The sequence below is a fragment of the Cetorhinus maximus genome, chromosome 6 (assembly GCF_964194155.1).
Source record: "Cetorhinus maximus chromosome 6, sCetMax3.hap1.1, whole genome shotgun sequence".
NCBI lineage: Eukaryota > Metazoa > Chordata > Chondrichthyes > Lamniformes > Cetorhinidae > Cetorhinus > Cetorhinus maximus.
Window position 1 is genome coordinate 20,544,948 of NC_135884.1, and position 288,358 is coordinate 20,833,305.

Consider the following 288,358-nt stretch of genomic DNA (forward strand, 5'->3'; position numbering starts at 1 on the left):
GGCAGTGGCATTGTCACTAGATTGGTAATCCAGAGACTGAGGATAATGCTCTGGGGACCTGGGTTGAAATCCCACCACGGCCGATTGTAGAATTTGAATTCAATAAAAAATTTGAATTAAAAAAATGACGACCATGAAACCATTTTTGATTGTCGAGAAAACCCGCCAACTTAGCTGGTTTGGCTTACATGTGACTCCAGATTCGCTGTAATTTGGTTGACTCTTAAATGCCCTTGAAATGTCTAGCAAGCCACTTGGTAGTATCAAGCTGCTAAAAGGCCAATAAAAGGAATGAAACTGGATGGACCACCAGGCATCGATCTAGGCACCAGAAAGGACAACGGCAAACCCAGCCATGTTGACCCTGCAAAGTCCTCCTTACTAACATCTGGGGGCTTGTGCCAAAATTGGAGAGCTGTCTCACAGACTAGTCAAGCAACATAGTCATACTCACCAAATCATACATTACAATGTCCCAGACATCACCATCCCTGGGTATGTCATGTCCTGTCCAGCCTGCAGGACAGACCCAGAGGTGGCCGCACAGTGGTATACAGTCGGGAGGGAGTTGTCCTTGGAGTCCTCAACATCAACTCCAGCCTCCATGAATTCTCATGGTATTGGGTCAAACATGAGCAAGGAAACCTTCTGCTTTCTGCTGATTACCTCGTATCACACCCCCCCCCCCCCCCCCCGCCCCCCCAGCTGATGAATAAGTACTCCTCCATGTTGAATACCACTTGGAGGAAGCACTGAGGGTGGCAGGGGCACAGAATGTACTCTGGGTGGGGGACTTGAATATCCATCACCAAGCATGGCTGGGTAGCACTATCGCAGACCGAGCTGGCCAAGTCCTAAAGGACACAGCTGCTGGATTGGGTCTGCGGCAGGTAGTGAGGGAACGAACAATAGGGAAAAACATACTTTACCTCATCCTCACCAACCCACCTGCCGCAGATGCATCTGTCCATGGCAGTATCAGTAGAAGAGGCCACCGCACAATCTTTGTGGAGACAAAGTCCTGTCTTCACATTGAAGATACCCTCCATTGTGTTGTGTGACACTACCACTGTGCTAAATGGGATAGATTTCAAACATATCTAGCAACTCAAGACTGGACAACCATGAGGCACTGTGGACCATCAGCAGCAGCAAAATCCATCACAATCTGTAACTTCATGGCCCAGCATACCGCACCCCACCCCCACCCCCCCAACTCTACCATTACCACCCAGCCAGGGGATCAACCCTGATTCAATGAAGAGTGCAGGAGGGCATGCCAGGAGCAGCACCAGGTATACGCAAAAATGAGGTGTCAACCTGGTGAAGCTACAACACGAGATTACTTGCATGCTAAACAGCATGAGCAGAAAGTGATAGACAGAGATAAGCAATTCCACAACTAACGGATCAAATCTAAGCTCTGCAGTCCTTTCACATTCAGTCATGAATGGTGGTGGACATTTAAACAACTGACTGGAGGAGGAGGTTCCAATATTATCTCCATCCTTAATGATGGAGGAGCCTAGCACATCAGTGCACAAGATAAGGCTGAAATATTCGCAACAATCTTCAGCCAGAAGTGCCAAGTGAATGATCTATCTCGGCCTCTTCCGGAAGTCCCCACCATCACAGATGCCAGTCTTCAGCCAATTCGATTCAATCCATGTGTTATCAAGAAACGGCTGAAGGCACTGGAAACTGCAAAGGCAATGGACCTTGACAATATTCCAGCAACAGTACTGAAGATTTGTGCTCCAGAACTTTCCGTGCCCTTGGCAAGCTGTTCCAGTACAACCACAGCGCTGCCATCTACCTGGCAATGTACAAAATTGCCCAGGTATGTCCTTACACAAAAAGCAGGCCAAATCCAACCCAACCAATTACCACCCCATCAGTTTTCTCTCAATCATCAGTAAAGTGATGGAAGGGGTAATCAAGCAGTTCTTGGTTAGCATTAACCTGCTCACTGACACTCAGTTTGGGTTCCACCAGGGTCACTCAGCTTCTGACCTCATTACAGCATTGGTTCAAACATGGACAAAAGAGCTGAACTCCAGAGGTGAGGTGAGAATGACTGCCCTTGACGTCAAGGCAGTATTTGATCGCCTGTGGCATCAAGGAGCCCTAGCAAAACTGGAGTCAAGGGACTCAGGGGTAAAACTTTCCGCTGGTTGGAGTCAAACCCAGCACAAAGGAAGATGGTTGTGGTTGTTGGAGGTCAATCATCTCAGTTCCAGGACATCACTGCAGGAGTCCCTCAGGATAGTGTCTTAGGCCCAACCATCTTCAGCTGCTTCATCAATGACCTTCCTTCCATCATAAGGTCAGAAATGCGTATGTTTGCTGATAATTGCACAATGTTCAGCACCTTTCGCACCTCTTCAGACACTGAAGTAGTCCATGTCCAAATGCAGCAAGGCCGAGACAGTATCCAGGCTTGGGCTGACAATTGGCAAGTAACATTTGTGCCACACAAATGTCAGGTAATGACCATCCCCAATAAGAGAGAATCTAACCATCATCCCTTGACAGTCAATGGTATTACCATCACTGAATCCCCATGATCAACATCCTGGGGATTACCAATAACCAGAAAGTGAACTGGACTAGCCATATAAATACTGTGGCTACAAGAACAGGTCAGAAGCTCAAAATCTTGTGGCAAGTAACTCACCTCCTGACTCCACAAAACCTGTTCACCATCTACAAGTCACAAGTCAGGAATGTGATGGAGTGCTCTCCCCTTGCCTGGATGAATGCAGCTCCAATATCACTCAGGAAGCTTGATACCATCCAGGACAAAGCAGCCCACTTGATTGGCACCCCTTCCACAAACATTCACTTCCTCCACCACTGACAGACAGTGGCAGCAGTGTGTACCGCTTACAAGATCCACTGCAGAAACTCTGAAAGGCTCGTTAGGCAGCACCTTCCAAACCCACGACCACTACCATCTAGAAGAACAAGGGCAGCAGATACATGGAAGCATCACCACTTGGAAGTTCCCCTCCAAGCCACTCGCCATCGTCACTTGGAAATATATCGCTGTTCCTTCACTGTCGCTGGCTCAAAATCCTGGAATTCCCTCTCTCACAGCATTGTGGGTATACCTACACCACAGGGACAGCAGTGGTTCAAGAAGGCAGCTCACCACCACCTTCTCGAGGGCAATTAGGGATGGGCAATATATGCTGGCCTAGCGAGTGATGCTCACATCCACAAATGAATATTTTTTTTAAATCCCGAGGATGTTGGGGGAATTCAGCAATGGTAATGCCGTTGAATACGAAACGATTCTCTCTTGTTGCTGATGGTCATTACCTTGTACTTAAATGGCAAGTAACATTTGTACCACATATCATCCCAGACCTGAATGTTTTCTAGGTCATTCCATATGGCTACAAACAACTTCAGTATCTGAGGAGATGTGAATGGAACTGAACACTATGCCATCGTCAGTGGACATTCCCACTGCTGATCCTATTAATGGCTTTTACTCCAACATGAAGTAGCTGAAGGTGGTTGGGCTTAGGACACTAACATGAAGAACTCCTGCAGTAATGTCCTGGGGCTGAGATGATTGATACCCAACAACCACAACCATCTTCCTATGCGCTAGGTATGACTCATGCCAGCCAGTATTTTCACCTGATTCCTATTGACCAATCTTACTTGGTCTCCTTGATTCCACATTCAAAGCTGCCTTGGTGGCAAGAGCAGTGACTCTCTCGTCACCCCTGGAATTCAATTTTTTTTTGTCCATGTTTGTGCCAAGGCTGTAATGAAGTCTGGAGCCAAGTGGACCTAGCAGAACACAAACTGAGCTTTGTTGAGCAGGTTATTGCTGACTAAGTGCTGCTTGGTAGCACTGTCAATGACACCTTCTCTGCTGATGAGTGAGTAGACTGAAAGGGGTTGATTAGCTGGATTGAATTTGTCTTACTTTCTGTGGACAGGATACACGTGGGCAATTTTTCACAATGTCAGGTGGGTGCCAATGGTGTAACTTTACTGGAACAGCTTGGCTAGGGGGCACATCTAGTTCCAGAGCACAGGTCTTCAGTACTACAGCTGAGATGTTGTCAGGGCCTATAGACTTTGCTGTATCTAATGCCTTCAGTCATTTTACAATATCATGTGGAATTAATCAAATTGTCTGAAGACTGGCATCTGTGATGTTGGGGCCACAGGAGGTTGTCAAGATGGATCATCCACTTGGCATTTCTGGCTGAAGATGGTTGCAAATGCTTCAGCCTTGTGTTTTTTGCACTGAATTGTTGGTCTCTGCCTTCATTCAGATTAGGGATGTGTCTGAAGCCACTTCCTCTGGTTATTTTAATTGGGACAATTAAACTAGATATGAAGTGGAATAGTAGAGTGCCAGGGGTGGGGACACAATGGCTTTTTTCATGATCATTCCACAGCAAGGAACAAATGTGTGGACTGTCCTGCCAGATTCTCCTCCTCCTCCAAGGCAGCAATGACAACTGTGAAGAGGAACAACTCACAACTTCAATCATAAAAAAGATCCACCAACAGATAGCTTTAAGTTCTGTAATCAAATTCTCCAACAAGTAGATACACAACCACACCTTGGGGTGTGTATGGTAGTCTTGATAATGAAGGACTTATGTGAAAATAATCTAGAGATTGGTCTTGAAAATTTCTAGTGATAAGGCTGTGACTATTTCTATGGAAATTCCACATTCAGCAGATAACATCCAAAGCAAACACAGCTCCCAGATTACTGAGAAATAATCTTTGGTATTGCAACAAAAATATCAGAGTTATAGCTTATCAAATGTTTGTCGTCCAATCCTGCAGTATGCAAGTTGTGTGTGGAATCCTGATATGGTGAGAGATAGAAATAAGATTGAAGCAATCCACAGAAGTGCTGCATGATTCTGCACAAATAAGTGTGGGAAAACACTAGTGTCACATCCCTGATCAAAGATTTGGAATAAGAATCACTACAGCAAAAGAGGGAGAAAAGTAGACTAAGTAGACATTCTGTAAAATATGGAATGGTCTGGTGGGAATTGACAAAAACAAGTACCTAGTGCCTTCCGGCAATGACAAAACACAAGGTAGCCACCATACAAACTACAAAGACCAATTGTTTCCAAGATAGTGTATCAACAATCCTCCTTCCCAAGGACAATCCCACAAGCTTATAAAGGAAATAGTCACAGCCTTATCACTTGAAATCTTCAAGGTCCATCTCTAGATTATTTTCACTTATAAGTCTTTCATTATCAGGACTATCATATCAGCAGGTCATGTCTGGTTTAACTAGCACTACACATATAAATCTTGGCGGAATATGGATGTTAGTCTGTAATTAATGCTGACACAACCAAAGCAGAAGTAAAATATGGTACAAAAAATGGCCTGGGGAGATGTAGTAAGGGCTGCAGGAGAGACATATGCAGGCCGTGGGCCATGTCTTGAATGCCCCTGTGAGTCTAAGGGACCAATGTTTACTTTAGCTACGCTCTTGCTTTTTTATATACTTGTAGAAGCTCTGTTTGTTTCTAGATTTCTTGCTGGTATAGTCTAATCTATTTTTCCTTCTTATATTTGAGTTTTGCTTTGTTGGTTTCTACAGTTTTCTCAATCATATGGCATACCACTGAACTTTGCAACATTGTATGCCTTGTGTTTTAATTTAATACCATCCTTAACTTCCTTAGTTTGCTCCAGATGGTTCATCCTTTTAGTAGATACATATGTAGACTTTCAAGATACATTTGGTAAAGTACCTCATATGACAGGCTTATTTGGAAAATATAAGCACATGGTAATAAAGGGATGGTGGTAACTTGGGTATGAAAGTGGCTAAGAGATGGGAGAAAGAGTTGTGATCAATAGATGCTTTTCTGACCTAAGAGAAGTGTGCAGAAGGGGCCCCAGGGTTTGGTATTAAGACCATTGTTTTTCATTTTGTATAAATGACCTAGACTTGGCTATTGCGAGTAGTTTCAAAGTTTGCGAATGATCTAATTTGATAGTTGAGTAGTGAGCATGTAAACCATATGCAATTTAATGTGGTTAAATGTTGTAATGTACTTTGGGGGAAACAACATGGAGAGGCATCATGATGTAAATAGTAGTTTTGAAGGGGTGCATAGTGTTCAGCCATTAGAATGCGTTTTTAAGTTAGATTAACTGGTGCAATCTTTATACACAAAAAAATTAATGTTCACAATGGTTTCAAGTTACAATTCTACTATCGATGGTAGGAAAATGTGCACTTTTACACAAGTAATACATTACAGTGCTTAACTAGAAGCAATTTATCCGTGCAGAGACTGGTGTTGGCTTGTTTGACAAGTAACGCCCAACTCGCCAGTAAAGGTCTTACAGTACTGTTTCACTTTATGTGGGTTCTATTTGAAAGGAAAATATAGAATTTATTTTCTTGCTATGCAAATTATATTGTAGAAAATTATGAAATCCCGTCCCCTACCTAAACGGGCCTCGTCAGAGTTTGATGTCGCATATATGTAAGAACGGTCATTTCTACTGAAACACAAACCTTGAAATGGAGCCTTCAAGTAAAATGTCTGTCAGATGAAGTGCAAGGCTTTCGTTTCCGCGAGCCCTCCCTCTCTTTTAACCCAATTATCGTGGGCATGGTACTGGAGGCTTATCGTAAGAGCTTGGTAAATTAGGCTTTCGCCGTCTAAAAAATAATTCCAATATTCGGCCAGCAAAACTTACTTCTCCACCCCCACCCCGACGTCTTCGCACAGCTTTGCTAAAAGAAGTTCACCGTTCAAATCCTAGAGTTAAACGCCACTCATTAAATTACAGGGATCTTATTTCTGAAATGGAATGTTGTTGGATGTATCCAGTATTCAATATAAAATAACCACTCATTGAAAAATTAAATAAACGAAATAAAAGTTTATTGACAAAATATTTATCGATCATTAAAACAGTTTGTAGGGGGTAGTCACAGGCAAACTTGATTGGTCTAATTTACAGCACCACATTCTCCCTGCCCCGATCAGCTCGCCTCAAAACAACTTCAATGTAATAACATTGAAATTAATCTACATCAAACGTACTGCAGAATGCAGCAAAGTCCCGTCGCATAAAACGTTCGCTTTTCACCACATCATCCTCTGATGGAAAATACTGCAAACTCTGATCGTGATCTATTTGCTCAAAGAATCTAAAGCGCAACAGGTTATCATCACACAAGGGAGACATGGTGCAGTCCAGAGCGCCTCGGGAGTTCTCTAACACACCCAGATACGAGTCAATGTCCATGTCTAGCTCGATCTCTGAGCCACTGTCACTCCCGGTCGAGTCGGATCTCATATGCATCAGTTGGTATTTCTCGTGCATCAGGAACTGGTTGGTATTTCTGGGCGCCCTCATGCCTGGTGCCCGATTGCCGTGGACATTAACTGGGCGCAATCTCACCCCTTGGGGTACGGTCGACTGGCGTTGGTGGCCACGGCCATAAACCCTGCCTGTTCTGCCACATTCTGCCCTTCCACGCCTGTGCCAGCGATGACTGACTCGCTTCGAATCAGGTCTATTTTTCGAACAATCGGATCTCTCCTTACTGGCTTCCCAAAGGACAACGCCTCCGTTACTGTGTGACATTCTGAATTCTTCTGGGCGTGCTTGCTTTTCACATACCCTTCAGCTTCACAATTGTGAAGGAATAATGTTATTCCTTAAACGATTACGGTTACAAACGTGCCCGTAAGCACTTATCTCCCGTCTACCTTTTCACTATTCTCTTTAACTTTTTCTTCCCCCAGCGCTTATTACAGTGCATGCCCGGGTTTAGGTGTACCGGGAACAATTTCGGGCTTTAACGCCGTCGGATTATTTTTATCTCTTGGAGATTCTACAGCAAACTTAAATCACTGCTGATTTCTCAAAGGCTTAGTTCCAAACTGAGCTTAAAAAAAAAGGGGGAGGGAGGGGAGTGGGGTAGAATCATTAATAACAACACTACCTCACCCTCCCTGTTTTCTACCAAATGATACTCTGCGTTACCAAAACTGCTATCTATCAACATTCCAATTTCGAACGCGAGGCTCAACGTCACATGACCACAATAACCAATAGCAATTGCTAACCCTGGAGTAAAAAAAAATCGTAGACAATCCTCCAATTGGATATGCAGCAACTGGAAGTAAAGGGTGACATGGGGGCTGCGGTAGTGAAATAAAAACAATGAGCGTTCTGTTTAAATGAAGAACAACGCCGAATTACACAATCATGCAGCGTATAGGTTAGATCGACTAATGTTTAGTCGCTAACGAACTGGCGCAGCATTGACTTCACTTACATTTGCCATTTTGTCTTGCACTGTCAATCTAGGAAACTTGCATCACCTGACCAGCAGCTAAACAAACACTTGCAGTGTTGATTCACTGTTAGGTTGCAAAGTTGCATTTATCTCGGTCAATTTTAGTTGTTCTTGCCCTGTCTTTAGCATAATTTTTTAAGCACTATTTCCTAACAGTCTGTTTTTAAATCTGGTGCTGTCAACATAAAATGAATTACCAAAGGGACGGAATTTGTCACAAGACAATCTTTTTTTGGTTAGAACTTGATGATCTGATGGTTGTACTGACTTGTGGGATTGATCATCATACGTGACTTCTAGCTGTTTTTTTCATTGTTTCGACGCAGGGTACGACGCTTGGGCAGGGGTAAATTTATGGGGGCGGGGTCTTGAGGACGTTATGTCTTGACTGTTTTAGCCCTAGTACTGTGCAGCAGCATAACAGCCGAGATGTCATGTCTTCCACATTTGACCTCTATTATTTTGTAAACATTAAATAACAAGATTTAGTTGAATCATTCCAAATAATCAAATAAACTACTTTGCGCTAGTTTTAATATTTTTTCAAATATTAAAAATCAGGTTTCCTAAAATTTCAGTATTAACTTAAAATTTTCCATTTTCTTTTGCATCAATCTATTGTTAATCTAGGAAACTTGCTTTTAAAAAAGCTGACAAAGCCCCAAAAGCTTGACAGTTCAGTGATGGTCTCTTCCTTTTCGTCAGCCGCACTCAGTCTGACTGCAAGTTCCAATATGTTCCTCACCATAGAAAATGGAGTAGTTGTAGTGTATATTAATTTATAGAAAACATTTAATAAGGTATTTCACAAGAGGCTTGTGCAGAAAGTTCAGCTGTACGTTATAAGAGAAAATGTAATAGCCTAGATACAAAGTTGGGGTAAATGGATGTTGCTTGGATTGGAGAAGAGTTGGATGCAGCTGGACCAAGTCAGGACTGTGATGGAATGCCTGGATGAATGTGGCTGCAGCCACACTCGACAACATCTAGGACGAGGCAGTCCTCTGGATTGGCACCCCGTCCACCAGCTTAAACGTTCACTTCCTCCACCACCGATGCACAGTGGCAGCAGTGTGTTCCATATACAAGATACAGTGCAGCAGCTCACCAAGGCTCCTTTGACAACAGCTTTCAAACTCGCGACCTCTAGCACCAGGAAGGACAAGGGCAGCAGATGCAAGGGCACCACCGCCTGCAAGTTCCCCTCCAAAACACACACTATCCTGAATTGGAACTATATTGCCCATGCCTTCACTGTCACTGAATCAAAATCGTGGAACTCCCTAACAGCACTGTGGAGAGCTCCTGCACCAGATGGATTTCAGCAGTTCCAGAAGGGGGCTAAGCACCCACTTCTTAAGAGCAACTAGAGATTGGCATCAAATTCTGGTCTTGCCAGCAACACCCACATCCCATTGAAAGAATAGAAAAAAACCTCAGTGCTGAGTTCATTTTTGTTCCCTGGTTCATATACATGATTTGGATTTGAGTATAAGTAATACAGTCTCTAATTTTTCCTAATACAGCAAAACAAGAGGTTTAACAAATAATGACAAGGGCTACAAAAGACATTTACAGCTAAAACTTGCATTTAAATGCCACCTTTAACATGGTAAAACATCGCAAGGTGCTTCACAGGAGCATTATTAAACAATGCAGCAGTGTGTACCATCTAGAAGTTGCACTGCAAGAAATCACCAAGGATCCTACAAAAATACCTTCCAAACCCACAACTGCTATCATCTAGAAGGATAAGGGCATCAGACACATAGGAAAACCACCATCTGGAAGTTCACCTCCAAGCCACTCACCACCCTGACTTGGAAATACATCACCATTCCTTCACTTTCACTGGGACAAAATCCTGGGATTCCCTCCCTAACAGCACTGCGGGTGTACCTACACCACATGAACTGCAACGGTTCAAGAAGGCAGCTCACCACCACCTTCTCTAGGGCAGTTAGGGATGGGCAATAAATGCTGACCTTGCCAGTAACGCCCACATCCCATGATTGCATTTTTTTTTTAAAAAGTTGACACCGAACCACAAAAAGTGATATTAGCGCAGGTGACCAGAAGCTTGGTGAATGAGGTATATTTCAAAGCGCGTTGGGAAAAAGGACAAGGAGGTGGAGAAGTTTAGGGAGGGAATTTGAAAATTTAGGGCCCAGGCAGCTGAAGGTACAGCCAACAATGATGGGATGATGAAAATTTGTGAGGCCATAGAGGAATTTGAACACAAAGGTGAAACATTTAAATTTGAGAAAGGCAGTCAAGACAACAGAATGGACACGCAAGGGTGGATGAAATTTATCATAGATACGTGTGAGTAATACATTTTGAGACAAAGGCAAGCAATGGATGTTGTCATTTAATGGAAAGACACTGAAAATAAACTTAAGAACATGAGAAATAGGAACAAGAGTAGGTCATACAGACGTTTGAGCCTGATCCACCAACTAATAGAATCATGGATGGTGTTCAACCTCAGCTCCATTTTCTTGCCTAATCCCATATCCCATGATTCCCTTAGAATTTAAAAATCTATTGATCTTAGCCTTGAGTAGGCTTGACAACTGATCATCAACAATCCTCTGGTAGAGGATTCCAAAGATTCACAACCCTCTGAGTGAATATATGACCTCTTGTCCTGAGACTATGGCCCTATATTTCTAGATTCACCAGTTAGGGGAAATCACCTCTCCCCATTTAACTGTCAAACCCCTTCAGAATCAATGCAAACATACGAAATAGGAGCAGAAGTAGGCCATTCTGCCCCTCAAGCCTATTCCGCCATTCAGTAAGATTATTACTGATCTGTTTGTGTTTTAAATTCCACATTCCCATCTACCCCTGATAATCCTTGATTCCCTTGCCTAACAAGATCTATCTACCTCCGCCTTAAAAATATTCAATGACCCCACCTCCACCGCCTTCTGAGGCAGAGAGTTCCAAAGTTGCACAACCCTCTGAGAGAAGAAAAATTCCTCATCTCTGTCCTAAAAGGGCGACCCTTAATTTTTAAACAGTGCCCCCTAGTTCTGTACTCATCCACAAGAGGAAATATCCCCTCCAAGTCCACCTTGTCGAGACCATTCAGGATCTTATATACTTCAATCAAGTCACCCCTCACTCTTCTAAGCTCCAGTGGAAACAAGCCCAGTCTTTCCAATCTATCCTCATAAGACAATCCACTCATTCCAAGTATCAATTCAGTAAACCTCCTCTGAACCGCCTCCAACGCATTTACATCCTTCCTTAAATAAGGAGACCAAAACCGCACACAGTATTCAAGATGTGGTCTCACCAATGACCTGTATAACTGAAGCATAACAACCTTATTTTCATAAAAACAAAAAACTACTGAGGATGCTGGAAATCCAAAACAAAAACAGAATTACCTGGAAAAACTCAGCAGGTCTGGCAGCATCGGTGGCGAAGAAAAGAGTCGACGTTTTGAGTCCTCACGACCCTTCAACAGAAGGGTCTGTTCTGTCAGTTCTGTTGAAGGGTCGTGAGGACTCGAAACGTCGACTCTTTTCTTCTCCACCGATGCTGCCAAACCTTACTTTCATGTTCAATTCCTCTCATAATAAAGGATAGCATTCCATTGGCCTTTTTGGTTACATGCTGTACCTGTATACTAGCTTTTTGTGACTCATGCACTGGAACACCTAGATCCCACTGCACCTCGGAATTCTGCAGCTGTTCTCCATTTAAGTAACACTTTGCTTTTTTATTCTTCCTGCCAAAGTAAACAACTTCACATTTTCCTACATTATACTCCATTCTGCCAGATTTTTGCCCACTCACTCAATCTATCTATATCCGTCGGCAAACTCCTTGGGCAGAATTTTCTGCCTGTCGGGTGGGCGGGCCCGACCCAATCTCCGGCGGGTGGGGAGACGATCCCCACCGGAGAAGCGGGCCCCGCCGCCATTTTATGTGGGCGGGCCAATTAAGGCCCGCCCAGTGTGACATCCGGTGGGAAGCGCTATGCGCTTCCTGTGTGGGCGGGGGGATTCCCCAAAAGCGAGAGTGCGCTCTTTCACGCATGCGCACGAAAAAGCACACATCTCCCTGAGGCTAAGTGCTGCCTCAGGGAGATCGCTTACACTGTTAAAAATATTGAAATTAGAAAAAAAAATTCCCTAACATGTTCCCCTCATGTGACAATGTCACATGAGATGGGACATGTTCATAATTAACATAATAACTTTATTAAAAATTTAGAAACCCTGCGTGAAACCTCATCCCATCCGTGGATGAGGTTTCATGTTTTATCTGTTTGCCGCCAGGGCTCCATAGCTAATTTTGCTGCAGGCCCACCTTCCTGAAAATTTAAATGGACCGGGATGACGTCGGGGGTTCCGCCCGATGTCATCCCACGTCATCTTACGCGTCAGCGAGTGGGCCCCGCCCCCTGCTCACCGACAGCAAAATTCTGCCCCTTATGTTCTCTTCACAACATACTTTCCTACCTATCTTTGTGTCATCTGCAAATTTACCTACCATGCCTTCACTCCCCTCATCTAAGTCATTGATATAAATCGTAAAAAGTTGAGGCCCCAGCAGAGATCCCTGTGGGACTCCACTTGTCACATTCTGCCAATCAGAAAAAAGACCCATTTTTGCATACCCTCTGTTTCCTTCCAGCCAACCAATCTTCTATCCATGTTAATATGTTATCCCCTACACCATGAGCTTTTATTTTCCACAATAGCATTTGATATGGCATCTTATCGAATGCCTTCTGGAAATCCAAGTACAGTACAGGCTCCCCTTTATCCATAGAACATGTTACTCTTTCAAAGAACTCCAATAAATTGGTTAACCATGAAATCACCTCTCATCCTTCTAATCTCCAGGGAGTATAGGCCCCTTCTTCCCAATCCTTCCTCATAGGACAATGCCGTCTCATATCAGGATTAATTTAGCAAACATTTGTTGCACCCTGTCTAAGGCAAGAATATCCTTCCATATGTATGGAGACCAAAACTAAACATAGTACTAACATTTCCTGTAACTTCTATTTGCTGTGCATGACTGGCTTGTTGGACAGTTGCAGGAGAGCCTCTTTGCTCTCCAAGCTCTTGCAATAATGGCAACATATAATTTGCCTTCCTAATCGCTTGCTAACTTTCTGCGTTTCAGGTCCAGGGATGCTCAAATCCCTCTGAACACCAACACTGAATGATATCTCATATTTTAAAAAAATATTCTGTATCAAGATCATGTTAAAGGCATTTCCTCAAAGTGGCCCATGAGGTCAGAATTTGTATGTGTGTACGTAGCCCCCTTTTAATTTATGCGGTTCAACTTAAAAATAACCGAGCAAGACAAGCTTTAGTTTTAAACAAGATAATAATTAGTCTATTAGAAAACTACTGCTGAAATTTATTGAAGTAAAAGTGATGAAATTAGTAACTAAAATACAGATACAAATGTTAAAATGCAGATAAAGGATAAAGATATTTAAAGATAAGATTTCAGATCGATCTCTGTGAGATACCGTTCTGGGCCCCTTGCTTGAGTTCCTTCTTTCTGAAGTGAAGGGATTGAATCTTGAGGTTTGGTTTAGCAGCTGTGATGGCTTCTGCAGTCGACCAGTTGATGTTTGCCATTTTCAGGTCGACTCAGCAGGTTTTTGGGAGAGAGAGAAGGTTTCCTACTCCTCATTAATTCTGCGGCTACAGCAACTTGTACATTGCCTGGACTCTTTTAGCAGAACAGCAGTTGAATTCTTAATACATCCCTCCTTGTCCTTCCTTGGTCTAAAACTCTCTCTGATGTTGTTTCTCTGAGTTCTTCCTGGGGTTCTGCACACAAAATGGCTGTTCTCAAACAGACTTTACAGTTACAAAACTTAAAATAGCTGCTATGTTAATTTTGATGAAGCATTATTCCATCAAACAAAGAAGTTCTGGTGAAGAGTCATATGGACTCAAAATGTTAACTGTATTCCTCTCCGCAGATACTGTCAGACCTGCTGAGTTTTTCCAGGTATTTTTGTTTTTGTTTCGGATTTCCAGCATCCGCAGTTTTTTGTTTTTAAATAAAGAAGTTAGTTATGTTGAGGTTCTTTGAAGTCCCTTCCTGTCTCCTGTTCCCTCAGAAGTTAAGGGATTTCTCACAGTTTTTAAAATTAAATGGACATCCCTGGAGGGATATCCATAATGACTCTTCATAGCCAACTTTAGAGACATGGAGTCTGATGAGGTTTGAGTAAACACCAGAAGGTGCCCTGTTGTCTGTCCATGCTTCCATTTTGAAAACACCTTTTAAGCTCAACGTAAAGGTTAGCAAAAGAGTTGGTATGTTTCTCCCTAGTCCCCTCCCCGTCTATTTAAAGACAGAGCGATGTCAAATTTTGAAAACTTGAATGTATGAGCCAACTGCCCAAACTTGTCTCAGTGTGAATGTATACAGCAGGTTAAGGTTACACTTTTTTATATAGAAAAGGAGGATTTGTCAATATCATTTGTGTGGAGATATTTGCTCGAGCCCAGTTCCCACTGGAGCATGACCCCTAGTGTTGTGCACTTTGTGCACCCCTCTCTCCCGAGCCCTGTTTGCCAGACCATAAGAAGCACTTTTTTCTGGAAAAAAGTCACCTAAAATTGCCATGCATCTTATGGTCCAAAGGTGAGCCCTTGTCGCACAGATCATTAGCATGTGTTCTGGAATTATGCTCAGCAATTAGTTTGTTGTGGTGTTTTTTTGTAAAATCTGGTCCAATCACAAAGGGTACAAAACAAAAAAAAGTTCCTTAAAACGATGAGAAGGAAAAGAGAGGCTTTTAGCAGGTACAAAGGAAGGAAATCAGCGGAGGCATTAGTGGAGTACAGGAAGTGCAGGGTGGAGCTTGAGAAAGCAATTAGGAGAGCAAAGCGGATATGAAAAAGCTCTGGCTGGTAAAAGTAGGGAAAATCCCAAGATATTCTATGTATATCAATGGGAAGAAGATAACCAGGGGAAGAGTAAGGCCCATAAGGGACCAAGGGGGCAATCTATGGGTGGAGCCAGAGGACATCGCTAGAGTGTTGAATGAATACTTCACATCCATCTTCACCCAAGAGAATGAGGATGAAAGTGTGGAACTCGGGCAGAGAGACTGCGAGGTTCTTAAGCAAATTGATATAGGGAGTGACAAGGTATTGGAGGTGTTGGCAGGCTTAAAAGTGGACAAATCTCCAGGTCCAGATGCTTTGTGTCCCAGGCTGCTGAGGGAGGCAAGGGAGGAAATCGCAGGGGCTCTGACCCAAATTTTTAATTCCTCTCTGGCCACGGGGGAGGTGCCAGAGGACTGGAGAACAGCTAATGTGGTTCCGCTATTTAAGAAGGGTTGTCGAGATAAGCCAGGGAACTACAGGCCAGTGAGTCTCACATCAGTGGTAGGGAAACTACTGGAGAAAATTCTGAAGGAGAGAATCTATATCCACTTGGAGAGGCAAGGTTTGAGCAGGTATAGTCAGCATGGCTTTGTCAGAGGGAGGTCATGCCTAACAAATTTGATTGAATTTTTTGAGGAGGTGACCAGGTGTGTAGATGAGGGTGGTGCAGTTGATGTAGTTTATATGGATTTCAGCAAAGCCTTTGACAAGGTCCCACATGGGAAACTTATAAAGAAGGCAAATGCACATGGGATACAGGGTAATTTGATAAGGTGGATTCAAAATTGGCTTAGTTGTAGGAGACAGAGGGTGATGACAGAAGGATGCTTTAGTGACTGGAAGCCAGTGTCCAGTGACGTACCACAGGGATCTGTGCTGGGCCCCCTATTATTTGTCATTTATATAAACGACATAGATGGCTATGTAGGGGGGGGGAGGATTAGTAAGTTTGCAGATGACTCAAAGATTGGCCGGGTAGTTAACATTGAGGTTGAGTGTCTTGGGCTACAGGAAGATATAGACGGGATGGTCAAATGGGCAGATAAGTGGCAGATGGAATTTAACCCTGAAAAGTGTGAGGTGATACACTTTGGAAGGAGTAATTTGACAAGGAAGTATTCAATGAACGGCATGACACTAGGAAGTTCTGAGGAACAAAGGTACCTTGGCGTGTGTGTCCATAGATCTCTGAAGGCGGAGGGGCATGTTCGTGGGGTGGTGAAAAAGGCATATGGGAGACTTGCCTTTATCAATCAAGGCATAGATTACAAAAGTAGGGAGGTCATGTTGGAGTTGTATAGAACCTTAGTGAGGCCACAGCTGGAGTACTATGTGCAGTTCTGGTCGCCACATTATAGGAAGGATGTGATTGCACTGGAGGGGGTGCAGAGGAGATTCACCAGGATATTGCCTGGGATGAAACGTTTAAGTTATGAAGAGAGGTTGGATAGACTTGGGTTGTTTTGGAGCAGCAAAGACTGAGGGGCGACCTGATCAAGGTGTACAAGATTATGAGGGGCATGGACAGGGTGGATAGGAAGCAGCAATTTCCCTTTGTTGAGGGGTCAGTCACAAGAGGACATAAGTTCAAGGTGAGGGGCAGGAGGTTTAGGGGGGATGTGAGGAAAAATGTTTTTACACAGAGGGTGGTGACGGTCCGGAATGCACTGCCTGGGAGGGTGTTGGAGCCGGGTTGCCTCACATCCTTTAAAAAGTACCTGGATGAGCACTTGGCACATCATAACATTCAAGGCTATGAGCCAAGTGCTGGTAAATGGGATTAGGTAAGTAGGTTAGGTGTTTCTCACTTGTCGGTGCAGACTCGATGGGCTGAAGGGCCTCTTCTGCACTCTGTGATTCTGATACTGCTTTCGGTAGGCTGCATTTAAATGTTTTAATAGCAGTTTTGTTCTTTTTACGTTCAGACTGTCTATTTGTTCTTTCCCGGGCTGTTTCTGTTTAACTGCATCTAATGTTTGTGGCTCATCATCTTCTGTCATCTGTTTAATCTGGTATTTCATTGTCTCTGCATCTCCACAGATATTTATTGCTTTCTCCAGCTTGAGATCAACTTCTCTCAAAAGCCGTTCTCTCAGAGTGTCATTTCCAATCCCGCAAATTATTCTATCTTGGATGAGTGATTCTTCAATCTCTTCAAATTCACATGATTTAGCTCATTTTCTCAGTTCAGTTACGTACTGGCTAATGTTGTCCCTGCCTTGCGTGCACGTAAAAAATTGGTATCTTTCATGCGGTGATGTTTTTCTTAGGGCTGCCATCGACTTTGAATTTTTCCATTATTTCTTTAAAGTTTCTTATCACTTTCAAACATGAATGTATTATAGACCTTTAGGGCTGCTTCCCCTGCTATGTGAATAAAGATGGAAGACTGTACCTGAGGGCCTTTTTTATCATTGCCATCACTGTGAGGTACAGCTCAAATCACTCCTCCTGTTTTCAGTGAGATTTCCCTCAGAATTGAGCTCTGTTTGTGGTTTCAGACCTTCCATTGTTGCGTATGGTTTACTTCTGACACCATGTCTTGTTTTTTGTTTCAATGATGCACACAGGCCGTTGACATTGTAACTGAGCTACCTTTATTGATAACACATTTTCCTAACTTAAACACATGTCTGCAGTAACTGAATTCTATTGGGACAGGTTCCAACGTGTGCTATCTTATCTGCAACCTTCAGGTCAGGTGACTCCATATCTAGTACAGAGTACCGTACAGTATCTAATACTGGACTCCACTACCACAACCAACTATTATCATGACACACTTTACAATTTTTGATGACAATAAAAATGACCAACTGTTAAGTAGCAATAATAAAAACAGAAAATGCTGGAAATACTCAAATGGTCAGGCAGCATCTGTGGAGTGAGAAACATGTTTTAGTTGATGACCTTTCAGAACTGTGGAAAGATAGAAATGCTTTTGTATTCAGTATCAATATCACCTATGTCATGATGTGCCCATATCCCACAAGTTTTAATGCAGGTACCTTCTTGACCTGTCATGAAGCCTGTACTCAGGGTGATTTTCTGACTTTAAGTTCCTAACAAGCTGTTGATTAACTTCTGCTAGTTTCTTGGCTACCGGGGATTGACTGGGCAGCAGACTGAGAGTAGCAAACGATCAACACCAGAACAGCTGAATAATGATAAGGATAAATACAAGAGAATCAGTAATAAATATAAATATAATAAGGGACACAGAAGGAACTTCTGTACTAAAAAGAGAATGTGCAACTAGCTACAGCAATAGAAACATTTCAGTGCAGGCTACATAAATCCATAAGGGAGAAAGGATTAGAGGGATGTGCTGATAGGATTGGATAAAGTAGGATTGGAGGCAGCTTCCCTGGAGTGTAAATGCACCATGGACAGGTTGTTTCAACAGGCAACAGGCATGGACAGGTTGGGCCTGTCCAGTCCAACAAGAAAGGAGGCATTGCTAGACCTAGTTCTTGGGAATGACGTGGGCCAAGTAGATCAAGTGACAATAGGGGAACATTTAGGGAACAGTGATCATTGTATCAGAAGGTTTAGGATTACGGTAGAAAAGGATAATGGTCAATCCAGAGTAAGAATAATCAACTGGCACAGAGTGGACTTCAATGGGGCAAGATGGAACTGGGCCGGATAGACTGAAACCAAAGGTTGGTAGGAGAAACAGTAGCTGAACAATGAGCTACCTTCAAAGGGGTGATGGTTTGGGCACAGTCAAGGTATGTTCCCTCAAAAGGGAAGGGTAGGACAAACAAATTCAGAGCTCCTTGGATGACAAAGAAGATAGAAATTAAGTTAAAGAAGAAAATGTGTGCTTACGACAAGCGTCAGGTAGCAAATACAATTGAGAACCAAGCTGAATACAGAAGATTCAGAAGGGATGTGAAAAAGCAAAGAGGGATTACGAAAAAAGACTGGCAGCTAACATAAAAGGAAATCCCAAAGTGTTCTATAAGCACATCAATAGTTTAAGGGTGGTAAAAGGAGGAGTATGGCTAATTAGGGACCAAAAAGGGGATTTACACATAGAGGCAAGAGGCATGGCTGAGGCGTTAAATGAATACTTTGCACCTGTCTTTACCCAAGAGGTAGATGCTTCCCAGGCCATGGTGACAGAGGAGGAAACTCAGTCACTAGAAGGGTTTAAAATTGATAAGGAGGAGATATTGGATAAGATGTCAGTACTTAAAGTTGATAAGGCACTGGGACTGGATGAGATGCATCCAAGAACATTGAAGGAAGTGAGAGTGGAAATTGCAGAGGCACTGGCAATAATCTTTCAATGTTCCCTGGATTCGGCAGAGGACTGGAGAATTGTTAACATTACACCCTTGTTCAAAAAGGGTTGTAAAGATCTGCCCTGAAATTATGGACCAGTCAATTTAATTTTGGTGGTGAGGAAACTTCTAGAAACAATTATTCGGGATAGAATTAATAGTCACATGGAAAAATTTGGATTGATTGGTAAGAGTCAGCATTGATTTGTTAAAGGAAAATCATGTCTAACTAATTTGCTGGCATTTTTTGAAGAGGTAACAGATGGTTGATGAGGGCAAGGGGTTTGATGTGGTTTCATATGGACTTCCAAAAGTCGTTCAATACAGTGCCACACAACAGACTTGTGAGGAAAGTTATGGGTCATGGAATAAAAAGCACAGTAGCAACATGGATACAAAATTGGCTGAGGGATAGGAAACAGAGAGTAATGGTTAATGGGTATTTTTCGGACTGGAAGAAGGTTTGTAGTGGAGTACCCCAGGGGTTGGTATTGGGACCCTTGCTCTTCCTGATATATATAAATTATCTAGATCTTGGTGTGCAGGGGACAATTTCAAAGTTTGCAGACGACACAAAACTTGGGAGAATTGTGAACTGTGAGTAGGACAGTGTAGAACTTCAAAAGGACATTGACACATTGGTGGAGTGGGCAGATAAGTGGCAGATAAAATTCAATGCAGAGAAGTGTGAGGTGATACACTTGGTACAAAGGACATGGAGAGACAGTGTAAAATAAAGGATACTATTCTAAAGGGTGTACAAGTGCAGGGAGACCGGGGTGTATATGTACATAAGTCATTAAAAGTGGCAGGACAAGTAGACAGAGCTGTTTCTAAAGCATACAATATTCTAGGCTTCATTAATAGGGGCGTAGAGTACAAGAGCAGGGAGGTTATGATGAACTTATGTAAGACACTGGTTAGGCCTCAGCTGGAGAATTGTGTACAGTTCTGGGCACCACAGTATAGGAAGGATGGGAACGCATTGGAGAGAGTGCAGAAGAGACTTATGAGAATGGTTCCAGCGGTGAGGCACTTCAGTTATGAGGAAAGATTGGAGAAGTTGGGACTGTTTTCCTTGGAGAGGAGAAGGCTGAGAGAAGACTTGATAGAAGTTTTCAAAATAATGAGGGGCCTGGACAGAGTAGATAGGGAGAAACTGTTCCCACTCGTAAACAGATTGAGAACCAGAGGGCACAGTTTTAAAGTGTTCCGCAAAAGGAGCAAATGCGAGGTGAGAAAAAACTTTTTCACACAGTGAGTAGTTAGGGTTTTGAATGCACTGCCGGGAAATGTGGCGGAGGCAGGTTCAATTGAGGCATTCAAGAGGGCATTGGATGATTATTTAAAAAAGAAACAATGTGCAGGGTTACAGGGAAAAGGCAGGAGATTGGTACTAAATTAAAATGCTCAGAGAGCCAGTGCAGACACGACGGGCTGAAAGGCCTCCTTCTTACACCGTAACAATTCTGTGATTCTGTTTCGGAGCAGCGGACAGACAGGAGGCACCGGCTGGCACGAGGAAACCCACAAAACCAGCCCCCCGGACAGACATGGCCAATGACCAAATATGGAGGCAAACCAATAGGAGACGAGTATACTGGGAAACGGCCACGCTTTTAGTGACAGAAATCAGCCAACGGGAGGAGAGGTTATTTGCGGGACGCAGGCGATTGGTCCAGGTGATGGAGCAACTGCCCCGCTGAATTGCAGCCGAAAAGCCGGTGAGAGAAGCTCGGCGGCAGCGTGAGTCTGGGGCCTCGGGCGGGGAGAGGGAATTTGGTTATGGAGTTAGCATCAGTTTGTAGCTCAGTTAGGCGCCGGTTGGTGATCGAGTAGGTCTGCCCGGGGAGGCGGGGAGGGAGGCGGGGATTGTGAGGAGACGTTCCGCCGGCTCCTCACAGGCCCTACCCCGTGTGCGGTATCCGGGACGCGGCAAGACTCCCCCACCCGGTAGGAGCTGCTGCCTGGAAGCACCGTGTCAGGTCCTCCCCTTACCGTGTGATTCCCCTATGGTCTGCACTGTGTGTGTCTGTCATGGTGATGGGGCATATATTATGAGCGCTCAGAAGCTTTTGTTCGCTTCTGAACAGACCAGTTCTAGTTTGGGAGTGCAGACCACTTGTCAGAACTATCTGCCCCGAAACTTCGATCGATTTTTCCATCGCTGATGGGTCTGCAGCGTATTTCAAGCATCTCATTTCATACATTCCACGTTTTGAAAACCTATTATCTTGCAGGCTGGACCTTTCCAGTCATTAGTCAGATGTTGCATCAGACTGCTACCGGCATGCTTAACACTGGACAGACCCAGAAGACTTCACCATGAGCTGAATAGAATTGTCAGCTCTGTATAAATTCATAAACGCAAATGTAACATAAAATAAATGTTTAGTTTAATCTAAATCTTAATACTATTTTAAGTTAAATACTACTTAAATTGTATAAATCTAAGCAGTTTGGAATACCTGCTTGACTGCATATTTTCATGTAATTTTTTTTATGCCAGTGACTTTTTAAATTTGCTAATGGAATGTGGGAATTGCTAGCACAGCCAGCAACTATAACTCAACCCTAACTACTCTTGAGACTGTGGTGGTGAGCTACTGCCTTGATTGCCTATGGCTTTTGTGGTGTTAATATGCAGGGTTTATGCATGGGTTTAGAAGGTATTGTTGAAGAAGCCTTGGTTGTGCTGTGCATCATGTAGATGGTATGTACTGCAGCCACAGTGCACTGGTGGTGTTGGAGTGAATGTTTAAGGTGGTGGATGGGGTGCTGGTCAAGCGGGCTGCGTTGTCTTTGATGGTATTGAGTTTCTTGAGTTTTGTTGGAACTGCAGTCGCTCAGGCAAGAGGAGAGTATTCCATCACACTTGTGACTTGTCTTGTAGATTGTGGAAAGTCAGGGGGTGGGTTGCTTGTTTCCGAATTCCCAATCTCTGACCTGCTTTTGTAGTGACAATGTTGATGTGACTGACCTAAGTTTTAGTCAATTGTGACTGTCAGGATATTGGTGGTAGGGGATTTGGTGATGGTGATGTCTTTGAATAGCAAGGGGAGGTGATTAGACCCTCAGAGTTGGATATTGCCTGACACTTGTGCAGTATGGACATTAGTTGTCACTTACTAGCCAAGTCTGAATGGTCAGTTCTTGCTGCAGTCAGGAATGGATTGCTTCATTTGAGGAGTTTTATAAATAGAACTGAACACTTAGTACAATCATTGGCAAATGTCCTCACTTCTGACCTTATGATGCAGGCAAGGCAATTGAAGATGGTTGGGCCTAAGATGCTACCTTGAGGAATTCCTGCAATGATATCTTGGGGCTGAGATGATTGGTCTCCAACAACCACAGCTATCTTCCTTTCTGCTAATTAAGACCCCAGCCAGCAGAGTTTTTCCCCTGATTCCCACTGACATCAGTTTTACCAAGGCTTTTTGATGCTGTATTAACACAAAAGTAATATACGGCAAATGCTAGGAATCTGAAATAACACCAGATAGCGCTGGAAAGCAGTATATATGGAGAGAAAAACAGTAACATTTTAGATTTCTGACCTTTGATCAGAACTTGATGTGATGCAAAGTCATGGACCAAACGTTTATTCTGTTCTTTCCACTGATGCTGCCTAACTTGCTGAGTGTTTACAGCGTTTTCTGTTTTTATTTTTTGACGTTATGCTTGGTCAAGTACAGTCACACTCGCTGTACCCCTGGAATTCAATTCTTCTGTCAATTCTGGGCCATATAAAATCTGTGTTGTTAATGGTCCATAGTGCCTCAAGGCAATTTAAACCACCTAGATCTGTTCTGAGTTTATTTCATTTAGCAGTGTGCTAGTGCCACACAACATGATAGAGGGTCTCCTCAGTGGAAATTGGAATTTTGTTTCCATTAGGACTGTGTAGTGGCCACTCCTATTACTCCAGCCTGGAACAGATTGCTGAGGACAAGGCTGAGTAGGTTTTTCCCTCGAGTTGGTCCTCTCTCCATCTGTAGGCCCAGTCTGGCAGATATGTCCTTCAGAACTTGACTAACTCAGTAAGAAGTGGTGCTACCAAGCCATTCATGATGATGGAAGTCCCTCACCCAGAATACATTCTATGCCTCATTTAAACAAAAATTCCCTCAAAACCCAGCTTTTGGTCACTGCTAGCCTTTTCCTCTCTGGCTCTGTCCATTTTCCTTGCACTTATTGTCACATTCTTTTGGCTCTTCATGTTAGAAGTACTGCTGCAGTGCTACCTCTCATGTATTTATGCAGACTTATTGACAATTTATAGGGATTCCAAACATTCATTCGCTGATTTTGGAAGGGGAAACCTAACTGAAATCCTGAAGGGGAAATCCAAATATTGAAGACGTACCCTTAGTGCTTCTTCCAAGTGATATTTAACGTGGAGGAGTAATGATTTATAAGTTAAGGGAGGGCAGTAAGTAGTAATTAGGATATTTCCTTGCCCATGTTTAACCTGATGCCATACAACGTCATGGGGTCTGGAGTCAATTGAGCATTCACAGGGTCATTCCTACCTGACCCTGTGGGTCTTTCCTGCTGGCGGGACAGGACATACTCTGGGGTGTAGATAGAGGGGTCTGTGATATTGGATGTAAAATAGGATTTTGAAAGCATAACCATGATGTTTGACTCGTGTCTGGTAGCTCCCCTGGTTTTGGCATAAATCCTTAGAAAGTAGTGAGGAGGACTTTTCAGGATTGACTGGGATGATGTTGCCAAGGAGTTGCTTGTAAATGAGAAATAGGATGGGGCCAAGGATAGATCCTAGGAGGATTGCAGTGATAATGGCATGGGAGTGGGAAGAGAAGCCATTGCAGGTGATTGTCTAACTTCAACTGATATTCCTACCCTTATCCTCCCACCATTAGTGGCAGTCCACTTGAACTGTTGCAAGCCTATTGTCTGAAACTTCCTCCCTAAACCTCTACAACTTCTTTAAACAAACATTCCTTCAAAACCCAGCTTTTGGTCACTACTAGTCTTTTCCTCTCTGGCTCTGTCCATTTTTCTTGCACTTATTGTCAAATTCCTTTGGATCTTTCTTCATGTTAAAAGTACTGCTGCACTGCTACCTCTCATATATTTATACAAACTTATTGACATAATTTACAGGGATTCCAAACATTCATTCGCTGATTTTGGAAGGGGAAACCTAACTGTGAAATCCTGAAGGGGAAATCCAAATATTGAAGACCTACAATTATTGGTGCTTTCCCCTGGGAGTTCTAGGGACTTAGACTTCCTGAAAAATCTTTAACCTTTACATGAACAAATAATGAATTCTGGTTCATTTGAAGAGTTTTTAAATTCCACAGCTGATAGATGTTCCATTCTTATGATATAACACAAACGATGGTTACATTTTCATTTGAACAATCAAGTCATTACTTCTGCCACACCCATGCCACAAAAGGTACATAACGTCACACTCCCATATCCATCCCTCTTGCTCCATTGCAGAAATGGCATTTCGTACACAACTACCCATCCTTTGATAGACACGTCTCTTCATTGTGCATTGTTACTCAGCCCATCTTGTCCAAGTTGGCATCCCTAGTACATTTCTCCCTTACTATTCAACCTGAAATTCTTCCACCTGTATTCAAGCTGATGTTGCCTCACTCAACTCCACCTGTACTCTCCCTTGAGTCCAGTTAAAACCAGTCTTCTTGCACTTCCCTTTTAAAGTTGGCATTTTTTCTGCCCTACCTCCTAGTGCCAGGCAATGATCATCTCCAACAAGAGAGAATCCAACCATCGCTCCTTGATGTTCACTGAATCTCCAACTATCTGCATCCATCAGCGGTTACCATTGACCAGAAACTGAACTGGACTAGCCATATAAATACTGTGGCTACAAGAGCAGGTCAGAAGCTACGAACTGTGTGACGAGTAACTCACCTCCTGACTCCCCGAAGCCTATCCACCATTTGCAAGGCACAAGTCGGGAATGTGATGGAATATTCCCCACTTGCCTGGATGAGTGCAACTCCCACAACACTCAAGAAGCTTGACACCGTCCAAGACAAAGCAGTCCGCTTCATTGTCACCACATCCACAAACAATCACTCCCTCCACCACCGATGCACAGTAGCAGCAGTGTGTACTATCTACAAGATGCACTGCAGGAATTCACCAAAGCTCCTTCAACAGCACCTTCCAAACTCAGGACCATTACCGTCTAGAAGGACAAGGGCAGCAGATAGATCGGAACACCACCACCTGGAAGTTTCCCTCCAAGTCACTCACCATCCTGACTTGGAAATATACTGCCGTTCCTTCAATGTCGCTGGGTCAAAATCCTGGAACTCCCTTCTTACCAACACTGGGCGTACCTACACCACACGGATAGCAGCGGTTCAAGATGGCGGCTCACCACCACCTTCTCGAGGGCAACTAGGGATGGGCAATAAATGCTGGCCCAGCCAGCGAAGCCCACATCCTGTGAATAAATAAATAAAAAAAATAGGAAGGGACACTATAGCCAGGGCGATAGACACTTTTGTTTTCTGCAGCCAAGAGCGAGAATCCAGAAGACTCTCATCTGCCCAGTGCCAGGTTTCGAGATATCTGCTCAGGGCTGGAAAGGAACTTGCATTGGGAGGGGGAGGATCCAGCCATTGTGATTCATGTAGGTACCAATGGCATAGGTAGAACTAGGAAAAAGGTTCTGCATAGAGAGCATGAGAAGCTAGTGTGAGAAATTGATGTTTTTAAAAAATATTTTTGGGGAATATTGTGTTATGTGGAAAAGGCTTTGTGTGTGTATATGATTTAATTAAGCTGGGCAGAGATTTATAGGAGACAGGTTTTCTGGGGGGTTTAAACATGAAAAGGATAGAGGTGTTAGGTTTGAGGTACAAATGAATAGGTTAGATTTAACATTTGCATTTTTAGATAAGTGGAGAGTTTGTTTGAATATCAAAGGGAGTCAGAGGTAACAAGAAACATGTTTGCGTCTTACTGGAGTTCCATAAGCAAATAGAAGTGTGTATATTATATTTTATTGATATAGAAACATGAAATATCTTATATTTGGATGGGTTTGAGTTTCAAAGAGATGTGAGATGAAAGGGGGAAAGAAGTTGTTTTAGAGTTATCTTGGAGAGCTTATGTAGCTGTTTTAGCTGTGGCTGTTTGAGCTGTAGCTGTTGAGCTGGAGATATGAGATGTAGCTGCTGAGCTGTGGCTCTGGGCTGGGAGAAGGTGCAGTTTGAATCAGCCATTCAGTCAAATCAGAAAAGTCTTGGGTTGCAAAAGGAGTTTAATTCTGAAGTTTGGATTTTTACAGCAGAGTAGAGAGTTACAGGTCACGTGGTAAGCCTTTATTGAAGCTGCAGCAGTTTGCCTTGGTTAAATTACTGGATTTTTTATAAACATCTATAAGGGCGCGTTGCCTGGAAGGTGTTTACTTGTATGTCTGACCAAGGAGATAGTCTTTCAGGGGGAATGTTCTGTAATACTAAGTTTAGCTGTAATCTTGTGTGCTTAAATTTTCTTTTATTCTTGTTAAAAATTAAAAGTAAAAGCTTTATTAAAACTCCAAAGTGTTACTGGATTTCTTGCTGCTGAGATCAGTATGATTTATCATTTTCAGAATACAAAAGAAAGGGTATGGCCTGTAAGTCACATTTCCCCCTGGGATTTGGTTTGTGCAGCAATTAGCATCATCTAGGCACAAAATTAAAAAGCAGAACCTCAAGGGTAATAATCTCTGGATTATTACCTGAGCCAGATGCAAATTGGCACAGGGTAAATAAAATTAGAGAGATGAATGTGTGGCTCAAAGATTGGTGTGGGAGAAGTGGGTTCTGGTTCATGGGGCACTGGCACCGGTACTGGGGAAAGTGGTGGCTGTACCATTGAGATGGTCTACACCTGAACCATGGTGGGACCAGTGTTCTCTCAAGCTGCATAAAGAGGGAAGTAGAGAGGGTTTTAACCTAAATAGTGGGGGCAAGGGATCAAATTTGAGATGATGAGGTAAACCAAAAGAGTACAGTCAAGGCAAGAGAGAAAGCTATTAATATGGGAAATGATAAACAATGTGACGAGAGTACAAATGCACTAGTAAATGAGTAGATAAGGCTAGACATTACTAAGATAATAAAAGTACAAAACTAAAGGCACTGTATATGAATGTACACAACATTTGAAACAAAATAGCTGAACTGAGTGCAAAAGAAATAAACAAGTACGATCTGATAGCCATTGCAGCGATATGGCTGCAGGATGACATAGATTGGGACCTGAATAGTGATATTTAGGAAGAACAGGAAGCTAGGAAAATGTGGAGAGGTAGCTCTTTTAATTAACGATGATATTAGCACATTAGAGAGGGATGACCTAAGTTCAGGAAACCAGGATGTAGAAGTGGTTTGGGTAGAGATGAGAAATGGTAAAGTCAAGAAGTCACTTGCAGGAGTGGTGTACAGGCACCCTAACAGTAACTACAAGGTAGGACAGGGTATAAATGAAGAAATAATGGGAACATGTCAGAAAGGTCAGTGCTAATCATGGGAGATTTTAATCTACATATAGACTGGAAAAATCATATGTGCAAAGGTAGCCTAGATGAGGAGTTCATAGAATGTTTTCAGGATAGTTTCTTAGGACAGCATGTTCTGGTGCCAACCAGATAGCAGGCTATATGCGACCTGGTATTGTGCAACATGATAGGATTAATTAATGACCTCATAGTGAAGGTGGCAGCGATCATAATATAATTGAATTTTACATTCAGCTTGAGGGAGAGGAAAGTGGGTCTAAGACTAGTATTTTAAACTTAAGGGCAATTGTGAGGGCATGAAAGCAGAGTGAAAATTAGGTTAAGGGATAGGTTATTAGAGATGCAGTAGCAGACATTTAAGGGGATATTTCAGAATACACAGGACGCTTAGAAAAAATCAAGATAATCAGGCAGAGTCAACAATGTTTTGTGAAAGGGAAATCATGTTTAACTAATTTATTGGAGTTCTTTGAAAAAGTAACATGTGCTGTGGATAATGGGAAACTGGTGGATGAACTGTACTTAGATTTCCAGAAGGCATTTGGTAAGGTGGCACATCAAAGGTTATTGCAGAAACTAAAAGCCCTTGGTGTAGAAGGTAACATGGATAGAAAATTGGCTAGCTAACAAGAAACAGAGCAGGCATAAATGGGTCATTTTCTGTTTGGCAAGATGTAATGAGCGGTGTGCCACGGGGATCAATGCTGGGACCTCAACGTTTTACAATTTATATAAATGACTTGGATGAAGGGACCAAAAGTATGGTTGCTAAATTTGCTGATATCACAAAGATAGGTAGGAAAGTAAGTCGTGAAGAGGACGTAAGGAGACTACAAAGGGATATACATAGGTTAAGTGAGCAGGCAAAGATCTGGTAAATGGAATATAATGTGGGAAAATGTGAAATTGTCTATTTTGGCAGGAAAAATAAAAAATATGCATATTATCTAAATGGTGAGATTGCAGAGCTCTGAGATGCAGGGGGACCTGGGTGTCCGAGTGCATGAATTGTAAAAGGTTAGTATGCAGGTACAGCAAGTAATTAGGAAAGCTAATAGAATGTTATTGTTTATTATGAGGGGAATTGAATACAAAAGTAGAGAAGTTATGCTTCAGTTATACAGGGCAATGGTGAGACCACATCTGGTGTATTGTGTATAGTATTGGTTTCCTTATTTAAGGAAGGATGCAAATGCGTTGGAAGCAGTTCAGAGAAGGTTACTAGACTAATATCTGGAATGGGCGGGTTGTCTTATGTGGAAAGGTTGGACAGGCTTGGCTTGTATCCGCTGGAGTTTAGAAGTAAGAAACGACCTGATTGAAACATGTAAGATCCTGAGGGGTCTTGACAGGGTGGATGTGGAAAGGATGTTTCCTCTTGTGGGAGAATCTAGAACCAGGGGTCACTGTTTAAAAATAAAGGTCACCTATTTATGACAGTTGAGGAGAAATTTTTTCTCTGATTTTCGTGAATCTTTGGAACTCTGCTTCAAAAGGCGGTGGAAGCAGAGACTTTGAATATTTTTAAGGCAGAGGCAGATAGATTATTGATAAGCAAGGGGGTGAAAGATTATCGGGGGGAGTAGGTGGAAATGTGGAGTTGAGGTTAAAAGTCAGACCAGCCATGATCTTATTGAATGGCGGAGAGGCCTCAAGGGGCTCAGTGGCCTATTCCTGCTCCTTATTCGTATGATCATATGTATGTACAGCATAGAAAGAGACCAATTTGTCCAAAATGTGTGTGCTGGCTCTTTTACAGAGCTACGTAACTGGTTCCACTCACCCAATGTCTCCCCATTGCCTTGCAAATTTTGCCCTTTCAACTGTATAGCCAATTCCCTTTTGAAATTCATGATTGAGTCGGTTTCCAACATCTTTTCAGGTAGTACTTTTCAGATCATGACAACTTGTCTTGCAAATTAAAATTTTACATTTTTAAAAAATGTAATTGAAGCCCCTCATAATTTTGAACACCACTATTAAATCTCCCCTTAACCTTCTCTGATCTAAGGAGAACATTTCTAGCTGTTCCAGTCTCTCCATACAACTGAAGTCCCTCGCGATCAAGGATGATTTGCTTCCACTCCAGGTCGATGGCTGATTAGTCCAATGCGTGATCTGTAGACTCTGCCACATGTGGGGCTGGTAGTGCTTGAAGGTTCAGTATATAAGCTGTTTGGATGTTTGTGCACGCTCTCTCTGCCTCGACTTCACTTCGCGTTTTCCTGACCAAGTGTTTATGTGTCCGGTGCCTTCTCAAATGAACTTTCTCCATTTTGGTTGGTCGCAGGCCAAAGAAGATCTCCCACGAATTGGCAGGGATGTTTGACCTCTTTAGGGATGCTTTGAGGACATCCCTAAAGCATTTCTGTTGTCTTCCTGGGAGTCTGTTGTCACGTCCGAGTTCTGAGTAGAGCAGTTGCTTCGGGAGTCTGGTGTCAGGCATACGAATGACATGTCCCACCCAGCGGAGCTGGTTTTAAGTGATTAGTGCCTTGATGCTGGGCCTGTTGGCTTGGAAGAGGACACAGCTATTGGAGCACCTTTCTTGCCATCTGATTTGGAGGATCTTGCGAAGGCAGAGCAGGTGGTACCTTGGCAGTGTTTTGAGTTGTCTACTGTAGGTTGTCCAAGTCTCCAAGCAGATGGCTTGAGATCCTGGTTCTTAAATATGCTCTTCCTCAGCTGGCTGAAGGCTGAGCTAGCACTTTGGAGACAATTATGTATTTCGCCATCTATGTCTGCCTCCGCTGAGAGGAGGCTCCCAAGATATGGTAAACGGTCCATGTTTTCTAGGATCTCGCCATTGATCAATCGATGGGGAAGGTGTTGTGCTGTGGAGGACTCCGGGGTATGCTTTCCCTGCTCCTTCCTTGCCAATCACACCCTTCCAGAGATCCGCGTTCTTCCCAATTCTGGCATTAAAGTCTCCGAGGAAGATTAGTTTGTTGCCTGCTGGGATTTGGGCTAGGGATTGCTCAAGGTTATTGTAGAATCCCTCCTTGGCCTCATCTGTTGCCTTGAGTGTAGGAGCATATGTGCTGATGACAGTGGCATGCTGATTTCTTGTTAGGGTGAGCTGGGCAGTCGTGAAACGCTCGCTTATCCCACAGGGGGATTTGCTTCCTCTTCTGGAAGACCTTTTCAGAAAACATGGCAGGGGGATGGGATCCTGAGAGGATGTTCAGCAGGGGGAGATGCACAGCCAAAATTAGAAGAGAGAGCAAGTGAGTCTGGAAGGCATAGAAATTATAGGCCAGTTAAGGCACAAGGGAGTTTGGCAAGGTTGGATGGTATTTATTTTAATGCAAGGAGTCTGACGAATAAGGCAGATGAGTTGGGGGCACAAATTAACACGTGGAAGTATGATGTCATTGCTGTCACAGAGACATGGTTGAGAGAGGGGCAGGATTGGCAGCTCAATATTCCAGGATATAGGGTCTTCAGGCGAGACAGGGTAGGAGGTAAAAGAGGAGGAGGTATCGCAATATTGATCAAGGGATCAATTACAGCAGTAAGGAGGGATGACACCCTAGCAGGCTCCTCAAATGAAGCCATATGGGTAGAACTGAAAAATAAAAATGGAGCAATCACATTGCTGGGAGTGTACTATTGGCCCCCAAACAGTCAGAGAGAAATAGAAGAGCAGATATGTAAGCAAATTTCAGAGAAGTGTAAAAATAATAGGGTAGTAACAGTGGGGGATTTCAACTTTAACTGGGTTAGTCATAGTGTGATAGGTTTAGAGGGAGTGGAATTCTTCAAATGCATCCAGGAGAGCTTTTTAAGCCAGTCGGTAGAAGGCCCTACAAGAGAGGGTCCTGGACTTAATTTTAGGGAATGAAGCCGAGCAAGTGGTAGAGCTATCAGTGGGGGAGCATTTTGAAGATAGTGATCATAACTCTGTTAGATTCAAGGTTGTTATGGAAAAGGACAAGGATGGGCCAGAAATCAGAGTTCTAAATTGGGGGAAGGCCAATTTTAATAAGATCAGATATGATTTGGCCAGAGTGGACTGGGAGCAGCTACTTTTAGGTAAATCTGTGTCAGAGCAGTGGGACTCATTCAAGAAGGAAATAGGGAAAGTAAAGGGCCAACATATTCCAGTAAAGATAAAGGGTGGGACCAACAAATCCAGGGAACAGGATTGGATAAAGAGAAAAAGGGAGGCTTATGGCAGATACCGAGCGCTTAAAACAGCGGAAGCCCTAGAGGAGTATAGAATGTGTAGGGGGAACTTAAAAAGGAAATTAGGAGAGCAAAAAGGGGGCATGGAGAAACATTGGCAGGTAAAATAAAGGAAAATCCAAAGTTATTTTACAAGTACATTAAGAGTAAGAGGATAACGAGGGAAAGAGTAGGGCCCATTAAGGACCATTGTGATAATTTGTGCGTGGAGCCGGAAGGGTTCTAAATGAATACTTTGTGTCGGTGTTCACAAGTGAGAGGGACGACGTGGGCATGGAAATCAGGCAGAAGGATTGTGACATAATTTTAAAAATTAGCATAGAAATGGAGGAGGTTCTAAGTGGTCTGGCAGGCTTAAAAGTAGATAAATTTCCAGGTCCAGATGAAATGTATCCCAGGCTGTTGAGTGAGGCAAGGGAGGAGATAGCAGGGGCGCTGGCAATAATTTGACTGGAGGACAGCCAATGTGGTACTGTTATTCAAGAAGGGAGGAAGGAATAAACCAGGGAACTACAGGCCAGTCAGTCTAACCTCAGTGGCGGAGAAACTATTAGAAGCAATTCTGAGGGACAGAATTAATCTACACTTGTAGAGGCAGGGATTAATCAAGGACAGTCAGCATGGTTTTGTTAAAGGGAGGTCATGTCTGACCAATTTGATTGAATTTTTCCGAAGAGGTGACCAGGTGTGTAGATGAGGGCAATACATTTGATGTAGTCTACTTGGACTTCAGCAAAGCTTTTGATAAGGTCCCGCAATGGGAGACTGATAATGAAGGTAAGAGCCCGTGGGATCCAAGGCAGTTTGGAAAATTGGATCCAGAACTGGCTGAGTGGCAGGAAGCAGAGGATGATGGTCGAGGGGTGTTTTTGTAACTGGATGCCTGTGTCCAGTGGGGTCCCACAGGGATCGGTGTTGGGTCCCTTGCTGTTTGTGGCATATATAAATGATTTAGACTTGAATATAGGAGGGTTGATCAGTAAGTTCGTGGATGACATGAAAATTGGTGGGGTGGTAAATAATGAGGAGGATAGCCTTAGATTACAGGAGGACATGGATGGGCTGGTCAGATGGCAATAGAAGGAAGGAGTGCAGATTTAAAGTCAGAGGTCCTGTGGTGGAATAATGACTACTTAGGAGGAGTGGAATCGGCATGAAGCAGCAATGAGCTGTTGTCCAAGTTTGGATGCGGGTGATGCAAGTGAAGCCTAGAGGCTATTTGAGGGTAGAGTATCCCAAAGTGTATCACTTCTCTGCATTAAATATAGACATTGCCTTGTGTCTGCCTCTTCTACCATTTTTTGTGTCCCCTGAAGTCTGCTAATATCCTCCTCATTGTTTAGTACATTTCCATCTCTTGTGTCACCTGCAAGCTTTTATATTGTGCTCTGTATACCCAAGTCCAAGTCATTGATCTCTATCAGAAAGAACAGTGATCTCAACACTGACCTGTGGGGGACACAACTGCACACTTCCCTTCAGCCTGAAAAAACTGTTCACCACTACTCTCTGCTTTCTGTTTCTTAACTAATTTTGTATCCATGCACCTGCTGCCTCTTTAAACCCATGGACTTCAATCATGCTAACGAGCAAGTCCATTATGTGACATGTTATCAAATGCTTTTTGAAAGTATTTATACACGAGGAACAATATAAGGAAGATTTTGAACATCCTTACAAAAGCAAGGTACTGCGGATGCTGAAAAATCTGAAGTGAAAACAGAAGTGCTGCAAACACTCAGCAGGTCTGGCAGCATCTGTGGAACGAGAAACAAGAGTTAGCGCTTCAGGTCTATGACCTTTCATTCATTTTATTAAAATCCTCCTTGTGATTAAATCTAATAAAATGAAAAAAAAGCTTTACAAACAATTCTCATATTGAATTGATATAATTCAGTCATATAAATACTCTATTTCTGATTTGTCACCTTTTTGTTTGATTTGATGTAGCACAGTTTAAAATGTTGATGATATGCTTCAGCTCAGATGAGTTTATCTTGAATTACTGTATTTTTGTTCAATTTTGCAAGGTATTACATTCAAAATAAAACCATTTTATGCACTTTTAAAAAAAAAGTGAGCTTTTTTCTTTATGCATGATAAGTGACTAGCAATTAGCTTTCCCCTTCTCCTCCCTCACCCCTCACACCTTCCTCCCACCTCCTTTCTGGGCATCCACTCTTATAACATTATTTTTCTTTGTGCTCCCATTCTAAAGGTGGGAAGTTTGCAGGTTGGGTCACACTGGGTCCCTTATTTTGATGATGTAGGAATAGTGGCACTGAGAATTGAACCCCAGATCAGCTGAAGTTCTGCTCATTCTTGTGTTTGTGTTTTTGGACTGCAGTTGAAGCCTTTCAACAAAATGTACAGTGGAAGACGTTTGCTATTTTAAAAGTATTGAAAATTAGATGACTTGAGTAGTAACTTATTTTTCCCATCTTATGTAAAGCATGAGTTCACATGGGTAAATGCATTCAGACAATATATTTGTAGCACACTAATGATGCTGAATTGTGTATTTAGCATAAATCAATGTGTTGATACTTGCTGCTGAATATTTTTCCTGTCAACAAAACAACTTTCAGTTAAATCACTGGTACAGCTGGAATGAAACAAAGCAGTACAGAAACCCACTGTTTGGCCCTCTAAACATTGTTGAAGGCAGGGTATTTAACATTTCTTAAAAACATTTAGTTCTCTAAACCTGTTTCAGGGGTATTGTGAATCTTAGAATATATCCATTATATGATCACTACCTGAGGGAGTGGGACTGTATGTTAGTACATATTTCCAGCCTGATGTTTTCCTCAGTAGCATGTGGTTCAGGGAAACTGTTCCCTGGTGCATTCTTCATGGCAGCGCCTCTACCAATCAGAATTCACTTGCCAACCAGTCAGCACCCTCTTTTCATGCTGTATAAATTGTTGTCCCCTTTTGAGATTTGGTATTCTTGTGACTCTGTCCTGATGAATATAAGACGAAAAGCTTCAACAGCATGTCTCTTTTTTCAGCAATGCTAGAGATTTAATTACTCAGCAAGAGATTAGAATGTGGTTGAGGTAAATAGCTTAGATGTTTTCATTGAAACATAGAAACTAGGACCAAGGCTATTGGTCCTTTAAGCCTGCTCCACCATTCAATATGATCATGGCTGATCCTCTAACTCAACATCATATTCCCGCTTTCTCTCCATATCCCTCGACACCCCTAATATCCAAAAAATTATCAGTTTTCTTCTTGAATATACTCAGTGACCCACCCTCCACAGCCTTCTGTGGTAAAGAATTCCACAGGTTGACCACCCTCTGAGTGAGGAAATTTTTCCTCATTTCAGTCCTAAATGGCCTGCCCCATATCCTGAGACTGTAGCCCAGAAGGAAGCCAGATGGTTATGTGAGAAGAAAAGAAACCGAAGTTTGAGGTGAGGTAGATGGAATGGGAGGAGACTCAGCTGGAGCATAAACATCAAACTAAACTTGTCTGTTTCTGTGCTATATATTCTGTGTAATTATAAATGCAATTTTTGTATGGCTGAAACTAAAACAATGTTGAATTACAAAGCTAGTGCTTTGTTGGTCCTGTCTGCAGAGCAAGAAACTCAACCAGGGTTCAATGACTTCTGCTTGAAGTGGGTGTTCAATAGAAGAGCTTTGGGCTCGGCCTGTGCTACTTGCCAACTGAAATCCTCTGCAGACCCTTGTGATCTTGGCTTATAGATAAAGAAGGGGCACCATGGTGAAATACTGGAGAAGGTCAGGGAAAGAAATTGGGGATAGGGAGAAGAATTGTATTGATGTGGACTAGAAAACCTGAGCTATGTCTTGAACTGTTCAACCTGCTTGATGAATTTAAAATGTAAAAGATGTGTAATCCTCTGATATATCCCTTATAACACTCGTAGAATTAATGGGCTATACTGAAACTTTTATATAAAATATTTTTGGGCCTTTCCGATTACAAATTATTGCAGTGGTTTGGTGGTCAACTTAAATGTTTTCTATGTGAGCAGCTTCTGATTGTGTGATTGTGATGAAGATTAGTTGGAGGCAGTATAAGACTTGTTTTTCATAGGTATTCCTCTCTGGATATTGTATCTCTGGCCACACTCTCCTTGCTGAAGGATAACTTCACAGCTGTCTGACTTGAAGCCTTCAACCACTTGAGTCTGATTTTAGGATTAGCAGTTTCTCTTGTTTCTTGGGAAAAATGGGCTGCAAATCATCTGAAATCTATTGTGGATTGAAATATGTGACCATTATTATTTTTGATTCATTGATAAAATGTACCAACTTCCTCAGTTGGTAATTAATCACTTTGCCTAAATTTGAAAGATTACTTCCTTTTCTTTCAAATCCAGATCGTAAAGAATGGTTCAACCTGTGCCAGAAACAATCAACTTTCCTGCAGAGGAAGAGCAGGTACTAAGGATCTGGAAGCAGTATGATTGTTTTCAGGAATGTCTGAAACAGGCTAGAAATCGGCCCAGGTGAGGCATTCTTCAAATTGTTAACTCTTTATTCAGTAATTTAAAACGATCCAGATTACCCAGTTCATCTGAAGTGTTTTTTAGCTACGCTAAATAAAATAAAAATCTGGAAAATGGCATTTTATTGCCTTAGTTACTGAGTAGAATTGTACAGCACTTTGTGGTAAAATTTATTCAACTGGGAATTTCTTTTTGATTTACTAAAGTGCAATAAATGTATTCTTTAAGGCTGCTGTGCTGTGAGGTAAGGATTTGATTCTGTGATTCACTTTCTTGTGCATGACAGCTGTAAAGAGCACAAATATTGTACTATCATCATCGCAACAATGTCTGCTTCTGCCTCTACCTTATTCTCACTGTTGTTGAAACCTTTATCCATTCTTTTTATCACCTGTCAATGATTTGCACATCCGACTTGCTGTTCTCTCATGCTCCATCCACCATAAACTCCCAACGTTTTCAAAACTCAGCTGCATGTATTCTGTCCCTCACAAATTCCTGCTTGAACATTTATCCATCCTCACTAACTCACACTAGCCATGTCCTCCAATACATTCAATTTAAAATCTTCATCCATTTCAAATCCATTCAGAAACTTGTCCCAAGCTAGCTGAGACATTCTGCAGACTTACAGCCTTCCCACATCTGCATTCCTCTGACACCTGCTATTTGTGCATTCCTACCTCACATCCACACTATTGATGGCAGAGCCTTCAGACATCTGGGAGTTCCATTTTCAAATTCCTACCACAAACCCACTTCTCTCTCCAGCTTTAAAAACCTTTTTAAAAACCCAAATTTTTGATCAAGCTTTTGGTCACCTCTCTTAACTCTTGCTCCATTGCTTATTGTCCTTTATTTTCTTCCATTTCATTTTTTCTCTTTTTAAAAAAGATTTGGTATGTTTTTTCTACATAGAAGCTAGGAGCAGAGTAGGCTATTTAGCCCTTTGAGCCTGCTCTGTCATTCAATATGGTCATGGCTGATCCTCTATCTCAACGCCATATTCCCGCTTTCTCTCCATAACCCTGATGCCCCTAATATCCAAAAAATTATCAATTTATTTTTTGAATTTACTCAGTGACCTGCCTCCACAGCCTTCTGTGGTAGAGAATTCCACAGGGTAACCACCCTCTGAGAAATCTTTACTCATCTCAGTCCTAAATGGCCTGGCCCATATCCTGAGACTGTGGCCCCTCGTTCTAGACTCCCCAACCAGGGGAAACATCCTCCCTGCATCTAATCTGTCTAGCCCTGTTTGAATTTTATATGTTTCACAGAATCACAAAATCACAGTGCAGAAGAGGCCCTTCGGCCCATTGAGTCTGCACCGACACGTGAGAAACACCTGACCTACCTACCTAATCCCATTTACCAGCACTTGGCCCATAGCCTTGAATGTTATGACGTGCTAAGTGCTCATCCAGGTACTTTTGAAAGGATGTGAGGCAACCCGCCTCCAGCACCCTCCCAGGAAGTGCATTCCAGACCGTCACCACCCTCTGGATAAAAATGTTTTTCAATCAGATCCCCTCTCATTCTTCTAAACTCTAGTGAATACAGGCCCAGTCGAGCCAATCTCTCCTCATACAACAGTCCTGCCATCCCCGGTATCAGCCATTTGAATTACCATTTAATTGTTCTCTTTTCTGGCTTTGTTACCATGTGGAAGGCTTGCATGCTTTGAGCACATCTGTATCTTCAGTAAGGAATCTAATTTGAAACATAATTATTGAACTTGACAGATATACTTTTTATGATGGACCGCCTTTTGCCACTGGCCTTCCACACTATGGTCATATACTTGCGGGGACAATAAAGGATATAGTGACCAGGTTTGCTCATCAGAGTGGATTCTATGTGGAAAGGAGATTTGGATGGGATTGTCATGGTTTACCTGTGGTAGGTTTGCAGAATTGGGTAATGTTTTACCAGATTATGTTGTTCCAATTTGGAATTTTGTAAGAGACAGCTCTTATGTAAATCGGACGTATGAGTATATTTATATATGTTTTCTGCACTACACAAATATTGATTCTGGCCCTGCTTAGCACATCAGCAACAGATAAAACTGAGAAATTAGCAGTGCAGGAGATTACAATTTGAGTGCCACCATTCAATGCTGCTGTCAGATTTGGTTAATGTTTAAGATTAGATATAAATGTTGCTGTAATAGGTTTTTATTAATAGCTGCAAGGATTGTTACCATTATTAACATATCTATAGCTTTGATAGTTTTTAAATCTTCTTTTGGTTATTTTAGGAAAGACTTGAAAATGCAGACAATTAAAATTTTATCACCAAAGTACATCAGTTTTTCAAATTTGAAACTTTGTATAATATGTGCAGGAATATGAAATTGACAAGACACTGGGAATAAAAGGACCCGAAGATGTAGCAGCAATGGGAATTGCTGAATACAACAGGCACTGTCGAGGCATAGTAATGAGATATGCAAATGAATGGGAGGTAAGTGCAATTGACTTAATACAGTCCTGTATTCTGAGGCTGAGAATGATGGGTTAGAACCATTAAATGACCTTTTGAAAAAAAATGCTGGATCACTAGCTTGTTAATGCATAGTGCCTATGTAGGTGTTTGTAATATTTGAAAATGAGATGTACATGTTTGACTCTCAGGATTACAATTTTGTAACCTTTTGATGCTTTCCAATTCCATTAAAATACATATCTGCAACTTCCTGTTTTATGATATATTACTTTTAATGGATAATGCTGTAACACTTGTCCAAATTAGTTATGGCTGTCAGTTATACTTGTCTTTCATTGTCTCCTCCAGATGGTGCTGTGCTGTGAGTTGTGCAGCTCTGCTCATCATTTTCTTAGCTTCAGTATTTTGTTGCTCTCTTCACTGCTTCACTAGAAGCCTTGAGCTTCCCTCATTTTCCTCATTTCAGCAAAGTTTAGTGTTTTCCTTTTATTATGGGGTCTCTAAGTTGCTTGTAATACATTTCTTGATGTTGATGAAAAATAGTGTCCTGATCCATTCCTTACCAACATTTCACCTCGCTGCACAAGCCCGAATAATTGGCTGCTTTCCAGTTTCTATCCTTTTTTCACTATATCAGCCACTTTTTTTGCTCATAAAAAATATATCAATCTAATAGCCTTGTGGGTGTTTTTCTTTTGGCTTACTCCCTGTTCTTCATCTTTCTGCAACTCTTGACAACCTGCAAGGCTGCAGACAATAATCTTTGGAGGTGGAGGAGGGGGAAGATCTTTTTAAAAAGAAATTGATATGGACATGGCTATCGTCATGTAGGAGGAGGCTGGGGAGAGATACACAAAGATAGAGACACCTGGACAGAGGGGAAAGAGACGTGGGTGAAAATAGATTGTGGCAAGCATAAGGATTGAGAAAGAAAGAAGACAGCAAATACTGATAAGAGATTGTCACACAGACAGGAAGACAGAGAATATCACAGAGACATTGATGTGGCAGAGCGAAATCAGCATGAAGAAAATGAGACATTGTGCCTATGTAGCAAACAGTTTTTGTGCATTCAATGCAAAAAGGCAGCAATTAGTAGCAGATAGACTGGATAATTTTAGGGCCCTGCTACACGTGTCGGATGCAAACTGCTAACCTTTGGTATAGTATGTTGCACCCTGTTAAATTGCTTAGTGCTTAAACTCCAAAACTGAGCTTTTAAATTTAGCGCAATAAAGGGCCTTCACATGATAATTCCCTCTGGTGGCACCATTAACACTTCTTTGAAATTTAAAAGATTGAGAACACCCACAGTCCTATCTTTGGTGTATTCACAGTTGATAAAATACAATCCAATATCTTCTCTGTTGATGTGTACAATCTCAGAAGTAAATTAGTGGGTGTCCCCATCAATATAATTTGCGTTTTTAAAAAAAAAAGTTACGAAGGAATAACTGCAGGATCAATCTTTTTGATCTGTCTGGTGCCAAAACACACTGTGATGCATTTACTCACTAGTGAGTGGAATTCAGGGGAAATATCAATAAATAATTAACTTATTTTGCTTTTGTAATTAAGTAATTAGTTAGGTATTTAACTTTTTCCATTATTTTTAATATTAAGGTATATTTTATGAAATTAATTTATTTGATATTTTCTAATATTTCAAGACTAAAAGGTTGTTGACATTTTCATCATTTAGCTTTTACTGTTTATGACAGAAACACCTTCTTAATATTTACGATGCTTGGTTTTCATCAACAGTGTGCTGTCACCCGATTGGGACGCTGGATTGATTTTGAGAATGATTATAAGACCTTGTATCCTTCATTCATGGAATCTGTTTGGTAAGTCTTAAAAATGATCTTTGCATTTCAGCAATTATGGTTGAAAATAAGCCAGTGTTGAAAATTCGCTGATGAAGTCAGATTTGGTAGATTTGCCTGTGCTTTAAAATTATACTGTCAAGGTCAGTATCTTTTTAAACATGCAAGGACTTAAACAAGCGAAACAAAGAAAGGCTATTTCCATTAGCTGATGGTACTAAGGGACGCAGATTTAATGTTTTGGGCAAAAAATACAGAGGGTCGTGAGGAAACGCTTATTTATGCTGGTCATGACCTGTAACTCCCTGCCTGCAAGGTGGTAGAAGTGGAGACGATCAATGATTTCAAAAGGAAATTGGATGGGCATTTGAGAGAAATAAACTTGCAGTGCCATGGGGATAGGACGGAGGAATGGGACTGACTGAATTGCTCTACAGAGAGTTGGTAGGGCCTCCTCTGCTGTTGTAACTTCATCAGGTTGTGCCTTTTTAAAAATAATTGTTAAACCTAGTGAGTTTGTAGTTTGCAGACTTCAGTTTATCTGAGGTTCCTCTTTTACAAAATGGCCAGTATTCAATTTTTTTTTTTACACAATGCCTTTTAAGTCACAAGTGTGGATTAAAAGGAAAAAAAAATCAACGTGGTTGTTCTCTATTAAATGGCTCAATTTTTAGAAGATTTTTGATGAACATTTCCTCCTACTGGAAGACTTGAGTCACAGTTCAGCTGTTCTAATTAGTTGAAAATGCTTTTGGCAATTGTTCCAAAATAATGGCTTTTACAAGATCAACCCTGTTGTAACTTTTATTAAATTTGAAACAACTTTTAACCTCTATTATGCTTCATGATATGAAAATACAGTAAATATTTTGTCCTAAAATATTGAAAATAATATTTACCAGCATCCCAATAAAACCTTTTTTTTTTTGTAACTATTTCTCTCTGTTCCCATTTTCTTTTGGTCTGAATTGCCTTTTTATTCTCTCTTGTTTCTTCTCATCCACTAATTGGCCAGGATTTTGCAGCTCCAGTGGATAGCCTTGGAGGTGGGACAGGATAGCTGGGGAGTAATTTAATGTGGGCTGACGTTAGAATGGACCTCTGACGTCATCACACTGGGTCTGTAATTTACCAGCAGCAGATGACAATTCCAGTGTGAACAGTGTGCGCTTCTTCAAAACTGGTGATTGAGAGCTTATTAACATGATTAAAGACCTAATTGAATGGTACTGTATGGTTCTGTTTGAATTTTACAGTGTGCACAGAGGCTATGGGATGCCAGAGCCCTGACAGGTATTTAAAGGCAACAGCTGAGGTCATTGCTGCATTTAGAAGCTGTGGGATCAGGCATTTTGCTTTCCCAGGAAGGTTGGAGCAGCATGGCCATCGAAGAGGGAGAGTTAACATGCTAAGGATTTGGTGTTGAGCCTCCATCATGCCATCTAGAACCTGGCATGGGGGGGGACAGTTGAGAAGGGGCTGAGAGGTGGGGGGTGAGTGGCCAGCACTGAAGAAGCAAGGGGCAGAGTGGCCTTTCAGAATCCAAGTGCCATGGGCCTCGTCCACTTGGGAGGAAGGGCCCTCAACAAGGAGGAGAACCCGAGAGGGAGAAAGGTGTGGGCACATGGATTCAGACAGCAGCAACCTCATAGCCACCTGCAGGGGCAGCTTTGGAATGGGGAAGCGGTAGAACTTCTCCAAAGCAGGGAAGAGGTGCTGAGTAGAAAGGGTATGTAGACAAACAAACAGAGGCTGAGCTACCTGCAGATATCAGAGCAACAGTGTTGCTGAAGACTCCGCCTCTCCCAAGAGGCTGTCACAGATCTTTGTCCCATGATGGTAGATGAGCTGATGAGCTGGCATTGGTGGTCACCCAACAATACCTGTAGCAGTGAAGGTTAGCATGGCCTTAAATTTCCAGGTGTGTGCACGGTGCCTTCTGAGGAGCTATGATGCTTACGTATTCAGGCATTCCCAGGTGCCACAGCTTTTCACTCCCCCGACAAGGGATATTTATGAAAGAAAAACAGAAAATTCTGGAAAAACTCAGCAGGTCTGTCAGCATCTGTGGAAAGAAAAATAGAGTTAAAGTTTCGAGTCTGTATGACTTCTTCAGAGATAGAGAAGTAGAAAGTGATGGAATTTATACAGTTTAAGGGGGTGGAGTAGGCAAAGCAGGATAGTTGAGGGCTAAGGAGAGATTGACAAAGATGTCATGGACACAAGATAGTCTTATCTGGAAGTAAGAAAACAGTTGAAGTAAAGGTGGCTGTGGGCAATGTTACAGGTATGAAAGTAGGACATCTTTGTGATGTAGTGTATATGAGGCCAGAGTCAGCCTGAGGCATTGATTGAGCAGGATGGAATCAGAAACAATATTTTTCCCAGTGTTTAGGTGGGGAAATTGAAGTGGAGAATTAGGTGGAGAAAGGTGAAATTGCACCTCATCCAACTCTGGATACCAGATAAGCACAGTCAGTGGAGAAGGCACTGATGGAAGGGTAGGGTCAGATATCATTGTCGTACATGTGGAAGCCTACCCCACCCCCCGCATCTGCAGGTAATATTGCCAGGTGGCATCGTGTAGATGAGGAATGTGGTTGGGGAACAAGGATCGATCCTTGGAAATCCCAGAGGCATTAGTGCAAAGGGAGGAAGAAAAGCTATTGCTAGAAATGCTGTGGCTGTGATTAGACAGTAAGACTGGAACCAAGCCAGGGTAGTAACATTGAGATGTCAGAGAAGAGATATTGAGGATTATGTTGAATAATGCACAGTCCCAGAGTATGTTTTTTATGACTTTGTGGTTATACCACACTTGGAGTACTGTGCACATTTCTGGTCTCCATGTTTTGAAAATGATAGAGGCATTGGAGAAGGTGCAAAAAACATACACAAGGTTAATGCCGGAACTGAGAGTGTATGTTTCTCAGGAAGTTTAACCAAGTTAGGATTCTTTCTCTTAAAAAGGTGAAGACTGAGGGGTGACCAGATGGAGTTCTTTAAAATGATGAAAGATTTGCTAGGTTAGATATAGAGAAAAAGCTTCCACTTGGGAGTGTTCAAATTAGAGGTCATAGGGCAGGATTTTCCCCCCGTCGGGGGTGAAGTTGAAGTGCTGGCGTGCACAGGCGCGCCCCCAATCGGGGGCATGGCGCCATTTTACAGCTATGCGCTACCTGTGCGGGCGGGGGGAATCCCTAAACCTGAGTGTACAGTCTTTCGCGCATGCGCACGAAAGGGCTCACTCATCTCCCTGAGGCTAAATGCTGCTTCAGGAAGATCGCCTCCACTGTCAAAAATATTAAAAATAGAGGAAAGAAAAATTCCCTGACATGTCCCCTCATGTGACACTGTCACATGAGTTGGACATGTCCATAATTTAAAAAAGAACTTTTAATTACATTTTTTAAAAACCTACATGAAACCTCATCCCACCTGTGGATGAGGTTTCATGCTTTTTCTAATTCCCGCGAGGGCTCCTGGCCTGCCTGCCAACCTTAAGGTTGGACGGGCAGGCCCATTAATTAGTTAAATGACTCTGTTAATGGCCTCAATTGGCCATTGACAGGTCAGCGGGCGCACAGCTGATTTTGCTGTGCCCCTGCCTACCTGAAAATTTAAATGGGGCGCGATGACGTTGGGAGTTCCACCCGACGTCACCGCGTGTCATTTTATGCATCGGTGAGCAGGTCCCACTCGCCGATGGGAAAATCCTGCCCATAAGATAGTTAACAATAAGTTCAGGAGAAACCTCTTTCCCCAAAGAATGGTCAGAATGTGGAGTGCACTACCACATGGCGTAGTATGTCACAAACAAAGCACTCTACAATCAATGGATCAGATCAAAGCTCTGCAGTCGTACTATATCCAGTTGTGGATGGTGGTGGACAACTAACCAGAGAAGGAGAGCTCATGAATGTCCCCCCAACCCCATCCTCAATGATGTATGAGTCCAGCATGTGAGGGCAAAATTTATGATTGAAGAGTTTGCAACCATCTTCAGGCAGAAGTGCCAAGTGGATGATCTATCTTCTCTTCTGCCTGAAGACCACACTATCAAGAAGCCTGTCTTCAGCTGCAAAATAAAAACAAAATGATGGGAATTCCCAACTGGTCTGGCAGCATCTATGGAGTGAGAAACAGTGTTCATTTTTCAGGTTCAAGGCAGGAGTATGAACGCTGGCATACACCTGGTGGGCTGAGTGCTTTGGACTTGTAACTTGATGTAACTTTAGTTAGAGTAGTTTTGACAACTTGAGAAAAGCTTGAGCAGTGTCTTTCCATTTTTGACTGAATGTGGGTCTCTAGTAGAGATCCACACCAAATACCACTACGTTTGCAGTATCACTAAAGTTTCAAGAAAATTTTCTGGTGTGCAGGGTAACAATTCTACTGGGGCTAAGTGGTGTCGTCAGTGCAGAATGGAAAAGACTTCTCCACTGCCTAACCCGATTGTTGAATTTTTACATTGGGTGCAAAAAGCATTCAAAACATTGATCCTTTGTCTTGAGTGCAGTTTACAGGAAGAGTCAACTTTTGTTTGGCCACAAGTGAGAAGTTCAGAGTGAATGATTTCAGTAACAAAATTATAGGCTATAACAGCCCTGTAAAAATAAAATCTCATTGTTCCTCAGGGAGTTTTTGAATGTAGGTGTCCATGGAAATGGAACAGCATAAGAGTCTTTCGAATAATAGATACCTGGGAACATTTACAAGGCAGGAACCCATTCAAAACTTCAGATGACTTGAAATCCCACTAGTGAAACCCATGTACTTTACAATTATCAGAAGCTTGAATTTTCCTGCTATCCACTTTATCTCAAATCTGTATAGATTTAACTTTACAAGAGTTTGTTTTCACCTTCAGTTTTGTGTGTCTGTGCCTGCAGTGGTTGTTAGCCAATGGCAATTTTCAGTGCATTCCATGTTTGTGATGACCTTCAGTTTAAAAAGCCAATTTATCAAAATGTCACAAAAGGACATACAACTTATTGGAGCAGGCAAAGGACATAAGTCCATGCAAGCTTGCTCCTTTTCAAGGAATCAGCCACAATTAACAACTTAATCACCATTTTCTCTGGAAGTGCCTGTCATTGTCTTTTAAGCCTATTTACACTGCCTGCTTCAGTGATTTTTTTTTTCCCCCTCTGGTAACTTACTGAGAGAAAATGGTAGATGTGACTCTTCATTTTACTGGAAAACTGCTATTTTAAATGCATTTCTTGTTTTTGACCCCTTTGGGCATATCACTAACTTACCTAGATTGATTTAGCTTGTTTCTTCATAATCTTAAACATCATTGATCTCATCTCAAAGTCTTGAGTTCTTCTTTCTCAGAGTTAAATCAATGAGCGTGTGAGCCAAGCACACCAGGAAGGTCCTCTGGGTTTGATGTTCACTCTAGGTGTGATCAGTTGTTCTTGGTCAGTTGGTATGTTGTAGTTAGCATTTGTGGTGAGTTAATGGAAAACTATCCCTGTATCCTGTTTTGGATTTCATTTTTATAGAACATACATGGACATTTAGTGAAGACAGGATAATGCTCAGTTGTGATGCTTCATATAGTCAAATTGCTAGCCGACACTCATGTTCTTGCTATTGTGTGAAGAATTTCTAATTGGAGGAGGCATCATTGGGCATCTGGGAATTGTGGGTCCCAATTGTAGGTTGAACCAGGAGTTGATCTTTTGAGGTGTAGACGATGAAAGGGGAAAAAATGGTTTAATAAATAACCCATATATTATCAATGTGATCCTAATACTCAGAATAGTCTTGGTACTTACTTTGAAAGGCCTCTAAAAGTTGATTAGTCCTGTATAAATCAAATGGCTCAATAGGTTTAAAGTGAGTGTATAATATGCAAGGCAATTTGGCAGTTCTCTAAGATTATCTCATGGAGGTGTGTTTTTGCAAAATTTCCAGAAAATGGAGCTATGCATCAAATAAAACTGAAAATACAATTTTGATAGGAGTTGATAAAAGAAAAAAAAGAACATGCATTTGTATAGCACCTTTCACAACTACTAGACACCTAAAAGCATGTTAAAGCCATGTCGTCACTGTTTTAATGAAGGAAATAAGGCAGTCAGTTTGCACAAAGCAAATTCCAAAGTGATAGCGATCCAATTCTGTTTTTTTTGTGATGTTGATTGAGGAATAAATATTGGCTAGGATACCTGGGATAACCCCCCTGCTCTTTGAAATAGTGCCATGGGATCTTTTACAACTGAGCAAGCAGATGGGGCCTCAGTTTAACATCTTACCTGAAGGACAGCACCTCCGACAGTGCAGTGCAGTACTGTCATCCTTGATTTTTGTGTTCAAGCCCTGGAGTGGCTGAACTACTGCTGCACAACATAAAAACTTAAGTCTTTTTTCCACATATCTATATTATTCTCCCATGAGATATAATTAATAATTACACAGAAAACCTGTGAATAACGCATAGGGTAATAGCTTCTTACAGTAATGTACAGTCCATTCAAAGAGTAAGGCAGTGCAAGACTAACAAAGTGAATCTGTTGAACTGGAACTTTGTGCCTCAGATGTGAAAGTGTGACCAACAGAGCCATGGCTGACACACATTGTGGCCAAGTATTAGGCATTTTAAGGGATACAATTCACTCCTGATTTAGTTCAGTCACTTGTACTAATTAAATTGAAAAATTCATTAATTTGAATTAGCTTTGAATCAAGAGGTGTAATCCCTAGTTGGCAATTGGGTGTAGTATTGAAGGGGAAATGAAGGGTTGTGAGTAATTGAGTGGGGGAGGGAAAGTGATCAAGTAATGATATGGGTGGAGTGGGTGGTCGGGGTGTGCAATGAAAAGTACTTGGATTTGAAGTTGATGAGTGGAAAAAAGTATTTGAGGGGGAACAGAAGTCCCCCCTGCCCACATAAACAGCAATAAGCTGACCTTTTTAAAAAAAGACCTTAAAGAACAGGCCTTCAAAAATATCGGGAAAGAAAGACAAAATGAGCAGTTGAGCATTTCGTTAGATAAGGAAAAGGGCAACAGATAACACACTTTGCATAAAGGCATTTAACAAACACACAAAATGGAACTATTAAGAATATAAAGGCCACAGTGAAGGCAGCACATCTGGGATTACTTTTTAAAAGGCAGCAGAATAGGGGCTTTTTTGAAAAAAAGCAACACAATACAAATGAACTATTAAACAGGCAGTACAAAGGTAGCTGTTTGCAAACAAAATAGGGAGCATAGCTGATGCAATTTTTGACAAGAATTTTTCAGTTTGGGCCTCAAGCTATGCATAAAAATGTTTATCATTTTAAAAATTTACAGTTTTTGAAGCGAAATCAGTCCATGGGTCACTTATTTAGATTCACTTTGCCAGTCTTGCATTGCCTTACTCTTTTTGAATGAACTGCACAGTACTGTAAGAAGCTAGCCTATGCATTATTCACTGATTTGCTGTGTGATTATTAATTTTAAATGAAGAATCTTCTGCTATATCTCGGGGGAGAATAATATAGAAATGTGAAAAAGGGCACTTACGTTATTATGTACTACAGCAGTAATCCAGTAGAGAGTGTGTTCATATTCTGATTTCCTGAATCATGAAATGGAATAGCAGACATTTGTAATGTCCTACATATGAAAGTTCTGATCTTTGGAAAGACACTGACATCCAAGGACAATCGCTGAGCAGAAATAAGACAAGAAAGAAAAATGAGGCAGTATATTCCCCCCTCGCTCCATTATTGAGAGAATGATGAACTTCAGAATTTATTCCCAAAACATGTAGTAAGTGTCTTAATGGATACTAAAATGTTAATGAAATTACCCATGAAAATGTAGTTCTTCTGTGTTTCTTGAAATCTCTTTTCTTTTTAGGTGGGTGTTTAAACAGCTATATGACAAGGGACTGGTCTACAGAGGAGTGAAAGTTATGCCATTTTCTACTGCATGCAACACTCCTCTCTCTAATTTTGAATCACATCAAAATTATAAGGTAACACTTAATTTCCTAATTGCTTTTCAAAATGCCTAGCATTAGTACAGCAGTGCCACCACTCTACTGTGGGCTTGAGAAGCTCCTTTGAATTTTGCACAATAACAGTGGATGCTTTGGGACTGTCATTCACTATCTTTCTAGCAGGAAGTGTAAATCCAATAGGAAATCGCTCTTAGGGCAACTTTTCAAATTGGTAAAAAAATTTGATGATTTAAAAGTAATCCCCAATCTCTGCAAGTAATTTATTTCTGCTCTACAAGAAGAGGGATCCATTGGAATCCTCTTTGGCTGAATAGTAAATCCAAATAATAAAACTCAATTGCTGCAGATGAATTTTTCTAAGTAAAAGCTATTTTGTTGGTTAATCTATCTATTCAGACATGATAGAGCATTAGAGCCTGTGGCAATGATACCCTAATTGCTTCAACTCCTCACCACAGACGAGTGCTGTCCTGATAGTGAAACTGATGCAATGAAAATCACCTAAAGCTCTCTATAAATTGCTAAAGGGAAATAGATGCAGGATAAATTTACATATTAATGAAACCTTTTGAAGTTTACATACTTGGCACTGGGTGAATGCCCACCTTGCATAAAATTATCCATCAGAGTCAGGGGAAAGAATTTTTGAAGATAATTATCCATTTTCCCCCCTCCCCTTTCCTGTTGAGACATAATTCCATTGATTGAAATGTTCTTATTAACTCCTTGGAGAAGTTCTTCATTTGCAAGATAGTTGGCTTCACCACAATGTTTGGACTTGTGGTTGCAAACTTATTTTGGTCACGTTTACCTGCGAAGGAATGTTGGACTAGATTTTCCCAATTCGTTGAAACTTGTAATAAACTCTTCAAAACGAAAAGTGGTGAAGTGGGCAGAGAAGTGTGAAATGATATATTTTGGTTGGAAGAATGAGAAGAGACAATGTGAAATAAAGGCTGCAATTCTAAAGGAAGTGCAGGAACAGAGGCTTGTGGGGTATATGTACAGAAATTGTTGACAGTTGCAGGGCAGGTTAAAAAAGCGGTTAATGGGGCATACAGGATGCTATTCTTTATAAATAGAAATACGGAGTACAAAAGCACCGAGATTATGATATACCTTTATAAAGCACTGTTTCAACCTCGACTGGAGTATTGTGTCCATTTTTGGGCTCAGCACTTCAGGAAAGATGTGAAGGCTTTGGTGCAGAAAAGATTTAAGAAAATGATTCCAGGGATGATGAGCTTCAATTACTTGGATAGATTGGAGAAGTTGGGGTTGTTCACCTTAGAAGAGGGGAAAATTGAGAGGAGATTTGATAGAGGTGTTCAAAATCATGAGGGATGTAGTCAGAGTAGATAGAGAGAAACTTTCCTTGGACAGAAGACTCAAGATCCAGAGGACACAAATAGAGAAAAAATTTCAGGGCTCTGGGGAAGGGGCAGGGGCAGGGGAGTGGGACTAGCTGTTTTGCTCTTGCAGAGAGCCAGCATGGTCAACAAAGGGCAAAATGGCCTCCTATGCTGTTACCATGATACAATTCTATAAATAAATATGCACTGACCAGAAGCTGACCAAGTGCACAGGATTCTTGAGATTAAACCACTGCCACACCAGAGGAAGTACAGTTATATGTACCAGGTCTAGGTGTGATGTGTCAATAAAGTAGCTTGTGATTGAGAAATGAAAAAAAAAAAAATTTTTTTAGTGAGTTGATATTTCAGAGCGGTGTATATTTTGAACTATTCAGTTGGGTTGAGTGGTTGCAAAGTACAAGTTTTCTTTGCAGTCATGGAACTGTAATAATTGTTCTGATTTTCTTTTCCTGTTCAGTGGGCCCTGGAGCTACATTTGCCGTATAATTAGATATATTTTATGGATTTCACCTCTCAACTATGTGATCTGGTTTAACTTGTGCTTAAGTCAAATATCAGATGAAATGACTAATTTAATCTTTTGACATTTTTCTTTAACATTTTAGTCAGAAACAACTTGAATATCATTAACCAGTTGGAACAAGTAATCATATTTCCTTTATTAATCCTAGGGCAAGGCAATTTTAAACAACGTTTTAAATTAGAAATTCAGAGTTGAACTTTCCCAGTAAGTGTATCTATCCAATTATATGTGCAAGAAATAGTTGAACATGAATGTCTAAGTGTAATTTTTTGAGAAGATTATGCTTTATGCCTTGTCTTATTGCTTGTAGGATGTTCAAGATCCTTCTGTTATTGTGACTTTTCCACTGGAGGAGGATGAAAGCGTTTCTTTGGTTGCTTGGACAACGACACCGTGGACCTTGCCTAGCAACCTTGCTGTTTGCGTCAGCCCAGAATATCAATATGTAAAAGTCAAAGGTAAAACTTGTTCCAAACTGAATTTCAGGAGGTTCGAAGTTTCTGAAACTTACAATATATTCCCAGTTTTTCATTTTACATTTCATTTTGTGGTTTCTTCCCTGAGTTCCGAGCTCCATCACAAGTTGCCTGACTTAGTCAGTTTGTTTGTTCTGAGCCCATTTTAAGCTGGTAGAAGTTAGGAGTGGGATGTGGTGTTATTCAGCAAATCCCCTTGTTATACCATTTAAATCAGCAACTTTATATGTCCCATTAGACAGGTTGCTGTTTTTTTTCTTTGCATCATCCGGACGGTGAGTCAATGACAAAACTGCCTAGAAGAGGAGTTAATGGGATTCCTGACACTGATAACTGCAACTTGTATGTCTCCCACAAATTGAGAGGCTGAGATTAGTCTTGGTGTGCACTGCTTGGAAACTTGGTCACTGCGTGTTTTTTTGGTCACAGGTCGCTTCTGAAACTGACTAGCTCTCTGCACCTTCAACCTCCTATCCTTCAGTTGTATGCCACACATTGTGATTGGTGCCCTTTACTAGTTCTCATTTTCTGTATCCCATGTTTTGCTTATATAATAAAAACAGTAAATATTGGAAAAACTCAGCAGATCTGGCAGCATCTGCGGAGAGAGAAATGGAGTTCAGGTTTCGAGCCCGTATGACTCTTCTTCAGAGCTAAAGAGGAGGAGAATGTGATGGATTTTCTACTTCTACTTCTCTTTATCTCTGTAGAAGTCAGATGGACTTGAAAGGTTTACTCTGTTTCTCTCTCCACAGATGCTGCCAGATCTGCTGAATGTTTCCATCATTTTCTGTTTTTATTTTAGATTTCTAGTATCAGCAGTATTTTGCTTTTATTTCCATATTTCACTGTCCACCCCAGTTGACTTTTAATAGCTGTTTCTCAGCGCTCCTCTGCCTTATTGGCTGGACTTTCATGCTGTGAACAGCCTCTATCTTCTTCAACCTTAACTTTTGCCTCTGTAGCATTCCCCCCCACTCCCCAATTTCTGCCTTAGTGACTGGATTCCATTGCTACAACATGCAGCTGCCCAGCTAACTGAATTATCCTGTCCTCACCCCACCCTGCTGTCTAAATTTTGCACTTCACCTTTTCTTTGATGCTGAGAAGATTTCCCAGACAGAGATGCAGTCCACCAAACCGCACTGTCTTGTGCCCCTCTTCCTCTTCCTTTATACCTACTTAATTAACTATGGTCCTTGGTCTTTATTTTTTGTATGCACTGATTTTGATTGACTCACTGTAAAATTCCACATCTTAAACTGTAAAGGTAAAGAACCATTCTACCATTTTTACATACTTTGGAAAAGAAATATTTAACATTTTAGAGAAAATTCAACAACTTTGTGTTTTGAATAAGCATGTTCAGATTCCGGTTTATCCAGAGTGTTACTGCACGCTTAAATTTGGAATCTTTCCAGAATGATTGTTACAGATAAATATTTTGTTTCCTGGTTGTTCTTAAATGAAAAGAAAGGTAGCTAGCGTGACAGTTTAGAATGTTACAAAATATAAAGGACCCATTCTGAGATGCCTCTACTCAAGCTCTTTCCACTTGTTGGTTTTCTCCTGCGTACATGTGATGCGTTGTCTTAATGTACCTGAAAAATGTAGTTGCAGGAGATCAGCTGTTAGAAAATTTAGAAAATATACATTGTGTTATGTTCAAAGGCGCCTGAGAAAATATTGTTGTCCATGGTTTACCTTGTTTTTGATGTTTACACAATGACACAGAAAAGGATATTCCAATCACTTTCTGGAAATGGCTGTGCAGTAATTTTTCAGATTGCAAGAGGGCTAGGGCATAAAAACAAGCCCAGCATAACACGTCAGTCTTGCTATTGATCTTGATTGTTGAATCTCTTTATTCATTCATGGGATGTGGGCATCACTGATAAGGGTGCAATTTATTGCCCATTCCTAATTGCCCTTGAGAAGCTGGTGGTGAGCCACCTTCTTCAACTGCTGCAACCTGTGTGTTGTAGGCATGCCCATGTTGCTGTTCGAGAGAGTCTTCTTGGATTTTGACCAGGCAACAGTGAAGAAATGACAATATATTTCCAAGTCAAGGTGGTGTTTCTTTGGGGATGAATTTGCGGGTGATGGTGTTCCCATGTGCCTGCTGCTCTTGATTTTCTAGGTGATGGAGATTGTAGGTTTAGAAGATGATGTTGAAGGAGATTTGGCAAGTTGCTGCAGCCCGTCTTGTAGATGATGCACACTGCTGCCACTGTGCACTGAGGGTGGAAGGTGTGAATGTTTATGGTCAAGGATGGAATGCCAATGAAGTGGGCTGGTTTGTCCTGGAGTTTCTTTAATGTTGTTGGAGCTTAACTCACCCAGGCAAATTGAGAGTTTCCATCACACCCCTGATGTTCACCTTGTAGGTGGTGTATAGGCTTGGGATTTGGGAGGTAAGTTACTCTCCGCAGAATTCCCAGCCTTAGACCTGCTCTTGTGTCCACAGTATTTATATGGCTGGTCCAGTTAAGTTTCTGGTCAATGGCGACCCCCAGGATGTTGATGAGGTGCGGGTTGGAATTCAGCAATGGTAATGTCATTGAATGTCAAGGGGAGGTGGTTAGATTCGCTTTGTTGGAGATGGTCATTGCCTGGTACTTGTGTGGCATGAACGTTACTTAGTTTTATCAGCCCAAGCCTGTCCAGGTCTTGCTGCATCTGCACACAGACTGCATCATTACCTGAAGAGTTGCGAATGGAACTGAACTCTGCAATCATGAGCGAATGTCAGTCATTAATGAAGCAACTGAAGATGGTTGGGGCTAGGACACTGTCCTGTAGCAATGTCCTGGGGCTATATTTGGCTTCCAACTATCTTCCTTTGTGATAGGTATGATTCTAGCCAGTAGTAGGCCGGTGGTTGTAAGCACAATTGCTTGAAGGTACCTGTACCTTTTTTACTTTGTTGAATCTTTTTAGCTGAGACTGATGACTCTGGCAACCCATAGATTTTTGTTTTAAAGAAGATTTTCATGGTCAGTGTTTTCCTAAATTAGAAAAAGTAATATTGCAATGATGCTCCCATATGGTACTGTTGTGTGGGTTTGTCGCAGTGATATTTCATGGGTGGCTTGCCCAATGTTCAAGCATGCCTTTTCTAGCAGGTACACAGGCAGGGAAAAGCGCAGGGAGCCACATTGTTCAAACAGTCAAATTTGTTCTCAGAACTCAGTTGAAATTCTTTAAATATAAGTAATCGTGGGTAAATAAGCCTGACCCAGGCTTAGTATTTCCTTTTGTCTTGTATTTTGGTGGCTCCTGACAGTGAAGTGATTTGAGTTTGGTAATTTGGCAGGGGTGAATTGAATTCCTATCCCACAACTCTGTGCCATATGTTGATGTTTCAGGTGTTTCCACAAATTTCCACATAGGCTTTGCTGATGCCTTAGCTGCTGAATGCGGACCAGGGAAGAATCAAGTTAAAATCTCTGCATTTGCAGTTAGTTGCATTTGGGAAGATGAAATTTGACAGAATTATCCCGCTGGACTTCTGTGTGTACGTGATTGCGATTGGGTGCATTTGTAGTGCCTCCATAACTGAATAGCCTCCCAATACTTGTTGATAAGAGCCATACATGAATAATGGCCATTTGAGCAAGGATTTGATGCCTTGAGGGGGAAGAAATAAATTAAATTGATGAGATAGAAAAGAGAGCTGAAGTGCTTTGTGTAGCTTCATTCTTCTGAGAGTCTGAGATCAGCCCATACTGATTTTGTCTTTCAGGGTCCTTCAACACCTGCATTGCCATGACAACAATGTCCTACATTTAGTCCTTATCAGAGAATGAACACTTTATGACGCAGAAGTAGTGTATTTTTTCAGCTCAGCCATACCTATATTTCATTGTAGTGCTGCTTCTGTCGATCTGCTCAGCCACTTGGTGACCTCTACCTTTGCTCTTGTTCCCTGTAAAATCAGTACAGTCGCTCATCCTGGTCATTCAACACAAACAACTTGTATTTATATAGCTCCTTTTAAGGTAGTTAAACAACCCTTGGTGCTTCACATGGGCAATATCAAACAAATTTTGACACTGAGCCACATGAGGATAGGTGGTTGGTCAAAGAAGTAGTTTATATGGAACACCTTGAAGGAAAAGAGAGAGGCAGAGAGGTTTTGGTAGAGAACTCCAGAGGTTGGAGTCTAGGCAGCCAAAGTTACGGCCGTCAATGCTGGAGTGATGAAAATGAGGGATGCTTGAATTGGAAGGGTGCAGAGATCTTTGAGGATTATAAAGATGAAGGAGATTACAGAGATTGGGAGAGGTGAGGCCATGGAGGAATTTTATTTTTAAAATGAGTTGTTGGTGGACAGTGAGCCATCATAGGTCAGTCAGCAGAGGGCTGATGGATGAATGGGATTTGGTGTGAATTAGGATATGGGCAGCAGAATTTGGGATGAGCTCAAATTAACAAAGAAGGCAAGGTAGGATTCTGGCCAGGAAACCATTAGAATAGTTGAATCAGAGGTAACAAAAGTGAGGATGAGGGTTTCCACAGCAGATAAACCATGGTAGGGGTGAAACAATGTTATGGAGATGATGAAATGGTAATAGATCTTGGTGATAGGATATTCCTCCTGGTATGGCCACATCTTCAATCCCTTTAATTCAAGGGGTACAGACTTCTCTCCTACTGTCCTTCTCGTTAAACCATTTTCACCTGCTCCAACCCCTCACCCTGATGTACCAGGAACTCATGGACTTCTTTGTCACCAAAATTGAGTCCTGCCATTCAGCTGCCTCTGCTGTTTCCATTCCCCTTGACAACCCCAAGCCAGATCTACTTCCATGTTTCCTTTCCCTGATGCCACATCTTTCTGTTGTTTCTCTTGGACTTTTCATGCCTATTTTGAGCTCTTGTTGATGAAGGTTCAGTTTCTGCTCCATTGACCCCAATCCACTAAAGTGCAGACCACCCAACTTCCTTTCCTGGCTCCTATGCTAGACGATAGTTTAAATATTTCCCTCCCCTACCAAAACCTCGGCCATTATAGTCCACCTTTTAAAAAAAAAAACTCACCCTTGCCTTCCTGTATTTTAGCAAACTACAGCTCGCCTGCAACTTGCTTTCCTGTCACAATGTTATCACCTCCACTTCCATCACAAAGGCAGCTTCCCGTTCTGTAACATTGCCCTTCCCCGTCCCTGACTCAGCCCATCTGCTGCTGGAAATCTTCACCAATGTCTTTATTCCTAAAAACATCCTAATGCTTTCCAGAGTGGCCTTCTATCTTCCATCATCTACAAACTTCAGCACATCTAAAATTTAACTGATCCTATCCTCTCCTGCACCAAGTCCCACTGACCCTTCACTCCTGTTCTTCTAACCTACCCAATTGGCTGTCATTTCCCCACCAACCTCTGCCAAACACCTCCAATTTAAAATTCTCATCCACTAAAAAAAAAATCCTTGGTGGTCTTGCTCCTTCCTAATTCTCTAACCACTTCTAGCCATATAAACAACCTTCTAGCCTCCTTTTTCTGATTCTGACCTTTCGTGCATCATTCCTCCCCTTAACCTCCTCTTTGCATCCATGCTTTCAACTGGCTCAGCAGAAGCATGGAATTAGCTCCCTAAACTCCTCCCCCTCCTCGCGCTATCTCCATCTTTGACCAAACATTTAGTCACCCCTTGTAATAACTGCTTCTTTGGCTTAGCGTTCATTTTTATCTAATTTTACCTGTGTGCAACACCTTGGAACACTTTTCTCCTTTAACATTATTATATCATTGCAAGTTGATGTTGTTGATTTCTACTGGAAGATGGGGATACCCCCGTATTGATTCTGTCCTCGGATGTGAAGTCCTCCATCGATGGCCTGTGGATAGCTAATAAGGGTTGTATGTGGATAATGGCCATTTGGGAAAAGTACTAAGTTCTGCCAGTGCTCTGGAATTTCATGTCAGCAAAAGAGTTATATTTTACAGAATAGGAGAAGAGGTGATACAAATTGGGTAATTTGCAAGAGATACTGCTTAACAGCCATGGTTCCTCCTATGATGATTCCCGAAATAATTAGGGTGGCGCTAAGTGGAATAGAGGGATCTCTATCCCAAAATTCAAAATTTTTTTACATTAGTTAGTTTATACCATCACTATTTTTAGTGATAACTGGGACATCTAAATGGCATAATAGTTTTTAAAACAAAGATATTCCATGTTTTTTAACCTTGGTAATTTTTGCTAATCTTGCTGTCGATAGCACCTGACAATCTAAAAGAGGTGTGCTACGTGACTGTAGAATCTGAACTTTATGACCCCCGAGAGCTGCAATCAGAGGCAGTTTGAAATGCAAGCCCTCTCTCATTTTTATCAGGATTTCTGTAGTTGGCCCTGATAGCACCTGCAGATTATGGATTTCCACTGGAATGTTGTCCTACCTGTTGACATAAAACTGCACAGCTTCTGGTCATTTAAAATCAATTTATGTTCTGTTCGTGTTGTACTATAATGGTTTACTTATTGCTGCTTTTTCCATCTAGGTTTAGCAGCAATAAAGCAACAGAGAAAGTATTTGCAAAAAAATTGTAATTGGAACACTTCATGATTTGCTACTTATGAAATATCCCTGGCACAACCCAAATTTGTAGTAATTTAAGTCATGATACAGCCCCCTATGAATTGGAAGCAAGTTGGGCATAGAGTACATTATGTTCTTGATGCATCTGCAGCCTCTTAGATTTGCGATGCTTGCAAAAGATAGCATCCATCTGTGTGAGATTAGTATTTTGACAGATTTTGTAAAACATAAATTGTTAATATATATTCTGTATTCTGATCATAGTTCTGATTCTTAACTTATGTCCAATTGCAATGTATACCCTAATGGCTGATTTAAACTCCTCACTGATTCCATTTTTTATGTCTTTGCAGACAACTCTACAGGAAACCTCTATATAATGATGGAAGCCCGGCTGGTAGCACTATTTAAATCTGATAGTGAATACGCTGTTCTGGATAGGTTAGTGCGTGGTGACATAGTTAACATCTGTGGATTTGACTGTGGTTTAATACTGTATTTTATTGTAAAACAGAAAACTGTAATCCAGTGTGAAACAGCTATTTACCAATCAATTGCGCAAAACAATGCAAATGTAGAAAAACTTTCTCCCACTCTCATCCTTATTGTCTTTGTCTCCTTTTCACTGTGAATTTTATTTTGTTTCTGGCTCTGATACATTTATGAAAAATACTCAGGAAAGAGTGAGTTCACTGAATGGCGGAGAAGCTCGAGGGGCTAAATGGTCTGCTCCTGTTCCGATGTAAAGACCTTAGAAACAGTATAGCGGAGGTTTACCAGGACTTAATTACTTTAGCTATAAAGAGATGTTGAAAAAGTTATGACTGTTCCCCTTGGAACAGGGAGGCTTCAGAGGTGAGATAATAGAAGGTTTGATAAAGTGGATGGAAAAAAATGTCCTTTGGTAAGTGAGTCAATAACCAGAGGTCATAGATTTAAAATAATTGGCAGAAGATTGAGAGGGGAGATGGGAGAAATTTTTTCAATTAGTTGTTGGGATCGGGAATGCTCTACCGAAAAAGGTGTTAGAAGCTGATTTTCACAAATAATTTTAAAAGGAAGATAGACAGGTACTTGAGGATAAGAACAGAAAGCAGGAATGTGGGTCGCAGTATGACTGTTTGTTGAAAGAGCCAGCATAGGCTTGATGTGGCCTCCCTCTGTGCTGTAATTTTAAATGATTCTATGATTTACTTCTGTCATCCTCTTATGTATCTTGCACTTTCTTTCTCTCACCCTTCCTTATCTGATTGTTCTCTTTCTGACATGTTCACTTGCTCTTTGCACACTTGTGTATGTTTCTTCTTTCTTTTGTGTTATAAGTCTCTCTTTCTGTCAGTCATCCTCTTTTTCTCTCCAATTTTGTTCTTTTTCTCGTTCTGTTTTTTCTCATCACATTTTCTCTTTTAGCTCTTGTTTTTAAAAATACATTTCTGTGCAGTTGAATTTTCTTATTCATGCTATCATTTTTAAACATCATGTTTTCTTTATCTCGCATGCACTGTCACTCTTGCACTGATTCCCTTCCTTAGACACACACAACATCAAAGGTAGACTCAAAGTGGTAGACTTTGTGAGGTTGTTAGGCTATTTTACGCCTTCCTGAGTAAGGAGTTACAGCTGGTCTCATGCATATGATTGGAGTGTATTCCTGAAGTGTCCAGCCAGCACAGAAACCCTAACAAATTTTAGATCTAGAGATTGCACTGAATGCTACCACCATAATTCTCTCCAGGCTGTCTATGGGATAAATCAGATCCAGACTAGTTGGGTTTATGGTGTTTTCTTCAAAGAATTTTTTTTAAAAATACAGTAGTTGCCTCCAGAGGGCTGATGAGCAAACACAGCTTTAGGTTTTGTTTAAGCTCTAGCTCTGTCAAGTGAGTCGGATCACTACCTGTTAGTTTCTGACTTCTCTGCAGCATTCCCAAAAATTTTCATCCCCAATGTGAAGTCTGTCTGTCTTGTTGATAAATGAACTTTCTTTCCCATTGCTTTTCGCTCTGGCCTGATTTTGTGCAACATTTGGGGCCAGCTGGCATCAATTTCAGGAGAACATTTTGAGATTCTATCTGTTTTACTGATTTGAAGAATGTAGGGAGATGGCTATGGGGTTTGATAATATGCAACCATATTTTCCTTTATTGCTGAAATCACCTTCATGATAACCTGGAGTTCTGTCCCAGTAAAGTAGACTGTGGATAGCATTCTGCATTTATAATGCTACATGATTGGAGAAGAATTGGTGGAAGTCTTATTCTTTACAAGTATATTTAAATATATATATTCTATATTTAAAATTTTGCTTAAAAATGGATAATAAAGGAAAGAGGTATCATAAAATAGGCATAGTGTTACAAGCACTTATATTTTTGAATTGCCTCATAAAAAGCATTTTGTATTTAACTCTTTTTAAGCTTTTCGAAAAAAATGTTAAGCTTATGGCCTGCATTTTGCAGTCAGTGGCGAAAGGACTGTGCTCACTGATTACCTTAAGAAAAACTACCCATATAAATTTAATGGGCTGTAGAGCTTCAGTTTCCTCCATTGCAATGCGACTTTGAAACTGGCACCATCTGCAAAGTCTCTCAACAGTACAGGATGCAGGCAAGCTGATCCACCAGTCAAATTGAGAAATTCTCACAGACAGCAAAGCAGGAAGTAAAGAACAGGGGTTACAAATTGCCCTTCAGGACATTGCACAGAAAATGAAATAAAGATTAGGACATTCACTTAGATTTATGGTAGAAGCTGAAATATCATAAACTTAAAACATAAACATAATTTTAACTTAAAAATTGTAGGATTTTTAAATGTTCTTTTGGGGCGAGGGGCGGGATCTGAGGTCAGGACGGGGGATAGCAGGAGGTTGGAAGTCCATGGGAGCGGGGGCTTGAGGTCAAGGGTAGGGGGATCTGCGATGTCGGGGGTGAGGGCCGTCTGAGGTCGGGGTGGGTGGTGGGGGCTGTCATTGTTTGGAGCTGGGGTGGGGAGGGACGGTGTCCCATGGGGTTGGTCTGGGTCTTTACAATAGTTACTCAGAAGTTAGAAGAGGTTTTAATTCTTCTAACTTTTTCTGAGTAACTATTGGTATACTCTGGTGGAACCATCTGAAGTTTGCTATTTAAACTGCACCTTCGGATGATTCCCAGTGCAGCACAACTGTCCAGAGGAAGTTTTCACTTCTGGGCAATTGCCTTGCAAACCCTTACCTGGGAACTTCCAGAGGGATTCCCCAGTGCATCTTTGGGGTGCCCCCAAATCCGACACTGGGGGGCTCAGAAGTAATGGGCCATAGTATTTCATGACCAGTTGATATGAAACAAAATGTAATTTTGCTGGTTTTGCCCTTTGGATGAGGTTGAGTCAAGCTCATTCTGCCTATTCTGGCTATTCGGATGAGGTCAAAGATTTTGTGACACCATTAAAGAAGATCAGGGAGTTCTTTTGGTGATCTAGCCACCATTACTTTCTCAATCAACACTGCTAAGGGAGAAACATTACGTTAACTGGTTATTTATCTCATTACTGTTTGTACAGTATGGTGGCAAAGTGGTTATATTTCTTGACTAGTAATCCAGAAGTTTGGGATAACAATCGGAGCCCTGGTCTCCACCATGGCAGCTGGGGATTTTAAAAGTTAATTAAATAAAAACTGAAGTCAAAAAGTAATGGTGACCATGAAGTGAGCAGATTATTGTAAAATCCCAACTGATTCACTAATGTCTTTTAGAGGAGGTGAGGCTATGGCTTGGTGGTATTGTCACTGGATTAGTAATCCAAAGACCCAGGGTAATGCTCTGGGGACATGGCAGATGGTGGAAGATAAAAACCTTGAATTAAAAGTCTAATAATGAAACCATTGTTGATTGTTGTAATGCCCTTTAGGAAAGGAAATCTCTTCTCCTTACCTGGTCTAGCCTATATGTGACTCTAGACCCACAGCAATGTGGTTGACTCTTAACACACCCACATCCCACAAAAGAATAAAAATAAAGGAAATCTGCTCTTCTTAGATGGTCTAATCTATATGTCGTTGATTCTAAACTGCCCCGTAAAATGGCATGGCAAGCCACTCCGTTGTAACAGACCTACTATACCAGACTGCATTAGTTAAGGAAGATGGCTTATCACCACCTTCTCAGCAATTTGGGATGGGCAATAAATGTTAGCCTTGCAAGCATGTTGTGAATGGATAAGCAAAAAAATAGCTTATTCCTGCACTCTGCATAGCCTCTGTCTCTTTATATTGCATTTTCTTTTGTTTTTGTGTTTTTTTATCTGGTAGAAGTATCTTTGCTGATAAGAATGAATGGTCAATTGATTCATGCTTTAGTGTCCCATGATCCATCTAGAAGTGATAATTATGATTCATTTTGTTGTATGATCTCAAACTCCTGTTACATTCATGCTGACAGCATTCTTCTGATATCATTTAAATTAAGTCAAATTAATTGTGTTTTTTTATATGAAGATTCCAAGGCGCTGCTCTCAAAGGCAAGAAGTACAGACCATTGTTTGATTATTTCTTACAGGTAAGATAGATAGTACTTCCAACTGCACTTTCTGTCCCTGCTGAGTATTGAGCTGCACACAGCATGTTGCACCACCTTATTAGTAAGATTATAGACTGCTAACTCAACATTATTAATGGTATGTTTGCAAAAGAAGAATGTCACACTTGCCTCACTGTGAATTTTAGCCAAACATACCAATCTTTCAGTGCAATAACATGAGCTGTAAGATGGGAAGAGTAACTGCTGATTTACAGATATTAATCATAAGAATTTTGAGAGACACCACTGATGTCTTTTTTGAGTGAGAGTCACTGAATGGTTTCATTAATAAAGAATTTTGGAACCGCCCTCACAGCAGTTGATAAAGATGCAAAATGACCACTGACAAATTAGAATGGTACTATCAACATTGTGGTTGGTATGTTGGTATGTCATGCTATCCTTCTTTAACCAAATTGTGCATAGATTTATGGGGGTCTCACCCTTACATATAGATCTTATCTAGTATGGCTTTAGGCGAAAAACTCAAAGGATAAATATTTAAATCTGTAAATGCATCTTTGATATTTTAACTGTGTTTACTAAATTTTATACAATTTGGATTACATTTTTGAGAATATTTATTTATATGTAATGACTCAATTTATCGTAAAAATGTTAAATCAAATTTTTCTATTGCTTTAAACCTCAAACTTTCCACAGGTCGAGGAAGCAACTGGATTTGTACAGTGTGTTTATGAAATAATTTTTCTAGTGGAGGTTTATATACAAATTAAGGGCATGAAAATCTTAACTAATTATGGTAAATAACCCAAGTTGAAGAAAATGGTTTAACTATAAGATGCCAAAATAATTGCAACGGTACTGTTGCCATTTGACAGATTTTGATCTCATTCCAAGATATAATATGTAGCTTTATAATTCCATTGAAATGGACAAGACATTGGAACTAGCTGTAATAATTAGGGGTGCTATCATTCACATTTCACCACCAAATGTTGTGACTGTATTAGTTCAGTGGATTTATTTATAGTGAATTCGTTTCTGAGGCCCAAGCTTAGTATTGAATGAAGTATCGGCAGTCAATAAATGCTAAACTCATGCTGAATGGTGGTTCTGGCTATTACAAACAAAATATCAAATGGTAATTAATTATGATCAATTATTTTAATGTTGCTTTTGTATATCTTGCAAAACTTTAATGACTGTAAACTGTCTTAATTTTCCTTAATCATAAGCCTATTGTACATAGAACTGGTTAAAATAATACATCATTAGGTAATTCTGTCTTGCAGTGCAAAGAATCTGGAGCCTTCACTGTGCTTGTGGACAACTATGTTAAAGAGGAAGAGGGTACTGGTGTTGTACATCAGGCCCCATACTTTGGTGCAGTAAGTACAATTTTCCTAGTTAAAAATGGGATAATGTATTTAAATTAGCAAGTGGGGATGATGTATGGTACTGTCCTTGTTCTTCCTCACCAATTACACCAAAACATACTACACTAACATATCCATGGTGATATATCTTTTGTGTTTCGTTCGTTTTAATTTCATTTGTGTCTTGTTTTATTCTGTGGATCAGAATAACCCACGTGATATATTTTTCTTTGGCTGGGCTGGGGTGAGGTGAAGATACCCATATTGCTTTTCCCAGATAGAGCAGATCTACTGATGCACTTTCCAATTCCATCTACAATACAGTATTGGCATTAAAATATAAATGTAACAGTTGCGACCAATGTGGCATGTGTGGGGTTTTGTGCACTTGTGTTTTCCAGTTAGCATGCTAATCAGTCCAGCTTCCATTTTGTGGGATTTTCAATGTATTTACTTGATGAATCCTGGTCTGAAGGGTAACTTCACTAGCCTCTGGAATCCTGAAATTATGGATTTCTGGGGAGATAAAGTCATTGACAATTAAAATAAAATCTCCTCTGAGGTTTTTTTTTTAGCAATTGCTCCTAGCTGCATCAGTACCAGACTTTTTGTTTATTTTGTATGAACTGTCATGCCTTAGATTTTTAAAATATCCACTTTGTTTTTTATTCTGCTTAAATGACTTAAGTCCTGCTTGATTTTTAAGGTCGGTGTTGATCTGTGTTTACTTTTGCCATTGTAAATTGTGCATCCTTTTGTGTTCTTGGGATGAATGATGTTGGCGTTCAGTGAAATTTAATACCAACATCAATGGCTACTGGAAAAGTTTGACTTTAGAGATGGGATGTTGTCTTGTTTTGAGCCACAGCAGAGTTTTGTCGTGCTTCTGCATTTGTAATAAGTTAAAAAGGGTGGGATCTGGAGGGCAGAAAAATACTTCCACATATAGCAGTTTTTTAATGTCCTAATTGCAATCTCTTTTGAATAACAAATTATGTATAATCATTGTGTTTCATGTAAATGTTTGACCTTGTAGGATACAGTACACAACTTAGATCCCACTATATCCTTCACTGTTAATCACACCACTAAACTTGAGTGAAAAAAAGATAAACTCTGAACAAGGAGGGAAGTGTTAATACCAATATTTGTATGTTGATGAAAGAATGAATCTGAAGCCAGTCTGCACCTTAAAACAGATTTATTTCCAAGCTTGCAAAGTAAAAGATACAGACTCTTCAATTCCCCCCAACACCCAGTGTGAACACATTTTTATAAACTTGTAATAAAGCCTTAATACTTCCCCAATTGGAGAGAGCTGCTCTTGATTACCAACTTAAATCATGTACTTTATTGCAGCACAATTCCAACATTAATAGGAAGAGCTTTATGGTGAACTGCAAGGACACGAATCAAAGTCGGGGTTGTCAGAACACTCTTTAAAAGGCAGAGAGAAAGACCTCAAGACTGGGTGTAGTTGCTAGAGAGTAATTGTTAGAGCAGAGAGTTAGCAGTAATCTGGTGTTCAAGTGGATTTTAAAATGGGACAAGGCAGGAAATCATTCAGCTGGGTGAAGTAAAGCTGAGGAGTGATTTTTTTAAAACGGGGATAAGAATCTTTTACAAAAATGTAACATGGCAGATGCCTGAAGACTGAAATAAAAACAGAAAATTACAGAAATACTCAGCAGGTCAGGCTGTATCTCAAAGAGAAACATAGTTAATGTTTCTGGTCGATGAGCCTTCATCAGAACTGATGAAGAGTCAATGACCTGAAATATTAACATAAGAATTTTTTACTCATTTTGGTGAGGCAAAGGACAGAAGTGGAAATTTGCAAGGACAGGGATGATTTTTGTTTGGAACATTGGAACACATGCTGTGGTGTTCTGAATAAGTTGGGAGGTCCTGAGCGCTGAGTTGCAATTGTTGTTGAGTGAGACCATGAAAACTTGCTTTGATGTTTCAGCAGTAGAGGGGGAGAGGTGAAGATTGTGTTCCAGTTGTGGCAGAAAAACAGACTTGGTAATTGACTGAATGTAGAAGATTTGAAGTTCAGCTTGGGTCAAACAGAATGGCAATGTTCTGCCTCTCCAGACTTAGCATGAGGGCACAATTTGAAGTTTTGAATCGTGGCCAATTGAGTTGCATGGTTGTTGTGTCCCTGTATTTTTGGATGTCTTAGGCATACATGTGGAGGCTGGCCCTCTGCTGGTGAATCACATCAACAACCAATTTGGGAGAAGAAAAGGGGACCTGGGATAGACGCTTGGACAGATTACAGATGCTGGTTCAATGAGATATGGTGATTACATTGGGATGGCTAGTAATGAAATGGCTACTAAAGGAGCAGAGAGAGCAAATAGGAACAGCGACTAATGCTTATTGTTGCACTTGATGTTTGTAACTTAGAAGCTGAATCATTTCAGTCTCGTGATGAACTTATAAATTATTAAGTTTTGTTAAAATTTGTTTTGGCTTCCCAAATTTGATGTTTTTAGGTTCTTTTCTTGCATTCCAACGTATTTTTGGTCTTTTTTCATAGAAACACTGGCAGAAGTAAAAGCATTGACTTGGATAACAAAATTAAACATTTGAAAAAACTGACACATTTTCAGTTTATCCAACGTAAATCATTTTAGATTCAGGAAACCTTCTTGTCCGAACCAGCAGCAAATTCTGAAAATTGTGCCTTCTCCAAGAACTATTTTGAGCATTCAAGTTACATTGCAATAGATGCTTCTCAACTAAGGGAATTTTTTTAAAAATCTGATCATTTTTAGGAGTTCCTCAAGCATTGGTGCTTGAACCATAAGCATTCCTTATTGACTTGTCACTCCCAGAGATAAAAGGAAAATAGTTTTAAGAGAAATAAATGAAATAATTTACATGGCAAAAAATAATGTCTTTATCTTGGGTGGACCAAATTTTCCTGATGAGGCTTAATTCACTTTCACCCTGTAGGATGATTTCCGCGTTTGTGTGGATTATGGCATAATCCAGAAAGATTCAACACCAGTGTGCCCTGTAGATGCATCTGGCTGTTTCACAGCTGAAGTGAAGGACTTTGCTGGACTGTATGTGAAGGTTAGTGGATGGTTGTTCTGTTCCAGTTGCAGAAGGATGATTGAATAGACAAGGGGGATGTTCAGTCTTCATAATATTGCTGTTTAGCCATATAAAAATGTTGTGTTACTTTCCAAAGATTTGAGTTAAAACTTAATGGTTTATCGTGCTTAATAAAGTGCAAGTTCTGAAGTGGTTTTACCTTCAATTCATTCAGTATATAAGGAATATGTGAAATTGTTCGCTTGTAAAATGAATTGTACCTTTTTCTGTTCAAGTTTATGTATAAGAACTAGCCAGATATCTAATGGAATTAAGCCTTGCTGTAATAACATCTCTTAAGTTTGAGGTTTAATGTAAAATAGCAGTCATAGACATATGCAGTTACATGAATTCTTATTTTATGCTTTCAGGATGCAGACAAGCATATCCTTAAATATCTAAAAGACAACGGGCGACTGGTACACAGCAGCACCTACAAGCACAATTATCCATTTTGTTGGAGGTAAGAACCATGAGAAATGTGAGAGGCCTTCAGATGTGTTCGGAGGAAATTATTTAGAATTTTGCATGCCAGCATCCAGTCACATAAAAGACATTTATGGGCTATCTTTGATTACGCACATTGATCAATACAAAAATGGCTATTAAGTTATCAAGAGCTACCTAAATCTTTAAGAATGCAATTTGAAATCTTGTTTATTAATATTGGTGTGGGAGAAATGGGTTTCAGTTCCTGGGGCACTGGCACCAGTACTGGCAAAAGAGGGAGCTGTATCATTGGGATGGTTTTCACCTGAATCGTCCTGGAACCAATGTCCTGACTAGTCATGTAACTAGGACTGTAGAGAAGGTTTTAAAGTGGTGGGGGGATTCATGTGAGGAGAGATTTGGAAAGCTAAGAGAAAGGACAAGGCAATAGTGCAGGCTTGCAATACAGGTAGTGGTAACCAGAGTGTGACAGGATGGGACAGAGTGTGCAGACATGAGAGTGCACCAGCAAATATGGTCTTGGTAGGGAAACATGGCTTAAAGTAACAGAGGGATGGAGGGTTCAGGTGAAGGGAGATTTATAAATCCAAAGATAAAAGTTGAGGCAATAGAAAAATCCATCAAAATGGGTAAAAACAAGCTGCAAGGGTGAGGAAGGGGCAGAGAATTTAATGGTACTAGTGCATTAGGGAGTAAGTTCCTGCAGGGAATAGCAGTGAATAAATAAAACTAAAGTCCCTTTGTCTGAATGCGCAGATCATTCACAATAAGATAGATGAACAAGTGGTACAAGTAGAGATAATTGCTAAATTTTATTACAGCGACATGGTTACAAGGTGACCAAGGTTGGGAAATAAATATTCCAGGGTACACAACATTTCAAAAAGACAGGCAGAATGGAAAAGGAGGTGGGGCAGCCTTAATAATAAAGGATGACATAGGTACATTGGTGAGAAAGGTTCTTGGCTCAGAAAATCAGGAAGTAGAATAAGTATGGGTGGAGTTTAAGAATAATAAGGGTCAGAAAACACTGGTGAGAGAAATTTATAGGCCCTCTAATCTACTTTTCTAAACAGTTATACTGTTGGATGGAGCATTAAAGAAGAAATTATTGGAACTTGTGACAAAGGCAATGTAATAGTTGTGGGGGACTTTAATCTTCATATAGTGTGAACCAATCAAATTGGCAAAGGTGGCTTGCAATTTGAGTTTGTAGAATACTTTCATGACAGTTTACTAGAGTGCTCTGTTGTGGAACCAATTAGGGATAAAGCTATCTCCGATCTAATAGAGGCAGGGTCAATTAGTAATGTCATAATGAAACATCCCCTGGGAAATGGGGATCATAATACAATTGAATTTCACATTAAGTGTGAAAATGATATATTCCAATTGCAAACAAGAATCTTAAACTTAAACAAAGTCGATTACATAGGTATGAGGGGAGAGCTGGCTAAGGTTGTTTGGGTAAATAGACTAAAAATTATAGCAGTAAATAAACAATAGGAAACATTTAAAGAAACAATTCAAAATGTTCAACAAAAATACATTGCATTACAAAACAAAAACTCAGCGTGAAAAATCCATCCGTGGCTTACTAAGGCTTTAAATGAAAAGAAGAGGCTTGTAATGTTGCAAAGAATAGTAGTAAGGCTGAGGATTAGGAATATTTTAGAAACAAACAAAGGGCCACCAAAAGGTTGATACAAAAGGAAAAAAGTGGAATGAGAGTAATCTAGCCAGGGGTATAAAACAGATTGTGAGTTTTTACAAATATATAAAAAGGAAGAGAGTAGCAAAACTAAATGTTGGTCCCTTAGAAGTGGAGCCATGAGAAATTATCCTGGGGAATGAGGAAATGGCCAAGACATTGAATAAATACTTTGTCTTCACATTGGAGTTACATACAAGTTACGTACCAGAAATAGAGGATTACCTGGGCCTAATAAAAATGAGGAAATTAATATCAGCACAGAAAAAGTAGTAGATAGTGGCAGAGATGGTGGATGTGCTGGTAATCATTTTCCAAAATTCCTTAAGTTCTGGAACAATCCCTGCAAATTGGAAATTAGCTAATGTAACAATGCTATTCAAGAAAGGGAGAGAGAAAACGGGCATAAAAGGAAAGTGCTGGTATCTATTATTAAGGAAGCCTTAACAATGCACTGAAGAAATCATAGTACATTAGGACAAGTCAAAATGGTTTTTTGCAAGGGAAATCCTTTTTGACTTATTTAGTAGAGTTTTTGAGCATTTAACTAGTAGGGTAGATAAAGGGGAGCCAGTAGATGCATTATACTTGGATTTCCAAAAAAGCATTTGATAAGGCACCACACAAAAGGCTAATACATAACATAAGGGCTCATGGAATTGTGGTTGATATGTTAGCATGGAAAGAGAATTGGTTAATGGACAGGAAGCAGAAAGTACAACAAAACTTCGCTAGATTGGTCCCTGGGATGAGAGGGTTGCCCTATGATGAGAAGCTATAGAATTGGTCTATATTCTCTGGAGTTTAGAAGAATGAGAATGTTTCATTGAAACATTCAAGATTATGAAGGGGCTTGACAGGATAGTTACTGAGGCGTTGTTCCAAGGGAATTAGAAACTAGGGAGCACAGGTTAAGGGGCCAATCATTTAGGAATGAGATGAGAAGAAGTTTCTTTACTCAAAGGGTTGTGAATCTAAATTGTTTACCCCAGAAGGTTGTGAGTGCGCCATCATTGAATATAGTTAAGGCTGAGATAGATGGATTTTTGATGTCTCAGTGAATCGAGGGATGTGGGGAGCGGCTGGGAAAGTGGATTTGAAGCCCAACATCAGCCATGATCATATTGAATGATGAAGCAAACTAAATGGTCTTCTCCTGCTCCTATTTCTCATGTTGTAACCACAGTCTGTTTAATAAAGTTTTTGCGGAGGGATTTAGAACCATTGAAAAGTTACAACACAGAAAGATGCCACTCAGCCCATTGTAGCTGTGCTGGTTTGTTTAACCTAAATCACCTAAGACCAGAAATAATTTTTGACTACTTTTCTTTTGGTCCAGATTCCTTTGAACCAAAAAACAAGATTTTTCTCACTCAACCTCTAATTTTGTTCTCCAGAATCAGGAGTGCAATTTTCTATCTGAAACTGAAAAATTGTTGCAGCTGATTGCAGCATTCATATGTTTGCCTAAGCTAAAATCAGCTAAGGCAACACAGAAGAATTAAACTTCAGATTATGTACAGCTTTGAGGCATAAATGTCAACTTAGAAAAATCTGACCCCTCAAGAACGGCCCTGATTAGAAGTCTATGATGTGAAATTAAGTATCCGGGTATTTCTCACCAAAAGTGTGTCAAGCTGATCATCGTAACTTTATTCTGCAGTTGAGTCAATGGTTGATGTGAATTTTCTGGACTTACAGTACCCTTGTCACAGATATTTAGACTGAAAGATAATAGCAAAGGTGAATATATTTAAATTCTTGAATAAAATAATTGATTCAGATAAAATAACTGCTCTTTCTTAGTGTTTTTAATTCTAAAACCGATTTGAAACACTTCATCAGTGTGTGTTAGATTTAATGTACATTGTGTGCACTAATTAAGTATCCTGAAATGCCTGCATATGCCATTGGTAAAGGTCTGCCTTTGGCATAGCCCATGCCAAAGGCTTGAGGCCCATTCAGAATTAGGTGATGGGCTTCCTTAGGTGAGATGTAGCCACTTTGGGCTCCTGAGGCAGCTCTGGACCAGTTTGGACTGATTACAATGGTGGCAGCAACCCTTATTTAGGTCTTAGAAGAGAAGGAAACTCTTTCGAGTTATCAGCAGTCACAGATTGCAACTCTTTCGAGTACAATCACAGTTCTTGGTTTCCGGGAGTGGGACATGAACCCACAACCCTCTGATTCAAAGGCGAGGGTGCTATGAACTGAGCCACAGCTGACACCTCTAGAAGAGAAGGAAACTCTTTCGAGTTACCAACAGTCACAGATTGCAACTCTTTCGAGTACAATCATAGTTCTTGGTTTCCGGGAGTGGGACATGAACCCACAACCCTCTGATTCAAAGGCGAGGGTGCTATGAACTGAGCCACAGCTGACACCTCTAGAAGAGAAGGAAACTCTTTCGAGTTATCAACAGTCACAGATTGCAACTCTTTCGAGTACAATCACAGTTTTCTTGGTTTCTGGGAGTGGGACATGAAGCCACAACCCTCTGATTCAAAGACGAGGGTGCTATGAACTGAGCCACAGAAAAGAAGGAAGGTGAACAGAGCTGCAACCCACAATAATTAAAAAGAAAAATCCTAGCTTCCTGTTGACAGCAGAGGCAGGGTCAGAGTTGGGTGATGTTATGGAGACAGAAATAGGCCATCTTGGTGCTGGAGATAGTATGGAATTGGAAGGTCACAGTCAAATAGGACGCCAAGGTTGTGAATCGTATATTACACACTCAGTGGTCATAGAAGGTGATGGAATTAGTGGTGAAGGAATGAAGTTTGTGTTGGGGACAAAAACCTAATAATCTAATTTTTAAAAATTTAATTTGGCCCAGCATTCACAATCTTTTTGGGGGAGTGTGCTCCATATTTCCACTCTTCTTTTGCCCGGGGAACACATACTTCCTGGTTTCACTCCAAACTGACCTAGGTCTAATTTTAGGTCATGGCTGCTTTTTTGTTCTAGGTTTGTTTTTAACAAAAGCAAAGTACTGTGAATGCTGGAAATCTGAAATAAAAGAAGAAAATGCTGGAAATATTCAGCAGGTCAGGAAGCACCCATGGAGAGAGGAACAGAGTCCACGCTTCAGGCCTGTGACCTTCTGTTACCCTTTGTGACGAAAGTTCATCAACCTGAAACATTGAGCCTGATTTTAACTCTTGTGCAAGTGGATAGGCTTGAATAGGTTAAACTTGTTAACTCTTTTTCTCTCTGCACAGATGCTGTCAGACCTGTTGAGTATTTACAGCATTTTCTGTTTTTAATTTTGTTTATGACAACTTTGGCAATTTTTGGCCTTGTTAAAAGTATTTTTGGTACTGATCCAATTATACAAGTGTACCATCATTTCTTTTTAATAAATCATTAAGTATTTTTATCTGGTTCATGTTTACTCTTGGCAAGCAGTTCCTTGTCCTTTTAGTAACGGGTATAAACCTTTAATGCTCCTTGGGAAGTGGCATCATGTAAGCTTGCATGGGATTGCCCTAGAAGCTCTTGAAAATTGCTATTACATTGCTTCAGTGATGAATTGGACAAGTGCCTTACAGTGGCAGTTTAAGCTTCAGTTATAAAAAAAAACTTTGAAGCTAAAAGTGAATTAATAAAAACCTAAAGTGAAAGAAAATGTAATGGGTTTTGAGGGGGTTTTGGGTGGAGAAACAGCAATTTTATTTTACATGTTATATTTTATCATACTACTCCAGTTTCAGTTTTGTATTCCAAAATATGTAGAGATCGTAAACTAATTCTTATTGACCAAGGAATTGGAAAGGAAGAAAAATCATCAAATCATTAACTATTTTTACTCTTAAGTTTACCAAGAAATTTAAATATTAAACTATCTTTACTGAAGTTCTGTAACGTTTTATTTAATCAGTTGTCAAATAGCATTTCATATTGACAAGGGAACAATTGCAAGTTGTCATCCGAGAGTCACTTAGATGGATGTAATTTGATCAAGATTGACCTAGTGCTGATATGGGATGAAAATATGATCTGCATATGGCTCACCTAACAAAGTAATCTTTTTTGGGCATGAAATAGGAGCAGAACATTTGACTACCTTCAGGTTGCTTTTACTATGCTGGTATATTTTGAAAGACAGATTGTATGACTTTTTGATTGAGTTACATCGAATGATTATCCCTAGTCCCTAACACTGTTTCGACTGAAGATAACACTTGGGACAGAATTTTATGTCCCCGCCCCGTCCCGCCGCGAAATAGCACGAGAAGACATCGGACAATCACCCTGGCATCATTGTGCACTTGCGCGATATCTCACTCGGCGGGCGCGCATGGCAGTTGGAAGTGGGCCCGCCGACAATTAAGTGGGCAATTAAGTCCATTAGGGAGGCAATTGAAAGCAATTTTTCGTGGCCTGTCCACTTTTCCATTTGGTGGATGCGCCAGTCGGCCTTTATATTTTTGCTCGAACCTCAATCCAGGGTGGGATGAAATCTCCGTGGGGGAATAAAATAAAAAGCGATATCTGGGGACTTTTTTTATGAGGCATATTTTCAGGTGCTTGATTGTAGAGTATGGACATATTTTGCAGCATTTTTGTTGTTTCCTTTATTCTGTGGAGGTCGACAGCTCCCTGAGGCAGCTGTCTGCCTTCAGGGAGCTCAGTGGAAGTGCTCACCGGATGTCGGGGCCTGCCCTCTTCCTGCCCCCACCAGCAGTGCTGCGCCTTTCTCAGCGTGCGTTTCACGCTGGCTGACCGTTAATTGGCCAGCCAGCATGAAATTGCAGCCTGGGGCCTGTTTCCCGTCTGCTTCCGGGCTCGCCGATCGCTCGCGCCCGACGAGTGAAAAATTCAGGCCTTGTTCTTCGCTCCTCTTGTAGAGTGCCACAGAAGAGTGAATAATTAAAAATAGTAACACGCAATTTTCTGAAGTGGTGCAATCTGTGACTTGTGCCTTAAATTACAGCATTTTGTGCTCCAATCTTCCCATTGTGAAATAATTTCACAACTTATTGGAAAAGTAATTTGAATATACTGCAGCAAAGTGTAGTCATCTGATGTGTAACGTACCTTTAAGATAGATGTTGTAATGTAAGATCACATGATCGTGATACTCAATAGCAGAGTGGCGTGGGCTACCTCTGTAGTCAGTAGTCTTGAGTTAGAGTCTGAAGAGTAAAGGCAGAGTTTTGAGCTGTAAGCACACAAGTGTAGCTGCTGAGTTCCTTTTGTAAATAAACAAAATGTGTTTCTTCTAAGAATGGCCTACTGATCTTTTCTGTCTTGGTACCAATTCTGTCACCCCGATACAAGCGTGCAACCCAGATCCTTTAGCCCTAATAAACCAGGGCACTGGATCCAACACAAACGTAATGGCCAATCAAGAACCTTGGAAGCAGTGCAGTCAACAACATAACCCAGCTATATAATTAAGCAGATCAATATTAGCGTGACCTGAGACACTCAATTCTGAATTTCAAATCCTTTCACTTGCAGAAAACTGTTATGGATTTACTCAGCTGCTGCATTCAGTTTGCAATAACATTGTATGTTATAGATTTATTTAGCTGAGATTAGTTATTTGAATTACTTGAAAAGTATCAAATTAAAATAATGGATGAAATTGGACCTTGTTTCACCCATTTCTTGATATGAAATGGTGTCAAAAAGGTCCTACTTCCCGAGGACACAAGAATTGTGTTCTGTACTATATTGGCTCAGGCAATATTTAGAATCCTGCCTATGTAAGATTTGGACTCTTTGCATAAGGGCTTGACAGATCTTTTAAGGACCCTATCTGAAATTTTCTGGAAATTGAGTAGTGCCTGTGCCAGGTGTGCTCAGTTTTTCTAGTTCCTTTGGCAACCAACCACTGTTCCTTTAAAGGGATTTGCAAGAAGTCAGCAACGTTAAGGTAAGCTGTCTTTCTTTATGATCTGGCCCCTCCCTGTTTTCCTGCCAAGCAGCTTTAGAGTTGGTGCTGGCATCACAACAGGCTCAAATTGGTCCAGAGGCGACCCGACTGATGCCCACAGGTCCCTGGAGTTACTTAGATGAGGCTCAAATGATCCGGGGATTCTGGCTTCTTGTGAGCATGCCAATCTTTTGGGTCCAAAAGCGAACCAAAGTGAATTTCTATCCCATGCTGCCATTCATCAATGATACGTGGGGGCAGGTCCATACCCTGCACCATGCAGACAACGCTCATTAAATTTACCATGCAATTACAATGTTTTGCTGAATTTTGGTTAAGAAACAGTGATTTTATTTTGTCACAATCAACTATTTTGAACTGATATATTTCATCTGTACCATTATTCCTCCATCTAAATGGCTGTGATGAGAAATCTGGTATCTAGGACCTTTGTGATTTGTGATTCTCATTGACTAAAACTTGGTGGGGTGGCGGGGGGTGCGGGTTTAGAAGATGGGGCTATGATTTATTTTGTAACATTTTGGTGAAGTATTAACAAAGTGGATTAAAAGACTCAGGAAGTTATGGCACGGTGTGAGCAATGCACATGTTTAGAATTTTTGGGAGCTTTTACTGTGTAAAATGAGCCCCATGCTGTAGACATGAACACTTCAGAAAACTCCCACTAATCATCTAGGTCAGTGGGATAATGCCTGTGGTATAATTCCTAGGGTAATTCCTGGTTACTTAAATTTTCAATGTTTAAATGGATGTGCTTTTTATTTAGCATGTAGCATTACTGACTTGCCTCCATCTCAACCCCACTATTTTAAGTAAAAACAGAAAAATCTGTTTACAATAACACCCTCACACATGGCTGCGATTTGTAGTTTGAACAACAGTGGATACCCAGTTTTTTTAAATGCCTGTTATGAACTGCTGCTGGCTTTACTGGCTCCCCCTTCTGCCCATCAAAAATATGGGGCTGACTTAATGTATTTGGTGTAATTATTCAGTCTTTGTTGCTTTGTTTTTGGTCACATAATGCATGCCGGCCAGATCAGCCGTTCTGTCTATATTGTCCTTTTAAAAATTTTCATGTGAACGGAGATGGATCTTGAACAGTGACATAAAAAGTTGACAGTTCAAGAGTGCAAGAAACAAACTAGGCATTTCCTCAGCCCATTAATGGTAACCTATTAGCATTAGAAGTTGTTCAATTAGAGAACTGCAATTCAAATGGGAACTTGTAATGTTTTCATTACTCAGTGATGGCGTAAGTGAATGGAAGACAGGGTCTCTAAATTCTGAATTAGCCTCTTTTGGAGAACGGTGATAGATAAATAATAAAGAGGAGGGCAGTATCTGGTATACCATTGCTTTCCTGAAATGAACCAAAAACTGAGCAGGAAGTTAATTGCAGTTTTAAGGGTTGGTATGTACTTGTGAGGAAGAGAGAAGTATGGTGGGCGGGAAAAGGGTTTCCTTCAATGACTGAAATAGTTAAGGCAATAAGTAATAAGATTCCATGTCCTTTCCCTGGCTTGCAACTGAGTTAACTGATCTCACTAATATCCTGCTACAACTGACTTTGTAGCCCTGGGCTGGGGAAGGCAAAATCAGTTAAGTTGGCTACCCGGTGGCTCAGGCTGTAAAGTATGATTGGTGAGAATAGAATTGGGCTTGCTGTGATGTTCCCTATGATTGAACAGCCTGTTGAAATTCACATCTAAAAGATCCCTATTTGGGTGAGGCATTGGAGAATGATGCACATGGAACTCTAAGTAGCCATTGCCTTGAGCTTAAAGCCATTGTATGTATACAACTTTGTGTATTGTGTATCTCTTGCTATAAATGCCTCCAGCAATTTCACAGGTTACTGTCTCTCCACAGGTCAGACACCCCGCTTATTTATAAAGCTGTTCCAAGTTGGTTTGTGCGAGTGGAACATATGGTGGATAAACTACTGGAGAACAATGACAAATGCTACTGGTAATGTATCAGCTAAATGAATAGAAATGTGCAATGTCAAATTAAGACTGATAGCCTACTTTCACTATGATGCTTGGATCCTATAGTGTAAGTACTCCTTGTTTTTATTGAGGTTAATATATCCTATAAAAGACCACAGTAAAAATGAATTCAGAAGTGCCCTTTGCCGTACAGTGCTACTTGGAGCTGTACATTTTAGGATCCTATTAAAAATGTCTTTGTTCACCATGCATTTTGGCTTTACAGTTTTCATGTTTAACTTTTATATGGCGAACTTGATACCAAACCATTCTGTCTGCACAATTTCCAGAAACCTAAAACTTAAGCGTTTTCAGCAAACTAATGCATTGCATTCTGCAGTAAGTAACTTAAAGTTGATAAGGCACCAGGACTGGACAAGATGCATCCAAGGGTGAAAGAAGTGAGAATGGAAATTGTAGAGGTACTGGCCATAATTTTCTCATCTTCCTTAGATTCTGGAGTGATGGCAGAGCACTGGAGAATTGCCAATGTTATACCATTGTTCAAAAGGATGTAAAGATCAGCCCAGCATGTATAGGTTAGTCAGTTTAACTTTGGTGGTGGGGGAAGCATTTAGAAACGACAATCAGGGGCAAAATTAGCACTCACTTGGGCAAATATGGATTAATTAAGGAAAGCCAGCACTAATTTATTAAGGGAAAATCATGTTTAACTAACTTCCTTGAATTTTTTGATCAGTTAACAGAGAGGGTTGATGAGGGTAACGCTGTTGATGTGTTGTAAGTGGACTTCCAAAAAGCATTTGATAAAGTGCCATACAAAAGACTTGTGAACAAAATTAGAGCTAATGGAATAAAAGAGACAGTAACAACAGGGATACAAAAATTGGCTCATTGACAGGAAACACAGAGTAGTGGTGAACGGTTGTTTTTCGGACTGGAGGCAGGCTTTTGGTGGAGCTCCCCAAGAATTGGTGTTAGGACCCCCAATCTTTCTGATATATATTAATGACCTAGTGCACAGAGCACAATTTCAAAATTTTCAGATGATGCAAAACTTGAAATGAGGAGGATGGTGTAGAATTTCAAAAGGACATCGGTTGGTGGAATGGGCAGACAAGTGGCAGATTTAATGCAGTGAAGCGTGAAGTGATTTATTTTGGTAGGAATCATGCAGAGAGACAATATAAAATAAAGGATGCAATTCTAAATGGGGTGCAGGAGCAGAGAGACCTGGGTGTATACGTACATAAATCACTGAAGTTGGAGGGACAGGTTGAGAGCACAGTTAATACAGCATACTCCATCCTGAGTTTTAAGAATAGGAGCATAGAGTACAAAAGCAAGGAAGTTATGTTAAACTTGTATAAAACACTGATTCGGCATCAACTGGAGTATTGCATCCAGTTCTGGGCACTGCATTTTAGGAAGGATGCGAAGGTATTAGAGAGAGTGCAGAAAAGTTTAACGAGAATGGTTCCAGTGATGAGGATCTTCAGTTACGTAGATAGATTGGAGAAGTTGGGACTGTTTTCCTTGGAGAAGAGAAGTTTGAGAGGAGATTTGAATGAGCTATCCAAAATCAATCTGAGCTGTTTTTCATAGTAGTTTTTGTTTGAGCCAGGGATCTGCCTTCAGGCAGAGTACTCATGAAATTGAATGGCATTAAAAATTTGGACAGAATAGGTAGGGAGAAACTGTTCCCATTGGTGGAAAGATCAAGTGCCAGAGGGCACAGATTTAAGGTAATTGGCAAGGGAACCAGTGGTGACATGAGAAAAACCTTCTTATGCAGCGAGTGGGTAGGAATGCACTGCTTGAGAGTGTGGTACAGGCGGATCAATTGAGGCTTTCAAAAGGGAATTGGGTCATTATCTTAAAAGAAAAAATTTGCAAGGCTATGGGGAAAAGGCAGGGGAGTGGCACTAGGTGATTTGCTCCTTCAGAGATCCAGCACAGACACGACAGGCTGCATAGCCTCCTACCATGCTGTAACTATTCAGTGATTCTATTAAGTAATTCAGGTTCAGAAAGAATAGTGAACCATTGGTGAAGGTAATACTCAAACTAGATGATGTATAACTTGGATTGTGTAGATAATACGTTGTTCAATTCAGTTAACGTTCTGGTCACCAGTTTGCCTGATTTCTTCCGTGTCCAAAAGAAATTGTTTCTTTGCCTTCTCAGCTGTTGTAATTTTGTGATTGCATTGATTTGCTATGTGGTTTTTCAGACACACTTAAATGAATCCATGGTAATAACAAGCTTGTCAAGGTGCAAAGGGCCCCCACAACTTTTAACCGTAAAAGTGTTCTGATTTGCATTTGAAGTAATTGTTGGAAATAATGCTATATCATAGCACCTAAATATTAGTCACTAACTTTCATGAAAAAAAGCACTCAGGTTCAGTCTTAAATGATTTTTAAAGTACAAAGAAGGATTCAATAAATTTTAATTCAATTATAATTTTAATTAAATTCAGTCTCCAGCTGTCACCTTCATGCAACTTACTCCATGCATCTGCTAAACCTCCTGTATTTATACTAGCTGAGATTCTAGTGAGCTGAATCAGCTACTGCTGGCCGTTGTGATATCACTTTAAAAGAATATGCAAATGATGTAGACGTCATCACGCAACCAAGATGTACAGCAGCATGTGGCCAGCAGGTTGTTTATCAATCCTGTGTGTGTGACTGATGAGTTTGCGTAAAGTAGCCAGAAATGCAATATTGGGTAGGGAACCAGTTCAAGCTACCTACCTAATTAACTTCCCTGCAGGAACTTTGATGATCACTCTCCAAGACTGAAAGAAACTACAATTTACTGCTAAAGTTAAGTACTAAATGCAAACTTGACTAGGTTTTAGAAAAAGATCAATCCTTAAAACTCGCTCACTTACAAATTCCTAGATTTAAGCAATTGGCTTCGCTGCTCTCAGAGATTGCATGAAAGTGGCAGCTGGCGACTATCACCTAGAAGGACAAGGGCAGCAGAGACTTTGGAACACTTCGAAGTTACTCACCATCCCGACTTGGAACTATACTGTTGTTCCTTCACTGTTGCTGGGTCAAAATTCTGGAACTCCCTCCCTAAAAGCACTGTGGGTGAATCTACACCATATGGACCTAAACAGTTCAGGAAGTCCAGGGCAATTTGGAGATGGGCAATAAATGCTGGCCTTATCAGCAATGCTCACATCTCAGGAATGAATAAGTAAAAGTTAGGAATAGCATTTTGGAATGTGGGCACTGATCTCTTTGTACGTTGTTCTTGGAAAATTCAGTCCAGTAATGATTGGCTACAGAATGGAGCTAGGTGAAATAGCACAGAACTGGAAACTAAGACAGCAACTGTGACCTCTGACTCATTTCCAGAGGTTTTTTTCTCCACCTGTTTCTGTATTTACCCATCCCTATGCTTAAGCTTCCTCTACACTGTTGTACTCTGTTAGTTTTACCTATACTTCCCAGCTCAATTTTGAATTGGCATACCAATTTACCTCAATGACTAAAACAATAACTTGCATTTACCTATTGCTGTAATTTCCCCTAGCTCGACAACCCTCAGATATCTGCGCTTCTCCAATTTTGGCCCCCTGAGCATCCCCAGTTTTAATTAATCTACTATTGGTGGCCGCGCCTTCTGCTGCTTGGGTCTTAAGCAGTGAAATTTCCTTCCCAAGCCTCTGTGCCTTGCTGCCCCTCTCTCCTCCTTCAAGATGCTCTTTTACCAAATTTTTTTGTAATTTGTCTTGCCTTATAGTCATCTTATGTGGCTTGGTGTTTGGTAACACTCCCGTGAAGAACCTTGGAATGTTTTACTACATTTTAAGGTGCTATGGAAATGCCAGTTGTTGAGGTAAATTGGTATGCTGACACAAATTGGAGAAAGAAAAAGTAAGACTTGCATTTATGTAGTGCTTTTCATGACCCCAGATGTCTTGAAGCATATTACAGGCAATGAAGTACTTTTGAAGTGTCGTCACTGTTATAATTCAAATTAGAGCTGAGAATTATCAGTAAAACAGACAGAGGACAACAATGTGGAGTAAATATAAGGATAAAGTTGGGAAAACATAGAGTCAGGCAAGGGAAAATACCTTTGGAAATTGGTCGGGGGGGTCAGAGTTGTTGTCTTAGTTTCGATTGTAAAGCTTGATCACCGTTTCAGGTAGCCTTTTTTAAAAAAGGCTAGTAACACTGAAATTTTCTGACCTCCACTAGATCAGACCCACTAAACAAAAACAGCATGTTATAATTTGGAAAGCATTAATCTGTTGCAGTATTAATTGACTGTCTTTCATTCTCCACTACCAACCGTCTTCTTAAACCCTTGACAGTTGAGAGTGTTTCACTGATCACAGAGGACGAACGGACATTTGGGACAGGGTGCGTTGATCTCAGTAGCTTGTGATGGCAGCATTCTGCTCTCCGTCAAAGTGTTAGGGAACTCTTCCCCATGTCTTCCTCCATCTTCCCTGGTCCATCTTGCATTTGAACAAGGTGGCTGCCTGATGAGGACTGCCACCTGACAAGGACTGCCTCCTGTCTCCAAGCACTTGTTAATATACTTTATTTCCAGGAATTGATAGTTTACCCTATGTCAATCACTTGTTTGAACATTTCTAACCAATGAATACAGGATAGGTACCCAAGATGTCAGGATGGTAACCTCCCCACTGCCCATCACTTAGCTCGAGGTCACTTTTTAGTTTACCTCATGCTGAGGGTCATTTGCTAGCCCTAACCAATACCCCTATGATGAAAGGGTACACAAGGCACCATCCTGCCGACTTAAGAATTCAAGATGGAAGCCTGAACCACGGGACCTCAGCATTTCTAGGTGGTGTTTATATGTTTTTCCAGCAAGAGAAAGATAACATTCTGAAAAGTATCATTTATTAAAGGTCCTATTTCTTACACCCTTCTCCCCCACCACCCCTCCACAGTCATTTCCAACAATGTGCGAGGGGCTCTTGGACATCTCTGCCACTAAGATCAAAATTATGTGCCTCTGCTGAACCCCCTACCCCCGTCTTTTCCCCTTGCTAACCAAACGATCTTTCCTGCACAACCCTGAATCACAGAAATGTTGCAGTTCGTTCCAGATCTCGTGTTGCCCTGCATAGCAAGTTCTTGTGAACATGGCGAAGGTTCTTTGCCATGCCCAAATGAATTCACAGTATAGTTTGTATGCAAAAGAAGTGAAGTTGTAAATCTTGAATCATGCTCTACAGGTTTTTGGAAATTTGAGAAAACTTTGAAGGCGAAGAATTATTAAAACAATTTTTTTGGTTATTTAAAAATGGATTATTTTTACATGGATGCACATGGGTCTCCGCCTAAAAACAACATATGTTATTTTGCATAATCCAAGTCTGTATTAGTTCTTTGCACTTTATTGATGAGAGATGTTTGAATTGAACAGCAACGTAATTTTAGGGGAGATTTTTCTGATCATTTTTTGGAAGAACCATTACACTTTGAAGTTACAGTATTCCCTAGGATGTCTATTTCTAATAAAATTAATTTTCAAATTCTTTGAGGAATACTGTAGGAAAATGTCCTTTATCCTTGAAGCATGTCTTAAAATGCATCCCTTTTTATATAATTAAACTTAATTGAAAAAACTTGGTAATTGATGACCTTGGAAATAGTTGCACTGGTTCTGCTTCACAGACGTGTTGGCCCCGATGTTTGTGGCAAGGGAGCAGAGGGGGCTGTTTTGCATTCTAGAAGCCTGGAAGAATGGGTTTCACTTGGATCCTGCCAAATTTAACGACAGGATCCAATTTAACATTTTTTGTCACTTTTTTTCAGAAAAGCTAATTAAAGTTGTAATCAAGCTTCACAATGGAAACTAAGGCAGCAGTTGTAACCATCACTGATTTCCAGAGCTATTTTCTCCCTGCCTGATTCTAAGCTTGCCCTTCTCGTTGCTTATACTCACTCCACATTATTGTCCTTTGTATGTTATACCAATAATTCTCAGCTCTAATTTGGATCAATACACCTACTTACCTCAACCACTGATACTTATATAAGCACCTTGATTGTGGGAGTGTTTTACATGTATGCTTGAGGCGCTGAGTGAGTGTTGAAGACTCACGCTCCTCTTTTATTCTTTGATGGGATGCGGGCATTGCTGACAAGGCCAGTATTTGTTGCCCATCCCATAATTGCCCTTGAATAGAGTGGTTTGCTAGGCCATTTCACAGAATGGTTAGGAGTCAACCACATTGCTGTGGATCTAGAGTCGTCTGTTGGCCAGATTAGGATAGCAGATTTCCTTCCCTAAAGGGCATTAATGAACCAGTTGGGCTTTTACGATAATTGATGGTAGTTTCATGGTCACCATTGCTGAGACTAGCTTTCAAATTCCAGATTTCATTAATTGAATTTAAATTCTACCAGCTGTCATGGTGTGATTTGAACCCATGTCCCCAAAGCATTAGCCTGGGCCTCTATTACTAGTCCAGTGATGTTACCATTACAGCATCATCCCCCCTCTTGATCTACAAGCAGCGCTGGAAAGTCACTTAGCTGCTGGATCCAGTAGTTCGTGCCTCCCTTTAGCTGCTGGGTTTCCCATGGCCTGTGAAACCCAACTGACCAGAGTTACACCTAAAATGGGGGAAAATGTGAGACACAGCCTCAGTCAAGTATTCAGATAAGCTTACCTGTCTCCTGACAGATGATTGGTCGCCCACTCCCTGTCCCGCCTCTGTAAAAACTGGGAACGCATGAGTTTATAATAAAAACAAAGTGTTGGAAAAAAACTCTGCAGGTCTGGCAGCATCTGTGGAGCGAGAAACAAGAGTTAATGTTTTGAGTCCAATGTGACTCTTTTTCGGAACTAAGGAGTAACATTTTAACATTCCATCCGAGCCAAATCCACCTGTTTTTAGTGGGGGGTGTGGGGGCATTACAATTCGCCTAATATCTCAGTAACTGGCCTTGACTTGTAGCACTCTTACTTGCTAAAATTGGTGCTTTGCATTTCATCCATGTATTAATGGAAATTATGAATCATCAAGCGCCCTGCAGCTTTTCAGCCGCCTTGACACTACCACTAAAAATGGTATGCTTCACTTTGCTTTGTCATAATAAACTGCTGCAAATAAGCCAGTAATCTGACAGATGAACGGAGTTGTATATGCTTGATGCCAGTTTGAAGGAATGCTCCAGGGTAAGATCCTGTTATCCCCTTCTTTACCCTGGTTTGTTTGCTTGTCTGTGGAAAGAAATGTTCTCTACCCTGTATCTTGTTTTAAAACTTAATTAGTTTTTGTTTGAAAATAATTTTATGCAGTTATTGACTTCATCAGTCAATCATTTTGGTAGCACTCTGTATTTTGATGCAGAAACTTTTCTTTGTTTTACCCTTTGTACGCAGTGTTTTCAAAATTTTCCATGGAAAGTGGGTTAGGGTTCTATTTTTCAAAATCCCAGTTTACAATCTGTTATTGAAATGAGGATCTCTTGTGATGGTCAAAATATCGTTCTCCTATTTCTTCCCCACTCTGTGGTTTAACAAAAAATGTCCTTATGTTGCCAATGCTAAACTTCTGTGCAAGTCAAGTGACATGAGTTGTATATTGTAGTTGAATTTTGGAATTGGTATAATGTTCCTGCATCTCTACAGAATAATACTTTTTTATTTATCCTCTTTTAATAAAAATACATCTTAACTTCATACCCTAAGTACTTATATCCTAAGTAGACCCATTTTCCTTGTTCTTGTCCCTAGGCCATGAAGACTGTAGTTGGGGGGAACATAAATGCAATTTCCTTTGTAACCCATGTTCAAAGTGGTGACTTAAATTGGTATCTGGAGTCTTAGTCATTTTAAGAAAAATTTAATTTTTTATAGTTAAGTGATGTTAATAGAAATGAAATAACAGTAATATTGCTGCTTACAAAGTCAATTAAGGAAAACAGTGGGTCTTAAGGATCTGAAGCAGCTCTGATTTTGATTCATGGAGTTCTTCATGATTTGTCAATGTTCATGTCCTGTATTTAAAGGCTGAAGAGATTTGAATAATCATCTCATGGTTCTTTTTAAACTAGCGTTAAACTTTTTTTTAAATTTTGTGTGAACAGTCATTAATTTTGACCAGATTAAGTTAGCATTTAACAGTTTCCCACAATAGATAATGACGTTCATTGTGCATTCATAAATCTTTGGCCGTGAAACAAGACACATTGAAAACATTACCATTAACTGTTTTTATTTAGCTGAAGATAATTTTGGACTGGACTGCTTCCCACCCAAAATTTTCTTCCCTTTAGTATCAGCTATCACTTTATCATGGTGACATTCACATAGTCTGGCAGCCTCTAGTATCACATTCAGGTGGTCATTCTTCAGACTAGGCTGCAAGTGTTTCCAGGCTGTGCCTTTGAAGGAGGCCATCACGACGAAGATAGATCCTACATGAACTGCTATCTATATGCTCTTTCCTAGATGTGTCACTGAATAGCAGGAAAGATGACTAAGTTTGTCCTTCCAAGTCTGGAATCTGTGGTGTTATTGCACACTGTGCCAACAGGAGCAAACGAGACTAGATTCCAATTCCGCCAGTGACTTTAGTAGAAGTCATACTAAACGCATACTGATTCCAGACATAGCTCTATTCTGTGGAGGTGCAGTGGAGGCTAGGTTATTGAATTTATTAAAGGCAGAGTTAGACAGATTTTTGATAGAAGAGGGAGTTGAGAGTAATGGTGGGCAGACAGGAAAGTGGATTTGAGACCACAACCAGATCAGCCATGATCTTAATGAATGATGGAACAGGCTCGAAGGGCCAAATGGCCTCATCCTGCCCCTAAGTCCTATGTTCTAGCTAAGAGGCTAAGCAAGCAGACTTTCATGGCTTCTCACTGACAGTTGTATTTGCATGCAGGTAGCTTGGCATACTGCATAATCGAGTAAGTGGAAAGTGTTACCTTTTGCTGAAATTTGAATTTCTTATAACTGGGTGACCTAGGAGATGATCCAGATGAGATTAATTATTTTGGGGTAATGATGTTCCTGCGGTTTCTTGTGGTAACAACATTACCCCGAAATAATTAATCTCACCTGGATCACCTTTGATGCCTTGTGGCTAGAGTTAGTGCTATTATTCAAATCTACTGCTGAACTGGGCAGGAACACAGAATTGAGGTGACTGTTGGCTGGGGTTGGTTAATTAAATTGTGTTAGAGGCAGGCTGGTTTTGGAGATAGTTTAAGAAGCAGCAGAGTTTTGGAACAAGTTTTTTAAACTGGCACTAAGTTATTGTGAGCCTTTCATTGTTCATATAGTTAAATTAGATGAATATCAGTTGAGCATAAACAATTGTTTGTACTGTCTATTTTACATTTGACAGTTTTGCTCTTTATTGAAAGCAAAGTTAAGATTCTAGTAGTAAATGCAGAAAAAATGAAGTATTAATACTCATTATCTTACTTTCATTCTCTCAGTTCCTTCGCCTCCGTCGCATCTGTTCTGATGACGCTACCTTCAAAAACAGCTCCTCTGACATGTCCTCCTTCTTCCTTAACCGAGGTTTTCCACCCACGGTCGTTGACAGGGCCCCCAACCGTGTCCGGCCCATATCCCGCGCATCCTCCCTCACGCCTTCTCCTCCTTCCCAGAAACATGATAGGGTCCCCCTTGTCCTCACTTATCACCCCACCAGCCTCCGCATTCAAAGGATCATCCTCCGCCATTTCCGCCAACTCCAGCATGATGCCACCACCAAACACATCTTCCCTTCACCCCCCCGACGGCATTCCGTAGGGATCGTTCCCTCCGGGACACCCTGGTCCACTCCTCCATCACCCCCTACTCCTCAACCCCCACCTATGGCACCTCCCCATGCCCACGCAGAAGATGCAACACCTGCTCCTTCACTTCCTCTCTCCTCACCGTCCAAGGGCCCAAACACTCCTTTCAAGTGAAGCAGCATTTCACTTGCATTTCCCCTAACTTAGCCTACTGCATTCGTTGCTCCCAATGCGGTCTCCTCTACATTGGAGAGACCAAACGCAAACTGGGCGACTGCTTTGCAGAACACCGGCGGTCTGTCCGCAGGAAAGACCCAAACCTCCCTGTCGCTTGCCATTTTAACACTCCACCCTGTTCTCTTGCCCACATGTCTGTCCTTGGCTTGCTGCATTGTTCCAGTGAAGCCCAACGCAAACTGGAGGAACAGCACCTCATCTTCTGACTAGGCACTTTACAGCCTTCCGGGCTGAATATTGAATTCAACAACTTTAGATCTTAAACTCCCCCTCCCCCCATCCCCACCCCGTTTCTCCCCCCTCCCTTTTTTTTCAATAATTTATATAGATTCTTCTTTTCCCACCTATTTCCATTATTTTTAAATCTAAAACTAAAACTTTTTTAGTCTTTCCACCCCACCCCCGCTAGAGCTGTACCTTGAGTATCCTGTCTTCCATTCTTAATTAGCACTTTTCTCAGACAATATCACCTCCTTCAACACCTCTTTGATCCTTTTGTCTGTGACATCTTTTGATTATCTGCTCCTATCACTGCTTGCTTATCTCCACAATCACCACACCCTCAACTTCTCTCTCCCCCCCCGCCCCCCCACCTTAGACCAGCTTATATTTCACTTTTCTCCTAACTATACTCAGTTCTGCCGAAGGGTCATGAAGACCCGAAACGTTAACTGATTTCTTCTCCACCGATGCTGCCAGACCTGCTGAGTTTTTCCAGGTAATTCTGTTTTTGTTTTGGATTTCCAGCATCCGCAGTAGCTTTTAGCTTTTTGTTTTTATCTTACTTTCCTACTTTATTTGAAGTAATGAAATGCACTTCATTATTATCTGTGCATTAGTACTTAAATGTCAGGTTTTCAAACTTCAAAGCCCTGTTATATCAGATTAATTAGATACAAGAATTGTAAAACAGTTCTGTGCATCAGCATCTTAAAATATTCACCAACATTTTTTTGAAAATGAAGGGAACTTAAAAGAAGGCAAAAGCAAAATACTGTGTTGCAGATGCTGGAACTCTAAAATAAAAACAAAAAGTGCTAGAAAATCCTGAAACATTCATCCTTTCTCTCTCTGCAGGTGCACTTTAAAAGAAGGCAGTTTGACTATAATACTAATTTTAATTTAAATTCATATACTACTTTTCTCCAATGGTTGTGTTATTACAGCGTAACAACATGTATGATAGTGACATGATGTGTAGAAACTGTATTAGGTTCTATTTTACCTGTAAAGTAGTTTTCCGATGATTTTGAGATATCAATTGTGGATTTTTTTGCCTACTATGTTACTGATATTTTGGCTATAAACCCTTTTACCACATCCATGGTGAGTAAGCAGCTGTTGCTCTTTTCAATTCTAACCGTGTCTGATGTTTGCCTGCTACCTTCTGTGACAAGGTTTTTTTTTGGTTGGGAATATCATGGGGCAGAATGCTGTGGCCCTGAGAAGTTTTCTAAAAAAAAATGAATGAACTCCATTTCGCAAAATATACGCCATGTTGAGAGATTAGCATTGTCAGTGAGCTCTTATGCATAGTTCTTTCTAGTTGAGAGAGATCAATGCAGCTGGGTGGTCAAAATGAAACAGAAACTCGCCAAAATGCATATATTGCCCTTGTCTATGACTCAACATTAATGACACCAAGTCTTCATAATTCAATGAAATAAAACCAAACCACCAGATAGGTATAATTTCACTGTCTTGTGGGCATGGCAGTACAATTAATCCACTTGATCTTCAGGCACAGAGTTGGTGTAAAAGTACTTTATGCAAGTTTGAATTTACATTGGACTTTTAGTTCAGTGCCATGTGAATTTATACCACTAGGTGGAACCATGTAACGTGATTTGTTCCCAACTTTATGTAGAAGCCAAAAATGGTGTTTCGAGCAAGTCTTGATTTTAATGGTCCTTTATTAAAAGTGTCTAGTTCAGACCTCTGGTTATGTCTCAACTAAGGTGTCTTATTGGAACCTGATTTAATTATGGACCTACATGAGTATATGTAAAAAGCTACATATACTAGAAATAGTTGATAGAAATATAAAATGCTGGGAATACGTAGCTGGAAGGTCAGCTTCTGAAAAGAGGAAAGTTAATGGGCTGAATTTTACCAGTCCTTTGGGGACAGGCAGGAAGGCATCAGGTGATGTGCCTGATGTCTTCCCATCGCCATGCCATTTTATTAGTGGCCTATCATCTCACACCTGAAGCCCAGTTGAGTCACTTAAGTGGCCAATTAAGGGCCTTCTCCCACCTCTGCAGGCATTTTGCCAGCACCTTGGAGATGGGGGTGTGAGCTGGGGGACACACCGCTGTGTGGGAAAACTGTCAAGTGAAACTGTAGGCCTCTCCATGGGCTCTGGGGTGAGTGTGAAGAGAGGTGACCTGCGTTATGGGCACTCTTTGGCCATGGAGGAGCCATCTGGTGGCATTAACCTCCCTCGCAGCAATGGTGCTGCATGTCCTTTGAGACCCCTTCCTTGCTGGCTGGGACCTGTTCCAGAAACTCCCAACCCCATTTACTCCTCTTTGAGGATGTCAGTCATTGCAGTGCCCTCATTCTCCAGGTGCAGCCCCAACAATGGCCACCACTAGCAGAGGCGCTGCTGAGGCTGCTTGATTGCCTAGCCCTCTGATTGATAGCTTTTGGGGCCAAGCTGCCGTCCTTAATGGGGACGGCCATTCTTAATGGGGATGGCAGCCACCTACTTGGCTGCTGCTGGCAAAATGTGGTCCCCGGTCCGACTGCCTCTCAAAGCCTCAGAAATAAATTTCAGCTCAGTATTTTGGGTGTAGAACTGAAAGTTGGAAGGTAAGGAAGTTCCTTTTTGTGGAACAAGATGGGAGAAGGGGAAAAGGGGAAATCTTGGTTCTTATCACAAAGGCAGTTAATAGTTTAGCAATCTGCATTTTAAATGTTAGCAGGCCCATCAGCATGCTAAATTTCTAGAATTTTCTGTTTCTATTGTAAGGAACTTACTTGAAATCTGTTTCAGTAGTCAGCTTAAGTGAATAGGTGCATCATGTCTCTTGTCAGTTCTTGGTTTGTGTTGACAGCCTAATAAGGATTCACCTCTTGTCTGCCAAAGAAACAATCAATTTTTCAGCTGGGAATCTGATCTGTAAGCCAGGTACTGTTGATATTTGACTAGCCGGCCTGGTTCTCCAAAAAAGACTGGTATCTCATGAGAAGATCCTAATATAAAATTACGCTGGCTGAACAAGCAACAGGTATCTTACTAGTAATCTGGTGGTAAACTGCATGCTTTTTTTCTGATTAAACTCCAGCAGTACCCCTGTACACATTTAGGTGCCCCTAAACTCTGGCTGCTGTTGTTGCCAATCAGTTCCTGAGCTTTCCTGACTAGGATAAGTGGAATGAGTAGTTTACAAGGCACATGTGTGTATCCATTGCAGGCATAGATTATTATCTATGTGGATTTTGTGGAATGTTGGTTTGGGAGACTGTTAATCATGGCGATGGGTTTCCAACCATTTTGGAAGGCTGGCTGATCAAAACAAACCTTTGGTGTTAGAAGGAAGATTGAGCTTTGAGAAAAGATGGGGCATTTTTGAAAGCTTGATTGTGACATGCATAAGGTTAAGTTTTGTTGTAGTCTTATGCAATATGATTTCACAACTCAAAATCAATCTTCATTTGGTAGGACAGAACTTAGATATTGCTGAAAAAAGACAAGTCTTGTACTCATCAGGACAATTTGCGAGAATGCCAAATGTGAAGGGAACAATAATTTGGACTTCATGAGAAGAGAGTGCTGATTGGTTTGCAAGTGGACTCTGATTGGCAGAGGCATTCCCCTAGATAACTGACAATTAACTGCCAAGCCTTGCTTAAATTCAAACCAGGCAGGTTGACTCTGGTCAAGGCATCGCCCTGGGAAATGAACCAGAGAATGGCTGTTGCCTATTTTGTTTAGTTGAAACAGGCGCAATGTGTTTACATGTTCTTTCTGTTTGCAAAAAACACAGGGCCCTGTGTATTAATATATGTAGACATTTGCACTGTAGCACTATATTTTGGTGATCTAGACCCGCTGCCATTGTGTGAATCAGTATTCATTGAACTTATGAACTCAGCAACTTGTGCAGTGGAATTCAGTTTTAACAACACCATGTATGCCCAAATAGATAGTGTTGCCACAAGATTCCCTCTAGGCCCAGCACTGGCAAACATCTTTGTTGGGTTCCACAAGAAACACTTCTTTGATGGAATGACATCCAGCTTCCTATCCCCATTGCATATTTCAAATTTGTAGATGATACGTTTGCTATATTTGAATCTGCAGGCATGTACACACCTTTAATGGCCTCCATCCTGCGCTTAAGTTCACTGTTGAAATGGAGCAGTCAAATGAGCTCCCTTTTCTTGACATGCTAGTTGAGAAATCTGCCAGGGGGTTCTCTACTACCATCTACCGCAAGCTGACCTTCACTGGTCAGTATACCTGTTGGGATTTCTACAGCTCCATGCACTATATAATTGTCCTCATCAGCAACTTCGTAAATATGACCCAAGTCATTTGCTCACCATGCAAGCTTGATGTCAAAATAGAGTGCATTAAAGCTATCCTACGAGATAATGGCTACCCTGATCAGATCATTGCTCGCTGTATAATGTGCAAACTCATGAATGGGCCTGAGGCTGCCACTTTCGGCCCTGAAAAGTGTCCAGATTACCCTGGAGGTGTAAGGTATTTCAAAAATTTGAGGAACAGGTGAAGCTAGCAGTTTCAAACTGTTACTATACAGTAGCAACATGAGTGGTGTTCGCCACTAACTGGTTGCTGGTGTTAAGGCAAAAAGACATTCTGCCCATCACACAAATGAGTAATATGCTATATGAATTTCACTATTGGTGTGATGCTAGGTATGTAGGCTGTGCATCCCAAAGACTGGCGGATCATATCAAATGCTGAGTGTGCTAAGAATTACGCTGACAACCAATTTGTCAGTCGGGCTCCCAGTGTGGGGCACTTGCGTGTGCTAGAAGCTACATATATTAATACACAGGACCCTGTTCTTTGCAGACAGAAAAATCATGTACACACATTGCACCTGTTTCAACTAAGCAAAATAGGTGACAGCCATTCTCTGGTTCATTCCTCATGGCAATGCCTTGACCAATAAGAATCAACCTGCCTGGTTTGAAGTTAAGCAAAGCTTGGTAGTTAACTGTCAGTCATCAGTTAACTGGTGCATTCTCCATGCCAAAGCCTCTACCAATCAGAGTCTACTTGCCAACCAATCAGCATTCTCTTCTCATGAAGTATACATTGTAGTTCCTTTTATTTGGTATTCTTGTGAATTGTCCTGATGAGTGCAAAATGAAAAGCTTCGACAACATGGCTTTTTTCAGCAATACTCAAATCAATCTTTCTTATTGCTCTATATTGACAAATGCCTTTAAAAACTAGGTTAAAGCATTTCCATATTTCAGTGAAGACTCTGTCAGATTTGAAGCAGACAGATTTGAATCTAAGATCTGACAGGTAAAACTGCATAAATACTGCTAGACAGTAATTTACCAATTTTGGCCTGGGCAGCAAATGCATCACTGACTGGATGCAAATTGAAGGAAAGTAGTCAGTGGTTATACTTCTGGTCATATTGTAGTGTTGTTCTTCAACTTTACACTGCCCTCAGAGCAGCATTGGCAGAGGCTATGGAGATGTTTACAGTTTGCCTGAGGGGACAGAATGACTGTCACCTCAAGGGATATAAAAGCAAAATACTGCGAGTGCTGGAAGTCTGAAACAAAAACAGAAAATGCTGGAAATACTTAGCAGCTCTGGCAGCATCTGTGGAGACAAAAACAGAGTTAATATTTCAGGCTGATGACTTTTCGTCAGGACTGCTGTGCTAACCCGCAAAATGAAAGATGAAATACATTTGAAGACTGAAACTTTTCTTTGGTCCTCTATACGTTTACATGTCCTTTAAACTTTTCTCAAACTTCATTTTAGAAGATTTAATATAAAATTACTTTTCTTTAGTTTGCAAAGGATCATAGTAACAGTTAAATGATTAGCCACCAACAACGACTGTGATATAATTAAAGAAATTAGCATAGAAAGGGAGGAGGTTCTAAGTAGTCTGGCAGGCTTAAAAGTAAATAAATTCCAGGCCCGGATGAAATGTATCCCAGGCTGTTGGGTGAGGCAAGGGTGGAGATAGCAAGGGCGCTGGCAATAATTTTCAATACCTCTCTGGTCACAGGAGAGGTGCCAGAGGACTGGAGGACAGCCAATGTGGTACCGTTATTCAAGAAGGGTGGAAGGGATAAACCAGGGAACTACAGGCCAGTCAGTCTAACCTCAGTGGTGGGGAAACTATTGGAAGCAATTCTAAGGGACAGAATTAATCTACACTTGGAGAGGCAGGGATTAATCAAGGACAGTCAGCATGGTTTTGTTAAGGGGAGGTCATGTCTGACCAATTTGATTGAATTTTTCGAAGAGGTGACCAGGTGTGTAGATGAGGGCAATGCATTTGACCTAGTCTACTTGGACTTCAGCAAGGCTTTTGATAAGGTCCCGCATGGGAGACTGATAACGAAGGTAAAAGCCCATGGGATCCAAGGCAATTTGGATCCAGAATTGGCTGAGTGGCAGGAAGCAGAGGGTGATGGTCAGGGGGTGTTTTTGTAACTGGATGCCTGTGTCCAGTGGGGTTCCACAGGGATCGGTATTGGGTCCCTTGCTGTTTGTGGTATATATAAACGATTTAGACTTCAATGCAGGAGGGTTGATCAGTAAGTTTGTGGATGACACAAAAATTGGTGGGGTCGTAAATAATGAGGAGGATAGCCTTAGATTACAGGAGGATATAGACGGTCTGGTCAGATGGGCTGATCAGTGGCAAATGGAATTTAATCTAGATAAGTGTGAGGTGATGCACTTGGGCAGGACAAACAAGTCACGGGAATACATGATGAATGGTAGGATCCTGGGAAGTACCAAGGATCAGAGGGACCTTGGTGTGCATGTCCACCAGTGCTTTAAAGTGGCGGGACAGGTAGATAAGGTGGTTAAGAAGGCATATGGGATTCTTGCCTTTATTAGCCGAGGCATAGAATATAAGAATAGGGAGGTTATGCTGGAACTGTATAAAACGCTAGTTAGGCCACAGCTAGAGTATAGTGTGCAGTTCTGGATTCCGCATTATAGGAAGGATGTGATTGCACCAGAGAGTGTGCAGAGGAGATTTACCAGGGTGTTGCCTGGGCTGGAGCATTTTAGTTATGAGATAGACGGGTTATTTTCCCTGGAGCAGAGGAGATTGAGGGGGGACATGATTGAGGTATATAAAATTATGAGGGGCATAGATAGGGTAGATAGGAAGGAACTTTTCCCTTTGGTGGAGGGATCAATAACCAGGGGGCACAGATTTAAGGTAAGGGGCAGGAGGTTTAGAGGGGATGTGAGAAAACATTTTTTCACCCAGAGGGTGGTGGGAATCTGGAATTCACTGCCTGAAAGGGTGGTAGAGGCAGAAACCCTCATAACATTTAAGAAGTATTTGGATGTGCACTTGCGATGCCATTGCATACAAGGCTATGGGCCTAATGCTGGAAAATGGGATTAGAATAGTTAGGTACTTGTTTGACCGGCGCAGACGCGATGGGCTGAAGGGCCTTTTTCTGTGCTATAGACCTCTATGACTAAGTATAGTTATCTACATTTGATGTGTGGGTGGATAAAAAGAAAAGCAATTATGCAAGTGCCAAGTCGTTGTTTCCCAGGCTGATATTTAAATGAAATGTGAAATCCATAGTAGGCCGAAGGAAATTGGTAATTTAGCTCAAGTTGAGCGTTACCTGTGAGAATTAGATACTAAAGATCCCCCTCTGTTTGTCTGTTGTGTTTTGACGAGCACAAAAACCAAATGTAACTTTAATTGTATGAATAAAATAAGTTTAAAAAATATAAATGAGTAGAAATGTTAATATTGAATTTTAGACCATTACTTAGAACTGATTGACAACAATATACAGTGGGCAAAGTTTATTCGAGGGGTGCATGTTTAAGTTCTTCCATGTACTGCAATATTTACCTACCCAGGTGATTAAAAATGAATAAATCTTCTAAAGTAGCTTCGTTCAAAATTAATGATAGGCAGATGCCAACCCATCTGATGAACTAATCAGAAAATAACATTTTCATTTTTAAAAAAATTGTAGTCTGTTTGATGGAAGGGATCGAGTATAAATTAAACACTGAAATCCAAAATCTGAAGTAAGTGCACTTCGGAGAACAGTTTATTTGTAGCTGTCCCTAGCTTTATTTTTCTACTTTAAACTAGGGAAATGCAGTTAACTTGGGGAACCGGACTGAAAACAGGACCCCTGGAATTATACATTGTTGGCCAATTTCTGCAACGCTCAAACTAATTCTACAGTGCAGCAAATTTCTTTAGAATTTGGGAACATCTTGATCTCATGATAAATATTTTATGTAAAAAAAGTGCTAAATTTGAGATATCTTTTGTTCAGAAAAAATGCATTTTAAATCCTCCAGAAGCAGTTTGCAGTGCTTACATTAAATTCGTGTTTCCTCCACTAAGCTATCTCACATGATTTTTCGTTCCATCAAGTACTTAAGTGACAACTAAATTTTAATTATTAGGTTACCAATGCCTACTGTCTTGAATCAGAATGGCATCAATTGACATCAATATTTTAACTGTTGATTTCCAACTCATTCTTTGCACTTGTCAACCTGGACTCTAAGCTCCAGCAAGGCAAATTGCCTAAAGAACAGGTCTTTGAGATTACATGCACCTGGCGAATTGTGCAAGGTGTGAAATGCATGTGGCTAAGAGCTTGAATATCAAGTGAGATTAGAAGATTGGTATCATTGGATACTATTTTGAATTCAAACAGCAAGCATTCATTTCAACATGGTTATTGGTGAAAGCTAAGAAGGAAAATCATGGCAAGGGAGAGTTCTGCAGTGGGTGCTATTTCAGTGCCTTGTGCACTTTTGTAATCATGGCACACCAAGGAATGTGATTAAAAGCATTGAACCAGTAGCATTTTGAATTGAAGAAAATATAGAGATTAGAAAGAACTACCATTTATATGACACCTTTCATAGTGTCAGAACCTCAGTCCCACATATTATTTGAAAAATGGCACATCTGGCAGTATAGCATTCCCTCAAAACTGCACTAAATTGCAGTTATAATAAATGAAATAATAATGAATGAAAAATAATCTTTCACATAAAATGTTCCCTCAACCATCTAGTTCTTTCATAAGATTTATAACCTGAGATTGGATTTTTTTGGATGGCGGGTTTTCCCACTCTGCCACCCAAAGAGTTGGCGGGGAATGCATCCCCCGGGGAAGGTGAAAATCCTGACTCAGCCAAACTCTGCCAGAGATTCCAGGGCAAGGAGGAGTTGGCTGTAGACAAACTGCCCCCGACTTTGGGTCTGCAGTAACCAAGGAATTCGCTGGTGTCCAGGACTCAGACCTGGGTGTGTTTTGCCTCCTGGGTTCATTCTCCTAGATGAACTGACAGTGGTGTGGATGACACTCTTGTCCCTGGGCTCTGTCCATAAGACCATAAGACATAGGAGCAGAAATTAGGCCATTCGGCCCATCGAGTCTGCTCCGCCATTCAATCATGGCTGATAAGTTTCTCAACCCCATTCTCCTGCCTTCTCCCTGTAACCTTTGATCCGCTTACCAATCAAGAACCTATCTATCTCGGTCTTAAATACACTCAATGTCCTGGCCTCCACAGCCTTCTGTGGCAATGAATTCCATAGATTCACCACTCTCTGGCTAAAGAAGTTTCTCCTCATCTCTGTTCTAAAAGGTCTTCCCTTTACTCTGAGGCTGTGCCCTCGGGTCCTAGTCTCTCCTACTAATGGAAACATCTTCCCCACGTCCACTCTATCCAGGCCTTTCAGTATTCTGTAAGTTTCAATCAGATCCCCCCTCATCCTTCTAAACTCCATCGAGTATAGACCCAGAGTCCTCAAACGTTCCTCATATGTTAAGCCTTTCATTCCTGGGATCGTTCTCGTGAACCTCCTTTGGACCCTCTCCAGGGCCAGAGCATCCTTCCTGAGATACGGGGCCCAGAATTGTTCACAATATTCTAAATGTGGTCTGACCAGAGCCTTATAAAGCCTCAGCAGCACATCCCTGCTTTTATATCCTAGTCCTCTCGAAATAAATGCCAACATTGCATTTGCCTTCCTAACTACCGACTCAACCTGAAAATTAACCTTAAGAGAATACTGGCCTAGGACTCCCAAGTCCCTTTGCACTCCAGATTTCTGAATTCTCTCCCCATTTAGAAAATAGTCTATGCCTCTATTCTTCCTACCAAAGTGCATGACCTCACACTTTCCCACATTGTATTCCATCTATCACTTCTTTGCCCATTCTCCTAACCTGTCCAAATCCTTCTGCAGCCTCCCTGCCTCCTCAACACTTCCTGTCCCTCCACCTATCTTTGTATCATCTGCAAACTTAGCCAGGATGCCCTCAGTTCCTTCATCTAGATCATTAATGTATGAAGTGAAAAGTTGTGGTCCCAACACTGACCCCTGCGGAACTCCACTAGTCACCGGCCACCATCCTGAGAAGGACCCTCTCATCCCCACTCTCTGCCTCCTGCCAGACAGCCAATCTTCTATCCATGCTAGTACCTTGCCTCTAACACCATGGGCTCTTATCTTACTGAGCAGCCTCCTATGCGGCACCTTGTCAAAGGCCTTCTGGAAGTCCAAGTAGATAACATCCATTGGCTCTCCTTTGTCTAACCTACTCGTTACCTCCTCAAAGAATTCTAACAGATTTGTCAGGCATGACCTCCCCTTGATGAAACCATGCTGACTTTGCCCTATTTTATCATGCACTTCCAAGTATTCTGAAATCTCATCCTTAATAATGGACTCTAAAATCTTACCAACGACTGAGGTCAGGCTAATCGGCCTGTAATTTCCCGTCTTTTGCCTCACTGCCATCTTAAACAGGGGAGTTACATTAGCGATTTTCCAGTCCTCTGGGACCCTCCCTGACTCCAGTGATTCCTGAAAGATCGCCACTAATACCTCCACTATCTCTTCAGCTATCTCCTTCAGAACTCTGGGGTGTAATCCATCTGGTCCAGGTGATTTATCCACCTTCAGACCTTTCAGTTTTTCTAGCACCTTCTCCTTGGTAATGGCCACCATACTCATCTTTGCCCCCGACTCTCTTGAACTTTGGGGATGTTACTCACTGTCCTAGCCTGTGAACTTAATGCTGGTCAAAAATACCCTGAGACTGCCAAGGCCTGAACAGGAAACAGTGCTGTGCTTTCCCCCACCCCCGAACTCTTCCCACCAGCCTCAAAATTGTGGCTGTGTGCATAGCTCTAGCTCTTGCCTGCCCCATCCCCTGTAAAACTGCAGACAGGCTGGGGCTTGGGGCAGGCAGGAGAACCACCCAGGAAGGCACCCCCCAATGTGCAAACCCATCGGTGGGGGACTGCCACAGGGTCAAATTCTGCCCCTGAAATCCTGCCCTCATAATGTTCATGTGTGAAGGGCTCTTGAATCTAATTACGATGATTAGATTTGATATTGTTCAGAAATGCAACCTTCTCAAGATCTCCCAGGATCAAATGTCTCCAATAAAGAGAGGAAAATCAAACTAAAGAATTCAATAAATATAAGTTAGAGAGTCTCACACACTTTTTTATCTGATTTTATTTGACTTCATATTAAGTAAACATCCTAAGCAGTGCGCCTTGTTAATTACCCCTTGTTTGAATATTCTTCTTCTTCCATATCTGTGGTAACTTTTTTAAAACGTAAATTTTATATATATATCGGTTTTCTGCTTCTCCTGGTGATGTACATCTGTACATTACCTTGATATTGGTGCACGTAACAAAATTCATCCCATATGTGCTTGGAAAAAATTAGGCGGGACACTACTGGCAGTGATTCCCACGCTCCGATATGCTTCGGAGATTTGGATAACCGATGGCAGGCACCTCAAAGTGCTGGAGAGGTACCACCAGTGGTGCAGTCATAAGATTCCCCAAATCCGCTGGCAAGAAAGGTGGTCCAAAAGCAGTTTCTCTCCCAAGCCATATTGCCCAGCTTCAAGGTGCTAATCACTCAAAACCAGCTAGGCTGGGTGGGTTCATTTGCCTGGTACCAGACTCCCAAAGCAACTGCTTTACTTGAAACTTAGTCAAGGCAGGAGACTTCCAGGAGGACAGCGGAAACACTTTAGAGATGTCCTCAAAGCATCCCTGAAGAGGTCAAACATACCTGCCAACTCATGGGAAACCATGGCTTGTCTCCAACAAAATGGAGAAGGTTCATTCGGGAAAGCGCCAAACACATCAAGAGATTTCATCGGGAACGTGCAGAAACAAAGTCGAGGCATCAGAGGGAGCGCACAAATCTCCACAAACAACTGATCTGCTTAACCCTCCAAGCATCACCTGCCCAGCATGTAGCAGAGTTTGCAGATCGTGCAGTTGACTTATCAGCCATCTCAGGACCCTTTGAACTGGAAGCAAAGCAAGTCATCCTCTATCCCAAATGAGCACCTAGGAAAGAGGAGGAAGAAGTCCTTTCTGAAACAAATCTTCATTGGTACAGTTCTGACAGTGTCTTACGTCACTGATACAAAATGGAAAGCAGCAGAAATTATATGTCTGGTGGAAGTGCCATAAATATCTGCCCTAAACAACCATCCAAGTGTGAATTTTTTGTGTATTTCAATTAATTAATCCTATGAATTGTGAATGTAGTTGTTAGTGATCACAATGTGTCTGATACCATTTTAAAATCCAAATGGTAAATCAGAAATAGTACTGAATTACAGAACATTTGATAGTTAAAAGCCTTTGTTTCCATGTTGTTTGTAAAACCTCAATGCAAAGGGTGTGGCCACTGATTTCTCTGGTAAACTAATCAAGCAGTTATTTTTTTAAAAGTTCTTGAGGCTTATCAGCTCTCTCTAACTTGAATTTGTCCTTGTTTCTGCCTGCCAGTTCAAACTTTAAATATCTATTTTAAACCATTCCAGGCCCAAATAGCATCACATTGCAATGGGTTTTTACTTCAGCTATGTTTGCTGCGGCATATTCTTATTTTTTCAGAAAATTGTGGTGCAGATTTGCCACTGGAGGATTGAGAAGCATACCGGTCTTGCTTATGGCATTGATCACCAAAACCTTCATTGCAATGAATGTCAAACCATTATGTGCTCAAGTCTCCAGAGTTTTACTTGAACCTATAATTTGTTGATTCAGAAGCAAGGCTACAGAAAGTATTAAGTATAAGCTGAATTAACAGAGTAATGCTTTTACTTTAATTGAATCATTTAATTTGCTCTTATTATTTCCTTGTACAGGGTACCAGAATTTGTCAGAGAAAAGAGGTTTGGCAATTGGTTGAAGGATGCACGTGATTGGGCCATTTCTCGGAACAGATACTGGGGAACTCCCATCCCATTATGGGTTAGTGAAGACTTTGAGGAGGTGAGTAATGAAGTGAACTTCCAGAAGCAGACAGAAGAAAAAAAATTAATTGGGTTCCCAGAGATCTTAAATGGCTTTAAGGTACTTTGAAAGAAATGAAATAGAAGGGCTGTGATTTTCAAATGATCATATCACTTTGACCAGACTGAAGTATGATTTTGATGGTAGCATGCGTTAATGCTGTATGCAAGCACATAGGCTGGAGCAAAAGACCAGTTAGATTTCCATCCTCCTTTTCCATCACCCTCACCTGCAGCTTCTATTGTAAGCCAACCTGTGTAACTATGTGGCAGCAGGAACTAGGGCATCTCTCTTATCATAGGGAGGGAAGTGTTCAGGGGAGTCCTTGTCGTGCAGCTGTCATGTAACTGCTGATAGAGAGGTATCGATGGCTGATTGGATTGACTTGCCTATCCTACTCGTAAAAAGTAGTATTTGACCTGGTAGTACCAACGCTAAGAATAAAAATGGGGATAAATTGCCCCAAAGAGTTATGCCCCTGCTGCAGCAATGTAATCTCCTGGGAGATGCAAAATATTCAGACAGGCTGATGCTTTCTCGTTGTAAGCATAACCTACCTGACACCTTTACTGATGGGAATATGTTCTACAGATGGGAATATGTTCTACAGATGCCTTATCTTCATTAAAGCATAATCTGTTACAAAGCTGAACTTCCAAACAAATGATTTACAAAACATTCTGGCAGATTTTACTTTTGAAGTGTTAACTAATCTGGAAGGTTAAGTTTTGAACCTATTTTAGCAACTATCTTCTGATGACATAACTGAATGTATGCAACTTGGGGTACGAAAATGCTCTGCTCACAATAAACATCTTTAAACATGCTTATGTAAAAATCTATAAACAGAAAACTGGAAGACATTCTGGTTGTTGGAAAATCATTTTTTGGAAATGTACCCATTGACATATATTTTAAAAGAGTTGCCAGATTTAATTCTGTATACATTTTGAAACATCTTTAGCTATATCATCATTCTACAGCCTATCTTATGCAAGAGAGGTCAGTTCTTTTGCTGCAATAAACTTTGTTCAGTTTGAGAATTTAATTTTACTTTGTTTTATTTTGCAAAATAAGCATGGTATTATAGTTTGAAATCCCATGTTGTCCTAAAAGAACACGTTGCTGTGACTGTTTACTGGAAATTTATATTGAACAAATGAATTTGCTGAACAGTTTTTAAAAAAAATCAGCCTTAAAAACATTCCAACTGACGTTGCCATTAGAGACCACAGAGAAATTGTAGGAAACGTAATGGTCTGGGTTTTGTGGTCAGCGGCGAAGCAACAGCCTTCATTGCTGACATTGAAGAAAGCTGCTTGCAAAGATCGAGTGATCTCTGTGGCGTGGATTTCACCTTACCTAATGCTAATTTGAATCTGGTGCCAAGTCAAGGGGTTCTCCCAGCGTCCAGCAACATTGATGGCATCAAGTAGGTAAGAAACCTAATGACATTGAAGAATTCTCACAGATAGCAAAACAGGAAGTAAAACGCACTGATTACTCTTCACCTTTTAGAAATTTTACAGAAAATGAAATAAATGTTGGGACATACACATTAGAAGCTGAAATATCATACAAAACTTTACAAAAAATATAATTTCAGGAAACTATGGAATTTTTATCATAACTAAAGAAGTTGACACTGCACAAATTTTAACTAGTTTTCCAGGCCCAGAGATGTTATTCAACAGTACATCTAGTTACACTTCATTAACAAGGTGGAACTTTCTCAGGCTGCTGTAACAGTGATATTACAGTGTAAAAAGTCAGTTTATTGTTTTCCAGAAAATTGCGATCTGTGGGAACTTCAGCAGCACACTCTGTGGGAGGAACAGGGGATTGCCCCGCCCTCTCTCCTGGTTCTCTCTCTCAAACACAGCAACCCCTTGCCCCAGTCTGTCTCCTGCCCCTTACCGTCTCTCTGAATTGTTCTGTGTAAAGCTCTCACATTTGCTTTCATCATAACTTGTTGACTTTGGAGCATTTTGGAAAATCCCAGGGATGTGAAACACACTGTATAAATGCACGTTCTTTCTTCATCCAGCAGAAACTAGAGTAAATTGATAAATGATAGATTATGTGAAATTAAGATTAACTTCTTTGCTTCTGCTTTGAGGCTACTACTTCAGTTTGTGCGGGTGTTTCTATAAATTTCAATTGACTGAAAACCTGAACATTTAAAATTTGTGCCCCATCAAGAAAATGACAGGCATAATTACTGTTTTACAAATATTTAAAATTTTAATGAGCCAATTTAATACAACATACACAATATTCACATTTTGACACATTAGCATTATTGTGCAATTAATAGTAATAATTAAAATCATAGAATTTAGCTCTACTGAACCAGAAAACCCAATGCAGTCCTACCTGTCTTTTGCATAAATAGCCATTCTGTATACTTCCAAAATCCTGCTCTACATCGTTTGCCTCTTGTATCCTTTTCTTATATTTTCTTTTGCATCTTCCTTCTCAGAAGAGAGCACTAAGTTTCCACTAATCACGTCTCTTGATGGTCTGGCTATAGTCAACATTGCAGTGTGATGAAACTGTAAGCATGGATCTGCATCCTTTTATCTGTGGTGCTGTACTTAAGGACAATAATATGTTGCACCACCTCAGCATTACCGAAATTATATAATTATCTTTTCATTTCCATATTTATCTTGCTTTGAGTGATAGTACATTTGTGATTTTCTGCTAATTTTTCGTATATGTCCTAATCCACCTTATGTTTAAAGCTATTGTGATCTCTGTCCTATTTTGTACACACTGTCACTGTGAAAATGTACTGATTGAATGTGATATTCCAAATCCTGACCAATTTAATGAGGTTTAACTGTATTAGTCCATCCGAACATCTTTATCTTTAGGGGAGGCGATGACGTGGTGGTATTGTTGCTGGACTAGTAATCCAGAGGCCCAGGGTAATGCTCTGGGGATGGTGGAATTTGAATTCAATAAAAATCTGGAATTAAAAGCCTAATGATGACCATGAAACCATTGTCGATTGTTGTAAAAACCCACCTGGTTCACTAGTCTCTTGTCCTTATCTGGTCTGGCCTACAGGTTGACTCTTAAACAACCTCTGAAATGGCCTAGCAAGCCAAAATTGGGAGAGCTGTCTCACAGACTAGTCAAGCAACAGCCTGACATAGTCATCCTCATGGAATCATACCTTACTTCACCATCACCATCCTTGGGTATGTCCTGCCCCACTGGCAGGACAGACCCAGCAGAGGTGGCAGCACTGTGGTATACAGTCGGGAGGGAGTTGCCCTGGGAGTCCTCAACATCGACTCCGGACCCCATGAAGTCTCATGGCATCAGGTCAAACATGGGCAAGGAAGCCTCCTGCTGATTACCACATACCGCCCTCCCTCAGCTGATGAATCAGTGTTCCTTCATGTTGAACATCACTTGGAGGAAGCACTGAGAGTGGCAAGGGCGCATAATGTACTCTGGTTTGGGGACTTCAATGTCCACACCAAGAGTGGCTCAATAGCTACCACTGTTGACCGAGCTGGCCAAATCCTAAATGACATAGCTGCTAGACTGGGTCTGTGGCAGGTGGTGAGGGAACCAACAAGAGGGAAAAACATACTTGACCTCATCCTTACCAACCTGCCTCACCAATCTGTCCATGACAGTGTCGGTAGGAGTGACCACGCAGTCATTGTGGAGACGAAGTCCCACCTTCACATTGAGGATACCCTTCATCGTGTTGTGTGGCACTACCACTGTGCCAAATGGGATAGATTTCGAACAGATCTAGCCACTCATGAGGCGCTGTGGGCCATCGGCAGCAGCAGAATTGTACTCTAACACAATTTGTAACCTCATGGCCTGGCATATCCCCCACTCTACTGTTACCATCAAGCCAGGGGATCAATGAAGAGTGCAGGAGGGCATGCCAGAGCAGCACCAGGCATACCTAAAAATGATGTGTCAACCTGGTGAAGCTATAGCACAGGACTACTTGCGTTCCAAACAGCATAAGCAGCAAGTGATAGACAGAGTTAAGCGATCCCATAAACAACGGATCAGATCTAAGCTCCACTCGTGAATGGTGGTGGACAATTAAACAATTCACTGGGAGAGGAGGTTCCACAAATATCCCCATCCTAAATGATGGAGGAGCCCAACACATCAGTGCAAAAGATAAGGCTGAAGCATTTGCAACAATCTTTAGCCAGAAGTGCCGAGTGGATGATCCATCTCGGCCTCCTCCGGAAGCCCCCAGCATCACAGATGCCAGTCTTTAGCCAATTCGAGTCACTCCACATGATATCAAGAAACTGCTGAAGGCACTGGATAATTCTGCAAAGGCTATGGGCCCTCACAATATTCCGGCAATAGTACTGAAGACTTGTGCTCCAGAACTTGCCGCGCCCCTAGCCAAGCTGTTCCAGTACAGCTACAACATAGGCATCTATCCTGCTATGTGGAAAATTGCCCATGTATATCCTGTACACAGAAAGCAGGACAAATCCAACCCTGCCAATTACCGTCCCATCAGTCTACTCCCGATCATCAGTTTGGTAACGGAAGGGGTCATCAACAGTGCCATCAAGCACCTGCTTAGCAATAACCTGCTCACTGATGCCTAGTTTGGATTCTGCCAGGGCCACTCAGCTCCTGACCTCATTACAGCCTTGGTTCAAACATGGACAAAAGAGCTGAACTCCTGAGGTGAGGTGAGAGTGACTGCCCTTGACATCAAGGCAGCATTTAACCGAGTGTGGCATCAAGGAGCCCTAGCAAAACTGAAGTCAATGGGAATAAGGGAAATCTCTCTACTGGTTGGAGCCATACCTAGCACAAAAGAAGATGGTTGTTGGAGATCAGTCATCTCCGTTCAAGGACATCACTGCAGGAGTTCCTCAGAATAGTGTCCTAGGCCCAACCATCCTCAGCTGCTTCATCAATGACCATCCTTCCATTATAAGGTCAGTAGTGGGGATATTCACTGATGATTGCACAATTTTCAGCACCATTCGTGATTCTTCAGATACTGAAGCAGTCCATGTCCAAATGCAGCAAGACCTGGACAACATCCAGGCTTGGGCTGACAATGGGCAAGTAACATTCGCGCTTTGCAAGTGTCAGGCAATGACCATCTCCAACAAGAGAGAATCCAACCAGTGCCTTTTGATGTTCAATGGCATTACCATCACTGAGTCCCCCACTATCAACATCCTGGGGTTTACCATTGACCAGAAACTGAAGTGGACTAGCCATATAAATACTGTGGCTAGGAATCATGTGACTAGTATCTTACCTCCTGACTCCCCAAAGCCTGTCCACCATCTACAAGGAATAAGTTATGAGTGTGATGGAATATTCCCCACTTGTCTGGATGAGTGCAGCTCCCACAACACTCAGGAAGCTTGACACTGTCCAGGACAAAGCAGCCTGCTTGATTGGCACCACATCCACAAACATTCACTCCCTCCACCACCGATGCACAGTAGCAACAGTGTGTACCATCTACAAGATGCACTGCAGGAATTCACCAAGGCTCCTTAGACAGCACCTTCCGAACCCATGACCACTACCACCTAGAAGGACAATGGCAACAGATAGATAGGAACACCATCACCTGGAAGTTATCCTCCAAGTCACTCACCATCCTGACTTGGAAATATCTCGTCGTTCCTTCACTGTCGCTGGGTCAAAACCCTAGAACTCCCTTCTGAACAGCACTGTGGGTGCACCTACACCATGTGAACTGCAGCGGTTCAAGAAGGCAGCTCACTACCACCTTCTCAAGGGCAACTAGGGATGGGCAGTAAATGCTAGCCTAGCCAACAACACCCACATCCCATGAATGAATTTTTAAAAAATCACTTTCCATTGTTTTATATGCAATCAAGTGCTTTTGGAACTTGTTTTATGCTCCAAATTAGGACATTTGGCCTATTCTAATGTTAGATGTCTAAAGTAACACTTTGATGTCATTGATCAAAGACTTTTTGCCTATTGGATGTTATGTGTGATGAGTTTTTGTACCGTTATAAGAAACTAATTTCAGTTTTGAGCATGACATTATGACTACTGAATGCCGATATTTTTCCAAATTGACTTTTTGCTTTAATACTGGTTTTCTACACATTTGCTAAGGCTGCATATTATGAATTGAAATCTAGAAAAGAGAACTAAGTACCACAGTGGATTAGAACATTGGCTTTTTACTGTTGAATCGGAATTGGAATCCAATCCAGGATGATGTGATGGAATTCTTTCTGTGCCTTTAAAAAAGCCATAAACAATATCTTGAGCAGCCTTAAGCCAAATCCCTATAGTCAGAAGTCCACAACTGAAAAGCGCTCTCATGTCTTCACAAAGTGGGACTTTTAAAGAAATTGCTCTGTTGCCATGATAATCCAACATAGCTGGTGAAATTCTCTCGTGTGATCTTGATTGCTTTTCCTCATATTCCCTTACCCCTCTGTCTACACCCAGGAAAGCAAGTATCTCAAAATTATGATTAAAATGGGGATTTGGTACCTAATCAACAGGTGAAACAATTACATGCTTGATCTGTGCTTCATGTCTGAAGCGTCTTTTTAATTTGCTGAAGAGAGTCTTCCTTTGGAGACTCGAATAAAACATGATACTTTGAAATTAATTACAGCTACTATTCAACACCCTTAAGCTTCACAATGCAAATACTTGGTGATGCAAGATTGGAACAAAATCATTTCTTTGTGGCAGACTCAGTTACCCAATATCTGAACCATGCAAGTCTACGGTATTCCAGGGCACTGCCCACGATTGATCACCCAGCCTGGGTTCATTGTTGGGAAGAGAAAGTGTGTAGTTGTCACTGGGGGCTGAGATTCTTGCCAGCTTGCCATGGTAGTAAGCTGCATAACTTTACCCAATTGGTTGTATTTCAGACGTACGCCAGTCTATACTTGGCCTTTGAGCAATGGCTGTTGCTAACATGCCATTGAGTTCTCTGCTCAAATCAAAAGATGGCTTGTACTCACCATAATAAGGCAGAGAAAATCTGCTGATTTTCTACACATTATTATTGGATTGGTTTACGGACTCTTAACATCTAATAATAGTTTCTTAACTAATGAAAAACAAATTCTTGAACCACATTTTGCTTCACAAACATACGAACATTCGTACAAATATACGGATTAGGAGCTGGAGTAGGCCATTTGGCTCCTCAAGCCAGCTGCACCATTTGATAAGATCATGGCTGATTTGATTGTGGCCTCTTCTCCACTATCCTGTCTACCCCCTTTTGACTCCCTTGACTCTATCTAAGTCAACCTTCAATGACCCTGCCTCCACTGCTGTCTGGGGAAGAGAGTTCCACAGACTCACGACCTTTTGAGAGAAAAATTTTCTCCTCATCTCCGTCTTATTTTTAAACCATGTCCACTAGTTCTAGCCTCTCCCTCACAAGGGGAAACATTCTTTCAGCATCCATCCTGTCAAGTCCCCTCAGGATTTTATGTTTCAATAAGATCACCTCTCATTCTTCTGAACTCCGGTGAATACAGGACCAACCTGTCCAACCTTTCCTCAGAAGATAAGCCTCCTTCCCCCCCCGTCCCAGGAATCAATCAAGTGAACCTTCTTGAACTGCTTCTAATGCAATATGTCCTTTCTTAAAAAAGGAGACTAAAACTACACAGTATTGTAGATGTGGTGTCACTCATGCCCTGTACAACTGTAGCAAAACATCCCTACTTTTATATTCCATTCCCCTTGTAATAAACAGCAATAAAATTCAATTTGCCTTATTAATGTCTTTTCATATCTTTTGTATTATATTGGTACATCTTACAATAAAATTTACATCTTGATTGTACACCAGCTGAGTTTCCCTGCTTGTTACCTTTCCGTGCGATGTATACTTGAACAGAATTGTTTCATTCAGATTACTTCTACTGGTTATTGTCAGGATGATGGATTGCTTCTATGTACAGGAATGCTGTATCAAGAAAAATATTATTCTGTTGACAGGTGGTATGTGTGGGATCAGTGGCAGAATTGGAAGAGCTGAGTGGAATCAAAATTGAAGACCTTCATCGAGAAAGGTGAGTCGGATGTTTTTCTGAATTTGAAAGTTATAGATGTTGTAATAAATTTTTGTGAAGCAGAATTTTTTGTTATTGGTCTGTTATAATTATTACCCTAAAACAAAAATCTATTGAGGTCAAGCTTGGTTAGCAGTATTTACGTGTTGTAATTGGATTAGCTCTACCTGTTGGCTGACCAGGTTCAGTAAAATCTTGACTCAGTCAAAAGGTTGTGAGTTAAAGTCCCAGTGCAGAGAATGGAGAACATGTACTGTCAGCAGTGATTCAGCTGATAGTATTCTTGCCTCCGATTCAGAAGATTGTAAGTTCAAGTCACATTCCAGAGACTTGAGCACAAAAACCTAGGCTGACACTCCAGAGGAAATGCTGCTTTGTCGGCAGTGCCATCTTTTGGAAGAGATGTTAATCTGAAGCCCAGTCTGTTGTTTCAAGTAGAAGTGCAAGATCCTGTGACATTATTTTGAAGAAGAGCAGGGAAGTAATCCCTGGTCTCCTGGCCAATGTTTATCCCTTAATCAATATCACAAACACAGATTATTTGGTCGATATCACATTGTTCATTGTTGTTTGTGTGATATTGCTGTGTGCAAATTGGCTGCCACATTTCCCTGTATTATAATAGAAACCAAACTTCAAAGTGCTTTATGAGCTGTAAAGGACACTGGGACATTGAAGATGAAAAGGACCATTTAAGTGCAAGGTCTTCCTTCTTTAATTCAAAAATTGGCCATATCTTATCCAATGGAGTTAGTGTTTCCTGTATTGGTTTTGGCTTTCTTCCAATGCTTGATTAGACCTCAATTAAAGTAGTTCCCATAATGGACCTAGCATTCAGGAAACCAAAACATGTGCCGATGTATATGCTGTAAATGGGATAGCCAACAAGAACAACTTATAAAGCACTTCTAACATAGTTAACACTAGGGAATGAACAATTGTCCACTAATCATCGTATCAACTACTGAATATCACATGAGATGTGCAGCATATCTTCCTTTCTTCCTTAGAGGCAAAAATGCTACACTATTTGATCATGTACAGACAAACATTGATAGATTTATTTGCAGCTGTAATGAAACACAGAAGCTATTAGATATAGCAAAATACTGAGTATAAAGATCGAATCAGTCAAATCAGGGTTTAAAATGCTCTTTTAGAATACATTTCACACAGTTTGAATGACAAGACATTAACAATTAATCTTTCACTGATATTCGGATGCAATGTTTTACACAGGTGATGACAGTTTCCAGTTGATTCACAGGAGTTCAGATCTGCCATTTGAAATGGAAAATACAATCCCTGATGATTTACCAGATTTGTTTTGTTATGGCCAGAAATATTTGTGAGGTGTTAGTGTTTAGGTATCTTGCAACCCATTTCTCTTCAATGTTTCAGCTAATTGGATTTGTCAAATCTAGAATTTGCATATGTTAATGGGCCCGAACTTCCTTGGAGTAGCAATCAGCGCCGGATTAGCATGCTGAACCCAGTTTCTTATTTGAAATCCTGTCTCGGCCGACTTTACGACTCAGGCTGGGTGAGATCAGAGTAGTGCAGCAGACTCCTGAGACCTAGCATTGAAGGGAAGGAAACCACATCCCCGTTTTTATGTCAATAGCTTAGGGGCACGAGTGGGGCCTCGGTTGGGGAGAGGTTAGAATTGGACCTCAGGGGTTGGGGGAGGTGTGGTGCGTGTTGGGTCGGATTGGGGCTGTCCCATGGGGGAAGGGCTAGTCGGGTGGGGGTAGAGGGAGACCTCTGCAGTATCAGAGGAGGACCTCTGGGGGAGGGGAGAGATGGGAGGGCTGGGGTTAGTCCCTGGGGGTGTGGGGGGTAGTTCCCTAGGGGTTTGAGGTGTGGGGGTAGTCTTGTGGTGGATCGGTGTGAGTTTGTGCAATAATTACCCAGAAGTTAGAAGAGGTTTTAATTCTTCTAACTTTTTCTGGGTAACTATTGGTGTTACCCAGTGGGAACCATCCAAAGTTTGCAATTTAAATCTAATTTTCGGATGGTTCCCAGGGGAAGTTTGCACTTCCAGGCAACTGCCATGCAAACCTTGGCTGTGAACTTCCGAAGTGGGTTCCCCAGCGCATCTTTTGGGTGCCCCCCCCCCCCCCCCCCCCCCCCAGTGTACTTATTTTATGCAATTGTATACACTTAAAAAAAAAAATTATTAAGATGCGTTGAATCATTTTGGGAAACCTTTTTGTATATGTAGTGTTGTGATTGATTTACCTGGGACATATCTTGAATGTCATGAAGCAGCTTCTCCCATTACAATACCTGGAAACCAGAATAAAGCACCTTTTGAAAGAAACCACAGCTGTAAGATTAGCTGCTCCAGAAAACAAACAATGCCAGCCCAATCTGGAATATGTGTTTTTTTTTCAAATGTAATGTGAGGGATGTCAAGAATATAATTGGCAAAAAAACCCAGCAGTGATTGTATTTATTGTCTATTTCTTAATAAGATGATAAGATCATAAGAAATAGGAGTGTGAATAGGTCATTTGGCCCATTGAGCCTGCTCCACCATTCAATAAGATCATGACCGATCTGATCATGACCTCAACTCTACTTTCCTGCCTGTCTCCCATAACCCTTAACAACAACTTTGTTTTTCTCTAAAAATGTATCACCCCGCATTTTTCTTCTTTTAATTTTCATCTTAATTTCAATGCCCAATTTACTTGTTGTGTCCACCTGAAGTACCATAACAACTCTTCACAACTATCCATACTCTCTTTTTACATAGGTAGTTTCTGTTATACACGTGAACATTAGGGAATCATACTGGAAATATACAAACAAGGAGGAAAGTATGGCTTTAAAATGGGGACTAAATTACATCAGTGCACCCTGGCATTTACAACCCCTCCCTTGACCTTCACTTCCCATGTTCAATGCCATGGGAGATGGTCTAGTACACAAAACAGATGTTAAAGTTGTGGCAACCACTTGTTTAGGTAATATCTTGCTCAAATTATGATTAAATGCTCATATACTTTAAACCACCATAAAACAATATCACTTCCTAGTGCATACCCAACATTTTCTCTAGCTGAAAATGAAAACATACAAAATACAATTTAATGAGTAAGCTGTAGACTAAAACATTTCCCTTTATTGCAACACCAGCATTATTCAGGGGTCTAAGTACAGTTACTCTGTTGGGTGATTGTATTGAAGGAGAAACAACTGTCATGTTATCGCGGCTGCTGAACTGTACAAATAAGGAGGATTCTATGTTCAGTACCCACTCGGGGCTATATCAGGCAAACCCAGAAAGGGCAACATTTGGGCAATGTAATAGATCTCAATGTTCCTGTGCAAAGCAGCAGTTTTGACTCCTGTTGGAAAACATATACGTGTGAACATCGAGTAAGGTTAGCAATAGGCTTTGTTGTGATGCTACCCTCATTTAAATAGCAACTGAAAGTTCACTGTCTGTCCGTGCATAAAGAATGTCTACTTGGGCAAAGATTGTAAAGGTCTGTCAGCATTTGTCACACCATACCTTATCACCTCTCTGTATCTTCGGAAACAGGGTAAAGTATTTGTATAAAAATAGTAAGACTTACGTTTATATCGAACCTTCTTGATTTAAGGATATCCCAAAACACTTTACAATGAAGCACTTTTGAAGTACAGTCACTGTTTTAATGTGAAATGTATGATTAGATGATCATAAATGAGCTTCTTGCAAAGTGCAATATATTGCTGATTGTTACATGCCCTTTTCATCCTTCCGATTGATGCATTGATCATTATATTTTCTGTTCCAGTGTGGATCACATCACAATCCCATCACGCTGTGAAAAAGGTGTGCTGAAACGAGTTTCTGAGGTCTTTGATTGCTGGTTTGAAAGTGGAAGCATGCCATATGCTCAGGTTCACTATCCCTTTGAAAACAGAAGAGAGTTTGAAGATAGCTTCCCAGCAGACTTCATTGCTGAAGGAATTGACCAAACGAGAGGATGGTAAAGAAATCATTTCTGCTGTAGCAATTTTATTGTCTTATCTCGTGATTAGTTTCATAAGCTTGTTATAGTATTCATAGTGTTTGACAGAGAAACATAGGCACAGTAATGGATTGAAATTGATTATTCACTGAAGTAGTTTTCTCAGATTTAAAATTTAATGCTTTATGGAATCATTCGTAAGTGAGAATCAATATCTTTCTCTTCTTGGGTGCAGTTTCTACACACCACCTTTCCAGGTCATGTAAGGCTTGGTTGCGTTCCTCCTGCACTGCCACAACATTATGTCTTCATCCAAGACTTAGAGCAAAGTTTTTTTATTGTACCTATATGATATTTTGATTTTTCCCTTCAGCTACCTTAATGGTCCCCAAGTGGGATTTCACAAATAATGTGGAACTTTGGTTGCTTGAGTGCTGTGAACTTAGTCCCATTGGAAAATAAATTGAGGCTGAGACTACCCAAGCAATGTGAAAAACATTAAACAGAAATGGTTGTGCAATATAATTGAAGACTGAACTTGAACAAGAGATGTAGTAAATGAATCCCATATTTTGAATTAAAAATGCTACAGTTCAGAAAAAAATCATCTTTTATAACTGAGAAAATATGCATTAGAATTTCTGTTTACAGTCTTGTTTTGTCAGATTCAACAGCTCACTATCGTGATTAGTGAAATTTTTTCTGCCAATGAAGATAGCAGTTTGTGAAGTGTTACAATTCTCGGAGGCCATTAACTTTTAAAAAGAGCTGAATTTCCCAGCGACCAATGACAATTACCGAAGGACAAGATTTCACGTTTTAGGACTTTTTACTGTAACAAGCAAACTAAAATCTCAAACATAACTGGCAGCAAATACATCAAACTAAAGTAAAGGTACTTTTGCATTAACTAACTAACACAATCAGGATATGTCTTACAATCCTTTTTGCTGTGCGCCATATTTCTGGCAGATGTGTGGTATTAGAAGAACAAGTCCAAATTACTCCTGGCTTTCCAGCAGGCTCACTTCTCCCTGCCGTGCTAGATTGAAACCTCCGGTGTCCTTCAAAAGTCATTCCACTCAGTCTAAGGCCAGGATTTTCCGGCCTTGCCGTGGAGGGACTTGCTGCAGTGGATGTGGCGGCCCAGCCAAAACTCCATGAACTTTTGGCAGGACCGGTTGATGTGGGCGGTGCCGGAAAATCCTGTCCTAATTCTTCCAGATCTGACTTTCACCAGCAAGGCCCACCTCGACGACTCCTTACTCCTTAAATTTCCATAAGTCCCATTGGTTATGTCCCCTTCTTTTTGAGCATCAATCGAACTCTCTCTAGCATCCTGCTGGGTTACTAACACAAAACAGTCCTCCTCTGCTCTTCACAGCAGTTAACTATTTTGCTTCACCATACAGCAGTGGTTGCTTTGTCTCTCTCCCTCTGCCTCACAAAGCAACTGTCCCTTTACTGTGAGTCACTGGAAAGATGTGATAACTATAATTTGATATTTCTGTTTGAGTTTCTCTCCCATGGCCAGAAGATTGCATGGGCCTGTCAGAGTGGACGTGTTTAGAATGACCTTACTAGCTCCTTTTCAGAACATTCTGTTTCCCCTTAAGTTACAGGAGACTTTTAAAACATAACCATTTTTTAAAGTTCAGTGCTCATAACAAAAGGAAAATATTGGTAGGAAAAATGTTTTTAATAGGGGATTGAATGCATTTCCTTTATTTAATGAACTGCCATCTATTTTAAAAAGAAAAAAATAAGCAATGCTGTCCATGTTCAAAATGTTCATACCTATGTTTTTTAGCAAATAATCTTCCTCCATATGTAAATCTTTTTCTCCTCTCATTGGTAGTAGTGTTACCTTTGCAGTTTTTTTTAAAGTCATTGCTTTTGAGTAAAATTACATACTTTTGTAAGATTTTAAAATTGATATATGTAATGTGTGTGTTTGTAATTAGTGAATCTCTTGTGGCATTGCACACAGGGAGTCGAGACCAAGTGCAGTTTTAAAGTGAAGCAGGTCCAGAAGGTGGGAGATAATTGGACTGGGCATGTAAGAATAATTCAGTCCCCAAGTAAAAACCATAGATTCTCCCTTCATACTTCCATTTAAATTTCTATATGCATATTTGTAATGGAAGCTGCCAGTTTAAATTTGTACTGTAGTAACATTCTCACACTAGTGGTGGTGCTGGAGCATTTCAGTTGATGGGAGAGTTAACTGTGGTGACTGAACTGGCTCAATCCTGTAGTTTACAGACCTAGACCAGTTCAAAATTTGAAGAGAAAACTGTTTCTGCCCATCCTGACCCATCCAGCCTCTTGTGCAACTGTTTTTCTTCATACCTATCTTGGCTTCTGTTCAAAGACTAACCTGACAAATTACATAAATTGACAGCATACAAACAGAACATTTGGCCCAACTGGTTCTTGTTGGTGTTTATACTCTATATGAACTTCTTCGCCCCTTATTTTATCTAACTCTATGGGAATACCCTATTCCTTTCTTCCCCAAGTACTTATCTCATTGCCCTTTAAATGCATCTATGCTATTTGTCCCAAATAGTTCAAGTAGCAAGAATAGCTACCCTGTTTTTAACAAAATTTATCTTAAATTCTTCATTGGATTTATTCGTGACTATCTTATATGTGTAACCTCGAATTTTTGACTCTCTCACAATTGGAAACACTTGCCCTACATCTACCCTCTCCAGCCTCTTCATAATTTTAATGACCTGTTAGGTTACCTTTCAGTGTTTTCATTATAAAGAAAAGAGCCCCACTCTATTTGGTCTTTCCTGACGGTTATATCCTTTTACTTCTGGTATCATCCTTGTAAATTGCTTTGTTACCTACTAAGTAGTGAAATAATAAAAGGAGTGGGTATTCACAAAGCAGAAAGAATGTTCATCAGACTGATTCTTGGGATGAGGGGATTGTCTTATGACAAAACATTGAGTAGACTGGGACGATATTCCCTGAAATCTAGAAGAATGAGAATGAGAAATGATCTCATTGGCCTGATTCTTCTGGTCAGCGTGTGGGGGCGGGCCCCAGTCACCGACGTGTAAAATGATACGACATCACCGCGTGACATTCTGATCTTTGCTTCGGTGGGCACGCACTAGAGTCGGCTGTGTGCCCGCCGAACTGTCAGAGGCCTATTAAGGCCATTATTGAACTAATTGAAGTAGTTGTCTGGGCTGTCCGTCCAACCTTAAGGTTGGCAGGCAGGCAAAGAACCCAGGCGGCCTTCGCATTTATCATGAAACCTCAGTTTGCCCTTTAAATGCATCTATGCTATTTGTCCCAAATAGTTCAAGTAGCAAGAAATGCTACCCTGTTTGTAACAAAATTTATCTTAAATTCTTCATTGGATTTATTCGTGACTATCTTATATATGTATCCTCGAATTTTTGACTCTCTCACAATTGGAAACACTTGCCCTACATCTACCCTCTCCAGCCTCTTCATAATTTTAATGACCTGTTGGGTTACCTTTCAGTGTTTTCATTATAAAGAAAAGAGCCCCACTCTATTCAGTCTTTCCTCATGGGTGGGAAGAGGTTTCATGAAATGTTTATAAATCCAATAAAATTTTTTGTTAAAATTCATTGACTTGTCCCAGCTCATGTGACACTGTCACATGAGGGGACATATCTGAATAATTTTTTCCATTTTTTTTTTGAAGTTTTAGAAATGAAGCTAATCCCTCTGAGGCAGTTCCGTTCCTCAGGGAGATGTCTCTGCTCTTACGCGCATGCGCGAAAGAGCGCAGGCCCCGACTCCCCCTCCTCCACCCGCCTGCATAGCGAGAGCTCAGCACTTCCAGGTGTGTGTGTGACGTTGGTAGGCTCGCCCACATAAAATGGCAGTGCGCAGCTCAGTCACCCCCCCAACAGGGAGAAAATTCTCCCCATTGAGATATATAAAATTCTTAAAATGACTTGATGGGGAAAATGCTGGCAAGATATTTCCTTTGGCTGGGGAATTGAGAGCTAGGGGGCACTGTCCCAGAATATGGGATCAGCCATTTAAGAACCGAAATGAGGTGAAGTTTTTTAAAGGACTGTGGATCTTTGGAATTCTCTACCCCGGAGGGCTGTGGATGTTGAGTCATTACATGTTCAGGACAGAGATCGATAGATTTTTGGATTTTAAAGGAATTAAGGGACATAGGGAAAGTGTGGAAGAGTGGAATTGAGGTAAGAGATCAATCGTGATCGTATTGAATGGTGAAGGGGTTGAAGGCCTGCTTATATTTCTTATGAAAGAGGACATATAATTCATTTAGTACGTTATTGCATTGTAGGATATGAGTTAAAAAGGCACTGAGGTTCTTTGGAATAGGAGACTGTTGATGTGATAGAAAAAATGCTCAGGTTTTCTAAATGTTTAAACTCTTTCCTTAGGTTTTATACCCTGCTGGTACTGTCTACAGCTCTGTTTGGCAAGCCACCTTTCAGGAATGTAATAGTAAATGGCCTGGTACTGGCAAGGTAGGAACTTTTTAAATATTTCTGCATCAATAACCGTTAAAATTGTATTTGAGTTTTAAGCATTGTCAAGATTCTTAGTATAGGCTAGCAGCAGGAAAGTCATGGGTAATTAAAACATTCTTTTCTCTGAAGTTTCAGGATTTAGGTTAATGTTTTAGGTGTGGTAGACAATGATTATTTATCATCAAGTGATCAAACCTTTAGCTAAAACTTTACTATAAATTGTGTAAATTATAATTAATTTTCTTGAGCTGCTATTGTAGTCTGGGAGGAGTACTACATGGGCTGACAATTATTACAAATGGACTGTAATTTTCCCATCCTTTTCCCTGCTCGGTCAGCTGTCTTCATGTTTGGAGGTACTTGTTGGTTCCAGTGGAGGGTGATGTTAGGTAAAAAGGCTGAAAAAGCTTGGAGTTGCCCAGATCCAACCATTTTCTCAGTATTAACTGTTAAAATTTTCAAATTTGTGCCAAGCTAAGGGAAGTATTGGTCTTGTACTGTTTCACAGTAAGAATTTTCAGAGTTACAGAACTACTTGTAGCCTGCATACTTTTAAGCAGATGCTCATGATAATTGCAAGGGTAAGATAGCTAAATTTAACAACTTCCAGGACAGAATTGTCCAGAATGGGTAGAGGCATGGTGGGACTGGAATATGTGTTGATTGTGAAATTGAGACCATGTTTATCTGAGAGAGAGGGATAGAATATGTTCAGGGTTGAAGAAATTCTGGGCAACATTTTTGACAAGTTCCTTTGCATTCTGCTGTACCTGGAAGTTAAAGGAAGTGGCCTTAACCCTCACTGCAAATTCATTTCTTACAATAGAGTTAACTGGACCACGTTCTCAAGCTTCCATGAACATTCTATTTTCTGAGGATATGGAGGCAATTATACTGCAGAGAATTGGAGCCTATCGCAGAGTTTTTTTTAATGTTAGACATACCTATGGAGTGGCACTTATTTTAGAAATTCAGGCTGAGGAAGTAAAGATAGATTTAAAGGGGACAAGAAATCTTAAACAATTGAGCATTGTGGACCAACTCTTGAAATGCAAGCTTTTGATTTTCCTGGACTTGAAGACAAGTCAATATAATATTTAAGTCCCAAGGGAAAAATTTTGCCAAAGAAAATTAATTTTGTCAAAGACAAAAATAGGATTGGACGTTTGATGCTAATAGATTAGGACATGGTGAAGTTGAGTTCATCACTGATATGATCTTGTCAGAATTTGAATTAGGACGATACAACTACCTTAATGAAAACCAAACTGGAAATAAATTATTTGTGTAATTATAACATTTTTTTATTTTCAGTTCAAACATGCATGCAATTTCTAATATGTAATCGGTAAACCATATTTCTGTTCTCATCTTCATTTAGTGATGGTCAGAAAATGAGCAAACGTAAAAAGAACTACCCAGATCCAATGCAGATTGTAAACAACTATGGTGCAGATGCACTGAGGTAAATTGTACATTTTTAATGGCAGCATATTTGCTTTTAAATGTTCTTCTGAAAAAAGTTGGCCTGTTAACTTCAGCAAATGAGTGATTTACATAATCACCAACTCTATTATCATTGTATCATGCAACTATCAAGACATTGAATTGCTGAATGAAAAAAAACAATGTCCTTATGTAGATTTATTCAAGTGATATGAGATGCCAAACATAAATAAGTTTGTCTAGATAATGTGCTAATAATTTTATCACATTTATAATATTCCTGTTGTTTCACCTTGTCCATTAACCTACTTCAAAATGACACTCAAAAGTTTAGAACAGATTCCTACACCTCCATTGTATAATACAAACATATCTATATTTTAGTAAATTGTGTTTTATATAGAATTTCCCTAACTCTTCTTAAAGATGTTTAAAATGTTTTCTTCCATTTGGTGTTTTCTCATGACTGAGATTAATAACGTGTAGAACTGTAGACATGATTCCAACTTTCTAGTCCAGTCGCCTGGTATTCCATTGTATTTTGCTGAAGTGCACATTCTGATAGAAAACTCGAGGCTATGCTGATGGGCAGAGACCAAATCTGTATCTTTTGTTTGCACTTTATTGCACTTAGTTAGTGGACCCCCCTGTTTGAAATCAAAATCTTGCACACTACATGATATCATGAGTTCATGTTGAAGCCATCTGCAGAGCTGCTTCTTCTGTGTAATATGACTAAATAGCCTAGTTAAAATAAGCTACCTTAATTCAATACTCCTAAGTCTGTGATGTTACAATGAAAAATCTCCTGGTTGATTTGAAATGTGTCATCATCATAATGTGACTTCAAAACATTCACAAACCTAATTTGTATGTGTGTACCTGTTTTAATAAGAAACTTTGGATTTATCAATTGTTTGATACTTTTGACACCTGTTTCTTTTGAAATTAGATGTTTGTACAGATAATAGTCTGCAGAAAATTAATTTCAGCAATTTTCATGTTAAAAATATTGAACTTACAAAAAATACTGCAAAAATTATGAGTAATACATTTTACATAGAGATATTCTGTCACACTATATTAAAATTTGAAGTAACCCAGAAGATGAAGTGTGTTAAACATGATTAAACTAAGAATTTGTGATTCAAATACTAATAGAATATGACATCATGTGCCTAAAAGTAAAATACACTTTTTTGATTGAGTGGTTTTTTTTGTAAAATAGCGAATTCTGTTGAATAGCCAACAATTTTGGTTTAAGGGTTTGGTTTATTAAATGCGTTACAATAATGTTATGCAACTGGACTTGTTTATCTTAATTGTTGAACAATAAATCTATTTTAATGATTTGAAAGTCTCAGAATCTCAGTGTAGGAGAGGCCCTTTGGCCCATCGAGTCTGCACCGACACGTGAGAAACAGCTGACCTACCTACCTTATCCCATTTACCAGCACTTGGCCCATAGCCATGAATGTTATGACGTGCCAAGTGCTCATCCAGGTACTTTTTAAAGGATGTGAGGCAACCCGCCTCTACCACCCTCCCAGGCAGCACATTCCAGACCGTCACCACCTACTGGGTAAAAAAAGTTTTCCCTCACATCCCCCCTAAACCTCCTGCCCCTCACCTTGAACTTATGTCCCCTTGTGACTGACCCTTCAACTAAGGGGAACAGCTGCTCCCTATCCAACCTGCCATGCCCCTTATAATCTTGTACACCTCGATCAGGTCGCCCCTCCGTCTTCTCTGCTCCAACGAAAACAACCCAAGTCTATCCAACCTCTCTTCATAACTTAAATGTTTCATCCCAGGCAACATCCTGGTGAATCTCCTCTGCACCCCCTCCAGTGCAATCATATCCTACCTATAATGTGGCGACCAGAACTGCACACAGTACTCCAGCTGTAGCCTCACCAAGGTTCTATACAACTCCAACATGACCTCCCTATTTTTGTAATCTATGCCTCGATTGATAAAGGCGAGTGTCCCATATGCCTTTTTCACCACCTCACTAACATGCCCCTCCGCCTTCAGAGATCTATGGACACACACGCCAAGGTCCCTTTGTTACTCAGAACTTCCTAGTGTCATGCCGTTCATTGAATACTTCCTTTTCAAATTACTCCTTCCAAAGTGTATCACCTCACACTTTTCAGGGTTAATTTCTATCTGCCCATTTGACCATCCCGTCTATATCTTCCTGTAGCCCAAGACACTCGACCTCAATGTTAACTACCCGGCCAATCTTTGAGTCATCCGCAAACTTACTAATCCTCCCCCTGACATAGCCATCTATGTCGTTTATATAAATGACAAATAATAGGGGCCCCAGCACAGATCCCTGTGGTACGCCACTAGACACTGGCTTCCAGTCACTAAAGCATCCTTCTGTCATCACCCTCTGTCTCCTACAACTAAGCCAATTTTGAATCCACCTTTTCAAATTACCCTGTTTCCCATGTGCATTTGCCTTCTTTATAAGTCTCCCATGTGGGACCTTGTCAAAGGCTTTGCTGAAATCCATATAAACTACATCAATTGCACTACCCTCATCTACACACCTGGTCACCTCCTCAAAAAATTCAATCAAATTTGTTAGGCGTGACCTCCCTCTAACAAAGCCATGCTGACTATCCCTGATCAAACCTTGCCTCTCCAAGTGGATATAGATTCTCTCCTTCAGAATTTTCTCCAATAGTTTCCCTACCACTGACATGAGACTCATTGGCCTGTAGTTCCCTGGCTTATCTCTACAACCTTTCTTAAATAGTGGAACCGCATGAGCTGTTCTCCAGTCCTCTGGCATCTCCCCCGTGGCCAGAGAGGAATTAAAAATTTGGGTCAGAGCCCCTGCGATCTCCTCCCTTGCCTCCCTCAGCAGTCTGGGACACAAATCATCTGGACCTGGAGATTTGTCCACTTTTAAGCCTGCTAACACCTCCAATACCTTGTTACTCCCTATATCAATTTGCTTAAGAACCTCGCAGTCTCTCTCCCTGAGTTCGATACCTTCATCCTCATTCTCTTGGGTGAAGACGGATGTGAAGTATTCATTCAACAGTCTAGCTATGTCCTCTGGCTCCACTGCCCCCTTGGTCCTTTATGGGCCCTACTCTTTTCCTGGTTATCCTCTTCCCATTGATATACTCATAGAATATCTTGGGATTTTCCCTACTTTTACCAGGCAGAGCTTTCTCATATCCCCTCTTTGCTCTCCTGATTGCTTTCTTAAGCTCCACCCTGCACTGTCTGTACTCCACTAATGCCTCTGCTGATTTGTTTCCGTTGCACCTGCTAAAAGCCTCTCTTTTCCTTCTCATCGTAACCTGAATATCTCTGGTCATCCATGGTTCCGTGGGCTTGTTACTCCTTCCTATCATCTTAGAGAGAACATGTTGAGCCTGTACCCTCCCCATTTCCTTTTTGAACGCCCCCCACTGCTCCTCTGTAGATTTCCCCACAAGTAGCTGTTCCCAGTCTACCTTGGCCAGATCCCGCCTTATTTTACTAAAATCCACTCTCTCCCAATCCAAAAAAATTTTTTCCAACTTGTCTGTTTCTTTGTCCATAACAAACTTAAACTGTACCATGTTGTGATCGCTATCATTAAAATGCTCCCCCGCCACCACCTCAGCCACCTGTCCGGCTTCATTCCCCAGAATTAGATCCAGCACTGCGCCGTCCCTTGTTGGACCCTCTACATATTGACCTAAAAAGTTCTCCTGTACACATTTCAAGAAATCCACTCCATCCAAGCCCTTAACACTATGTCTATCCCAATTAATGATGGGAAAGTTGAAATCACCTAATGTAATTTATTGTTATTGTTTTTACACACCTCCGCAAATTGTGCACATATTTGCTCCTCAATTTCCCGCTGACTATCTGGGGGTCTATAAAAAAACAATGTGGCTGCCCTTTTTTATTCCTAAGCTCTACCCACAAAGCTTCATTCGATGCCCCCTTCAAGATATCATCTCTCCGTACTGCAATAACTGACTCCTTAACAATATAATTATTACCAGATTATTTTGAAGATATGGAAATCTCAGAATCAAAATATCCTGAATAGTAATTGTATTTATATTTGAAAACTTTTAAATATTTGCAGGATTTTGCAACAAATATAGTATAGATGATACTTTAATCAGTGTTTGACTATATAATGACATTTTTGGTAAACTATGTTCTGTCCTAGGCTGTACCTTATTAATTCCCCTGTTGTGAGAGCAGAAAATTTACGGTTTAAAGAGGAAGGAGTGAGAGATGTTCTGAAGGATGTTTTCTTGCCTTGGTACAATGCATACAGATTCCTTGTTCAGAATGTTCAGAGATTGCACAAGGTACCAGAGTACATCTATGTGAAATTCTGCAAATTGTACACATAACAATATTTACATTTGCAGGATTGTTGGTTTGTTTTAATACACTTACACCAAAGCGTGTAGAAGTGTATAAGTTAAAATATTAGCTTAATGTCAGAATTTACATCTTTAAATATTAAAAAGTTAAAGTACAGTGTAAAGTGTACTGACAGCTGTTCAACTATTTTTATATCACTGTTACATTTCTCATTCCAGGAAGAAGGTATCCAATTCCTTTTCAATGAAAATACTGTTGAGGACAGTGACAACATTATGGATAAATGGATACTTTCATTTACACAATCCCTCATTCAGTTTTTCAAGACAGAAATGGAAGGTAATCATAAACATGAAAATGTAGTTAAGAAAAAAACTTAAAACCCTTAACTATCTTAGTTTTCTTCCATATTCTTTCTCAGGGTATTTTGTGCAGAGCTCATAATTAATTTTCTTTTTACAATGTATGCTCAATAATTTGAACATCAGAATTAAGGCACAACAAAGATAATGCATCTCATCTAACTTGCGCAATAGCCTAGGTCTATATCTACTTTTTTTTAAAGAAAAAGAATAAATGCTTAACTAAATTCATGGGCAGAATTTTGCCTTTAATGGGCGGGCGGGCAGCCGATCGCCGCCGCCGAAACAGGCCCCGCCACCATTTTGAGTGGGCGGGCCAATTAAGGCCCGTCCAGCGGGCCACCCGACGGGAAGCGCTATGCGCTTCCTGTGCGGGGTGGGGGGATTCCCCAACTGTCAAAGTGCGCACTTTCGCGCATGCGTGCGAACGAACGCACAGCTCCCTGAGACTAAGTGCTGTCTCAGGGAGAGTGCTGAAAATTTTATAAACTTAAAAAATAGAAAGCTAAAAAAATTATTAACATGTCCCCCTCATGTGACAATCACACAAGATGGGACATGTTAATAAATATCACTTAAAGTTTATTAAAATTTTAAAAAACAGACATGAAACCTCATCCCACCAGTGGATGAGGTTTCATGTTTTTTCAGAAGCCCACTGGGGCTCCTGGCCTGCCCGCCAGCCTTAAAGTTGGACGGGCAGGGCCTTTAATTGGCTTAATTATCCTGTCAATAGCCTCAATTGGCCATTGTCAGATCGGTGGGCGGACAGCTGATTTCGCTGTCCCCTCGCCTTCCTGAATATTTAAATGGGGCGGGATGACGTTGGGGGTTCCCCCCGACATCATCGTGCGTCATTTTCGCATCGGTGAGCGGGCCCCGCCCCCAACTAGCCGATGGAAGAATTCTGGCCCATGGCACTCTGCTTCTTGCTAAATCCTGTGTTTTTCCTTTGTGATGCTGATTGTAAATTGTTATATGTGTCAGCCATGGCTCAGATGGTAGCACTCTTGTTCCTGAGTCAAAAGGTTGTGGGTTCAAGTCCTTCTCCAGGGACTTGAGCATAAAAATCAAGGTTGACACTCAGTGCAGTACTGAGGGAATGCTATGTTGTTAGATGTTTCGTCTTTTGGATGAGACATTAAACCTTGGCCCTGTCTGCTCTCTTGAAATGGACAGAGAAGATACCATAGTACTATTTCGAAGAAGAACAGGGGAATTCTTCTCTAGTGTCCTGGCCAATACTTATCCTTCAGTGTCACAAAAGACAGATTATCTGGTCATTATCACTTTGCTGTTTATTGGACCTTGCTATGTGAAAAAGTGGCTGTTGCATTTCCCACATTATCACAGTGTCTTCACTTCAGAAATACATCATTGGCTACAAAATGCTTTGGGACATCCTGAGGTCATGAAAGGTGCTAAATGCAAGTCTTTCTTTTACTTTGTAACGTACAATGAAGCAAGCCATGCATTTATATAGTACAGTGAAGCGTGATATTGATTTCCAAATGGCAATGTCAGAATAAATCTAAAGCAAGCTCCTCCTTGAGGAAATCTTTCTATTGCTCTTGGAACTGTGTTTTATTTGGCCCACCCCTTTTCAGCCACAATATCTAACTGAACTAAAGCAGAAGTCTGATTGCTGTCTTTGAGATGGTGCTGTAAGTAGTCCCTGAGCATCCCTCCAACCCACCAGCTCCTACCTTTTTTCATATATTTAACCTAGTGTTGTGTGCCTCTTAGTTTACTCTGTAAACTGTAACTTGTTAATTATAGCTTATATCCAGGAAACTTTTCGAAAGAAAATGTTTCAAAGCACTTGTTCTTCCCTGCCTATTCATTGAAGCTTGTAAATATATTGACCTAATCACATGGAAGTTTGACACCTTGATACTTTTATTCATATTTATCATTTTTTAAATCAACTTTTTATTTACAGCATATAGGCTTTACACTGTGGTGCCAAGACTAGTCAAATTTGTGGACATGCTAACTAACTGGTATGTGAGAATGAACCGCAGAAGATTAAAGGTAGGCATCTTTCAGTTCCCTTGGGTTGAAACCGTCTAAAGTCTCACTTTTTTTCTAAATTAAAAAAAATGAGTACAATAAGTAGCTGCTCTTGAGTTGTATTTCATAGGTGATTGAGACCTGGGCACAAATGAGAATTTCAGAAGCAGTGGGGTCAAGTGTAGATAAATTTACTCTTTGTTAGTGGTTGGAATTAATAGTAGCGATGAAAGATGGGGCATCTTTCCATAAAAATACAATTTAGATAACCTAACTTTTAAAAGGTTACCATTATCTAACCATCATTGCTTTTTCATTGCATAGGGGAGTATTTTCGGATGATTTTGTTGCTATTTCTCTTTGATAGGGTGAAAGCGGTGCTACAGATTGCCAAAGGGCTTTGGAGACCTTGTTCAGTGTTTTGTTCTGCATGTGTCGGCTGATGGTATGAAAACTTAACAATACTCTTACGTTTATGATGTTTGTCTTTGAAATTTGCATAACAGTCAAAAGATTGCTCATTTTTGCCTTTGTTCCATGTTTTCCCCTCTGATGAGGTATGACTATAATTATTCAAAGTTTTATTTTCAGCTGTTCCACAAATAGGGCAGCATTTCCCCCCCTGTTGGGGGAGTTTGTGCGAGAGCCGGCGCGGACGGGCAGGTTCCTGATTGGCGCCCCTGGTTGGCGGCGTGCCGCCATTTTACATGGGCGGGCCAATTAAGGCCCGCCCAGTGTGATGTGCGCCCGGAAGCGCTGTACGCTCCCTGTGTGGGCCGGGGGTGGAGGGGGGGTGGTGAATTCCCTGAGCCGGGGGTGCGCTCTTTCGCACATGTGCAGGAAAGAGCGCACAGATCTCCTTGGGGCAAAGTGCTGCCTCAGGGAGATCGGCTCAAATGTGAAAAACAGATTAAGAATAGAAAAAATTTTACTGATATTTCCCCTCATGTGACATTGTCACATGAGCTGGGACATGTCCATAACTTTTATTTGAAGAGTATGTTAAGATTTTAAAACCCTCATGAAATTTCATCCCGCCTGTGGATGAGGTTTTATGTTTTTTCTGAAGGCAGCCTGGGCTCTTTGCCTGCCCGCCGACCTTAAGGTTGTACGGGCAGGTCCATTAAGTGTTTTTAGCACCTCACTAATGGCCTTAAGTGGCCGTTGACAGGTCGGCTGCGCGCCAGCTGAATCGAGAATCTAAATGGTGCGGGGTGACATCGGGACGCATGCCCGATGTCACCCCGCGTCGACGAGCGGGCCCTGCCACCACTCACCGACCGGAAAATGCTGCCCATCAATTACTTGTTCAAGTGCAAAACAGTGCATCAGTTCGACCTATTTTTAGTAGTGTCTTTCTGATTGGCAAAACCATAATAGTGAAGTGACTAAAATGCCACTGTTGTTTATCATCTTCTATTCAACATATTTTCTACTTGAGCTCCTGAGAGATCTTTGCTTACCTTTTTGCTAGCTTTAGGATTTCTAGCTTTTTTTGTGATTGAACTTATTTTAGTTAACTGAATACGCATATATGTGGAGATGGTACACTTATTTAAGACCATAGATTCTTAACAATGAGATTTTTTAAACTTGGGTTGCAATAGATCCTCTTGACTGGGGAAAGGTATCATAATAACAAGCTTGTCATAACTTCCATATACAATGAAGCAGTTATTTATGTGAGTTTTAAACATGATTTGAGGAAGGTTAGCTACCAGTAACCCAAGTATGTTATGAATATTGACTGCAAGTTATGCTCATATCACTATGCTACTAAATAGGTTATTTGTCCTTGCCCTAGACATGCTATTGAAATAGTGGCACTAACTTTTGTTATATCCCTTTTCGTCCAAGGCTTTGGAGATAGTTATAAAGGATGAACCTGTCCTCAAACTTCTGACCAGTTTGCAAAACTGTTTGCATATGGATGGGGTCTTTTCTGTTTTACAGTGAAATAGGTGGAGAAGCTAATTTCATGGCACAATGTTTACACACTTGCTTTTTTCTGTCGTTTTTTTGGTGAGCTATGCTATCCTTGGTCTTTCACCTTTACAATTAAGTTCCGTAGTTGTCTTCACTGCTTTAGATTATGCCACTTAAATAATCTGTATTATGTGCAAAGAATACTTGAAGAAATAGCTTAGTTACTAGCTAGAAATCTTATCTTTTCGATTATGCCTTCCCTGTACAAATGATTTTCACATTTATTTTTACTGTATGTATTTTATAACTTTGGAAAATTCGCATTGCACTGGAAATGATTGTTGCGTGCTGTTGTAAGAGTTAAGTATTGATCAAGTATGCTCAAAAACATTTTGAATTACTGCTGTGCTTTTTCAATTTGGCCATGTGACAGAAATGTATATTGAAGACTTTAAGAATGACCTGTATTTTATGGTCAACAGTCAAGGAAGATTGACTCACTGACAGCTGCCCACCAAGTCTTTGTGCAAGCTTTTGAGTGGAAGCTTGCTCAAATCTGCTGTCTGATCCAGCACAGCACCCACTACAGGGCATCAATGGGCAGGACAAGAAACAGCATGGCTGCTCAGCCAATCAGATTGAAGAATCTTAACTGAAACATGCAGTGTCTAAATCAGGAAGTAGAAGGCAGGAAGTACAGGTTCGATTTAAATTGTGTACCAAAAGCAAAATAAAGATTGGGAAAGAAATGAGACTGTGTGTGAGAGAGAAAAAGAGACAGAAAAAGTAAAACAAAATTAAATGTTTAATTTTATGTTAAAATCTCCAACACGAATGAACCTCTGAAGAAATGAAACTTCACATTTGTAAAACATCATTTTCAGGACTAGAGAGATTGGTAATTATCACTTATCATGCTGTTAAAATCTCACTTCTACTGAATGCACCAGCCCTAATGTCTTCTGGTATTTTTAGTAGGGAACAATGGACAAATACTGCAGCTTCATGCTGCTGTTCATTTTAGTCCCACTCTCGCAACAGAACTTAGTTGTACAGCTTATCGCTGACAGCAATTTCTGGATTTCCGTATTTGCTCAAGGTTAGACACTGGAAGTAGTTGTTCAGTTTTTTTCAGTCATAACAATGAACACTGTCAATGTTACAATCCCCATGGGGAGCCAGATTTACCAAACAATCTCTGAATGAAGAAATTATTGGACAAAATTTCACTTCTTGTAACTTCAACACAAATCAGAATCAACATAAATTAAATATGAATTGACAAGCAAATCACTTTGGTATGAACTATAGATTACACATGGATTAGCAAAGACTATCTCATTGAGGTGGTAGGCAGTCCATTCTGCCTGTGTGATCTTCGTTTCAGCCGTACAGTTCTTCCAAGCAGAATTCCAGTCCCTTTCCTTCAAGGACTTAGCCAACTCTCCGCAGGCAACAGTGTCCGCATAAACATGGTTCCACCTGTGCAATCTTTCGTGCAATGTTGCACTTCTTTCTGGAACCACGGGCCACATAGCATTCATATTTTAACTTCCTTTTTGCTGGTACTACTTCCAGGTCAAGGGTCACCAGGTCACATTGACCAGTATTTCTTATTCTCAAACTTTATAATTGGACCCTTTACAAGTGATACAAACTCTTAAAAGTCCTTTTCAAGCATTTTTTAAAACAATTACAGATTCCCCAAATATTTTTAAGTAATAACAAATTTTCTTGACTGCTTCCAGGTCAAAGGCCATTACAGCTAACTTTACTGTTATTATCTATGCAAAACCTAGGCCAATGTTGTTAATCAGTGTTTGTCAGTATTTCCTGATGTAAAACTTTTTCTTGAATTACTATTGCTCGCTGACAGATGTGTGGAACGTAGGAAGATGATCATTCAGACAGTGTATACTATAGCAAAGAATTTTGTATTTGCAGTTGTTCCATAATAAATTGGAGAACATCTCAATTGTAGGAATGATAGTTCCAAAGAATGCTTTGATTATTTTCTTGGTAACTTCTAAATTTTAAAATGATGCTGTCACAGGCACCCTTCACACCGTTCATCACTGAACTGATGTTCCAAAATTTACGGCACTTGATTGACCTATCCTCTGATCAAGACAAAGATGCACGTAGCATTCACTACCTCATGCTCCCACAAGTAAGGTATGACGTTGTCTATGATGTTATTTCACAATATATTAAGTTAATAAAAATTAATTTTTTTGTCTAGTTTAGAATTTTAAACAATGTGCAACATAATGTACATGAAACTGAATTTGTTAAATTACACTTGGTTGTAATTTTACCAAATAACTAATAAAACTGTCTAAATGTAATTGAGAAATGACCTTAAGTCGTCATTGGACTGCATGCAAGCACCAAGCTCCAAAACATTTAGTGTTCTGGTCTATGTCATTTAACTTTCCAATTTTAATCTAGCATTTCAAAGCAAAATACACTTTTAAAAACAAGACCGTTTCAATGTCACCATGTAAATAAAAGGATAAATGTTATGGCTCTGAACCCTTTGGGAATATTTCAAACAATTATACTTACTGACTGGTTGCTTAGCTGCTTTAACATTACTAACTTTTAGACTATTTTTCAGAGAAACTGTTGGACTGACCTGTTTTGCAAATTTTCAACTTACATACTATTCCTTAAACATCAATGTTGATGTCATCAAACTATTTAAATATCTGTAGCTTCATTACTGTGAAAGTCCAAACAACTAAAATGAAGTCCTTATGTAATAATTCATCTGTCCCAAGTTGCTCTGTTGTAACTTTGCCTTTCCCATTTTTTCTCTGTCCTGTTTATATTCAAATTTAGTTTAACCTTTTTTTCTAATCTCTTCTACACATTTTACACAAAAATAGATTTTATGCCTTTTTTTCCCTTGGGATCCCACTATCTGCTTTGGAAACATATGTAAGTTTTTTTTTACAGTACTGTGTTTCCAGTTAGTTGGTTAACTACCAACTCTAAATGGACTTTTTGAGCCATTATAAAAACAAAATGAGGAAGTTAACCGCTTCGGACATGAAAAGGACTCTACCAACTGAGAAAACTAGTGATACTGCAATTGTTAACAGTGGGTATATGAAATAAGGGTAAACAAAATCAAAGGAACTTGAAGAAAATAATTGGTATTTTGGAGAACTCATTACATTTTGTGAGCAATGGTTAGATGTGCAAAGTTATAGCACTTAAATAGCACTGTTCTGGACTAAATTAAGGTAGGATATATTTGTAAGCATAATTCCTATTTCTGTTTATGGATAATAGAAAAGCAGATAGATCCATAATAACTTAAAACCCAACTGAAATATCCTTGAATCTTTTTATGTGTTAAAAAGTAACTGACATAGATAACGTTTGCTATACAAAGCAAGACTTGTAGAGTCTTTATTTTATTTTCAATTTATTGAATCCCCCTAGCATTTGGAGTCTATTCCCCTAATCGCATTGAAGGTGGCAGTAGTTCAAAATAACTATTATGCTGGAGGATTTCATTGATCTTAACTTAAGTGGCATTTTAAGCAAACAGTTGACTTCTCCCTTTGGGATGGTGATTAATTTCTATTTGTTAGTTAACCAATTTCCAGTTTCTCAGTCTCATTGGAAAATAGGAGTTTAAATGGGGTAAAGGAGCAAAGGGATCTGGAAGTAGCAACACAGGTTAATAAAGTCAACAAAAATGCAAACCAAGCCCTGGGTTCATTTATAGTGGGTTAGAATTGAATAGCAGAGAAGCTATGTTAAACTGGTGTAGAACTTTAATTAGATCATACTTAAGAGTATGATACACAGTTCTGGTCTCCATATTATAAACAAGATATAGAAACCTAAGGTGAAAAACAGATTCACAAGGATGATACCAGACTGAGAGGATATATTTATCAGAAAAGATTGATCAGGCTATGGGACTCTTTTCTCTAGAAAAGAGGAGATTTTAGGAGTGACCTGATGGAGCTTTTAAGATAACGAAAGGATTTGATAGGATTAAGGTAGACAAAATGTTCCCACTTGTGGGATGGTAATGATATGGAACATGCTGCCACAAGGAATAGTTGAGGAAAATAACATAAATGTATTTAAGAAGCTAGGTAGATTCATGAAAGAGAAAGGAATAGCAGAATATGTGCATTGGGTTAGATGAAATGGGTGGGTGGAAGTTCATATGGAGTATAAATGCTGGCATATACCTGTAAGTTCAAGTGACCTGTTTCTGTATTGTAGACTTGATAGGCATGATTTTTCATCCAGGAGACAGGAAACAAACGTCAGTGCTGTTTCCAGGTCCCGATTCCAAGCCCGGGAAGACGCAGTGACAGCCCTCCATTTTGACAATTTTCCTCATTTAATTGGCTGGAAAGTTGGGCAGACAATTAATGGCTGTGAGGGGGGGAATGGAGGCAGTTCTGAAACCCACTGCAGTAGCTATTACAGTGGCTGCCGTTTCACCGATTTACTTGCTGGAATAAATATGGTGCAGGTGAGGCGGGGCCTGCAACCTTGGAGAGGGCTGCCCCTTGTTTTGTGAATGCTGACCTGACGGTCCTCCTTGAGACTGAGAGTGAGAAGAGGGTCTTCTTTCCAGAGGATGACAGGGCAAAGGTCACCCTTCCAAACCAAGCAGAGTGTGGTCTGTAGGAACTCAGTCTAGAGCAGGATGGGTTCAATGACCTTATTCGCTCTGACAAGGTGAGTGCAATGCGGAATCTTCAGGACAAGGCTCTGGGTATTCACCCTCCAGCAGACATACGAGGTGAGGAGCCTGAGGGCGCATGCTACACCTGAACATGAGAGGAGTGTGTACTGAGGGTACTTACTGACCCCTCTGAATGGCTGAGCTGTAGCGTTGATGAGAACTTTCCAGCAGTGATAAATGCAACTTCTAATGCATGAGAGCCGTTGGCATTGGCCATATCCTTATCTCTCTTATTTGATCATGCAGAAGAAATGAGCACGCAATACCCGCAAGAGAGCCTAGACCGGAAGAGAGATTACCTTCTTGCATATCATCACCACAATGGAGATGGGAGCCATGGAGATTGCCAGGGTTGATGGCAAAGAGCCAGTTAGGGAAGATGTGATGGGCATCCCTGGTGGAGAGGGTGAATAGAGACTGCAATGCTTACATTAAGGCAGTGCATTGTATTCTAACCAGTGCAACAGCATGTTGAAGACTGAGCGGCTTTGGGAAGCCTCAGCACTGCAGAGGCTTTTGATCTCCAAAGCTGCTGCTTGTGATCTCTTCTTGTGTCTCCCAGAGGTGCTGACATCAAGGTGATCAGACCAATTCGTGCACCATCACCTGATCAAGCACTGCCAGAGCAGCGCTCAGAATAAGCACCGTCACACTTCACAAGCGCACCGTCCACCAACACAGATGCTGCCACTTTGGTGGGACCTTGTATTTGGTTAGATAGGATAGCCTGGGTGAATAGCATGTCAAGTGTGCAGGTGGAGGTGAAAGATGAAGAGGCAGCTATGGATAGTCCCTTTTGGAGCAGGGAGGACAGACACAGCCTTGCTTAGCTGGATACAGATGCCGAGCCTCAGGAGTCACAGGAAAGGAAGCTGTACCCAAACCAGTAGCAATAGCTGCGTTCTCACATGTCAGAGTTCTCTGAGGCAGTTCGAGATTATGGACTGAGAATGAAGGAGTCTATTCAGCTTGTGCACCACCATTGCTTAGGGCTTTGAACACATGAGCTCCTCCATGGAGAGCTGTAGGCGCAGCACCTGGAGTGAATGCAGGAACTCTGGCATTGATAGGATGAATGGCACACTAATTAGCCTTCACTAAATAGCAGGGATGGTTGAAGGGGATGCTGGGTGCTTCCTTCCAGCAACCTGGAGCGCCAGCCAAGGACTGAGAACTCATGGGGCACCATCATCATCAGAGGCCTCCTTGGTTCCTATGACAGAGGAAACATTTGTACAGTAGGACCCAGTGACAGAGACTGTCCCTGCAATTACACCGGTGCAGCAGTTTCTGGAGGTGTCTGCACGATGAGGACGGCCCCCACGTGAATTTCAGCCACAAGCTTAGACAAGTGTGCAGGCTGCCTCCACCTCATCCAATGCCAGAAGGGGAGCACCATGTAGCAGTGGCTGAGAGCAGAGACCACCGCATTGGGTAGAGCACTGAATGGGGTTACTGGCGTGTCTTCCACATGTAACTGCACCTTTTGAGCACCATGTAAACACTGACAAATGAAGCCAGACTTCTAAGCCTCCTTTTATAAGGAAAACAGGGATGAAATGTCAAAGGGGAGCAAGGGTCTGTGAATGATGAAACCTCTGAGCAGATGTGCATCCTTCATTGGTGGTATGGTTGAGCTGTTCCAGGCTGCGTCTTCAACGTCTCACAGGGTTAGAGGGGTTCAGCTGAAATGTAGCTGAATCAGATGATCCTCATCATTAATGACATCCTGACAAGATCCTTGAGCCCTATGCCAGGCCTGGCCACCTCCCTGTGTAACGAGGCACCTGTGAGTTCTGCATCTTCCTCCTCCTCCTGCTCCTCGTCTTCCTCCAATGAACTGAGCGCAATACAGCGCTTCAGCTTCTTCAACATCCACACCTCTCTTGAAGGCCATGTTATGGAGAGTGCAACAGACCATGACCTTGCATGAAACTTTTGCAGGAGGGTGCTGCAGGGCCCCACCAAACAAGTCCATGCACCAGAACCCCATCTTCGGAAGCCTGATGGCTTTGGTTGTAGTGCCTCTATGCCTCAGTGTCAGGCCCTCATAGAAGGGCGAGTACCCATTTCTGCAAGGACTATCCCTTGTTCCCTAGAATCTATCCACGGGTGGAGTGAAGACCTGTGGCAGTCTGGACTGGAATGACAGCTGCTGCAAAAATGTTGCCACAGCTGCAGGAAGCTTTTGTTATGGTCGCAGACCAGTTGAACATTGAGGGAGTGGAAGGTGTAAGGTCTTAGAGGCACAAACCTCTGGAGAGTCACAGTTCTCTCCTGCACTGATTCTCCGTCACCTGAAGGTAGCTCTGCCTTCGGCGGTAGATCCTATGCTGAGGGTATGGCCTCTTGCCTTCCTGCCCCTCGTCCATCCGCTCTGCCTTCCTGATACTCAAGGCCTTGCTCTTCCTATCAAGGATGTTGCTTCGCATCTCTATTGGACCTGAAATCTGAGAATGACGCTCCCATTGCCAGCTGCGGCCTCCCAATTCTGTTTCGAAGTCCTGCCCCCAGTTCTTACGACTCCAAGATTCCAAAAGCCTGGTTACCCCCTGCACTGCCCGAGCGTTTACTGCCCATTGTCCCTGCAACCTGCACCCTGGCAATGGCCAAGCCCATCTCTGTGCTTGTTCCCCTTTTTCATGGGGCCCACCTAATTTCTCTGAGCCTTCCTTTAGGTACACTCATTCCAAGCTGTATGATTCCAAACATTTCCACAATTTAAAGGGGAATTCAGTTTTTTTCAGAAAAGTAACCTTCAAGTAGATGCAGCGCTTTCAATACATAGACAGCAATAGATTGTCACATTTTCTCCTTTCTGACAACCTTTGTTTATGAGCATTTTTTAAAGACAAAGTCCACCTAGAAATAATACATGGTTCAGATATTGTTTCCCAAAGTGCTGTTACTATTATCTAAACAAGGAAACTAATTTATGGCTTTTTTAAATTCAAATTTCTTAAATGATGAAAAAATAAGGCCACACTATAGTGCAAAGGATGAAGTTTACCAGTATTGTTTAGGTTATACATAACAAAGTTAAGACTACTGGACACAAGATTAAGTTCAGAATTAAACTAAGCTTATACGTTTATTTTTTAAAAAATTACTTAAGGTCAAATAATGAGCCTGACATTTTTAGATGGTTAAAATGGGAGTTAAAGATGCTAAGGTTTACCCAAAACCTGAACAGAGTGGAGCTCATTACTTTGAATTCAAAATTGATGGTTAGTGTGGCATTGTCATCTATCACACTTCGAGGATTTTGTTTGCTTTTATTGTTACTTATAAGTAGCTGTAAGGGGGATTTTTTTAACATTAAAAATCCCAGTCCTGCCCTGTCTGTGCTTTTGTGGGAGTGTAGAAAGTGAACAAGTTGACCTTTTTAATGCACAAGTTTAGTTTTACAGTGTCACAACAGGCCCATTATAAGTATTCAGACAGTAAGTGTAATAATAATTTGTATTTATATAACACCTTTAACATAATAAAACTTTTAACATAATAAAACATCCCAAGGTTCTTTACAGAGGCAGCTCAAACAAAAAATGACACTGAGCCACGGGGGCAAAAGCTTGGTAAAAGAGGTAAGTTTTAAGGAGTGTCCTAAAGAAGGAAAGCAAGGTAGACAGGTGGAGAGGTTTATAGGGAGGGAATTGCAGAGCTTAGCACCTAGACAGCTGAAGGCATGGCCACTGATGATGGAGCAATTAAAATCAGGGACGGTCAAGAGGCCAGAATTAGAGGAACGCAGATATCTGGGAGGGTTGTAAGACTGGCAAATATTGCAAAGATAGGGAGTGGTCAGGCCATGGAGGGACACAAAAGCAAAGACAAGGATTTTAAAACTGAATCGTCATCGTTCTTTGCTGGGCCCATTCTGTTGGTATCAGCAAAACCTTTCTTCACTTTCACCATTGAAACAATTGATATATTGTGTAAAGCTGAGCTTTTGTACTGATTTCTCAGTAGTAAAGACACTCTTACCTGTTCCAGGTAGTTTGTAAGGAAGTAATATATCTTCAAAGTTTCAATTTATAAGGCTACCTCCTTCTTCATTCAAGCAAGAGAACAAAGTTACAGAACAATGAACAGCAAGAAAGGCTGAAATGAAGGGAAGCAATCTTTTTTTAAATTTTATTTTATGGGATGTGGGCATTGCTGGCTTGGCCAGCATTTATTGTCTATCCCTAATTGCCCTCGAGAAGGTGGTGGTGAGCTGCCTTCTTGAACTGCTGCAGTCCATGTGGTTTAGATACACCACTGCTGTTAGGGAGGGTGTTCCAGGATTTTGACCCAGTGACAGTGAAGGAATGGCAATGTATTTCCAAGTCAGGATAGTGAGTGGCTTGGAAGGGACCTTCCAGGTGGTGGGTGTTCCCATGTGTCTGCTGCCCTTATCTTTCTAGATGGTAGTGGTTATGAGTTTGGAAGGTGTTGTCTGAGGAGACTTGGTGAGTTCCTGAAGCTTGTAGCTGGCACACACTGCTGCCACCGTTCGTCGGTGGAGAAGGGAGTGAATGTTTATGGGTGGGGTGCCAATCAAGTGGATTGCTTTGTCCTGGACAGTGTCAAGCTTCTTGAGTGTTGTTGGAGCTGTACTCATCTAGGCAAATGGAGAATATTCCATCACACTCCTGACTTGTGCCTTGTAAATGGTGGACGGGCTTTGGGGAGTCAGAAGGTGAGGTATTCGCCGCAGGATTCCTAGCGTCTGACCTACTCTTTTAGCTACAATATTTGGTTTCTGGTCACTGGTAACCCCAGGATGTTGATAGTGGGGGATTCAGCAATGGTAATGTCATTGAATGTCAAGGGGTGATGGTTGGATTCTCTCTTGTTGGAGATGGTCATTGCTTGGCACTTTGTGTGGCGCGAATGTTATTTGCCACTTGTCAGCCCAAGCCTGGATATTGTCCAAATCCATTGTATTTGGACATGGACTGCTTCAGTATCTGAGGAGTAGATACTGTGAACATTGTGCAATCATTAGCGAAATCCTCACTTCTGACATTATGATGGAAGGAAGGAATCTGATGGACAACAAGTGAACTGATTAGCAGCTTTTTTCTTTGGATGTGTCACGCACCATACAAAAAATGTTAAATTATTTAATACCAGAATATTTTTATACGGATCTGTGGTTTTCTGCGTCTCTTTTGCCATCATAATCATGAACAGTTCCTCCCAGAACTCCTTCCTTGTCTTTCACTACACTCTGGACTGAATACTGCATAACCCTGATTGATTTGTTTTAAGCCCTTTCAAGCTTCTCCAGAATTTCCATCCCTTCTCTATGAAGTCCTAAATTGTGCCTTGTTATGTGTTTTGTTTGATGGATGGGGAGAGTATGTTTTTCATTGCTTCCTTTGTGAATACTTTTTGATTTATTTCTTACAGGGAGTCTGTCATTGACCAACGCATTGAGGGTGCAGTTACTCAAATGCAGTCAATCATTGAACTTGGAAGAGTGATACGAGATAGGAAGACACTCCCAGTTAAGGTTTGTCATTGTGCATCGCACACCATCTGTATTTTGCAATAATGCTCCTACTCTGTTTTTTGATCCCAGATCTTTATATAGAATAAAGTCTATTTCTCTGTATTCAATGTTCTTGAGAAACAGGGTAATCACAATGAACTGATGTATTGGATTTAACACCATTCATTTCTTCATATCAATTGTTTGGAACTTTCATGAAAATTCAAAGAATTTAAAAAAAAATCAAATATAGGTCTGTAATATTTGTAAAGAAGAATACTTTAGTTCTTACTAATAAAGATTTTTTTTTACCCATGCAAATTATGTTTGCTATTATGGCTTTCCATCAATTTGGTTTGACATGTGAAGATAATTTTGTTCATTCTTCATTTATCAATTTGTGGTCCAGCTGTTCAAGGGCAGTAAATTAAACATATCCTACATTAATCAAATGCATAAAAATTACCTTAACATTCAAGAACTCTTGATGCTGTTTCACAATATTTAGAACATTGATGTTATTTTAGTCTGCCAATAAAAAGTATATTGTATTATGCTGAATGAAATGCTGAAAGTTTTCAATCCTGTGCTAATTTTCCCTGTTCCGTTTCTAGCTCAGAGTACTGGCTTTATGGCCTGTTTCAAATTTGTTTCTTGCTTTTTTGTTTTTTTTACTGGCTATACATTTCAATATATAAATGTGACCTTGCAACTAAAATTAAAGGTTTGTTCAATTTAACTTTTGTTTTTAGTACCCTTTAAAAGAGGTTGTGGTCATTCACCAGGATTCAGAAGCACTGAAAGATATTAGATCTTTGGAGAAATATATTTTAGAGGTAAGTTAGTTTACATTTTTTAATCAATCCAAAGGTTGCTTTTTTAAAGTACACCATTTTTGTAACTGTTGTCAGATGGCTTGTAATGTCAATTGTATTGTGAACCAATAATAAGACCATAAGATGTAGGAGCAAAAGTAGGTCGTTCGGCCCATCGAGTCTGCTCTGCCAATCAATGAGATTATGGCTGATCTGATAATCCTGAACTCCACTTTCCAGCCTTTTCCCCATAACCTTTGATTCCCTTACTGATTAAAAATCTGTCTATCTCAGCCTTGAATATACTTAACGACCCAGCCTCTACAGCCCTCTGCGGTAAGGAATTCCACAGATTAACTACCCTCTGAGGGAAGAAATTCCTCCTCATCTCTGTCTTAAATAGGTGACCCCTAATCTGAGATTATGCCCTCCGGTCCTAGACTCTCCCACAAGGGGAAACAACCTTTCAGCATCTACCCTGTCAAGCCACCTAAGAATCTTAAATGTTTCAATATTGTGTAATACTGTGCAATGAGTACAGGCCCAACCTACTCAATCTCTCCTCATAAGAAAATCCCTCCATACCCAGGATCAACCTAGTGAACCTTCTCTGGTCTGTTTCCAATGCTAGTACATCTTTCCTTAAATAAGGGGACCAAAACTGTTCACAATGTTCTAGGTGTGGTCTAACTAGTGCCTTGTACAGTTTTAGCAAGACTTCCCTATTTTTATATTCCATTCCCTTTGAAATAAAGGTCATCATTCGACTTGCTTTCCCTATTAACTGTTGAAATTGTCTGCTAGCTTCTTGGGATTCATGCACGAGGACCCCTAAATCCCTCTGTGCTGCAGCCTTCTGCAGTCTTTCTCCATTTAAATAATATTCAGCTCCTCTATTCTTCCTGTCAAAGTGCGTAACCTTAAATTTTCCCACATTATATTCCACCTGCCAAGTTTGCCCGCATAATGTCACATGAGTTGGGACATGTTCACAATTTCCAAAAAAGCTTTTATTAAAATCTTTAAAACCCTACATGAAACCTCATCCCACCCGTAGATGAGGTTTCATGCTTTTTCTAGTTCACGCTGGGGCTCCTGGCCTGCCCACCAACCTTAAGGTTGGACGGGCAGGTCCACCAATTACTTTAATTGCTCTGTCAATGGCCTCAATTGGCCATTGACAGGTCGGCGGGCGCACAGCTGATTTTGCTGCGCCCTTGCCTTCCTGAAAATTTAAATGGGATGCGGTGACGTGGGGAGTTCCGCTGACATCACCGCGCGTCATTTTAAGTGTTGGCGAGCGGGCCCCGCCTCCGCTCGCTGACGGTAAAATCCAGCCCTATGAATTCTTGCTCGTGGCTACCTCTGCCAATTTGATTTTCCAAATCTACATGAAGATTAAAATCACCCATGATTAATGTACTGCCTTTTTTACATGCCCTCATTATGTCCTGATTTATTCTCTGCCCTACAGCGTAGCTACTGTTAGGGGGCCTATAGACTACTCCCATCAGTGTCTTCTTCCCCTTGTTATTTCTTACCTTACACCTTCCGATCGAAGACCATTTCTTGCTATCACTTATCCCATCTCGAACTAACATGGCAACCCCGCCACCGTTTTTATTATGAACAAAACTGATACTTTTACATGCAGTAATGTGTGGTGAATGTTTGATTGCTTTAACACTTAAAAAGATAGATATTACTTTCCTTGAAATTAATCTGACCATGAGAACCGACCTTACTTCATCAGTGATTAAAACAATATTGTGGGCCAGAATTTGTTGAAAACTGAAGAGCACGTAAATGATGCACATTGTTATTAATGTGTAAGTTGGCTTGCAACTTTTGGTGAGCAAGAGATACCCCGTGAATTGCAAATCAGCACAAGTTGTGATGTGCACCGCCTCGCTGTTAGCTTCCTGAAAACAGCATCTCGTCCTTAACATCCCCATAAGTTTCATAGGCTTGATTCACTAGTACATCAATTAACTATTAATTTCATCACAAAATGAATAATAGACTGGAAATAGGAAATAGACTGAAAAAATTACTTTGCGGAAGGATTTTGATGTGCAATTTTCAGCAAAATTAAAATGCTTTTAAGGTTATCAATTATATATGTGTGGTTCAATAGAGAAAATGCAGTGCGCCAAATATGACTAGTCCATAGTATTGTACTGTTTAGTTTCTTCAACCAATTTTAACATTAATGTAGTTGGAATTTTCACCTGACTGTATTCATATGGGTTTGTTTGAGCATACTATCTGCGATGGTATTTTGCACTCAGCTGTTCCTTGCCAGTTTGTGGCTCTTTACACTAGTAGGGGGGAGATCGGGTATGAAGAAAGAGGACTGCAGGAAAATGTGATCTTTGTGCTACTTTCCCTCATTTGTATTTTTGAACAAGTACCTAGATCAATTAATTACAGTTTGAAGATTGGCGTTAACATCAAGCAAATAGTTTAAAGTGGAATACCATCAAGAAGCCACAGCAGTTTCATGAGGAAAAGACCATGAAAATGCAGAAAATCTTTTCAACGACTAATGCCAGAATTTTGTTTTGGCCATGTTCGCTAGGTAGTCTTTTAAGAGATCATCCGTTACATAGGTCGACCCTCATGGACCCATAGGGAGGACTGCAGGTGAATTTCCAGGAAGTTGGAAATTCCTGTTAAATTGACCTGAGGATAAGCTGATTTCTCCAAGTATTCATAAAAGTAAAAACAAAAAACTGCGGATGCTGGAAATCCAAAACAGAAATACCTGGAAAAACTCAGCAGGTCTGGCAGCATCGGCGGAGAAGAGCAAAGTTGACGTTTCGAGTCCTCATGACCCTTCAACAGAAATAAGTAGAAATAGGAAAGGGGTGAAATATAAGCTGGTTTAAGGGGTGGGGGGTGGGGGGGTGGGGTGGGGGAGGGAGAAGGGGGGCGGGGGCTTGTTGGGACAAGCAAACAGTGATAGGAGGAGATAACCAAAAGATGTCACAGACAAAAGAACAAAGAGGTGTTGAAGGTGGTGATATAATCTAAAAGAATGTGCTAATTAAGAGTGGAGAGCAGGACAAGCAAGGTAGCTCTAGTCCGTGTGGGGTGAAATAAACGATGGATGGAATACATTTAAAAATAATGGAAATAGGTGGGAAAAGAAAAATCTATATAAATTATTGGAAAAAACAAAAGGGAGGGGGGAAGAAACGGAAAGGGGGTGGGGATGGAGGAGGGAGTTCAAGATCTAAAGTTGTTGAACTCAATATTCAGTGCGGAAGGCTGTAAAGTGCCTATTCGGAAGATGAGGTGCTGTTCCTCCAGTTTGCGTTGAGCTTCACTGGAACAATGCAGCAAGCCAAGGACAGACATGTGGGCAAGAGAGCAGGGTGGAGTGTTAAAATGGCAAGCGACAGGGAGGTCTGGGTAATGCTTGCGGACAGACCGAAGGTGTTCTGCAAAGCAGTCACCCAGTCTGCGTTTGGTCTCTCCAATGTAGAGGAAACCGCATTGGGAGCAACGAATGCAGTAGACTAAGTTGGGGGAAATGCAAGTGAAATGCTGCTTCACTTGAAAGGAGTGTTTGGGCCCTTGGACGGTGAGGAGAGAGGAAATGAAGGTATTGCATATTTTACGTTTGCATGGGGAGGTGCCGTAGGTGGGGGTTGAAGAGTAGGGGGTGATGGAGGAGTGGACCAGGGTGTCACAGAGGGAACGATCCCTACGGAATGCCGTCGGGGTGGGGGGTGAAGGGAAGATGTGTTTGGTGGTGGCATCATGCTGGAGTTGGCGGAAATGGCGGAGGATGATCCTTTGAATGCGGAGGTTGGTGGGGTGATAAGTGAGGACAAGGGGGACCCTATCATGTTTCTGGGAGGGAGGAGAAGGCGTGAGGGCGGGTGCGCGGGAGATGGGCCGGACATGGTTGAGGGCCCTGTCAACTACTGTGGGTGGAAAACCTCGGTTAAGGAAGAAGGAGGACATGTCAGTGGAACTGTTTTTGAAGGTAGCATCATCAGAACAGATGCGACGGAGGCGAAGGAACTGAGAGAATGGGATGGAGTCCTTACAGGAAGCGGGTTGTGAGGGGCTGTAGTCGAGGTAGCTGTGGGAGTCGGTAGGCTTGTAATGGATATTGGTGGACAGTCTATCACCAGAAATTGAGACATAGAGGTCAAGGAAGGGAAGGGAAGCCATGTCCGGCCCATCTCCCGCGCATCCACCCTCACGCCTTCTCCTCCCTCCCAGAAACATGATAGGGCCCCCCTTGTCCTCACTTATCACCCCACCAGCCTCCGCATTCAAAGGATCATCCTCCGCCATTTCCGCAAACTCCAGCATGATGCCACCACCAAACACATCAATTTTGCTCTTCTCCGCCGATGCTGCCAGACCTGCTGAGTTTTTCCAGGTATTTCTGTTTCTCCAAGTATTCACCTAGTCTTAAGTTCATAGTGCTGCAGTAACTTTACATGAAATGACCCTCTACTACTATTAATCTGGCCTTATAGTAGGGAATACTTTAAAGTTATTAAATTCACACCAAATTGTATCCCAGAGTTTTGAAACATAAAAAAATCTACATAAAGTTTTCATTTGTTTTTGCAATGTGGTGGTCGCAGGCATTAAATCTATGCACTATGTTTTACAGTGCATTTTACCAACCCTGGAAAAAGTAAGCCTCAGAATTTTATATAAACAGAGACAGTCTATTTTGCTGATCTAGCCTTGAGGGAAAAGTAGATCTTTTTACTAAACATGTTCAAGAAGGCCATCTTGATAGTCCATTCACTGAGGTAACATGGCAAAATTATGGAACTACTGGTTGATCATTTTGGGCAAAGTATTTTGATATTGTGATTCATCTGTGTATTTATACTGTATATTCTTTTGAAATTCACAGCACTCTGCAATTGTTTCTACAAGGCTCCAAACATAAGACTAGTTCAAGGATTTTCCCTAAATGTTAGGTTATCATGTAAACTTGATGTGCTACAAATGCCTTCATAAGGAATCTTTATCACATGTATTAGTGGATGCTTTGCCAGATAATGACAAATAAAATGACAGTATTTCATTTTCACCTTGGCTTCTTAGAAATATAGTGGCCAAGTATTACATTATTTTAAGTGGTTCTGACATCTGCAGAATATAAAATGTCAAAAGCTGGGTGAAATATTACAAAGAGACTGAATTACATTTACAATTTTTAAGATGTACTTTTGATGGATTTTCAGTTCTTCAACATAGATGGACAAAAAAACCCTGCAGTTTTCTTACTGAATGGAATGCAGTTCACTGTTCTCTGCTGTAGGGTACATATGTATGTATTTGCATGAAACAGTCTGAATTTACCAATGAATATTATCAACATTTACAGCTGGGAGCACATGCTTAGAAATTAGGAAAGGGAAATAGAAAATATTAGATAAATCACTACTTGGTTTTAATTTGGAACATAAAACAGACTTAATTATGTTTTTCATCAGAAACTTCGAGGCATTTAAATTCAAACTTTTACTCTCTACCCCAGGCAGCACTGAAGGTAAAGAAAATGCATCTTTAATTAGAACTTGAGATTGTAAATCCTAAGGGGATCTTGGGCCAGAATACTAAACACTGTGTCATGAGAATTTTATGAATTTTTTGCTGTGTTGCTTCACTTACCAAAGGGCTGTTTACAAATAAAGTACCTTCTATTATTATAGCATTGTTTGTCCTATACACCGTTTGTCCCTTTTTTTTTTGGAAATTAGGATAGGGAGTCTCTCGGAAAATGTGGGATTCCTATAAATACTCAATAAAAAGTTTGGGGAGGGGTAAAGTGCTATCATTTTAATGTTTTGAAATTGTCATAAGATCGAGTTAATCATTTTCAGTTCTTGTCAGTTACTGTTCCTCAGATATTTTAATGATGAAAATTAGGAAATTCCTGTTAAATTTTCCAGATAAAAATCATGAGAGTGGGGAAGATATTGAATATTCCACGGGTTTTGTTTCTTGATTTAGATTCTTTAACTTCCTTTGCTGACAAATGGCACCTCGGACAGACATTAACCTGAGACCCATCTGCCCTCTCAGGTGAAATTAGTAGATCCTATGGCATTATTATCCCTCAACCAACTTCATTTATATCATTCCTGTTTGCAGGACTTTGCTGCTGCAACTACACTTCAAAACAACGTATTTGGCTATGAAGCACTTTTTAGTTTTCCTGAGCTATGAAAGATCCTATATCAATACAAGTTAGATTTTTCTGTTTACATTCTTATCTGTAAAATTTTCTGTTTCTACTGTATTTTAAAGTTTCTTTCCTCTGGTTACTTGCATTCCTTTCGCCTATTTTCCAGGCCTGGTCTGCCAATAATTAAAGTTTCTTCCCCATCTGCTGCTGTTGACTCTATCTGGCCCTATTCACTTCATATCATCACAGATTACTCAATTTCACAAAAGTCAGGACAGTAGTTTGCCAAATTGTAGTGCATCACCCAACACCAGCCGAAATACCCTTGAGCATCTGATTCGTTAGTAGAAGCATTTCTCCACTATGCAAGATTGGTTTATATTATTTGACAATCACTGATGATTGGGGGCAAGAGGGGCTCAAAATACAGTACTTTCAAGGGCAAGTTTTTGTTCTTCCAATTTGACTGAATTGAGCAACTGAAAAAGGACTTGTTCATCCAGTACTTCCTGAACTTTGTGTTTTTTAGGTCAGCTTACATAGGCATGGCTTGATGAGGCTCAGGAGCTAGACTTTTAGTAAGAATTACTACAGCAGGGTGTTAGAATCAATGATTGAATCAATCAATCCTTGCCCATCTAATTTTATCTCCTGTAGAGGCTGACTGCTGCCATACAGTTTCAGCAGGGCACCAGTACTGATTCCAAAATAATGCAGTTTTGCAACAGAATAATTATTTTGCTGATAGGATCTCATTGGCGATAATCTCTACCTTTAGTGGTAAACTGGCAGAGTGGATCATGTGCCCATTACAGAACCCATCTGATTCTCATTTTTATTGATCAATTTGAATCTTGTGGCTTTTTAAAACATTTTGATTTTTTTTTTCAATGAAGTGCAGCCTAACCAAGCTTAAAGTTGAACTACTGCCTCCAATTTTTGTGTGGTTAAATTGCCTATATTTTGTCCTTTATGGACCATATCTTGATCTGTTTCTACCATTTTTGGAAACAGCTAGATATTTCTTGTGGGACATACAGAGATTTTGAACCACTTGAAAAATATTGGGCCTAATGTGAATTTGTTCGGAGTCTATTGGAATTTTAACAACCTTTTTGGATTCTGAAATGTAATTTTGCTTCTCCAAGCTAGTAGTTGTGAATACAGTAATTTTCTCCCTGCTGTTCATCAGTCTAAGTGCTGTCTCTGAGTAATGAAGCCAACAGGGAGATGTTTTAGTGTGCTGTTTTACTCTTAATATTGTAGAGAGAACTATTTGTAGTTAAGGATGCCAAAAAGCACTTTGCCGTTTATTGTAAAAAATGGTTTTGAAGTGTTGGTGGAAGAAAGAAAACTGCATTAATTTGGTTTGGAGTGCAGATAAGATCAGAATTTATGCTGGCTCAATTCTTGATTCGAACAGTGATGGCATGTCAGTTCAATTTTGTCATCGGATTCTCTTATTTGGTGACAGTTAGGGTTCTCTATTATTGTCAGATGGAAATTTAGAAGAGATTGGACTTGGAGTTGTCAAAAGCTGTGTTTTTCCTGTAGCTAGCAGGAGATGTTGCCACATATCCAAGTTCATGATATGCTGACTTATTCCAAGCAATGGTGACAGAACCATAGTTTGAAGTTTAAGGATTCTTCATGAACTTGAATCTTTTTCTCCTTGTTGGCAGAAAGATTGTGGCTGCTTTTTCTTTTTAATTTTCAGATTTGCAATTTCCTTAAACCCAATTTAAAAAAATACATGTAAATTCGGAAGTTTGAACTGCAAGTTTGGTAAGGTGACCTTTCATGTTCTTGTCGACACAACCTCATTATGAACCCTGTCCATAATTCTTCTCCTCTTATTGTCAGGCCTCATAAGTATTTACATCAGAAAGCTTTTTTTTAAATAGCGTACCGGTGTGCTTTTAGGGAAACAGCACTGACAGTATTTATGTAGTATTCTGTTTGGAAATTTTGTTTTGTGATATGTCTTTGGTTGAACCTTCACTTGCCCTTCATCATAGATATAATTTTACTCTGATATTTGCCTTACTTCAGTGTAGACCAATGATGCCTGACTTGATAATTAGCTCAGATTAACCAGACATCCTTGTATTCTAGCTTATGCTAAATCCTGATTTAAAAGAAAAACCGTGGGTTAACTGTTGTATATCCTGCCCACTGGCTGAAAGGTAATTCAAATCTTTGTTTGAAACAGTTGCTCTAGATCTGGCAACAGTTTTAACCAATTCTAATAGATGGCATCTACCATTTAGAACCATAAGGCACTAGTTGGAGTCAGATATGCTTTCTCGTTGCCTGAATGTCCAAAAGGCATTGGCGTTGAGCTAGAGTGAGTGTTGTATTTAAAATGCAGGAGGGAGAGATGATGGGAGGGTGCAAGATTCCACCCTCTTGCCAAGTTTGACGGTGGGAGCCATTTAATCAGGTGGAGGGTGGTGGGTGGAGATCCCTCTTCCACCTTGATAAAGTCCTTGGTGGGAAGGCCCACTTAAAATTAACAAAGGACAATTAATGAGCACTTAAGGGCTTTATCCCACCTTTGCTGGTGTTAACCCACTGTTTATACTGTTGTTTATAGTAGTACTGGCATGTCAGTTCAATTTTGCCATTGGCTTCTTCAGTGACAGTTAGAGCTCTGTATTGTCAGATTAGAAATTTAGAAGAGATTGGACTTAAAATTGTCAAAAGCTGTCAAAAACTGTTTTCCTGTAGCTAGTTGGAGATGTTGTCACCTATCCAAGTTCATAATTTTTGACTTACTGCAAGCAATGGTTACAGATTTGGCTTTCCAAAAGCATATTCAAAGACCTGATCAAGGGACATGGCATTAGAAGGGGTATCCTGCTGAGAACCACCTCCTGTCCTTGATGCCGACTACCCCCCCCACTCTGCTTCTCTGCAACCCCTCCCACCATCACTAATCTCTGCCCTGGGATCCAGCAACATCTTAGGCCATAGGTGGCTGTGGTAACAGCAGCAGCCATTGCCACTCTGGCCTCTGGCTGCAGCTCTCGGCGGGCAGTACTTCTGCTCACCACTGGCCTGACAAATGGAACAACATGTGGCAGGCCTACCTGAAAAGAGGCGATGGGGGGCTCTCACCGGCTCTCCAGTCAGTGGCTGAGACCCCGGTTGCCTCCACAAGAATCCATCCTACATTCTCCCACGAGCTTCTTTTATTTTTTATTCATTCGTGGGATGCGGGTTTTGCTGGCTGGGCCAGCATTTATTGCGGCATCCCTAGTTGCCCTTGAGAAGGTAATGGTGAGCTGCCGCCTTGAACCGCTGCAGTCCATGTGGTGTAGGTACACCCACAGTGCTGTTAGGAAGGGGGTCACATTCTGGTCACTGAAGTTCAGGATTTCCATGCTGCTGATTCTGCTTTTGTCTTTTTTGAGCAATTTAAGCTGATTGTTTTCTGTGATCCGAAGATAAGTTACTCTCCTTTTTCAGCATAAAGGATTATGTGGGTTGGTGAGTTGGGTGTTAAGGTACGTGAATCATTAAAATATCATGAACTGACACCAAACATAATCAAAAAGGCTAATGCAATGCTGACATTTCTATCTCGAAGACTAGAATACAAGTCATTCTTCAGCTGTACAAAGCCCATATCTGGTTTTAACTGAGCAATTCTGTGCACCATACCTTAGGAAGGATATAATGACCATCAAAGGAGTGCAACATAGATTTACCAGAATGGTACCCTGGACTCCATGGGTTAAATTATAAGGAGTGATTAGACAAACTGTGGTGGAATCCTCTGAATTTACAAGACTAAAGGATGATTTGATTGAGTTCTCAAGATATTAAGGGAAACAGATAGGGTAGGTAGCAAGTATTTCCACTGGTTGGAGAGTTGAGGATGAGGGGACATGGTCTAAAAAGCCAGATCTTTCAGGAAACACTTCTACGCAGAAAGTGTGGTCAAAGGTGGCAGTAGATACTGGATCAGTAGTTAATTTTAAATCAGAGATTGATAGATTTTTGTGAACAAAAAGTATTAAGGGATATGACCTAAGGTGGGTGTATGAAGTGAGGTCATAAATCAACTGTAATCTCATTGAATGGAGCAACAGGCTTAAGGCGCTAAATGGCCTACTTATGTTCCTATGTTCCTGTGGTGGATTGCTTTTGTTTTATTGGTTCATGGGATGTGGGTGTCGCTGACAGGGCCAACATTTATTGTTCATCCTATGTGCCCTTTACACCCAGTTGGGTAGTTCTTGGATCTCATAAATCTTTTCTTGCCAGAAGCTCTTTCTTAGTTAATTTGTCGCAAGTGATTATATTTCTATCCAAAAGTATGCACTTCTGAATATATAGATTCAAAGATTTAGATTTTTTGTTTACATAGGTAATTTGCTACTTTGGTGGAGGGGCAGGAAATGAAGAATGTGTTTGAACAATTGCTTTCTAAGTTTGATTCATATACCATAATATGATCATGATTCATGACAACTGATGCAAAATTCACTTAGTCATTTGATTGATTCCAAAGCGGTCACTCGTCTGCTTTTAATTATATATAGATGCATGCGAGTAATCCAGTACAGCAATTTCTAAATATTTTTAATGAGCACCAACTTTTGTTAATGAACATTTGTTTCCATCATGTGAGGATATGCCAAATACATATAAAAATGAGGTGATGAGGAAAAATGCGGCGAGTTTCAAGCATATGTATTTATAAAACAGATTAATATCTTGTCAAAATAGTATTGGACAGGATCTCTGTAAACTCACAAAAGGTTATTGATCTCAGCACATCACTTAGCCTCAGCTGACTTGCAAGGAGATAAATCTTAAACTTTCACCATGAAAAATTATATCTGTTTGGTATTTCTGTACCAGAAGAATGAAATATCAAGATCACCCAATTTATTCACAGAAAATGACCTTAAAATATTCCATTATAATATTATATTTATATTCCATTATAGCTAAAACCTTAACACTCTACCTACTGTATCTATAAAATGTGAAACCTCTGGATCCAGGTCACAATGTTCTTATAAATAATATAACACTTTCAAATTAAACACTTTATGCACGGGCTAGCAACTTTAAATGTAATCCTCAAAAGATTAATTAAGCAATAGGCCTGGGATTCCCGAGTGTATGACAGAATAGCTTACACAGTGAAAGTACAGATTGCCCTTGCACAGGAGAGTTCTTTGTCCCTGAGTATATTCTAGGGCTTCTAATGTTATATACTGCACAGGAAATAAAAACACAGCAAGCTATTGTTACCAATATGATGTTGTCCGAAAACCTGGTAGTTTTGTTTAAATCCCATGGAGCCATAACTTAGCCAATCAAAACACACTTGATGTTTTCCTAATAATATTTATTCATTCTCAGATTAAATTTAGAATTAAAATAATTAAGGATCCATTGTGGCACAACAGGCAACCTGTTGAAGAGATCTGTTTTAGATTGGTTGTCAATATTCCCTAATGCAAAATCAGTGAAATCTGTTGCCTGTCTTTTGACAGACGTAGGGCAGAATCTTCTGGCTGGCGTGCGGGTGGCGGAGTCCGCACGCCAGCGCTTAAAATGTCGTGCGAGCGTCCTGACGTCAGAGCGCAACGTTGCGATATTTCGGCCGGCGGGCGCGCTATAATGCAGTGGGACACGCGCCCGCCATTAATTAAAGGCCTTGTTAAGGCCATTAACTCTCCAATTGACCAGGATTTTGAAGGGCCCATGCGAACTTCGGGTCAGTGCACGGGCCCAACGGGCAGGCGAGTAAGTAATTTTTCTTACAAACCTCATCCAGTGACGGGATGAGATTTTTGATATCGGGTGTAAAAACTTTTAATAGAGTGTTTGTGTTCTTCACTAACATGTCCCATCTTGTGTGACATTTTCACATGAGGGGGACATGTTAATGATTTTTAAATTTTTCTATTTTTAAAGTTTCATGGAGTTTCAGCAATCTCCCTGAGGCAGCACTTTCCCTCAGGGAGATGTACGCTCTTTCACATGCATGCGCGAAAGAACGCACTCTGGCAGTTGGAGAATTCCACCCCCCCCCCCCACCCAGTCTGCACAGGAAGCGCATAGCACTTCCCATCGGGTGACGGCCCGCCCACTTAAAATGGCGGTGGGGCCCGCTTTGGCGGCGACGATCGACTGCCCACCCGCCGCTGCTGAGTCGGTCGGGCCTGTCCGCCTATCAAGGGCAAAATTCTGCCCATAGAATTCTAACAGTACAACTTTGTGGCAGAATTCATTAATACGCTTCATTACAAGGATAGCAATTAGAAAGTTTGCATTCTTTGAACTTGTAAAATTGTATCTAGACCCTAATGAACTTCCATAATCCAGTAGGTAAAAGCAGTGAATCTAAACTATTTTGGTTTAAGAAAAATCTCCATTTTGAATTCAGATTGAGAGCGCCAGTTATCATCGCTAACAAAAAGGGAGGTTTTGGGGAATGGATGTTCGTTCTTATAAATCAACAAGATTCAAAGGCATTTGTTGACTTTCAAAGGAATTAAACATACAGTGATCACTTAATAATAATGACACATGGACTTAACACACTTGTGTACAAGTCATTGGGGAATTCACACATTACAGTCCTTGAACTTGAAGGATTAATGGCTCATCAGGCCTTGTTCAATTCTGAAAAATCTGTTCTAACACCTTATACATTTTTCTCTACTGTGGATTAATATGTAATCAAAGAATTACATCATCCCATTATTCACTTAATGAATTTCAGTTTTAGCTAGGCCTCCCATGCACCTTAATAAGGCTTTATCTTGTCTGAGTTGCCAATCAAATGATTCAACTGATATAGTTACAGATGTTTTAATTACCCTTGATCATATTTCTGATAAATGACCGTCGAGGATTGTCAATCCTGGCTACAATTTCTCAAATAGAGGACGCCATTAACCTGTCAACTATTTCACAGCTGCACTTCCTATGGCGGTTGGTGCAACTATCCAACAAAGAAAATCTGTTTTTGCCTCTGCTGAGCCATTGTCAGCTACATGTCCCTGTTCTTGCGTTTGACTTCACTGGAAACAACTCTGAAATAGACATTTCCAACCTGTAAACAGATATTCACTTAACAGGAAAAAGCCAGAAATTGATATAAAATAAATCAACATTAACCCATTTCTAACAGTCCTATGGAGAGCTGCACATTTGAAGCATTGGGCAGTTAGAGCAAAATGGTCTTGAAGCCCAGTAACAATTGTCCTTGTTGATAGATTACTCAGATCAGTAGAGAGATGAGGAAACAATTTCATTCACTCTCCTCATGAGACTCTGCAGCTGAGCAGTGGTTGGTTTCTGTGAAGTTTCTGCTGTCCTGATGATGAATTGGTAGGGGGGTAAGGGACTGAGTTTTTAAGCTAGCTCTTGAGTCTTTTAGACATCCTCACTCTAAGGTTTCATTCTGTATTTCAATAATGAGCTAAAACTGTGAGCTACATTTCCCTGTCTTCAGGTGTGTTAGTGAGCTACTATCTAACTTTACTGATGAGTTCAAAGTATTTGATTGTTTGTTTACTGTCCCTTACATAATAGTGTCGGTGTCAACAAGAATTCTGCTTAAAATGTTCACAGTGATTTTTTGATTGCATTGCCCAAGCGATTATCAGCGTTCAAAGTGATGTCGATCTGAATTCAGAGATTCTGTGTGTAAAAATAATGATCTTTGAAGTGACCCCATTTAAGCACTGCAAAACGTTTTGAATCTTGTATATCAGTTACTCCAAGGGCTAACAGGATGCTGCCATCGAGCCAAAATAACATTCTGCCTACCACACAAGTTAATAATGTGGTATATGAATTTCAGTGCTGGTGTGATGCCAGGTATGTAGGCTGTACATCCCAACGACTGGTGGATTGTATCAAACAACACGTCCCTTCAGCTGTCCATAACAGGCAAAGTACTGACCATAGTGATCCAGCCCTTGCTTGCAAAACTCAGAACATAAGTGTCCAACATTAGATGTGATTCTGCGATTGGACAACACTTACTAAATAATCCTGATTGTGCTAAGAATTACACTAACAACCAATTTAAGATTATCAGTCAGGGTCACAGTGTGGATCACATACGTGTGCAAGAAGCTGCGTATATTCATGCACAGGGCCCTGTCCTGTGCAAATAGAAAGAACATTACGCCTTTTTCAAATAAACAAAAACTAGGGGCCTGCTATTCCCTGGTTCATTCCCCATGGCAGTGCACTGACCAATCAGGGTCGACCTGCCTGGTTTGAATTTAAACAAAAGCTTAGCAGTTAACTGTTCCCTGGTCCATTCTCCATGACAACACCTCTACCAATCAGAGTCCAGTTGCCAACCAATCAGCACCCTCTTGTCATACAGTATAAATTGCTGTTTGCTTTGAGATTTGGCACTCTTGCAAATCCTGAGTGCATGCCAAAAAGCTTCAACAGCATGTCTCTTTTTTCAGCAATACTCAAGTTACGTACTACCAAGTAACAATAAAGATCAGTGCATACTCTCCATACAACAAACGCCTGATTAGCTGTCTGTATGCAGATTTGGATATAATAGGGATGCCTAGCTGAAGAGTAAAGCAGGGAAATAAATCATTTGCCTACATTAGCTCACTGAATGTCAGCATGACTCATTTGCTCAGCGCTTCTGTTTCTTGAGCCAGAAGGCTGCAGGTTCAAGTCCCAGTTCAGGTCTTGAGTTTGTTACCTAGGCAGACACTTCAGCACTGGGTGGTGGGGAAGGGGTGCTGTATTGTTGGAGGTGACTCTTTGCATGAGACATTAAACTGTGGTGTCACCTGTATGCTCAGATGGATGTTAACAGATATTGCAGCACTATTCAAAGAATAATAGGATGCATCCTGCTGTTATGACAATATTCTCTCTCTTTGACCAAAGCCGTTAAAATACATAATTCACCTAGTTACTGATTGTGGAATCTTCCTGTGCTCAAAACTTGCACCTTTCATTCAGAAAATGATGTGCAAAGCAGAATTGTGTTTATGTAGTTTCAACTATTGTATATAGAAATATGGAAAGCAATGCACAAAGTTTAGCCCATTACCTTTCTGCCTGCGTTTCTCCACTTGAGCCACCTCGTCCAATTCTATTCTCTTCCTTAGTCCCCACATCATTCCGTATTGCTCAATTTCAAGTGTTGTTCCCATCACTTATACCATCCTCGCTTATCCCAACAGTTGCCTACATTGGGCTATTACCCTCAGCTTCAATTACAGAGGCATTGTAATAACTGTGCCTATTATTTTGTGAAGTTCAAGCATCTGTTTGCAATTCTTTATTTAATCGCATTCGTAGTAACTTGTAATGGAACACATTCCTGTATCATTTTAAAAGGGACACGCTGCAACATTTTTCAGTTATGAGTGACAAAGCTATGAAAGAGGACTTGACCCATTTAACTCTCCCTCCTTCTGCCCCCGCCACAGCCTGACCACCTCTTAACTGGTTCCATGGCTTGTAGAGAATGTGGAATCTGGGTGCACAAGGCTTACACAATGACGCTAAGTATTTAGCTGGCAAATTGAGAGGTGGAAGATGAAGATTCCCTTGTGTATTTAAGTGCAGGTAAATCTCTTGTTAGCCTGCTTCAGGGTCTTGGCTATCAGGTTCTACCGGCTTTCATGCTTGGGGCAAATTGTGTTGACACTAGCATGCTTGTTATAAGCTGTGGGAATTGTAATTTTCTCTTTAAAAAGAACTGAAAAGCTCTGCTTCAACAACAGTATATGGGAGCTTTTAAGCATTCAATGTAAGGACATTGCCTGGGTTTTGCTGTGAGTGGAAAACAAATGGCTTTCACCATTCACCTCAGTAAACAGTTATGGTTTTGCAGGTTTGTCAGTGACCTTTTCTGATATCCAACATCTGATCCCGTGGAACACCTGCTACATGGGATCTGTGGAATCCATGAACAGAAGGAGCCGGGATATTCTACAAACAATCAGATTAAAAAATCCTCACTGAGCAACACGGATTGTAAAACAAGAAGCAAAAATAAATACAGGAAATAGAAATAACATTTAAATTATTGTATAGGAAGTGAAATAAAGGTTTTGATATACACATGTAATTTAGGGAGAGTCATAAAAGAGAAAAACAGTATAGCTAAAAAATAATATTTAAAAAACCTGCAATATTAATTTTCTTCTATGGGAATGTGACTCCATCCTTATAAAATTAGTTTTCCGGGCTAAAGAGATTAATCAATAGTAATTATCCTTTATTACGTTGTTAAGAGCTCAGGACTTGTACGTTCAGGAGTAACTAACTTTTTTATCTGTTTCAAATGCAAGAATAATGGGTAATTGTCCCCAGTTAATGCCATGGTAGTGATGTTTGTACAGATTCCATTGACAAAGACTGCAACAGTGCAGCCTGTGGAGGAGCAGGTTATCACTGACAACAACTTGGACATTGCACATGTGCAAGCACTGGAGGTTGCTGCTAATTTTACTCTGTAAATGACAGCCTCGTCGTTAATAATACATCAAAATCCGGCCAAATTTTTTTCACCTTTCAATTTGTCCATGATCAGAAATTTGCAGCCTTTTGTTACCATCTCATTGGTAAGTGAAACCATTTATCATAATTTACTTTTAGCCTTACCCTTCATGTAATTGAATATAATGACCTGGTCATTAATTAAGCTTTTCTACTCTACTGGAAGGGAACTAATTTCTCTTTTTTATGTCTGTAATCCCAATTCATGAATATTATCCTACTGAATTAAGGCTGCACTATCTCCATTGCTTCTACAACATCCCTATAATGGGATGTTCAGAACTGCACATGCTTCTCCAACTGCAACCTATCTAAGTTCTTGTATGAGTTCAACATTATCATCTTGTTTTTGTATTTTGCTCATTTATGGCCATATCTACTTGTATTGCCACCTGTTAACGACCATTTTTTGTACATCAAAATCCCCCTTCTCCACTACTCAGTTCACATTTTACTGGTTTTAAATAGCATCTTCCAACCACCTGCCTATTTGTTAGCTTAGGTTCTGCAGGCTTTCAGTCCTCCTCACCAACTTACCATATCCCTCAATCCTTGGCATATTTTGATATTTCCCTCTCAATTCCTTAGTCCAAATCATTTATATATGCATATATAATGAATGAGCATCCCAATACTGACCCCTTGAAACACCACTCGCCACATTTAGCACTCAAATAAACTTTCTACTCTTAAACAATATCACTATTTGTGGTCTTTTAAATCCTCTTAATTACATGTGCCATTATATTTGCTGAAATTTCCTGTGGCACCTTATCAAATTCTTTATGAAAATCCTTGTAAACCAAATCTAAGACATTTCCTTTATCTATCCTCTGTTATTTATTCAAAGAATTTGACATTGACATAATTTAATTGAATATTATAGTCTCTAATAATTTACCAACAACTGAAGTAGGTTTACCTGATCCATAATGTTCTGGGCCATCCTGGTGTCTTTTTTAAAAAGTGGAGTGATATTTATTGCACCCCCACTCCCCTCCTCCAGTCTTCTGGTACAGTTTCCCTACCACAGAACTTTGAAAAGTTGTCCTGGAAGTGTGCACTATTTACTCTCCAACCTCACTTTGGTTCCATGGGTGTGGACACACATGGTGGATGTGACCCTAATGATTTGTCTACTCAAAGTTTTGGTAGATTCTTTAGTATTGTTTTTCTTATTTAAGAAAAAGTTTGCCTCTTCTGAAAACTGTGGTATAGTGCTTATTCAATATCTGTGCCATTCCCTCACCTTCCACTGCAAATTTAGTGTACATAACACATAATTGACCAGTGTGAAAAAGAAGAAAATGGAGAACAGGATTGGTTTGGGGATACAAAGGCTGAGTAGCCTCCCCATGTCCAGTAATTTTGATTATCCTGTAAGTCTATATAAACTATTGCATGTTCAATGATTTAGCTCTTCTTGCTTTAGTTAGTAATTCAATTTTTAATGCATTAATTGTTTCAAACTTTTTATGTACTTGATGCACACCACCAGCTTCAGTGGTATTTTTGATGAGGCCAGGACTGGTTACTATTCACAGCCTTCAAGATATTATAACTATTATTGGAATGCAACCAAGAAGAACATTTGGATTTGTGATGGGTCAGTGAGTTAGATGTAAAGCAATGCGGACTGAATGTCAAACCAGAGTTCAGGTCATTGTTGGTATTATATTATCTGGCCTTCACATTCTCTAGATTTGTTTTGACTTTTTCAGAGGGTTCAATGTATTTACTGTCATCTGATTTCATTGTAAATGGTGCAGTATTTGTGGAAACGTACTCAAGTTTTTGTTAAGGCATTAATAATGACGCCTTTTGAAATCCACTTAAGAGCTCCCAAGAGCTGGTTGTCTCTTGTAGCATATTAAGGCCACATTTCAAGCAATCTGATGTCTGAAAAGTAATGTATCTGCTGTTTAGGAGTACTAAGTAACATAATAATGCTGTTTATTGCTGACAGCCTGGTGTTTTTGTTCAGATATTTTGAGAAAAAACAAAGTTGCATTGATATGGTGCCTCTTATGTACTCATGACCTCCCACAACACTTCACAGCTAATTTTTGTGTGATTATTGTGGTATTACAGGAAAATACAGCAGTCAATTTGTGCACAGCCAGGTCCCACAAGCAACAGTGGAATAAATGATGAAATAACCTGTTTTTAATAATATTGGCTGAGGGATAAACATTAGTGAGAAAAACAAGCTAAATCCTCTGCATATTTTTGAATTGTGCCATTCGAACCATTGCGTCTACACTTTATGTGCTACAGTGTCACTGCAGATTATGTACTGAAATTTCAGGAGGAATGTTTGAGCTCACAACCATCTGACTTGGAGGTAAGAGCGCTAGCACTGAGCCAAGCCCAATAACTGATAAGAAAGATCAGATGCATTTTCAGTGGGTAACAAAACCCTAAAAACTGTAAAGATTTTGTAGGACAATGCCATAAATTAAACCTAATTCAGTACCAATTAAATTGTCATCTTTACTGATAAACAAGTGTCAATTTGACTCAATAGTAGCACTCTTCTTTAGCTGAAAGATCATGGGCTTGGACACATTACCTTGACTGACTCTCCATTGTTGCAGTGTCGGAGTGCTGCTTTGTTGGAAAAGCCACCTTTCAGAAACGATGATTCGCTTATTTAAGTATCCATAAAAGATCCCAAGGCAGTATTCGAAATAGAACACTGGTTCATTTGCCTTGGTTAACATTTATCCCTAATTGAAGACCTTCAAATCAGGTTTTTAAAAAAATCTCATTGTTTGTGGGATCAGGCTGTGCATGTTTCCCTACCAAGCAACAGTGACTTCAAAAATAATGAATCGGCAGTGAGACACTTTTGGGTGTTTGTGTTACTGGGAAATGTGCTCTATAAATGCAAATACTTTCTTTGTGTCCATTTGTTTTTCCATTTCACAAATTTATCATTGCATTACCCTAAGTATGCATATCAGAATTTTTTCCTGTCATTGTTTATAAAAGCTTCACCTGTTCCAATCAATCCAATAAACCTAACTTCAGCAAGATGGGGGGATGGGAGACAGTATTATCTTGCCAGCTGTGGTAGCTGGGTTTGTATCTGGTGCAAGCTGATGAGATAAAATTTCTTACTGACCAAAGAGTCTATGAGGGTAATTTTAACCTCACCCACCCAATAGGAAATGGCAGGTTTGAGTGGGATGCATATTGTGCACCCTATTCAATTTTATTCTCCATTTACTTCAATAGAGAGTAAAATTGGGCAAGATATAAATTGCCTAGATGATTGGGTTAAAATTATTTCTGTTATAATTTAAATGAGTTTAAGGTATCCTAAACAAGTTCCTGGGGGAATGAAAGGAGTCCAAATCTATTCACAATTTTTCAGAAAATAGCGGGCCTGGTTAATGAGAGTGGACATGTTATTTACAGCAAGAGGTATATATTTGACATTGGGTGTCCAAACACATGATTTAGAGTGTAACTTTATTTTGCACCTAGTCCTATCCTATTTATTTGGGATTGGGGTACCAATAGGAACAAGAGTAGGCCATTTCGCCCCTCAAACATGTTTTGCCATTCAATTATATCGGGCAGAATCTTCTGGCTGGCCGCACGCCAGCGCTTAAAATATCACGCGAGCGTCTCGATGTCAGCGCGCGGCATTGCGATATTTCAGTTGGCTGGCGCGCTATGCAGCGGGACGCGCACCCGCCATTAATTAAACGCCTCGTTAAGGCCCTTAACTTGCCAATCATCGACGATTTTAAGGGGCCCGTGCGAACTTCGGCTCGGCGCACGGGCCCAACGGGCAGGCGGGTAGGTGATTTTTTTACAAACCTCATCCAGTGGCGGGATGAGGTTTGATAGCGGTTTTAAAAACGTATAATAAAAAGTTTTTGTTTATTTCATTAACATGTCCCATCTCGTGTGACATTTTCACATGAGGGGGACATGTTAATGAATTTTTTATTGTTCTATTTTTTATATTTGCCAGCCTTTCAGTGATCTCCCTGAGGCAGCACTTTGCCTCAGGGAGATGTGTGCTCTTCCGCGTGCATGCATGAAAGAGCGCACTCTGACAGTTGGGGAATCCCCCCCTCCCCCGCACAGGAAGCGCATAGCGCTTCCCATCGGGCAGCCCGCTAGGCCCGCCCACTTAAATGGTGGCGTGGCCCGTTTCGGCGGCGGTGATCTGCTACCTGCCCGCCGCCAAGTCAGTGGGGCCCACCTGCCCATCAAGGGCAAAATTCTGCCCATTGTGTCTTGGCCTGTTATTTTAAGTTCATCCACGTTGGTTCTGTAATCCTTAATAGCTTTGCGTAACAAAAAAAATTATCCATTTCAGCAACCGAGCCTCCATAGCCTTTGTTCTGTACTTCCTCACTGGAGCTTCCATCTACGCTATCAAATCCGTTAATCTTCTTTAACACCCCAATTAGATCATCCATTAATCTTCTATACTCAAGGGAGTACAAGCCTAGTGTCTGCATCCTGTCTTCACAATGTAACCTTTTTAGTCCCGCTATCATTCTGATCATCTGCACTGCACCAAGGCCAGTACATTTTTCCTGAGTTGTGATGTCCAGAACTGAACACAGTAGTCCAGATGAACTAATCAGGTACTTATGTAATTAAATAGAAAGGTTTTTTGTTTCCCAGAACTTAACACCTTGATCAGCAGTTCCTTAAGCGTTCTTTCCCCAACCCCTCACCCAAAAAGGTGTGCTAAGTTAAGTTGTTGTCTGGTAGCAATACGGGGAATTAGTATATATATTTACATGAATTGTGTTAACTTTTTACATCTCTGCTCGTAAAAAAATTGGACTTAAAGCTGTTCACCACCAAATGCATTTTATGTAGTAAGTTAGTATTTTAAATGGCTCGCACATTGACATTTTGTTCCAATTGATTAACTCTCAGATGCCACATTATCTTGTATTGTGTACAAGAGATTTCAAGATCACAACAGAAAACCATGCATGAAGGCGGACTAGATTAGAAGCAAAACAAAAATACTTGAAGTACTTATCCAGTCTGCACTTCCTTTGAGTTTGGTGCCCTACTGAGGGTGTGGCAGCAGCAACCTTACAGGTGCCAGTGCCAGGATGCAAATTCTTATTGATTTAAATAGAGTTATTCTGTATGTTCTGCTGGTTCCTAACAGGGCAATTTCACCAGTATCTTTTCTGTAGTCGTGTGGTAGTACAAAATTTGAGTATTGCTGAAAAAAAGAGATTTTTTTGTTGAAGCTTTTCATCTTGCGCTTATCAGGACAATTCACAAGAAAATACCAATGTCAGGGGAAACAACATAATTATACTGAATGAGAAGAGTGTGCTGATTGGTTGGCAAGTGTACTCTGGTAGAGTTATTGCCATGGAGAATACACCAGTTGAGGGTGACTGACAGTTAACTGCCAAGCATTATTTGAAATTTAAACCAGACAACTTGACTCTGGTCAAGACATTACCCCAGGGAATAAACCAGCAAATGGCCATCAGTTATTTTGTTTAGCTGAAACAGGCGCAATGTGTGTACATTGTCTTTTTGTCTGCACAGGATAGGGCCTTGTGCATTAACATGTGTAGCGTCCAGTAAAAGTAAATGTGCTACACTACGAGCCCGACTGACAATCTTAAATTAGTTGTCAGCATAATTCTTAGCACACTGAGGATTATTTAGCAAGTGTTGCCCAATCGCAGAATCACATCTAATGTTGGACAATGTGTTTTGACTTTTGCAAGTGAGGGCTGGCTGGGTATGGTCTGTACCTTGCCCATTGCGAACAGTGGAAAGGATATGCTGTTTGATATGATCCGCCAGTCTTTGGGAAATACGGCCTACATACCTAACATTACACTAGCACTGAAATTCATACACCACATTACTCATTTGTGTGATAGGCAGAACATCTTTTTGGGTTGATGGCAGTATCCTGTTAGTGGCGAATACCAATTGTGTTGCTGCTGCATAGTAGCAGCGTGAAACAGCTAGCTTCACCTGTTGCTCAAATTTTTGAGGTACCTTGCCCTTCCAGGGTAATCTGGGGTAGACTGGGAACTTTTCAGGGCTGAAAATGATGGCCTTGGGCCCGTTCATCAGCTTGCATAATATACAGAGTGAAATGCGCAAACTCGTGGAATAAGGGTAGCCATTATCCCACAGGATGCCTTTGATGCACCCTATTTCAGCATCAAGCTTGCATGGTGAGCAACTGGCCCGGGCTCTATGGGGTTGCCGATAAGGCCAACCTTATAGTTCGTGGAACTGTAAGAATACCAACATGTGTATTGACCAGTGAAGGTAGGCATGCGGTAGACCATGGTAAAGAACCCCCTGGCAGATTTCTCAACTAGCACGTAGAGGAAAGGGGGTTCATTTGAATGCTCCATTTCAAAGGTAAATTTGAGTACAAGATAGAGCCCATTAAGACATGTAAGGAAATTATTACATGCATTTGCAGATCTAGATATAGCAAACGTATCATTCACATACAAGGGGTAGGGGTTTTTAAAAATTCATTTACAGCATGTGGGCATTGCTGGCTAGGCCAGCATGTATTGCCCATGAGAAAGTGGTCGTGAGCTGCCTTCTTGAATCGCTGCAGCCCTTGTGGTGTAGGTACACCCACAGTGTTGTTAGGGAGGGAGACAGCACTGTGGGTGCCATTCCAGCTAAGACTCATTTCTCATATAAATATGTTGTTTCCCCTGACATTCGCATTTTCTTGCGAATTGTCCTGATGAGTGCAAGATGAAGTTCCACGACAAAAGATGCCTTTTTTTTTCAGCAATACTCAAGTACTTTTTTGTTAGATATGCATGCTGTCTCTGTGCGCATCATCCATTAAATTATATGCAGAGGAAAATATCCTAATAAAATCCTGTAACACATTGGACGGTGTGAGGAGTGACCCAGTCCTGGGTGTACTTATTGGATCAATTGGATTTGGTTACCTACCCTGGGCCCAGGTCCAATGCAGGGTAATTTAATCACTTGCATATAAATTAACTTTAAGTAAACTGCCCAGATTAATTGTATGGAGATGTTAAGCGATTGTTTTTTCTGCAAATGTGATGCCGAATAATGAAGTAAATTACAATCATAACATTACCATTTTCGTTTTGATAACAAAAATAAGCATATTTTCTGCTTAAAGTAAGCCTTGCCTTCTATGTTCAAGTTGCAGGCCAACTAATTAATACTGAAGTGATGTGGCTTTGCTGTGTGCAGGAATGGTCATTACATGGCATTTTAACTAACACTGCGTCTGTTTTAGAATTATTTCAAGTAATTTTTGAAAAATTATTAGCTGGCTATTCAGTAAAAGGTATTTGGTTTTCTCAATGCTATTAATGTGTTATATCTTAAACAAAGCCAATTACATGGGTATAAGGGGAGAACTGGCTAAAGTTGATTGGGTAAATAGACCAAGGTATGGTGGTAAGAAAACAGTGGCGAATGTTTAAAGAAACCATTCAAATGTTCAACAAAAATACATTCCATTGAAAAACAAAACCTCAGCAAGAAAGACCCATCCATGGCTCACTTAGGAAGTTAAGGATAGCATTAGATTAAAAGAAGAGGCTCATACTATTGCAAAGAACGGTAGCAAGCCTGAGATTTGGGAATATTTTAGAAACCAACAAAGGGTCACCAAAAAGTTGATTTAAAAATGCAAAAATAGAATATGAGAGTAAACTAGCCAGAAATATTAGAACAGATTGTAAGAGTTTTTATTGTTTTATAAAAAGGAGGGGAGTAGCTGAAGTAAATGTTGGTCCCTTAGAAGCAGAGACAGGAGAAATTGTCATGAAGAATGAGGAAATGGCAGAAGTATTGAGAACAAACTTTGTGCCTGAGCAGAAGAGTAGTCTTTGTGTCACAGAAGAAGACACAAGTTGCGCACCAGAAATAGAGGGCAACCTAGGAGCTAAAAAGAATCAGGAAATTAGGGTAATTAATATCAGCAGAGAAAAAATATTGGAGAAACTTAACAGATGAAAATTCAACAAATCCCCAGGACCTGATGGCCTACACACTAGGCCTCTTAAAGAGATAGCTGCAGCGATGGTAGATGCTATGATTTTCTAAAGTTCCTTAAATTCAGGTACGGTCCGATCAGATTGGAAGTTGGCAAATGTAAGACCACTTTTCAAGAAAGGAAGAAGAGAGATAATTGTGAACTACAGGCGGTTAGCCTAACATCAGTCATTGGGAAAATGATGGAATCTACTATTAAGGAAGTCTTAACAATGCACTTAGAGAAATAAAGTATGATTAGAATAAGTCAACATGGTTTTATAAAAGGGAAATCCTGTTTGACAAATTTATTAGAGTTTTTTGAGGATGTAACGAGTAGGGTAGATAATGGGGAACCAGTAGATGTAGTATGTCTAGATTTCCAAAGGTATTTAATAAATTGCTACACAAAAGGTTAACAGGCAGTATAAGGGCTCATGGAGCAGGGGGTATGGATAGAGGATTGATTAACGGACAGGAAACAAAGTGCATATAAAAGGGGCATTTTTAAGTTGGTGGGCTATGACAGGTGGACTGCTGCAAGGATCAGTGCTAGGGCTTCAACTATTTACAATCTATATTAATGACTAAGACAAAGAGACAGAGAGTAAATTATCAAAGTTTGCTGATGATACCAAGCTAGATGGGAAGGTAAGCTGTAGGGAGGACACATGAGGCTGCAAAGAGATATAGACAGGTTAAGTGAGTGGGAAACAAGATGGCAGATGGAGTATAATGTAGGGAAATGTGAAGTTTTTCACTTTGGTCGTAAGAACAGCAAAGCAGAATATTTTTTAAGGTGTGAAACTTGTAAGTGTTGATGTTCAAGGAGTCTTGGATGTGCTCGTACAAGGAACGCAGAAAGTTAGCATGCAGTTGCATCACGCAATTGGGAAGGCAAATGGCATGTTGGTCTTTATGGCAAAGGGATTGGAGTACAGGAATAAGGAAGTCTTGATACAATTGTTGAGGGCTTTGGTAAGACCTTATCTAGATTACTGTGTGCATGTTTGGTTTCTGTATTTAAGGAAGGATATTCTTGCATTTAAGTTGCTACAGCGAAGGTTCATTAAATTGGTCCCTGGGATGACGGAGTTTTCCTGTGATGAGAGGCTGAATAAATTGGGCCTATATTCTCTGGAATAAGAAGAATGAGAGGTGATCTCAATTAAACACACAAGAATCTAAAGGGGCTTGATCAAGTACATGCTGAGAGATTGTTTCCGCTGGTCAGCAAATCTATACCGTGGGGACACAGTCTCTGGATAAGGGGCTGATCATTTAGGACTGACATTTCTTCACTCAGATGGTTATGAATTTTTGGAATTCCCTACTTCAGAAGGGTGTGGCTGCTCCATTGTTGAATGCATTTAAGGCTGGGACTGACAGATTTTTGGTCTCTCAGGGAACCAAGGGTATAGGGTGGAGTTGAAGCCCAAGATCATATTGCATGGCAGAGCAGGCTCAACAGAGTATTTCATGTGCTCTTGTGCAGGACCAAAATGTGCTGTGCATGTTCAGAACAGTGGCATCACTAATGACACTAGTATTTTTCTTCAATTAAAAAAATACAACTGGTTGAATTTGACCACCATACAATTTGCTTAAACTATATCTGGACAAAGCAAAATATTGGAGATACTGGAAATTAAAATACACTGTAACCTCTCCAGTCCGAAATGCTTGGGACGAAGACATTTCTGGATTTTGGAATTTTCTATATTATAGAATAATGGCCTGAATCTTCGGCTTAGTGAGTTGGCTGTGCGCTCGCCAAATTGTCAAAGGCCTATTAAGGCCATTTAAATATCAATTAAACTAATAAACTGAGCTGCCCGTCCAACCTTAAGGCTGGCGGGCAGATGAAGAGCTCAGGCGGCTTTTGCATTTTTATGGAACCTCATCCACAGGCAGGATGAGGTTTCATGAAGGGTTTATAAATTAAATAAATTTTTTCATTAATATTCATTGACATGTCCCAGCTCATGTGACATTGTCACATGAGGGGACATGTCTTAAATTTTTTTTTCTCTTTATTAAAATTTTGGGAACTTAAACTAATCTCCCCAAGGCAGCTCCGTGCCTCACAGAGATTTTTGCGCTCTTTCATGCGCAGGCCCTGACGCAGGGAGCGTACAGCGCTTCTGGGCACACGTCACGCTGGGCGGGCCTCAATTGGCTCACCCATGTAAAATGGCAGCGCAGACCTGATCAGGGTGTAACATCGTGCGAGATGAATTTGGGCGAGTGTCCAGATGTTATCCCATGCTCGCACGATATTTCGATCGGTGGGCGCACGCAAAAGTTGGAAGCACGCCTGATGACAATTAAGAGGGTAATTAAGCCCATTAACGGTGCAATTGTCTGTCATTTAAGTAGCCCGTCATACTTTACGGTTAGCGAACTGGTGAATCGGCCAGGCGGCCTTTACAGTTTTCAACAGACCTCATCCAAGGGTGGGATGAGGTTTCCGTTATTAAATAAAATAAAAATAGAAATCTGTGGACACCATTTTTATAATCTCTATGTTCAGGTGCCCGATTGTGATGCTTGGACATTTGTTTTCTGATTTTAAAAAACATTATTTCCTGGGTTTCAGGTCTTTAGCTCCCTGAGGCAGTCTTCTGCCTTCAGGAAGCTTTCTGTTAGTGCTCACCCGCATCGACGTTATTGGCCCGCCCCGACCTGGCAGTGCTGAACTTTTCAGCGTGTACTTCATGCTGGCTGGCCGTTAATTGGCCAGCCAGCTTGAAATCGCGGTAGGGGGCCGATCGTGCTCGGCAGTCCATTTCCCGACCGCTCCCGGGCCCTCCGATCGCGCCCATCCACTGAGCTGAAAATTCAGGCCCACGAGTGTGAACCAGATATAAATGTGTGTCTGAAACATAAAACAGTGGGAGAATATTATCAAACACAAAAATTGTTTTATTTATCAAAATACGGTAAAAAGAAACCAAACTATGCTCTGGGTCTGCTCAAAAGCACTGCTGCAAACTTATTGTGAGCAGAAAATGGCGGATGATGAGGGAACGTGGTGACTGTAGTATGGAAAAATGTAGCATGGGGTCTCAATGTAACACAGGACCCAAAATTAGCAACAGGCCCAGCCAGAGAAAGTAGTGTAATTATTATTTACTAAACATTCAATCTCAAAAAATAGAGAGCCATTTCCTTTCCCAGAAAGGTTGACAATGTACCACGTGAAAGGCTTTGATTTTTAACATTAATTCCTACCTAATTAGCCAGATTTCCTTCCTCCATCATGCACCTTGTCTCTCACTGAAACAGCCAAAGGCTGTTACCCTTATCTTCAATAGAAGCGGGACCATTAGTACAACTATAAAGACCATCACATTCTGTATTTCGCAAATTGTGGCAGGACCGTGAGTGGCGAGTCTGTGAATTGTATGGGCCTGCTACAGAAAATTCCGGACAACTGGTGTTTCTGTATTTCGGATTTCCAGGCTGGAGAAGTTACAATGTATAAACAAAAATTGCTGGAACATTTCGACGGTCAGGCAGCCTCTCTGGGAGAGGAAGGTGGGCTAACATTTCAGAACAATGACCTTTCTTTAGTATTGGGAGATTCTCCCAGGAAGAAAAATCAGTTATCAACGATCCAGTTTTCAAGGGAAACTGGAACTGGTCCAGTTGAGCTACTTAATCCCAGTTGACCAGTTGAGCTGCTCTCAGGTGTAAACCATGCCTGTGCCTGTCTCTGGTTTCCCTCTATTTCTTGTTTCTATATCTGGTAAGCGTGCTTTATTTAAATATGCCTCCTCCCCTTTGCACTCTGGTCAATTTTGTCTCTGCAAAGAGTTGCAGACTATTTAAAAGTAACATTAATTTGAAAAGATTTTTGAGTATTATGCTCTAAGTATCTTTCTTTGGGTTTGAGGTGCATATGGGGATGGATTTCCAATGTTGTCATTAACATTTGACATCAGAAAATGTGTAACAAAAATAGTATACATATTTCTCAGTAATGGATATATTTACAGGAACAAATTTTAATTGGATCCAAGTGCAGAGTGTAAATTGATAAACAAGTAATATTGCCTACCAACGCACTTGTAAATATATCCCGACTGACTGTGTATATGAATTTTCTGATCAGGAATAATTGTCTTAAGTAACAGTGAAATTAAATAGTTGCTTCAAAGATTAGTAATTAGTTAATGCAAAGTGCCTAATACCTGAGCTAAATGAACTGCAAATTTGTCTCACTTTTCTACAGTTAGGAAAGGACTATTGGATTACCATGATCTAAGCAAACTCTTCTGTGATGGAAATGCCGCTTCACTTATGCCAGGCTATATAAAAATTTGCATGAGTTTCAAAAATTAAATGCACATTTCTTGTGTGTAATTGTTTGTGTCTTCAAGCTACAGTTTAATGAATTCCTGCAGGTTTCACTTCAGGAGTTAATTCAATTGTATCTAAAATGCCTTATTGGACTGTTGTGTAGAATAAGCACTTCAATATTACTCATGCCTTTTGAATGCTTTGATTTTATGGTTGCACAGATTTATTTTCTCCCTTTGGCACTGCTGTCTCTTGGTTGAAGGAGGGAAGGGGGAGGGAAACAAGAAAAATATACTTGTCTCTTTGAATCAGAAAATAGCAACGGTAATCATTCTCCCTGACAGTGTGCTCACTGATATCCTCATTGTGTCATCTGTTTGTGACTTTATGGTTATACATTGAACTGTAGTGAAAACAATATATATATGTTATATATTTATAAAATAATGAATTGATGGCTAGGTGACGAATTACAGACTCATTGGGATCCTAACTTGATTTTGATTTCCGACATCAGTAAGTGGCCATGTAATGTACTAATCCAGAATGCAAAAAGCACATATAGGATGCTTCACAGGTGTGGGAACAGTTGGCAACGAACAGGCTGATATCGAACATGCTCAGTCATAATGGATACTGATTTGTATGTATAAATTTATAGGAAATTGTAAATGTGATAGAGAATGCAAATTGGAATATCATTTTCTAAAAGAATCTATAGTTAAAAATGTCTCTGCTCTGATGTTCTTAACTGAAATGTCTTTAATTACGCACTAAGTTTTATTTGTTTTTCTACATTTCCCAATAGGAACTAAATGTTCGTCAGCTGACATTATCCACAGACAAAGGCAAGTATGGCATTCTGCTAAGGGCAGAACCAGATCACATGGTGCTAGGAAAACGCCTGAAGGGAGCATTCAAATCTGTTGCAACTGCTATCAAGGGGCTCCAGAATATGCAGTTGGAGGAGTTCCAAAAGACAGGTGCGTATTAGGAAACTACTTCCTATTTGCAGTGGAAGGAGCAGTAATTTCTTGTTCAAAATATTGACAGCATGATTGGACTTATCTTTTAGGCGCAAGGTTAAATGCTATCTCTGTGTCAAACTGTAACCAGGTAATTAGATATGAAGTACAAGTAAACCCTAGCATCTCGGAGCAATAGTACGTTACAACATTGTTTCCAGACTCCGTCCCTTAATCTTTTCAATACAATCATCAACAAAAGGCCCATCTGTTTCCTATAATATCTGGTCATAATAAACATCTTTATAATTGCTCACAACTGCAATTATTCTTTAACTGGCAGTATAGCACCTTTTGCTTCACTTGATCTGAGGAATATGATTTGAAATGTAAGAGTTTAACCTAACTTTTTTTTCAATTTAGCAAAGATTTGAATCAACTGGAGGGCAAGTTGCAATATGTGTATTTTTGTAAATAAATAAATAACTTGCATTAATATAGCACCTCCGCAGCCTCAGAGCATCTAAAAGTGTTTTAGAGCCAAAGGGATACTTTTGAACTGTTGTAGTGTAGAGAGAAAAAAAATTCTTGAAAGTTCTCATGCCAGCATTGAAAAAGAAATGTTTTAGACCTCCACTTATTAAGTTTGGGAAATGCTGCACATTGGAAGACATGAGGATTTGATCCAAGTAGAATTAGGCTATTTTTAGCCTCAGCTGCAATTGGGAAAATTTGCATTGCCTCCATCATTTAGTTTAAAAATCTTTAAAAAAATCCAAAAATCTGCACTGAAGATAATCAATGTTATTGTTAATTTACATTATGTAAGCAAACTTATTGAAATGGATTTTGATTAGATATTGCAAATGTCTCTATTTGTTCCATTTCATTTGACATTTGACCTCTGTTTAGTTGGGTTTTAGTCACATATTCTCAAAAGCGTCACTTTCTGGTGCAGGGGAAAGGAGGTTAATAATGCTAATTGTTTCCTTGTGGAAATCAGTACATGGAGAAAATAATCAAGACTTGAAATATTTGTTTGAAATAAGTTTAATTCCTGTCACGAATCAGTTGAGATATTGGTGAGACCTTGCATATTCAATATTCTATCAACAGGCACCATAATTGTCGAAGGACATGAGCTCCATGAGGAAGATTTGCGTCTTCTGTATACATTTGATCCAAGTACAGGAATAAGTGCTCAATATGAAGCCCATTCTGATGCTCAAGTAAGTGTTTTTTAATTAAATGCACAGGGGAATAACATACAGTTGCAGAAGGAAAATATTTGCAGTTTTTAATTAGTTGTAAAGTAAAACTACAGGTACTAGCAACATTGTATTAACGTAGAAGTGTTAAAAAGCAACATAGGGCAGAATTTCGCCCTTGGCAGGCAGGCTCGGCAGGGCAGGTGGGGGCAGTCAGGAAACCACCCGCGATCGGGAACGGACCGCAATTTCACGCTGGTGGACCAATTAAGGTCCACCCAGCATGAAACGCGAGCGGCAGAGCTGAGCGTTGCCTGTATGGGCAGGAGGAGGAGGGGAGCAGGCCGAGCGTGAACCTCGCACGAGTGAGTGCTTCATAATCTTCCTGAGGCACAGCGCTGCCTCGGGGAGATGAAGCATTGTTTAAAAAAAAAGAAAGTGAAGAAAATAAAAATGTAATAAAACATGTCCCCTCGTGTGATTCTGTCACATGAGCAGGGACATGTTATTAATTCAATTTTAAAACTTATGTGCTTTTGGAAACCTCATCCCACCCGTGGATGAGGCTTCCAAAAGAATGCAAAGTCTGCTTGGCCTTTTTGTCTGCCCGCCAACCGTTAGGTTGGACAAGCAGCAAAAAATTTAACTTAATTGATTATTTAATGGCCTTAACAGGCCTTTTAATTGTTGGCAGGTGCGCTAGCAGCTCCGGCACGCACCTGCCGACCAAACTATTGCGCGACTGTACGTTGACGTCGACACACTCGGCCAACGTCAGTGCGCATCATTTCATGCTCGAGTGGGCCGGGCGTGCACCCGCCTGCCAAGCGAAAATTTCTGCCCATAGAAAACTGTTTTGCTTGGCTAAGATTTCCACTTGTTTTTGGAATGAATGCTCATGTACAATAAAATAGAGGATCCCAAACCCCTTTGCCCATCCTAATTGTCCTGGAGACAACTTGCTGGGCCATTTCAGAGTCATTTTCACTACTGCGGCTCTGGAGTTGCATATATGCCACACCGGGTAAGGTTGGCAGATTTCCTTCCCCAAAGGACATTTTTAGCAATAATCTGATAGTTCCATGTTCACCATTCTAGCTCTTTATTCTAGATTTATTTAATTATCAGTACCAACCCTACTTTTTAAGAAATTGTACTTTTGCACAAATAATGATTGTAAATATAGCTGGTTATCCAGAATTTTGAGCAGTTTTGTCATTTTAGTTGTTTTAATTCTGCTCCGTTATCTTTTTTAGGTTTTATTGCGAAATCCAATGATATGATTAATTAATTTAATTTAATTTAAATTCCTCAGCTGCTATAGTGGAATTTGAACTGAGATCTCCAGACCGCTCAATTATTAGTCCAGTAACATAACCACTATTTTAACATGCCTGATCATGTTCATACATACCCCACTTTTTAATAAGTTGTATTTTTGTGTAAATAATTAATAAGCGTAAATATAGCTGGTAATCCAGAATACTGCAACAATTTTTGTCACTACAGCTGTTTTAATTTGGCTCCCTTACACTTTTAGATTTGAATATCATATGGTTAAACTCACCAGCTGGGAAATGTCTTGAACCTGTTCCCGCTGCACTTCTGATGAAAGGTCATCGACCTGAAACATTAACTGTTTCTCTCTGCACGGATGCTGTCTGACCTGCTAAGTGCTCCAGCATTCCCTGTTTTTAATATAATAGGTTCTGATGTATTTTGCTTCTTACCATTGCAGCTGGAAATTTAGTTTTCTACAGTTAGTTTGTAGAGGTATACGTGAAGTATGACTTGTTGCTTGTTTTTTTTTTTGTTCATTTTCTCACCATCACTTCCTCTCCTTATCCCTCCCTCCCTTTGCCTACCATTGGCAATTGTGCCATCAGTCATCTAGGCCCCACAGTCTAATGTTCCTTCCTTTTAGGACCCACTATCTGCCCACCTCTCGCATGTCTTTTAAGAGGAGAGGACCGTCATTAAAACCAACTACTTTGACCAAGCTTTAGGCCTTCTACTGTCAAATACCTATCTCTCAACCAACATAACGCAAAATGAAGTGAGCCTGATTCTGTGAAACCTTATGTGCAAATTGGCTGCTGCATTTACTACATTACAACAGTGATTACAACTCAAAAGTACTTAATTGACATCCTGAGGTCATGAAACATGTTTATAAACTGCAATTTATTTCTTTCTTTCAAACTGCGATTTCTTTCTTTCTTCCAAACATCTTCCCTTTTTCTTGATTATGCCTTGTGAAGTGCCTTCAGACTTTTTGTTTTATAGTGAAGGTACTATGTAAATACAAGTTATTGTTGCTGAAGATGCTGGATGTTGTTGGGACATGGTTCATAGGATATGAACATACAAATTAGGAGCAGGAGTAGGCCACTCGGCCCCTCGAGCTTGCTCTGCCATTCAATAATATCATGGCTGATCTGACTTTAACCTTAACTCCGCATCCCTGCCAACTCCTATAACCTTTCATCCCCTTCCTTATCAAGAATCCATCTACTTCTGCCTTAAAGATATTCAAGGACTCTGCCTCAGCTACCTTTTTAAGGAAAAGAATTCCAAGTCTCACAACCCTCTGAGAGAGAAACTTTTTCCTCATTTCTGTCTTAAATGGACAACCCCTTAATTTTAAATAGTGGTCCCTGGTTCTAAATGCTCTCACAAGAGGAAACGCCCTTTCCACATCCACCCTGTTAAGTCCCCTCAGCATCGTGCATGTTTCAATCAAGTCACCTCTTACTCTTCCAAACTCTAGTGTATACAAGCTTAGCCTGTCCAGCCTTTCCTCATAAAACAACCCCTCCCATTCCTGGTATTAATCTAGCAATCAGAGATTAATACAGAAGGTGTCCATTCAGCTCAGTGCATCTGCATCTGCTCTTTTGAGCAATGCAGTTAGTCCCTCTGCCCTGCTTTTCCCTCATATCTTGCGGCTTTTACTTCAAGTATTTATCAAATTGCCTTTTGAAGACTATTATTGAATCTGTATCCACCATCCATCAGGCAGTACATTCCAAATACTAACCACTTGTTGTATAAAAATATTTTCCCTCATGTCACCTCTGGTACTTTTGCCAGTCATTTTATATCTGTGCCCTCAGGCTATTGTCCCTTCAGCTGTTGGAAATAGTTACTCTTTATTTACTCCATGTGAACCCTTCATGCTAAACACCTCAATCAAATATGACCTTAGCCATAAGATAAAAGCAAAAAACTGATAATGCTGGAAATCCAAAACAAAAACAAAAATACCTGGGAAAACTCAGCAGGCCTGGCAGCATCTGCGGAGAGGAGCACAGTTAACGTTTCAAGTCCAAATGACCCTTCAACAGAACTAAGTAAAAATAGAAGAGAGGTGAAATATAAGCTGGTTTAAGGGTGGGGGGGGGGTGGGACAATAAGAGCTGGATAGAGGGCCTGTGATAGGTGGAGATAACCAAAAGATGTCACAGACAAAAGGACAAAGAGGTGTTGAAGGTGGTGATATTATCTAAGGAATGTGCTAATTAAGGGTAGAAAGCAGGACAAGCAAGGTACAAATCTGTACCTTGCTTGTCCTGCTTTCTACCCTTAATTAGCACATTCCTTAGATAATATCACCACCTTCAACACCTCTTTGTCCTTTTGTCTGTGACATCTTTTGGTTATCTCCACTAGCCCTCTATCCAGCTCTACTTGTCCCACCCCCCCTTAAACCAGCTTATATTTCACCTATCTTCTATTTTTTACTTAGTTCTGTTGAAGGGTCATTCGGACTTGAAACGTTAACTGTGCTGCTCTCCGCAGATGCTGCCAGGCATGTTGAGTTTTCCCAGGTATTTATGATCTTAGCCATCGCTTCTTTAGGAAGAATCCCAGCTTCTCCAGTCTATGGCATTATTCAAAGGAAACTCTCAGGCTGTCCTGGCTAACATTCATCCCTTAACCAATTGATATTTTGCGGGACTATGCTGACTCTGATGCTTGGACCAGCATCTTCCGGCCGGCGAGCGGGGGCAGGGCCCACTAGCTGATGCGTAAAATGACATACGGTGATGTCGGGCGGGCGTCATTTAGGTTGTCAGTTGGGCGCGCATCCGAATCGGATGTGCACCCGCCGACCTGTCAACGGCCTGTTAAGGCCATTAAAAAACCAATTGACCTCATTTAATGGACCTGCCCGTCCAACCTCAAGGTTGGCAGGCAGGCCGGGAACCCTGGCGGCCTTGTGAGAAAACATGAAACCTCATCCACGGGCACGATGAGGCTTCATGAGTGATTTAAAAAATGCAGAATATTTTACAATAAAAGTTATGGACATGAGGGGACATGGCAGCTACATTTTTTTCTAATCTTTATTGAAAGTTTTAAATCGGCAGCACTTTGCCTCAGAGAGATCTGTGCGCTCTTTCGCGCGCGTGTGCGAAAGAGTGCACTCCCGGCTGAGGGAGTCCCCCCCCCCCCCACCATCTGCGTGGGAGCGCACGTCACGCTGGGCGGGCCTTAATTGGCCCGCCCACGTAAATTGGTGGCATGCCGCCAATCGGAAACACGCCCACTCATGCTTGCTCTCGCACTCTCTCCTCTCCCCCCCCCACCCCAAGGGAGAAAATGTTGCCCTTGATGTTATGCGAATATTGTTCCTTACATGATAAAAAACAGGAAATGCTGGAAACACTCAGCAGGTCTGGCAACATCTGTGGAGAAACAGTGTTAATGTTTCAGTTGATGACTTTTCTGCTTTGCGTACACCTCTAGACCTATTTTTTTTGTTGTTACTTGCACCATTATCACTCCATTCTGTTTTCCACCTGCGCCCTTCTGTCATTTAATTTCTCCTGCTTTTTACCATATCATGGACCTTCCTTTTGCCCTCCTCCCCCCACCGCCCCTGCTTGCCTACCTCTGTATTTACTTAAACCCGTTTATATCTCTAACTTTTTCCAGCTCTGATGAAAGGTCATTGATCTGAAATGTTAACTCTTTCTGCCCCCACAGTTACTGCCAGATCTGCTGAGTATTTCCAGCATTTTCTGTTTTTATTTCATATTTTTAACATCTCTCTGGTTTTTTTCTTTTGTTCTTTACATATATTGATAGTTGTAGAGCCCCTATTTATTGAATAATTGTCCCTGTAATTGTATGAAGGCTTTGTTCTCTTACTAAAAGGCCATGTTTTCTTTTAGGCTTTGGTTCTTTTAGATGTTACACCTAACCAGTCAATGGTGGATGAAGGAGTTGCACGAGAGGTTATAAATCGTATCCAAAAACTTCGAAAGAAGGTAAGCTCTTTCCTGTCTCCTCCTTTCTTTTTCTTTCCTGTTGTTTTTCAGAAGGCGTAGATTCCTTGCTGGAATGCAAAGCCACTAACACATGGTATCCACCAGAATCTCACCCAACTGACTATTCTTCCCACTTGAACCAAGACAGTTAATGTTGGGAGACTATCAGATTGTGGCAGCACCGCGACATAATAGAGCCCAACCCTGCACCTGCAAACTCGAGGAGGGAATGATGGATAATGAACCCATGCTGATATTTTTCCCCCATTCACAAACTCAGCTTAACCTAGAGCTGCTGAAACCAGCTCTAATCTTCAGATACCGTCTATCAAGCTCAGCATTGAATTTTGAACTGGGAATTTGTTGGATTGGCTTAGGTAATTGCCAACTTAATTAGATGATTCATGGGGAGGATGTCAAAGATGAATTCTTAAACCATATCGCTATTAAACAATTTTCTGTTATTGAGACAATTGCAGATACATCGTGGTACTGATTTCAACAGAAGAGTGCATCATATCCACAAACTATGATGTTCACGTGTACCATTCTGTTGAATAAGTACCAGCATCACTGCTTGTCATACCAAACAGATTGTGTAACCCCCACCCCCCAACACCACCCCTCACAACCAACAGTTGGAATTCTTCACCCCAGAGGACTGTGTTGCTTAGTTGTTCAGAATATTCAAGACCGAGCTTGATAGATTCTTGGGGACTAAGCAAATCAGGGATATAGGGATAGGATGGGAGAATGGAGTTGATGTAGGAGTTCAACCATGATCTTATCGAATGGCAGAACAGACTCCAGGGCCCCTGCTCATACTTCTTAGGTTTTTATCAATGAAATACAGAAAATGATTGTTAAACTCTTGACAGCCAGCTGGTGAAGGAGGAGGCCAGAAGTCAATCTTCATGCAGTTTTAGATTTATTTACAAAGTGAAACACTGTGTACAGCTCCTAACTCTACAACCCAACACCAGCGTCAATAAGCATCTCTTCGTGTGTGCTCAAGTAATCATCTAATAAATGCCCTCCACCTTTATATTCTCAACTTGAATTTATACAATTAACAAAGGTAAGTAATTCCAAAGTTCATAAATGCTAAAGAGTACCACAATCTGCAGTATGAGATTGAGATACACAATTTAAAATTTATCACACTTCAAAATGCCTTACTCTTTCATAACCCACTCCAGACTGTTAACTGGTATATAATTGTTTTTTATATTTTCAGTATTTTAGTTATTTTTTCCCCAAAGTAATTATATTTAATTGGTGCATGCTGACTTTTGCTTCTTAATAGTTCATAGAACTAGATTAACAAAGTGAGCAGATTTGCATTCTTGATGTGTAGCTTAAAAGAAATAGTCTTGAGTGTTGGGGGAATTTTCTAGCTTTATTTAAATAGGTTTTAGTTTTTTTTACGGCTTTTTGTTATGAGTGAAAACTAGAGGAGTTATTAGTCTGCCTGAATCAACTTGTATTCGGTGGATGCTTTCTGTCAGCTCATTTTTATCTTTTCCTGCAGGGCAGAAAATGATTGGTGTCTAAGCTGATTAAAGTAACTTCCATTTGCTCACATTTGTCAAAACTTGGACAAGGTAGCACATTCTGTGAAAACCACAGGTGGCCCTATCATCGTGAAGGCAGTTTTTTAAAAAAGTGGATTACGCAATCATACATATTGCTGCATATTGAATGCAATAATTATATGGGTTTGATCCCTTAGATTCTATTTGCAAGCCTTTGGCAGCTCTACTTTTGAATCCACTCTATTAAATAGCTTATTTCTTTTCAAAGTCAATATGTTTACATTTCATATCATAGTAATGATTATTGACATTTGCTCGCTATTAATGGTTACATGCCACAGTGAAACTATTATGGTTTTTGTTGCAGTTGCATATTTTGTTAAATGATCTGTGCCTACTGGCTACTCAGAAGACAAAAAATAATGTTCTAACTAGGGGAAGATGGAGTTTCCAAGAAATACTAAATTTTGAGATTTTTTTCTCTTTATTTTATGTGAATATATTTGATTATTTTAATATTATTGTTTACGAAGTACCCAGTCGCTGCATTCAAATAATGTGACAAGTGCAATGCTCCCTGAAGTTTTGCTCAGTGTCTTAATGATTTGGAATGATTTTATTGTTGATAATGTATCATATAATAGCTTTATTGATCAGAAGTGATCAATTTTCATCCAAAGTGAGAACAAATAAAGTCTTACCACAATACAATTCTCATAATGCCCTGATTTATTTTTTCACTAATTTTGAAAAAAAATTATGTTTTAACATCTCTTGTTGCTACTTGATATTTTGTTTATAAGAATGCAAGTCTAAATTAATTGTTCAATGTAAAATTCTGCCAGGTTGAATATTGATATTCGAAGGGTGTAAATTTCTATCTTTTTTTTAATGCACAAATATACTGTAACTTTTTAATATATTTTAGAATCCATATTTATTAAGTACCTTTTTGAAAAATAAAAAGGGGCAATTTCCCCATGAAGCACACCATTTGCTAATTTACAGAGCAAACAGTCGGTGTGCTTCATGTCTTCCAGCAATGTGAGATTGGGAACTTTTAGATGCTTAGCAATGTACCATCACTTCATGGTGCAGCACATTGATAATCAATCTGTACATTTTGTCAGTGCTCTCAATAACAAACTTGATCCAGGAACGATGACAAGAAATGACATGGGATTTCATAAAATTTACACTTACAGGCCCATCTGGTTCCCTCAGATGAGATCACTGTTTATTACAGCTGCCAGCCAACAGGAGAGTATTTGGACAATGTAATTCGGAATCACATTGACTTTATCTTGGGAACGATAAAAACCTCTTTGAAGCCCTACCCAGTACCAGTTTCTGCTGGAGTGATTATACAGGAAAAAACACAGGTAAAGCCTCCAATCTTTATTCTTGTCTTGCACAAGTTTCAAATGTATATGGTTATATTTGATATAAAGAGGAGATGTATGCTTGATACAGTATAGCATACCCGTCTTGGCTTTTACCTCAGTGAGGTTAGGCTAACCAGTTTTTTCACTGAAAACCAATTATGCACATCCCATTATGCATATCCTATGTACACAATGAAGCCTTTGTTCTGTTAATAGATTTCTTTGTAATTGTTAAATATAGGATTTTTATAATTTTTTGTAAGGTGCGTTACAATTTATTTTAAGAATCTATAGAAGATGAGAAGAGACTCTTCCTGCAATTGAGCCTCATTGCATGATTGACCAAGGAGCAGGAATCTATTTTATCCAGCCATAGATAATTATATTATGCAGGATATTAACTGTTGATGATAGGATGGAAAAAGTAAAGCATTTTTAATATTGCATGATGTGAATTTAACTTGTTAGAAAACAGGAAGAAAGAAAATTAGAAATTTGTCAGGTCTCCTTCCCCCAGGTCATTCTCGTGAAGTGACTGAAAGGGAATAGTCTAATGCATCTTGGAACAGCTCATTTGCTTTAACCAGGACTGAAACTTTGAATCAGCCTGGGTGCCTATATGGAGCTGCCAGCTATCCACAAACAGTTCTGAAAGAAGGATTAAAATCCTTTTCATTTTGTGTTTCTAATAAACATTTTTCATAACAGAAATTTGGCTTGTAACAATCTGCCCTTTTTAAAAGTAACTGCTAATGATTGTTGGGGAAAATTGTGCTGGAAGTCTAATCAAGAGATATAACCTTTATTCTTCTCTTGTTGGCAGCTGAAGGGTTCAAATCTGGATTTGACTCTTGTGAAAGGAAATTCAACTGTTAGTTCTCCAGTTTTGGACCTTGCCTGTGCATATATCAATCTCAAGGTTTCTGTAGATGGAAAAGAGCAAGGTAAGAACTAGCAATGTTATATTTTTGTAAACAACATGCTATGTATTTATATAAAAATACCCTACACTTTGCATCGTTGTTTAGACATGGTTGTAAGATTCAAATCATTCTTCTTCATGGCTTGGAAATCTTAAGCAAGCAATAGGAGGGTTGTGTAAGCAAGATTAAGCATCAAGCTGTAAAGTGGTTTTGTGACAAAAAGGAGAACGGTTGTAGGAGAAGGTGGGCTTCAACATCAAATTAATTATTTCTGATCAGCCTAGAATGAGTGTCAGTAATGTGGCAGGCCTTTTGTCAATCCTTACATGAGGATCTGCTTTAAGTAATTGGTAATGAGTAAACCTCGTGTGTGACATTGATTTTGGACATATCATGCCAGCTGAGAAGTTGTAAGGTGTCTTACATCGGTCCGACAACTACACTGAGAGTAGATGTTCACTAAATAGCTGATGACAAAATTTTGAAGGTAGGGATTACTACTGCTAGAAGATATTACAAGGATGCCAAGTTTCCAATGGGCACTGCATATGTCAATGCTATGATCAGGAGGTTGGTGACAAGCTACCCGCATATTTTCTGACGAGTTGTGTTCAACGTGCTGCTGAGTTGCTTGTAATTCCTATATGCCTAAGCAAGGTTGAAGGTCATGTTTGTCAGCAACTATCCTGAGGCAGGCTAAGAAAAGCATCCCATCTACCATCTTCAGCATCCACTCCATCCACCGCTAACACACAGTGGTAGCAGTATGTACTATCTACAAGATGCACTGCAGCAACTCACAAAGGCTCCATTGACAGCACCTTCCAAACCCATGACCCCCACCACCTAGAAGGGCAAGGGCAGCAGATGCATGGGGAACACCACAACCTGCAAGTTCCCTTCGAAGCCACGCACCATCCTGACTTGAAACTATCACTGTTCCTTCACTGTCGCTGGGTCAAAATCCTGGAACTCCCTCCCTGGCAGTACCTAAAGCACATGGACTGCAGCAGTTCAAGAAGGCAATTCACCACCGCCTTCTCAAGGGCAATTAGGGATGGGCAATCCAGCGACACCCACATCCTACGAAAGAATGGAAAAAAGCTCTCTTTTGATTTGAGTTGACTTCAAAGATTGGAACAAAGTTGATTCTGTATAGCAAACTCAATAATCTGATACCTGAGCCAGGCAGGACACAGTATTTCAATGCAAGGTTGATTTTGATCAGGCAGCCTGATTTAATTAACTACACTTGGAGGAGTAGACCTGACAATGGATGCTGGGATTCTTCCAGCTGCACTTGGGGTAATTCTGCAAGTCAATGCTGTAATGGATAGACACACAAGCTCATCAGTCCATAGATTTGGTCATTTAATCTCCATGAATACCCATGAGTGCATTTAAATCCCTAAAACTTTGACCCTTGGCAGACTGCAACTAAATTGTGTCAGCTTAAATAAATGGGATAGGTCCACTTGGGGCTTGTATGTGGACCCCACATCAAGTAAATAGAGTATCAGCTTTACAAATTTTATTTCCTCTGTGGATTTCTCAAAAGTTGGATTTGTAGACACATAATGATGAGTTAATGCAACTGTCAGAAACAGTGCTGACCATGAAAAGAGTTGAGTCAATAAGACAACCTATTTTAAAGAGGAAGGACTATTTTAATTGGATTATTGTATCTGCATGTGTTTCGATATAGCTTGAATAACCACCCAGAAAATGTTTGCTAATTTGGATCAATAGCCCTGGTAACAATTCCAACCCTGACTCTTAATACACACTTAGACCCAATACGAAATATGCCATATGCAAACATTATAATAGCCTTTGTTCTGAGGTGGGGTTATATAATCAAAACTGTGAGATACCATTGGAGTTCTCATTCTTGAAATAAAAATCTTGATCTACATTTCAGATGGTGTGATACTACTGGAAAATCCAAAGGGAGATAATGTTCTGGACTTCGTCAAGCTGAAAAATGTGATCTTCAAAATATTTAAGCTGCAGACAACAAAGATGGCTATCTATCATGATAATCATGGTAAGTATGCACTTAGTTTTGGAAATTGTGTACTGTGTGATTCCCCACTAGTTCCTTTAAAGGTTTTGACCCATGTTTTGCTGGAAAAGTGTATCTTCACAATGCACAGTGTTATTTATGCATAGATCCAACCAACAAGTTCATGGGCTGAATCTTCTGGTCGGCAAGTGGGGGTGGGCCCCACATGCCGACATGTAAAATTATGCACGATGACGTCAGGTGTGCGTCCCGACTTCATCGTGCGTTATCTCGATAATTCATTCGGTGTGCAGGCGCCAGATGCGGCTGCGTGCCCACCAAAATGTAAGCCCAGCCCGACCACCTTAGGAAAAATTCTCCCCCATATGAGGAAGTGATATGGGTTAAGTTATGAATGGCCATGACTTTCTGATTGATTTATGCCACCTAACATTTTGACTTGCATAATTGGCAGTTCATCTTCAACCTTCCTGTTATTTTAAGAACTTGTTGGATTTGCACATTAAATTCCACTTAAACTCTCAGCAAAAAGTTAGGACTGGTCCTAATCAGGCAAATATCCTTCTAACAATGTGATAATTGTTAATGCAATGCCAATCAACCTCTCAAGGTCAAAAAGCGTAACTGTTTAAGCTGTTGAGTCTCATTCCTGCATGTAGTCAATTCTTCTTAAACATTTAAAAAACTAGTTTTTTTTCCCTTTTCCTTTCTGCTCCTTTTTTCTCTCTCTCAATCAAATCTTTCTTTCCCTCTAATTTATTTCTCTTTCTGTACCTGGCATGACTTTAGTTCACCCACTCTAACTCATGTTCCTTCTCCATTGTTCCTCTGTTTCTTTCTCAATCCTTCAACCGCATTGAGTAAGGAAATAGATTATTGGTCCTGTTATTTTCTCAAATCTCGGATGTTCCGTTTCTTCTGTCACGATCAGCTTACACAGCAACTTGCAGCGCATAATATTTCAGAACTAAAGGATATAGGAAAAAGTCTAACTAACAGTGCACACCATTAGATGCCCTGCTCCAGTAAGATTTGGGCCACTACCTCTTTGTTTTTACTGTTGCTGTTAATGGTTTTATCAGAATTCATTGTGTTGCAAATTGCAGATACACCCAGCTGTCTGGTTTAAATGTCTGAGTTTCTAGAAAATATATCAGTAGTTTATTTGAATCGGTAAATTTAGAATAAAATTAAGATCATTACACTACACGCAAAGTAGCAAGCCAGTCACAATGTGCTTTGGTTATAGTGTGGGCATTCCAGAGTTTGGTGCCTAGGCAACTGAAGACATAGCAGACAATGTGCTGTCTGATTTGCTTGAGTTTTTTTTAGTTTAGTACAAAAGGTACATTTAATTTTTTTAAAGCTTGCTTTTTTTTTGTTTATTTGTTCGCCAGCATTATGTCATAGCTGTTCATATACACAAATGCAGTGTTATTGATTAATAGGCATTAGCAAAATTGGATCAACAAAAATGATTTTACATAGGAGAGCTGATACATGCGATGTGGATTTTATTGAAATTATAACTTGAACACCACCTTGTGCAGAATGGGGCAAATTTAAAGGTGTTACAACAATACAGGTTCTCCTGATTGAACTGAAGTTTAATCTACTTAACTGTCTTTTCATATTATTCAGTGTTTCTTGGGCACCTTGGCTGAGTTATCCTGTTCGATCACAAGGACCTTAGAAAGAAGCTGTATCGTAGGGTGCTATGTTAGTGATAAGGGAAAGGGTCTTCCATGTTGGAACTTGGGGAGTCGAAAGCATATAAGGTGTTTTGCAGGATGAAACAGTCGTGTGTGATTCCTTAACCTAAGTTTTATAATGTGAGAGATTGATTAAAAAAGGGAAGGAAATCTGCTTTGTAGATTTTCTGTCCATTCAGAGATCTGTATGGCCTTATTATCCGTGTGCCTGTGGAAATACACCCCACTTGGGATGAAAATTGGTAAGGTCAGTTGGAAAGGTGAATGTAAAGCAGAAAGTTTCAATTTGGGAACTGTTTGTTTTAAAAGTAAAACAAAATTGATTTGCTGTCTAATGGAATTATGTTGGAAATCTGGCATTATAGCTAAATGCCTAATATTTTCATAATGAACCCTGTCATAAAGTTTTAAATTTGTTAGCCTGCAAACCATTAATAAATTACATCATTCATAAAAGCATCTTGCTTTTCACAAGTGAATTGCTTAGCTGGTGAACAGAATTTTCTCAGCCAGTACTTTTGTTAGCTAATTGCTATCTGGACAGTGATTTGTGTCTTGATTTTCAAAAAGTCTTGTATTTATTGTTCAAAAGTATCACACATCAACTTACATTTTTCCTTTTAAATAGCAACAGAAATTAATTTTTAAAAATAGGTGGAAACTAATGCATCTCCCGACCCCCTGCTCCCCCACCAACCCCAGGAAGTTAATCCCACTGCCAATGGTATTCAACCAGCAATGAGTGGAGGACTTGCCCTCCGTGGAGACCGCCTAGCAAGCCTTGTTAGGTTTGCTAGCAGCCTTCCAGGGTTAGGCAAGGGGTCCGTTGTTCACCGGTGCTTAGTGGCCAATCCAGGGAACTGGCATCAGGATGGGGGGCCCTGAAGGAAGCCGCCCCTTTGCCTTGCTTCTGACCCCTAATCCTCCTCATTGGCAACCCTCTCCCTGCAACTCCACCCTGCCCACACACACCCCTTTCCAGGGATCCATCAGCGACCCCACGACCCCTGGTGAATAGCCCCTCTGTAGTGCCGACTGATGGCTTGCCAGTACTGGAGAGCGGCTAGCCTCTGATTGGCCAGCAGCTCTTTGGGGCAAGATTTCCATCCTACTGGAGGCTTGCTGGGAGAGCTGATGCTGCCTAGATTGGAAACAATCAGATTGACCTGATTGGAATGTAATAGCGTCGGGCCTCCGATAGAAAAGCGACGTGGGGGCTCTGACCAGTTCTCCAACCGTTGGCAGAGACCCCCGTCATCAATCAATATGATTTTCAGATTTTCTTTTGTTGACATCATTATAGAAACCTTTTTGAGTCCGGATATTCATGGTAGCATCAAGATTCATTTGACAGGATAAAAGAAATATTTGGGTCAAGGCAATCTAAGAAAATTGACACTCAATGTACTTAATTTCAAAATAAGAGCAACTTGCAGCAACACCAAAGCTTACACAATGTACCCAGTTAACTTGTTTCATAGACCTGCAAACTCACTTGTTTCCTATTGAGTATCCTCTGTATTGATGGGCAAAGTCAGTCTTTCCAATGGCACGAGGCCCCATTGAGATTAGGATTTTGCTCTCCAATGATTTGTAGATGTGAATCTATGTTTGAGTTGATCCTTTCTGTCACTGGCAGATTATTCACAATACATGATTGACTAACATAAGGCTGTGCCTTAACCAAGATGCGATGATTTCCTATCTGATGAATGTTTTAGGTTCACTGGGTAGTCAACATGTTTTGATTTTTATATTGTAATATTGCTTCCACAGTATGCAAAGGCTGCCGGTGCTTTGAAGTTTGCTGTGCTTACATTGAGAGCTGAATTTCAGAAATTCACCAGAACCACTGAAATTAAAGTCTCAATCTCTGTGTGTTTCTGACTGTGGATCAGCTTTAGTGTATATCCATTTTATTGCAATATCACTTTCAGAGAATATGCAAATAGCGTACCCTTGTCATCATGGAACCAGGATTTAAAGCAGTATGTGACCAGCAGGCTGTCGCTGTTAGTGTTGGCTGTCATGTGCGCTGAATCCCTAGAGTATAAATATATATAATATATATTCTGGTCTTCAAATAAATAGAACCTGCTTATACTTTACCAATCCTGTGTGTGTGATTGGTGAGTTTGTGTAAAGATGTTAGAAATGCAACACGTTTCACCAGAAGTAATTAGCAGCACCTTGTTTACAATATAGCATTGCCTCAGATTCCGAATTTCCTTCATTGTAGCAAAAGTATAAGAGTGGCATAAGACCCTGACCTATTATTTTTGGTCTCGGGTGCAGGTCTTAACCCAGAGTAAAGAATGACTGTAAATATTGCATTGTATGCATGAAAGAGTATGACCATGCACATTCATGGGAATGCCCATCACCTCTCAAGTTGTCTGCCAATTCACATACCATCCTGATTTGGGTATACACTGCTTTCCTTCTAAGTTAAAATTTGAATTCATGACCGACCGAGATTGTGAGAGTGCCATCACCATAACAATTGCAGCAATTCAAGATCCAAAAACCACCCGAGGATACCTGGAGTTTGGTAATAAAATGCATCCAATGGTTGACAATTTTAGTTCTGATGCTAGACTGAATATATAAAGTCCCCCAATAATATTTGAAATGTCAAAATTGAGGATCCCAACATTTGCTATGATCTGTCCTAGATATGAATGAAGAATAGTGTGCCTTGTGGCTAAATGAAGATGTTAAATTGTACCAATCTCAGCTTCTCGTACTGGAATTCTAAGTAGAAAGGAAAACATAAAAAAGGTCAAAATATAGGGGTAAAGATCCATTTGGCTAGCGTCATTTGAGGCAGCAGTACACAGACTTGCATTGATTCCCCGGGGACAGGCAGTGCTACAGGGATTAACCTGCACAACCCTCATGACGTTCTTCAATATCAATGAGGAACACTGTGCATTCAAAAAGTCAACTAGATCTCTTACTATTATGAATCACCTAGTTGTCATATTGGCTGTAATATTGATATCCTTTTTAGCAACAGTCAGCTATGAGATTTTTTTTATTATTCATGGGATATGGGCAACGCTGGCTAGGCCAACATTTATTGCCCATTCCTAATTGCCCTTGAGAAGGTGGTGGTGAGCTACCTTCTTCAACCGCTGCAGTCCATGTTATACGTACATACACAGGTATGTAACCTTTCATTGTTCAAAATAATTGGTGCGTACATAGCTTTTCTGTTTCAGAAAGAGGTGCTGGAATACTATTATTTACACTGCTGTGCACGGTTACAATTCCCATCAGTCACAGAAAACCATTTCCTGGTTGGAGTGCAATAATAGGAAAACCTTGCTATCTTGCCACAGTGGCAGATGCTAAGTGATTACTGCAGGGCAAATCTTGCAGAAAATGGGGATGTGGTCAACATTATATAATACCTATCTATAATTGAGGTATTTGAATCAGTTTTTCTGTTCTTGTTTGCACCTCTACTTGTTTTTACATTTTCTCTTGTCTTTTTCAGCCAGTCGCCTTTGTTACAAGGTGAGCGAAAAGAGATTGTAATGCACCCAAATGGTTGTGTTACTGTGCAGATCAGTACAACAGAACTTTGAATTTAGATAGAAAGATGAGAAGATTATTTATTTGACATACTGTATCATGCTTTCATTTGTTTGTTGTGGGTATTCTATTAAATAATGCCCTTAACAAGCTGACCTAAAGGTTTGCATCCATGTTTTAAGTTATCTACCGAACAATTAACTTGTTGATGATTTCATTGAAATGTTCTTATATGCTTATGTCCATTACTGCAGTTTAAATTTAAGCCTTTAATACAACTTGTCACAATGGGCTGCATCTTCCGGTCGGCGAGCAGGGGGCGGGGCCTGCTTGCCGACGCAGGGTGACGTCGGGCGTGCGTCCCGATGTCACCCCGCGTCATTTAGATTCGCCTGCGCGACCGTCGAACTGTCAGCGGCCACTTAAGGCCTTTGAAAAACTAATTAAGCCAATTAATGGACCTGCCTGTCCAACCTTAAGGTTGGCGGGCAGGCCAGGAGCCCAGGTGGGCTTCTGAAAAAACATGAAACTTCATCCACAGGTGGGATGAGGTTTCATGAGGGATTTAAAAATTTCAGAATATTTCTAAATAAAAGCTATGGACATGTCCCAACTCATGTCACATGAGGGGACATGCCAGTAAAATTTTTTCTTTTCTTTAAACTGCTTTTCACATTTGAGCCGATCTCCCTGAGGCAGCACTTTGCCTCAGGGAGACCTGTGTGCTCTTTCATTGCGCATGCTCAGGAATTCCCCCCCACCGCCCGTACAGGGAGCGCACAGCACTTCCGAGCGGACATCACGCTGGACAGGCCTTAATTGGCCCGCCCACGTAGTTGGGGGGGGGGGGGGGAATGTTGCCCTATGAAGAATTAATTAAAATACCAAACTTTTATAATCTTCTATTTTTGTACCTTCATGGTGACACTGAGGCTTCAATCTGTTGTAATTTCATTGCACAGCTAGTTAAGTTTCATGGATCTCTGTTGCATAGATTTCATTGTTTCATTATCGATAGCAGCCATCTTGGGGAAATTTAAAGCACCCCTTGACGATGAGTTTGGCACATTACCACCTTCCCACCTCTGCCCAAATAAAATCCGGGACCGGGGCGTTGACGGCCTTCCTGCCCGATGTTAATTGAAGTCATTAAGTGGGCAATTAATGAGAGAGAGAGAAAACATTGAATATTGAAGCCAATTAATTGTCCCACCTGTACAAGAGCAAAATACTGCAGCTGCTGGAAATCTGAAGTAAAACAAGAAATGCTGGCAGCATTCAGCAGGTCATCGGAGTGCTTCCTGCGTTTTCTGTTTCTATTTCATTATTTATTTCTAAACGTGAATGAGATAAAGACAAGTGCTAATCACTTACACTTGCAAGGCAAGAGAAAGAGAGAGAGAGACCAAGAAACACAGTAGAAAAGGGCAAACAGACAGTTTGAATCAATTCAGAATGCAGATTCATTCTGATTGATCGAACAGGTCAGGCAAATAAATTAGGCCCATTGTTTGTGTGTAGGATAAATGCTACTACTGACTAGTTGAACCAAGCAGCCTCTTCGTGTGTTGTAGTATGTAATACCCATGAGAATTTTTATTTATTTATTCATATACGGGATGTGGGTGTTGCTGGCTAGGCCAGTATTTATTGCTCATTGCTAATTGCTCTTGAGAAGGTGGTGGTGAGCTGCCTTCTTGAACCTCTGCAGTCCCTGTGTTGTAGAAACACCCACAGTTTTGTTGGGAAGAGAGTTCCAGGGTTTTGACCCAGGAACAGTGATATAGTTCCAAGTCAGGATAGTGTGTGACTTTGGAAGGGAACCTGAGGTGATGGTGTTCCCATACATTTGCTGCCCTTATCCTTTTAGGTGGTAGAGGCCATGGGTTTGAAAGGTGATGTCAGAGGATCCTTGGTGAGTTGCTCTGGCACATCTTGTAGATGGTGCACACTTCTGCCACTGTGCACAGATGGTGGAGGGATTGGATGTTGAAGATGGTCAATGGAGTTCCCACCAAGCGGGCTGTTATTGTCTTGTAGTCGAGCTTCTTGCATGTTGTTGGAGCTGCACTCACCCAGGCAAGTGGAGAGCATTCCAGCATTGTTGAAAGCCTTCCAGAAATTGAGTGTCTGATGAAAAAAAATTGATCTTGTGAAGTTGGTTGAAATCAAATGTCATTATTTATGGATGCAACTGTGTCAATTAGTATTTTCAGAGGAATCCTTTTTTTGGTTTACTTCAAACCTGGTAGTGTGTTTTTAAGTTTTTGTATTTCAAAATGTTAGTGTTTTTGTAAATTTTGTGTCTTAGGGGACAAATAAATCCTTATAAACTATCTTTGATAGCCCTATTTATTTACCTGTACATGATGTTTTTATAATCTGTCTCTACTTCCTAAGGCTACAGTTGCCAAGTCCCTTCAGTGATGAATATATTAATGTGAGGGCAATAGTATTTTGAAACTGAAAATTGTGGTGACTCCCTTTCTCGATATTTTTATCACCCTCTAGAAGTTATTTTTCTGCATTTAAAATGATTTGCTGAAGGTTACAAAGATGAAGGCCAGGATTTTCCAGTCCCGCCTGTGGCAGGGATCATTACAGGCGGGACAGAAAACTTGACGGACCAGCCAGAGGTCCATTGACTTTGGGCGGGAATTTCCGGTAAGACCGGAAAATCCCGGCCGAAGTTTGGGGACTGTGTCTTTTTTTTAGGTAAGATGGAGGATGAAGAGGGCCATGTGACCTGCTCTGAATTCTGCTGAGGATAAGCTGGGTGGTTTTACTGTGAAGATGATGCAAGATATTCACACTAGTAAACAATGCAAGTTAACAGTGGAAGTTATCCGACTGAAAAAGGAGCTGAGAATAACTTTGGATTGGTTCATGCAAGTGCCCCCTAAGGGACAGAGTAAAGTATAACTGTGACACGTCATTGTAAAAATTAAATGGGGGATATTTTCTGCAGTTTAGAGTATAATTTGTCCACTGATAGTGTTTAGTCAATTTTGCTTGAAGTTTGTTACAGTAAATGTCTTAAAACTTGAAATTTTACCATGTGACCCTTTCTGCCATTCACTGGACGTTTGAATTTCTTTTAAAAGTTATTTATCTCTGTGGGGATTGTAACAAGAATGAAATTCCACATGCTTACAAGAACTATGCCACCACCATGGCTCTGCGATGTTTGTAAAAATTTATTTTATTCCGGCTCAGGTAAGTACTAAATTACTAAGTACTAAACAAATTGAGATAGAGTTTTATGGCATGGGTTTATAGCATGACTCACTTGAGCTCCTACTCTCAGCTGTGCTTAGTCATTGAAGCAGAGTGTTTTCCCAAAGAACGTGTCTCAGATATCAAGTTATCTTGGACTGCATTCATGAATTTCCTAGCTGACATTTAGTTACCTATTCAGACTTTTGCATACACAATAATGGATAGCACAGGGAATGACACGATTGACAAATTTGAAGCTGTTCGCCACAAAATCGAGATCTTCGTTTTACGGATGTGTTTTTCATTCATTTTGTTTTGTTCCCCAACCATCCTCCTCTGGATTTAAAGTCACACATTTTTCCTCTTCAAAAAAGAATCTGCGGCATGTTATAGCTTCAATTTGCAATTGAGGTACAACATGAGTAATTGTCACGATGGGAAATAACATGCGGCAAAATTCCTTACACTTCAGGATAACTTCTGTTCTTGGATGTGAAAAATTCATGTACAGTCCACTGGAAAATGATTCTTTAATGCCAGTTTTCCCAAATACTGCTTTTTTTCTTAAATTGTTTACAGATTAGGTCATATATTTTTGGACCTCAATTGATAATAAGTCTTCCCCTTAACCACATGCTGGAATGTTACTGATTGGCAACATTGGAGTGAGCTGCAGGATGGAAAAGAAAAGCTGCCATTTTTGAAATGAAGATTAGTGTAAGTGCATCCTGGATGACAAGCTGTGTTTGTCTCTTCCAGAGCTGACAAATGGGACTGACCTGATGAGTCTGAATGGAAAGACTCTCTACGTGACATCTGGAGTTACACCAGCAGGGACTGTTATGAAGACTGATACCCTGCTCTGCCAGTATGTCAACTTGCAGCTGGTGAATGCCATGCCTCAAGGTATGCCTAGAGAGAGTAACGCAATTGTTTTATTTCAATTTGTTCTAAATATTTCACTTTAAATGTAATGAGAATTTTCTCTACACAACATAGAATTTTATTGTTGCAAGTTAACTTGTGGTTTGACGGATTAAACTTTTTGTAAATTTTGTAATTTTTATCTGTATTATGTTGCAACATTTATTTTCAGTTGTACTGTACATACTGGAATAGTAATAATGAGCTTGTGTAAAAGTTGATCCCTGACTTCTGGCCAACAAATCCTAATTTGTTCTACTTACCAACCGCATGTCACCACTCCTGCAGGCTGACTCCTTCCTGTTCGCTGACAGACTCTCTCTCTTTCACTCTTGCTATCACCCTCGCCACTTCCCTCCCCGATTCCTTTGCTCGTTGTTTCCCTGCCCGACTCTCATGCTCGCCGCTTCCCTGCCCGACTCTCATGCTCGCCGCTTCCCTGCCCGACTCTCATGCTCGCCGCTTCCCTGCCCGACTCTCATGCTCGCCGCTTCCCTGCCCGACTCTCATGCTCGCCGCTTCCCTGCCCGACTCTCATGCTCGCCGCTTCCCTGCCCGACTCTCATGCTCGCCGCTTCCCTGCCCGACTCTCATGCTCGCCGCTTCCCTGCCCGACTCTCATGCTCGCCGCTTCCCTGCCCGACTCTCATGCTCGCCGCTTCCCTGCCCGACTCTCATGCTCGCCGCTTCCCTGCCCGACTCTCATGCTCGCCGCTTCCCTGCCCGACTCTCATGCTCGCCGCTTCCCTGCCCGACTCTCATGCTCGCCGCTTTCTCTCCCGAACCCTTACTGTGAATGAGGGCTCAGGACAGGGACAACGAGAGGGAGGAAAGGAGCTGCGAGTGGGAGATCTGGGCAGGGAAGCAGTGAGAGAGAGAGTAGGTGAACAGGAGAATGTCTCGGAGCGCAAGAGGCTGCTCCAAAATGGCTCTGATTGGGTTAAGCACACTCCATCGGCCCTGGTGCGCAATGACGCGAAAACGAATGTCCCGAATCTAAGCGTGTATACGGGGCCCATTATTTCCACAATGCTAAAGTGAAATGATGCTGAATGATTTCAGCCCGTCGAAAATATTATTTGTGTATAAGTCGACCCCCTACTTTTTGCCTAAAAATTTTATCTCAAAAACTCGACTTTTACACGAGTATATATGGCATGTCATTAATTGAGTGGAGGAACCAAGATGAATTTTCAAAAGATATTTAAAACGTTCTCATTTGCTCTAATTTCTTTCATTAGATTTTCCCTAATTAGCTTATATTTCCCTAATTCTTCATTGTTAGTTTACTCAGTTTTCCCTCACTTTCTATTCATATGTTCCCTACCTTGTCATTTGTGATTTGATACTCTAGTTGAAATTTTTGTGATTAGAAATAGAGTCCAAGTGTCATTCAGAAATTTGTGTATATGTAGATGTGACCGATAAATGTATACTAGTTTGACATTTTATGCGTTTTAAGTATTTAACAGTGATTCCCCACCCAACACTCATGTCCTAGGCTTCTGCACCATTCTATTCTTACTATTTGCTAATCTCTCAATCTATTCTGCATTTACTAAGTACCTTGTCTCTTACTTTGCCTCATCCCATCTGTTGCTGAAATCTCACCTGTATCTTTTTTACATTAAGATTTTACTATTTCAGTAGTCTGTAGTATGGCTTTCCACCTCCATCCACCATTAAAGTTAGAATATGTGGAGACAGGGTACTAGTACCAGAGTGGCTAGCAAGCTGACTAGAAAACAGAAAACTGAGGGGTTAAAGGTATTTTGTCAGGTTGGCAAATAGTGGAAAATGGTGTTAAACAAGGTTGGGTTCTGGGACCAGTGTTATTCGCTATTTACATCAATGATTTGGTCTCTGGATTCAGAAGTACAATTTAAAGTTTGCAGATGGCATCAAGTTGGGGAGTGTATTTCATACAGAGGAGGACTGTGACAAACTGTATAGGAAGGCATTAATAAACTTGAAGAATAGGTGTGTAATTGGCAAATGAACTTCAGTATAGATAAGTGCAGTATACATTTTGGTGTAAAGAGAATAAGGAGACCGCATACTTGTTGAAAATTAAGTGTCTAAATGCAATAGAGGAACAGAAGGATCTGGGAGTTCGGATACACAACTCGCTAAAAGTAGCAACATAAGTTAAAAAGGCCATTTTTAAAAAGTGAGCAAAGCACTGGAGCTTGTTTCTAGAGGAATCGAATTGAAAAGCAGAGAAATTAGGTTACTTATATAGAACCTAGTTCTGTGAACAGTTCTGTTCTATATTATAAAAGGGATGCAGAGGAACCAGAGAAGGTACAACAAAGATTTACTAGAATGATACCAGAACTGAGAGACTATACCTATCAGGAAAGATTGAAAAGGCTGATCTCTGTGGGAAAGAGAAAACTGGGGGTGACCTGATGGAGGTTTTCAACATTATGAAAGGGCTTGATAGAGTAAACATAGGGAAGATATTTTGCATTTAATTCTTTGCCACATCAAGAATGTCACAAAGCTGGAAAATTGTAATTGGTCAATGATGCAAGGACGAATAATTTCTAAGGCTGCTGTAATTGAGTGCGCACGTGGTATCTGCCATGTGATACATTATGCATTTTTTGGAAGCTGAAGTGCCGACTTTAGGAATAATCCAATGGTGCTCAGTAAAACTTGTTAGGAGAATAATTTATTTATAGTTTTCAGGAAAAATAAGTAGGTTAAAAAGATAACTGAGAGCGCTTGGAGGAAAATGTATGAAAACTGATATGATGGAGTCCCTAATGAAGTCCTGGATATAGATGCAGTTACTAATTCTTTCACATCAAATTTTTGTGGGAGGAGGATAATGTATATGGCTATATCCAAATTCTGTAACTCATAATGATGTATAATTCAAAGATTAATTTTAATATACATTTTGATGTGCTATAAATTGGCGTGATCTAATTTGTGTCAAACACTAAAACTTTGCTGGTGAACTAGGTACAACAAGTAGCCTTGATTTGAAAAAGGTTTAGTTGTATGGAGCTCTAAAGTATGATTCAGATTGCTGCTGCTACACATTGTTTCTAGTAGTGACAAATTTCTCATTTAATAACTTTTTTCTTGTTTTGTAATCTTGAGGTAAGCTTCTTTGACAAAACTTCTAAAGTAGTCAAAGAAGGATATTGTGATATTTGGAGAGCTCTGTTAGCTTTTAGTTTAGACCTGGGTTGCAACTGAAATGGACCCTAGGAATGTTTACTGAGTCTTTGCAGATAACACTAATGTTTCCGTTGATGTAGCCTTGACAGGACAAAATTTATCATCAGAGGCCTTGCAGTAGATTCCTTGCCTTCCATCTAGTCTGTGTGTCATATGGGAGACCTGAAGAAGTGAATAGAAAAATTAAAAATAATTTTAAAGCAAAAACAGTCCAGATGGAATGCTGTAAAATAAGATCTGCTGTAGTGAGATGGGTTTTTAAATTAGAAGTCTGCAACACCAAATAGAAAGTTGTGGATGTGTGGGGAACATGGATCTGCCCTGTTTCAGTTTACAATATTTCTAAATTATATACGCTTTAGGTTAAATCCTAGCAAAATCAACACTCTTGGGTTCCGAAGAAGAGTCATATTGGACTCAACTCTGTTTCTCTCTCCACAGATGTTGCCAGACCTGCTCAGTTTTTCCAGCACTTACTGTTTTTACTTCAAGACTCCTGGGATTATATTATTTAAATGGCAGCTATGGTCTGATAATTGCCGTTAAGTTTTCTTTTGTGCTTTTGGTGCACATATGACCAGATATCCCAAATGATTTCATAGAATCATAGAAATGGTTACATCACAGGAGGACACCATTTCACCTGTTGTCCGGGATTTCCCGTGCCCACTGGCATCAGGCGTGTTCGATGGCGTGAACGGACAATACGGGCCGCATTTCCCGCCATCAGACTTTGGGAACCTCATTGTAATACATCTGCATATCATTATTGGACGACTGCGCACGTTGTACAATCTCCTTGTTAAAGCTGACCATGGAGCAGTCACTGGTGGAGGCACTCACAGCCCCTTGCAATGTCATCATCCTGGTTTGGACCAGCCTCCCCGATGGTTCAAGCTAACAGTGCAGCCTTGCAGTGTGGGTTAGGAGAATGCCTGCGCCTGAGCTGAGAGCACAGCATGCAGAAAGCGAAGACGACGGAGGAGAGAGCGACTGGGGCTCCTGGCTGCGCAGAGGGAGGAGCAGCACCCTCAGGAAGAAGGGGTGGCTGGGGCTTCCGCACATGCTGCCGATGATCCACAGCGAGCCGTTGCTAGTTGGCGCTTAGAGACACCCAGGGTCTATAGACGCCAGCTTTCATTCCTGCAGATGACCGAGAACCTGTGTCGCCGAAGACTGCGCATGTCTAGGGAACTGGTTCCTCACATCTGCCACCTGCTGCAGGATTTGGCACCATGGGCACATGGAAGGCACGTACCAGTGGCCGTGATAGTGACAGCGGTGCTCAATTTCTATGGCAGTGGCTCCTTTCAGGGCTCCACAGGTGACCTCTGTGGGATATCACAAGCCTCCACCCACAAATGCATCCATAAGCTCGTGGATGCCATCTTCGCGAGAGCACACAAGTTTGTGCATATTGCCCAGGACCAGGACAGCCAGGGTGCAAGAGCGATTGGATTTGCCCAGATCTCGGGTTTCCTACAGGTGCAGGATGCCATCGACTGCACTCATGTGGCGCTCAGATCTCCATCGCAATATGCGGTCAATTACATCAACCGTAAGGGATTCCATTTGCTGAATGTGCAGCTGGTGTGCGACCATCAGAAACGCATTCTGCAGGTCTGCGCACGGTTTCCAGGGAGTGTGCATGACTCCTACATTCTCAGTCGGTCACAGATCCCTGCAGTCTTCCAGGGTCCACAGAAGCTGCAGGGATGGCTCCTTATGGACAAGGGCTACCTGCAGAGGACGTGGCTGATGATACCCGTGCGGCAGTCTCAGACTGCAACAGAGCAAGGCTATAATGAGGCTTTTGCTGCAACTTGCAACTAGGTTGAGCAGACCATCGGGATGCTGAAGATAAGGTTCCAGTGCCTGGACCAATTTGGTGGAGCCTGCAATACAGTCCATAGAGGGTGTCATGCATCGTCTTTGTCTGCTATGCCCCATACAACCTGGTGCTGCAACGGGGATAGGAGCTGGCTGAGGTGGAGATGGAGGTGTCCTCAGATGAGGTGGACACTGACAGGGATGAGGGTGCGGAGGTCATTGAAGGTGGCAATGAGGCTCATGCACTGGCCAGATGAGGCAGGCACCTCTTAGCTGCTAGATTTGTGGAGGATGATGACGGCATGCAGTGAGGAGACCCCATAGATCCTCACATTGCATCTATGAACGTTTGACTCCAGTCTGGCTTATGGCAGCGCACATACCCTCTGTGATAATGCTTCTGTCATGGAGACACAGTGGAGGCCCTAATAGTCAGTCAATTTCAGGAGGATGATGACGACACGCAGTGAGGACACTCCATAGATCTTCACATGGCCCCTGAGAATGCCTGACTCCTGTCTGACTGAGGGCAGCTGGCTTGTGCCCTGTGATCAGGGTCATATCACAGAGACACAGCCATGAAACTTTAGAAGCACCTGATCATTTGCCTGCCTTCAGCACCTGACCCCTTCAGGAGCACAGCGTTACTGGTCACAGATGATGAAGAGAGGGGGCCAGCCCGACCTTATAAGTGCTGAGAGCACATCGACAGAATGAGAGAACTCTGTGACACCTGCCCATTACATTCTGGCAGCTATGACAAGCACCGTCGAGGTGCAGGCATCAGTAATATGTCCAAGGAGAGTGAGGCCGGACCATCACTTTGGCCTGAAGGCTGCTTAGACCACAGCGGGGCTCTAGACTGAGACACCTGCCTTTATCTTGCGCAGAAAGGTTTCACATCTGTGACACGAAGACTGCTCATCAGAACAAGGAGCCATAGGCAGGGAGACATTCCTGGGAGTTTATTCCGCGGCTACGTTCGCGGCCGGGTGTCCCTGGAGAGGGAGCACGCGGTGTCTGCCGGCACTCTCGAGGCCTTCCGTGCCCGGTGGGCGCCGCGGGGACTGAGGTGGTTTGTTGACCCCTTTAATCACATTTTGGTTTAATGTTTGTAAGTTTCCTTTAAACTTTGTCCTTGGTTTTACAGCTGACCTGACTTAGGGGCTGTGCTTGATTTATCCCTTATTTTATTAATTTGGTTTAATTGGTTGACTCTAAAAGAGTTACATCTTCTTAACTTTCCTAACCCTGCCGCTACGTCTCGGTGCTCCCCAGACATCCACAGCGGAGGTGGAGGCAGCCTGCTGACTGCAACGCCCTGCCTGTGATGACCTTGGCGGCGTCCTCTGGAGGGCCAAGACCTGGAGGTCCCCGGCCTGCTTTCGGGGGCCTGCTGTGTGGCAATGGCACCCTCCTCAGCCTGTGGAGCTGGAGCTGCTGAGGTCACAGGAAGAGGGGATTCGGATGGTCCAGACACACTCGGAGTCACCTGGATGGATGGCCCTGGGGGAGACACCTGCTTAACCTTCTCCCTATGGGTGCCCAAGGGCCCCAGGCTGACTCCTTGAAGAGAAGGGGTAGCTGGAGTGAGACGGAGCTGCCCTGCACCCCCCTTGCATACACACTGTTGGATGCCAATTCTGGCATCAGCGATGGTGTTGAGCCGGCGTAGCAGTGCGGGAGCGACATCCTGGACCAAAGTCTCCATGGTGGCTGACCTCCTACTAGTGTTGACCTCAGTGTGTTGGCATGCCGGTGCTATCACCTCAGCCTGAAGGGGGACGGACTTCTCCATCGTGTCTTGCATTCTGAGGAGTGCAGCAGACATCCCTTCCTGATATTCCCGAGCTTGCTTTTGCAGTTACAGCAACTGTGACATGACTGATTCCAGAGGCCCGTCATCTGACTCAGACTCAGTAAATTTCTGGCCTCCTCTGAGTGCTGGACACCTGGGAAGTCCATTCCTTCACCTGCTATGGATCAGACAGTCCGATGTTCTGGTCAGATTGCGAACCCGAGGCTATTCTAAAGCTAGGTCCGAGGTGTGTGCCTCTGCGCTGGTGGAGGGTGTCGGTGAGCACTATGATGGGACTTCAAAGAGGGTGCCTTCAGATTCCTCTTCAGAGGTTCTTTCGGGGCTTGATTGGAGGCCGAGGGTCGTGGACTCAGTCGGCTGTTTCCCAAATGTGCCTGCGGAAGCAAGGGGAGATAGTGCATGGCAGTGGGCTGTGAAACCGGACACATCACTCACAGAATGGTTGTCTGATGGATGTTGCACTGTTGGACCCTCATTTGCTAGAGCACCACCGACCTCACCATCAGCACAGGACCGGTCCAGATCGTCGCCGGCCAGCTGGATGGCTCTGTTTTCAAAGTCCGTGAGGACCTTGATCTCGGGCATTCCTCCACTGGTCTGCGACCTCTCCCTTTTGTTGTGTGCCAGCTTGTCCTGCACAAGAAATGAAATGGAGAGAGTATAAGCAGGACACCTGCCAGGCCAGATGATAAGTATGCCTGGCATGTGTGGGTGGTGAGTGATCCCATGGACGGGATGAGGGTGTGTGTGAGAGGGTGAATGGTAATGTCCCTTGAACTGGCAGTGAGAGAGATCCCTGTGAATGTGTGATGGATTTGAGAGTGTGTGAGTTGAGAGTGTGAGAAGAGTGACTTACCCTGGCGGTACAGAGGAGATCATTCATCCTCTTGTGGCACTGGGTGCCTGTCCTCTTTTCAAGGCATTGGCACTGACCACCACTGCCACCGTCTTCCGAGCCTGGTTGGCCATGTTGTTGCCCATCCTGCTGCCAGAGCGGGGGTAGAGGACATCGCAGCGGGCCTACACGGTATCCAAAAGGCGCTCGAGGGACGTGGCACTGAATCTCGGGGCTGCAGTCTTTTTGCCTTTCGTGGACATCTCTCCTGCAGCAGTCGTGGGTTGGAAGCACTGAGATGTGTGAGCGTAGCTGGACTTTAAATATGATGCCCGGCGTGATGAAGCGGCGAGGTGATGGCGTGGTGGGTGAATGAGAGCCTGCCTGCCATGGAAACGGCCTGTTTCCTGGGAATACATAAGTAATGCAGCGGGTTTGGGGCGATACAGCATAAAAACCCACCATCGCGGACGGTGGGTAAAACGTCATTTTACCTGCTAGCCACTGCACCTAGTGTAAATCTGGGACAATTCCACCCATTGAATCTGTGCCAGCTCTCTGCAAGAGTAGTTTAGCTAGTTGCATTTTCCAGCTGTTCCCTGTTTTCCTGCAGAGTGTATTTTTCTCTTTGGGTGCAAGTCCAATTTCCTTTTACAAGTCATGAATCTGCCTTTGCCACCCTCCTTGGTAGTGCATTCCAGGTCCTAGCCACGCTGCAAGTTTTTCCTCATGTTGCCATGGCTTCTCTTGCCAGTCAACTTAGATCTTTGTCCTTTGGCTCTTGACCCTCCTACCAATGGGAACAATTTCTCTCTTTCTGCTCTGTCTGGACCCTCATGATTTTGAACACCTTTATCAAATCCCCTCTCTACCTTCTCTTGAAAGGAAAACAACCCCGGATTCTCCAATATATACATGTGACTCAAGTCCCTCATCCCTGGAACCATTCTCGTAAATCTTTTCTGCAATTTGTTCCTGTAAGTTTATCCATTCAAAGGACTGTGATTTGAAGTTTTACAGAACAGTTAAATGTTGCAGCAAATGAACATTTTAAATGATTTATTGGTTATGTGTGACATAAACCTTAATGTTCATTATATTAATTGAAGTTAAAATTTTTCATTGCATACAAAATGGATTGGATGTGAACCCACTGAATGGATTATCTACTCTGTATATGTGCTGATTTAAACTAAATTGTACTTTATTAAATTGCTGTATTTGTAAACCCAGTGCTCTGTTACTCAGAAGCTGGATTTCTTTGCATCATTCTGAATTTACATATTTTAAAAAATGATGCAGCAATAAATAAGTACAATTGGTGTCAATAGTCAGTTTTATTTTTGCCATAACTGCAGTAAAGTGCTGTTCACTTTTTTTTTTACAAAAATGCTTTATATTTCATCTGATGGCTATTAATTAGGATGTTAGAATTAAAAGCCTCCACAGTTCAATGCATATGTTCACTATATAAAAAATACTCATTTGCTAATTCTTTTTAAAAAAAATGGTTTATGTTTTTACCCCTGAACTTCATTTTGAGGGCTGTGTTACCATTGCTAGTGAGAATCGTTGGTGTTCCCCATTATCACTAATTTGCAAGTAACAATGATTTCCATTCTCTCGCACTTCTAATTACAACTCAAGACACACTCATTTGATCCAGTATGTTTCTTTATCTCCAGTTTCTTTACCTTACTGAATTTCCTGTCTTGTAGTAGTTTCAAGGATTCTGAATATCATCTTGTACCACACCCAGAAGGCTATTCTTAATGTGTGAATCGCTGTTGATTTTTAAGATAAAGTCCAATCCTTTATTCACCCAACATTATGTACAACACTTTTTCTCATGGGCGACTAGCTAACCAAACAGTAGTAACCTTGCTTAATTGGGACTAAAGCCAGTTCTAGTAGATCTGCTGACATCCTGGATGAGATTAGCATCCATTATGTTTCTTGTGGAAATTGTACTTTAGTATTTAAGAAAAAATACATTTCAATTTTTAGTACTGAATTTGCAGCAAAATTCTGTGCTCCATATTCATACAACCCATGTCGATATCTGATAAATTCACAACTAAAAATTCAGTCTAGTCTCATGAAGGTTTGCATCATTTTATAGGGGATTTTCCAAAAATAGAAATTAATACTCAATGGTGTGCTGTGGAATACACAATTTCACCATTATGATAAAGAAATTTAATTTTGTAACTTTTGCCATGAGAGAGTTATGTTGTCCTCCACACTCTTGATAGAAATATAGGAATAATTGATATCTGGTAATAAATTGAAAGCATGAATGCAAATGAACAGTTTTGACAGTGTAAACAATGCAAAGAAATCCAAGAAATTTTCGTGTTGGGACATCTGCTCAATTGAATTTGTATCATAGATTTATTTTAAGAAGTGAGTCCATAGGAGGAAACATGCAGTTTAGGGTTTCTGGATCCAGAATTTCATGCAATAATTATGTGCATCAGGAATTTGGACGCAATGATCAGCATCCTGTCGCCACCGGAATTTCTGGTATGCACACCCCCTCCCTCACCAAAAGTTTTGTGGTGAGCATGCTCAACTTTAAAGTTGAATTCAATGCCTGTTAGCTTATTCTGTTTCCCTTATTACATTGTGTTGTGTAAAAAGACTTGAATGTTGCTGAAATGATTCATAAAATTTATTGCATTTGTATACCTACAGATCTGACAATTAGTGTTAAGAACTGTAGATTGAGCATCCTGGCAGTTGATTTATTGGGGGATAAGCTGTAGAGTATATCTTACTGTGTACTGCAACAATCCTGAAGTATTCTTTGCACAATGTTTATTGACCCACAAACCAGAACAGTGAACTATCGTAAGACCGTAGAACAATAGTAGGGTCCTATGTTGCAACATATCTTTAAATCATGCCACTGTTCATTTTAACACTCTGTTCTGTTGCACGTTAACAAGATAATTGTAAAGGTTTAGAAAAGCTTTCAATGTGTTTACATATTTTTAAGAATATGTATCTGGAAAAAAGTATAAGAGTATTTCACTTTGCTCCAACCAATTTTAGCAAGCCCCTCATAAAACAAATTATAGTCATTTAATTAATCTTAACTTACCTGTTTAAAATGTTGTACTGTCACCTCTGAAAAACGTACGATGCAGGAACAAACATTTAATGCGTAAAATAACCTACTGTTCTGGAAACTACGGAATATCTCAAGTTTATGCTAGATGCTGCAACATTCAATTGTTTATTTGTGCAGTTTTAGAACCTTCAGCATCCTGGCAGCGTTGAACTGTATGATCTATTTGGATATTTGCTCACCACTTCTGAGTATGCCACATTTTGAAAACCATTGTAACTAGGGAACAATCTTAAATTTTGGTGTTACATGGCCTTTGAAGTACATACTAATGATGAAAGTGAATTCACTGTGTTCCAATATATTCTGTTCGTTCTTTGAGTTATGCCACCCACATGGTGATCTCTCATGTCACGTTTTCAATAGTCCTGTGTACTGGTATAATTTAAATGTTTTAATGAAAAATACAGTTTCCAGTTCTGTCATAAGATCATAAGAAATAGGAACAGGAGTAGACCATTCAGCCCATCGAGCCTGCTCCACGATTCAGTAGATCATGGTTATTCAGGAATAGGCCATTCAGCCCATTGAGCCTGCTCCACGATTCAATAGATCATGGCTAATCTGATTGTGGCCTTAACTCCACTTTCCTGTCTGTCCCCCATAACCCTTGACTCCCTTGTCGATCAAGAATCTGTCCAACTGAGCTTCAAGTCTATTTAGTAACTCAGCCCCCACTGCTCTCTTGGGTAGACAATTCCAAAGACTAAAAATCCTCTGAGAGAAGAAATTCTTCCTCATCTCCACCTTGAATGGGATATGCCTTATTTTGAAACTGAGTCCCCTAGTTCTAGACTTCCCCAGACGGGGAAACATCCTCTCAGCATCTATCCTGTCAAGCCCCCTCAGAATTTTTCATGTTTCAGTAAGATCACCTCTCATTCTTCTAAACTTCAATGATTATAGGCCAATCAGCTCAACCTTTCCTCATAAGACAACCCCTTCATCCCAGATATAAGCCTAGTGAACGTTCTCTGAACTGATTCCAATGCAAGTATATTCCTCCTTAAATAAGACGACCAAAACTGTAGACAGTACTCTAGTTGCAGTCTCACCAATGCCCTGTACAGTTGTAACAAGACTTCGGTACTTTTATAGTCCATTCCACCTTGCAATAAAGGCCTTGTCATGCTATATTATTGTATTTTGTACATGGTTTACATTTTCCATTTTGAAAGGAATGAAGTTGAGAGGAGAATGTTACAGATTTTGACAGTTAAATTAAATAATGTATTTCTATGAGGCAAGTATGATGTAGGTTTTCCTAATGAACTGAGTGGAACCATACACTGACTCCAGTGTTTGGTTTCCATAACTGTGGCTCTAGTTTTCCAAACACTGCATGCTGTAAGCTCCTTTAAGTACAGTTACAATTAAGGACAGGCCCCATAACTGTGAAAGCTTTACCAGAGGATGCTCTGTTAATTGCCATGTTAAGGGAATTGTAAGAAAATGTTACATTCCAAGGGCAGAAGTTTCCCCCTGTCGGGGGTGGGGGGGGTTGTGCGGGGGCGGGCAGGGTCGAGCGCGAACCTGATCGGCGCCCCCAATTGGGGCCGTGCCACCATTTTACGTGGGCGGGCCAATTAAGGCCCGCCCAGCGTGACACACACCCGGGAGCGCTGTGCGCTCCCTGTGCAGATGGTAGGGATTCCCTGAGTTGGGGCCTGTACTCTTTTGCGCGCATGCGCACGAAAGATCACAGAAATCTCCCTGAGTCACAGAGGTGCCTTAGGGAGATTACTTTCACTTATGAAACATTGAAGAAAGGTAAAAAAAAAATTTAAGGACATGTCCCCTCATGTGAAACTATCACATGAGCTGGGCCATGTCCATTAATTTTTTCAAAATGTTTTATTTAATTAATAAACCCTTCATGAAACCTCATCCCGCCCGTGGATGAGGTTTTATGAAAAATGTGAAGGCCGCCTGGGCTCTTCGCCTGTCTGCCAACCTTAAGGTTGGACGGGCATCATTCTTAACAACTTTAATTACTTTCTTAATGGCCTTAATAGGCCTTTGGCAGTTTGGTGGGTGTGCTGCCGACTCAGCTGCGCACCAGCTGAACTGACAATCTAAATGACGCGTAGTGACGTCGGGACGCACGCCTGACATCACCGTGCGTCATTTTACACGTCGGCAAGCGGGCCCCACCTCCGCTCGCCAACACGAAAATTCTTCCCCAAGAAATTCACCATTAATTTAAATATTGTACCATATTTTACAATTTATTAATGATGGATGGGATTAAAAATAAAAGGACAGATTCTGTTAAAGATAAAATGTTAAGTTTACCGCACACCCAAGGAACCTGACTTAAATTAGGAAATCTGTGTGGGAAATCATGGGGATGTCAAAATATATCGTCAGTATGATCAAGTAATTCCTTTTTTTCAAAACAAATCCATTGCATTTTTTTTTCCAAAAGTTCAGGCATAAAGCACAATGAATAATTCTGCTAAGAACTGTAAATATTGAAACAACTTTAGACCGTAATATGTTATATGGGTTGACAAATCTATTCTTTTAGTTTGAATCAGATCCAAAAAACTAATTTGTTCATCATAGAAGCAAACTACTTTTGACGCAGAAATTGTGGATGAAAAATTAAGCCTTTTATTTGGCCCTGCTGGGGCATTTGTTTTCTGTCAACCAATTCGGTCTCCTTTTCAACTTTTGTGATTTGGGTTTGGTCAAATTGTATCTGCGTTAAATAATTTTCCCCATAATATTACAGCTGTCATAGTTATAAGGTCATAACGTAAGAAATAGGATTAGACCATACAGGCCCCCAAACTAGAATCAGCCATGATTCAATGCAATGTCTTCAGCATCAACTCCACTTCACAATCCGCTTCACTTACTTCTTGATTCTCTGAGACACCAAAAATCTGTCTACCTCAGCCTTAAATATATTCAGGTGGAGAATTCCAAGAATTCAAAACCCTTTGAATGAAGAAAGTTCTCCTCGATTCAGTCCTAAATGATTAGCCCCTTATCCTGAAACTGTGCCCCCATTTTCTAGGTTTCTCTGCCAGGGGAAACAAGCTCTCAGTCTGTACCCCTTCTGAACCTTTTACATTCCAGTGAGACCACCTCTCATTCTAAACTCCATAGAGTACAGGCCCAATTTACTCAGCCTCTCACCATAGGACAACTCTCTCATCCCAGGTACCAATCTAGTGGATCTACGCTGCACTCCCTCCAATGCAAGTATATCCTTCCTTAAATATGGACACCAAAGTTGTGCTCAATGTTTCACACCTGGTCTCACTAAAATCTTATACAAATGTAGCATTGACTTCTTTATTCTTGTATGCCAATCCCCTTTGCAATACAGGTCAACATACCATTTGCCTTCCTAATTGTACCTTCATGCTAACTTTGTGTTCCTTTGAGTGCAACCAAGTCTTTCTGAACATCAGCATGTAGAAGTTTCATGCCTTTTAAAAAAATATTCTGCTTTTCTGTTGTTACTACCAAAGTGGATAACCTTACACTTTCCCACATTATATTCCATCTGATTACGTTCCATCTGCCACCTCATTGCCTACTCACTTAACCTGTCTATATCTCTTTGCAGCCTCCTTGTGTCATCCTCCGAGCTTAATTCCCACTGAACTTTATATTGTTAGCAAACTTAGATACATTACTCTCTGTCTCTTCATCCAACTCATTAATATAGATTGTAAATAGCTGTGGCCCAAGCATTGATCCTTGCAGCATTCTACTAGTCACAGCCTGCCAACTTGAAAATGTCCCTTTAACCTAACCCAACTCTTTGTTGCCTGTCTGTTAAACCAATTTTCTTTCCAAGCTAATATATTACCCCCAACTACATGAGCTCTTACTTTGCACATTAGCTTTTTGTGTGGCACCTTGTCGAATGCTTTTTGGAAATCCAAGTATGCCACACCTGTTAGATCCCCTTTATCTACCCTATCCTCAAAAAACTCTAATAAATTTGTCAAACACAATTTCACTTTTATAAAACCATGTTAACTTAGCCTGATCATACTATGATTTTCAAAGTACATTGTTAATATCTAGGGTCAGAATTTCTATTTCTCCTAACAAGAAAACCAAATTCCTTTGTGCTCCAAACTACATACCAGACCAAAGCTCTTCATAGTGGGTGATCTGATTGCTTCAGTACGTCACCTTAATTAAAAATGCATACCAGGAGCTGAAAACTTGCAATTGTAACTAAAGCAGGGCCAATTTGAATTCAGCATAAAGGCAATCCGCTACTGATCTGTTAGCTTTGTGATTGTTTCATGCCAGTGTATCTCAGAGATGTATGAATTATTATTTAGGAACAACAAAAAATGAGCCACAGACTGAAGTTGTTGGTTTTCCTTAGCACTTTGCTTACACGCTGTTATTCTGTTACAGAATGCCTCAAAGGAACAGTTGGAGCTCTTTTGCTGGAAAACCCAGCTGGTCAGAATGGGCTGACATACCCTGACCTCCTTCATGAGACAGCCAAAGTATTTGGCCTCAGAAGCCAGAAACTAAAATTGTGCCTAAATGATACCAAAGCAGAAGGTATGTCTTTTTGATGATTTAAGCACTGACTGGGAGAACTGTGGAACAACTACATTTTGAGAGTTCAGTACACCAGGAGTATAATGATCTGTAAGCTGAAACAGTTGGATTTAGCATAACTAGAACTTCAACTGTAGTATCAGAGATCAAGTTTTCTTTTTTAGTATACCCCGCGTATGTGTTGTAAATATACTTTCTTCCCCCTCCCCACCCAGGCCATTTGTATTTTCGCGATGTTTGCTGAGTACTGGAAGATTAAATTTGAATACATTGAATCTTTAGTACATGTGTACGACATGTTTTTGCCCCTGACAGCTGCTTGCTGTGGTAAGCTGTCTTTAGACATTATAAGTCATGCTAAGCGTTACCTGCATGCTGAGTTTTTGTGGTGCCTTCATTTATAGATCAACCATGCAGCATTGAGCGTTTTGCTGGGAATGTTTATTAACAAGAAAAGCGACATTTGTCACCTGAGTCTGAGTGTCTCAGCGCCAGTGTTCCATATAATTATTGCTTATGACTTTGAAGATGATTTTAAAAAGTGATTTAATTTGTTTTTTTCCCCCTGTAGTGAGTTACCAATGTCAGTCATGAAATTAGGAGGAAACAACAAGCAGAGGCTAGCCAGTTTCCCACAATTGGAGAGGGGGAGGTTGCCAAGTCGGCCTGGGAAGCATTGTGCTGCATAAGTTTGGTGTACTGCAGAATAGTCAATTTTGGTGCGCATCAACTGTGATGAGTTCCTGACCTTAACTGTGTTGGTTCTGGAAGGTGCACAATCATCTTGACCTGAGATAGATGAAACAATATGGAAAAAGGGCAACTTGAGAAGCTCTTGTCCATGTTATAATGCTCAGTTACAGACCAATATAGGTGCTGTATTTTGTCCTACTACTGTATTGATTGTAACCTGAGAGAAGCTTGACAACCAGGTTGTTCCAACTGCGTGGCAATGGAAACATGTCCTTGCACAATCATTTACATTTCAGAATCTGTTAATTTCTCTTATGGGTCAGTTCTTAAATGCTATCATGTAGACTGATTTTTAATAATTACATAAAAGTTGTCCCCGCTTATTTACAAGAAATATGTCTGCTCCCATTTTGTATTTTAAGCTTGCTGTAATATTTGTTTGCAACTACTGTTCATGTGATTTTAACTACGAGAATATTAGATTTAAGTCAGCTCATTCCATATAAGCCAAAGCACAGAAACTTGTGGCGTGTATACTTTGCCCAAATAATGCAAAACTTAGTTGTGATAATTTCTCTGAGTCATTTTAAAATATATGCTCTTAAATAATCAGTGTCCACAATAATTGACATTTTCTGAAGCTGCCACAAAAATGCAGAATTTTTGATCTTCTGATGTTGACTTCAATTTTAAAACTTCAGCAGTGGTTTGCAACAGAAATTTAACTAATTCATTGGTCCCTATGTGGGCTGTGGGTGAAGAAAATATGTGATGCAATCTCCTATATATTTTTTAAATATAAGCCAAGTGATCACATTTAATTGAACACTGATGATTAGAGATGATTCTAGATTGCCATTTCCCATTTGGTGTAGAAATAGCACTTTCAAAAACTAATTTTGATAATGTGGATCCCTGGCCAAATTATGTTAATACTTCCAATGATTAAAATAATGGCATGCTGGTGAACAAAAAGGCATAAAATATATTCATGTGCTGAAACATCATTTAGAAGCCTGTAAAGAAGAAAGAATCTTGAGTGTCATTACTCTTAATGTTTCCTAAATAATGGAGACCTGTGTTATATTATTGCACGTCATTCTTTAAATGAGAGTTCAATGTAAGATATAATTATTTTGATATGTTGTTATTAATACAATAGTATAATTTAAACAAAATGTCATATCAACTGAAATGTTTACTAGTTCACATCTATTATATAATTACAAGTGCCACAAGAAGCCCATTGCTGTTTGTGATACAATGCCTTGTTAATTACTGTACTGGCAACGGTGATGTTCTGATTTTCACTAAGGGAATAACTTTTGATCCACTGATGTTTGTAGAAAGGTGTAAAACTCTGGAAAGTTTTCTGTGTTAATGTGGACAGTTGAGAGGCGTCACGGCTTCAGAATGGAAATCTATTTTCTCCTGTGTACGAGCAATCCCATGAAAGTGTTCATCGCAGCTTACAGCTCTTCCATTACTACCTTGACTGAAGCTTACACTGATTAGCATATTTTTATTATGCCTATTCAACATTTTAACTTCCCTCACTCAGCCACTTAGAGTTTTTGTGCATATCTCAGTTAATAAATCTGTTAATGCTTTAGGGTTTAGCACTGGCAGTATCCCAACTTGGAAGTGCCACCATCAAAAAGTGGAGAAATGAAGTCAATTCTTATTTGATACTGCTTCAGTGGTGTCAAAAAAACTAAATGCACAGAATGTCTTGAATTATATATCTTCATGCTTTATTTTACATTTCTATGAATATCAGAGTGCCACGAACACACCATTGTAGCTTTAAAGTGCAATATTTGAATTTTATTTCTGGTACAATTCCATTTGGGAAACTTGTACTCAATCTGAATTAATCTTTGACCTGTGTTGTGCAGATGAATTTTCACATGCAGTGTAGGTAGGCCAATAAAATGGGCTGCTGCATCTGTGCAGCCTTTTTTTAACTTCAAAATGGGTCATGGTCTATTGTAGGATCCTCGTGAGGATCGACACAATTTAGAGAAGAATAGAAATTGCTACTAAAGAAAGATATTCACTGGATTCATTTTGTTCCATTTGGCTTATCGGCAGTTTTTAATCTAGATTGAGCAGTGAGGACATGATATAGTGAGAATGAGCAGTGACAACATTAGACAGGACAAGCAGTGGTAATGTATCATATAGTCCTTTTAGTGAAGCTTCATTTCAAAGTCACTTTGCAAAATAGGGAGTGAATGAAAGATGACATGAAGTATGCTTTACTCCCTTACAAAATACGATAATGCCCAAATTTTGATCAGTCAAACTTTTGATGCAAATGATTCCTGGCTCAGCTCTTTCGTTTAAAAACAATTGAAGAGCTGCTAAAGACTTGACATGTTTTGCAGAACAGTGTTGGTTTCAAAGACTTGTAACCTAAATTATCTGTAAAGATTGAAGTTAGCACAGAGCTATAAACAAGCCAACCAATGTAAGGCTATCTTTCTGCATATATTCATATAAATATTTTTTCTTATTTCTTTGAAGAGTCCTCTTATCCAGATTTCTGGTTAACATTATCCTATAAAACTTTGTTTTGAAAATGATTTGCAAGCATTGCAATAATATCTGAATTGATATTGAATGTTTATCATTGGGGGATAACTCCTTGCTTGCAACGGGAGGCAGTCGTGTAGTTCCAGTTTTCTTTTGACTTTTGCTCCTACATGGAAAACTAAATAGATGCACATTTACAGAAAACTACAGGTGTGTCTGGTCATATATGCAAATCAAATTACATATTTCACTGCAATGCACTGGATGGAATTAATTTGCCAAAACATTACCATTAATTTGGGTGTTTTGACTTTGAGATGATGTTGTCCAGTTTCAGACTTTTCAGGCATTCCCTTTTGGATTGGGCATAGCAAGTAAACCACTGATATTTGGGAAGGTTGTTTGGAACTTATTTTTGAGCTTTGAGCTTTATTTATATTCTATTCAATTTTAGTTCAGATGACAGATTATTTCTATGATCAACAATTGTAAGCTAGTCTTGTAATTTAAAAAAAACAAGCATGGATAAGTGTGACTTGGATTTTTACCTTTAATAAAATTGTCTTTTTATGAGAAAGTTGCTAATAATGTCTATCTTTTTTTCAGAAATTACAACTGACTCTTCAGTGAAAATGTTGAACACCAAGACCATTTACATTCATGTTTTACCAACAACTGCTGAATCCTAAGACCTGTACAGATATTTTAGCTTTTATGAATGCTGCATTATGACCATGTCCTGGTATTAATGGAAATTCCATGCCTGGAGTTAATGTGAAAAAATTTAAAGTGTTGTTGACATGACTTACTGAAGAAGTTTAAATGCTATTTCATAAAATTACATTTTGGTTGGTGTCTTGCATATGTATTGGACTATTTTTCCTTTTAAGCATGAGACAAGATAATCTACAGTTGGATATACAATACTTTGGTGTTGTGGCATGGGCAGAGGTGCTAAGAGTAGGTTCACTCATTCATTATTCTGAGTTCCTGGTCTCCTCAATATGTTATATAGAGGTGCTGGGCATAGGCCAGGCACATCCCCATTGAGGGTTGTTGATTCATATTGTTTCTAGCTGTATCATAAATAACACTGGTGAAGATCTGGAAGGCACCCTCTTTTTCAGGTGCTTTATGGCCCTTGGATTGGGGGAACAAAATGGAGAGCCGGAAGCAATCGCCAACATGACAATAGGGTAGATAAAAATGTACATCTAGAACAAGAAAGAGCAAACTCTGAAGCAGCAAAGTTCAGACAATCTTATTCATCTTTTCTACAATCCCTGTTGTGTATGCTGGTTATGGCACAAAATTAAGGAGAAGCAAAAAATATATTTATTCCTAAGTCTTTACAATAACAGCTTACATTTATATGGAATCTATATTGAAAATTGCCCTCAAACATTTCAGATTTAATCGTCAATTCTATGGTTTGGGGTTTTCTCCCAAAACACAGTCTGGTAATGGTATTGTCTTTCCTTTCTCCCTGGCAGTTATACCTATTGCTAACAGTTCAACTGAGATGGCAGGGTTTTTTCAATGATGCCACTGGATAGTTTTGTAACATCTTTCAAAGAAAATGTTACCCTACTGATTGTTCATGGTATTTTAATGGCCCAAAAATAACATGGTTCAGATTTCTTGGCCTATTGAAGATTGCTTCTTGGATACAACAGTTTCATGCAGATCAGTGGGTAACTTTACAAATGGAACATTAAGCAGGCCTCCACACCATTGCCAGTTTGAAAATACAATTAATCTTAAACATGGTGTGAATAGCAAATGTGTTGGACACTTATCCAGTATAATGTCAAATAAGCAGTTTTGATATCATCATACACTTGCACTTTGACCCTTCTGCATCATTTGGTCAGACTTTCTATTATTGTATTAACTCCCAATGTGCATCCTTTATCCCATGAATTTAAAGATCATACCTGTGGTAATTTTTCACCCTGACACTTTCAAATGGCATTGTAGGAATGAAAATGTTGCTTGTAATTGCATTTCAGTAATTCCCTAAGAACCATTGGAGAAAATGTCTTTAACCATGAAACTATGCAATACAATCCCTCACAAATGGACAAAAATGGTTTAGATAACTCTCAACTTGCAGCTGCTATAGTACATTTTGGAAGGCTTTGTTTGTTTCGTTATACAGTTATACATGTGCCTAGGAATTGTATTTTTGAAAACTATTAAGCCTTCCTGATGCTTCTGTAATAATAATTGCGTTACTCTTCACAGCCCATTGGGAATTCTAGTGAATTTGAGCTCACATTAAGTTCCAAAATTCAGGTTGAGGTTGTTGGTTTCTCAATATGTGATAAACTAACTTGAATAAAGATAACAATGTGATGTATCAAAAACTGTAATGGTATACTTTGTTTTATTTTTAATGTGGCCTCTTTAGCAATACTTTTTGTCACCAGAAGTCAAATTGTTTTTTTTTAAAAGTGTACCAACAAAGAGGACTTTGCCAAAGCCAAGGTGAACTGGGACATTTACAGGATACTGGATGAAATGAAAATAAATAGGAGGGACTAGGAAGGATGATAGTATTTAAAATCGATAAGTTGCCTGGTCTGGATGGGATAAATCCTAGATTGTTGAGGGAAGTAAGGGTAGAAATTGCAAAGACGCTGTCCACAATCTTTGAATCCTCCTTAGAAACAGGGGTGATGCCAAAGAACTGGAAGATTGTAAATGTTACACCCTTGTTCAAAAGAAGGGAGATTTAAAAACATGCAATTAGAAGTCAGCCAGTTTAATGTTAGTGGTGGGGAAATATCTAGAAAAAATAATCTAGGAGAAGATTAACAGCCACTTAGTAGATAAGCATGGACTAATAAAGGAGAACCAGCAGGGATTTGTTAAGGGCAAGCCGCGTTTGACTAACTTGATTGAGTTTTTGACGAGGTAACAGAGGGTTGGTGATGGCAGTGACTTTGAAAAGGTGTTTCATAAAATACCTCATATTAGGCTTATTAGCAAAATTGAAGCCCATGGGATAAAAATTGCAGTTTCAGTATGGATACAAAATTCGCCAAGGGATAGAAAACAAATTTGTGGTGAATGGCTGTTTTTCAAACTGGAGGGAGATAAATCGTGGATTTCTGCAAGGTTCACTACGAGGATCACTACTGTTTTGGATATACATTAATGATTTACATTAATGGTTCAGAGTACAATTTTGAAATTTGTAGACAGCATGAAACTTGGAAGTGTAGTTAACACTGAGGAAGATAGTAATAGATTTCAAGAGGACGTTGACAGGCTGGTGGAATGAGTGGGCACATGACAGATAAAATTCAATGCAAAAAATGAGTTAATAAATTTTGGTAGGAAGAATGAAGAGAGATGATATACGCTACATGGTACAATTTTGCAGGTGCAAGAAGAGGGAGACCTGGGAGTCCTTTTTGAAAGTTGAGGATCATTCTAGCTTGTGTTACTTCATGTTACATTGCAGTGAGAGTCAAATGTGATGTTTTGTTTGTCTCTGTTGTGATAGAAAATTTGAGTTTTCCCCAAATATTAAAGCTCAGGTTTCAGTTTTGAAATATTTTTGGGTCATGTGTTCAGCTGTAGTTGTTAAGTGCTGTTTGCCATTGATTTGCTGGTCTGTGATTAGATTTGTTTCATGGTTTGTGTAGCTGAAGAGATTCTGCAGAGCAACTGAAATCAGCAATGTAACTTGATTCGCCAGCCACATCAGTAACCATAAAACAAAAAACCATCAGAAAATAAAAGCAAAATACTGCAGATGTTGGAAATCTGAAACAAAAACAGAAAATGCTAGAAAAGCTCAGCAGGTCTGACAGCATCTGTGGAGAGAGAAAAACAAAGTTAACATTTCAAATCCGTATGACCCTTCTTCAGAGCTGAAAAGTGGAAATGTGATGAAATTTATACTATTTAAGGGGGTTGGGGCAGGTGGAGCTGCATAGAAAGCCAACGATAGGTGGGGACAAAGGAGGGATTGACAAAGATGTCATGAACTAAAGGACAAAGGGATTGTTAATGGTAGTGGTCAGTGCTAAAAAAAGGTGCTTAGTGGCGTAAAGTAAGAAAGCAGAATGTGATTGTAGCAGAGCAAGGGTAGCATTGTGTGAAAGAACAACATGGAACAGAAAATATTTCCACATGTGGGAAGAGCATAACTAGAGGCCGTCAGTATAAGATAATTACTAGGAAATCCAATAAGAAATTCAGAAGAAACTTTTTTACCCAGAGTGGTGAGATTATAGGACTCGCTACCACAGAGAATGAAACAAATACAGAAAATGCCAGAAAAACTCAGCAGGTCCAACAGCATCCGTGGAGAGAAAAACAGAGTCAATGCCTCGAGTCCGCCTGACTCTTCTTCTGAGTCATGCGGACTCGAAACGTTAACTCTGTTTTTCTCTCCACAGATGCTGTTGGACCAGCTGAGTTTTTCCAGCATTTCCTGTTTTTGTTTCAGATTTCCAGCATCCACAGTATTTTGCTTTTACCACAAAGAGTGGCTGAATTGAATAGTATTGATGCATTTAAGGGGAAGCTAATCAAGTAGATAAGGAAGAAGCAAATAGAGAGTTACAATGATGGATTTAGATGAGAAAGCTAAGTGGCATTAGTGTATGTGTGGAACCTGATGTCAATTCAGATGATATCACTGAGGAGCGACATGTAAATGAGTATTGGGGGGATGGGTGTGGTGGCAAGAATAGATCTTTGGGGTATTGCAGAGGTGGTTATTTCCAAACAAATTCCGAACCATTTTTCCAATATTGGTTTTAAATTTTTACACACTAAATTTAACTCATGTTACGATCATCATAGAGAACAATAACAAAAAAAAATTCGAACTTCTAGTTGATAAATGAAAGGATGACATGGCAAGATTTCAGTTTACAGACTTTTTACTGTAACAAGCAAACTTGGAGTAACATTGACTAAACATCATTTGTCTGAACAGAACTTTCTCCTTTTACTTTTAACACAACCAAAAATCCCACACTGTCTCTTAAGTGGGAATTCAGTTCTCCCAGAACCAATCCAAAGTGATTCTTGGTGTAGGCTATTCCCACCACCCAGATTCTGAGGTCTACTCTGGATATCAATGACCCAAAACTCAGAACTTCGCCCAAGACAACTGCACTTTATTATTTGATTTCTGTTACAGACAGTTCAATAATACTTATACCAATGACTAAATAGTCACTGTGCTTAAATAGGCCTCTGCTTCCCGCCCTGTCATGTACACACTTTCTGATTGGCTCCTTTCTCTGATAGCAACGGTCCATGGTTGGCTCCTTTCTCTGATAGCAACGGTCCATAATTGGCTTATTTTCACCCCCAGCAACCCTCCCTAGAGCAGGAAGGCCCCAACAGCAAGTTTGGCCAAATTCCTGCTAGATTTACTTGCTTCAGTACTTCGCCCATCTGTCCCCGATTCCACCAAGCAACCATTGCATAAGGCTGATTACAAACTGCTGCATTTCTACTTATCCAATGATATTCTAAACCAACAGCAATCATCAGTTTCATTACATTAAGATGTTACCTTTTGACCTTTGAGTTTTAAGCAAACAACTTTACCTGATATTTGTAATCAAAAAGGTCACAAACTGGGAAAAAAAATGGTTGTTGCCTGACCTTTATCTATTTGTTGCCTGGTCTTTAGCAAGTCATCTTCCTAAAATTAGCATAAAACCACGAACACAGCATAAAGATTCTCTGTTAACTCATTTTGCAGAAGTTAGTCTATATTAGCCATATAAATAATGTTCAATAGTAATAAAAATAATGTTAAATAATAATTGTAGGCTTAGCTTTTCCCTGTATCCATAAAAAGCTTCCACAATGTAATGACCCTTTTCAAAATGCAGCAGCTGCCCACATTAGCTCCTGATGGACAATTCAGTTCTTACTTTATTTCAGTTCCTTTTCTTTCCCAGCCTGGAAACTTTTAACCCCAGAACTGTATCACAGTGCGGGTTTTTCCTGATGATTCACCCTCTGGCACAAGAATCTTCTAGCCTTGTTTCCAATCCTCACGAGCTTGGTCTTTTCATTCCCAGCTCCTACCTGCATTCCTGTGCTGTGAGCCATAGAGACTTTTGTCCTCTAGCTGCACCCTCCTGGATCCTGGAAGGTAGCTGCATCTGAGAGTTTCAGATGTATTTTAGAAATCTTTCCCCTCTCAAAGTCCATTCCCATGGCAATGTGAATCACATGGGCGTGATATCCAGGTTGAAATGCTGATTACTATCCTTGAGACCCCAACTCTCTCATACCTTGGTAGTAAATGGACAGTTTAAAGCATAACTGTTTACAGCCTGATATTCTCAACACCTTGATGGGACTTTGGAGACTAGCAGTCTAACCACTGTAAACACAGACGCCACTGCCATATTGTCTCCAAGTGTAGCACCTTATACCTTCTTTCCAGCAAACAACCAAGGCCTCCCTATAATCTTTAACAACCATATCACCTAGGCCTGTTGTTAGGCAGACTTCAGAACAGGTCACATGACCTATTTCATTTACCCTAAATTAAAAGAGAAAGTCCCAAAACATAACAATCTTAACAACCTCATATTTGGAACACTCAATTTTAAATTTGTTCTGTGGTCCAACTTTTGAATAAATATTCTAGGTTTAAGTTACTTGCTTTGGTTAACATTTAATTTTAAATCCATGCTCTCACTGCTCATTAACCCATCAACCAACATTTCTGGATGGTTTAGAACTCGGTACTCATTGCTGTTATTTTCAGTGTTGTGCTTCTTGAAATGGAGACTGCAAGGTCCAGTTTTCTTTAAGCAATGCTAAAATTTGTCACGAACAATGTTGTGCACTTTTTGAGGTTTAAAATAACCCCTATTATCATCGCTATGAAGTGTACGCACATTTTTCTTTCAAAAATCATGAAAGCAAAATTCAAAAGTTCTGCTTGTCAGATTGTCGAAGAGTAAGCAACATAGATTGAAAAGCGGGAACAAATTATACATTTGACTGGCTCCATTTTCTACCATAAATAGGATTATTAAAACTCATGCTGGATTAGTGGTTCTCAAAACATTTTTGGTGAAAGGACACCGTTTCAAATAGATAATAAATCACAGAACCCCCATCAAAATTATAATATCATGAACTCCTTGCACATTTACATTGCTGAATGTAAAGTTCATGAATGTTGTGTTAAAGGGACTTGTGTGGAATTTTGCCAGAGTTATCTGATATGGTGAACATTGATGTGAAAACTTCTATCTTTCATTCAGCTGAAAGGTTATAGCTGATAGGTTACCTGACAGGTTCAGCAATGTTTCTGGTCAATATTTCGCTGCCTGAAACCCCCCTGCTCTTGAGAACTCTGGCACTATTTCAGGTGTAACCCTTCACTACTCACTTATTTACTGCACAGACATGTTTTATGGTTCTTTCCCTCTCTGCTTCCGCTTTTTAATGGCCTGTCTGCACAGGAGTATCGCTGACACCGCCAGTAACTGGGACCAAGGTTTTAGTCTTAGTCCAATCACAGGCTCAGCTGCTATAGTTGGTGAACAAAGTTTGGCTTCATCGTTATTCCATGCTTCTGGACATGGCTGACATGGTAGCTCCTTCCAAATTCCCCCAAGCCCCAGCCAAATACATTCTGGGTTTCTCTGCAGCCTCTTATCTCTTGTGATTTTCAGTCAGTCCAAAGCCTCCTCATCCAGTTACGTACCTGTTTGTTTCGAGAACTGCCTCTGCCCTAGTGCCAGCCCAGCGATCACTTACTAGGGTCTCAACTACACTAGGCCCCCAGGCCTGATACTGGCCTGTGTGCAAGCTCTTGGCTGTGCCACCCAAAGAGATGAAGATGACCAGAATAGCAGCCAACAGTGATTGTTGCCATTACTGTAATAAGTCCCATTCACATTGTTTACTGAACTGCTGGAAATAAGTCTCTACAAACCCCAGTTTGGGAACTACTGTACTTGATTATCCTGACAAATTTGACATTGATATTTCCCCCCCCACCTTTTTACAGGCTTATCAAGCTAATTTTAAGGATACAGCATTGTTTCCAGGCTAGTTTTATTCTTTTACTTCAATTTGTAATAACTTTATGTTTAAACTGCTCTTGCAATATCACAACTTTTTCTATTTCTTTGCAGTCTTTCCCTAATAATTGTTGATTGTGCATTTGTTTTGTTGCACAATCATGCACTAACATCATGGAGTACCATGAACAAACCAGGTTACTAATGCAATCAGGCAGCTGCTCGGATTTGATATAGAGGCTTGATGAAGTTTTCACCACTACTCATACTGTGACAGTAGCTGTGTTAAATTGTTTATATATTGTGTAGCGATTGAGTTTTTACAAGATCAAAGAAAAAAATTAAATTCTAGACGAAGCAAACAATGAACACAGACTAAGCATACAGTCTTATTTGCATGGCATTATTTACTTCAAGCAATGAAAGGAAACGTTTGTTACAGCTGACAATGAATGTAAGTTAGAAGATGAACAACATGAATGATTTATCCAATGGTAAGAGATCAGTTGAGAGGACTGAAAGGGATTGCACCAATATGCGAAGGTTTTTTCAAAGTGGTAAGAAGCAATTCAAAAAAGTTACAGCACTGAATTGGTTAAAAGAAGATCAATCAAGTCCAGAAATGCAACACACTGAAATGGCAAAGAAATGTCCTTGGTTTTCGAGCAACTTTGTATGCAAGGTGCAAGCAATAGTGAATATTTGATAACCTTGCAGTAAATGGAATAAAATTAGGTCCGCACGTCTTAAAATGGAGGGACTGTTATCATTTAAAGCCTTATGACAAGAGTAGATGTATTTTTAAACACTGAACAAAATAACCTTAACTTGGCCTACTTACCAGAAAGAAGTCATATCACTTGAAAAAGCATATGCAGGTACACATGAAATCTTTCCTAAAGTCTTAACTTCAGTTTATAATTGATGGCACAAAGAAGGCAATCTGACATCTTCCCAATAGAGTTCAACCCAGGTGTCTCCAGCTGAAAATTCACATCCTGACTATTCATAGTTCAAGAACTTTCCTACGTCTTTTTTCAAGTAGGTTATTCCAATTTTGTGACTTTGTGTCATTAATGAAACAAATAGACTCTGGACAGAACATCCTACAACACCATTATTAGGGATATTAATAGATTTTCTCACCAATTAGCTTCAGAACATAGCCCCAAATCAAACAAGGTAAGGATATAACAATACCTCAAGCCTTGTTACATCCATATACGAATTATATCCAATTATAGTGTTACTTGTTAATGTAAAAGACAGTGCCCAGCATATGTTGACCTAGATAGATTAATTTATATCCTTTCACACGCAAGATAAATTAGCAAAAGTCTGAAGACATGGAATATCAAGAATTGCTTCCCTTTTATAGCCCTCTGTTGTCATTTATTAGGCAATAGGGAAATGAATGAGGTGGTGACCAGCTACTTTAAAAGTAATGTTTAAATACTGTTCCAACTTCTATTCAGATGTGTGGCTAGAAATTAACTACTAATGATTTCAAAAAATAATTAATTCTTTATAATGACTGCTAGTTATGATAACTTATTTGATAAAACACCATCACTTATTATATCAGCAACTACTTTTCTGCTATGATAATCTAGGTCAGTTAGCAATTTTTCCTATAATTTTTAAGACTTGTGAACACTTTGCTAATATTTCATTCCTTTCATATTTGTATACATTTGGCAACAATTTTGAAGTTGAATTCTTTATGTTGGAAACAACCATCAAACCAATTTTCATGCAAGTCCAGTACATTAGACCTCGTGCTTTATTTTAACATTAAACGGTGGGTATATCTGCCCGTAAAGTTTGGGGAAGTTAGTGTGTGCAACACTTAATCATTATGGCATTAGAGATTCCCAGGTTAGGTCTAAAAAGATAAGGTGTGAGGGAAATGTGTCCCTTTACATTATCTCAACAGTGAGAATTAACACTAACTTTATAAGAATACTTCAGGCAGCTCCAAAAGTCTTCTATTTTCTGATCCAGGATCTTTATGATCATTTTCAAGAGTTTATGCTTTAATGTCCCTGAAATTGCCTGAAGTCATTTCACCACATTTGGGCAAGAGAGGAGACTTTTGATCAGGGTTTGAACCTTAGTCTAAAAGATGAAAGAACAGCGTTGCAATCCACTGCGCTGTCCAATTCCTTTGATAAGTTTTTAAAAAAAGATTTGTATCTGAACCTGGTCAAGGTTAAATCTGGAATATAGGCATTATCGTGAAAGAATGACCAATAAAGTGAAATGCTGTCCGATTGATGTAATCGTAATAGCTGATCATTGCATGAGTAATGCTAGTTGTTTCTGTTATGTATGGTCATATTTAAAATTATATTAAAAATCAAATATTTAACATTTAAGGAAAGCACAGAGAGGGCTTGATGGCTTTGAAAAGACATTTGAGATCTCATACATTCATACTTTGCATTAATTAATTAAAATATACACATATAGGTTTTCAGAAGTAATTAAAGAGAAAAGATACTTACTGTTCCCAGCCTGATTCAAGTCTCTCCGTCCCTCTACCATCCTGCTCCTAGAATCCGAGTCCCAATTTCACCCTGGTTTATTTTTCCAGCTTTTCGAAATGTTCTGTGATTCAACGTTTGGAGCCCTAAGGAATTATACCGCAGTGGTTTTTTATAAAATCAATTTAACTGAAATAAAACAAATGACAATTGACTTTTGTACCATCAGAAGGTGAGTGTAACACATAATTATTATGTCCAAGCAAGGGTCTTAGCTAAATTAGGCAATGTTAATTAGAACAATTTTATATCAGTACCTTATTGAAATAGATTTAATAATGGTATGTTTGCAATGCAAAATAAATTAATGAAAGGAACATCACGACTTGTATTTCTACAGGTCTAACACAAAAACAAAATATTGTGGATGTTGGAAATCTGAAATAAAAACAGAAAATGCTGGAAATATTGAGCAGATCACGCAGCAACTGTGGAGAGAGGAAGAGGGTTAATGTTTCAGGTCAATGACCTTTTACTGCCTAACCTGCTGAACATTTTGAACATTTTCTGTTTTTATTTTCTATAGACCTCCTCAGTTTTGGGTACATTATTGCACTGTACATTAAGGCAAACAGTCAGTTAATATTATGTGTCATGGGAGCATCAAATAAACTTTTAAGCATTTTAGCAGTCTATCCTTGGTACTGGATAAACAGGTTTGGCAAATAGTTACTGTTATTTTCTACAGCAATCTTTCTAATGTGCCAATTGAAATAGTGGTTGAGGCAACAATAGCTTTCAAAATGGAACTGGATAAATACTTGAAAAGGATACAATTGCATGGCTAGGGGAAAGAGTAGGAGAAAGGACTAATTGGCTAGCTCTTTCAAAGTGCCAGTACAGGCACACTGGGCTGAATGGCCTTCTGTTCTCATTTTTTTATGATTCTATGATCCCCACAGTGTTTGTTATAGCTGGAAAAAATACGTGTCATTGTTATACTCATACTGAATTGTTAAATGCTCATATTTTCGGATACCCATTCCTCTAGTTACACTATATGCATTTTAGTGGCTAATTGCTGTCATATTTAAAATGTTTGCCATGAAAGTGTTAAAACCAAATTTCCATAATTTCTAAAATTATCCTTGTATAAAAGATACACTTGTCAGAGGAAAGGACATTTTTCTGTTTTAGCCATTGGTTTTGTATCTGAAAGACGCTCATTTAAGTTAAATAGTTAACTATGAGATGCCAACACAAATTAGTCTGTTTGATTTGAAGGGTTTCCCTCTGCTTTAGATTTTCACAATAATTCCTCTGAGGAAGAGTTGTAAATCCTATTAGAGCTATTCCACGAATTCATAAGAAATATTCTTGACAACATCGGGTCAGTCATTAAAGTTTTTGAAATGCAGAGTTAGTGAGCCAAATTGTAGAAAGAACCATCAACTTTACAAGCTGTCCCCAATATGTACGATAATTTTAGCCTTAGGACATCCTTAAGATTTATAAATATCATAATAGTTCTGTAGTAGTTTAATTCATTCAATTATTGTGTGCTGCCCCTTGTTTTGTTAGAGGCATACATGTTTGCCATTAAAAGTAATATGTCAAATTACACTTACATTTATGTAATTCATTCATTGCCACCCAAAATAATCACAGCAACACAAGTGCCACTTAGGATAATCAAAACTCAGAACTAATTTTGCAAAATTGTGTAGTTTTGCTGAAATAAATAATAGAGTCTCAGGACTCAGCCTATGAAATGACTTTTATAGATACTTCTTATTTTAAAATCTAATCACTATAAAGTAAGAAAAATTAGGACAATGAACAATGAAAATCTGTCTTTTTGGCCTGATGGCATAGACAATATGGAGGGTACAGCTATGTGAACCAACACTTAGATTGCCAACACTGTCTTTTATTCATTCACAGGATGTGAGCATTGCTGGCAATTATTGCCCATCACTAATTGCCCTTGAGAGGGTGGTGGTGAGCCACCTTGAATGCCACAGAGTAGCTTGCTAGGCCATTTCAGAGGGCAGTTAAGAGTTGGCCACATTGCTGGGAGTCTGGAGTCACATATAGACCAGATTGGATAAAAACGGAAAATTTCCTTCCTTAAAGGACATCAGTGACCAGATGAGATTTTACGGCAGCACGGTAGTTTTATGGTCACCATTACAGATACTAGCTTTTTAATTTCAGATTTATTTTAATTAATTGATTTTAAATTCCCTAGCTGGCATTGTGGAATTTGAATACATGTTGGTTCTGGGTATGAGTCCTGTAACATAACCATAATGTTATCATACCACATTTGCTGTCCAGGCTCACATATGAACAACTTGCCACTTGGGTAATGTACCTGAGAATGTTGAGCACCCATGGAACTGTCCAACAGCAAGCATTCAGCACTTTCAAGGGAAAACTGGGAGAAAAAAAAACTTTTTACCTACTAAAAGAAAAAAAAAAATCAGCTCTGTTTAATTAGGTGCTGGAGGGAGGAGACTATGTTTTCAATTAGCAGCTGTATTTGAACACTGATTTCAGGGTCAATAGACATTTTTTCAGCTTCACCTAATGTCCCAGTATGTTTCTGCTTGAGATGCTTGGACCTAACTGACAGTTTTTGACAGGTAAATCATACGAACATACAAATTAGGAGCAGGAGTAGGCCAGTTGACCCCTCATGCCTGCTTTGCCATTCAATAAGATCATGGCTGAATGTGGCCTCAACTCCATATTCCACCTACCCCCGATAACCTTTGGAAAAGAAGTGGAATTACCATGTGTAATTGTACTGGTGCTGTCTAGGAACATAACTTACTGTCAGATCTTTCCCACCCAAATCAAACGGCATGTAAAGCCTCAAAACCTCCCAAACTTTTCCATGAGTTTGTGATAAGTTTACAGAACAAAGGTGACCTAAAACCAATCTGGGTGACATTTGTTCCAAGATGATGAACAATTTGTTAAGCTGTATTCATTCTCACTTATCTATGTGTTTTGTTTGCAAGATATTGAGGAATCTTGGGTTCATATCAGTGGTAGAAAACACAAAAAAGTTTGTATGTGTATTGTCAATACTTAGTTGCCTATTCTTAATCGGAATATGACTATTGTCCATCAATGGTTAACTGATCACTCACTGAATTGCAACTATTCAAGCTTGCATGTACACACTTTAGACCTTAGTCTGCTGTGTAGAATCACTAACTTCAATATTGTTAATAAAATGTGGTTGTGTGTGGGGTGCAGGGGGGTGGGGGTGGGGGTGGGGAAGTGTTGGTGAGGGTGGGAAGCTTGTTAATGAAATAAACAGGATGGATCCACAGAATATATTAAGTTTTACACAGGAATGGGCTGACTGCAAATGGTATCTCATACTAGCGTTTCCATTATACTGGCAGAAAAATCTTCTTTTTAACCTCTCTAATGATGTATCTGAAAACATATCTCACCTAGTGCCTGCATCACTTTTGCTGTCACACTAAATTTGAAGTTCAGCTCTGATTCATGATTGACCATGAAGTTCCCAATATTTCATGATTCAGTTATATTTTGCTAACAAGTTATGGATCTATCACACGTATAAGACTTATTGTAACCCCCTGGCAGATTTCATTTTCATACAGGTCAAGATTGGTGCACTAACAACACTTTTTCTTTCCCTGTGGCCTGATTGCATCAGCTCTGCAAGGAGTATCACTAAACTACAATAGGCATTTTGACCCAATTCTGTAGCTTTTACAAAATTCCCTTTTCACTTTCGTTCTCTTAAGTGATTTGTTAAGAACAGAAGAACTTGCAGAAAGATTATTCTGCACAAATTGATCTTGAACTAAATATTGTTTACAGGCAATATTCTGGGGAATTACTTCAGTGGCAGTGAAGAAATTAAGTACTGAAGATATTTTTATTTTCACAGCAAGCAAAGAATAGGATTTCTTTAAAGTTTGGTCCCTTGTGCCACATTTACCAAAATAACTGAAAGTTATTAACCTCCAGATAGTCCAAGTGACCATGTAGCTTGCTAAATCTAATCAGTAATGAAATTTTACTCATTTTAGTGGAAAAAAAGTTGCCACACTTGATTTACCTAGCTTGGGAATGTAGCCGTGTGACTGAATAGGCATAATGTTGATGGAATAAATAGTCCTCTGACTAAGGATACTTCAAGTGCATTGGCATTGGTTCCAATGGCTGTTTTGAGACACAGACTCACACGCCTCTTGCACACAGAAACAATCAGTGATTACAGAAGACACTTTTGGATCATTCTTTGATGAAAATAAAGCCTCAAGTATCCCTAAAGCTGAACTATTATTCTGTTCAGTATTCATGATGATTATTTTTATAGAGCCACCAGCTGTTGTGGTATAAACAGAAAAATACTTTAGGGTCCCACTTGTAGCAATACTTTTCTTATAAACCAACTAAACATTCTTGCAACTTACCAGCTATGTAATTTGGTCTATTCACACTTGGGATAAATAACGTAATAAAAGCCCTTCTTCACATTGGAAATCACATGTGAGCACTTTGTATAAGCACCATTATCAAACTGAATACAATTGTATGTTATTTGTGTTGTGCCTTTATCATCATACTTTTTATAATGTGATTAAACTTATCCTACTTGTCTTACTCACCTATGATTCAGTCTTTCATGGTGGCCTCTAATGCTATTCATCTCCTGGAGAGACATTCAAGACTGATGGCATCATGTTCTACTGAGGTAGCCCTTTTAAGAAATTCCACCAGGATTTGACCCTCCCTGTCTCTGGTCGCCAAATGTTGAACCTCATTCCCAGAGCATGCATTCCTTTCCCTGTTCTGCCTGTCCACACCCTCTTTAACTGCTTCTCAACACCTATATCCTACACTCGTGCTTCCATGCACCCCCCAATTTCTAACTGCCCCAGTAAATCCTATATCATTGATGCTTCCATACCTCCTCCATTTGTAAAAACAAAAAACTACTGCGGATGCTGGAAATCCAAAACAAAAACATAATTACCTGGAAAAACTCAGCAGGTCCGGCAGCATCGGCGGAGAAGAAAAGAGTTGACGTTTCGAGTCCTCATGACCCTTCAGCAGAACTGAGTGAAGTTAGGAGAGGGGTGAAATATAAGCTGGTTTAAGGTCAGGGGTGGTTGGGGGGTTGGGGGTGGGGGAGGAGAAGTTGGTGGGGGCGGGGTGGTTGTAGGGACAAGCAAGCAGTGATAGGAGCAGATAATCAAAAGATGTTACAGACAAAGGAACAGGGAGGTGTTAAAGGTGGTGATATTATCTAAGAGAATGTGCTAATTAAGAATGGATGGCAGGACACTCAAAGTACAGCTCTAGTGGGGGTGGGGTGGAAAGACTGACAGGGTATTATAGTTATAGATTTAAAAATAATGGAAATAGGTGGGAAAAGAAAAATCTATATAAATTATTGGAAAAAACAAAAGGGAGGGGAAAGAAACGGAAATGGGGGTGGGGATGGGGGAGGGAGTTTAAGATCTAAAGTTGTTGAATTTAATACTCAGCCCAGAAGGCTGTAAAGTGCCTAGTCGGAAGATGAGGTGCTGTTCCTCCAGTTTGCGTTGGGCTTCACTGGAACAATGCAGCAAGCCAAGGACAGACATGTGGGCAAGAGAGCAGGGTGGAGTGTTAAAATGGCAAGCGACAGGGAGGTTTGGGTCTTTCTTGCAGACAGACCGCAGGTGTTCTGCAAAGCGGCCGCCCAGTTTGCGTTTGGTCTCTCCAATGTAGAGGAGACCGCATTGGGAGCAACGAATGCAGTAGACTAAGTTAGAGGAAATGCAAGTGAAATGCTGCTTCACTTGAAAGGAGTGTTTGGGCCCTTGGACGGTGAGGAGAGAGGAAGTGAAGGGGCAGGTGTTGCATCTTCTGCGTGGGCATGGGGAGGTGCCATAGGTGGGGGTTGAGGAGTAGGCGGTGATGGAGGAGTGGACCAGGGTGTCCCGGAGGGAACGATCCCTACGGAATGCCGCCGGGGGGGGGTGAAGGGAAGATGTGTTTGGTGGTGGCATCATGCTGGAGTTGGCAGAAATGGTGGAGGATGATCCTTTGAATGCGGAGGCTGGTGGGGTGATAAGTGAGGACAAGGGGGACCCTATCATGTTTCTGGGAGGGAGGAGAAGGCGTGAGGGCGGATGCGCGGGAGATGGACCAGACACGGTTGAGGGCCCTGTCAACGACCGTGGGTGGAAAACCTCGGTTAAAGAAGAAGGAGGACATGTCAGAGGAACTGTTTTTGAAGGTAGCGTCATCAGAACAGATGCGACGGAGACGAAGGAACTGAGAGAATGGGTGGAGTCCTTACAGGAAGCGGGGGTGAGGAGCTGTAGTCGAGGTAGCTGTGGGAGTCGGTAGGCTTGTAATGGATATTGGTGGACAGTCTATCATCATAAATTGAGACAGAGAGGTCAAGGAAGGGAAGGGAAGTGTCAGAGATGGACCATGTGAAAATGATGGAGGGGTGGAGATTGGAAGCAAAATTAATAAATTTTTCCAGGTCCCGACGAAAGCATGAAGCCGCACCGAAGTAATCATCGATGTACCGGAGAAAGAGTTGTGGGAGGGGGCCGGAGTAGGACTGGAACAAGGAATGTTCCACATATCCCATAAAGAGACAGGCATAGCTGGGGCCCATGCGGGGCCTCCATTTGTGTCTGACTCATCATTGTCCATTGTTCCTCCCTCGACCTATACCTCCTACAGTGCTCTCACACACCCCAGGACTGCATCACGGTCAATATGCCAATATCGAGCAGCACTTGCTTAGCAATAACCTGCTCACTGACACCCAATTTGGGTTCCACCAAGGCCATTCAGCACCTGACTTCATTACAGCCTTGGTTCAAATGTGGACAAAAGAGCTGAACTCCTGAGGTGAGGTGAGGATGACTGCCCTTGACATCAAGGCTGCATTTGACCGTGTGTCATCAAGCAGCCCTAGCGAAATTGGACTCAATGGGAATCAGGGGGAAAACTCTCCACTGGTTGAATTCATGCCCAGCACAAAGGAAGATGGTTGCCGATGTTGGAGGTCATACATCTCAGCTTCAGGCCATCACTGCAGGAGTTCCTCAGGGTAGTGTCCTCGGCCCAAACATCTTCAGTTGCTTCATCAATGACTGACTTCCATCATAAGGTCAGAAGTGGAGATGTTCGCTGACAATTGGACAATGTTCAGCACCATTCGCGACTCCTCAGATACTGAAGAGGTCCATTTCCAAATGCAGCAAGAACTGGACAATATCCAGGCTTGGACTGACAAGTGGCAAGTAATATTCGTGCCACACAAGTGCCAGGCAATGACCATCTCCAACAAGTGAGAGTCTAACCATCACCCCTTGATATTCAATGGCATTACCATCATTGAATCCCCCACTATAAACATCCTGGGGGTTACCATTGACCAGAAAATGAACTGGACCAGCCATATAAACACTATGGCTACAAGAGCAGGTCAGAGACTAGGAATCCAGCGACAAATAACTCACCTCGTGACTCCCCAAATCACCATCTACAAAGCATAAGTCAGGAGTGTGATTGAATACTGCCCACTTGCCTGGATGAGTATAGCTCCCACAACACTCAAGAAGCCTGACATCGTCCAGGACAAAGCAGTCCGCTTGATTGGCATCACATCCACAAATATTCACATGCTCCACCACTGACGTACAGTAGCAGCAGTGTGTAGCATCTACAAGATGCACTGTAGGAATTCACCAAGGTTCCTTAGACAGCACCTTCCAAACCCACGGCCACTACCATCTAGAAGGACAAGGCAGCAGATAGATAGGAACACCACCACCTGGAAGTTTCCCTCCAAACCACTCACCATGCTGACTTGGAAACCTATCGCCGTTCCTTCACGGTCGCTGGGTCAAAACCCTGGAACTCCTTGCCTAACAGCACTGTGGATATAGCTAAACCACATGGACTGCAGCAGTTTAAGAAGGCAGCTCACCACTACCTTCTCAAGGGCAAACTAGGGATGGGCAATAAATGCTGACCCAGCCTGCCATGAATGAATTTTAAAAATATCCTTTTCCTACTCCTCCCAGACCCTAATAACCCCTTCTCAGTGTTCCCAAACACATCAGTTGCCCTATCCAGTGCATCGTCATCCTACAACCCTCTCCTGGTTTTTCTAGATCCTCACAACCTCCGGCAACACTTCCACACACTGCGGCAAAACCCAGGGTCGCTCCTTTAACATTGCCAACATACACAGCCCTGCAGTTTCCCATTACTGTTACAATCTATCGTCTACCTTCCTAAAGCCTGCATTATATCTACAGCATTGTATTATGTGCCCTGGGATTTTGAAAAAGGGAAGAAATAAATATTCTTTGCATTTCCCAATTTCAAGCAAATGCCACTGATGTACAGTTTCCATACAGATATACAAAAATATCCCAACCTCTCCAGTATTCAAAACACAATTTACTTTATTCAATCAATGTAAATCAGTTGCCCTGAAAATATATTTTGCTTCATATACTGCTTTCCTCTGAACTACTACTGTGTAATTGAAATCTAAGCATGTGAAATTCCATTTTATCAAATTATTTCTGCAATATTGTTCACCTGTATGAAAATAATGTTATTTGAAAGAGATAACATATTTTGTGTAATGTCCAAAACGATTCTCGAAATATAATTTATTTTTGGGTTGAATGAAACCGCAGGGTTTAATTATTTGGACCTTTGTTTATTGTCTCCTACCAGTGAGATTATGATTATAGGCAAAACTGTGGCGAATGGATTTCAACGTAAGCTACCGGGACCCGTATAAAAAAGATAGAAAAGGGTACTTTCTAAATGGAGAAAAGCTAGAATCAGTGGAGGTCCAAAGAGACTTGGTTGTCCAGGTACATTTGTCATTAAAATGTCATGAACAGATACTGAAAATAATTTTAAAAGGCTAATAAAATGCTTGCCTTTATATCTAGAGGAATAGAAGGCAAGGAGGTAGAAATCATGCTTCAGTTTTACAAGCTCTGGCCCGGATTTTCACCACTCTCCATCATGAGGAAAATCCTGGAAGTGGCTGAAATTTCAAAGTCCCGCCCCTGAACCTGGCATTTTCCATCTTCACAGGACCAGGACTGGAATCGAGCAGGGTTCAGAAATATGCAATGCGTGGAGGCAGCTGGCCATTTAAATAACCAGCTGCCTCCACTGAATTGGGACTTTAGAGGAACAGGAGTGTGGAATCAGGAGTGTGCAGATTGGAACAGGTAAGAGGAGCTCTGAACTTGGTGGATTCTTATGGATAGCTAGAGTCCCCCTCTGGAGGGGCAATGTACCCCTTTGGATAGGGTTTCAGGACACCTTTGGGAGAGGTTAGTCACCCTTTTGGAGAGATAAGTCACCCGGTGGGAGAGTTAAGACAACCTTTGGTATTGTTAAAAGTGAACATGATTATGCGCTTTTTACACACAAATGCATTGGAACTGTCAAGCTGTAAAAGAGGTGTCCAGGAACTGTCCAGCTGTCAAGGAAATATTAAGGAGCTGTCCAGCTGTCAAACCTATCCAGGAAGTGTCAAAGCTGTCAAGGAACTGTCCAAAGATACTAGGTCGGTTGGCATGGAGGGGGTAAGGGCAAAGGCTGGTGGGAGCATGGGTTGGCATGAGCTGGCAGTAAGTTGACATGGGAGTATGGGGGCAATGGGAGTGAGTGGGTGGCATAGTTAGGCTTGGGAGTGTGTTGGGGGTGAGGGATGAGGCCTGGAAGGATGTTTAATTTTTTGTTTTATTATTCTTTCTTATTTAATTAAACACTGTGTCGGGGCATAAAGGCAGGCTGTGCACCCAGCCCACCTCTGCGCTTGGCAGTCTGCAGATTCATTCTGGAGTCATCTGCCTGACTCCTATTTCAGCCCAATCTGCCCTCCATTCCACCCCTGGCTGAAAATCCCACCCGCGAGGGGTCCAGTTTTAAATTTCAAGTTCACCGAGCGGGAAATCACCTGATTCTGCACTCCCGACCCGGGGGATAAAAGTCTGGGCCTCTGGTTAAACCACAGCTGGAGTACTGGGAGCAGTTTTGGGAGTACAGTGTCAGTTTACCAGAATGATACCGAGACTCCAAGGGTTAAACTACAATGAGAGATTACATAAACTGAGGTTGTAATCCCTGGAATTTAAAAGGTTAAGGGGTGAGTTGATCAAAACTTACAAGCTATTAAGGGAACATATGAGGGATAGAGAGAGAAATTATTTCTGGTTGGGAAGTTTGGAACTATGGAGCATAATCTAAAAATTAGAACCAGATCTTTCAGGAATGAAATTCAGAAACACTTCCACCCGCAATGGCTTGTAGAAGTTTGGAACTCTCTTCTGCAAATGGAATTTGATGCTAGACCAGTTGTAAAATTTCAAATCTGAGACAGATAGATTTTTGCTACCCAAAGTTAAGGGATACGGGCTAAAGGAAGGTACATGAGGTTAGAGCACAGAACAGCCATGAATCCAATGAATTGTGGAACAGGCTTCAATGGCTAAACACCCTATGAGCAGAATTTTCCGTTTGACGTGCGGGGGGAGGGGGTGCGGGACCCACATGCCGAGGCGTAAAATGACGCGCGGTGACGTCGCCCGACATCACCACGCGCCATCGCAATATTTCAGAGGGCGGGCGCACGACGATCTCCGTTGTACCCCCGCTATTAATTAACGGGCCACTTAAGGCTCCAATTGACTGGGATTTTGCGGTGCCCGTGTGATCTTCGGCTCGTCGCATGGGCGCAACGGGCAGGCGGGTAGCAGAAATTTGTATGAACCTCACCCGCGAGCAGTAGAAGAGGGCTCAGTGGGGTTGCAATTCGACAGATTTATAAGTTATTGTACAAAAGTTACTGAAACTTGCCTGTGTGAGCTGGAAACCTTCAAAATGCATAGCAGCTGCTTGGACTGGACCCATAACCTTCAGGTCAGCACTCTGCAGTGAGGATTTGTTTTGGGGCCTGTAGCTTTCAGGAAGCTTCCCTGAGCCTGGGAATGGGGGTGATCTCTCCACTGAGGTGAAAGGGAGGTCTAGAAGGGGGAGGAGGCCAGGAGTGTACATTCAGCCTCCAGGGGAGCCACCTCTGGGAGGTCAGGTGCAGGCACAAGGGACTCAGGGCTAAGAGGCAGACCAAGGCGGAAGGGGCTGCAGAAGATGCCACTATCCTACTGCTAGGGTATACAGATCTGCGCCAACTGTGTGGGTGGACACCCCATGTCAGTGGCTCTAAAGGTCACAGCTGCCCTCAACTTCTATGCCTCCGGCTCTTTCCAGGGGCCGGTGGGCGATCTTTGCGGTGTCTCCCAACCAGCTATCCACACTTGTGTCAAGCAGGTTACAGACGCTCTGTTCAGGCATGCATTGACCTTCATCCACTACCGCTGGGACGAGGCTAGCCAGGCAGAGTGAGCCAGAGGCTTCGCAGCCATTGCTGGCTTCCCCCACGTCCAGGGTGCAATAGACTGCACACATGTGACCATCAAGGCGCCAGTGGGTGAGCCCGGTGCCTTCATCAACAGGAAGGGCTTCCACTCCATGAACGTGCAGATAGTGTGTGATCACAAGCTTCAGATTCTGCAAGTCTGTGTAAGGTATCCAGGCAGCTCCCATGACGCCTACATCCTCAGACACCCCCAGGTGCCGGGGCTCTTCAGTGCTCCAGCCCGGCTGGATGGATGGCTGCTGGGTGACAAGGGCTATCCCCTCAGAAGGTGGCTTATGACGCCTCTCCGCCATCCAAGAACAGAGGCTGAGCAGCAGTATAATAGAAGTGGCCGTGGTGGAGAGAGCCATTGGTCTTCTTAAAATGCGCTTCCGATGCCAGGAGCATTCCGGGGGCGCACTCCAGTACCCCCCAGATTGAGTGTCGCTGATAATGGTTGCCTGCTACGCCCTCCACAATCTTGCGCTGCAAAGGTGGGAGGCTGTGGATGAAGAAGATATAGACGGAGTAGCTGTGGCTGAATATGATGAGTCCAGCAGTGAGTCCGAGGATGAGCATGCACAGGGAAATGCTGAGGGGACAGACGCTGGCCCGGGCATACTCCAGGGAAGGCAGGGACACCCGGGATGCTCTAATCCAAGGAACCTTCAGCTAGCACAGCACAAGCCTGGGCCGCAGCCTCCATACTGGAAACATTAGTGCCAGGATAGGAGCATTGATGATGAGCCCAGTCAATAAACGTCAATGACGCACAAATCACTCATCAAAGCTCAGGAATCCATCCATCTGCCCAAGAAAAGAGGCACTCCCAGCCATGTTGGACAATCTTAATTTAATGCTTTCACAAAAGTCTCTTAACATAACATAAATAAATTGGTGTTGCACTGCAAACACAATCAGACGAAATTCATAGGGGAGCCAACGAAAAACCACCAGTGATGAACACGAGGTGTGCCTAAGATGCCTTAATTTTACGTTTGCGGGTGCTACGTCTTTGTGGTGCCCCCTCGCTGACACTGGCATCTGAGAAAGCCTGCTCTCTCTGATGTCCTGTTGGCCTCGATGACCTTGGCGGTCGTCCTCTGGCGTGGAGCCTGTGCTGGCCCTGTCTGGGAGGGAGCTGCCAGCTCTGCAGCTGGCATCTCCTCAGTCGGCGCAGCTTCGTTGGGTGCCGCGGTCACTGGCAGAGAGATGGAGGAGCTGCCGACCTCATCTGGAGCACCCTGAGAGGAGCCCACAGAGATGACAGGCAGCTGCTCTGACGACGTGAGGTCGCTTCAGACCTCCCTGCTCACTGTAGATGGATGGGCACCGAGGTGGGGTACCTGGTGCCCAAACCACCGCCCACATGAGGTCAATGCCCCTGTGAGGGCTTGCAGGTCAGAGCGCAACCTCAGGAACCACTGATCCTGTCCCTGGAGCTGCCTCTCCATGAGAGTCGCCACATCACACTCGGGAACGCATAGTTTAACCTGCCGTTGCAAGGAGGCACAATGACGTGGATCGCAGAGGGCAGCAGATCGATCTGTGCCATGTCACCTTGAAGATCCCAACTGACCATGTCATCAGCCTGACTTCGAAATGTCCTGGAGTTCGAGCACTGCACCTGGGTGCAGATCTTCCAGTCATCTGGGTCTCAGTCCACCACATGCTGCGGGTGCAGAACCCATCTTATCACAACCCTCTCAGGCTGACGAACGCATAGGGAATATTTGCTGGCCCGCCCAGCTAAGGACACATCACAGAATCACAGAATCACAGTGCTGAAGAGGCCCTCCGGCCCATCGAGTCTGCACCGACACGTGAAAAACACCTGATCTACCTACCTAATCCCATTTACCAGCACTTGGCCCATAGCCTTGAATGTTATGACGTGCCAAGTGCTCATCCAGGTACTTTTTAAAGGATGTGAGGCAACCCGCCTCCACCACCCTCCCAAGCAGTGCATTCCAGACTGTCACCACCCTTTGGGTAAAAAAGTTTTTCCTCCCTAAACCTCCTGCCCCCTCACCTTGAACTTATGCCCCCTTGTGACTGACCCTTCAACTAAGGGGAACAGCTGCTCCCTATCCACCCTGTCCATGTCCCTCATAATCTTGTATACCTCGATCAGGTCGCCCCTCAGCCTTCTCTGCTCCAGTGAAAACAACCGAAGTCTATCCAACCTCTCTTCATAACTTAAATGTTTCATCCCAGGCAACATCCTGGTGAATCTCCTCTGCACCCCCTCCAGTGCAATCACATCCTTCCTATAATGTGGCGACCAGAACTGCACACAGTACTCCAGCTGTGGCCTCACTAAGGTTCTATACAACTCCAACATGATCTTCCTACTTTTGTAATCTATGCCTCGATTGATAAAGGCGAGTGTCCCATATGCCTTTTCCACCACCCCATTAATATGCCCCTCTGCCTTCAGAGACCTTTGGACACACACGCCAAGGTCCCTTTGTTCCTCAGAACTTCCTAGTGCCATGCTGTTCATTGAATACTTCCTTGTCAAATTACCCCTTCCAAAGTGTATCGCCTCACACTTTTCAGGGTTAAATCCCATCTGCCACTTATCTGCCCATTTGACCATCCCGTCTATATCTTCCTGTAGCCCAAGACACTCAACCTTACTGTTATTCACCCGGCCAATCTTTGTTTCATCCGCAAACTTACAAATCCTACCCCCCGCATAGTCATCTATGTCGTTTATATAAATGACAAATAAAAGGGGACCGAGCACAGATCCCTGTGGTACACCACTGGACACTGGCTTCCAGTCACTAAAGCATCCTTCTGTCATCACCCTCTGTCTCCTATAACTAAGCCAATTTTGAATCCACCTTATCAAATTACCCCGTATCCCATGTGCCTTTGCCTTATTTATGACTCTCCCACGTGGGACCTTGTCAAAGGCTTTGCTGAAATCCATATAAACTACATCAACTACACTACCCTTATCTACACACCTGGTCACCTCCTCAAAAAATTCAATCAAATTTGTTAGGCGTGACCTCCCTCTGACAAAGCCATGCTGACTATCCCTGATCAAACCTTCCCTCTCCAAGTGGAGATAGATACCCTTCTTCAGAATTTTCTCCAATAGTTTCCCTACCACTGACGTGAGACTCATTAGCCTGTAGTTCCCTGGCTTATCTCTACAACCCTTCTTAAATAACGGAACCACATTAGCTGTTCTCCAGTCCTCTGGCACCTCCCCTGTGGGCCAGAGAGGAATTGAAAATTTGGGTCAGAGCCCCTGCGATCTCCTCCCTTGCCTCCCTCAGCAGTCTGGGACACAAATCATCTGGACCTGGAGATTTGTCCACTTTTAAGCCTGCCAACACCTCCAATACCTTGTCACTCCCTATATCAATTTGCTTAAGAACCTCGCAGTCTCTCTTCCCAAGTTCGATACTTTCATCCTCATTCTCTTGGGTGAAGACGGATGTGAAGTATTCATTCAACAGTCTAGCAATGTCCTCTGGCTCCACCCATAGATTGCCCCCTTGGTCCCTTATGGGCCCCACTCTTTCCCTGGTTATCCTCTTCCCATTGATATACTTATAGAATATCTTGGGATTTTCCCTACTTATACCAGCCAGAGCTTTCTCATATCCCCTCTTTGCTCTCCTAATTGCTTTCTTAAGCTCCAACATGCACTGTCTGTACTCCACCAATGCCTCTGCTGATTTGCTTCCCTTGTACCTGTTAAAAGCCTCTCTTTTCCTTCTCATCGTAAGCTGAATATCTCTGGTCATCCATGGTTCTCTGGGCTTGTAACTCCTTCCTATCACCCTAGAGGGAACACGTTGAGCCTGTACCCTCCCCATTTCCTTTTTGAACACCCTCCACTGTTCCTCTGTAACTGTTCCCAGTCTACCTTGGCCAGATCCTGCCTTATTTTACTAAAATCCACTCTCTCCCAATCCAAAACATTTTTTTGCAACTTGTCGATTTCTTTGTCCATAACAAACTTAAACTGTACCATCTTGTGGTCGCTATCAGTAAAATGCTCGCCCACCACCACCTCAGCCACCTGTCCGGCTTCATTCCCCAGAATTAGGTTCAGCAATGCACCGTCCCTTGTTGGACCCTCTACATATTGACTTAAAAAGTTCTCCTGTACACATTTCAAGAAATCCACTCCATCCAAGTCCTTAACACTATGTCTATCCAAATTAATGCTGGGAAAGTTGAAATCACCTAATATAATTACCCTATTGTTATTATTTTTACACACCTCCACAAATTGTGCACATATTTGCTCCTCAGTTTTCTGCTGACTATCTGGGGGTCTATAATAAACACTTAATAATGTGGTTGCCCCTTTTATATTCCTAAGCTCTACCCACAAAGCTTCATTCGATGCCCCCTCCAAGATATCATCTCTCCTTACTGCAGTAACTGACTCCTTAACTAATAATGCAACACCTCCTCCTCTTTTACCCCCTCCCCTGTCTTGCCTGAAGATTCTATATCCTGGAATGTTGAGCTGCTAACCCTGTCCTTCCTTCAACCACGTCTCAGTGATGGCTACGATATCACAATTCCACATGTCAATCCTCACCCTTAACTCATCCGTTTTACCTGTAATACTCCTGGCATTAAAGTAGAGGCCATCCAGCCTTGCCTTACTCCCTTGAAGCTTATTGCAGCTGTACTCCCTCTGACTTGATTGTTTTACTGTATTATGATGTGTCCCTATTCTGCTAACATTCTGTGTCCCCTCCCCCTGCCGAATTAGTTTAAACTCCTCCCAACAGCACTAGCAAACCCACCCGCAAGGATGTTAGTCCTGCTCTGGTTCAGATGTAGACCGTCCCGCTTGTACAGGTCCCACCTTCCCCAGAAATGGTCCCAGTGATCCAGGAATCTAAAACCCTCCCTCCTGCACCAACTCGTAAGCCACGTATTCATCAGTGCTATTCTCCTATTTCTGAGCATGCTAGCACGTGGCACTGCGAGTAATCCAGAGATTACAACCCGAGAGGTCTTGCTTTTTAGTCTTCTGCCTAACTCCCTGAATTCTTGATGCAAGACCTCATCCCTCTTTCTACCTATGTCATTGGCACCAACATGTACCATGACCTCTGCCTTATCACCCTCTCCCTTCAGGATGCCCTGCAGCCGTTCAGTGACATTCCAGACCCTGGCACCAGGGAGGCAACATACCATCCTGGAGTCACATTGATGGCCACAGTAGCGCCCATCCATTCCCCTGACTATAGAATCCCCTATTACTATTGCTCTTCCTCCCTTCCTCCCTCCTGTACAGACAGGCTGCTTATGGTGCCAGAAGATTGGCTCTGTCCGCACTCCCTGGAGGAACCAGTGCCCTCATCAGCCTCCAAAATGGAATACCGATTTGCGAGCAGGACCCCAGGGGTCTCCTGAACTACCTGCCTGTTTCTCTTGGACTGCCTGGTGGTCACCCATTCCCTTCCTTCCTCAAGTCTCTTCATCTGCGGTGTGACCACCTCTCTAAATGTGCTATCCACGATGCTCTCAGACTCGTGGATGCTCCACAGTGTCCCCAGCCGCCGTTCCAGCTTTGAAACCCGAGCTTCCAGGAGCTGCAGCTGGACACACTTCCTGCACACATGCTGGTCCCGGGCACTGGAAATGTCCCCGCCTTCCCACATGGAGCACGAGGAACACACCACGGCTTTGAGCACTCCTGCCATGACTTATCCCTTTAAATTAAACCTTTTAAGTCAATTACTCTCGGGCCCTTCTTCCCTGATCCTCGTTACTGCAGAGTATACAAACTGTAAACCACAAAAAGACCTTAAACTATAAGCGATTAAAGTAGTAAATACCTTACCCACTACTTACCAGTGATTCCTTTCCCTTGTAGCCTCTCCTGCTGCAGCACGCTCTGAAGATTTAAGAAGTTGGATAGCAAGGAAAAAATGCAAAGAGCACCTCGTCCCCTTTGCACTGATTTCCCGCTTTGCACCAAATTCCGAATACCCACTCTGGCTGTACCCCACTAAGGATATGCTCGCTCTCCTGTTCCTGTGCAAGCAAACATGCCGTCAATGACTCATTCCAGTCAGGTCACTCAGACATGGGTGGGGCGCCAGGGGGGGAGATGCTTACATGATGGGTGAAGTGAACGATGCCAACATGCTACTCACCCTTCCCGTGCGCAGCAGGTCATTGAAGCGCTTGCGGCACTGGGTCCATGAGCGCCGCACCATGTCGTGGGAGCTCACGAACTCTGCTACCTCCTCCCACACACGCTTGGTCAAGTGGGGTGGCCTCCTCCTCCCATCCTCGGGGACGAGCACCTCCCGCCGTACTGCCACCTCCTCAAGGAGGGCAGCAAGGCACTCGTCCGAAAACTGGGGTGCACATTGACCACCCACCCTACCCTCCTGCATGGCCAGCCTGGATCTTTGTTAGCCTCAATCTCTGGCCATGTACAGCAGCCTTGGACAGGCTGCAACTTGCCCTTTAAACAGGCCGCCGGGTCGCCATTGGGCCCGGCGGCGATTGCCGATCTGCCACCGCCCGCCCACTCCCACTGTCCCCGGGAGCTGCAAATTGGCCCGCCCGTGTAAAATTGGTCTGCCCGCACCCACTCCCCCCACCCCCCGCCAGATGGAAAATTCCGCCCTACGTTCCCATGTTCCTACATTTATTGTGAACCATAAAGTGTGTTTTGAATGTATAACTTGGAGATGCATGTCAATGTGTATCTTGACACAAAGTTGAAATGTCAGCAAATTTACATCTTCACAACTTACTGTTTTTTTTAATATCTTGGGCTTTGGTGGGAGCATATTGGCCTTGCTTGTATTAATAACTTTCCAATGGTGGCGAAGCAGGTCTTATAACTAATGACTAAATCCATGCAGTTGCACATTACAAAAAATATCTCAAGAACTGTGTTAAATGGTGTAATATCCTGTTGCTTTTTGTTTGCTATTCATGTCATCCATATTGAGGGAAAATTTGTGGGATAATTATCTTAGCACATTTTTAAATTCATAACTTTGGGTCTGTGTTCTGCTAGTAAGGCCAACATTTATTCTCATCCCTACCTTGTCCGAGATGTTGGTGAGAAAGAACATGCGCACACATTGCGCCTGTTTCAGCTAAAAAAAAAAGTGACAGCCATCGGCTGGTTCATTCCTTCGGGCAATGTCCTGACCAATCAGAGTCAAGCTGCCTGGTTTAAATTTCAAACTGTCAGTCACCATCAATTGGTGCATTCTCCATAGCAATGTCTCAACCAATCAGAATCCACTTGCCAACCAATCAGCACTTTCTTTTTAAATCTATAAATTGTTGTTCCCTTTGCATTTGGCATTCTCGTGAATTGCCCTGATGAGTGCAAGATGAAAATCTTCAAGGAAAAAAGCCTTTCTTTTTCAACAATACTCAAATTCTGCACTACCATATGACTAAATTTATTTTATATTAACCCAATATATGATTGTACACTATAGGATATAAACCTGTTACATTTTTCTCACTACAATTCTGTAAAGATTTCAAATCACAATAGGCTGTGCTGAATGCACAATGTGCCACGGTCATCATTACTGAATATGGCTGAAGACGTTTGGCCGGGAATAATATTTTGGCTAAAATGGCACAGAAAACAAAGTATGGAATAAACCTCCAGTGGGCTTACTTCCACAGGACAGAATTGAGTTTTTGTAAATATAGATAAACCCTTTCAAAACAAAGAAGATAACATAATTAACATTGCAACTTAAGATAAAAAGTATACACTGGATTAGTGACAAAATTAAATAAACCATTTGTTACTAAACCATTAAAATAAATGAATAATCCATAATGAATACAGAAATTAGTTATCCTAAATCATAAAGAAATGTAATTTATTTGTTACTTTATGCTGCAGTGAATGGATTTGATTTACTGATACAAACAGAATGCTATTTGGTAAATATTATTAATTTCCCTGGCAATTTTATCGGAACAAGTTTATTGTAGTCATAAAAAATTATAACAAACATAATTTACAACTATGAATTATCAACTGGGAGGATAAAATGTTATTTCCTTCAAAGTATGTAACAAGCTTTTGTTTGCTTAATGTTTAAAAATTTTATTTTTTGGGAAGAAATTTAAGGATTTGAAAATGGCAGTCGTGGGATTGTATACTTCTTTCTCTCGTCATAGCTCACTGAGGCTGGCTGGAAAAAGCAAGCAGGGAGAGTGTCAGCTAGAAACCAGATGCTAAATAGTGAAAGATTGAGTTCTGCATTTATAGTCCAAGTTAGGTAAGCCGAATACATCTGCATTATTAATGCTTTTCAATGCTTTAAAGGATCATGATTCCCCTTGATGAAAACTGGTACAGTTCTTAAAAAGGAATTCCAATTCTTTGAGGGTATAAAAAAATGAAGAACAAATACGTATGAGCCAACGGCATTGAAAACTACCTTTTATTTCAACAATTACAGAAAACTCTTATTGTGTGAAAAAAAAGTCTTGATTGTAAACTGATTGAAGTTGCAGTCACCATGTAACTTTTCACCCTAAAAAACATTGATACCACAAGCTGCGGTTCTGGTTTCTTAACAATATGAGCCAGTCTCACGGTTCATAGTATCAATGTTATTTGCTGTTTGACCTTACTATTAAGAAAGAACTTCAATTGCAAATGGTTGTGGGCTAAGAGGACAATGGACTCCAACTGCTTGCACATGCAATAGATAAGGTAACGTTGGAACAGGAGGTTAGAGAATAGGTCCAATTGGCATCTGTTTCAGTTAAGGCAATTTCCAAAGCCATAGTGAAAAACTTCATAAAAATATATGGACATATTGCACCAACCTTTACAGACCACCATATAATTTATTGCAGCAATTGTTATCTTCCACAGTATTTTTTTCTTCTTTGTTTACAAAAACATTCTTATAATTTTAACTTGCTCTCCTTTGCTGCCTATTTAGAATTAAATTGATTAAAATGTAATCTTTCATTTGGCTCATTTGTTGCTTGTACACAACAATTAACACTTCGGCTGGGAAGCCAGCTTTTCTTCTGACCTATAGACATGGAAGATGGATTTTCCAATGGGGCATCCTATTGTAAGTAGTTGGACAGTGCACCATTAGCTGGTGTGCTGACTGTGTCTAGGTTCACAGGATCAGTTTAATTTTCATAATATCTGTGAGGTTCCTACAGATATTAGCCCTGACTTTGGAAGCTTATCTAAAGCAAAGATGCTACTGGCTCTTAAAGAGCAGCTGATGAGGAAGATTAAAGGAATGAAGTTATTTAAAGATAAATGACTAAATATGCATACCAAATTATAAATAGCACTTGTAAAGTGTTCTATTAATTCTAATGTACACTTCATCTCTTGTGAAGATGGGTCAATATTAGGACCACTGCTTCTCTCGATCGATATTAATGACTTAGACACAATTACAAATTTTGCAGATTTCACAAAACTTGAAGTATTGAGGAGGATAGTGATAGATTTCATGAAAATGCTGGAAATACTCAACAGACCAGCCAGCATCCGTGGAGGGAAACAAAATTAATTAATTATGTAATCCCTTCATCAGAATGGATTGTTTATTAGTCCAATAAAATTACCTCCATGTCACCCTAGTCAGTGAAGATTCACTAGATAGTGCAACCCTCTCATCCCAGGAATCTATGAAGAGAGGCTGAGTAAATTGGGCCAATACTCTTTGGAGTTTAGAAGAATGAAAGGTAATCTCATTGAAACAAAAATAATGCTGAAGGGGCTTGGCAGGGTAGACACTGAGAGGGTTTTCCCCTGGTTAGGGAGCCCAGAACATGGGGGCACAGTTTCAGGATAAGGGGATGATCATTTAGGACTGAAATGAGGAGAAATTTCTTCACTCAGAATGTTGTGAAATTGTGAATTTTTGGAATTGTCTACCTCAAAGAATGGAGGATACTCCATCACTGAATATATTTAAGGTTGAGATGGACAGATTTTTGATGTCTCAGGGAATCAAGGGATATGGTGAGTGGGGGGTGGGAAATGGAGTTGAGGCAGAAGATTGCACACACTGCAGCCATGGTGTGTTGTGATGGAGAAAGTGAGTGCTTAAGGTGGTGGATAGGTTACTGTTAAAGTTGGACTGCTTTATCCTGGATGATATTGAACTTGTTGAGTGTAGCTGGAGCTGCACTCATTCAGGCAAGTGGAGAGTAATCCATCACACTTATGCCTTGTAGGTGATGAAACAACTTTGGTGAATCAGGCAGAAGTCACTTATCACTGAATACCCAACCTCTGTCCTGCTCTTCTAGCCACAATATTGATGTGGCAGATTCAGTATAGTTTCTGGACCATAGTAACTCCCAGGATGTTGATGATGGATTGACATTGAATGTCAAGGAGACATTCTCCTGTAGGAGATGGTCATTGCCTGGCATCTGTGTTACACTTAACTGTCCAAGCTTAGATGCTTCTAGATTTTGCTGCATGCAGGCATGGACTGCTTCATTAGCTGAGAATTGTGAGTGGAACTAAACATTGTGCAATCATCAGTGAACATCCCCGTGACTGACCTTATGATGCAAGGAAGGTCGTTCATGAAGCAGCTAAAGATGTTTGGTTCTCGGACACTGAGGAACTTATGTATTAATATTCCATAATGTCAGAAATCTTATTGTAGGGACCTTTCAATGCCATTCCATGAAGAGCATTCTTCAACAGCTCTGCATGATCATACTTTATAGTTAGATAGATTACAATGAGTGTAATACCTGTGTAAATGTTGGAAAATTGTGTGGACATCTAAACAGGGTATGGCTAATTTTAATATCATGAATTACAAATTGGCAGATGCTTTGGTACCAGCATAACATTCAACTTAAAAATTGGATGGTGTGCTGAACAGTTGGAAATGTGGCAAAATGGATTTTTCCCTCATTTTTCTAAAAGGTCACCATAATGCTTTCCTGCTGGCATTTGGAAATCCCATGCCCAGTCGCCTTGTGTCTGGAAAGAATAAACATTAAAGTATTACCATGCACTGCTTTGTATTTTAGTGAAACTGGTTTGCAAATATATATAATCAATATACTTTCAATGAGATTTATGTTACTTATAAAAGAAACAGTGACACTTTGGGGTTTTCTAGTGCAGAAGGGATGTTACTGCCTGGCACAGAAACTAAATTATTTACAGGAGAGTTTGCATTTTAAATACAATTCTTGTTCTCCGTTTATCACTTAAGGATGTTTTATGGAATCATAGAATGGTTACAACACAAGATGCCTTTTGGTCCATCGTGTCAGATCTTTGAAAGAACAACTCACCCAATCCTAATTACCAACCTTTTCCTGCAATTTTTTTTCTCTTCAGGTAATTATTCAATTCCCTGTTGAAAACCACAATTGAATCTGCTTCCACCACTTTCTTAGGCAATACATTCCAGATCCTCACCACTTGCTGCGTAAAAAAGTTTTTCCTCATCTCACCTTTGGTTCCTCAGCCATTCACTGGAAATCAATACCCTCTGATTCTTGACCCTTGCACCAATGGGAACAGCTTCTCCCTATTTACCCTGTTCAGACCCTCATGATTTTGAAAACCGCTATCAAATCTCCCCTCAACCTTCTCTTCTCTTTTCTCTAAGGAGAATATGCCCAGCTTCTCCAATCTTTCCTTGTTAACTGAAGTTCCTCAACCCTGGAATTATTCTTGTAAATCTCTTCTGCAACCTCTCTAATACCTTCACTCCTTTCTTAAAATTTGGTGTCCCAGAATTAGAAGAATTAGACACAATACTCCAGTTGAAGCTGAATCAGTGTTTTATAAGGCTCACCTTGCTTTTGTGCTATATGCCTCTATTTATAAAGCCCAGGATCCCATATGCCTTATTAATCACTTTTGGTTTGTGCACATATGTCACAAGATTCCTCTGCTCCTGCACTCTCTTTAGAATTGCACCCTTTATTTTATACTGCCTTTCCTCATTCTTCCCTCACACTTCTCTGTATTAATTTTCATCTTTCATCTGCATGCCGATTCCACCAGCCTGCCTATGTCCTCTTGAAGTTTATAACTATCCTCCTCACATTTCAGAATACTTCCAAGTTTTGTGAATTCTCAAAAATCTGAAAGTGTGCTGCAATTTCCATCCATACTTCCCTCAGTGTCCTCGGATTTGTCTGATCCTGTCCTTTCACTATGACTTTGGCTGGATCTCCTTCCTTGGCAAAGACAGATGCAGAGGACGCATTTAGTACCTCAGCCATACACTATATCCCCATGCATAAATTCCCTTTTTGGACAGTAATCATCCCCACTCCTCTTTTTACTTTTTAAACTTTTGGTAGACTTTTGGCTTCCCGTTTATGTTAGCTGCCCATCTCTCCTCATACTCTCTCTTTGCTTTTCTAAGCTTTTTTTTTTCAATTCCCTTTTGAATTTTCTATATTCAGCCTGGTTCTCACTTGTATTATCCACCTGACATCTTTTATATGCACCATTTTTCTGCTTCATCTTACTCTCCATATCTTTCATCATCCAGGGAGTTCTGGCTTTATTTGTCTAACTTTTTCCCCTCAGGGAATGTACTTAGTGAACTGGACCATCCCAACTTTAAAGGCAGTCCGTTGTTCTGTCACAGTTTTGCTTACCAATCTGTAATTCCGATTTACCTGGGTTAGATCTGCTCTCACCCCATTGAAATTGGCCCTCACTTAATTACTTATTTTTACTCTGAATTGCTCCTTGTCCTTTTCTGTAGCTAACCTCATGATACTATGATCACTGTCCCCTAAATGTTCCCCCACTGACAATTGATCCACTTGACATACCTCAGTTCCAGAAATAGATCCAGCGATGCCTCGTTCCTTGTTGAGTTAGAAACATACTGATCTAGAAAATTCTGCTGAACATGCTCCAGAAACTCTGCCCTTTACACTATTATTACCCCAGTCTATATTAGGATAATTCAAGTCCCCCATTATCAGTACTCTATAGTTCTTGGAATTATTTGTAATTTCCTTGCAAATTTATTCCTCTATATTTTTTCACTAGTTAGTGGCCTATGGAATACATACGGTTGAAACCTCTATAGTTTCTTAGCTCTAACTAAAACAATTCTGTCCTTGACCCCTCTAGGACATCCTCTCTCTCTCCAGCACTAATATTTTCCTTCATCAATACTCTCGCCCTTTCTTTCTTTCCTTCCCTATCTTTCCTGAACACCTGTATCCAGGAATATTTAGTATCCAGCCTGGCCTTTTTTTTGGGCCAGGCCTCGGCCATTGCCACAACATCATAATCTGTGATGTCTATTAGTGCCTGCAGCTCACCAGCCTTATTTACCACACCCCAGCCATTCACATACATGCACTGTAATCCTAATTTAGACTTTATTGCATTACCTCTAATTCTGACCCCACCTAATAAGTCACTATTTCTTGCTGTAGTGCTGTCTGATTCTCCCAGTTGTTTGTGCATCTTGCTTTTCCTCTCCAATGTTACATCCTGGTTCCCATCCCAGTATCAACTTGGTTGAAACCGTCCCAAATAGCACTAGCAGACCACTGCACAATGACATTTGTCCTGTCCGGCCTTAACAGGTCCCACCTCTCCCAGATCCGGTCGCAAAGCCCCTGAAATATAAAGCCTTCCCCCCGTACCATCTCTCCAGCCATGAGTTCATCTGCTCTACGCACTTTTGGAAAGAACGCAGTTGGAGGGAAATTATGTAGAATTCTTTATTTCCCTCTAAATTGGCATGGGTGGGGGTGGTGGTGGTGGGGTTGGGGGAGTAGTTTAAAATCTGCGTGTTTTGTCTCGCCCTGGAGATTACATGGCTGGCGTTGGGTGAGAGCACTGGGGATCATGATGCTTAATTGTTAAATGACTATATGGGAAAGACTGAATGGAACAGCTGGTCTTTTCCTGCCTATCACTTTTGTATGTTTTTATGATTTACCATGAAGTACACATGAATGAAAGAAAATCATTCATTAAAAAATAATCTAACCACCTTTGAATACTTCAACTCAAACACTGCATATTCCAGTTGGAAGCAAACTACTCACAAAGTTATTTCTTAGGCTAAGTTTATATAATATAATATTTCTTTCTATTATGATTTTAGTTACCTTTCTGAATCAACACTTGATTATCTACATCATTTCAAAAAATTGTATATCTCTCCTTAATCTCCTTTATACCAAAAATAATCAGTTTTGCTTTTTAGACCATCTTCATAATGTAGTGACCTAAAATCTGAAATCTTTTTATTATCCATTTCAGAAACCTTCTGCTACCTCTAACACAATTGGATCAAATACTTTATGTACCATTTTATTGAAGATTTATAAATTCCAATATTGGCTCTTTAAACTTGTGTTGTTGGTTCTACTTATACATCCCAACATTTTATTTTCCTTTTAACACATTTTTCAGCTCTTATACTTGGATCAGCTTTGGATCGAAGACTGTTTCTTTAAAAGACATACAGTATATAATTATGACGAGTACAATTTAGAAGCAGTTCAGAGAAGGTTCACTCGATTTATTCCTGGAATGAAGGGCTTATCTTACGAGGAAAGATTGAATAGATTGGGCCATACCCATTGGAGTTTAGAAGAATGAGAGGTGATCTTATTGAAACATGTAAGATCCTGAGGGGATTTGATAGGGTAGATACCACAAGAATGTTTCCACTTGTGAAAGAGATTCGCACCCGGGGACACAGTTTAAGAATGAGGTCTACCATTTAAGACGGAGATGAGAATTATTTTCTGGGTCTTTAATATGTGGAATTCTCTTCTCCAGGAAGCAGTGGAGGCTGAGTCATTGAATTTATTAAGGCAGAGTTAGCTTTCTGATAGAGAAGGGAGTCAAGGTTTATGGGGGGCAGACGACAAAGTGAAGTTGAGACACAAACAGATTAGCCACGATTTTATTGAATGGAAGAGCAGGCTGAAAGGGTTAAAACCATTGAAAAATTATGGCGCAGAAAGAGGACATTCAGCCCATCATGTTTGTGCCGGCCAGAAAAAGATGAAAAAGAAACTAGCCGCTCATCTTAATCCCATTTTGCAGCACCTCGTCCATACCCTTGCAGGTTACAGTGCTTCAGATACAGATCCAAGTATGTTTTAAATGAGCATTTCAGCCTCAACCACCGATTTAGGCAGTGAATTCCAGACGCCCACCAACCTCTGGGTGAAAAAGTTTTTCTTCATGAACCCTCTAATTCTTTTACCAGTCACCTTAAATCTATGCCCCCTGGTAATTGACCCCTCAGCTAAGGGAAGCAAGTCTTTACTGTCTATCCTATCTGGGCCCCTCAGATACTCCTGCTCCTAAATCCTATGCCCCTATAATTTAGAATTAGGATGGCTGTGATATCTGCACAAATTGTAGTGGAAACAGTGAACAAGGAAAGAACATTCAGAATTAAACCAGTCAGTGTTACTAACATGGAGGAGCAAGGAATTTATTGTTTTTGTTAATAAGCAGGGCAATCTGAAGAGGCAGTCTTAATGAGTGAGAAATTGGGATCGTCTGTCCCTGTTTTTGGTTGCCTGTAGAACTCCAAAATGTTGCTCACAATGCGTGTGCACATCTTTGAGGCAAATTGTGCGGGATGCCATGTTGGCTAGCCCCTGCCCAGTGAATGACAGAGTCAGTATGCAGAGCAGGCAGATCATGATGTCAAACAGTGGGCAAAACTGATTTGATGGCAGCGGTGCCATTTTGGAACTAAACACTACAGCTAACATTCTTTCTTAACCGTGTTCAGCTGAACACTGCAGTTGGAGGAACTTTCCACTAGCTTTATTTAAAGGGATCATCAATTACTTATATATTAGTTTCTGGATGACTTCTTCTTGTTTTTTCTTAATTTTACAAGTGTTTGTTGCTTTCTATAATTCTTTAAAGTTGCAGTCCACAGGGAGTTCTGTGACAGGTGATGAACAAGTATTGGCTGATTTTAAAGCTTCTGCTCAAGCCAGTTGTTCCCAAACATGGATGCACGAGGAGGCAATCCCCTTGAAATACACCATGACTTGGAGAATGAACAGGAACCATACAGAGCAGGACAAGCTGTTGGAAAAGGGAGGGGAAAAGGGCTTTCAGGGGGCCACATACAGCCAAGGTTCTCAGGGAGCAATGCTACCTGAACCTTGAGGAACAGTGAGTGAGACATCTGAACTTCAGTGACAACATCCTCATTAAAAGCTGTCATGTGCTGCAGCCACAACTGCACCTCAGAGCAGGGCAAGGATGGCATTGCCAGTGGCTGTGAAGGTGACTGTGGTGATGAACATTTATGCATCTTGCTTCTTCCAGGTTGGATCGGGAGATATTTCCAACATCTTGCAGTTTACTGTCCGGGACAACCTGAACTGCCAGTTCTGTGGACATCCGAGCCAATCCTACATCAGACTCTTCAGTCATGAGAAGACCCACAGAAGAAGATGAAATCATTTACAGCTTGGGCATAACTTGAGCAATGAGGAGTCTGCCACTATTGTGTGAGTTTTAAGAAGTATAAGCTAACCTTAAATGGTGCTAGCTGCTCACAATATTGGCCCCCCCCTTGCTGATGTGTCCAGTCAATCAACAGCACAGTTAGTGCTGGGCTGGATGCTGAAATCATTGACATGAGCAAATAGCATGAATTTGGCATGTTGCATGCACCGCAATCAATGTGTGGGTTAACTGCACATTGTGATTGCTGTGCCCATTTTTGAAGCTATCAAATTTATCCCCCATTTTGTAGGAAGGTTGGGCTCCATTTGTGGCTACTTTATTGTCAGAAAGGATGAAATATGATCCACTGAAACTGGTCATAGAAAAGAGGGAAGAAAAAAAAGTGTGAATTGGAAGCATCGAGTCACGAGGTGATGTAAATAAAAACTAAGGGAGAAAAGAAAGATGGTAACTTTTGAGGAAAACAACAAAATGAACAATGGAAAAGATAGAAAAATTAAAATTCATTTCCACTAAGCAAGTGGATTGAGATGAAAATGGACTCCTATTCAGTGGTGGAAGATTAAATATAACTGACATTATTGTTTCTCTCTCCACAGATGCTGTCAGACCTGCTGAGTTTTTCCAGCATTTTCTGTTTTTGTTTCAGATTTCCAGCATCTGCAGTATTTTGCTTTTATCTCATGACATTTTTGTAATGTGTTTTTTGAAAATGGAAACAATATACAATTTGGAAAGTGTAAAATGTTCAGAAAGGACAGGCTGTCTAAGAGAGGAAAGAATGATGTTTCATTAAAGGTACAGATATTTTGGCAGAATCAATTTGTGAGCAGCATGGATATAGTATGAGAAGAAAGTTGCTGATTAAAAACTAATCTAGGCTGACATGCAAACAATTAAAATTCTATTGCCTCACCAGTCTCTATCTCTAGAACCTCCTCCAGCCCTACAACCCTCCAAAATCTCTGTATTCCTCCTATTCTGGCCTTTCATGCATCCCTGGTTTTATTGCGCTACCATTGGTGGCTGTGCCTTCAACTGCCAAGGCTGTAAGCTCTGGGGTTCCCTGGTTTAACCTCATCACCTTTTTCTCTCCTCCTTGAATCCACCTCTTTGACCAAGCTTTTGGTCATCTGTAATGTGACTGGGTGTCAATTATTTCTGATAAAGCTCCTGCAAAGCTCCTTGGGATATTTTACTGTCTTAAAGATGCTATATAAATACAAATTGTTGGAGTTGCTGCTTCGGCAGGTAAAATAAATGTTGCTGGGCAAAATAAGGGTGTGTTCGTAGATGATTTGAGTTACTATTCTTTATATTTCTCCTCCTCACTGGACTGCTGGAGGCATCTCATTTCACTGCCTTTTACGTCCAGTTGCTTGTTTTGTTCCATTACAAAGACCCAGATTCGTAGCCGGACTCACAACACCCTACCAACTGGACAGGCCAAACGTGATAGGGAGTTGTCACTTGTTACGAATGCAAGGTTTTATAAGATGATTATGTTTTGGGACTGTCTCTTTAATTCAAGATAAGACAGAGTCGTGGAAAGGGCCATTTGATCTACTATGTGTTCTGTCTGACAACAAGCCTGTGTGGCTCAGTTACCATGGGAACAAGGGGGCCCAGATTCAGACTTATTGAAAGCAAGTTGCAAAATTTTCAGACCTGAAAACAAAGGGAAGAGCAGCTGGACTAACTGTGGACAGACTTTCTGTCTCAGAGATATTTTGGACAAAAAGAAAAAGAAAAAGAGAGAGAGAGAGGGATCTCACCGAATCAAAAGTCTGCAGCTGGTATGTCCAGCAGAGTGAAGAAGTCTGTGAGTCTTCAGTGAGCTACCAGGCAGAGTGCAGGATGGGGGAAGGTCTCTGGTCAAAGAGATGCATCCCGTGGCAATCTAAAGATTCTGTAAGATTTGCCCTGGTGAGGCTCAGAGGAGAAACCACCAGTTGGCGGGAAAGTTCTCTGAAAACTGAGAGAAGGCCCTTCTGCCAGTCACTCAATGGGCTGCATTTTACGTGCCCCCACTGGGTGTATTTTTGGTGTGTGGCACGTAAAATAGGGGTGTGCACCGCTCGCACCTTCCCACCCACCCTCAAGCTCACCCCCATAACATGGTAGTTGGATGGGTACCAAAATCGGCAGACTGCTCACCCTATGTAAATAAATAATTAATTGATTTATTAACAAGCCAAGCAACCCAGATAATACTGTCCCCAGTGAGGGCTAGAAGTCCTGCTTTAGACATTTTAGCCCGCCGCAGCGTATTAAACCTGTGGGGTGGGCTTGCATGGAGCCATTCAGTTTCTAGCCGACTTTCCTTCCGGGGCCAGTGTGGGGAGGGCGATGAGCCATCTGGGCCCCAAAATGCAGCCCAATGTTACAACTCAATAAAAAGGGGAGATAGGAATCCAAAGGAAGCTGTGAGTGACTGTGGACTGTTTCCTTTAAAGACAGTAATCCTGTGGAGAGCGTGCAATGTATGTATGCAGCGTGGGGTTATCAGTTGCATTAAAAACATTAATAAGGGATATCTATTATGTAGTTTAGAGTATTAATGTTTAGTCAATACTGCTCTTAGTTTGTTTGTTATAGTAAAATTTCCTTTAAGTTGACCACTGAGAATTCAAATAACTTTTTTAAAGTTATCAATCTCTACAGGGGTTTAAACACACTCCACTCCCATCGGTTATGAGTATCCCAGTGGATACAAAGCGGAGACTGGAGGAGCTGTCCTCAGTAGAGTTTGAGCCCTTAACCTCCTGATTCAGAGGTGCGAATGCTATTAGCAAAATTAAGCTATTAGCTTACTCCCTTACTCAGATATTAAATGGACCAACGTGGGCTTCCCCAAATAAATAGAAATAAGAGGAAAGTCAAAAGCAAATACTGCAGTGTTGGAAATCTGAAAATGCTGGAAATTCTCATCAGGTCAGGCAGAATCTGTAGAGAGAAACAGGCTTAATGTTTCAGGTCGATGCCGACTCTACATCAAAACGGAAGAAAAATTGAAATCCTGACTTCTGATAATCCGAAATGTTAATGCTGTTTCTCTTTCCACAGATGTTGCCTGACTTGCTAAGTATTTCCAGCTTATTTTTTGGTGTTATATATAAACAAAGGCTTGCTTTTGTGTAGCACCAGGTGTGTAGTGCTGCCGAAGCGTCACTCCAGCACTCCGCACCAGGGCACCGCTCCGGCACCTCCAATCAGGGCCCGAGAGAGGATGGTGCAGACAGTTCCAAACACCAAGGCCTGGGGGCTAGGCTTTCTGTGTTAAACGGAGTTCTCTTTATCCACGCTGAGCAGCCAGAGCTTAAGGCCTGACAGTCCGGCTTAAAAAGATTCAGAACTTTCAGGCTGTGACTTCCGATTTTTTGAAGTTGGTTTGTTAGGTCAATTTTACTTGTTGCTGTACTGCTGGGGACATTGGGGGCTAGGAAGTTTGGAGTGTGGGGAGGGAGATGTTGGGGAGGGTGGGGTGAGGGCTGACAAGGAGGCTGGAGGGGGTTGGGGTGGAAGGGGTTGGGGTGGAGGGGGAGGTTGGGGATACGCCCCACTTGATTTTTCTCTCCACTGATCTCAGTGGAATGCACTCCATTAATTGTCTGACTGGATTTTCAATCTGTAAGATTGGAGTTGATTTTAATCCTCACTGTCTCCAATATTGAAGCTACTTGTTTCCAGGTGTAACACATGCAGGGGGATTTGATTCGTTGATGCAACAATCAGGACTGGAGAAAAATCCTTTCACTACCATATGGGGCTGTTTGATTTGTGACCCAGAGGCTGCTGGCGCGGGGACCATTGTTACGACACAGCTGATGGTAAATGCTGAGCTGTTAAGATCCCAGGGGGAAACTTGAAACAACTGTCACAACTAATTTTCAATGTGTATGTTTCGAGATGCAGGCTTTGAATTCAATAATAAGACCACCGAGTCTTAGAAGGTTTTTACAAAACTAAATTAAACATTTATTAATAAAAGAAAAGATATGGTCATACATATGTATACAAATTACTACTATAATAACTTCTAAATCCCCTAATTAATTTAACTCCCAGTTATGCTTTTGTTAAGGCAACAGTAAGACACATAGATTTCAAAAGACCCAGGCAAAGTAAACGATACCCTGCACAGTTGGATTCAGAGTGAGTTCTCTTAACTTCAGTCCCTGGAGGCAGCAATTTGGTATGTACAGGCTGCAGGCTTTTCACACTTGTTGGATCTTAAACTGCCTCCCTTACAAACAGCCTTCCCTCCTTTATACATATTTTCCTCTTTGAATGCAAATTCCCATTGTTTCAATATGTCTTTTGAACTTTACCTTTCTACTAATAAAAAATCTATTATAATAACAATTCCACCACTAATCTTTGGGGGAAATAAATAAACACACTATTTCTTACTACTTCTGTTGGCTAGGTATACATTACACGCCCTCCTTTGAATTCAAGCCACTATAGTTTGGTTAAAAATGCAAATGTTCCTTTTACTCTTCACATTCTAAAACATCCCCATGTTTACCTAATTAACTTTTCAAACCTAACTTTTCTTGCATCAAAGCACCTAGACTAGCTGATACTAATTCAATTAAGACACACATACACACACACTGCCCCCCAACACCCCCCGCCCCACTATTACTCTATTTTATAATAAATTCCAATAACATTATGGAAATTATTAGATCTTCCTGACAACCATGTTGAGTGAATTCTACCTGCGTTATTATGTGCAGCACAAGGGCAAGTTTGGCCAAGAGTTCCTGGAGTTTGAATTCAGGCTGGATGGTAAGAATTGACCAGAATGTCTGGAGCTTGGGGAAGTTAAGAGGTGGCGGAGGGAAGGCCGGGCCCAGGGTCCCGGGCCTCACGTTGCTGCTGCTGAATGTCTCTGAGTCAATGTGCAGCAGCAGCAACAATAGTAACCCTCCTGTACAGCTCCCTGACTGTAAGTAAAACAGATTCAACAACTCACTGCACACAGCTTTCTCATAAACAGGCATTCCAGGGTCTTTGAAGCTAAACGTTCCCAGTATCTAAAGCAGTATCAGTATCCCCTAACACGCTGTTGCGTTTGCTTACTGAACATTAATTTCTTGGCTGAGCTAGACTGACAATATGAAACATAGTATAATGTTTGCATTTCCTGCTGGCAGCTTTACATGGAATTCACAGCACAGCAACAGGCCTTTGGCTCACCTCATCTATGCTGCTGTTTATGTTCCACACAATCCTCCTCCCACCCTTCTTGATCACACTATCAAGGTAACCTTCAGCTTCTTTCTTCCTCATGGGCAGAACTTTCCATTCGGCATGCGGGCGCGTGTCCGACACACTGGGACGCTAAATGACGTGCCCTGACGTCATCGCCAAGTCACATGATATTTCATTAGGCGGGCGCGCGCTGGACTTGGCTGCGCGCCCGCCGATAATTGATAGGCCTATTAAGGTCATTAACCAGGTAATTAACCAGAACTTTATGCTGCCCGTCCAACCTCACAGTTGGTGGGCAGGCGAAAAGGCCAAACGGCCTTTATGTTTTTTAGGAAACCTCATCCACAAGTGGGATGAGGTTTCCTAAAGCTTTTACAAATTAAATAAAAACTTTTTTCGAAATATAAAGACATGTCCCATCTCATGTCTCCCAACACTGTCACATGAGGGGGCATGTTTCATTCAATTTTTATTGTATTTACTTATTTGTTTAAAAAACGCTTCAAACTCCCTGAGGCAGCTCTGTGCATGCGTGAAAAGAGTGCTGGACCCGACTCTCCCTCTACCTCCTGCCTGCACAGGTGGGGCTCAGCGCTACCACTCGTGATCCATACAGGGCAGGCCTTAATTGGCCAGCCTGCGTGAATTTGCGGTGCAGAGCCGATGGCAGGTGGCGGGCAGATCCGCGACTGCCCATGCCCGCTCCCGCTGAGCCCGCCCGATGAATGGAAAATCCTGGCTCACGTATTTATCAAGTTCCTTGAATGTACCTATACTAGAATCATAAAATGGTTACAGCACAGAAGGAGGCCATTCAGCACATTGTCTTTGTGTCAGTTCTCTGCAACAGCAACTCAGCTAGACCCACTCTTCAACCTTTTCCCTGTAGCCCTGTAAAATCTTTTCTCTTCAGGTAATTATCTGATTCTCTTTCGAAAACCACAATTGAATCTGTCTCCACCACATACTCAGGCAATGCATTCCAGATCCAAACCACTCGTTGCATAAAGACATTTTCCCTCATGCCACTTCTGGTTCTTATGTTAATCACCTGAGGGTTCTCGACCATCAGCCGATGGGAATAGTTTCTCTCTATTTACTCTATCCAGACCTCTCATGATTTTGAACACATCTAACAAATCTCTTCTCAACCTTCTCCAAAGAGAACAGCCCCAGCTTTGCCAGTCTATCCCCATAACCGAAGTCTCTCATCCTTGGAACCATTACTTGATTGAAACATATAAGATCCCGAGCGGTCTTGACAATATTGATGTGGAAAGAACGTTTCCTCTTGTGGGAGAATGTAGTACTGGGCCCACTGTTTTTAAAAAAAAGGGGTCACCCATTTAGGACAGATCTGAGGAGAATTTTTTTTCTCTGAGAGGGTTGTGAGCTTTTGGAACTCCCTTCCTTAAAAGACAGTGGAAGCAGTGTCTTTGAATATTTTTAAGGCAGAGGTAGATAGATTCTTGGTAAGCAAGGGATGAAAGGTTATCTGGGCTAGGCAGGAATGTGGAATTGAGGTTACAATCGGATCAACCATGATCTCATTGAATGGTGGAGCAGGCTTGAAGGGCTGAGTGGCCTACTCCTGCTCCTAATTCGTATGTTCGTATTCTCGTAAATCTTTCCTGTACCTTTTCTAAAACCTTCACATCCTTCCTGTTAAGGCTGAACTAATGTTTTATGAAGATTCATAATTCACTGGCTTTTGTACTCTGTGCCCCTATTTATAAAACCCAGGATAATTTATTAACTGCATTCTCAACCTGCCCTGCCACCTTCAATGATTTATGAACATATACACCCAGCTCCCTCTGTCCCTGCATTTCCTTCAGAATTGTCCCCGTTATTTTATGTCACCTCTCCTCATTCTTCTGACCAACATGTATCACTTCACCCTGCCACGTGTCTGCCCATTCCACCAGCCTGTCTATATCCTCTTGAAGTCTATCACTGTCCTCCACACAGTTCACAATACTTCCAAGTCTTGCATCATCTTCAAATTTCAAATTGTGCCCTATACACCCAGGTCTAGGTTATTAACATAAATCAAGAAAAGCAGTGGTCCCTCTATATACCATCCATCCACCAGTCAGAAATAAGTAAATTTTTCTGTAATTCATGTCTTTAATAGGCTTGAATTAAATAATTAAATTGTTGCATAATGAAATTCTAGCTATGCTAAAAACTATTGGTTCAAAATGCCACATGGTTCAAAATAAAATGCCTACTGGCACTAACATTTTTCACTTAAAAAGCATAGTTTTGCTGATGTTTGGGGACTCAAATGGTTAATACATAGGAAAACAATGTAATAATAGATTGAGAAATGATATGGGCAACACATTTTCTTAGAGCTCCAGCACCTCAAAAATTGGCATAATTCCTTTTGCAACCAATGCACATCTCAAAGCACTTTTGAACTACATTTGAAGTGTAGTCACTGTTGTAATGTAGGAAATGCGGCAACCAATTTGCACACAGCAAACTCCCACAAACAGCAATGTGATAAAACCAAATGATCAGTTTTTTTTTGTGATGTTGATTGAGGGATAAATATTGATCAGGGCACCGAGAATATCTCCCCTGTTGTTCTTCAAACAAATAGTGCCATGAGATATAGTACATCAATCCAGAGCCTCAGTTTAATGCCTCATCCAAAAGACAGCACACATGATGGTACAGCATTCCCTCAGTATTGCTCTCAAGCATTAACCTTGATTTTTATTTACATGCTTAAGCTGTGGAGTAGGACTTGAACCCAGAACCTTGTAGTTTAGAGACAAGAGTGCTAATAACTGAACTACAGTTGATATACAAATCAATTAATTGAGGCAACTAAAGACTATTGCTTAAACAAAAGATGTGAGGCAGGCACAAGACCTATCATTCAACAATGACCAGACATTGATAAGTTACTTAGAGTTGAGAGAATTACTTAGGCTCCAGTAATCATTAAATAGTTAGATTTCACATTTTGAGGGCAAGTGTCAAAAATGATAAGTAGCGGTTATGAACTTTAGGAGTGGAACTAGGAAAGATAAGCTGAGAAATTTTCCAACAGGAAAGCAACTAAGATGAATTGCTTTCCCTTAGAATAAATACTGAGCACTCACTTCAAGTAGTTTTAGTGAGGCGTCATAGATTAATACTTAAACAATTCTGCTTGATTATCTTGATAATGGGAAGAGTTATTTGAGAATGGAATGCATTGTCACAGAAGATGATTGACGCAGAGTGTATCACATCTTTTAATATAAAATTGGATAAATATTTGAAACAGCAAGACACGGCTATGAGGAGAACAAATAATGGGGTTAGCTTTGGATTGCTTTCAAAGTAAAGGCACAGACGTGATGGACCAAATGTTCTCCTTTGGTACTGTTAATCTCAATGGCTCTATCTTCTCAGAGCATTTGTGCAGAATGTGCCATCAGAAAATAGACAGGCACATCAGTGCCCATGATATGGTAGATTGTATGTGATATCTGGAAAGAGCCTTCTTCCATTCCATTTTTTTATGTTCCTGTACCAAGCCCAAGCAAGTTACACTACAGGTTTAAGGTCCATAATCTGGCATCCTCAGGACTGAGACCATGCTGGACTTTGGATTTTCCCAGATTTTGGACTACAAAGTCAGGTATCCTGTCCAAGGCCAAATTCAATGAATAAGAGATACATGAAATAAAGTATGAAAAAGAATAAATAATAATGTATACATAAAGGTTGAAAAAGAATAAATAATACATTTTTTTGTACTTATTCCTTACTCAGCTTCTGCACTGATGCACCTCTATTTAATTTCTGCAGTCATTCCACCTTCCTGGTTATAGACAATGAATTATGCTTTCTTATTGCAGTGCTATCCATGGGGTTATCTAATGGCCTTTTTTGACATGTTTGTGATGGCAAAAAACACAGGAAATTACAAAGAAAACCAGTGTGTCCGAATCATATGGGTACAAAAACAATGCTAACAATGTGTGGGCAGAGGTCAAGCACTTTGGACCTGGTCAGGTGGTTTGAGCTGGACTGGGTCAGGTGGGGTCGAAGGTTGTTCAAGTCAACTTGGAGAGCGGGACTAGATTGGTGCGTCACTGTAAACAAAGTAGTGAAACTAATAACTACTATGCCATACCATTGAGAACTAGTGCCGAGTCAAATTGTCCTGATATTTGGACAAAGAGTCTGACTCCATTTAACTTAATATCAAATGTAATATTTTAAAAAATATCTGGCTTTCCAATAATTCAGTTTTCAAGTTGTCAGAATTTGGACATCCAACCTCTGACTCTGTATAAGTCACTGGCATTTCTTCTTGGATCACCTCCTTTCATATTGTATTAGATTCAGTTGATGCAATGTAACATGGCTAAAAAATAACTGATTCCTATGAACATATACAAAGGAAAGCAACTATGATGATTTTGGGTCTCAAAATGTGTTATAAGACTAAATTTTTAGGAATTTACCTTATGCATGTCACAAGAAAGACATTTAAGGGGTGATAAGGTTCAGATCTAAAAGATCATTTGGGATTTAAAGACAATTCATTCAATTATATATTTGGAAATGGAGCCGAGGTAATGGGTTCAAGTAAAACCTCCAATAGCCAAGCCATTGTTAAAGAGCGCTACAATCTCATCCAGTTAACGCAGTCTCACTGGTTTCCTTCAAAACAGACTCAATATTTTTGGTATGTGCAACTATAGAGAGATGTAAAATTAGTTGTTGTGCAAAAAAATAGACTGGATGGCAAGTAGATTTCATTTCTGGGTCTTCTGGACAATTGGACACTTTGGTGATTGTTAATGTTAACTGGTCAGGAAATGTTTGATGCACTCAATGGTCTTTTCTTAAGAGTGAATTTATATTCATGGCTTACGTTGAGAGAATTGCAACTTGTTACTAGATCTTAATTTGCTTAAAATAAGTATTGGCTCCTTTACTGTCACACACTGTATGAAAACTATGGAAATTGAATTGGCTGATCTTTTGCTGCAGTGTTGTTGAGGTGCGGTGGTGAGTTCATGTCCTGGAGTTGTTGGTAGTTCTCTGCTGAGTAAGGTAATATTAAATGGAATTCAGGAAAGTATCTGCATTAGTTAAAAGCAACATGATTGAAATTGACATTTGGTTATTTTCTATCCATGGTGAAAAAGAACAGAATCTCAGGATTACATTTTTAGGAGTATTTTGTTACTGTATTAGGCCGTTTAAAAAAAATTGGCTACCTTGCTATAAAAGCTAAGGACATTTCACTCTTGAAACTTTGATGAAATGATCATCTTGATCATCAGGATTCTATCTTGAAAACTAATTTTTGTTTAGAGTAGACAATTTGACCGTAACAAACAATTGTTTCACTTTGACTGGAAAGTTAAGATAGGGTTGGATTTGGTCAAAAAGGGAATTGAGAGATATGAGAGATAGCATAGGTTAATTTTCAAACTTTATAAGTAGTGGATGATCTGCACTGACCCCTCTCAGTCCTATGGATTTATACATCCCTAAATACAAGGATAATTTCACAAACATTTTGAAACAAGCACGTACTGGGTATCAGATGAAACCTGTACTACAATGCATTCTACATAGTTTTTTTTTGCTTTTTACATTAAAAGATTAAGCAGAAACAAGTGACATCACTGCATCTGGATAAAGTTGCCATGTGCATTTACCTTTTGAAACCTGACAGAGTCTTAAAACAATTTTACTAAAGCAGGTGACACCACTTTCTGCCATGTACAAGTATGTACATATATGAAGAGAACCCTAGGTGAAGGCCAATACTGAAGAAGTATTAGTAAAATGTAATCAAGCTTGGGTTTTCAAACCTTGTAGACATCTGTGGAAAATTGATGGAAGGGACCCCGGACCTTAGGAATCATACAGGTCATCAGCTGGTGCAGGAGACATTACAATGATATAATAAAAGCAAAATACCACGGATGCGGGAATAAAAACAGAAAATGCTGGAAAAGCTCAGCAGGTCTGGCAGCATCAGTGGAGAGAGAAACAGAGTTGACGTTTTGAGCCAGTATGGCTCTTCGTTTTTATTAATTTTATTAATTTTCTGTTTTATTTCAGGCATTACAATGATTTTGATTTCCACATACTGAGGATGGAAGGAGGAGGACCACATATTTGGAGTTTAGGAATGACGAGGGAGGGATGTTCAGATGAACAATGGCCAGAGTAGTGTTAATTTTGAAAGAGAAGGCTTGAAGCTAATGCTGACAGAATGATCATTTAACAGATGGTTGTCATTTTCTTGAATCTTATTCAGAAGTGTGAGAGAGCTGTGAGAAGATCCGATGCAGAGGAACAGTTTCATAGACAGTTAATAATTGTCAAAGGGAAAAAAGCAACATTTCTTTATCAGTTCTATCAAAGTTAAATAGCATCCAATTATAAATTATTAATGCATTATAAATCAACTCTAACTCTATTATTTCCACAATTATAAAGTTTTCCATGAACCGTACAACAGATAACTGTGCACAATGACTTAATTAACCAAGCATATATTTGGAAAATAAACAATCCACATTCCTTGCGACATTCTTCCTACTTTAATTGCAAATAAATAAGTTTCACAGCTCACCCACAGCCCCCCCCCCCCCCCTCCAAAACAACTAAGTGATAATTTCAAAAGAAACTGCAATGAAATATGAAAGAGAGTAACTGAGGAATGAACAAGGATTCACATGTCTGGAAACTTTCAAGCAATTACCACTGCCACTGTTATCACAACTATTATCACATATGTTCTGCACCACTGTCCCACTTGTTTCATCTCACTGAGGTCACGACAGAAATGGATATCACACAGTTTATAATACAAATTCTACCAGTTTCCTACAAAAATAATGTAACTCAGCCGCTGCTCTGCGAATGAAAACCAGATTGTTTCTGAACCCCAGCCTCTCTGGGTACGTAATGGAAAAATCTCAGTCACTTTCATAGCAACTTGAACCTCTCCTGCAGGCTGCTTTTTTTTTTACTTGTTTAACAGTCTCCGTTGTTTTCCTCACTTAACAAAAAGACTGAAAGGATGAAGATGAGACAAGTGGGCTCATCAATCAAACCATCCGTGGTAAATGCATTAGACCACTGGAGACAAAGCCAGAAACAACGCAGATAGAGGTCAACTGAGGGGAATGTAAATATGTTTTCAGGAAAAAGTTTTATTTTTTGAAAGAAACCTGTGTGCAATATTCAACCTTCTTGTATTACTTTGTGATGAATATTAGAGGTAAGCTTTTTTATTTAATCAAGAACGTTGCCGGGTGTGTGTAGTCTCGAACCCCGCACTGCCGCAGTCTCAGGGATTACTCAATAACTCAACTTTCTCACGTTGCTATTCCTCCCGGCGAAGTGAACCGCACCAATCGGCACTCCGCTGGAGCGTCACATGCCGCGGAGTGTGTAGGCTGAGCATCATCTCTCGACCATTATTTGCAAACTGTAATTAAACCTCCCCAATCATTGCAAATAAATGACACCTCGTTCCATATCCCTACTCTTTCAATCACAGCAACGCTTATTTAATGCCCCAACCCTCCCCCTCCAATCGTTTGGCTGCAACCATCACTTTTTTTTCTAAACATAATCCATATATACGTGTGTACACATACATATTCCTGCTGAAATGGGTGGTTAGTTGAAACGCCATTGTGGGTGAGAGTGTTTTTAAATGGGTTTCTTTTGGTGCATTTTTCAGTCAGTCAGTGCTCGGGAGCTGTGGTGACAGCAGTCACACACTCATACACCCACCCACCCACACACACACACACACAGAGGGAACCAGCCGGCACCGTCTTAACACACACTGAACAGGTAGGAGCAAGGACGTTATTCTTTCTGCAGGTACCTCATTTTTTGAACGCGCGAATATTATTTTGTGAAAACACCGCTGCTGGTAATTTTCTTTCTTTGCAACCTTATTTTATTTGTTGTCTGACCTTGAGGTGGTGGTGATGTATTACAGCAGCAGCATCTAACGCAACGCTGTTCCATTTCAACATGTACAGATTTGAGTTAGCTGGGAAGAGTGAACGTGTCCAGTTTGCAGCAATGAAACCATGTTAATGAACTGCACTGTAATATAAATAATTTTATTCCTAAACCTTTTGTTTTTTAAGATTGAATGTTGCAGCTGATTGTCCATTTTGTGCATCAACGGTGGGGAACGTTTAAATGCAATTATATTTTTAATATCCATTTGTTACTTTTATAACCGTATACACTATACACTGTATATACTATATACTGTATAAGCTGCCTATAAGTTATTTCAGTCGCTATCTTAGTGCTCGACCACATAATGTAGATGCTGCTTTATCAAAGACAATTGTGCTTTGAATTTACGTGTGCCTGAATATATATATACTTTAAGATTAACAACTTATCCAGATAATTAAAGTTTTGCTAGTATCCGAAGGTGCTGATCCCTGTCATGTCAGTGCCAATCGTCTATAGAATTTACAAGTAATCTGTAATCCATATAGGCAGAAACTTTCCACCTGTCATTTATATGCAGCCAGTGTCGCCACATTGTTTAACTTATCTCTAATTAGAAATCAGTAATGTTTTTCATTAAAAAGCCTTTTTACTTTTCATATCAGTGGTTATTTTACACTTCAGTGGAAGACAGTGGAAAAAGCAGTATATAATATGCAAAGTTTATCTGAAAGACTGCAGGTAAAGATTTAGACGATGTTTATATATTTTCACCTGAATGGGGCTTCCAGTGTATTTTGCAGTAGATGTTAAAGTTTTGTGTAGTTATAACCTCATTGGAACATCGATGAGGGTATTTGAGAATTAAATAAGAAACCAGCGCTTCACACGATCTCTTATCAACTTGCTATAGGGGGTAATAATTAACTCCTTACTTTTTGCTTCAGCCCACCCCCCTCAATGACAATTGGATTTACCATTCTGATTTGTTTAGTCACACCATTTTGTTCCAGTGTACCCAATCTACTTGTGTTTAGTTCCTACATTTACCTTCTGAACTGGTGATTTGGAAACAATAGGCAATGATTTAATGCTGTATATTAAGTTATTGTGTTAATCTTCAGATGTTGCTTATGTGTGTCTCAGAAAATTCACAAGTCCTGGCTCAGTTGGGAAAATTATAACTGCATAAATATGTTCAATATTTCATAGCGATGTTTGATTTTTCTTGGACTCAGCTACTCAGTCGCAGTTATATTTGGCAAACAGTTAATCCTATTAAATGATGATGCAGCTTCATTCACAGTATTTTATAGATGTTGTTAAAACAATGTATCTTCCTGATATTCTCTGACGAAAGACAGTAAGCAATCACAAAGATAAGTTTTTCAAATATCATTAAATTATTAGCTTGATCAGAATAACAACATATATGAATGTTGATGATGTTGCAAAGGGTTATTCCTTTGGCTTTTTAATGAATTTTAGAGTCTTTACTAGATTAAAATATGTGCCATATAGATAGGTTCTTCAAATATATGTTCCATGGGAAGTAGTCAAATGGAAAGACCTGTATTCTGTGAGATAGACAACACTGTTATTATGATAAAAGATGCAAATCTCAATTAAGTCTTTTGCATTCTGCCTGTGGTAAAGCAAAATAATTGAACATTTTTATGCTGTGATCTATTTTCTTCCCACAAAAATGTTTTATATTTGCAAATAACTGTAGATAGAATATTGGAGATTAAGGCACCATTTCCATTTGTGAATGATGCAAACATAGCCCTTGTTGTGCAAATAACATTTTGGCTTATTTGCATTTCTAAAGGAAAAGCAATTTTGACAGTATAATATCTTAACATGAATAACGAGACTGGATTTCTACATCTTTCAGATATGTGGTCGAGCAGAATCTCCACCTGGAATGCAAGGAAATTCATATTTTGAAGTTTGCTCATTTTCCTAATAAGAATACCATGAAAGAGTCTAGCTCTCTTTTATGCGATGGTGTACAGGCCATTATTATAATGTGGATTTCCACAATTACTGCAATGTTATCCGTTTCACACTTGGGCCACTCGAGGCTTAATTTTTGCAGGCTTGCTGTCAAATGGTAACAATTATTTAAAGAAATCCAAGTGACATTTGGATTCGATTGAGCTGAAGTCTGATTTCCTCCATTTGGCGCTGTATGACCTCAGATGACTCAAACTCAATTTCAAAATAATATAAAACAGAAGTAGATTTCTCTTGCAGTTAAATTTGTATTATTAATTATGTATTTATTTAAAACTGAACAACTCCCCTCTCAGCCCTGATTGTTAGTTATCTCGGGCTTCTTTATGCTGATAGGGAATTTTTTGTTAACATTGGAGAGGTATCTGCCAAACTAAAATGAAAGAAATGCAATGGAAAACACAGAACATAGCAGTCACAACATTTGTATGAAATTAATTTAATATTGGCGGTCATGTGAGCAAACTGGCTCACAATTCATACCTTTTTTGGGTTGTGTTGCAAAATGTGGCAGCCTTGCATGATTAAAGTAATTCTACAATCTTTACAGATAAGGTCACGCCAAGGGTAAATCTTCCTACATGTTCCTACCTTCTGTTGCAAATTTGACATTTAGTAAAAGATGATTGGCATTGAGGAACCCCGGGACCTGAATTGTGAATGGGATTATCATCAGAAATAATTCTGCTGAGGCCATTGATTCTTCAATGTCAGAAACATGTATTGCCTTAACATGGAATATTCTCTCATTACAGTATTCTAGAATATTATACAGTAATGAATCAGTTTTACACCATACATACAATTAGTTTGAAGAGCAGAAGCCTTAAAATTTACTGCCAATCACTACTTGTTATAATATAAAACTATTGATTCTTCACTTTACAATGGAACAAAGCTAGATATTGTTCCCAGTTATGAACAGAAGCTTTATTTGTTCTCAAATGTATTTTCTCTTTGAAGTGATGATGCATTTTAATAAGGAAGCTGGAGTAGCTCAGTAGGTAGCATTCCTACCTCTGCACTGAAAGACCCTGAGTTCAAATCCCACTCTCAGACTTGTTCTTTACAAAAGAACTTAATCACTGGTGCAGGCAAGCCTGTGTGTATGTGCTAGTCCCCAGCCTGGATAAATGGGGAGGGTTGGTGGCAGGAGAGCCTAGCTGTAAAACCAGATGGTTGATATGAAGGTGATCAACCAGCATTGTAGTGACCTCACAAGGTGATGAAGCATTTTAACAGATTTTTATTGCTGTGAAGGGGAATTACTAGCTTTTTCTGGGTGAATGCACAAATGTTCTTCCTCATCTGTATTTGTCAATACCACATATCCACTCTAATGAGTGTTTTCTGAAGAGTTCAGACTTGTGAAATCTCCCCCCTTTTCGTCAAAGGTTTGTTTGAATAAGTCTCAAATGGAAAAGTATTGTTGAAAAGTTTGCAACTGTGTCATGACCACCTTACCTCTACACTCCCGAGAAAACCTGTAAAATGTGTTACCTGCTTTATCATGCACAACAGAATCGAGAAGCAAAAACAGAAAATGCTGGAAAAACTCAGCGGGTCTAGCAGCATCTGTGGAGAGAAAGACAGAGCTAATGCTTCAAGTCCATATGACTCTTCTTCAGCGTTAAACAGAAGTAAAAATGTGATGAAATTTATATTGTTTAAGGGGGGTGGAGCAGGTGGAGCTGGATAGAAGGCCAGCGATAGGTGGGGGCAAAGGAGAGATTATCGAAGATGTCATGAACAAAAGGACAAAGGGGTGTTAATGGTAGTGATACTGGCTAAAGGAGGGGCTGATGGTGGCATTAAGGTCAGAAAGCAGAATGTGGTAATAGCAGGACAAGGGTAAGCACGCTGGAAAGAACAACATGAACAAGTGACGGATGGCCCTTGTGGGGGTGGGGTTGGAGGGGAGGGGACCATGGTGGGAAAAAGGTGGTGGGAAACAAGAAGCCGCCTTGAAATGTCTGAATGTTGAGAAATGTTGCTGAGTTCGCCTGTTGTACATTTTGAGAAATGAAGAGAACCCAGTTAGCATGTAGACTGAGATAGCCATAGTACCGCCTGTACACTGGAAATATACCCTGAGACTAAGAAGTGGCCAGTTCACTGATGTCCCCATTTCCACTTTGCTCATAGGGTTTGACAGAGTATCTGATCTCTCCTCTATTATCTGATCTCTCCTTTATTAAATGGAAACTCTCTCCCTCAATTACTCCTTCCCCCACCTCACTCTCTCATTAACACTCCCTTCCCTCCCTCCACTGCCCCAGCAATCAGCCATGCCTCCACGAAAAGAAATGCAAAGGGTTAAAAATCAGAGGTATAAATCAGGGTGAGGGGTGGAGGAAAGAGTTGGACCCAATGTATTTGGGATAGTAGATATGCTGTGCAATGATTGATGGGATTGAGAACCAGAAGGCCCAGATTTAAAGTGATCAGCAAAAGAACTAAAGGTAACATGAGTAAACATATTTTGCACAGCGAACGGTTAGGATCTGGAATGCACTGCCTGAAGGTCTGGTGGAGGCAGATTCAGTTGTGGTTTTCGAACGGGTATTGGATAAGCACCTGAAGAAATTTGCAAGATTACAGAGAAAGTGCGGGAGAGTGGGACTAACTGAATTGCTCTTATAGAGAGCCGGCGTGGGTTTGACAGACCAAACAGATCCTTCCACATGGTAACCATTCTATGACTCTTTGATCTGTTAAAGTTAAAGTCCTTCTTCTTTTGTTTGTAAAATAAATTTCTGTAATTCTCCGTGCTTTTAAATAAATTCCTGAGAGTGGATTCTATTTTTAAAATTTCACAATATAGAATCTGATAACTGAATATTCCAGCAATTAAAATGATAAATGATCGACCAGAATTTAGTTGGTTTGCCCTTGCTGCTAAACTTTAATCCAAACTTTGCCTAACAAGGTTTGTCTAGCAACTCCAATTGCCGAACTTATTTTGATTGTTTACTAAGCATTGTTCTCAAACATGTGGGCACTTTTGAAAATAAACCTCAGAAATGTTTTAATATTAGAAATAATCAGATGAGTTGCTGATACCAGCTCTCTTAACATCAAACAATAGCCAGCAATAGAGTGAAGCTCTGTGCATTCACAAGGTATTTGGTTAAGGGCAGATTCCATTTTACAACCAGACAGAGCTGCAAGATAAGCTAGGTCTTGGACATATTTGCACTCTGTAGCTACTTGTTAGTTACAGTATAAGTCAACAGGCACCACTACATTAAGCCATGTACACCAGGACCAAATTTGATCTTTACCTGAGTTAGCTGATTGGAATTGGGCACCAATAAGGATAATGGAGCTGGCTTAGGTTTTCCAGGTTTTGGGAGTGAAAGGAATTGGCTAAGATTTTTAACCCTCATTACTATCCTAATAGAAAGTGACTTTGTGTGGATGGTGCATGAGAGGCAGATGTAAGGCTATCTGCAGTTTCCACCCTAAAATTGAAAAATCTATCAATGCTAATGTTCAAGGCTTACCTATGAAACAATGGATACTTGGGCAAGATGCTAGAGGTTTGCTGTTGACATGAGTTATTGCATTGAGGTTGATTGCAGTTGAGAGGTCCAAGCCAGTGATTGTTTTAAATTGAGGTACATCATTCCCAGGAGGACTTGAGTTGTAACAGATAATGTCCCTACATCTGAAGCTCTGGGTTCAAGTCCCACTCTGGGAATTGACAGCTAAGGAAGATGTTTTCATAACTTGGCCAAACAGGTTGATTATCAACTTGAAAATCCTTCTAATATACTTATGGTAGGCGGTGAGAACAGGAGAGTCTTCTGGTCGGCCAGAACCTGCAGAAGGCAATGGCATCTTGCCATGAAGAACTGTGTATAAAGTCCATGGTTGCCAATGCCCTCTTAGGGCTTGATACCTGAAGAGAGAGAGAAATAATTTCCAGGCACTTTCTCTTTCTTGACAATGTAGTATTGGAATTGAAAGAAGTTTGGATAGTCTCAATGCTGTTGAAGGTTGCCAGTCTCTCTTATTTTTTGATACACAATTTCATTAATTTTATTTTTATTTATTCATTCGTGGGATGTGGGCATTGCTGGTAATGCCAGCATTTATTGCTCATCGTGTATTGCCCTTGTGAAGATGGTGGTGAGCTACCTTCTTGAACCACTGTAACTAGTAGAGTGCTGCAAAAATCAGTGCTGGGACCCCAGCTATTTACAATCTATGTTAATGGCTTTGAGGCAGAGACTGAGTAATGTATCTAAGTTTGCTAATGATACAAAGCTAGGTGGGACTGCAGGCTGTGAGGAGGACACAAAGGTGCTGCAAAGAGATATAGACAACTTAAGTCACTGGACAATGAGGTGGCAGATGGGCTATAATATGGGGACGTGTGAGGTTATTCACTTGGGTCGTAAGACTAGAAAAGCAGAATATTTTTTAAAAGATGTGAAACTCCTAAATGTTGAAGTTCAGAGGACTTGGGGGTACTCGAAACATGGAACGTTAGTATGCAGGTGCAGCAAGCAATTAGGAAGGCAAATGGCATGTTGGCCTTTATTGGGAAGGAGATCAGTGTATAAGAATAAGGAAATTTTGCCACAGCTGTACAGTGCTTTGGTGAGCCCACATCTAAAGCACTGTATGCATTTTCGGTCTTCATATTTAAGGAAGGATATACTTACATTGGAGGCAGTACAGCAAAGGTTCACTAGGTTGATCCTGGAATGAGAGAGTTGTCCTATGATGAGGGGCTGAGTAAATTGAGTCTACATTCTCTGGAGTTTAGAAAAATGAGAGATGACCTCATTGGAACATTAAAAATTCTGGAGGGGCTCAACAGGGTGGACTTTGAGAGGTTGTGTCCCCTGGCTAGGGAATCTAGAATATGGGGCCATAATCTCAATTTAAGGGGACAATCATTTAGGTCTGAGTTGAGGAGAAATTTTTTCACTCAGAGGGTTGTGAAACTTTGGAATTCTCTAACCCAGGGGGTTGCGGATGCTCCATTGTTGAATATATTTAAGACTCTCAGGGAATCCAGGGATACAGGGAGCAGGTGCACAAGATGTGCTGAAGCTTAACTTCAGCCATGATTGTACTGAATGGCGGAGCAGACTTAATGGCCATATAGTCTATTCCTGCTCCAATTTTTATGTTCACTGCAGCCAGTGTGATAAAGGTACTACCTCATTGCTAGCATGGAAGAAGTTCCAGGATTTTTACCCAGTGACGATGAAGGAATGGTGATATATTTCCAAGTTAGGATGGTGTGTGACTTGGAGTGGAACTTATAAGTGTTGGTTTTCCCATGTGCTTGTTACCCTTGTCCTTCTTTGTGGTAGAACTGTGGGTTTGGGAAATCCTGTCAAAGAAGCTTTGGTTTGTTGCTGGAAAGCATTTTGTAGGTTGCACACATTGCAGACATGGTCTGCCTGTGATGAGTGAGTGAATGTTTAAGGTGGTGGATGAGGTGCCAGTCAAGTGGGCTGCTTTGTCCTGGTTAGTGTCAAGCTTCTTTACTGTTGTTGGAACTGCACTCACCAGGCAAGTATTCCATCAAACTCCTGACTTGCGCACTATGGATCATGGAAAGGTTTTGGGAGTCTAGAGGTGAGTTACTGGCCTAGCCTCTGACCTTCTCTTGTAGCCACCCCAGAAGGAAAAAACTGTTAAAAACTGGGAAGTAAGAATACTGGTCCAAACTGATCTTGTATACCTTAAAATGGGACACCAGTTAAAAACTGGGAAATAAAAGTACTGGTCTGAACTCTTTCTTCCTTCTGGGACAGTATATGCATGGCTAATCCAGTTATGTTTCTGGTCAATGGTGAGTTGCATAATGTTGATGCTGGAGGATTCAGTGATGGCCATGCTGTTGAATATTAAGGGGAGGTAGATAGATTCTCCCATATTGGAAATGGTCATTGCCTAACACTTGTGTTGCACCGATGTTACTTGCCACTTATCAACATAAGCCTGAATGTTGTCTAGATCTTGCTGCATGTGGGTACAGAATGCTTCATTGTCTGAGGAATTGTCAATGGAACTGTGCAATCTGTGCAATCATCAGTGAACATCCCCACTTTTGATCTTTTTATGATGGGGGAAGGCCATCGATGAAGCAGCTGAAGATGGCTGGGCTCACATCACTACCCTGAGGAACTCCCACAGTGATGTCCTGGGAGTGAGATGTTGGTCTTCAACAATCACAGCCATCTTCCTTTGTATTAGGCATGACTCCAGTCAATGAGGAGTTTTCTCCTTGATTTCCATTGACATCAACTTTGCTAGAGTTCCTCGATGTCACACTTGATCAAATGCCGCCTTGATTTTTTTTTACTCATCCCTGGGATATGAGAGTCATTGGCAAGGTCAGCATTTATTTACCACCCCTAATTATCCTTGAGACAATGATGGTGAGCTGCTTGGATGTCAATAGTAGTCACTCTCATCTTACCCCTGGAATTCAGCTCTTTTGTCCATGTTTGGACCAAGGCTTCAGTGAGTTCTAGAGTTGAGTGACCCTGACGGACTCCAAACTGACATTGATAATTGTTGAGAAGCTTTAAAGATACAGTGGATGGAAATGGAAATTACACAAGTGGCATTATGCGGTTGAGGTACAATAGAACACACTTTTTTACATCAAACTCACCTAGACCAGCATGTGATTGACATTGTAGACTATAAAGTGGACTGCTGTTAGGGTCACCTTATGTTGATAAATAAAATGGAAATACAGAATGTTTTAGGCTAACTGTCAGCCAATGTTGTCCTAGCTTCAAATGCTTTGCCACACATCCAGCTCACAGAATGATTCTGCATCTTCGACATAGATAGAGGATGCCCTGTTGTTGCATGTTGAATTCTGAACCATACCAAAGAACATCTAAGCCACAAACATAATGCCACAAATGGAGCAGGTTTGAGGAGCTAAATGACTTCCTTGAGTTCCTATGTTAATGTGGATTGGAACTTTGCTGTCACTGATGAAAGCAATGGCCTGGAATTTGCTGTAAATAACAACGAAGCTATCAGCACTCGCCATTATTACAGGATAAATCAGATAGTAACTTCTGGCATCCACATGTGCACATTTAAACATGGAAATCCAGAGGTTGCTGTCAGAGATACCCTGTACTGTTGCAACTTTGATGATAGACTTGGCACTGAAATCATTGTAATGGTATGAACTTGGAGCAGTTGAAAAAGTTCGGGCTAGTTTGTTTAGGAGTGAATTTTTAATGGCATAATAAGTGATGATTATTGTTGAACAGCCTCTTTAGCTCTGAAAAATTAATTTTACAAATATGGAGACTTATTTTTTTCAGAAGAAAATCTATGTTGCTGATTTAGAAAAAAGAAATTCTGTTTGTCTCTTCAATCTCCCTTAATCCCATCGTAGTTTCAAATCTTTATTTAGCTTCCTGTACACGATGTATGTTATAGGGTGTCAGATGCCATTCAGTAGGTCCTAATGAAGTTTTTGAAGTCTTAAGTAGGTTTATTGCATGTATTTATTAACCACAAGATTATGTATGTATATAGAGTAAAGGGTTCAAGCTAGGAACTGTCTCCATGCTTGTTTGTGCACAGGACTCTGTCTAACACTAGACTGACCCCTAGGTACAAGCCTTGTGTTCTCTTACATCACTGTGTGGGCAGTACTGTACACAGTCCCACATTAACCCAATATGCACCAGACCCTTAGACCGCAATGTAGTTTATGTTTCCTGTTTACTTCCTGGATTAGATTCTGCATGGCTCATTGAAGATTCTTCAGTCTTGTTTTAGAGTCTCACAGTTACTTTCCCTGTTCACAGATGTCACAGACTGCAATAGAAAGTGCCGCACTAAAACAGATGCCAGATGACTGGAATTTTCCGTCGGAGGTTTACACTGATGCAGTGGCCCCGCCCTGGCTGGAAAGTCAGGAGCAAGCCCCGCAGTGATTTAATGGCTGTTGGGCTGTCACTTTGCTCAGGGTGAGACTTCCACCCCCCATCTGGGAAGAAGACCCTCCTTTGAGAGCTGCTGACCAATCAAATGGCTGGCAGCTCTCCTGCCCCAGCAGCACCACTGGGAGCAATGAGCACTGCTGGGATTACTGGCATTCCCATCAAAGAGGAGCCATGGAACCAGAGACACAAAATTTTAAACTCTAATGAATAACATGTCCCTGCTCATGTTACAGAGTCACATGAGGGGCATGCGCGAAGTTTGTGCTCGCCTTCCCCCCACAATACAGGCAGTGCTGAACGCTGCCGCGTGCGTTTCACGTTGGGCGTGAATTGGCCTTAATTGGCCCACCAGCGTGAAATTGTGGTCTGGCTCCCGATCGTGGGCAGCGGTTGGCTTCCCCACTGCTTCCACTGAGCCCACTCAACGAGGGAAAAATCCTCCCCAGGGTGTCTGAACAGGAGGGACTCCCCTCGGCCTGCAAAAAAGCGGCCAGCTTTGTCACGTGATGTGGATCATTAATTGGCCACTTAAGGGCCTCAATTTGCCCAAAGGTAGGCTGCCTGACACCTCCCCTGCCCCTGCCAGGTAAAATACCAGCAGAGGCAGATAGGTGACTGGCACGCACTACTGCTATGGCACTGACTTCACAGCCCCTCACCCCCGCCCACTGCCTTTCCCCGACCAGCTCTGCCTGCCAGCCCAATCCCAGGTGGGTTGGGGAGTGCCATAAAATTCCACCCTAAATTTTTTGAGGTGGATGGCGAAAGCTAGTCCTTCACCACTAACAGCAGAACCTGGGCCAAATGACTATGTGCAGGCCAAAGACAGCATCCAGTAAGTTCATCTCTCACAATGCCATCCAACATATCATTAGTCAATAGGAATAGTGATAGTAGATGACGATGTTTCAGTCCTGTTTGGTTGGGGGGGACGTGGGGGGGGCTCTGGTGAATCTCCAGTTTGTCCTTACATCAACATTGGCCCGGGGTATCTATACCAAATAAAATTTAAAACTTGGCCTGTTAATAACTCCTAACTCCTTCATGAGGACTGCATAAATCAATAAATTAAAAGCAATTTGCAAATTGATTATAACGGAGATTTCTCCTGAGCTTTAAAACACTTTGTAGTGTTGAATGAGGGAATAATGTGTCCAATACATTGCTCACAATTTCAAATTCCAGCCTGTTCCTTTCTGATTGCCTCACAGGCTTCCATCAAATCAAATATGAATCCGTGACAACTGATAGAACCACCTTAAGGATACTGATATTATAGAAGTAAACTGAACTAGACTAGCCATATAAATACTGTGGCTACAAGAGCAGGTCAGAGGCTAGGAATCCTGCGACAAGTAACTCACCTCCTGACTCCCCAAAGCCTGTCCACCATCTACAAGGCACAAGTCAGGAGTGTGATGGAATACTATCCACTTGCCTGGATGAGTGCAGCTCCCACAACACTCAAGAAGCTTGACACCATCCAGGACAAAGCAGCCTGCATGATTGGCACCACATCCACAAACATTCACTCCCTCCACCACCGACGCACAGTAGCAGCAGTGTGTACCATCTACAAGATGCACTGCAGGAATTCACAAAGGCTCCTTAGACAGCACCTTCCAAACCCATGATCACTACCATCTAGAAGGACAAGGGCAGCAGATAGATGGGAACACTGCCACCTGGAAGTTCCCCTCCAAGTCATTCACCATCCTGACTTGGAAATATATCACCATTCTTTTACTGTTGCTGGGTCAAAACCCTGGAACTCCCTTCCTAACAGCACTGTGGGTGTACCTACATCTCATGCACTGCAGCGGTTCAAGAAGGCAGCTCACCACCACCTTCTCAAGGGCAACTAGGTATGGGCAATAAATGCTGGCCCAGCCAGCGAAGCCCACGTCCCGCGAATTAAAAAAAAAATGTCATCTATAGATCAGTGGGTAACGCACTTGCCTCTGAGACAGAAGGTTGTGAGCTGAGTCACAGTGGAGCATAAAATCTAGGCTGATACTCCAGTGCAGCACTCCTACAGTACTGCATCGTCAGAGGCGCTATCTTTCGGATGAGGCCCGAGAACCTGTTTGCCCTCTCAGGTGGATCCTATGGCATTATTTGAATAAGAGCAGGGGAGTTCCCCCTGGTGTCCTGCCCAATATTTATCACCTGAAAGCAAATTAAGTGTTCAATACCATTTTGCTATTTGTGTGATCTTGCTTCATGCAAATTGGTTGCCGCATGATCTACATGATAACATTGGCGACATTTCAAATGATTTTCACTGGCTGCGAAGCACCTTTAGATGTCACAAGCTCATGAAAGGCACTTATATAAGTGCAAGTCTTTTTTCTTTTAATGTTGCTTGGTATGTTTCAGTTCACTAGAATGCCATTTCTTTTTGTTAGAAACTACAAAGGTGCTGTGGAATACCAAAGCCAAACATGTCTCAAACAGGATCTCTTCCTGTAACTTCAGAAGGAAAGCTCTAAGGTGTTTTAATGGCTGCTGGCACTATTCCGCAGGATCATTGGTGGTTTCTCCACCCCCCTTTGGTAGAGTAGATTTTAGAAATTTGGCATGGACATCACCCACATTTGTTGCCTTGCCATTAGTTAGACAGTATGGTGCAGAGTCCACCTCCTCCCATTAACTCTGGCCTTCTTTCAGAAGCATCTTTTTATCAATTTTTAACCTTTGTGCAAATGGGTCCTTGCTGTCACCAGTTAGGTCGGATGCCAACACAGTATAATATTCTTCTCACATTCTTGCAGGCTTTTTGGGCTTATGAATCATTGGTTCTACTTCACAGCAATTCTTGGTCTAAGCTGACCCGTTAGATATGGAATATCTGGTGCATCTTGAAAGATGCAGCTCCCAAGTTAGTTCTTTCTTTCCTTTTTTCCTCTGATCTAATACTTCATCTTTTAGCAGTACTGAGCTTGGCGATTTGTCTGAAATGAGCAATTCACTGCCTGGGGGAAGCCCTATATTGTTTCCCTTTTTTTTAATAGTATTATGTTTAACTTGACAACGTGCTATTGGGAATTTCACTGAAATCATCTTCCGACAGTTGAGGCTTTGACAAAATTGGTAAATTGACAAAATCGCTTGTGAGCCTTGTGTTTAATATAGACAACTACTCTGATGGTTGGGATAATTAGTAGTATGGTTCATCATAATGAATCAATCACACTGATTAATGTGACAACTTCATGTGTGTATGGAGGTTTTAAACTGGTATATTCGCCATGACTCTGATTTGTCAATAGGAAAACTTTGTTATTGCACTTTTTCAATAAAGAAGCAGTTTTGGGCAGGATTTTTTTGGATGTTGGGGTTTCCTGCCCCACCACCTGATGACTTGGCAGGGAAAACATCGACAGAAAGCCGAGAGGAGTATAGAAAGTACAGGGGCGAAATCAAAAAGGAAATTAGGAAAGCAAAGGAAGGACATGAAAGAATATTGACAGGCAAAATCAAGGGGAACCAAAAGATGTTTTATCAATACATTAAGAATAAGAGGATAGCTAAGGAAAGAGTAGGGCCCATAAAAGATCAAAGAGGTAACCTATGTGCAGAGGCAGAAGGTGTGGGTATGGTTCTTAATGAATACTTTGCGTCTGTCTTCACAAAAGAGGGGGACAATGAAAATATTGTAGCTAAGGAGGAGTGTGAAATGTTGGATGCGATAAACAGGGCCGGATGAAATGTACTCCAGGCTGTTAAAAGAAGCCAAGGAGGAAATAGCAGATGCTCTGACCATCATTTTCCGATCCTCACTGGATGCAGGTGTATTGCTGGAGGATTGTAGGACTGCTGATGTTGTACCTTTGTTTAAAAATGGAGCGAGTGATAGACTGAATAATTACAGGTCAGCCAGTCTAATATCGGTAATATCGGGCAAATTATTGGAATCAATTCTGAGAGACAAGATAAACTGTCACTTGGAAAGATACAGATTAATCAAGGACAGTCAGCGTGGAGTTGTTAAGGGAAGATCATGTCTGACCAACTTGATTGAATTTTTTGTGCAGGTATCAAGGAGGATTGACGAGGGTAGTGCAGTTGATGTGGTCCACATGGATTTTAGCAAGCCTTTTGACAAGGCTGTAATCATAGTTTTGATAAACGCAGGACTGTAGCTTTAAGAATAATCCTGCATTGTAAGATCACATGACCCATGTAAACCAATGAGTTAGCAGCACGGGGAATCTCTAGGGAGAGAGTTCTTCTTTAGTCATAGAGATGGATGCACACATGTAGTTGCTGCTGCTATCTTGTAAATAAAGTTCAATGTTTCCACCAAGAAAAGTTGCCTGGAAAATAAATTCCACAACAGCCCCACAAGGCAGACTGGTTAAAAAAATCCTGGGGGATCCAGGGGAGTGTAGCAATCTGGATACAAAATTGGCTCAGTGGTAGGAAACAAAGGGTAATGATTGACACGTGTTTGTGAGTGGAAGGCTATTTCCAGTGGGGTTGTGCAGGGCTCTGTACTAGGTCCTCTGCTTTTTGTGGTATGTATTAATGATTTGGACTTAAATGTAGGGGGCATGAAAAAGAAGTTTGCAGATGACACAAAAATTGGCTGTGTGTTTGATAGGAAATTGTAGACTGCAGGAAGATATCATGGACTGGTAAGAATGGGCATAAAAGCAGCAAATGGAATTCAACCCAGAGGTGTGAAGTGACGCATTTGAGGAGGTCAAACAAGGCAAAGGAATACAAATAAATGGGAGGATACTGAAAGGTGTTAAGGAAGTGAGGAAACTTGGAGTGAATGTCTGCAGATCTCTGAAGGTAGCAGGACAGGCCGATAAGGTGGCTAAGGAAGCATATGAATCCTTTCCTTTATTAGCCGAGGCATAGAATATAAGAGCAGGGAGGTTATGCTGGAACTGCACAAAACATTAGTTAGGCCACAACTTCAGTGCGGCATGCAGTTCTGGTCACCTCATTACAGAAAGGATGTAATTGCATTAGAGAGGGTACAGAGGAGATTTACAAGGACATTGCCAGGACTGAAAAATTGCAGCTGTGAGGAAAGATTGGAAAGGCTGGGTTGTTTTCCTTGGAACAGAGGATGCTGAGGGGAGATTTGATTGATGTGTACAAGGTTGTGAGGGGCCTGGATAGGATGGATGGGAAGGACCTATTTCCTTTAGCAGAGAGGTCAATGACTAGGAGACATAGATTTAAAGTGATTGGTAGAAGGATTAGAGGAGAGATGAGGAATCGTTTTCACCCAGAGTTCTGTAGGGGTCTGGAAATCACTGCCAGAAAGGGTAGTACGGGTAGAAACCCTCAACTTATTTAAAAGGTGTCTGGATATGCACCTGAAGTCCCATAACCTCCAGGGCTATGGACCAAGTGCTAGAAAATGGGATTGAACTCAGGGGCTCATTTTTTGGCTGGTGCAGACACTATGGGTAGAGTGGCATCCTTCTGTGCAATCAACTTTTCTCCATTTTCTGAATACCTGATAAGGAAGAGTGTGCAGGGATGTGGGGACAGGGTGGGAGGGTGGGAGTATGTGAATTGTTCTTTAGGAGAGGCAGCATAGACTCATTGGGCCAAATGGCCGCCTTCTGTGCTGTAACAATTTTATAATTCTATGAAACTGAGGACAATCAACATCATCAAAACAGATTATCTGGTCATTATCAGATTACTGTTGTGGGAGCTTAATGTGCTCAAAAGTTGGCTGCTATGTTTCTGACATTACTACAATTTCTACATTTCAAAAGTAGTTCATTGACTATAAAGCACTTTGGGACCTTCTGTGGTTATGAAAGGGGCTATGTTAATGCAAGTCTTTTTTTTGTTTAATTGCATACCTCAAAATCACCATTAATAAACCTAAGCACATTATAGACTGTTTTGACTTGGTGCTTTATAGAATATCCTAAAGGCCTAAAACATTTCAGTCAAAGCTGCATCTAATATGCAGCTTCAAAGTCTTCTTCAGTATTCTGAAGCAATTCACTTACTTTCTACATTCTACAGTTAACGTTTAGCCCATATAACTTATTAATGGTAAAATAAAGAAAACCGAAAAGCTAATCTTGATTAGTGAGTGGGACAGACATAAATACAGCAATCATATAGTTGAAGTGCCAGGACGCAGGAATCATGTGCAGAGAGTTTCAGCTCAGCTCCTCACATTAGTTGTCAATGAAGATCGCTGTCCCTCATTAGCCAAGGTTTTCCAGTTCTAGGACATGCTGTTTGAAGGAATGCTGCATGACAACAGAATGTCTTGTCTTCTAAGGGGAGAAAAAGGTACATTTCCTGAGGGGTGATTTATAGACTTGCACTGGAACCATCTGGGTGGAAATGTACATCCAGATTGCCCCCCTCTTCCTATTAAATGAGGGAATATGACTAATTAACGTGGGTAATATGAATGAAATGGATAACAACAGAAGAAAAACACAAAGCAATTTAGCAAAAGCTGTAAATTAATTAACTGGATGCAGATGTGTTGCTCACTTGCATTGCATTATTTCATGTGACTGCCTTTCACTGAAAATAAACATTAACTATAGACACAATAAGTGCAAAAATAGAACAAAGTCTTGGGAACAAATACTGTATATTTGTAGCTTACTTGAATAAAGCTACTTTTGAATGAATAGGATGTTTTAGTCGGGATATCACACCCACGGTGCTTTCATTATCTGTTTGTTAATTAACTGGAGAAGATAGCAAGCATTGTTTGTCCCCTGCTATCTTAAGCTTAATGCTGCACTTATCACACTGCAGGAAGATATCCAGAACACCAATCTTGGTAGAAAATTAAAATGTCAAAGGTTGAGCATTAAATGCTGCCCCACTTGAAGGGGGAAGTAAAGGCCATGCAGTGCTCTTCTCATTGAAAAGCTGTGAATTGATGGTGTAAGGACTCAGAACAGGGGGTGACAGAAGTAACTTGTCATACAAGGTAAGTGAGACAATACTTCACGTACAATCCTAGGTACACAGACGCTCATTAGATAACTTGCATTTCTATAGTGCCTTTAATGTAGTAAAATGACTCAAGGCACGCCATAGGAGTGTTATAAAACACAATTTGACATTGAGCCTTTTAAGGTGATATTAGGAAAGGGGACCAAAAGCTTATTGAAAAAAGTAGGTTTTAAGGGGAGGTGGAGAGGTTTAGGGAGAACATTCCAGAGTTTGGGGCCCAGTTGAAGGCATGCCATCAATGTGGAACAATGAAAATTGGTTTTCCTTTATCCCAAACACTGACTTATGGTTGGAGACATGGAACTTGTCTCCTGGGCTGAGATGTGAGGAGAAGATAACAATGGCAATGTTGGCTAACATCAGGACAGGCACTAATGCTGACAACAGAGGAGAGTTGTTGGAGGAGTATAGTGTGGTTGAAGATTGTTGCAGAAGATGTGAAGGACAACTATGGATAATGCATCACAATCACATTTGTAATCAGTTTAATATTAAATGTCTGACCTTGGGTTCTGTTTTTGCAGTTGAAGTCAAAGGAGCTGTATATTATGAATATCTCTCAATATTTTAAAGATTTAGATTACATACACTCATTCTGTGGTGAAGCAAGTTCAACTCTTCAAGACTTATGACTTAGAACCCTAGATCTTAGAAAAATATTTTTTGACCTTCTTCAAACCTCCCCTGTGCATCAATATCCTTTTGCAAGTGATGCATCCAAAATTGTACATAATGTCCTAAATTTAGCCACACCAGTTTTCTAAAGTTATGATAACCTATACAAGTATATTGTTAGCTTTAATATCTTGATTGGAAATTTTCACTCAATCTTTAAACTCAAATCCTATGCCATCTTTGTTTATGGCTTTCATTATGTAGACTGTTGCTGTTCTAATGTGCAATATTTTCTACTGATATTATACATCTAATTTAGGATTCTTTAGTTCCACTATTAACTTGGTTCAGATTTCCTGAATGCTATTTATCCACCTTTTTATATTTGTCACTTGGCCATGCTGGTCAGTGTCATCAACAAACTGGCCTTCAACTGGGTCATTAAGCAAGTACAGCAGAGACCAGGGCCATTCCAATTCAGATACTGGAATCTTTTAGGATTAGATACTTTGAATTAAGCTCCAGGCTGATGCATCTTCAAACTGAAAAATCTGTTTTCTTCACTGTTTTCATCAACTCTTGGCATAACACTTAGCTAATTCTTGATTTGAGTATTGCCAAAAAAGAGCCATGTTGAGGCTTTTCATCTTGCACGCATCATGATACTTCGCAAGAATACCAATATAAGGGAAAAACAACAATTTATACGGTATGTGAAGATGCAGTATAAAGTGTTGTTTTCCCCTTATATTGGTATTCTTGTGAGGTGTGCTGACGAGTCAAGGTGAAAAGCTTAGACATGTCTCTTTTTTCAGCAACACCCAAGTTCTATATTACAACAAATTCTTGATTTGTATATTTTTTTGACAGTCTTACAATTCTGTAAAGCATGTCCATATAGTACATGGTTCAAGTGTAGACTGTCGACAGGTGTTGGTGACCAGTATGTGCACCTGACCAAACTATTATTGAGGTTCTTCAGGGATGTTTACTAAAGAAGAAAATATATTATTTCAGTATTCTTTTTCTTTTTAGTGCTAAATTTGATTGCTTTGAAAATACTTGACCCATTATCACAATAAGTTGGAGCAGATGGATTAAAATCCAGTACAGAAAGTTGAATTTTCCTGAAGTAGCCAAAGTTCAACGACACTGAGTGTAAGAAAGCTTTAGAATCTTCAATGTGTATAGGAAGCATCTTATGCTGTGTAATATAGCGACGGAGTATAACACAGTTACCATATTGACTTTTTCTAGAAATCTATGACCTTGTTGTCTCTGCACAATCCAATCTTGGTTGTAAGTCTCCAAACAGGTCAATAACTTATAATTTATTTCTAAGATTCTGCTAGAAGCCCTGGGAATATGCCAAACTCTGATATGAATGATGCTCAGTGAGCCGAATAATTATTATTTAATCTGAACTGCCAAATGTTTGAGATTGAACCATACTTTAGTAGTAAGTCAGCAAGTTTAAAACAGTATGCACAGTGAATGCAGATTTACCTTTTGAATGAAGTATCTGTATGTTTTCTAAATATTCATAAAATTAGCAGTTAAGGTCAGAGAAATGGTACCTTCAATTCTCTGCTAAAGAATAGAATTCAGAATATCAAAGCACAGGAGCACAGTGCCTAGTTTGATTCAATTTATTGAAAACTCATAGGAAAAATGTAGTTACTGTTTTTTTGATTGAGAACCCCTTACAGTGTAGTGTGCATAAGAACATACGAATTAGGAGCAGGAATAGGCCATTTGACCCCTCGGGCCTGCTCTGTCTTTTGATAAGATCATGGCTGATGTGATTGTGGTCTCAACCACACTTTGCTGCCTACCCCCTATACTCTTTGACTCCCTAGTCAATCAAGAATCTATCTACCTCTGCCTTAAAAATATTCAATGAACCTGCCTCCACTGCTTACTGGGGAAGAGAATTCTACAGACAAATGATCTTCTGAGAGAAAAAAATTCTCATCTCTGTCTTAAATGGGAGAATTCTTATTTTTAAACTATGTCCCCTAGTTCTAATCTTTATCACAAGGGAAAACATCCTCACTGCATCCACCCTGTCAAGTTCCCTCAAGATCTTATGTGTTTCAATAAGATTACCTTTAATTCTCCTGAATTTCAGTGAATACAGACGCAGCCTGTTCAACCTTTCCTCATAAAATAATCTCTTCATCCCAGGAATCAGTCAAGTGAGCCTTCTCTGAACTGGTTCTAATGTAATTATATCCTTTCTAAAGTAAGGAGACTAAAACTGTACACAGGACTCCAGATATGGTCTCACTAATGCCCTATACAACTGCAGCAAAACTTTCTTACTCTTACATTCCATTCCCCTTGCAACAAACAATATTCCATTTGCCTTCCTAATCAATTGCTGTACCTATGTACTAACTTTTTGTGATTCATGTACCCTGATCCCTCTGTACCACAGAGTTCTGCAAACTCTCTCCATTTAAATAATATACTGCTTTTCTATTCTTCTTGCCAAAGTGGACAAGTTCACATTTTGTCACATAATTCTCCATCTGGCAATTTTTTTGTCCACTCAGTTAATCTATCTAAATCTCTTTGCAGACTCCTTATGTCCTCCTCACAACTTACTCTCCTATCAATGTTTGTGTCATCAGCAAATTTAACAACCATATTTTCGGTCCCTTCATCCAAGTCATTGGTATAGATTGTAAATAGTTAAGGCCCCAGCACTATGCCCTGTGGCACTCCACTAGTTACAACTTGCCAACCTAAAAATGGGCCATTTATCTCTGTTTCCTGTTAGCTAACTAATCCTTTATGCATGCTAATATGTTACCCTTTACACCATTTGCTCTTATTTTGTGTAGTAAAGTTGATGTGGCACCTTATCAAATGCCTTTTGGAAATCCAAGTACACCATATCTACGGGTTCCCGTTTATCCACATTGCTTGTTGCTCCCTCAAAGAGCTCTAATAAATTAGTCAAACATGAATCCCCTTTCACAAAACCATGTTGACTCTGCCTGATTGCATTAAGATTTTCTAAGTTCCCCACTATCACCTCCTTAATAATAGATTCTAGCATTTTCCCAATGACAGATGTTAGGCTAATAGGCCTGTAGTTTCCTGTAGTTACCTCCACCCATTAACTCTGTTTCTCTCCCTATAGATGCTGCTGGACCTGCTAGTATCTGCAGTATTTTCTATTTTTATTTCAGACTTCCAACATCCACAGTATTTTGCTTCTGTGCTAATTAATGCTTGCCTGCACCTTTTAGAGGGAGGTGCATTTGACTGGGGTAGGGGCTGGGAGTCATTCAAAAAGTGAGTTTTGCCTGGGAAGAATGGCACAAGATAGCAGAGAGTGAACTCCAATGTTCTCCAAGCCTGGGAAGAATGGCACAAGATAGCAGAGAGTGAACTCCAATGTTCTCCGAGCCTGGGAAGAATGGCACAAGATAGCAGAGAGTGAACTCCAATGTTCTCCGACACAGCACTGGAGACCTTGGTGCAGAAGGTGGACAGGAGAGAGATTCTGTATCTATAGAAAACCTGGAGACCCTCCAGTGAGACACTAGGTAGGCAGTGAGACCAGATAGCCATCACAATAAATGTCAGAAGTATTGACTGAGGCCATGGCCAGCATTGGGGCTGAAAACGTCGAAGATGCACATACAATGCTTGTATCTAGTCCTCCATCTCACCTCCCACTTGCTCCTCATCACATAACCACTTTTGATTTCTAAGCCGTTGGTGGTCAAAACGTGCACATTCCTTCTCCTTTCCCTCCCCTTGTGCCTTTCCCCTTTCAGATGCTCAAGAACTGTAACCCAGCCAGGCAGTGATATAGGAACAAGAAGTGGAAGATGAATAAACACCATCACTTTCTTTCAAATTCACAACCAGCAGTTCAGATACAGACACTGTGCAAACCTGTGGGCAAGGACACATATGAATTCTGCTGCACAGGACTCAGACAAGGACTTTGATGTGGCAGTGTACAGAAAAAAACATTAATAGGTATGCACACACAAATTCTTGTTACATTGACTACCCTGCCAGAAAGCCTGTGGTCACTGTCAAGATGCATGGAGGGGTCTGGCACCAACCTTGCAAATGGCTTTATCCAGTGCTTGGAGCCCACCTTTCCAGCATTGAAGCGGTGGCCAACTCTTTTACCATACTTGTGGGCCCAACTATGATGCACCCTCTGATGACTGGATCCCTGCTTCCATTGTAGTTCGTGCAGAAACCACCTGAGTGCTGCAGTGGAAGCTTGGACTAAAGTTATGCAAGGACAGGTTGTTGCCATGCACGGGCAGTTTGCTGTCACACAAGTTCAGACTGCTGCCATCTTGCCTGCACAGCCTCTGCTCATTCTCCAAGTCATGCTGTAATCCAACGGGAATGCCTACGATGCAGCCAGGCCTGGGAGCAACTAGTTTGTGCAGAAGCCTGGGAGCCTGAAAAATCTCCATGAGCATCTGCCACACCACCCCTTTAGACTTTTACAACTTGAAAGAACTATACAGAGCTCTAAATTCTCGTAGAATTGTGCTAACAGCCAAAAAAAAATCAACCAGTAACAAATCTGTAAGCAGTTGATGATCCTTTTGAAATATCACTGGTGGTAGTTGGGATTCCTTCCTGCTGTTGAATGCATGTTCAGCTGTGTGCAGTTAAGAAAGGGCATTAGCTGGAATGCTGGCTTCAATTCAGTGCAGTATGCTAACTGACATCATGACCTGCCTGATCTGCATACTTCCAGAGGCCATTCACTGTATGTCACTAATGCACTGAGCAATATTATGTCCGGCATGACTTGACTTGTCCCTAAAGTGTATATGCACACAGCGGACACCATTTTAGAGTCCAAGGGCATTCAGAGCACCCAGAAAAGGGGTTCAGACAATCCCGCTTTGGCGTCCTTAGATTATGCCTATGTGAAGTTGAGGCCAAAACTTTTGCCATTTAGAACATTAGCTGTAAAAATGTATTTAAGGTTTCCCATAAATCCTGAACAAAAGTTTAAGTTTGAAAGTGTTCGATCATGTGTATGACAATGAGCATGCAATTGCCTAAAGGAGCATGTTACTAAAGGCCACTTGAGCCAGGAAGGTTTTTTTTCCCCATTTAAAAAACATTGTCAATGTGGCAAATTGGATTTTACCTGGTTGCCTGTGTTGGACTTCTTTTTTAACCCATATAATATTTGTGTAACTTATTTTTCTCACCACTTAGCCAGTTCATTTAGACTTGCAATGGGAATTTGAAATGCTAATTAGTATATGGAGGTTGAGAATGGGGTTATTTTCAACATTTGGCTTCATTCGGTTGGTGGTGGACGGAGCAGTGAGTGCCTGTTAGCAGCAGTGTGAGGGCTGAACCGTGGTTGAGTTTGGGCCTCCTTTGTACTGAGCTGTTGAGTCACTAAGTGCTCAGTGAACACTAACTCGTTGTAATGTAGTTGGGAAATCTGTCAGTTCCATAATGGAACCGAGCTGAAATAAAGCTATAAAAGGCAGAGGGGAGGCACATCAGGGGGCCTAGTGAGGCACCAGCAGTGCATATTTAAATAGTTATGAATTTGCAATTTTATTATTCATAACTGAGGATCAAAGGCATTTGTTTGCTCTTGCTGTGAAAATTATACATTGCTCATTGATGTACTTTCCACAAACAAACCAGTTGATTGTCTAAGGTTGTGAGTTGCCTGGAATCAGTACTTGGTATGAATAATACTCCAGTAGCCAGTAATGCTTGTCTGTTATAAAATCTGGGTCATACTCTCAGCTATTTAGAGTTTAGGTGAAAAAAAAATGCACCCTGGATTGCAGGGGAACTCTGGTTCACTTAGAGAAAATATCTAGGCTAAAAACCTGAAGATTGTGATACCTTACTTGCATCTCTTCCCCAACTCAGCACCCCGCACCCCCCCCCGCCACCCCCGACTTTTCCACTTACCAGCCCACCCCAAACATATTGCTCTGTGTGTTGTGAGGTAAGAGTGACTGCCCTTGTCATCAAGGCAGCATTTGACTGAGTGTAGCATCAAGGAGCCCTAGCAAAGCTGGAGTCAATGAGAATGAGGGGGAAAGCTCTCCACTGGTTAGAATCATACCGAGCACAAAGGAAGATGGTTGTGGTTGTTGGAGGCCAATCATCTCAGTTCCAAGACATCACTGCAGGAGTTCCTCAGGATAGTGTCCTAGGACCTAGCCATCTTCAGCTGCTTCATCCTTCCATCATAAGGTCAGAAGTGGGGATGTTCACTGATGATTGCACAATGTTCAGCACTATTCTCAACTCTTCAGATACTGAAGCAGTCCATGTCCAATTGCAGCAAAACATGGACAATATCTAGGCTTGGGCTGACAAGTGGCAAGTAACATTCATGCCTCACAAGTGCTAAGCAATGATCATCTCCAACAAGAGAGAATCTAATCATCGCCCCTTGACATTCAATGATATTACCATTGCTGAATCTCCCACTATCAACATCCTGGGGTTTACCATTGACCAGAAACTGAACTGGACTAGCAATATAAATACTGTGGCTACAAGAGTTGGTCAGAGGCTAGGAGTCCTGCGAGTAACTCACCTCCTGACTCCCCAGAGCCTGTCCGCCATCTACATGGCACAAGTCAGGAGTGTGAAGGAATATTCCCCACTTGCCTGGATGAATGCAGCTCCAACGACACTCAAGAAGCTTGACACCATCCAGGACAAAGCAACCCATTGATTGGCACCAATACCACAAACATTCAATCCTTCCACCATCAACAAACAGTAGCAGCAGTGTGTACCATCTACAAGATACACCACAGAAACTCACTAAGGCTCCTTAGGCAGCACCTTCCAAATCCACGACCACTATCATCTAGGACGCCAATGGCAGCAGGTGCATGGGAATGCCACCATCTGGAAGTTCCCTTTCAAGCCACTCACCATCCTGACTTGGAAATATATCGTCGTTCCTTCACTGTCACTGGGTCAAAATCCTGGAACTCCCTCACTAACAGCACTGTGGATGTACCTATGTCACAGGGACTGCTGCAGTTCAAGAAGGCAGCTCACCACCACCTTCTCAAGGGCAATTAGGGATGGGCAATAAATGCTGGCCTAGGCAGCAATGCCCACATCCCATCAATGAATAAAAAAAAAACTTCATAGCAGAGGGAACAGCAGAAGACTTGCTCTCAATCTCTGCCATTCTTCAGCCATCCTTCAGGAAGTATGTGGGAACACATTGGCTGCTTTAGAATCCAAAGTTTTTCCTTCCTATATTGACTTCCCAGCACGAATGTAACTATTTAGGGCATATAATAGAACTTTTGTTCTCTTGCCAAGAAACATTAAATTTCTGCCTGAATAATTGCTATCAACAAAAAAAAAATCAGTAAAATAACAATTATCATTAATAGCAATATGATTGAATGCTTTAAGGGAAGAAAGTGGTTAACATTGGTCTTTTAGTGACCCTCTAAGTGAATGCAATTGTATCTGTAGATAGAACAGCATGGATGTCATTCATGAAGATGCTCATTATCTCTGTCCCTGAAGGAGGTCTGGAGCTCAGATCATATCCTGGCCGAATCATTAAATAATGGAAGTCCACTGTTTGCAGTTTTAGTGGTAGGAAGGAAGGAATTAAAAACAGAAAATGTTGGAAAATTGGAACAGGAGTAGTCCATTCAGCTCCTTGACCCTGTTCTGTCATTCAATTAAATTGTGGCTGATCCATAGGCTTTTAAGTTTTGGTTATCTGATTGTGAATTTTACCAAGAGAGTATTAATGATTTTATGATTTTGTTACAAGATGATAACAGTGAGAAGCATGAAGTAAACATGCTAAAATTGTACTTCACAGATTCTGACTGCAAGAATATTTGAGGTCGTTGTGCTTCTATTGATCTAACATGTCACTAAGTTTGATTTGTGACACTGGTCTTTTATGAACTGTAAATAAAATGCCAGGGTGCATTGTTATGCTTTAGCTAAAGAAATCAATCAAATTAGTTCTAAGAACATCCTTATTAAATAATGTAATGGCTTTGTTTGAAAGAAAGAAAGACTTGCTTTTGTGCAGCGCTTTTCATGACCACCAGGCCTCTCAAAGCACTTTACAGCCAATGAAGTCCTTTTGAGGTGTAGTCACTGTTGTAATGTAGGAAATGTTGCAGCCAATTTGCACAAAGCAAGCTCCCACAAACAGCAATGTGATAGCGACTAGATAATCTATTTTTGTGCTGTCGATTGAGGGATAAATACTGGCCAGAACACTGGGATAACTTAGAAATAGTGCCATGGGACCTTTGATGTCCATCTGAGAGGGCAGACAAGGCTTTGGTTTAACGTTTCTTCTGAAAGACAGTACTTCTGATGGTGCAGCACTCCCTTGGTACCTCATTGGAGTGTCAGACTTGATTTTTATGCTCAAGTCCTGAGTGGAACTTGAACCCAGAACCTTGTGATTCAGAGGCATTTGATATCTTGATGGTAGTTTTTAACTTTTTTTGTCAAATCAGGGTTTTGATTCCATAATGTGTTTGAATAACAGAAGTCAAGTCCGTGGAGTTTAGCAGTGTCAACTTGAAGTCCAATTTTGCAGTCTGTAGTATAACTCTAAATTTTCAGAGTTTGGTTGTACAGTAGGGCACTTACTGAATGTGCTTCATCACAATGTGATTCTTTCACAATTCCAGGACCACTACAAGCCAGTAGGACACAGTTGATTGTTTCACATCACATGTCAACAGTACATGCTCATTTGTGGGCATGGAACCTACTTCACAAACTCAAAAAAAACCCTCAAAAATAACAGAGCAACAATTGAACTCATAGATTATTTACCCTCAAATCATTACGTATAACATCCCTTCACTCTTAAACATAGTTAGAATATAATCTTAATTTAAATCATCACCTTTCAGACCCCTCAAAATGAATTGTAGATGCAATTTTCACTTCTAATTTTGAGCACATTTACAATGCTTTGTCTGTTGTGCAATATATTATTAGTGCCTGAGCAAATTAACGTGTAAATCTCATTGGAGAGGATGGCCTTTGCAACATGATCAACACTCATGAAGGGCTTTAGCAGGTGCTGTGCAGAATAGTAACGTATGAATGCATTGGTTTGTAACCTCTTCTTCTTCCGCCTTCTCTCATTTTACTTGAGGTCACCAGCATGCTGATTGATCACCCCCTTTCTCCATTCTCTTTGTCAATCGGCTATTCCTCTTCCAATCCCACTGCTTTTAAGTCTCTCGCCACCACATCTTTCTTGCTACTTCTTGGCTACTTTCTTCGATGCTCCCACAATCTACATTGCCCCCCTTAATGTGCTGGTTTCTGATATTATTCTTTCTCATTACTCCACACATGACCTCAGGATCCGCATGTCATTGATATTCAGTTGTTGTTCTTCTCTTCTTGATGGCTGCACTATATCGCAAGGCTGGTTCACAACGTAGTTAAGAATTAAAGCATTAAACATGTTTGTGCAGCAGTATTCTCCAGCTGGCTTTGTCTCGTATGATAACATTGTGGAAAACAGGAACATTCCTCTGTTGGAGAGAAGGCTATCATGATGAAATGTCAACCCTGTTTCTCTCTCTACAGATGCTCTTTGAATATTTCCAGCATTTTCTGTTTTTATGAACTTAAAAAAGTTATATGCCACATATCCACATTTAGTCTTGACTACACTTCTTTTATAACCTTACAATCCCATGGTAACTGCCCAGTATAGTATCCACATACTAAATACTTAGTTGTGTCAATATGCTCATCCATACACTGGTAATAATTCCAAATGCAGTCACTTCATGCTAACTGTTATCTATATTGATTATAGATGTACTGGAGTAGATGATACATGCATGAAGTTTTAATCAAGGTATCTTGTGAGGCTCACAAACATGCATAAAACAAATGACATTCAGTATAAAATAAAATGAAATAATTCAATGATTCCTTTGCTCTGAGCATGCTACTTTGTATTGTTACATGCTTCAGATAACATCTCAAAAAACTAGACTTGCAGCCATTTTGCTGCATTCCGGATGTAGTTACAAAATTTGAGCTCCACTTAAAAGCAAAGCAGAAAATACATTCGGCACCTATAAAGTAAAAGTCATTTATAACATAACATGACTGATCTAGCATCATCTTGAATTTGGCTGCTGCACAGTCTTTTTGAACCTATATAGCAACTTGATTGAAGTGTGACAAAAAATTGCTGAAGTTCTTGCTGGCAGACTAACACAAGTTTGGCTGCAGCCGTGCTAAGCTACTGATAATGAATAGTGACAGAATTTGCAGCTGGCAGCACCCTAACTTATCCAGCCTAGCTGGGATTACAGTCTTGTAAACGCACAGATATAGTCTCCAGTGTAAATTGCGATTGTTTTGATGTCTGTTTTGTTACGATCTGATTAGGGACTAATAACTTTATGTTTACAGTAGACAAAATTTGAAATCCTTGTTACCTACTAGGGGAATAAAGCCACAAGATTCCACGGTTTTAAACAAATAAAATAAACTTTACTATGCAAAGTCAGAAAAGTAAAACAATTCACAATATCTATCTTATACTCTAACATTCAGATTTAACCTGAGGTAAATATGAATTAGTCGGCAAACTTTGGTTGAACACACCACACTGCACATGAAATGGCAGGTGCGACCTTAACAGATCT

At 40.8% G+C, this 288,358-nt stretch overlaps 1 protein-coding gene across 3 annotated transcripts; it reads left to right on the forward strand.

Moving 5' to 3' along the window:
* The first annotated feature begins 21,184 nt into the window (after positions 1-21,184).
* iars1 (isoleucyl-tRNA synthetase 1) lies at positions 21,185-210,848 on the forward strand. Of its 3 annotated transcripts, none has more exons than XM_078543384.1 (34): positions 21,185-21,250; positions 36,605-36,733; positions 38,479-38,635; positions 39,083-39,202; positions 40,949-41,031; positions 48,873-48,990; positions 51,185-51,332; positions 58,248-58,335; positions 62,369-62,429; positions 63,707-63,802; positions 66,755-66,877; positions 67,270-67,361; positions 76,837-76,935; positions 100,322-100,448; positions 108,465-108,538; positions 112,330-112,524; positions 116,925-117,011; positions 118,396-118,479; positions 122,662-122,806; positions 123,044-123,164; positions 125,130-125,221; positions 125,568-125,645; positions 129,180-129,301; positions 137,253-137,355; positions 138,087-138,170; positions 167,984-168,158; positions 169,257-169,369; positions 174,529-174,624; positions 177,365-177,541; positions 178,368-178,488; positions 180,389-180,514; positions 189,724-189,870; positions 205,096-205,248; positions 209,086-210,848. In XM_078543384.1, the coding sequence occupies exons 2-34, from the start codon at positions 36,615-36,617 to the stop codon at positions 209,166-209,168; spliced, it is 3,807 nt and encodes a 1,268-aa protein (XP_078399510.1). In that variant the 5' UTR covers positions 21,185-21,250; positions 36,605-36,614; the 3' UTR covers positions 209,169-210,848. The 3 variants fall into 3 exon arrangements, with proteins under 3 accessions (XP_078399510.1, XP_078399509.1, XP_078399511.1); XM_078543383.1 differs by having other exon boundaries at positions 21,220-21,272; XM_078543385.1 differs by lacking the exon at positions 21,185-21,250 and adding an exon at positions 25,290-25,413.
* The last annotated feature ends 77,510 nt before the right edge of the window (positions 210,849-288,358 follow it).

Bases quoted from the DNA above. Each gene is read 5' to 3' on its own strand.
- iars1 (XM_078543384.1), top strand. From the start codon at position 36,615: ATGGTTCAACCTGTGCCAGAAACAATCAACTTTCCTGCAGAGGAAGAG. The intron at 39,203-40,948 runs GTAAGTGCAATT...TTTCATCAACAG, and splicing joins GATATGCAAATGAATGGGAG to TGTGCTGTCACCCGATTGGG. The intron at 100,449-108,464 runs GTGAGTAATGAA...TTCTGTTGACAG, and splicing joins TTAGTGAAGACTTTGAGGAG to GTGGTATGTGTGGGATCAGT.